The following is a 288,358-nucleotide window of genomic DNA, read 5'->3' on the forward strand; positions in this document are numbered from 1 at the left end:
CCGAGAACCTTGCTAACCTTCAGCTCTTACAAATTAAGGCACTAAGGGCAGCACTGGGTCTAAAACTCTCTGACCACATATCCACCACAAGAAGAGAGGTCCATTGGCTTCCTATTAAAGCAAGAATTGAATTTAAAACATTATACATTACCCTCCGTTGTCTACACCAGAATGGACCCTCCTACCTTATCCCCGCATCATAGCTAAAACGTTCCCTAAACTCATCTTCCTCCATGGAGCTATGCACGCATAGATTCTGCCGCAAGCGAGCAGGGGGTTCCAGTATTTGCGTCACTGCGTCCACCCTCTGGAATGCTCTCCCTGGCCACATAAGAAAAGAGACATCTCACCTTGCCTTCAGAAAACCTTTAAAAACGTGCCTGTTTAATATGTATGCATAAGCTAGCCATGCATAGTCTGTATTTTACCTCCTTCGCTGACTCTGTTCCGGTGCCGTGATACCTTAGGATTTGGATGCTACATACATGCAAAAATAAAAATCCCTGCAAAATGCATCCACTCTCACGTCTGCTCTGTTATGATAGTTAATGCCCACTCAGCGGTCACTCACTCCACTGGCATCACCAGTTTCGTAACCATACTTGATCTTGACACAATATTCATTACCAAAACGTGCTTACAGCCTCACCCCGCTACATATTCAACATCCTCCTGCCCATGGCTACAGTATCCAGCATATTAACTGCACTGGAAAAAGTGGGAGTGGGGTGACAGTCATTCATAACTTAAACTAGCCCTGAATGGTAATGCCAACCCCCATAAAACTCCTTTAAATCCCTCTCAGGCAAGTGCCCGCATTTCAAACAATGACTAAATCACATTCCAACTTATTTATAGGCCACCAAAAGGAAGTAGCAACTTCATGGATTATCTCTCCAAACCTCTCTCATTGGCAACAGTCTCCTACTCTAATAAAATCCTCCTCAGAGACTTCAACGTCCCGGTGTCCCGACTAGCAAAACATCTGACTGACTCTCTATTCTATCTGACGAACACCATTGACCTTAAACAGATCTTACTCTACCCCACACATGTGAAAGGCCAGAGGCTTGACCTCGTCTTCACCTCTTTCCCTCTCCTCTCATGATTAAACCCCTTTCTCATATCACACACAAAGCTGCCAGACAACAGTCATGCTAAGTGTCCTGTGATTGATCACCCTTCCTCAAAAATTTCCCCCGAGACATACTAGAGGCAACCTTCACAACATTTCCCACTGCCGGGGAGACCTCATCTCTCCTGGATACAGCCAACCCCTTCAGCAAAGAACTAGTGGATGCCCATTCACCCCTAACGTCTAGTTGCGCCAAAGTCAAACTGTCAGCATCCTGGTACATACCTGACGTTGACACCTACAAATGCTCAATAAGACCCTTTAAAAGAAGTGTCACAAGGGTCACAGCATAGAGGATCTCTGTATATCCCTGAGCACCCAACGCAGACACGTCATCTGAGGGGAAATCGGCTTACCAGACCTCCACCATTGAGGCAGTCTCTAACAGGAACAAAACAATATTCTAATTAGTACAGCACAGCGTCAAGCCCACATCTGGCCCAGTGGTACAGGTTTAAAAAAATAAATGGGACAAAATCAATACCTTCTTCAATAATAAAAATGAATAAGATCAGCAGTCTCCGTTATGCTCTCCCCTCCTGGACTGACTACAAACTACTCTCTCCTAAGGAGCTCTCAAAACACACTTGCCTCCCTTAAACCTACCTCTTACAATAACCAACTCAATGACCCAATGCTCAACCCACTCCTCAGTAGGTATCGGGAATGCCTCCCTGAATGCAGGTGCATTCAGAGATGCGTTGAAGACAGGTCTCACACGATTCATTTAAAAAAAAAAAAACACTTATTTGACCCAGAGGACCTTTCCAACTACAGACCCATCACAAGCCTCCACTCCTATTAATATGGATGCTTATCGAGCAATTCGTTTTGATCCAACTACTTGCTAAAATCCGTTAGCTTTTCCTCCTCACGTTATCCAGTCGGGCTTCTTCCAGAAATGCAGCACTGAGACTGTGATGCGAATCACCGATACAGGGGAATCATGCCTCCTAGTCCTCTAAGAACTCATTGCTGCCTTCAACACAGTGGACCACCGAACACTCCTCTCTCTCCTCCCTGACAGGATAGGTCTCTTTGGAACAGTCCTAAAATGGTTCATGTCCTACCTATATGGCCGACAGCAGTTTATACGGATAGGCTCATTCTGATCCAACTGACTCCCAGTCAATTATGGGGTCCCCAAAGCATCCATTCTCTCCCCAATCATCTTTATTCTATAATGGAACCAGTGAGAACTCTCCTAAATGATGCCAGCATAGCCATCCACCAGTCTGCAGATGCACCTTAGGGTCAGTAGCCCTCAGGTCATCGTTCACCTATAAGAATGTCTTGACTCCATCCCAATATGGACGGTAAATGCAAACCTCAAACTGAACCCCGCCAAGACTGAATCTGTCCTCATTGGTTCCCCCACCAGACGATAGCTTGTGCCTCAATGGCTGGATGACATGAACCTGGAGCAAAATATACATACGCACTGAAGTGTTATATTTCCATATACTACAATATCAATTAACAAGGTACATGTCATCACTGTAAGTACATATCATTTACTAAGCAAACATAACATCATTAAAAGAAACACACTAAACGATTAAAAAGTTGTTAGAATGTATACATATAAAACAGAATAAATCAAGAAAAAAAGAGCACATAAGAATATGATAAAAGAAGTCCAAAGGAAGTAAAATTGAGTTGCCACTTCTCAACCTACAACCTACAATCTATAGTCATTACAAATCCAATTGACAATCAGGTAATCCAACTAAATTTAAGCCTTTCAGCAAATTCACAACTTCTGCTGTCAGTAGTGTTTCATTACCTGAGATTAGCCTTTCCCAGAAACCACCACTCTTCATGTGCAAAGCGAGACAACCTGCTCAACCTCTTCTCTAGTGTCCCCATGCAGCTACTCATCAGATGCCACAAGGTCTGTGGGCTAAAATCCTTGCATAAGGGCCAGATGTTGTTGGCCAACTCCTCTTTCTGTCTAATGAAGAGTATTTCGCGAGTGGGTAGGAGATTGAAGCAAAATCTCAAAAATGCAGCCTATTAATGGCATCAGGAGATCTCTTCAAATATGCAGGTAGCCATGCTTGTGGTTTATCCAAGCATGTAAGTGACGTGGAGATGCTGTACGAGCGCATGTCTTCTATCGTTATTATCCAGTCGGCTCTCTTTATGCGCTCTTTCACTTTCACAGGGTTCTCAAGGAGGAGTGCCTCTGTGCATTTACAGGCTATAAGAATTTCCAGTTCCAAGGACTTCAAATTATTCAAAAATATATTTGAATTATCCTCCAAAGTAAGCAAAACATCCTCATACAGGGATAGCTCCGGGGGGATCAAGATTGAGCTATAAAGGGAGCTCCATTTCCATTCCAGCCATGCCTTCATGGACTGGAGGCATAGTTCATATATTAAACCAGCGATTGGTATACAATTTGGGAGATGTAATAAATTCTTCCACAAGCGACCTTCCAGTCTGTCCAAATCTATGTTGTGCCACTGCGGATTAGCCTCTAGGCCAAATAGGAGAACAGGAATTACTTTCCCAATATAAAATTTTATGACCGGTAGGAGGGAAAACTTACAAAATGTATTAGCCAAATTCTTCATTTGATCACCCAATTGAAGGATTTTACTCTCCATGAGAGATGTCAAATGAATGTTTGTAGGACAGGAACATACCACCGAGCCTAGATACTTTACTTCTGGGGTAATCCAAATTACTTGTTCTTCTAGACACCAGGAGAAGTGCTTAGTAAATTTGAATGGTCTCTTAAAGATAACAATTTTTGACTTGAGGGGGTTGATTCTCAAGTCATTAGATTTTGTGTAATTCCTGAAGGCATTCAAAAGTCTCTGCAGACTGATCTGGGTATAATCTAATAAGACTTTGCCATCGGCATGTGCAATCCAATGGTATTAGAGTATCATATGCAGTAAAAGCTTTGTAACATTTACTTCTTCAAATAATATATACACAACATATATAATCATTACACTTGGCATGAAAAATGCAAACATATAATCTGTGCTTAATTAAATTTAGTAAATAACGCAAGCTGTAAACACTAACACAAGCAGCACAAATGTAAAACATATTAAAAACATAAAAACAGCTTACCATTACCATTTGTATTAAAAACAAATATTAGCACAACATATGACATTACTTTCACTAAAACATTTTAGAGCAAAAACAAAATATTGCAAAACAAAAAGCAGGGGGAGTTAAGGTTACCATGATATTGGATTTTAATATAATATTTTTGAAATGCATGCACTTAGAGAAATATGGCCAAGGTGGCTGGATCCTTCCTCGCTTTGAAACTATGCAGAGTTGGTCCCGGTTACTGCATGGATGGCAGACAGTCCACAGTTCTGAATGCTGTGTGTTTTCTTAGTTTTAAATATCTCATAACACACTGCATCAGCATTATGTTTTTCTAAACCGTGCTACTGTCAGTCCTTGAATGTTTTGCACTCAAGAGACAATTTTTGTTGCCTTTTGGCTGAATTGCATTCTGGTATGTGTAGTCTCACAGTGAAGATGGGGGGAAGATGCCACAATGGTATGAATACTTTTCAAGTTAGCTTTATAAAGCAGAGTATTGTTGAGCACAAGAAATGGGGGTGAGGGGGAGAAATGATGAAAGGGCAAGTAACTCATGAGTATTTGCCCTCGATGTGACAAGAGAGTTTGCAATCTTGGACATGCAGTTGTTTTCCCCTGATTGTGGCTGCTTTCTAGGTCACCAGTAAAATATACGCCTGAGTGGACAGCTTTTTTTCAGAGGGCGGATGCAACCCCTTGGTTTTTCTGAGGTTGGTAAGCTTGCTCAAGTATTTGGATACTAGGATTTTAGCCAGGTTGTCATGTTCCCAGTGCAAATGCTTACCCACAAGACCACAAACACTTGCTTCATGTTGGGATTTTGTTTTCCATGGAAAAATTCACTACGGATTGCTGGGTTTAAAAGCTGGCACCTTTTTTACTTTGCCAGCATATTTATTGGAAGATTTCCTCTCTCAGGTTATTTTTCTGGTGTTCATTACTTTTTTAAAGTCCAATGCTATTTTGTCTTACACGCTTTCTACAAAAGAGGTCAATTGAACTACGTTTGTATATTTAACTTTGAAATATATGGTTGTTTACTGTGCGTATATTCATGGGTGCCAGCTTTTGATTTTTGCAGTGGGGCCAAAAGTACCTGGGCATATATCATTCTTGCTGTTGATTATTTTCTACCCTCTTCCATGCTGCTTAAATGCGGTTAGTTGGGTCATGTAATGTATCACAACAGTCACCAAAAGAGCGGCCATAAAGCAAGGGGCTTGTATCATGCTGCTTAATCAAAGTGTGTGAACCTCAGCAAATAATTTAACCGCACAGGTACATTAACTAAAAATATTGGGAATTCTCAAAGCCTGCAATCTTTTATACATAATAAACAAAATAGATATGTTTACAACTCCAATGACACTGAGGGTGAAAACTCATTGGTGACCCGAGTCTCCCATCCATGCAGTAGCAAGGACCAACCCTGCTTAGCTTCAAAGTGAGTAAAAGGCTGGTGCTCCAAGGCCGTGGTGCCAAATAAGTTAGGAAGAACACTTAGAGCAGCATGGCCTGAGGGGGATGACCCCTTCCTCACTTTGAAGCTAAGCACTCACCGTGCATATATTCATGGGTTCCAGCTTTTGATTTTTGCAATGGGTGAAGAAAGTACGTGGGCATATGTTATTCTTGCAGTTGGTCATTTTTTTCCCATTTTCGTGCTGCTTAACTGTGGTTAGTTGAGGTTGTGTGATGTATCACAACAGTCACAAAGAGGCCGGCCATAAAACAAGGGGCTTGGAGCACGGGACAGGACATTTCGGCATTGGCCAGTTAGGCGCAAGGCTGTATGGCCCGATCTTTTCGCTGCAGGTCCCGTTTGGGTGGGCCCGGTTAGACGCAGCCAGTTGGGCGCAGGGACCTCTCGGCGCGAGGACATTTTTGCGTGACAGGTTGCAATTGGCGTGGCATGAACATGCAGGCACTTTGCATTGTGTACCTTTCTGCGCAGGGATGTTTTGGCACGATAGGTCACAATTTGCATGAACCTGCGAGCACTTTGCATTTTGTAATATGGATTAAATGTGAACAACTTTTATTAACTGCAACATTATAAAACATGATGGGACATGTGTTACACTGTCATTGCAGAATTGAACACATATTAAACATGTAACACGTTTATTCACTGCAACATTATAAAACAGAATGGAACATGTATCACACCATCCCTGGGCAACATTATAAAACTGAAATAACAATGTAAAAACAAATTTATGCTGAAGACTGCCTACAGGAGCTCAAGACGTATGCTAAAATTACATTATTATTTGAATTACCACAAGTTTGATTCTTTGCCTTTTACAATTGGATAAATTAAATTGTAGGCTAAGTATGAAATGTATGCACCTTCAATCACTAAACCAGTGTGGCGTTGTGGTTGAATGATGGTCCTTGAACTCTGGCAAATCAGAAGACTTTTTTAATTTTGATTTAAAACATTATATTTTGGTAAACACTCTGTATTCTGGACTATGAAGTCTTAACAGGCATGCCTTTGATCCATGTGGCCTACTTCATGGAAACGTTCACCCAATCAATGCATGATTTTAAGAAGGTCTTTTGAGCTGCTCTACCAATGGCTTAATAATAGTTGTGCATCTTCCAATGAATGTGAGCCAGCGCAAACAAGACTTTCTTTGCAGCTCAAGGGAGTGTCTTGCCACACAGTCCCATTATTCCCTTAATATATTGTGCTAATTTTACACTTTGAAAATGTTGGGGGCAAGTAGACAGCGCTCCTCTCAAGTCCCTTTTTCTCACTTTCCCCAGCGGACAAAACATATTTTACCCTCCCACCCCCCTCCCTCCACTGATTCTACACTACGTACCTCCTCCTTCAATAATTTACAGATCCCCGTCAGCCATTCAACCCAAACAAATAGAGGTGCAGGAGAAATTATGAACATAGCCATGTTACATGTCTTGTATATATTGTTATGTGCCACACGTCCCTTGTTATTTGTAAGATGATCATTCAGATTTCCTTTTTACTTAGCATTTTGGGACTTGTAGTACAGGACACTTGATGGACAAAACAAAACTACAAGTCACAAAATGCAACAACAAAAAACAAGAACTGGATGGCCATCTTCCAAATTATATGGAGACATGCACACACACACACACCCACACACTAACACTCGCCTTCACGGAGCAAATGCACATTGCACGCCAATCCCTCACAAACAACTTCACACCATGTACACACACCCACATGCTCACATCAAACACACACACACACATTGCATGCCCAATCCTCTCAAATGACATACACACCCTCACACCACACATTCCCCCTTACACTGCACATATATCCAAAAAGGGGACTACACCGTCTCTGTGCAACATTATAAAACAGAAAAAAAGAAAAAAAAATCACATTTATGCTGAAATCAGAGAACCCTGGCCTGAAGGAGTTTGAGATGCAGCACTATGCTACAATGATGTTATTGTTTGGATTTTCACATGGTTCATACCTAGCCTTTTATCAGTGAACATATTAAGTTATAGGCTAAGTAGGAAATGTATGCCCCAGGAAGTACCAAGCCATTGTGATGTGGTGGTTAAATGCTAGACCAGGGTTCAAGACTGTATGTTTTTTTTATATAACTAATTTAATTTAAAGAAAAGCAAAGCAACTGGGAGGTGGTGAGGTTTGTTGCAATGCAGTTCTGTGATCTTACTTGGCAAGAAGGCGTTTAGACGTGGCTACAATGTCAGCCACGTCCAAACATCCCTCATGCCAAAATAACAGCGCCGTAATGGCTCTCGTACCAAAAAGTGCATGCCAAAATGGGCACTGTTCGGAGCACGCTGCTTAACCAAAGTGTGTGCTCTATGGGAAATAATTTAATCTCACTGTGCATTGCCTAAATATTGTAAGTTCTCAAAGCCTGCAATCCGAAGGCCATGGATAGTGGACTGGTAGCATTTTAAAATGGACAGTGGGCACAGCCAAAGGCCATGCCCACTGACCATGGCCGAAGGCCATGCTAATGGTCTGGAATCGTTCTAAAAATCTATGGAATAACAAAACCCTTGAAATTCAAGGAACAACTTTAGTTCCAGAGACATTAAGATTAACAATACATCATACCAAAACCTTTGAAATTCAAGAAAAAAAACTTTAGTTGCAGTGACTTTAAAGTGAGCAATAGATAGTAACAAAACCCTTGAAATTTAAGTAAAAAACATTAGTTGCAGGGACGTTAAGGTTAGAACTCAACACAACAAACTCCCTGAAATTCAGCTAAAGTCACCTTTACTTCGCGCCCCCTGTTGGGCAGACTATGACCACAATGATGACATCACAGATCACATCACTGATGACATCACTAATTACATTACAACATAACTGGCATTGAGAATGGCCTTTAGCCATGGTCAGTGTGCATAGCCAAATATATTTTAACACATGAATGGGTACTAGTCATGGCCTTCAGTTATGGACAGTGGTCACAACCTGCAACCATGTGCACTGAATATTTTAAAACACTAAAAGGCTACCAACCATAGATTTTGTGGATGCAGCTTCCAACCGTGTCCACTGTATATTACATACACTGATCAGGCACTAGCCATGTACTTTAGAACAATACTGGTTGCTGGCCACAATCTTTGGATGTGCCCAGTATATACTTATATTCTAACATATAAATTGGCCACTACCATGGCCTTTGACTTTGAGTAGTTCTAAATATTTTGGCCATGTCCACTGTATATTTTAAAATAAAAAATATGCTATAAGCGTCGGCCGTGCCCACTGTGTATTATACAGCACAAACTAGCCACTAGCTATGGCCTCACGCCGTGACCACTGTATATTATATACACTAACCAGCCACTAGCCATGGTCTTCAACACAATACTAGCCAGTGGCCACTGCCTTTGGCTGTGCCAACTGTATATTCTAACATATTAATGGGCGCTAGCTATAGCCTTTAGCCATGGCCACTGACCATAGCTTTCAATGGTCCCACTGTATATTTTAAGACAGTGATGGGCTACCTCTTCAACCTCATCCCTGATTAATGAGTTTCTGTCTGCTCATCTCTCTCCTGGCTTGACTCTTGCGTCTTTCTGTGTCTTGTCCCTGTTTCTGTGTGTGCACTGAGGCTTGCGGGCATGCGGCGCATTATAAAAATTAAAATAAACGAATACTAGGCATGGCTTTTAACCAGGCACATTGGTATTTTTGAACACTAACTGACCATTAGCTATGGCATTTGGTACTGGCCAGTGACCCCAGCCTTTGTCATGGCCAAATCCATGGCCTAAATTGTTATTAAGGTAATCAAAGTTTTCATGAGCTAACATATAAATGATGTTATGTCTAATCCCATTATTGAAGTAATCAGTTATATTCAATGTAATTAGTGTTGTCACCAGTGATGTCATCAGTGATGTCATCTGTGATGTCATCATTCTGGTCATCGGCTGCGCAACAGGGGGCACAAAGTTAAGGTGGCTTTAGCTGAATTCCAGGGGTTTTCTTGCATAAGAACACGCAGATGCAAAAGGCTACAGAAAAATAACGCAAAAAGAAAATAAACGTATGGTCCCTCAGTACTGCGATGCCGCTTCCATGACAGGCATTCCACTTTCAGTGTTGATTATGTCATTGTTATGAACACTGAACACAGACTCCTGTTGCAGACGCAGCATTGCACGACGGAAGGAAGGTACGTTTTTAACTTTTTAAATATTTTTCTCTAGCCTTTAGCACCCACAGGTTGTTACTCGTGGTTGCTAATGGTGATATGATCCTCGACAGTGGGCCAACCGTAGCAGTAATGACACTGCCGCCTGCCTCAAGGGACCCTCACTTCACTCCAGCCCTTATCCTGGGCAGTAGCCATTATCAGTAGGGTCAACCCACCAATGAGGGTCATATTGCCTCATTAAAGCTGATGTTGACAAAATAGGTAAATTTTCAAGTCCTTGGGAAAGGACATCAAAGAACCACAAATGGATAAGAAGGGACAATGGTCCTCATTACAAGTTGGGTGGTCCAGTAAGAATGTGGCAGTAATACCACAACCGCCGCATTACAGCACCGCCCAACTACGGTCCCGTCAGAACATGGGTTAAGTGCAGGGAGATACCACTCTCATGGGTTGAAAAAGTGCAGTAGTGCTGCGGCAAGTGCAAAGCCCGGGGGCAAGTGACAGAGACTGGTGAGGAAAGCTTAGGACCTGTGAGTCTCTGAAAGGTACACCAGGCAGCCAGTCAGCAAAACTAAGCAGAAGTAGAGGAGAAAGAGCGAGAGAGCAGAGAAGGTGGTTAGCAAGGAAGGGGGAGAGATAAGGAGTAGATGAAGAAGAGGTGAAGAGCAGAGTCTTGAGGGGTTTTTGGAATTTAGGAGATCTGGGTCAAGACGGAGAGAGGCAGGGAGACTGTTTCAGATGGAGGCACCTGCAGAGGATAAAGATCTTCCCTCAAGTCTCTCCTTGGATGAGCGGCTCACCCACGCAGAGCTGGAGGAAGATGAGTGGAGGGAAGGTGAGTATTTAGGAAGAGAGCGTTGCAGATAAGAGTGAGCCCCAGCCCTAGAAAGCCTCATGGACAATGCAAAGGGTCTTGAACTTAATCCCTTAATTCTTACAGCCAAGGGGAGCAAGTAAAGGTATTTCAGCGCTGGAGAGATACGGTCCCTGGGCTTGAGGCCAAGGATAAGTCTTGCAGTTCTGTTCTGGATGAGTTGAAGAGGACGGAGGGCAGAAGAGGACAGGTTGAGAAAGAGGCTGTTGCAGCAGTCCAGCCTAGAGAGGACCAGGGCTCTGGAGACGGTGAGCCTCTGGGGGAAGGTGAGAAAAGGTAGAATACCTTGGAGAAAGTGCAGTTGGTAGTGGGACTTCTTAGAGATGTCTGTGATGTGAGTTGAGAAGGAGAGAGTGGAATCGAAGATGTCCCCAGGTTTTTTGCCTCGTTGGTAGGAGGAGGCACAGGGCCAAGGGAGGCCAGCCACAGCGAAAGAGGGCAGCTGGGAGCAGGGGTCCCATTGAGGACAATCTCTGTCTTACTGGCATTGAGGTAGAGGTTGTTTGCAGCACACCACGACTGACTTGCAGCCAGAAAGTCAGGTATGAGTGAGAAAGAGGAAGAGGCTTAGGGTAGCTGAATGTCAACCGTGTAACACTGGAAGTTGGACGTGAAGGTGGCTATCATATGAGCCAGGGGGGGGCATGTAGCCATTGAAAAACCAGGGGATAGGCTAGATCCCTGGGGGACACAGCAAGCGGAGAGTGTGATAGGGGAGAGGAAGGACCCCAGTTCCACCTGTTCATGCGCTTGGCTCTATGACCTACAGGGTTTGTCTCCATCTCATCATGTGAGAGGCCCTTCATGGCTCTCATGGATAGTTGGGCTGTGGGAATTCAAAGGTAGAGGTACTTGTCCAAAAGGTAATCCTGATCTTCAGGCAGTATGAGTCTTCTCCAGGAAAGGAGACATGGACTCGGAAGGGGGCTCTGTGAATACCACACTGAAAATACTCCAGGTATCTGGTGGTTCTGGCCCGGAGGCCCTGGCAGGCCGTCTTTCCAGTCTCCCCCACATAAGTTTTGAAATGTTGGTCATAATGTCTGAGTTGCAACAATATGTATGAAAGAGTTCTGCATTTATTTTTGTGCAACAAATTCAATGATATTTGATTTGCAATTTTTTAGAGTAATATAATATCTTTCTTTAGTCTAAAACTTTGCATTTTAATGCATTTGTTGTTACTGTATTGTAAATTAATTAAAATGAACTATATAACATTTGAATATGTATGGGGATTATTCCCAGGGAGTGTGCAGCATTGCTCACACACATCTAGTGCATGACCTTGGCGATACTCATTCATTTTGGGGCTATAGCTGAAGGCCCACAAGTGCATGCAACAATAATTACAAGACATTCTTTTTTAAGACCATTACATTGTTTAGGGAACTAGGATTGTGGCCCACGTTTGCACTTTTTGTATTTTCCCTACATGAACAGTTGGGGTGTGGGTTACTTGTCACTAAGAAAATTCTCATCTTCAGTGAGTCTGGATCTTCTCCAGAAATTGGGGCATGGACTCTGAGGGGGGCTTTGTGACTCCCACCCTACAGTGTCTGTGGCTGGTTTGTGGCTCTGGCCCAAATGATCTACTATGCAATATTTATTGGGTCTCAGAGCCCCCTCCATATCCCTGTAGTGCAGACTTCTTTGTCATGGCTTCCATGCAAATTGGCTAGTTTTTCATTTGAAGGCCAGATTCGATTGAGGCGTCTATGGGTATTTTACCCAGAAACACCGGATCCGAAATGGAGCATGGCCTATGTTTACAATGATTCCAAGGAGGTTACTACATGCATGGAGGCAAAAGGCAAGATTGATGTTGAGCACTACATTTTTAGATGTACAGATGCTCCTTCAACATAATCTGTATGACGTAAGGCCTTGACGATTTCAGGAATTCTTGGTGAAGGCCAGGCGCTTGGGACATGCTACTAAGTTTATAAATAAGTAAAGGGTTCCAGGTACAGACAAGTGTGACAGGTTAGCATTGGTAGCTTGGCATACCTGGTGCATGGGACAGCATCTACATTCCATGGTGATTATTTGAGGCTACAGACTGCTGTGCCATCTGATTGGACAGTCATGTATGCACGTTTGTCGTTGAACAGCATGGGCAACGTGCGATTGGATAGTTTGTTGACGCATATAAAAGTCACATGGAGGCGCGTATGCACATTGGTATTTTTGAACACTAACCAACCACTAGCTATGGCCTTTGGTGTCGGCCAGTGACCCCAGCCTTTGTCATGGCCAAGCCCACGGCCTAAATTGTTATCAAGGTAATCAAGGTTTTCATGAGCTAACTTTTAAATGATGTTATGTCTAATTCAATTATTGATGTAATCAGTTATATACAATGCAATTACTGTTGTCACCAGTGATGGCATCAGTGATGTGATTTGTAATGTCATCATTGTTCTCATAAAACATGTAATTAGTGATGTCATCAGTGATGTGATCTGTGATGTCATCATTGTGCTCATAGTCTGTACAACAGGGGGCACAAAGTTAAGGTGGCTTTAGCTGAATTTCCAGGGTTTTGTTGCATTAAGTTCTCACCTTAAGGTCCCTGCAACTATTTTTCCTTTGAATATATATATACATAACATAACATATACAACATATACAACCTACATAAGATCGCCTACTTAACATATCCCCCAAAATGTACTCCCTCCACCATACAATCCCCCAACTTAACATATATTATATACTTAAATATGTGCATTAATATACATAAATACACATAAATACAAACAATGACATGCTACATGTAAACATTATTTCACAATGGGGGTGACTGGTGCAATCATTCACCACCTTCACAGTATCTATGGTGCTGTCCCCTTTGTTGGCATCTTGAGACCTGTCATCTGATGTATGTGGGGGGCCGGGCCCTGCTGTTCTCTCTCCTGGGTGGCCCACCAAGTGGCATCACCCCACTCACCACACATAGTCCATGCCTTTTTGTTATGTTCTCAAGTGGTCTCCTGCGTGAGTGGGGGCCCAGCCTCGTCACCACCATGACCCACAACCTTTTGTCACTTTTCATGGTGGCCCCCATAGGGGCTGCCTGACCATAAGTTCCAAGCACCATCAATATTATGGTAGGTTTGCAAATGCAAAAAGTCTACCTCTGCATCGTCCACAAGGCTTTCTGGGGACTGGGGCCTCAATACCTTCAACTCTCTCTTCCTAAATATCTTCCTTCTCAAGCTCTTTGCTCGTCTGCATCCAACTCTCTCAGGGTCAGTCATTTCTCCAAGCAACGAGTTGGTGGTAGATCTCTTTCTTTGGCTGGTGCTTCCCTCTGGAACAGCCTCCCTGCCTCCCTTAAACTTGAGGAGAACCATCTCCGGTTCCGGAAGCACCCCAAAACCTTTCTCTTTGCTTCTGATTTTTCTCCCCTCCCCTGCTGACCTCCTGGCTGTAACCGGAAATGCACTGGCTACCTGGACACCCTCTGATCTCGGGCCCAGGTCCCTCCACCGCCAGCGTCACACCTGCAGTGCCAAACCTGGCAACCCCCGCACTTGGGGACTGTTTCTGTATCCATACAGTCCCCCTACCAGCTCTTGACACCGGATGTCTGCACTTACCCATGCACTTGCCACCTGCTGGCTGTCACTTATTGTTATTATCTATTCCCATGTACTGCACTGTCCCTGCCCCCTTCCCACGCACTTGCGCGGCTGAATGACACCTGGCCTAGTAGGATCGCTGTCCGTCCTCTCTTTGTTCCCCTCCCTTGCCTCGTCGCGCCTTGAAACACTTGTGTATAGGCGCGTTATAAATGCCATATCATATCATATCATACCATGTGAGTAGAAAAGGCCACTTCACTCGACATGCCACACTCATCACAGCACCATCTGATAGTGATTCCTGAAAGTTCACCTCTAGTTCAGAGCCACATAACAATGCATTATGGGTATGAAACATTAAATGAAAATCTTCTGCTTTCGCCCCATATGGGATACATCAGGGATGCAAAAAGCCCACACTTGTTTCACATTTATTAAAGGGATAGTTCACGCAAAAATATTACTGGCTAAAAAAAATGAATGAGGCTCAAACTCGAAAATGTCACGCACTAGGATGCATCAATTTTGTGTAATGGCACTAATGAAGCAAAAGCCATCCAAGTGTAATAAACAAAAGCTGCCAGTACTTGGCTTTTGCTTCATTATTGCCAGAGAGCAGAGAATGCAGACAGGAAGGCTGCTTATTTTTCTTTTTCTTAACAAATCACTGCAAATATAAATACAACTGGGTTGTATATATGAATGCCATGGTTTTCTTTCTAAGTTTCCCAGGCTCCCCCAGGCCGGAGAAGCCCAGGAAACTTAAAAAGAAAACCACAGCAATTATAAATACAACAGTGTTGTATTTATGACAGCAGCAGCTTTCGCTTTGAGTCCCCTGGGCTCCCCCAGCACGGGGGAGCCCAGGAGACTCAAAGCTGAAGCCACTGCAATAAATGCTGTGGTTTTCTTTCTAAGTTTCCCGGGCTCTTCCGAGCCGGGGGGAGCCCGGGAAACTTAGAAAGAAAACCATGGCATTCATATATACAACCCAGTTGTATTTATAATTGCAGTGATTTGTTAAGAAAAAGAAAAATAACATACTGGGGGAGCCCAGCAGACTCAGAGCTTAAGACACTGCAATCATAAATACACATTTGTTGTATTTACAAATGCTGTGGTTTTCTAACCACGGCAATCCTAAATACAACAACATTGTATTTATAATTACAGCGCCTTTGTTTGTAGGCAAGTCCAGACAATTATGAATACTTTTCCAGCTGTTGCAGGAGTTTTCCTGTGCACGGGAAACTAGAAAAGAAAGTGGCAGCAATTATGAAAACTCCGCCAACAGCCGGCAAAGTATTCATAATTGCTCTGACTTTCATTTTACGTTTTCTGTGATTCCATGGGCTTGCGGAGCACCGAAAACATAAAATGAAATTGAAGGCAGCCTCCTATCCATGTTCAGCTCTGCTCTGGCTACAGTAAGAAAAATATCCCAGTAGGGGGCTTTTGCAGCTTGATTAGTGCCGGAAGAGCAGAGATTAACATGCAGAGGAGGCTGCTTCAAATCACCAAAATGGATGACACCATGTAAACGCTTTGAGCCTTGTTTGCTCAAAGGTTTACATAGGAACTTTCTTTAAAAAGATGTTTAATCTATGTTTTTGATTATTGCCCATTTTTTAAGCCAATAATATTTTTGAGCACACTATTCCTTTAAGGATCATCAGTGCAAGCGTTGTGAAATCATAAATGTTATTACTGTAAATTGGTACTGTTGTGGCCAAGATAAGGCCCCCTCGGCCAGCCTCAGTTAGCAGCAAATAAGGAGATCAGACAGACGGGTGGTAAATCAAGCTTCTTATATTTTATCGCAAATACGCAACTTACAGAGTGATCAGCAGGGAACACAGCATGTAAGTGTTCAGGCAGTCGGCACAAGGCACTCTCTAGGGCTGCCCCTAGGGTTCTGATTATATGGCATATCATAGGCAACTAGTAATATGTTCTAGCACTTTCACAATGGGGGTATTACTTGGCATGATATTGCAGACCTTTGGCAAGACCTGTCGACTTGTGACCTTGTGACACAGTCCTGCAGGGACATCATATTGTATTCTGTATAAGCAGCATTCGTAGCAGACCCTACGAAATGCCAAGAGGGGTTTGGCTCTGTCTGTGGTGCTTTGAGCAAACGGAGGCAGAGGGAGGTGACATGGAGGGTCTGAGGCGTACCTGTATGGGACAGCCTAAGGTAGCATACCATAGCATAGCATTGCATAACAATCCTGCCACATCACTGCTATATGCAATATTTTCTGCATGTTGTGAAATAAATTGGTACCTGTGCTAATCTGAACTACTGCATGTGGTAAATACTAAATGACTTTCAGTTCGAATTACACACAAAAAACAAATAAAGCAAACGATCCCCAGAAAGAAGGAGCCTTAATCGTTGCCAAGCATGGCCTATTATGCCACGGTGCAGCATATAACCTACAGTTTAAAAAAGGTCCACAGAACTCTAAGTCAACATGCTGCATTTTGGAGTGTTCAGTATCTATGTGCATGAGCAGTCAGGCATCTGGAGATGCAGAAGTTGTCGAGGTGGCATAGGAAGACATGAATTCTGCCAAAGCCAGCTTTTATGACATCACAGGCTTCCTTAATGCAGTGGGAGGTTGGACACATTTTTCAGAATCATAAGCAGCAGCACACAATGGGCGTACAGATACATTAATGGGTTGTATGCATAGGGCACAGCAGTGAATAATGCAGTCACCGCTGCATCATTCACTGCTGTGCACAGCTCTGGGGATTCACCCAAGACTACATGGTACTGCAAAAAAGCACACTGCCCCCATACACAGATGCAACCATCCCAACGCAGTCCTGTCTGGCATCTAGTATGTCTCCTACCTTTAAAATCGCTTTGCCCATGACACCTAACCCTTCCTACTTGCAAAGCCCATTTCCTAACTTGCACGTACCATCTACCCACACTGCCCAGGGATGAAGGACAAAGCAACAAGGACATCACACTCACTGCATGCATAATGTACCCACAATGCATATCATTGTACCAATATCCCTGGATTCCACGTCATTCCACGTACCTCATAGGTATGCGGCACCTGCAAAGTGAGCATGATGCACACATGTGGATCTCTGGCACCCCAGAGAAGGCACGTTTGCTCTATGGCCCACAGCTCACAAGAAGATCAGTGCAGTACAGCCTTCTAAACGTATGCACCCACGCCCTGCGCTGCATGCGCCACAATCTGGAGAAAGCTGTTGTGTGTGACTCTGACAGTGACCAGGGTAAGAATACAGGGCATCACCCACCCGGGCAGGATGAGGCTCTCTTTAGTCAAGTCACTCTGTATAATTACTTGCCTGGTATTTTTGTAGGGTACTGATATCATTTTATTTTGTTTCCACCACCCACTTTGTTAACGTTGTAAGATCAAATACTACATCATAGTTTACCAAGCATTTCTTTTCTGTGTTATTTTTTATCAACAAGGTCCTATCAGCCGCCTCCTATCCCCGAAACAAAACCACACACACACTGCCCTGAACCCCTCCATAGGCCAACACCCACAATTCCTTTCCCCATCATAATCCAGTACACAATCCTTTTCACAACCTTGCCAACATAAAACCCAGCCCATGCTGTATGCGAGATTTGGGCATGGCCGTTTATAAGGGCCTGAGGGATTGTGGGGGAGGGTGCAGCCACCCTAGCAGAATAACCCTTAGGGACACTGCTGACAGGAAAGGGGACAGATGAAGGAAGAGGGCCCACCTAAGGATAGCGTCTCTTTCCCCAATCCCTGGGTTTCCTGTGAAAGTGTTGGACATGTGTCCAAATGCCAGGCTGTGCCCTCCTCTGTGTCATGCATACAGGTTCTGACTACACCTGCTTGTTATGTGCTATTAACTAGATCACCTCCTGCTGTGAAGCACATGCTCCATCCTGCTGGCTGCCAGATTCCATATTGCCACCAAGGTCCAGCACGCTGCTGCCTTCTCCGCCTACAGGCGCAATACACAGGCAGGAACCCTCACATTTTAAGTGTGTGTCTTCTCTGGTTCCCGTATATGATCTGCTTGACCCTATCCTTCAGCTCATTACACCACTTCATTTCCTGGAAGTCCTGCGGGAGGACTCAAAATGGCTGTGCTCCTGTCATTTGCTTTTCCGGCCACGAGTGGCCAAGGAGCCTGGGCGCCTCCCTGGTCATCTGCTCACAAGGATAATGAGTTTCTGGTTTTATCTTCCATTGCTGTCGCTCTGTTCAGCTGCCATTGCTGCAGTTTGGCTGTTTATTCTGGAGATTCAGGTTCTGAAGAGGCCAGCACTGCATTTCCGGTATTCTGCACACGTGGTGGCGGGTAAGTACTACATGCTGTTTCTTTAACAAGTGAGGTATTTTCAGTTTGTTCAAATGCGCACACGTGCTTTTCTGTATTTGCTACAGTAATTTTTTAACAGGGCGGGCTCCTCAGATGACCGCATGCATTAAAGGAAGCTACCACACACATGGTAAGAGTAGTTACTGTGTGCAGTCATTTTGTTTATAAATCAGAATGATCCTAAAGAGAGAGGAGACACGTTTAAAGACGCTTCATGTGGCGGTGCAAGAGAGATTGCAATGTGAAGTGCTCAGGCAGGGCCCCTCTTTTAGTCACTGAATATCAAGCTATCTGGAAAGAAACACGTTGAATCAGGGTAAACAAGTGCTGCTTCTTGGCGCTGCTACCCTTGGAAGAGGCAAAGATCAATGCCCACCCTCGAGCTTGGTCCTTATATTGCTGCTATGTATCCATGAATACAGAAGGGCCAGGATGCTGACGGCACAGTGTATGCCCCCCTCTCTACCAACTACACAATATGCATGATACCCATACAAGATGATGAACTGGTGGACGGTTAGTGCCCATGTGGGGATGCTGGCCTATGCCTCTTAATCTTTGCTCCTGGTGTCCTCTCCTGCCAGCTCTGCTGCTGCCGGTTGCCTTTAGGCAGGAGCACCAGTCCATGAATGGGAAGGCTCATCACCGGCTACCTGGTGATGTGTGTAGTGTTGGAAGGTTGTGTGGGCTGTTTCCTTCCTTGAGCGGTCCATGGGCCGCGCCTTTGCCCCTTTGTATCATTTGGCCTCACCTCACAGCCCCTTTTGGCACCTTTTAGTAGGATGTCATTATTGGTTGTAGTTCTCGAGGGATGTATGTGATTTTGACACTCATATTCATGTGGTAAATACTGCATGCAGTTTTTTCTATTTTCCCGCGTGCAATATTTCGAACATTCAGCGTTTGCCAAATTCTGCATGCATATTCCGCATGCATATTCCGCTTCTGGTGCTTCCGCATGCATATTCCGCTTCTGGAGCTACCGCATGAGATGTAGCACCGATATTTTACCTGCAAATTCATCATGCCACTCCACTCTGAAATTGTAGCACGGCCTGCTCAGATTTCTGTTAATGGTCGAAAGGCACTGCCTCTTGCATTGTTGCTTTTCACTATGTAGTGTGATACATCTGACACTACTACGGCATAGGCTAGTAACCCAATCACAAAACCTCTAGACTTGTCTTTCAGCTTCACACCGCCCCGGGGATTCAATAGCCCATGGTGAGGTATGGTGTAGTATAGAACCGATTAATACGGCATTGTAGGGTATAACACGCAACGGGACCCCATGCTTTGATCCTTGGAGGTGGGCCCCCACCTGACCTTCACTTTGGAGGGGTGATTATGTGCGTTCAATATAATTATCATCACTTCACTATTGGTGGTACTTGGGCACTGCACTGCCCCGAGAGCACCCATTTCAGTGATAGGCCTTCTATTAAACCCTGTGCAAAAAGTTGCATAATTCCCAAGAAATCGCGATTCCATTCACTAAGAACACAAGTGCTTGAAGCTGTTACAGGAAATAAATGGCATTTTCCACTGTTATCTGCCGGCCTTGCATGCTTGGGATTAGGGCGCCGTCACTCACACACTTTGCCATATCCATTTGTTCGTGTGATTAGCGCAGCAAAGAACAACGTTTTGAATTCAAGCTCACACGGGGGACATTTGCTTCCGAATGCTCGGGTTTTGTTACCAATGTTCCTATTTCCTGGAAACTCTGGGACAACCTGCAAAATGTATCAATCTGTCGAGGCTTCTGGGAAGGCTTCTGCCGGATGGGAACAGAGCAAGCGGGACTGTGCCTGGATCCCGTTCCTTGGGTGGAGTTAAAGTCAATAAATTAACTGTCTTTCCTGGTATACATTTCCTTCCTAATATGAGAACCTCAAGAAAAGATCTCATGGCTTCATTTTGCCAAGACCTTTCGTCTTGCAGGATGTTGACTCCGCCAACCCTCCATCTTGGGGGGTACGGTATTGAACGAGGATATCTTCTTGAATTTCATGGGCTTCTTTCAATTGTACCCTTTCTTCTGATCTCCTTTTGATTAAAGAAAACATTATAAATGCATGTGCTGTCAAACTCAGGGTATATTTCATATCTAGACTTGAGGCTATTCTTAGTTGTATTGCTAACCTGCCAATGATGATAATAATAATAATAATGATAATAATAATAATAATAATAATAATAATAATAATAATAATAATAATAATAATGATGATGATGCAGCAGTATCATTGACTCCCAGAAGGTCAAGATAAAGCATTTAGGCCCCTATTCACTAAGGGACCGGGGCCAGAATTCCAGGGACAGTTTGATCTCAAAGCTCGTATGCCCACAGTTCACAGCACGCAAATCTCTGAGTCAAAATAGCTGTGGCTGGATGGGGGTGCAATAGACCCGCAGCCATCCCCTTCATGTATAGCTAAGCGTACGACACGTTCCTGACACCTAGGTGCGCACTAGATCGCTGTCCCCATGTGAGTGCGGGATAGGGTGGGATATGGTGGGTCACCTTCCCATGTGTAGGCAATTAGCTCATTTGCGGCAGTGGGTCTTTCAGGACCTGCCACTACGACTGCCCTGGGTCTAAATTGCCACTGTAAGCATTGAACATTCACAATAAAACCCCACCTGCATCCATGGGGGAGGTCGCTCTTTACTTGCATGTGCCCAGCTTGAATTACAGTTCTTGGAGCCAGGTCAATGCTGTGACCTGACCACCCCTATACTACATGTCCCTAAACACGGGTCGAAATAACTACACCCACATCAATACATCCAGTGCAAGACTTTTGTGACTTAGAGAAATCAAACTAAACCCAGTAAAAAAATCTGGATAACTGAAATGGCTCTTTGGAACCAAGATGGTGGCCGCTCAGTGATGACTCTGCGCGTTCTGCTACACGTTACCCCATGTCACCCCTTCAGCCCCTCGACAGCACTCTTCTAGATTCTCCAATACCAATGATGGATGTGCCCCCTGGAGGAATTTAGTGAATTCCCAACTGCCCTTCCTGACCAACATCCTACCCCAGAATGTTTATACAGTGACTGACCTGGTGGATCACAGCCAAGACCAGAATTGTGCCTGGCCCACCCACTGCTCCACAGAGTTCCAGTGGCTTGTGAGGATATTGCAGGTTGCCTTCCTCTGCCGAATTTAATTTGTGCAAGGTGGGACGCCTTTGTGGAGGTCTGGGCCAAATCTTCCGCCATGTCCTTGCCTCCCACTGGTAGTTCAGAGTTTTGTGGCTGAGATTTATATTGCATCATTCGGAAGTACTGCCAAGTGCACAATCCACAGGGTGTCGCCGTAGCCTCCTCATATGATAATCCAACATTGACTGAGAGATCACCTTCTCATATGAAGCACTCTTGTAGTACTGTTGATCACTGCTACCACATCAATCACCCCAGAAGGTGCAGTTTTAGGGGTAGACAGCCTGAACGAATGTAGCTTTAATTCTCTCACTGTAAAATCTACCCACTATTACTGCATATCAACGGTAGCTTTGAGTCTCAATACTTTTCTGGATGACACACAAGTATACTTTGTTTCTACTTTGGTCTGAAAATGTTACAATCAGAGACACCAAGCAGACCTGACATTATTCTTCCAGTAGCCCCATGCTCTCTGTTATGACATATACAGATTGACGCTATCAAGAACTGCTTTACTAGTTTGGCTTTGCTCCTTTCTGCCTTTACAATCCCTTTTCATTCCTGGACTGCCTGGTGTATTCTTTGCATCGTGCCTGCTGCCACTTTGCATTCCAAATAATTCCTCATACTTCCGAACAAGCATATCTTGTCTCCAGATGACTCCACCATTCACATTCTAGAGCTAACGTTGCTCCAATTCATAATTTGACAGCGGGTACTCGATACGTTTGCACTCAGGCATAGCCAGGTCCTTGCTATGATGCGCACACTGAGAGCAGTGTTCACAATTACAACTAAATGCTGCCCAACATGCTGGCATGTCAGGCAGCATTTAATTTTACTTATGAATGCTGCTTGCCATGTACGCATGGCATGTAGTGTTCACAGTTACAATTAAACTCTGCCCGACATGCAAACGCTTCCTGTCATGCCTCTATTCTCCCTATTCTCAAAAAACCTTCACTCGATTATTTTCTTCCTTCCAACTTTCACCCTATTTCTTCTCTTCCTTTTTTCTCTAAACTACTGGAGTGCATTGTTTACACTCAAGTCTTTTATTTCGTTAATCTCCACTCTCTCTTACCTGCATTTCAACCTGGCTTTAGATCTCGTCATTCCACTAAGGCAGCATTTCTCGCTTTATCTGAGTCTCTCCTTTCCTCTTGATATGCTACACTATCCTTTTTTAATGTTCTCCCAGATCTATCGGCCTCTTTCAACTCTGTCGACTACTCCATTATCCTTTCTTCCTTCTCTGTTGTGGACTGGTTCATTCTTATCTCGCTGACCGCAACTTCTCTGTCTCTTGGTGCCGGTCAGTCCTCTCCTATCTTTCCCCTTTCTCACGGTGTTCCCAAAGGGTCCATGCTCCGTCCTCTCCTCTTTTCTCTATATACTTCCCCTCTAAGCTCTGTTATTTCCTCGCATAGTTTCTCTTATCACCTCTATGCTGACGACTCTCAGATCTTTTTATCTTTCTCCTCTTTTTCTGATTATATCCATTCGTCCCTCTGGCTTGTCTTCTCACCATCCAATCATGGATGTCTACACACTTCTTAAATCGCAACCCCTCTAAAACTGCGGTTCTTTTATTCCCCACGTCTGCTATTCCTCCTCCTCCTCTCCCTCCTCTTTCTCTTTCCCCCAGCCTCTCTATGTTTCTACTTCTGCCCGTAATCTCAGTGTCTTCTTCGATTCCTCCTTGTCCTTATCTTCTCAGATTTCTTCAATCTCTCATTCATGCCACTTGAAACTTTTCAACATTAGTCAGGCTCGTCAGTTCCTCACCTTTCATGCATCTAAACTCATTATGTCTTCCTTAACTTATTCTTGTCTTTTTACTGTTCCTGCCTGCTTCTTGGTCTCCCAGCATATCATCTTGCTCCTCTTCAATCTATCTACTCTTCCTCTATTCATATTCTTTATATTCTCCCCCCTCAGGACTCTAACTCTGCTGGTCTTCACCAGCTTTGTACGGCTGTCTTTTGACGTTCGCCTCCTTTTCGATTTCCTATGTCTCGTTTTTAAATGCCTTCATGGTTTTGCTCCTTTTTTATCTCTGCTTCCTTGACTCTTTTTATTCTCCTCTGCATACTCTTCGATAGCAATCTCTTTTTCTCTTAGTAGTCACCTACCCTCCTTGTGCCCTCTCTCGCTTTTGTTCTTTTTCTCTCTTGACTCCTAAGCACTGGAATATTCTCCCTTGGTCTCTGTTCCCTTTCTTTCTCTTTAAATCCCAACTTAATTCCTTTCTTTCTCTTTAAATCCCAACTTAAAGATTGCCTTCTCTCTCCATGAGCATGTTTCATCTGGTCAGATGGCTTTGGCCAAACTCTTGATATTACCTACTCCAGAACATGCAAGTACAAGGTATGACCACCGTCCTGCATCTCCTTCAATTCTTGAAGAAAACACTGGCCTAGGCACTTAAAGAAAGCCTTCAAATGTGAAATCCTGACACTCACTTAGGAATCAGCTGCAGTCTCCCTACTGGGAATCCTCAAAATACACACCTTGGCTCTTCCCAATATTATAGCAAAACCACTGAAGCTAGAGAGTAACAATCCAAGTGTTTCATTCGATTTCTGGTTACCAGCCAAGCAGAGCGCGTGCTCTCATCCAAACTTCCTAGATGATTCAACATGGAGAAAATCCCACTTGAAAGTCATATTCAATGCCAAACATAATAATGTCCTCACTAAATAAAAGAGTCTATCAACAAACCCAATGATCTTTTCAGGATTGCGAAAAAGCTTGCCCCCTTCCAGATTGTGCTCAATCCTACTTAACGCATCTTAACAAACTAAACACCTTCTTCAGGACCAGTGTTTCTTGAATTTCCAAGTACAGCAAGTTACAGCCTCTTGTCTGAATCATTTAGCCAAGCACCATCCCTTCCCCCACACATCAATTGATAATCTCCTTTTTTGGCCATCGGAAGGGTTTTACCCAAGACATCTTGCCCTTAAACAAAAATCTCAAATCTGCTAAAGCAATTAACAGTATATCTGCCCTCCAGCTGTGCATGAAACTGGTCTTCACCTAAAAACGATCTTGATTCATTTTGATCTGACCTTAGATGGCTTTTCCACGCATCTTAGCTGTTGCTTTCTTCTTTGCCTACTTCAGAAGGGACTATGTGCCATGATTCAGGAAGAGGAAGCAGGATTGTCTAATGAATATAGTTAGTGTGGCAGGAGGTTCACCGCCAAGTTAAATTCCACAAAAAAGAAAATCAAAGACTTGATAAAATATGGCAGTAGACAAACTGGCCTACCATCGACAGCTTCAACTCTACAGAGTGGACACAATCAAAAGAAAAAAAAATATGTAGTTTTCAAAATTATCCAAGAGTTCAAAAACCCTGCAGCCTCCAACATGACACCAATACCATCTCAAGAACCCGGCAACTCTATTATGACACTCTTCAGCAACACAATTCTGCACATCCTAGACCACTTTGGCAGGAAAGGACCAACTCTACTATTTCTAAAAAGCAAAGAAAAAACATCTGTCCCCTCACTAACAGATTTTCATTCCTTCTCCACCCAGGACTCTCTTACCACGTGAATACTAGCAAAGCAGCATAGCAGTACCGCGCTAACATCTATAAAGCAGTAACCAAGCAGCTCCACCTACCACCCCCTTCCTAGCCCTCCATAACTCCTCAATCAAGCAAGGGCTTCACACCATCAAAACAGTCTTCATCAAACCTCTGCTAAAAAAACATGTGGCTAACCTCAAAGATCCTGCAAACTACCAATAAACATCCAACATACCTTTCACCACAAAACTCCTCACGAAATGTATCAGGTTTGTATAAGCAAGGCTTATATGGACCGAGTGACAATAAAAATGGTTTCCTGAAGCCTCTGTGCTGAAATGCCTTAAAAGGAAAGCCTAATTTCTTTATGTGTGGTGTTTCTGTCTTGCCAGAGAGCTGATGACAAGTGTGACAACGTTATGGAGCGCGGTGTCTTTAAGGTACTTTCTCTTTCCCTTTTCTCCCCTGTAAACACTGGTGTCTATAGTGGTTTGGGATGTGAATGTTCCTTTGGGTACCCACGTGGTAGTCATGGGGGGGGGGGGAAGGGAGGTAAGTGAAAAGCTGTTTGAAATTTCAAAATTGATAGCCAACAAATATTTCATGCTCTAATTATTAGCACTTCATCGGGACTACAATCATAACAGTCTTATTTTCATCCCTCTTACTTCAACCAGAGTCATGTCTCAATTGGCTGGCAGTGATTAGAGTGCTACACATGCTGAGTATCAAATTTGACTCTCAAATAAACATTACCTTTCTATGAAAAGCCATACTTTTGAGAAATGGATGTATATGCACATGATGGGACTGAAAAAACTGTAATTGACTAATTTCATTCACAGCTGTAGTACTTGTAAACTTCCTTCAACACTATAACTGGGCTTTGTTGCAGTTGTGCCCTCAAGTAAATCACTGGTGCATACAAATATTCTGATAAGGAGTGTGTGGTTGTTCCAGCTATATGTTTCTGCAACCAATCTATGTCAAAGTCAGTGCTACATAGATGGCCATGTTATTGTAAAAGTGGTCTAGGAAACCCCCAGTTCATGCAGAAACAAGAGGCCAGGAAATCCTGCACTCAACAACAGAAATAGTCAAAGTGAAAGGCAAAACCTGCTTTATTAACAATCCACATAAATCAGGGACAGCATACAGTAAAATCGTTGAGCTCTCAAAGGTCTTCATACAAAACAACGGGTTATAAATCAATCATACGTCACTGCTGACGTCATACTACGATCTTGATTACAAAAACCTATGGGGTAGAGGGATTGGTGAAGGGAATTAACTATATATAGAATATTTTGAGGATAGTCTTCTCATTGGTTATAACATATCTAGTAGCTCCACCTGAGACCACTTCTAAATTGATAATAGTGAATACATGTCATCTTTATAATAAGCTATTGATTGGCATAATACGCAATGGGCGGCCTAGCATTGGGGGGTTTCAATGGTTGGCATTTTACTGACCAACCTTGGACAACTGACAGGTCGTCAACACATGAGCCAAACGGGAGTAGGAGAGGAGACGCTCAGGAACTGCTTTTCTTTCAATTAAAAAAGATACTACCCCTTATTCCTAGGCCACGAGGCAGAACAACCCCTTTGCAGTTGACCTTGCAAGGCTCCTCGTTTCTGAGAATAGGTGGGGAGTCGAGGCAGGCACCTATCTGTGTCTGGGGCTAAATGAATAGACAGTGTTCTTGAATTATGGATCACGTGTGAGAGGACCATGTTCTGAATTATTTCACTCTGCATTTACAGAGATTTTAGCAAGTGTTATTACTTTTCTGGCTACTATGTTTTTATTTTATTTTATTGAGCATTTTGTAAGGTGGTTATACATCATGAAATAGTGTTTCAAAGTGCCCATATGCAAAGGGAAGGGATCAAGTGAACAGCAAGACAATGTAATATGATAGCAGTGATGAGCAAAATACAAAAAGTGGTCCTACTGGGCCTTGTGAACATTCGGAGCGTGCATGTGCAGAGAGAGAAGGGACAGGGGAGAGGGTAAGTGCTAGAGGTTCCACATGAGGGGAAAGTGCAAGAAAGCCAGTTGCAAGGCAACAGGTAAGTGCCAGGCAGTGACCACTTGGTGGAAGAGGGGTCACCAGCCAATACAATAAGTGCAGGCCTGTGAGACATCACAGGCCAGTGGTGCCCGAAGGCAAGTGCAGGGGCAAGAGCAGATGCTGCGGGTGATTGGACAGAAGGCCAGGACCCAGAAAGACAAATAAGGGCCCAGGCCACCAAACACAGTGACAGTGGGGTTTAGCACGGGAGGGAGAAAGGGAAGGAGGAGGAGAAGAGCAAAAGCTTGAGGTGCTTGCGGAACTTGAGAAGATCTGGCTCAAGATGGAGAGAAAGGGGGAGGCTGTTCCAGAAGAGGGAGCGAGCAGAACAAAGTGAACGGCCACCGGCTCTCTGCTTAGAAAAGCGCTTAACAAGCAGAGATTTGGAGCCAGAGGATCGTCTAGATCTAGAAGGAGAGTATTTGGTGAGAGCAAGATTCAGATAGCATGGTCCCCGGCCACAGACAGCCTTATGGATGATGCAGAGGGATTTCAATTTGATCCTTGCAGCAACCAGGAGCTAGTGGAGGGGCTTTAGGGCTGGAGAGATACGGTCCCTAGGCGTGAGGCTAAGGATAAGTCTCCCAGCCCTATTCTGGATTAGCTGGAGGAGGCAGAGAGAAGAAGAAGGTAGATTAAGGAAGAGGCTGTTACAATTGTCAATCCTCCGAGTACCAGAGCTCTGGAGACATTGAGCTTCTGGGGAAAAGTTAGCAAAGGGTGGACACCTCTGAGGGGATAGAATTGGAAATGGGCCTTCTTGGCAAGGTCCAAGATGTCAGGAATGAAAGATAGAGAGGAGACGAAGATAACTCAGAGGTTTCTGGTTTCAGAGGAAGGAGAGGTGGGAGAGCCCATAGAGGGTGGCCACAGTGAAGGAAGAAAGGAGGGAACTGGAGTCCCGATAGGAAGAATCTCAGTCTTGTTGCAATTGAGACAGAGATAATTGGAGGTGCACCAAGACTGGATGGAAGTCAGAAGAGATGCAGAGGGTAGTCTGAAGAAGAGGTGGGTGTCATCTGCATAACACTGGAAGTGCAGGGATAAAGTGGAGATAAGGTGAGCAAGGGGGGCGGAGTTGATGTTAATGAGCCAAGGCGAAAAGTTAGAGCACTGAGGAATGCCACAAGTGGAGATAGAGGTGGGTGAGGAGAAAGATCCCAGATTAACCTGGGAGGGACAGTGAGTGAGGAAGGAGGCCAGCCAATCCAGTGCCCACTCCGAGATACCAGGGTATCATGCAGTCGCTTTATGAGGATGGAGTGGTTGACTGTGTCAAAAGCAAAGGAGAGATCTAGTAGAATGAGAACAGCAGGTAGTTGGAGTCAAGAAATTCAAGACATTCTTCACAGGTGTCCAGGAGAGCAGTTTCTGTGCCTCAGGATGCTCAGAATCCAGATTGATGGTCATGCAGGCAACCAACAAACTCAGTATGCTGGGTCAGTTGAGGGAAGGCCAACTTCTCCAGAAGTTTCTCAAGGAACAGGGTGATAGAGATGGGCCGGTAGTTAGCCAGACATGAGGGTTGGCAGAAGGCTTTTAAGGAGGGGCGCATAAGTGAATGCTTGAGGGAAGAGGGGAAAGACCCAGTGGCAAGATAGTGAATTAGAGAAAGCAGCGAGTGCAGGAGTAAGGGAGCCGATGGTGTCCTTAATAGTTGTGGAAGAACAGCGGGAGACATGTTGGGGAGAGACCTTCATGGAGCAGACAACTCTAGTGACCTCATTCGGCATGATAGGAGAGAAGGAGGAAATGGTAGATGGGGAGGATGAGGGTCCGAGTGTGGCGGGGGGATGGTAGTGGGGAGGGACTAGAGACTTCGTTGATCCATCCGTATGAAGGTTTTAACTTATAATTACTCTGCACCTGGCCTTCAAAGGCTAGTTGTTCTTTAATTAATCTTAGATAAATATGTTTTGTGCCATTGGAATTGTTATCTACTGTTCTTTCTGAGTCATCTAAACCCTCCTAATTTCTCAGTAACCTTGGATGCTACTGTCTGTACCCTGCACAGATCTGTATTTCAGTCAATTCAGCAGTGAAGCCTTGAGGCCTTTCATTAATTTGAATGAATGCCGCTGCTTCCATTTTGAAAAAAGATGGCTGCCTGTTAACGTCACGTTTCTATGTTAGTGGGCAATATACGTATATTGTTTGTGTTGCATTTAAACTTATATATTGCTTATGTTATGTTGTTAGTGTCTTTATGGCTGCAAGCGACATTCTTTGTGTCTACATGCATATTTAACCTAGTGTCTGCCTTTCTTCGTGGTGAGTACATATTTTCTTTGTGTCTGTTGTATGTGCGTGTGCCAGTTAGTGAGTTTGTTTATTCTTGCCACATTTAATTGCATCAGGTCCATTTTCTCCTGTATCTGCCTGGGATAAGGCCGGTATCATCGGCTTAGTGAGTAGCGTTTCTCACCTATGTGACATTGTGGGTGGGGGAGAGGCTACAGCTATGAATGACATATTAATTAATCTGCCTCTCAACATTATCCACCAGGCGAGCTGTGCAACATACTTTAAGTAAGCTTTGCCTCATTTTGCTCCTTCTAGGTTTCATGAGCAGGCTGTGGAGGGGCTACGTGTCAGCTGATACCAACATCCAACAAGAGAGTTGCTGTCCCCAAATTATATAGCCATCTATTTCCCCCTGTAAAGCACCCAGATAACTATATGGGCCTCATTACGAGTAGGGCGGTAAGGGATACCGGGCACCGGTAAGGAGACCGGTGCCGGTACTCCCTTACCGCCCTACTACGAGTTCCCTTAGCGGGTCCCTCCTTTAACGCTTGGTCTGTCCAGGCATTATGGACGGGACCCATTAAGGGTCTTCAGAGCTAATAACGGTACCACAATTTGCGGTACCGTTATTAGCACCTTCCCCATTCCCATTGAGCCCTCTAGGGGCACAAATGGGAATGGGGAATGGCTTTTTCAATGGGGACTTACCGGTCCCAGAAAGGTCGGACTACACCGGTAAGTCCCCATTGAACGAGACCGGTGCTGGATACGTTATTGGTGGCAGTCATGGCGCAAATAGCGCCATGACTACCACCAATCTCGTAATGAGGACCTGTGTCTTTGTAAAAATGCATTAGTACCTATGTAAATGCTAATAGATCTATACAAATTCACAAAGGGGTGCAAGCTCCCCTTGGTTCTCTTCAGAAATCCCTAAAAGGAAAAAGGAGTTTGGAAAATATGTTAATTAAATCAAATATATTTCTCTATTTTGCAGAGTCCACAGCTGAGAGACAAACTGACCATGCATACATCATTCTAAACAAACACTAAACTATACATCTTTATATTTCTTTTAATAACATTTTTTTATCAACTTTCAAACAGGAAATTTCCATAAACTTCACCTCCCATCAAACTGCAGTGTCTCTGGTAGTTCCAATTCTATATCCTGTCCCTGGGTCCCATGAGCTACTTCCTGCCCCGGTCCTTTCCTCTTCTGACATCTGTTGAAACGCCAAAACCCACTCTAAACAGAAAAACCAACACACCACCGTCAGCTGCGACAAAACCGGTACTCTCCGACAAGATGTTTTCCCATGCCTAACGCTGGCAACTTTGTCTGCGACACTTCGCCACCTCTGTTCTCAGACTCTCAGCCAGTCTTGTGGTCATCCCCTGTCAGAGAAGACATGCATTAGTGTGGGTCATATGGCACAACATACCATAAACAAAATGACAGGCAATACGTCAGAACTTGACAAGCAATGTTTTGTCTTGCTGGGCGGAATAATGCTTGCATCCGTGTCTTTAATAGAATCAAGACTCCCTGCACTACAGCAGCGGTTATCTTCATTCTATGTCAAGACCGGAGGCATGTATTATGCTTGTTCAAAGCTATTCACTACCGCCACTGCCAAATAACTATTAGCTTAAAGTAAAAGGTTTTAAATGCGACGTTGCTGGACCAATCTTGTGCCTTCAAGATGTCTTGAAGACTCACTCCGGCTCCAAAAGCTTTGGAAGCCACGGCGCCCCTAACTGAATGCGCACCAATACGTGTCACCTCTTTGCCTCCCAGGGACATGAGTTCTCGCACCCATCAGGCTATAGTCGCTGCTGCCACTGCCTTAAACGGCTTCCTGCCCATGATGAGCTGTTGAGACACTCCTGCTGGTCTCACGTCGTCGGTCCTTGCCTCATATTCCTTGATTCAGTTGTCAACCACGCTAGTGAATTCCAGTTCAGGGCTACTATGAAGGCTTCTGCTTACTCTCTCTCCTGATGTTTGCTAAAACCTTGGCCAACATCATGAAGGGGGACAGGCATAGTGTAGTGCGCTCAACTACGCAGAAAAGCATCCTCTCCCTGCGCTTCCAGGTCCAGTCTCCAGCTGAAAAACTTTGGTAACTGTTTGTTCAACCTGGATGCGAAAAGGTTGGTGTCTTGGGGACCCCAGAGGGCTGTAATCTGAGTGAACACCTCTCTGTGTAGCATCTAGTTGCTGGAGTCATGCCAGTAGCTGGAGTTCCAGTCCACCACTACATACTTCACCCCCGGGAGATACTCTGCTTCCGATCGAGGCAGTAATGCCAGAGGTCCTTCGTTAGTTCCACCAGCATTCGCAACTGAGTAACCCCCAAGGTGGTTGATGTATTGGGCTGCTCAGATGTTGTCCATCCTGAGCATAATGCAACACTCTGCTTTGCCCATCATAAAAGCTTTTATCGCAAAAGAGCCTGTGAGCAGTTCTAAGCAATTGATGTGGAGGAAAAGTTCCTCCTGCAAACATCTGCCGCCTGTCCCCCGATCGCTGTACCTCGCTCTCTAGCCTGCTCTGCTGGCATTGGACTCTTTGATGAGATTTGGATCATCTCCAAAGATAGCATATCCGTTCCATGCTTCCATGTTATGAACCAACATTCTAGCTCTAATCTCCCTTATTGATCTAGGGGAACCAGTTGATGATACCCCAGACCTTCTTGCAGGTGATGAATCTTCAGTTTCTGGAGGGCTCCGTAATGCAGAGGGCTCTTTTTAATGGATGTTAGTGCTTTCTCGCGGGTCATATACATGCTCACAAATCTTCCCATTTCTTTAGCGAAGGCCTTGCCAAATAAAAGGCCTTGAGCGGCATCACCTGCCTCGTAGGTCACCAGATCCCCTAGTTTTGAATTTATTCTCAATAGTAGGCCTCTCCTTCTTTCGGGCGACAGGGCACAATTGTTATTCCTTAGAAGGCACACTGCTCTTTGCGCCCAGTTGGCCAGGGTTTCAGGGTCCACGGACTCTCCCGGGTCTTTGGCTATTTACGCCAGGTCCATGATCTTAGCCATGGGACCTGCTATGTCTAGGACCTTCTCCTGGAAACCCTTCCAGGGCTAGTCCATGCCTTTTCTAAGAACTCTGGAGGCCTTGGATATAAATGTAATCCTTTTCGGGTCTAGTAATGGTATCTCCACCACCTTTCTGGGTAATTCCGGCCTGGGTCATATATGTTCTGTCAAGTGACTCCAATCAAGCAATCCCACTAAGTCAGTGCCTCGTCTGGGACGCCCAAGGGAAGCCCTTATTTATATATTTTTATGACAAGTTATACTCTGGATGATGAACCCTTATATAATGCCCCTCTCTTTGAATCCCCCTGACCTCACTGAGCCAAGAAGTAGGTGTGTTTTGCAATTTAAAAGATTTATTGGAAAAATTAAACAATATAGATATATCACACTTTTATAATGAATTATTATTTGATAGCACCCTTATGAATATAATGTTGATCAACAATAGATAATCTGACACTAGCACACTTCTTTACAATCAATGAGGAGTTAGTATAGGAAGGATAAGGTAGCAGAAAATACTTTTATGGTTTCAAGGAAAACAATGAGGGAAAAGTGCAGCACAGAAATAAACTTGATATGATTTCAACAAAAGATAATATGATCACTTTTTCTTTGACAATTCCCTCCCCCCCTATGCAAGATAAGGAGATGGAAGGAGAGCACACAATTCTAAGGAATACAAAATGCAATACAAATTTCCAGTTCCCCCCAGCGAGCTAAGAGGAAAACAGGTATGATTTTAAAGCAGGAAAGATCCTTTTAAATGTGGTAGCAATGAAGTGATAAATATGCTGAAAATGCTTTTAATTCCCTCTAGAGGTTCAGGGTGAGTGAAAGATACTGTAAATCAGTTCAGGTCAGCCCTACCAATGATTCAGGGATGGTTATCAGGTTGAAAACGGGATTCAGTAACAGAAGCAAAAGACAGATATTTTTACACGTGGTTGAAATGAAGCAAACTGTCAATTCGCGGCACTTTTTTCTGAGTGCGTCGATCGTGATTACGGAGGAACTATAAGGAGTAGCAAGTCGGTTCAAGGCTTGTTGGAAAGCTTAGAATCGTAGCTTTAAAATGAACGGTTCAAGAGATACGGACGATTTTATGAAGGTAGTTTTTCAGAAATGAAATAATGATTCAAAATGGCAAAATGACACTTTTACAGGTTTAAAATCGGAGAAGGGACACACGATTCTATGATGCAGTTCTGATAGGTTAAAATAGTTTGAATTAGATTATTCTAAACTAAGAGATTGATTTTGCACAGTTCTGGCTGAGTACTTACACTATGAATTTGAAATAGGCCGTCAGGGTCTGGTCAGGTTGGGACTGGACTCCGGGCGGTTGGTTCTGAAGTCATAGCTATCTGGGTCAGCTCTGCTCTGCTGGTCTGGTCTGGATCTCTGGTTCTGCTCACAGCGATCTGGTCTGGTCTCTCTGGATACAGCACTGCTTTCTGGGTCTGCTACCCGTTCTGGCAAAAGTTCTTGGCAAAGAATCCAACAGCTCGCCCGGCTGTAGGATAGTTTGGTTGGATTGCTGGATTCTGAAGGCCTGCTGAAAAGAGTTCTCAGCTTGTGGGTTAGACCTTTGCTTTAGGTTCTGTAGTCTATCTTCTGGATCTCTGGATATAAAGTCTGGAATCTGGATGTAAAGTCGTCCGTCAAAATGCTCTGCAAGAAAGTGGAAAGTGAATCCCTTGCCTGTCCAAGCAGTCTCTTTTTATGTGTTTTGAAAGTGGGTGGGTTGGCTCATTCTGCATGCCCAACCCGCTCATGATTTGATAGGTCAAGGATTCTCTGTGACCTGATTTGAGAAGGGATAGTGTGTCAGAGTGAGTCAGAGTCTTACAGTCTATTTAAGAAACGCCCCTTTGCTTTTACTTAGAAAATTAATTTTCCATAACTAACAGGTTTCCCAGATACACACGTCGTTGAAATTACATACACATTTCACAGATTCATTTAAGATACACTCTCGCCTAACTCTGATCCCCCTCAGAGCCTGGGTTCACAATTGGCAACATTTTGTGCTTTTTAGTGACTTTCGCCATATTGGTTTTTCCTCAAAATTACACAGGCCTGCACCCCTTCCCTGAGCATATTACTGGAAATGACTATGTCTTTATCCTAAACACAGTGTCTGCAATATTAATAAATAGCGGGGTTCGGTCCCAGAACACCGTACAAAGTGGAATTTGGGCTCAAATCGTGAGGGCATTTTTCTTTTTCAGGATCCCCAAATTGCACATTTCTGTGAGCTTAATACAAGATTTTAGAAGCATTTAACTTAAACATATATTTGCTGCAATATGAATCAACAGTCCTGCCTGGCCCGCCCCTAGGAACTGGGGAATCAGGGATCACATGTCTCTCCTTTCAGGCAGAGCTCTGTTTACAGTCCACACCCAAAATCAGCATACTCCATTCAATTGAAAGGGTCTATTGTGTTGGGTCCAGCAGGCTGCAGGGAAGTCCCCTCCCTCTCAATCAACAGGGCCATGTGATAACATGTCTCCTGGTGTGGGTCTCTGGGGTGTTAAGAGTTCTCAGGAAAGGCATGTCTTTTGAACTTTTAATTACATAAGACCCCCTTCTGTTCACTCCACAGTTCTGCAAGACAGCTCTCATGTCAGGATTTATAGAGCGCCAGCGCCGGTCAGTGTCCAATGCCGGTACTGCACCTATTTTTGACAGCTTTCTTGAATTAATACATTTCAAAAAGAAAGGATTTTACTTGATAGTATATGATCCTTGCTTGACATGACATTGATGTGGATCTGTAGTAGAGTAAAGTAAAACACTCAACCATAGTTGGATTTTTGTTTGGTGGTTCCGGGCCCATGATCTTAGCAATTTTTGACATTAATAAAAACGGGTTTTGAACAGAACCATCTTTCTTTGCACTGGTGGGTGGCAGGTCAGGGGACCATTTTGGTGTGCCCAAAACTGCACGGTTCTCCTGGAATCTGGCGCAAATGTGGGCTTTTCCACCATCTTGTATTTCTTAAGCCCACAGCACCAAATGTTGCAGCATAATAGTCCAAACGTGGGTCAGGACACCCAACAAGCCCCCCGCCCGACTGCGCTATGATTTTGAGTCGAGGGGGAGTCGGGTGCAAAGGATGTTTTGATCCACGCGCTGGGTTGTGCGCATCATCGTCTTCCGATTCCGCAGATGACAAAGTTCAGCATCTTATCCTCTATCAGGGTGGATCGATCAGTTCTCCTCGCCGGTCCTGATGGGAGTTTTGGGTGGTACCCCGGGCCCCTCGGATCTTTGCTCCAGGTCCCCAGGTCGTCTTCCGTGGTCAGTCTCCAGGTTTTCTTTCTCCTAGGATGACAAAGCAAAGCGGCAATACCTATTCGTAGACATTTCTCCCCCACTATTGATATAGTGGGGCGGCATATACATTTTATAAATCAATAGACATTTACATTCTCAGTTAAAAACAAGATATAATTAGAAGAAATTTTCATTCAAGAATCATAATATTTTAGAGACTATATGTGGGATATTTTAGGGTTGGAACTGAATTACTCTGGAGCGCCCCCTCTGGTATTGCAGAGGACTCCTCCAGTTGCTGCAGAGTGTGCCTGGGATGGCAACACTTTAACTGATTTATATGGACCCACTTGTCTTCCCCTTCTGCCAAACTACCTTTGGGTATGCGGATCTTGTAGGCAACTGGGGAGATCTTGTCTATAATTTCAAAATGTCCCTTCCATGTAGGCAACATTTTTTGCTGTTTGGCCTGGTTTCTTTGGAAATTGTATAGATAGACCCGGTCTCCCACATTATATACTTTCCTGGAAGTTTTCAAATTGTAATAGGTCTTCTTGCTATCAGCTGATCTTTCTAGATTCCTCTGAGCATAGGTAAAAGCATGTTGAAGGTGTTTCCTTAAATTCTCCACATACTCATGAGTTGTGGAGGCATTTATCAATGTTTGCTCTTGGGTCCTGTAGAGCAAATGCTGGGGAAGCACCATCTTGCGTCCAGTCATCAGCTCAATTGGTGACATTTTAGTTGCAGATGAAGGGGTAGATCTGATGGCCATTAGGACCAGAGGTAATCGGGTATCCCAACTTGGCCCAGAATCTGCCACAAACCTTTTTAAGATGCTCACTATGGTTCTGTTGTATCTCTCCACTGCACCAGGGTTAGACCAACACGCGAAAAGATGTGGTTGATCATCAGGGCAGCTGCTGTCTCTGCCTTGCAGTTTGGGGCTGGGAGACACCCACTTGGTAAACAAGCATGTGACCATCAGCATGCACTTGTTTCCCCTAGAGGAGCGAATCACGGGGCCTATGAAGTCGATTTGCAAATCTGACCATGGCAGTGTCATCCCCCTCTTTTGGAGAGGCGCCCGGTGTGTGAGGGATGTTGGCTGAAATTGTGCACACACAAGACACCCCTTCAAGTATTGGTCGAGGTCTTGCCCCATGTGTGGCTAGTATGCAACCTCTCTTAAGATCTCAAGTGTTGTATGAAACCCCCTATGACCGGCGCTGGCCGCATCATGGGCGTGACTTAACATCAGGCTTCGGAATGAGGTAGGGACCACCCACTGATCATGGCCAGCTTGGGATTTCCTTACCAACAAACCGTCTTGGATTCAGAACATCTTTGGACATTTCATCAACACTCTAAGGTCCCCTTTCCCAATGTAATTGGTATCCATCAGGGGAAAGTTCTCAGGGTCCTCAATGTGTTGGTAAAACTTACCAATTATTGGATCCCCCTTTTAAGCTTCTGTGGTCTCCTTACTCCATTGTGCAGTTGAAAGATCATTGTGAGCATTTGTCCTGGACCTAGTGATAGCAGTGACCTGGGGTTCCCCCAATAGGGACTCAATCTCTATTAGATCCCCTTGGATGGACCCGGTTTTGGCCAGCTGATTAGCTAAGTCATTTCCAGTTTTGTCTGGTCCCTCTTCTTTGGAATGACCCTTGATCTTCTTCCAGTAGATGGTCATCCCATTCAAGGTGACCAGATCATCAATGTTTTTGAATTAACTTCCCATGTTTCAGGGGTTTGTTATTAGCACATAACATGCCTCTGGTTTTCCAATTAACCAGGTGCTCCACGAACCCGTTCCGTACATAATCTGAATCTGTGATTATGACCAGTTTGTGTACCCAGTGAAGGGTTCTTGGGACTCCTTCACCCATGCATTCCGTACGCCCGCCACCAGTTCCTTTTCCCCGTTGTTGTCAACATGGTAAGAGCATCCATCCACATAGACAGTGGGCATTACCTCACACTTGTCCTCTTCAAGGACTTTGTGTGGGGAATTAAGGTATGCCTCCATGTTGTCCTTGATTTTTAGACTTTCGTCCTCGAGACAGTTTTCTCTGGCACAATCATGCACGTCAGTCAGACCTTGCGCGAGAGAGTTCTTCTTGTTTTGGCCATATCTGACCTCCACAGGAAAGCCTTGCATTGACAGAATCCAGGAAGTAATTCGGGAATTACTCACATTTCCGGCTCGGATTCTGTCACTTTGGATATATTGCAGAGGCTGGTGTGGAGTCTCCACTATGATGTGTTCCCCCTGGATGAACGGGCGGTAATTCTTCAATGCCCACATCGTTGCCAGGAGTGCCTTCTCACAATCGTTGAATTTTTCCTCCACAGAGGATAAAGTTTTGCTCGCATAAGAGATTACTTTATTGACCTTGTCATGCTTTTGGTATAAAACTGCCGTCAAGCACGTATTAGAGAACCCTGTCTCCAGGAAAAACTCCTTGTTTCTGACAGGGTAAGCTAGGCAGGGCGCTTGTGAGAGGCTTCTTTTGAGCTGTCTAACTGCCTCGGCTTGTTCTGGACCCCCTTCCCACTTGACCCCCCCTTCAAGAGATGAATCAGGGGCCTGGCGATCTCTGCGTAGCCCTCAATGAACTTTCTGCTGTATTTAGTCAGTCCCCGGAGGCTCCTTAGATCCTGCAGAGTTGTGGGGACTTTCAGTTTCTGAAGTGCTTCCACTTTTTTTTTCTGGGGACAGAGACCCCGAGGAGTAATCTCATGCCCCAAGAAATTAACACGGGTTCTACACCACTGTGCTTTCTGAAAGGAAAGTTTTTCTCCGGCAGCCATCAACTGGGTCAGAACATAACGGATTTCTGCTATGTGTTCTTCCACAGTTGAACTTTTGATGAGGACATCATCTACATAAGCCAGGTTACCCCTCGCACCCAGGTCGGGCATGGCCTTGTGTAGGAAAATGTTGAATTCATTTCCGGAGTTGAGGTATCCGAAGGGAGTCCGGGTCCATGTGTACTGATGGCCCCCTAAGGTAAAAGCCAGCTTGTATTGGTCCTCCCTACTGACAGGCACAGTCCAGTATCCATTGGTCAGGTCTATTGCAGTGAATACCTGTGACCCCTGAATCTGGGCCAGCCCTTTGTCAATGTAGGGAAGAGGCCATCGGGAAGTATGGACCCGTTTGTTGAGCTCCCTAAGGTCGGCGCAGAGTCTCCACTGGCCGTTTGGCTTCAATGTTCCCAGCACTGGATTATTGAAGGTGCTGTGTACTGGACGGATTATTTCCCGGGACTCAAGGTTCTTAATTATTTCAGTAAGGGACTCCATTGATGCGAGAGGCAAGCGATATTGCTTCACAAACACTGGAGTCATGCCAGGGTCCGTTGGAATTGTTGTTGTGTGGATGTCGGTGCGACCGCAGTCATATGAGTCTACCGCAAAGAGATCTTGGAAATCCAAGAAAACTTGTTTCAACTTTTGCTTCTGTTCCAGAGTCACGCAGGCATCAGCTAGGTTGACGCTCTCTTCCACCATCTGCCTGAAGCCTGGAAAGACTTCTGGTTTTGCTATCTCAGCGGCCTCCTCCAGCTGGGTGGAGAAGTCCCTGGTCAGAGTGCTGATTTGGACTGGAGGCTTCAGGTGGGAAAGGCAGCCCTCATGGACCTGGAAAATCACCTCATCCCTTCTGTAGTCACAAGTCACATCTTCCTTACCATAAGGGCAGGAAGTGTACACCAGGAAGTTCCCCCCATGCCGGTTAATGATCCTGTCTGGTGTTGTATTGTCATCACTGTCACTGTCAAAACAGTCCTTGGGGATTGATCCTAACAGTTCATTTCCTAAATCAATGGAGAAATGTCGGTCATCAACTGCCATTCCAATAATGGTGCCCGCGGCTTGGATAATACTCTCTAAGTCGCTGTTATCCACCTCTATTGGAATGGTGTCATGTTCTATGTTGACTAATGGTGTTGGGTTTACCCCAACCCTTGCTGTTGGAGAGAAGCATTTAGATGAATATAAGCATCAGGGTTTTTCAATTTTTCTCATCTTTTAACGTTCACTTCCAGGGAGAATTGTCGGGTCCTTTCTGGAATGGTGACGTCCTCTTTAACCTGAATTTCAACTGCATAAGGTAGCAATTGAGCTGACCTAAATGCTTTTTCTGGATCATTAAAGCCCATGGGATTATCCGCTAACCGGGACCAAGCTTTGAAGTTTATTAGGTCCAAACTAATGGCAAAGCGATTGAGAATGTCACTGCCTAAGTAAAAGGCGGCAGTGACGTCTCGCACGACCCAACAATTATGGACTATGCTCTTGTTGCCAATGGAGATTTTGAGCATACACCTGCTTAGCAGGAGATGTTTCGAATTGAGTGTTTCCAGATCCATTTCCCGTTTGTCTATCAGTTGCAATGTGGGAATGGCTGGATCTTTTGGGAGTTGGCGGAACATGGCTTCGCTGATGAAGCTCTTACCGTTGTTCACACACACTCGGGCAAGAACAGAGTCCTTCCCTTCATTTAACTGAACAGGGATGAACAACTGCTCTCCAATTTGCTGAACATCAGCCAGGCTCTGAGCTGATTTGACATCTTTCCGGACTATCAGAGTGGGAATGTCTGATTGTGGATTAGTAAAGAACTTCAGAGTGTTTCCTTCCAGTGTGGAATACCACCTTAAACTGGAAGGAAGGTTGATTTTCAGAAATAGAGAGGACCCCCCATCACCAGTCTGTTGTCCTACTGCTATTACTGTTACGTCTGGAATTTTTGTTGTTCTGGAAGTGAAATTCTACTTGGTCAGATTTTTGTTCAACCATGTGGCACATGCCATTTAAACTAACATGGTTGACACTCTGCTTTAATTTTATTGGTCGGCTAGTCTGGGTCCAGAGGACCTTGTTTACGCAATCTATTAGGGGTGACAACCTTCTCAGGAGGTCATTCCCTAGTAAACAAGGGGTGCCCTCTGGAGTCACTACTATGACCGGGTGTTTCACCTTGTGTCGCCCAATTTTGATGTCCAAATATGCAGTCCCCTCGACGGGAATTTCCTTCCCGTCAAAGTTCTGGAGTTGTCCAGGAAGAGAGGTGAGAGGAATACGGTAATTCTCCCCCCTTCCTGCATTTATTTCATCAAAGGCCCTTTTGGACAGAAGGGTAGCTTGGAATCCAGTGTCCACCAGTGCCAAAATTGTGCCCTGTCCCTGTACTTGTACCGGGGCATAGTATCTTCCCTCCTTCTCCTCAAGGGGGCACAGATAATGCACATTTTTGGACAACTGGTGGGCTAATTTTCTGGTTTTGGACATTGGGAGAGAAGAGATTTGGGCAGAATTCTGTGAAGAGTCATGGGAATCTGGAAGAAAAAGTTGGCAACTTGAAAGAGGATATTTGAGTTCCCCTGGTTCCCGTCCTGGCCCCCCCCCCTTTTTGGAGGCAGTCACCAGAATGGGTTTGAACCCGGGGATTTTGATGCTGTTGGTTCTGGGATAGGATGATGGGCGGCGACAGCTCAATCCCCACATCTACCCAGTCTATTGATGCGGTTTTGGGATCCCCTGGTTCCGGTTCTGGGCCGCCCCCCCTTTTTGGAGGCAGTCACCAGGATGGGTTTGAAACAGGGGTTTTTGGTATTGTTGGTTCTGGGATAGGATGATGGGCGGCGACAGCTCGATCCCCACATCTACCCAGTCTATTGATTTGGTTTTAGATTTCCCTGGTTCCCCTGGTTCTGTTTCTGGGCCCCCCCCTTTTTGGAGGCAGTCACCAGGATGGGTTTGAACCAGGGGTTTTCGGTATTGTTGGTTCTGGGATTGATGGGCGGCGACTGCTCAATCCCCACATCTACCCAGTCTATTGATTCGGTTTTAGGTTCCCCTGGTTCCGGTTCTGGGCCCCCCCCCCTTTTTGGAGGCAGTCACCAGGATGGGTTTGAACCAGGGGTTTTCGGTCTTGTTGGTTCTGGGATAGAATGATGAGCAGCGACAGCTCAAACCCCACATCTACCTAGTCTGGGTTGGAATCCCTTGGACCCATTTTTCCTTGTGAGGAGTTCCCCCCATCTCTGAAGGAGAAGATCCTTTTCCCAGGATCCTCTGAGGATCCCTCTGCCTCAAATTGGAAGACCTGTACCTCCTCCACAAAATGGGTCTGTTTGGGTCCTTTGTTTCTCCTACCTGCTCTCTGCTCCTTGGGTGGCAGACTTTCAGGGGTAGGAGATTTTGTTTCCGGTTCCTGGGTTTCGAGGGGCTGTTTACAAGTGGGGAAGGAAGCTTCCTCCAAGGCTTTACACCCCCCTTCCCCTTGTGCCTCCTCCCTGGGAACCGGTGGGTTATCGGGGTGCTGCCCCCGTCATTGTTCTGGAGCACCAGGCTCAGAGTTCGGGGCATTCTGCGGTGGCATGCTCATCTGAGGGTTCTGTTGAGCCCTCAGTATGTGACCCAGATCCCGTGCCATATTTTGGACCTGGCGCTCTAACTGTGAAACACGCTCAGGCTGATACGGGGTTCTATTTTCTCCCCTGGGCTGATCCTGGGAGGGGTAGCTATCCCTTCTCTGGCAGTACCCCGGGTTGGGAAGATTTGGGTACCCCTCCACCCTTGGCCTCCCCTCTCCCGGATTAGGTTGTCTGGGCTCAGGGAAGTGTGGAAAGAAGGATGGATGATTTTGGGGCTGGAAGTTGGGTGGATACCTGGGGAACAAGTTCTGCCCAGGATTTGGTGAATTTCTGCCCTCCTGGGGGAAGTGCGGAGGGAAGTTCCCTGGGTTGGGCGCCTGGTTGGATCCCCCCCTTGGGCCGGAGGAGTCCACACATAACCCAGGATTGGACTCTTTCCCTTATAGCGGGGACTTGCATAGTCAGGGGAGCGAGGGACCCCATTTGTGGGACTACCTCTTCGACTCCCTGTCTGTGACTGGCCCGAGGGCCTTCTGGGCTTAGAATTATTTGGTGTCGGCAGGTTTTTAGGTCCCCCCATCTCCAAATCTAAAACGGGGGCAATCTTTACCTCTGCCACCTTGGCAGCAGCAGGGGTGCTGTTGGTTTTGGGGTTTTTGGGCTGATTCTTATTTTCCACTGGTTTCTGCACCTCAAAGATGCGGGTGGCTTGCTCAATGACGCAATCTAAAGATCTTTTCTTGTGAAAGTCTCTCACGAGCTGGGTCATTATGTATTTAGGTAAGGCATGGAAAAACGTATTAACAAATTCTTTATTGTCCGTGCGTACCCTTTTTGTAGTCTGCGCAAAAGCACGCTTTAACTCCTGCACAAATTCTTGTGGGGCCTGATCCTCCCCACATTGCAAATTGTAGGCTGCCTTGCGAGCCTCTTGGGGATTTCTGTGAACAGAAAAATGTTTCAAGATGGCCGCCCTGTAGGTGGACCATCTTGAATGATTTTGGTCTTCCAGCCCCGCAAAGAAACTGGAGTATTCTGGGGAGAATGTCCATTTTACATACTGAATGCAGCTACTGCTGTCTTTCAAATGGAAAGTCTCCATTATTTCCTCATAAAGCTCCAAGTGTTCCCAAACAGAATACTTGGCGTTCTTGTGATAAGGGGTGATGACACTCCTTATTGCCTTGATCTGCTTTAAGGGGTCCTTAAGCAAGGCCCTTTTTTCCTTATTGGCCTTTTTGGTTCGGGTAAACCTGGTCCATTCATCCTCTGACTCAGAAGCACTGCTCCCAGAGGTGCCCGTCTGATCTTCCAGGCTCTCTTGGATTCTGCAAGCCTGGGAATGGCTGGCAGAATGTGGGGGCCTGGTCTCCTGTGTCCTGGGCCGCTCAGAGGAGTCTTCAGATCCCTCCTTGCTGCCAGGATTTGATGGGTACCCCCCCACTGACCTAACTGGGCAGAGGTTTTTAGGATGCCCTTAGTGGGCCTACTTTCCTGGGGTTCCCCACTAAATTGCACTGTGCTTGGGTGCCCATACCCGGATGCCCGCCCATCCATTCCTGGGAGGTACTGGCCTATGAACCCCATCCTCTTGGCTGCATAGTAATCTGCCATCCCTGTGGCCCTGTGCTCATGTGCGCCAGGGGACATGGGGGTGGCAGAGTCCAAGGACTGGGAGAGATGAAGGCCTCTGGTACCAGGGCCTCTGATGTTATGCTCAGGTGTTTCCCTTTCCCAGCGAACTTCATCTCTGTCAGCCCCTGCTCCCTGTTGCAATGCAAGAGCCTGCGCTTTCAGTTCCTCAGTGAAGGCCTTACTAGACTCTATCAGTCTCTCCTGCATGGCTACCTGTTGCTGGAGCCTATCATTGTGCTGACAGAGAGCCTCATTTTCTCTCTGCGCTTCCTGGTTGGTCCTGGAATACTGGGCCAGTCTTTGCTGCAGGAGGGTTACCTCCTGAGTCCCATCCCTACTGGCCTGCTCCTTTCTTGCCAGAGCATCTTCCACCCTCCTGGTGTGCTCTAACAAGTTCTGATGCTCTTTTTGAAGGTCACCCAGCCCCTGGAGGGCCATGTGATTTCCTTCAATTTTTTCTTTTAATTGGCAGACTTCCTGGCCTAAGGTGTACCTTTCCTGACTAAGAGCCTGCATCTGTGCCGCCAGGTCGTCCCTCTGCCATTGAAAGGCACCAGCTTTCTGGCGTTCTTGATCAAACTCTGCCTGGGTATCCTGGTCTTTCAAAATCAATTTATTGCTTTCCTCTTTCTCTCTGTCTAGTCGGATTTGCAGGGTGGCTACCTGCTCTGTGCATGCCCTGTTAAAGTCTAGTTGTTGCTCCAGCTTTTTCTGGCTCTGCAGTAGGGAGTCTAAACCTTCTTGGTACTCCTTCTGCAAGGCCAGAAATCTGGTATCCTGGTCAGCCTTTTCCTGTTGCAGGATATCCATTTCCTCCTTTATTTTAATAATATACTGCCTACTATCATTTTCTGACTCCTGGCTCCTCTGCAGCCTCTGCTCAGAAGAGACCAGGTCAGATTGGGCCTTCTCTAATGCCATCAGTTGCCTATTTGCCAGATCTTGGCCTTCAGCACATTTATCCTGTCTGGCTCCCATATATAAATATAAATATGCCTCTACCCTGGCAATCTTGTTGTGCTCATCCTTGGTTTTAGGGGCCATATATAGTTCACTCAGGACCACATGTAATGGACCCTGATCTCTCCATATGTCTTACCCTGTTTCAGTGATCTGGGGTGTGATTGCCTGCAACCAGACCGCCCGGTCCCGATGAGCCCACTCACCTCTCACAAATAGCTTATGTACGAGGTGTTCTCTGGCTATTTTGATATCTACCAAGGTCATCATTCTTGAAATTGATTTCCTTCCTGACTTACAGAAGTTAGTATTTTATTTTGCAAAACAGACGGTTTCCTTAGAGCGCTCCTTTGAGGGGTGTTTTTACAGTGTAACACGGCATGGTGATCCAACAGAATTTATATATCCTGTCAGTTAGCACACTGTATTAATCTGCACAAGTGATAGTTCTAATCCAGAATCCCCGGCACGAGCCCCCAATCTGTCAAGTGACTCCAATCAAGCAATCCCACTAAATCAGTGCCTCGTCTGGGACGCCCAAGGGAAGCCCTTATTTATATATTTTTATGACAAGTTATCCTCTGGATGATAAACCCTTATATAATGCCCCTCTCTTTGAATCCCCCTGACCTCACTGAGCCAAGAAGTAGGTGTGTTTTGCAATTTAAAAGATTTATTGGAAAAATGAAACAATATAGATATATCACACTTTTATAATAAATTAATATTTGATAGCACCCTTATGAATATAATGTTGATCAACAATAGATAATCTGACACTAGCACACTTCTTTACAATCAATGAGGAGTTAGTATAGGAAGGATAAGGTAGCAGAAAATACTTTTATGGTTTCAAGGAAAACAATGAGGGAAAAATGCAGCACAGAAATAAACTTGATATGATTTCAACAAAAGATAATATGATCACTTTTTCTTTGACAATTCCCTCCCCCCCTATGCAAGATAAGGAGATGGAAGGAGAGCACACAATTCTCAGGAATACAAAATGCAATACAAATTTCCAGTTCCCCCGAGCGAGCTAAGAGGAAAACAGGTATGATTTTAAAGCAGGAAAGATCCTTTTAAATGTGGTAGCAATGAAGTGATAAATATGCTGAAAATGCTTTTAATTCCCTCTAGAGGTTCAGGGTGAGTGAAAGATACTGTAAATCAGTTCAGGTCAGCCCTACCAATGATTCAGGGATGGTTATCAGGTTGAAAACGGGATTCAGTAATAGAAGCAAAAGACAGATATTTTTACACGTGGTTGAAATGAAGCAAATTGTCAATTCGCTGCAGTTTTTTCTGAGTGTGTCGATCCCGATTACGGAGGAACTATAAGGAGTAGCAAGTCAAGGCTTGTTGGAAAGCTTCGTATCTTAGCTTTACAATGAAAGTTAAAACTCGCTTCTAGCGCAAACGGTTCAAGAGATACGGACGATTTTACCAAGGTAGTTTTTCAGAAATGAAATAATGATTCAAAATGGCAAAATGACACTTTTACAGGTTTAAAATCGGAGAAGGGACACACGATTCTATGATGCAGTTCTGATAGGTTAAAATAGTTTGAATTAGATCATCTTAAACTAAGAGATTGGTTTTGCACAGTTCTGGTTGAGTACTCACACTATGAATTTGAAATAGGCCATCAGGGTCTGGTCAGGTTGGGACTGGACTCCGGGCGGTTGGTTCTGAAGTCACAGCTATCTGGGTCAGCTCTGCTCTGCTGGTCTGGTCTGGATCTCTGGTTCTGCTCACAGCGATCTGGTCTGGTCTCTCTGGATACAGCACTGCTTTCTGGGTCTGCTACCCGTTCTGGCAAAAGTTCTTGGCAAAGAATCCAACAGCTCGCCCGGCTGTAGGATAGTTTGGTTGGATTGCTGGATTCTGAAGGCCTGCTGAGAAGAGTTCTCAGCTTGTGGGTTAGGCCTTTAGTTCTGTAGTCTATGTTCTGGATCTCTGGATGTAAAGTCTGGAATCTGGATGTGAAGTCGTCCGTCAAAATGCTCCGCAAGAACGTGGAAAGTGAATCCCATGCATGTCCAAGCAGTCTCTTTTTATGTTTTTTTAAAGTGGGTGGGTCGGCTCATTCTGCATGCCCAACCCTCTCATGCTTTGATAGGTCAATGATTCTCTGTGACCTGATTTGAGAAGGGATAGTGTGTCAGAGTGAGTCAGAGTCTTACAGTATATTGAAGAAACGCCCCTTTGCTTTTACTTAGAAAATGAATTTTCCATAACTAACACGTTTCCCAGATACACACGTCGTTGAAATTACATACACATTTCACAGATTAATTTAAGATACACTCTTACCCAACTCTGATCCCCCTCAGAGCCTGAGTTCACAAATGGCAACATTTTGTGCTTTTTAGTGACTTTCGCCATATTGGTTTTTCCTCAAAATTTACACAGGCCTGCACCCCTTCCCTGAGCATATTACTGGAAATTACTATGTCTCTATCCTAAACACAGTGTCTGCAATATTAATAAATAGCGGGGTTCAGTCCCAGAACACCGTACAAAGTGGAATTTGGGCCCAAATCGTGAGGGCATTTTTCATTTTCAGGATCCCCAAATTGCACATTTCTGTGAGCTTAATACAAGATTTTAGAAGCATTTAACTTAAACATATATTTGCTGCAATATGAATCCAAAGTCCTGTCTGGCCCGCCCCTAGGAACTGGGGAATCAGGGATCACATGTCTCTCCTTTCAGGCAGAGCTCTGTTTACAGTCCACACCCAAAATCAGCATACTCCATTCCATTGAAATGGTTATTGTGTTGGGTCCAGCGGGCTGCAGAGAAGTCACCTCCCTCTCAATCAACAGGGCCATGTGATATCCTGCCTCTTGGTGTGGGTCTCTGGGGTGTTAAGAGTTCTCAGGAAAGGCATGTCTTTTGAACATTTAATTACATAAGACCCCCTTCTGTTCACTGCACAGTTCTGCAAGACAGCTCTCGTGTCAGGATTTATAGAGCGCCAGCGCCGGCCAGTGTCCAATGCCGGTACTGCACCTATTTTTGACAGCTGTCTTGAATTAATACATTTCAAAAATAAAGGATTTTACTTGATAGTATATGATCCTTGCTTGACATGGCATTGATGTGGATCTGTAGTAGAGTAAAGTAAAACACTCAACCATAGTTGGATTTTTGTTTGGTGGTTCCGGGTCCATGATTTTAGCAATTTTTGACATTAATAAAAACGAGTTTTGAACAGAACCATCTTTCTTTGCACTGGTGGGTGGCTGGTCAGGGGACCATTTTGGTGTGCGCAAAACTGCACGGTTCTCCTGTATTCTGGCGCAAATGTGGGTTTTTCACCATCTTGGATTTCCTAAGCCCACAGCACCAAATGTTGCAGCATAATAAATAGTCCATAAGTGTGTCAGGACACCCAACAGTTGCCACCCTTGGTAACGGCAGGCAGTCGTTTAATCTCAGGTGCATAATTGACTCAGGGTCAAACATGTCCATTAATTCCTCTTTTGGCTCCTCCAAATGCTTCTCCCTGCATTTTCTCTTCCCGCTCCTTGTATTCTGGGAGGATCTAGAGTATGACGCTATGGACTCTGTTGAGGAGTCTTTATCCTGTATATTTTGCTCCCCTGGGGAAGGGGGTAGGAGGCTCGGCACGGTCAACTGCTTCATGAAGGTTCCTTTCAGCTTTTCAAATGCGTCGACAGCCTCAGAAGGCTTTCTTATTCCCTCCTTGTCGGGACCAGGGTGGGAGAGTTGAAGAGCTTTTTCTTTTTCGGGTCTGGTCTCTCCCCTTATCAGTGCCCTTAGTGGTAGGCAGTTCAGAGGATGTGCTAATATCAATATTGGGACCTTTATTCTTAAGGCCATCCCCAATTAAGTACTCCAGGGCTTCCAACCTATCCTGGAGTGGGGGAACCCCAGTCGGTCTCTTCCTCACAGAACATCTGGTCTTTGCTCCCCATATTCCATTCATCTGACTCCATCATAAGAGTCTATTCAACTAGTGCCTGGGTGCCTTGGTGCCTATACAGAGTATGCTGAATGGCATGTCCCATGGGAGGGAGGGTGCTGGTGCCCTATGGGGTTCAGTTATTCTTTAATGTCCACATGTCCCATGGGAGGGAGGGTGCTGGTGCCCTATGGGGTTCAGTTATTCTTTAATGTCCACAGCCTCTTCTCAGTGGGCTGTTATTGCTCTCTACTGGAGCTGGGGCTGAGCTTGCAGGACTTTGCTGTGCCTGCTGCAGTATTGCTCAGTACTATATTGCTGCCTTCTGTTATTGATGCTTGGAGGTGGAGCTTATCAGGCCTGGCTATCTTGTTCAGTTCTGACCAGTTGCTGCTCCCTTGGTCTGCTGAAATCATGTGCCATATGAACTTGCTTCCCGCAAGTAATTGGCAGCTCACTTTTGTTCTTTATCCCAGCTGTGCTGTCTCTTCAGGGTTGCTGGATTAGACAAGCCGTTATCAAAATGCTGTCTGTGTAATGGGTCAAGTTCGGCTCGCTGTACCGCACAGAGAGAAACTGCAGCCTTTGAAGAAAGCATCTTACAGCGTACTTAGGCGTGCGGTAGCGTCTGGGCTTGTGCACAGGGTGTGTTCATGTTCTGAGCACCCTAAGCTGGAAAAAAGCCTTGTTCAGACGCAGGTCGCTGGAAAAATTAGAGCACCTCACAGAGCACAGCCGAGTGCCGTACTGTGAGTCAGATACTCACAAGTCCAGTTGCGCTTCCTCGAGCATGTGGTCCGCTGATTTTAGTGAATAATATCCTTGCGATGATGTATTGCGGTGTGAATAAAAGCAAATAAATTCAATACTTTTCTCTAAAACAGTACTGCATTCCATACGTTGCCTAGAAAAAACATTACTCTTACATTGATAAACGCATGCTACGCAATCCAATAGGTAAATAACATATCGTTACATCTAATATGCACAAGTATGTTCTAATTAACTTCCAATAGCTGGAGCTAACAGATATGCGACTTATCACTTGGAAGAGCAGAAAAAGAAGAGGAAAGGACCTGGGCAGGACGTACCTCATGTGACCTAGGGACAGGATATAGACATGGGACTACCAGAGACACTGAGGTTCATGGGATGTGAAGTTTTTGGATATTTTCTGTTTTGAAGTTAAAGCATAATGCTTGCCTCTGGTCATGACATGGAATTGCTTATATTATGCAATGTTCTGCTTGATTGTGTAATGCAATGTTGATCTAGACCCCCTTAGGGTTTCAGGGATATACAAATGGCAGTTATGGGCCCTGGATGGGTAATTCTTGCTTTGGATAATAACCCTTTCCAACTTAAACTCCCATGGCTTTGCCTCGTGGCCATCCCACGATAATGACTTCTCCCGTGGTCTTTGAGGCTATGTTATGTATAGTTTAGTGTATGCTTTTGGGGATATACACATGGATTCAAGTGCTTTACAAATAACACATTGTGACAAAGTTCTGAAAGAGTCACAAGGTAAATCCATTATGTTTTCAATTGTTATTACAATAATATTTTTACAAAAACAGGCAATTGAGGCTGGCAGTCTATGTGGAGTCCCTGTACACCTTTCCCTCAACCTTTGAGAGGGCTCCCAATCCCCTATTCCAGTTGCCATACTCCAACAGGTCATATTGCAGAGCTGATTCACTATGGCTAGGGTACCCCTACTGTTTGGTCTCTGCCTATCCGAGGTGGGGGGGCATAAAGGTTGTGGTCCTGTCGCTTTGACTGCCTCAGGGCCTTCCACAGTGACCTAGTGGGGTAGACTGAGTGCACTGACACCCGTTTACCTTGGATGATGTGTCTCTCAAACAGTTCCTCAATCTCCTCACCCTACAACAATCTCCTCTTTTCGCCACCCTTCTCTCTATCTTTCTCTCTGGTCTTAACCGCTCTCTCACTTCTTCTGTCTTCACCATCCAACTGCCACCTTATCCATCCATATCCCTCCCTATCTCGTTCCTCCCAACACTATCCCTGCCTCTACTCTTGTCCAGCCTCCTCTCTCCCACATCCCTCTCCTTCACTTTCTCTCTCACACTCTTGTCTCTCTAACTCTCTCTCACTCAACCCTATTTTCAAAGAATCTCCTGCTCTCCCTCATAAATGACCTTCAATCACTCTCTTGTTCAAACCAAATTAGTATCACTCCCTCAGTCCCAACACCTTACCTTCACTCTGAAAGGAGCAGGATGTGTTTCCACTGAGCTACTGGAGGATCTGCCCTTTGATAAGCTCTCTGTGCATCTGATTGTGCTGGAAACATCCTCATAGTGCATTAGAATGGTGGAAGGAAAAGGGACTTCTCTTGGCAGCCTTCGGCCCTCAAGACAGCTAAGCAGAGCTGCTCAGTAATGAGATCGGTGAGCGGAGGGCAGCCCATGCCAAACTAAGATGGGGCCATAGAGAGCCCTGCACATTGAACCCGAGGGGATGAGTGAGTCCTAGCCTGTTTAAGAGCTCAAAAGAGTTGTGGGGCACTGAGATTTGTGCGTTCAATGGTTCGGAGCGCATGCCCATGCAGTGATGCCTGGAGAAGAAGTTGAATGGCTGGTGGCAGCATAATACGGTGAGCTCAGCCCACCGCAGATACGCCCGCCGCAGCCTGGGAATCAATTTTGCGCATACCTGAGACACCTAGTGGAACGAGATGAGGTTGTATATAATGGCTCCAGGAGACCCGGACCGAGTCTGGACCTGAACCGCATCCAGGCGATTGAGAAAACACTTACTGAATGTTGAGGCCTGGCATTGGTGGAGGGGCATCACATAAGTCATCATGCCGGTGCTGCTCCTGCAGCGGAGCCTTGAGAGCCAAATGCTCTTTCGGAAACAAACAGGGAAGCCGCATCAGGCAACTCAACTGCATCAGGCCACACAGGAAGATCAATGAGACAGTAAGGAAGCGTCCAAGAGCAATGGAGTCCCGAGACCTGTGGGCTCCTTCGTGGAGGGGAAGGAAACCCACATGGGGTGTCCCATCACCACTAGAGTGCTCCGGTGACCTGTGCGCACACACAGAAGCATTCAGATGCAGCGAGCAGTCAGAGGCATTGAGCGCTGGCCCCGGACAGGCCCTGTACATAACTCCAGTATGCTATGTGGTGCAGGAAGCGGGAGTAGGTCAGCCTATGCACTGAACAGTGCTGAAGCTGTGGAATGGCATCATCCAGCTCCAACGGGGAAACAAGGAACATCAGGAAATTGCAAGATTGGGCAGTGTGATCACAGACCAGTGTTGTGGATGAGCAGCACAAGTAGGACAGTCACCAACACACAAAGGGCCTCATTACGACCCTGGCGGAAATCGCGGTGCAAAATGCACCATGGAGCACGGCGGAAAGCTGCCGATAGCGCCATGGGGGTTGGCGGATTTTCCGCCCCATTCCGACCTTGGCGGGGCGGTAAATCCCCATCCCCCATTTTACCATTCCCATTTTTGCCCCATAGGGTATAATGGGAGTGGGGAAGGCGTTAATTACGCCACCGTAAAATACGGTGGCGTAATTAACAACAAGGTCCCGTAGCGCCATGGATTTCTCCGCCCGGAAAAAACAGGCGGTAAACGCTCCATGGCGCTACGGGAACTCGTAGTAGGGCGGACGGGTCCGCCGCGAATAACGCTGGCGTAAACCCACTCCGCCAGGGTCGTAATGAGGCCCAAAGTCAAGTAGGAGGAGACCCCAGGGGCCCACACCAACAAGGATCCTCTGACCGCAAGGGCTTCCAGTGGGTCACATAACTACCTGGGAGTCACAATTCTAAAGAAGCTTTTTAATGGGAGAGCACAACCCATCCTCACACGTTGGTCAGACTGTGTTGGGGTGGGGCCTGGTGGAGGAGATTGGTCAGGCACATGTTCATGGTGTATTAGATCCACCTGGGTCCCAGGCGCGGCCAGCCTTGCTTGCCCGACCGGGTTATCAGAACCTACTGCCAACACAAACTGAGGGGCTAGTACAGGGTCCCACAAGAGTAGGGCCGGAAGAGAATTGGATGGGCAGGGAGAAGTTAATGAGTCGCGGGAAGACGAGTGAGGCCCCAGGTGCACTGAAGGCTCTGTGAGGCGTGGTGGAAAATACAGAGAAGCAAAGCATCCCAAGCATTCAATAAGTGGAGACTCTCCATGCATCAGGCTACCCACCCTATTTGTGGTGACCTGGAACATCTTGTGTGCCTGACTTGTCTGCAACTGTCTTTCTGCTAAGCCGTCGGGTGAGTTTGTTGTGTCTGCACTGTCAGTCTCCTTCTCCGTCATTCGACCGATGAAGCGAGTGCCAGTTGCTGCTTTTGCTGCCACTTTCATTCCCCCTTCCACTTCTGCCATAGACTCCCAAACTGACTCTTCCCTTGCAAATATTCACCTCTCTATCAGCAACACCCTGGAAATCCTTGCTCCTGTCATGAGCATCCGCATAAAGCCTGCTTCGAAGCACAACACCTGGTATGACTCCGACCTAGCCTCTCTGAAACGGTATCTGTAAAAACTATCAACAAAACAAAATGGAAGAAAATACCGAAAGGAGCGTGAAAAAAAAAGAATAAAAATTGTGATATTCCAGGACTACGGAGGTTGCGGTGTGTCCCCCGCTTCCATAAAAAAGAAAGCGGGGACAAGCAATGTTAAAAAAAAAAGGAATGGACCCTGCAGCATCAGTTCGCTTCCATGTTTCTGAAGGGAACCAGCGTTGCAGGGTTATGCAGCGGCAGCATCACAATTGGCTGTGTGCTGCCAGAAGGTAAGTAAGGAGGTGTAAGTGGGGAGCGGGTAGTCCAAAATGTCTGTGGGAGACAAAACCGAAAGTTATTTTTGAAAAAAAACGTTTGTTTTGTTCTCCCTTGTCATTTCAGATTTGATTTATTCACAGTAACCCCTCTGAAACGTGCAGAGTTGCTGAGCAGAAGTGGCGGGCATCAGGCACATCCTCTGACAGACTGCCGTTCTGCCTGTTCCAAAGGCTATACAGACTCTCCATCTGCTTAAAGAAGAGGGCCCATATCCAAGCCTGCACCTCTGGGGCCACTAACAACAAGGGCAAACTTTTTCAAATCTGCAAGGAACTAGCCAATCCTACTGCAGTCTCCACTTCTCCCCAGCCATCCCGCACCCTTTATACTTCACTGGCCTCCCACTTCTTAACCAAAACTCAGGACATCGTGTCCTCACTCTCCATGCCCCTCCTTCATCCCTCCCCAGCTCTCATGCCTCCCTTGGCCCTCCCCCACCCTTCCCTCCTACTCTCCTCTTTCTAGCCCATAGCATCGTATAAGGTCTATACACAAGTCCTCTCTATGAAAGTCTTCTCCAAACAGGTACTCCCCTGCTCCTTGAGAATTACCAAGTACAACATTGACTCCTTTGCACCAGCCTTGGTCGATTTCTCCAATCACTCCTTTGCCACTGGCTCCTTCTCGCTACCCTTCAAGAACTCCCTTGTGCATCCTCTCATCAAAAAGCCCTTTGATGACCACTCCTGCCCAGCTAACTACACCCTATATCCATTACACCCTTCCTGGGCAAACTCCTGGAGAAGCTGGTCATCTCCAACTGATCCAACACACTGAATCTATTGGTGGTCTCCACGACCACCAATCTGGCTTCAGAGCAGACAGAGGCACAGAAACTGCTCTACTGAACACCCTTAAAGACTTGCTGGTATCCAGACAATATATCTAAAACATTACTGAGTGGTACATTTCAGAGTGGACCATAATACCGAAAAACACTTCAAACATTAATTAAATAAGAAAATGGTAGTGCGGTAAAGGAGTAAACTGGGTTAGGATGGGGTTGGTTTGGCGCTATAAGGGTAAAAATACAGGGGGCTTGTCCACAATTAAATTTACCACTCTGTAATTATGGTCGGTAAAATCACATATAACCGACTTACTCTCACATTTCGATTCCAACTGTCCATCTGTTTTTATCATTCTGGATCTTTCCTCTGCCTTCGACACAGTCAATCATGCCACCCTGACAAATCGCTCTGATTCCCTTGGCCTCACAGTCCTGGCTTTGGACTAGCTGACCTCTTTCTTCTCTGACCGACCTTCCTAGGTTCAACTGGGCCCATTTCTCTCGCCTATCGAACGCTCCACCTGCAGCGTCCCTCAAGGCTCTATCCTCTTGCCGTGGCTCTTCAACATCTACCTTGACCCTCTGGCCCACCTGATCTCCTCCTTATCTCCTCACTTCCAGTATTATGCAGATGCAGCTATCCTTCAAGCTTCCCCCAATGCCTCCTCTTCCTGCTCTCGCCTACCTGTCTGATTGCTATTCCGGCATTGGTGTGCTGCCAATAATCTCTGCCTTAATGCCAGTAAGACCCCAGATCCCTCCTTCCCTCCCACTTTCGGGCCACTCTCTATGGGTCCTCTCCCCTCACCCTCTTATGAGGCTAAAAAACATGGTATCATCTTTGACTCCTCTCTCTCCCTCTTTCCTCACATCGCGTCCCTTGCCAAAAAGGCCCACTATCAGCTTCACCTCCTCAGAGGCATTCTGCCTTTCCTCACCTTCACCCAGAAATTCCATGCCTCTAGAGCTCTGGTGCTCTCTAGCGGGGGGACTACTGCAACAGCCTCTTCCTCAATATTCCTTTATCCTCCCTTCACCCTCTTCAACTAATCCAGAATAGGACTGCAATACTCATCCTTGGCCTCAAGACAAAGGGCTGCAACTCTCCAAGCCTAAAATCTCTTCACTGTCTCCCGGTTGCTGCTCAGATCAAGTTCAAAACCCTCTGCATAATCCACAAGGCTTTCTGGGGCCTGGGACCCCCGCTACATCCAAATCTCTCTCTCCCTAAATACCTCCATGCTAGAGCCCTTCAGTCTTCTAGCTCCAAAATCAGACGCTTCTCTAAGCAGAGACTTGCAGGTAGATCTAACTCCTCAACAGGAGCCTCCCTCTGGAACGGGCTCTCAGGCTTGAGCGGGATCTCCTTAAGTTCCAGAGGCTCCTCAAGACCCTCCTATTCTCTTCTTCCTTCCCTCTCCCCCTCTCTGCTAACGCCCCTGTCTGCCACATTGACTGGCTGCTTGGTACCCTATGGGTTCTACAGGGCACCAGTCCTCCACCCAGCCCAGCCCCTCCTTGCACTTAGCATATGGACCCTCACCCCCTGTACCCCATGCAATCCCTGTGACCTGCCCTTCTCGCATCCCCATATCATTTGCCTAGCCACTGTGACCCTTCCCTGCTTCCACCCCCACTTCACTTGCACTCTCTCCTCTTTACCCTGCACTTCTCTTCCTATCCTAGCACTTTGCATTTTGCCCAGACCGGCACACACACCCTCCTCTCACTTCTTGTTATGGCACTTGCACGATCTGAATAAACAAATAAAAATATTCTTCCTCCAGCTCCTGCAACCTCGTCCAAACTAACTGCAGAATGTGTATAGCCCTCCCTTCCCTGCTTAGAGGTGTCCCTCATCTCTGATTGGTTACTAGAGTCAGTTGCTTCTCTGGGCCAATCTCTGTCTGAGTTGATCTCAACTTCTCCCATCTCTTCTGCTTTTTGTCCATGACTTCCTTTGGGAGTCCCCATAATGGTCTTTAGCTCGGCTCCCTGTCCCGTCTCCATTTTCTTCCAGCCAGATGCTGTAATTGAGATCATTTGTTCTCTGTCCCTCCTCATCCCTGGCTAGTTTGTGGTTTGAACCGGATTTGGGGATTGTACCTGGGTCCCCCTAGTGCTGGGCAGCTCCTTGTTTGTTCTAGCTCCTCCACTGTCCACCTGTAGCCAGGCTGTGGTTTGTGGGGTAGGTGCTGATTCTGACATTAGGCTCCTGAATGTAGAAAGATTGCCCATTTCCATTGGCGTAACCAGTCCGTTCGTCCTGTTCCAGATTGTCTTCTCTGGTGGGTCCAGGTATTTTGTGGTACTTGTACGTTTTCTACGCACATTCTGCTTCCCAGGGACCAATATCCAGTCCCGGGCTCTCAAGAGACTGGTGCATTCTGGTAGCTTTAGTGTCCCGTGAACCACCTGAAAGGGAAGAGAAAGAGGCCTGGATATGACAGGCTGATAGACATCATTACAGCGAAAGAGGCACCAATAAACATCCATGGCTCTAGGAATACAGCGCAGGGTCAGGCATCCCCTTTAACTCTCCCACATCACAGCTGGGAGAGGTCTTCCTCTGGTGTTGCTCAAAGTAGGTGAGAATTCTGGGGAACTCGTCCCCCATAGCTTTGCCAGGCTTTTATATGTTCCGTACCAATGGCAAACATCATGGTGCCAATAACAGGATCAGAATACTGTAAAAGATAACTGATGCTGTCAGTGGTGTCAGGTCATCTAATGAAGCAAAGGAGTGGTGGGATGGCCTAAAGGGTAGTCACATCTGAAGGCTTAAGAGGTCCCTGCCAAGATAACGATTCCTGACCCCAGGCCGCTGTGTAGGCCAGCCTGCAGCCATTTGTCTAGCTTTGCTCGCTGAACCCTCTTGCTGCCTGATACCCACAGCTGACTTCCGCCTCAAACTCTGTCACAGAAGCCTGCAAAACAACATGAAGCCGGCTTAACCCTGTCGAGCACGAAGAACATCAACAGTAAAAGCTACATTGTGGTTCTGTCCCCCTGGTCCTTCCCAGAAAGTCCCTAGAGGCATTTTAAGACCCTTTTCCACCTTTGTTCTGAAGCCAAGAAACCTTAACAAACTGTTTTGGTAATTAACAATACCGACTGCCCTCCTGAAAGTATCCACAGTGCTTCCATTTACCTTCTTTGAAACGGTCTCTCCTCTGCCTTCCTTTACAGGGTGGGTTGTATTTTGTAGTGCTGTTAGATTGTCAGTTGTGATAATAATAAAGTAGATCATATTATGCAAACTTGACTGGACACTCCTTTCATCATTGCGTGATAACTGTATTTTCGCTGTGTTGCAACTAACCAACGATCCACAACCTTTAGAGGAGATAAGACTGCCGTTCCATCCACGTAACCAAAATTGGACAAGGAGGTTTACAATTTTAATTGTACGCTTGTTTATTCCAATCTGTTTGGATCCATTTCTTGTGTATAAGAGGTGTGGGGCTGATTGATGCTTTAGAAACCGATATTCACCCCTGGGCCACTGGTACCCCGGAATTTAATTAATCACAATACTCAAATCAAAAACAAGCTACCAGCCAATTTGCCTGCCAGTGGTCTCTCTTTCCGCTGGGAAAATGCCAGTCGAATGTAAGGATGCATTTTAACAGCTCCTATTAAAAAAAGCAGAACTAGACTCTACAAACCATAACTGTAGATTTCTGGCTAAACTAAATGATAGGGCTTCAACTGGCTGCGCATACTCAAATGCCCTTTTTCTCCCTCTTTGCACATTTGCGCAAGTAAGGGGGCATTTCTGCGCATGCCACATCCAAAACAAATGCATCCCCCGGCTCCAGGTCTGAAAAGATGCAGAGGGAAGTGCTTAGCATGACAGGGCCATTCCTGATCCTGGCTGTCACACTTTTTTTTGAAGAAACAGCAGTGGTATGAACTAACACTGTCCTATATGCATTTCTCGTCCTCAAAAAAGGATAACAATGCTTTTTTACTAAGAAATGTGCTCTGAGAACACACGTGAGGGCTGGGTTTCTGTCATACATTAGTGTTGGGAGGGTGCTCCCGAGAGTATTGTATGAAAGGGGCCTGGGCAGTGTGTCATTTGCATTACTGTCGAACTTCACTGATAAGTCCGGTCACCTTTAAGAATGAGATGACCTGCGTCTTTCGCAAAGAAAGGCAAATTAAAATGGGCCTGATTCATGGAATTATTTGCATCTAAAATCGGGAAGTTGCGCGTCAAACTGCGCGCGAAACACTGCTCGTCATGGTACCGACTGCGCAGGGCTTTTCCGGGGCTTGCATGGAGTTTGCGAAGGCTCGGCATGGCTCTGTGAGTGACCAAGTTCCTTGCACCAAACTCCATGCAGGGGTTGGGCATGGCCTGCGTAGTGGCTGGAATAGGGGGCGGAACATGCAAAATGGGGAAGGACAAGCCAGAAAGTGGGAGTTAAGAGGGACAGACCGCAGGCAGTCCATAGCACGCCCACAAATGCACACGACGAAGTGTATTCATGGATGTGACAGCGCAACCTCTTGCCTGTAAAATGCACATGCAGTGCACTCCAAATCTGCGCCACCCAGAAGCATTGCGTATGGACTTGTGCGGAGGAATCCCAACTCTGGAGGTTAGTTTGCAAGTCGAATTTAGGGGTGCGTGCATGCAGACAGGGTTCTGATCGTACTTAGGGGTGCGCGTACGCAGCATAGCAGCATGCAGGGACTGTGTACGGGAGTTCACATGCAGTTTCACCGGAAAAATAAATGCTTTCTGTGCAACTGTACGCATGTCCTCGGGGTGGTGGTTACAGTTACGGGGGACCCCACGCAAGGTCCCTAAGATGCAGGCCCATTTGCGGGTGACCCCACTCACTTTTTGAAGGGTGCATGCATTCGCACCCGGGGAGCACGCAAAGGTAGTTATGCTGACTGTTTTCGCTTTGCGTGGGGGCGTGTTAGGGGCGTTCCGACTGCTACTTGCATATATGGTTACTTTCCGCAGACAATTCCATGAATACGCAGGGTGCGCATTTTTGATTCTGCACAGGCTCATGCAGTGTCGAACTCGGTGTGCGGCACTTGCAGGATTCATGCACTCTTTTCCATGAATTGGGTCCATATTCTCTGCACAGTTTTTTTATTTACACTTGTTTTTGAGAATCTGAGCTACAGTATTTGCAAAGGTGCTCAATTCTCAAATGTACATACGTAAAGAAAGTGCAATGGTGCAGAATGTGCTTTTCAAGTGTGGAGTGGCCAAGCAAATATCCCACATATGTGAACAACGCCCAGCCGAATGTTCATGAAAAAAAGGGTATTGACAAAAAGTTCACCGAGAAAAATAATTCTCTACACTTGTTCCAAATCAGAACTGAAGAAAGTGACCACAAGTTTATTGACAATACAGATTGAGTCTTATTCATAAGAAAAGTGCAATGCCAAGTTTATGCCGAAGAAAGACATGTGTCATATTGCCCTGTGTCAGTTAACTATATTTGTTTTATTTATAAGTGTAACATCTTTGTAAATTAAAATGTATACACGAATGTACATGAAATCGATATAGCGCACGTTAAGATAACATCTATGGGCCTGATTTATGGAATTTTGAGCACGGTGCAAAGTGACTTTGCAACGCCAACAAACACCCTGATTTACAGAACAGTGCAAAGAGCAAGTTTGTGGTGTAAAATCACTTTGCACTGAAAAGTACTCTTTGCACCGTGTATTAGGCCCATATAGCGCAGCGCAGAGTACTTTTTTCAGTTCACATTGACGTTGCACTGTCAACACACACCCTGATTTACAGAACAGTGCAAACTGTAGTTTTGCAGTGCAAAGTCACTTTGCATCAGTGTAAAGTCACAGTTCAAAAGTTCCATTAATCAGGCCCTATGTATCATAAGAAAATTAAAAGAATCCGCTATCAATTCATGCCTACTTCCATCATTATTACCCATATGGCAATGCAGAGCAACTAATGCTTATCCGGTGGATTCATTTAAATTCATCACGAAGTTACATCATTTTCCCTCTATCAGAGGAAGGATTACATTCCATAAGTCATGTGCTCTGGAGGATAAGATGATGGGTGTTCCGGCCCTCGAGTAGTTCCAGTGCTCATCCGCATCCAGCGGGAAGCCACCAGGCATACATTTAGGGTAGACCCTTATATATTTCGATTGTAGAGCCTTACATTGTGTCGGCAAATGTCAAGCCGTTTCTAAAAAATTCCGATTTAGGGCCAAGAACCATGGTTGTGGCAAGCAGATTGAATCATCTTAACATTATGAAAGGCCGCAGATCGATATCACTAAGGATGATCAGATAAGCGACAGGCATAAGACATTGGCCCTCATTACAACACCGGCGCTAAACCATGGCGCTATTAGCACCATGGTTGGTGCCGGTGTTGTAACGGGTCCACCATGGTTCAATGGGGAATTACCATCCCATTCCAAGGTTGGCGGGGCGGTAATTCCCCATTGAACCATGGCCCTTTCCCATTCCCATTTTCACCCCATAGGGGCAAATTGCGGTACCGTACTTAGCATCAAGGTCCCTTTACGGGTCCCTACTTTAACGGCTGGTGTAGACCAGCCGTTAAGGTCGGGTCCCGCAAAGGGACCTCGTAGTAAGGCGCTAAGTGTTTAACGGCGCCGCAGCCTTTTACGACGCCGTTAAACACTTAGCGCGAGGGTCGTAATGAGGCCCATTGACATTTCTGCCGTGTATAGTGCAACAAAGTGGCCTTGGAATTTATATAATCGGGATTATAACGCCAATCCGATAGATTGTCTATGTTGTTCAAAGTCTTATTCACGTATAATTCAGTGTCAAATCTAGTTGCCAGTGTATAATTGTAATCGGTTATTCATAATGCCGTGCCGAAGCCTCACTCAGTGCCTTCCCCAAAGCCATTAAAACCACTCTGTTCGCCTGATCAACACCTCAGTCTCTGGGGACTACTCTCCACGTCTCTTGATAAACCTGCAAATGTACCTGCAACTAGCTGACTGTATTAATTTGCTACCAATGTAAAATATGTAAAATGTAAAAAATGTATTTTGTACCTCCTTGCAACTAAGTTCCCTACAAGTAACAGCGCCACGATGCCCATGGGCTGTTTGTGCGCTATACAAATGTAATAAATAAATAAAGCCTTAATACCCAGAGGTTTCTAAGCACAGACCCTGGGATAAAACCTGGCTTGATTCGCAGACCGGCAGGGATCGAACCTGTGTTGCTCTGCGGCCCCTTGCTTCCAAGGCGAGTGCATTGCCCCTGAGCCATCCTCCTGAGACTTATCACAGCTCTAGTATGGTTTGATGGAAAGATGTACAGGCTTTTATGAACATTTCCAGGGTTTTACATTGTTTGGTGCCTTTCTGTATCAGCCTACCAAAATGACCCAGGAGAGACTTGTCTGGAGTTGTAATCATTTTAACATGTAATAAACTGCTTTTTATCTTGAATAATGCTGGTAGTTCTGTAGGTCCCTGTTCTAGTCTAATTGCTTTGTCAGGGAATCAACGATACAGCCCCAAAGCATTCTGCCAAAGTTTCCCTCCAGTGTCTTTAGCCAGAAAATGCTGTTTTTCAATGTAGGCTGCCAGTCCATATTAAATGCCTGGAGTTATACTTGTTTTGTATATTTTAACGTGGTCGTCAACCGAGGTATCGACTGCTGAGTTTCCCAATCATTTTATGAGCAACAATGTACTTAAGGCCTTGGGTGTGACATTAAATATACTAATAGTTGTGCAGCAATACGACAACATTGAGACTGCAAAACACAACCTGTAAACCTGCAAATACAATACACATCAAAGAAAAGACATCTGGGGTGGTATTACAAAACCTTTGCACAGGTGCAAGTGTGTTTAGCACTGGTGCATACATTACTGTAGTTGAACAAATATTCTTGTAAAGCATTTCTAGATTGGGACAATGTTTGCCCTTGTCCTAACCCTTTGCACTCGTACAGACTTGCATTGAAGCAATATGTGTTTGTGCAAATTGCGAAAAAAATAAATGTATGTCACTTCAGCACAGCAAGTCAGTGCTGTGCGTAAATAGCGATCTTAGCACATCAGTGTCGAGGAGCCATTCTTCGGCTATGGGGCATGTCCAAACCTCTTAAAGGTGGCTCTGAAGGCCATTGCCAGATGGTGGTAGCAGTGGAATCACTAGTATGGATGAACAGACCTCTTACAGGTAGATATGGATCTAGCTGTTGGAGTCCGATGTCAGTGCTGAGTCCATTGGAGTAGAAGTCCATGCATGTTTCTGTATTTCCAAATAAGTGCCAGCAGTATAAATGCAAATAGGAAGACTGGCATTGTCTTTGCCAGGCATCCTTATCTTGCACTCACACCTCTTATGTCAGCGGACCATTTGCATCCCTTGACTTTGGCATCCACTGATCCATCCTCCCACACTCACTAGTCGTGTTCTTTTCATTGCACAATGCCTCTCATCCATGTACATGTTACAGCTCTAGCAAGGGCACAGAGGCTCCGTTACCTGTATCAGTCGATGTTGTGCCCACTCCTAACGGATGCCATGATGGTAGTGGGTTAGCTACCGTGGCCTCATAATGTGCATCCTAAATGGTTGCTTGATGTCAGCCCATCAATGATGCTCTGTGCCACATTCTTCCTCAGCACACTCCTCTCCACAGTGGTCGTCCTCTTGCCACTGGGGTAGAAGAGTGCATTCTCATGTTCTTCCCTGAAAGCAATCAGGAGAACCATCTCTGCCTCCAAAAGGTTTTTCGTCTTTTTCGCCAAATCTGGGTCTTTCTTGCCTTTATTTGCTAAGTTGGGATTTTAAGAAGTTCCACCAAAGGGTGACCACACTCGCTGTTTGAGAGGTGCTTGTATTTGCACGGGGGGGGGGGGGTCTTGCAAAGGTAGCTGTGCTGACTGTTTTTGCTTTGCGCAGGGGCCTTCTGGCCGCAACAATCCACCTTTGTGGTGTGGTTTTGCACCGTATCGTGGTGTGTGAATCTTTGGCAATTGGGACCTACGTTCTCAGCACCTGGTAGAATTGGACAGGGAGGAAGTCACAGTTTGACCCTACACCGAATCAAACATGGGGCTAACTGAAGATTCTAATTACAGTTGTCACAAGTGTGGGTAATAAAGAGCCAGTAAAGAAACCAAATGCTAAAAACACGGGGTAACAATCCTTCCTACTGTCTGGGTAACAAGAACTGTATACATAAAAAGAAGAGGAAAGAGCGACTATTTCAAGATGTACTCTCCTGTAACATATTAAGAAGTCCTGAAAAAAATGGACCTACTTAATAAAATACATGAACTCATTTGCAAGTCTTTATTCTACATCCATTAAAATACATATATTCATATTCGACAAAAAATACAAAAAAGATTAACAAGAACAGTAGTGTAGGAAACATAATTTCATCTTGATAGATGTAATAACTTTTCACAAGAGAGATTAATCACATGTACATCTGTTCATCAAATCAAGACAATAAAGAAAATTGTATGTATTCACGCTTCGAACCTAATCACAAAACAGAAATCACTTGTATAAGTTATTGGATTTAATACAGTAGTGTTCTATTACAATTTCTGCATTATTCTTAGCCCTACATGTTTCTGTCCTGACTATGCCATGCAATGCTAGACATTTCTCAGGGGCTGCGATAAATGGGCATGGTGTGAAATTAAGCTCCTGACCATGTATTTGGAGTTGAAATCTCGTTGTACTCCTTATATCTTCACTAAACTCACAAGACAATCATGTTCTGCGATCCTTCACCGTTATTGTGGAAAAGTAGACCATAGCAACTCTCAGCAATCATTATTCGCTAGAACTCACCACTCTAAATGTGATTTAGTACATCAACCCTCGCCATCATGTTGGCTCACCTACAAAGATATTTCAGCCGTAATGGCTCCTTCTTCTGTGTTATGAGAAAAATTATCCTAGTTCTGATAGAGGACATATATAGTCCACCTCCACACATACATTAATATAGGGGCAATCGCCACATATACATAAATAAACTGTTTCCCCCCCCTGGCTACTTGTAAATTCATTGCTGGCTATTGCCCTCCCTCCCCTGTCGTTAGATCCCTACTGCTTAGTTCCTATGCGCGCTAACCTTATTCTTCCCCCTATGATTATGAAGCACTCCGTTGCTCCCCGGAGCTAGGTCTGTGCTAAATAAATACCATGTTAATACATATAAAAGAAACCCACACAGATGCTCTAACATATTAGATAGTAAGGGATAGCATTCACCTTTTCCTCACTGTAAGAACAAGGCGCCTCATTTCAGGTTTCATGATGATTCGGCAGTAAATCCGCCAAACTCAGTCACTGTTACTGCCACTTGGTACCGTGGATTTGCTACGGGATTACAAGTGCTGCTAGGGCGGTGTTAGTCCCAATTTTCAGAGTCCTTAGGACTCTTTTGGGATTTCGGCAGAATTACTACTGGCAGTAATTCCACCAGCTGTGATTCTACTGATTTTATTGATTTTTGGTGCTAAGTTAGAGGATTTACCTCCAGCTTTTAGCTGGATGTAATTCCTCCACCTTACCACCAAACCTGTGGTATGGTAATGCGGAGGTAAGGGAATTACCGCCACATTACCGCCATCTTTACTGGCACCGCAATACTCATAACCAAAAGAAACCATTAGATTTGTGAATACAATCTCCTATTGCTAACTTATTTAAAATCGAAATACCTTTTCCATGACCTTTGTACATCGTGCTTCGCTAAAGGCTAACTCGCCATCAGCTTCTGTGAATAGTACTCCCAGACAGTTATAGGAGGCCACTAACTCTAGCTGTTGCCACTTTAGAGGACCAGATGTTGGCTGGTCCCTTTTTTCCTTTGCCAAAATACATGATCTTGGAATTTCCAACATTTATATCCGGACTATTACCCCTAGAGTAATGGCCCAAGGCTTCCAGAGATCTTCTCAGACCATTGGGGTTTAGTCCAGGAGCACAGGTCCATCCAGATAACTATTTAACATTATTATTATGCTTGTTCAAAGCTTACTGGTCACCACTGAGGCCATTTATTCTATAGGTTTTAAATAGAGTGTTTTAAGAAACAGATTTGATAGACCAATCTGCTATTTTAATTATGTCCCCTATACTATGACGCATGCTAAAGGCTTTTAAAGCTATGGCTCCTCTGATGAAACAAGCACCAAACCTCCATCCATCGTTGCTGGCCTGTTCCATGACCCATTTCAACCACCTCTCAGACACTGGCCTAAAACGATGATGCAAGATGATAAGCAATCTTTCAGCATTGCTAAGCCTATGAGACAACTCTGCAGACTTGCAAACCTTGAGGCAATTACTTATGCAAAGATAAGGATCATCAGGTACGACACTGACCTTGTACACATTTATGTTTGGCCCGACTTCCATAAATGTAAGCCATCCAGGAAGAAACGCCTTTGAGAGAAGTCTAACGCTAGGACGTTAGACACGGTCTTCAGTGAAATCAGGCACAACATCACACTACATTTGCCTAAAGGGCCTGAAGATTCAGGGTTGAGCACTCCCCCATGTCACGAAAGAACACATTAATACCTAATTCACAGCCACCAAACGATCAAAAAATCATAAGCCATTAAACAGGCTATTAACCAAGGGGTGTTCGAAACCAAAATGCCGTTCACAGATATATGGCCGTCGGAAAATACCAAGAGATGAGCATAGACCACCCGAAAGTGTTTCTTCCATCAGACAATGAAGCCCGGAGTTTCAACACATTCATCACAGGCTGTGAAATGGTATTGGGGACCCTGGCACACACACATGTACGCAGGAAGTTTAGGCAGCCCTACAACTCCTTCATATGGAGGGAGTCCATAATTTTCTAATAAGACCTCTTGTCGACATCAGAAAGCCTGGAACATGAGAGTGAGCCCTAAATCCTCCCATACCACTAGGCTTAGGGAGTAGCCCTGTCCAGTGGATCTCTGAGCAGATGGGCAATGCAGATACGTGGAATTGGAAAATCAAGAGGGGAAATCAGAAGAGCATCCGAAGTGCACTGAGATGGTACTCAAAAGGTCACTGCACTATTGGCCTACATCTCTGGTACCAGTGGAAATACCCTTGAGTCTATTTTCCAGTCGCTGAGGTCCCTCAGGAATCTGAGTTCCAGTCTGCCACCGTGTTGGCAAGACCGGAAAGATATACCTCTGTAACTTGCATGTGCATCTCCAGGCAATCATGCCAGATGTTCTTCCTTTATGCTGCCAGAAGATTTGAATTGGCGCCGCCAAATGATTGATATACTGAACGGACAATATATTGCCCTTCCCGAGGAGAACAGAGACAAACACCCAATCTCATCCTAATGTCTTGATCCTAAAGGGGTATTCTGAAGGGTACCTGGTTACTGCCTTGCTCTGCCCAGGTTGGTACAATAATATAAAAAAAACGAATGAGCAAGGTCAGGTCAATCTCTGCTGAAGAGTAACCACTGCTACACCCTGAGTGGGTGACCCCTTGTGTGGGTGGTCACAGAATTCTCATGAACCTGTTCTTCTGCACAAAATGGTTTCATTTTGAAGTGCAGTGGTGTAGTAATACACTGGTATTTTTCAAAGGGACCTGCCAGCATTTCCAAACAAATGACACCATTTCTCTCCAGTAGACGCATTCTCGCATTTGCAACCCCAACCTGTCTTGCTGAGAACATACCCACCTTCTTACCAAACGAGTCGGGACAGGCAAAAACTTCCAGGATGAGTTTGTCTGCATCAAGGCCCATATCCAATGCTCTTGGAGAGGTTCATTACCTTGGCCAAAAGCCGGCCATTTCGAGATGTTAGAACCGGCATGACAGCCAGGACATGTCAATACCATTCTTTGGGTCCTTCCAATTCTTATAGATTAGTGTCAGAGAAGCATTTCTAATTCTGGAGTCCCTGGTACTTTACGACGAAGACCTAAGTGGAAATTTCAGCTTGAGCTTCATTCGCACTTCTTTGTTAAGAGATTCAAGTAAACGGACACACATGTAGTGCACACAGAGACAGAATCCATTGAGATGACCTTGTTGATGAATGTTGCTTGAATTAAATATATCCTTAATAGGCTCCATGTCTTCTGAAGTGACAAGTTACATAACCCTAGGCTATTCCAGCAACCTTTGGCACTTGTTAGATCCTCAATCCTCAATCTCAGTGGGATCACATTCACCTTCCTTTGAGGTTATCCCATTGGGAGAGGCAGAAACAGGCTTGTAGGTCACAGCAATTTAAACAAGAGGCAGTTAGCTACTATCAACAGTCACAAACATTAAACTAGTGGTGTGTCTTAATGTGCATAATCAATTTTATTCAATGAATTCATATACAAAAATAAACATAAATATCTAATATCACTCGTTAAAAAACACTTTATAAAATACAATGGGCCTCATTACACGGTAGGCGGTAACCATGGCGCTGTTAGCGCCATGGTTGCCGCCGGTATTTTACCGTGTCCGCCTTGGTGGATGGCGGAATTACCGCCCTACTCCATGGTGAGCGGGGGCAAAATTCCCCATTCACCAAGGCTCTTCCCCATTCCCATTTTTGCCCCCATAGGGCATAATGGGAATGGGGAAGGTGCTAATTATGGTACCGCAAATTGCGGTACCGTAATTAGCTCCAAGGTCCCTTTGCGGCACCCTACTTTAACGGCTGGTAAAACCAGCTGTTAAAGTCTGGTCCCGCAAAGGGAACTCGTAGTAAGGCGGTAGGGGTTTACCGGTACCGGTGCCCTTACCGGTACTGGTAAACCCCTACCGCCTACCGCGTAATGAGGTCCAATATATTTGTCTAAAAGATATATATCAATAGTGACAACATAATACAGGGGGACCTCTTTTAATAGGTCGTTGTCTATGTTTTTTCAATGCTTCCACTAACACTCAGAAATTGTTAACTGTCTTGGGTGTAGTTATATTTCTCCTATTAATTAGGATAGATTCTTTTATTGGTTTGATCACTTCACCAGATATTTGAACTCAACATGTTTCAGTTCTCATCAGATTTTTTTCGGAACCTTCTTCAGCAGTGGATATCACTTTACAATTGTTACCATGAAACAAAACATTACATTTAATAAATCTTCTTCAAATGAGTCTCATTCCCATTTTAATTGGCAGTACATAATTGTCTGTCTTTCTGTATTGCGGCTGTTGATAGAAAAGAGGAAGCGGGAGAGAGAATAAGCTATTAATGCTTCGTTATGTCCTTAAGATTACATTTTATCTTTGACTATACTAAGTGCTTTAGTTACCTGGTATATTCTGTGAAGGGAATTAAAAAATGATGAGGTCCTGATTCAAGCAGGTCTTCTTATCTTGGTCGGAGATAGATGATTAATATTCTAACTCGTCCTGTAAAAATAATTTAAATATATTGTAAACCCCTAGCATTCACAGACAGGAGCTCTTGTTCTTGACTTGCATTTCATTATTTAAAATTATATAATCAAGTGGAATTACACCTCCTTCAATGGGGATCAGGTGTTGATAGGATTTTGAGCTCTAGTGGTAAGTTTAGTCCTTCTAACTTCCAGTTTTCAGAGTTCTTGCTCTGTAGCGTACAACACGGGGATTTATCCTAGAGTGAAAGATGGCAGGTGAGAGTAACCTATTGTATATAGTAAACTTTACTAGTCAGTAGTAATTACTGGACGAAACATCTGTTGAAGCTTATCGTTATAGATCTTGTAGCCGCCTACCTTCATGTCTCTGCGTCGTAGGTATCCTTATGTATTTAGGAATCTGGCCGTCTTCTATATTAGAAGAAACTGTTGTGTGGTAAACTTTGTCCTTCTTTCGTCCTCTGAGGAGTCCACCTCCTATAAGAGAGGCATGAACTTTGTCATTAGATCGTATATTCTAATTGTGAGACTTCTTTAGAACTATGTGACTCAATGTGGTCATTAAGCCCCTCTTCTTAATCCGAGCGGTACAAGCACCATTACCTATTTATTAGGGGGTGTGGGGTCTTTTGGTCTCGACCGTTGTTGTCCTACTGTTGGTTACTCTGGCAAACAACGCGTAAGCTTGTTACGTGGTCAGGCAAAAGCCACCTTGAGTTTCTATATAAATACGGATATAGTCCTTCTTTTGTTATTACTTACTTTGTGCAGCGGTTGCTAGGCAATCTTACTTAGTATCGGGAACTCTGCTACTGACGTCCTTTCTTAATTTTGACTTGCCGTGATTTACAAGCTTACTGTGCAAATCAGCATTAGCCCATAGGTCTGTTGAGTCGGGGCGCCTTATATAGATAGATTGAATATTTTCTTCGCAATAATTTTAACATTAGTATACACCTAATTAGTTGGAGATTCCATTAGTACAGATCGAGGTTACTACTGGATCGACTGGGTAATCCATCATTGATAGATATCAATTTAAATAGGGAATCGTCTATTACTAGTCTCTAAGGATTTCCTATTTAACTTAACCCACTATGTAAACTCATTATGGAAGAAATCAACTCTGAAATTGTTCTAAATTCTATGCAATTCAATGGCTTCGTTCAGACCTTTTTTATTGCTTTTCTTTAAAAAAAAATAAGTCTTTGTTCTTTTTCCAATAGTTCTTTTTTCTTCTTATTACTGTCTTGTCCTTTCAAGGTTAGCAGAACTGTCCATTTAAAGTCCTCATTTGTGTGTTTTTTTTAAATATAGTGTTTCACTAATGGCGCTGTCAATACTTTATTTTTTTATACAGCTCCGATGTTCTGTTATACGAATTTTTACTTTCCTGTTAGTTTTTCCTATATATCTTAGGTTACAAGCGTGGCCAATCTCTAAGTTGAATTTTTCAAAAAATTGTACATTTATAGACCTCACCCTTTCGATACGAATTTAATGACAGTATAAAACTGTGCCTCCATTGAGTCCAATTTACCCTGGAGCTTGGACTGATTTCCCATTCCAAACCAAAGGTCAAAGACAGTATTCTGAGCCCAAAAAGATGGACCTTGCTAACCAGTTCATGAGTGGGTTGTGCTTTATCAACCACACTAAGCCCAAGATGACCAGGTAATGGGCTGCCCTGATCAGGTCAAAAGAGAGCATCTCCTGGCTTTTAAAACTGATCACAAGTGCCCTATTTAGATAGATAACCCACAAACAAATATCGGTTCTTTTCATGTCCAGACCATGCTGCCGAGCAGGATATTTTGGCCAGATCAGTACAGAAGGTGCAAGTGCGTCGACGAGTATGCTGCAGGGATCCTGAGCGAGATACAGGCGGGATGATAAGCAATGTCTACAGTACTGGACAGGATGTACTGGTACTCTCTGCCTAGTCTCCATGCAAGAGAGGAGGGTAAGTTCCCAAACTGAGGGTGAAAACCTGTTAAAAATCACCCCTGTAAGTGTTTGTAGGAACTATGGGGGGCACTGCTTGCTCATTGGGGGAAACAAAAGAAAAGGCATCAAAGAGTTGTGCATGCACTTTGGACCCGTGACCTAAGCGCCACTCTTTCCACAGTCATAGGACTTGCCCCTCATCTCAGCACCTTGGGGGTTGTGTCACGCCAGCACCAGTACCAGCATGTTAGAGAGCATGCACATATTTTTAGGCGGACCAAGAGAATAAAAGGCACGCGTGGCCTGTGTGCAACCCATCCCTGATGCACCTTGAAAAATCTCCACTCCATGCAAGAGAGCGGCTTGTGACAAGGGTGAAGACCCTTTTAGGACTTATCAAATATGACAATGTAGCTCTCTTAATACAAAGACAGAGTAAACAATGCACAACGAATGCAAAGGACAACACTCCACCCTGACAATAAGGCGTCCAGCAAAGGCCCGGGACCAGCCAGAGTGACCACAGAGCAGACATGGCAATGCAACCCTCGCTCCAAAGATAAAGCATCATTCGCATGATCGAAATCGCTATCCACTGAAAGAGCAGCAAATGAAGTGCTGGTTCCTTTGGAAGGGTGTGAGCTGATAGGACGGATATACAGTGACAGTACTGGCCTCTTACTCTCACGTGTGTGATACGTGTTATATTGCATAGAAAACAACAGAAAGCCTGTGAAATGTAGAGTATTTAAAATGGGATATAAAGTTTATTTGAAAAATGTTCACTTGCTGCTGAACGTGTTTTGTACGGAAAGTGAAGCATAACACCCACTGTCATAGAACTCTGGAGGATTGCTCAGGGGCAACGTGCTGGCCTTGGAAGCAAGAAGCCACGGAGCAGCACAGGCGCTTAGAAACCTCTGGGTATTAAGCGCGATATATATAACCTATCATATAATAGAACTACGTCCTTTAAAATGCGAATCACTCTCCAAAATATGCACTTAGAGCAAAAATGCCTCATATCTATCTAGATAGCACAGATCAATTTACATTTAGTTGACATTTATGCACTTAACTCCTGCTTTTAGAATGATTTCTAACTTCTCCATGTTATTTAGAACAAACGGAAGCAGTGTGTGTGCTTTGCTGTGGAGTTTACAGCCTGCTTGCTGTCTGGCTGCTAGCAAGGCGTTTTGAGGACACAGAGCCGATAGGGGAGTTTGGGATGGAACATTGTCTCCCCTGCTCGTGTTGAAAACATTCTTTATACACTGTTCTGGGGAGGGGTTGTCTCTTGGCCACATTTTTCGCCCACATCATGTTCACTTCCTAACCTGGCTATTGTCAAGATCATGTAATCTTCCTGCAGTCCAATATTAGAGGATAGTATCTGGATTCCGCAGCCTGCAATTGGCAAGTTCTTCCCTGTTAAGAAGCCCATTTTTATTGAAGGAGGACCATTTCCTAATGTCCAATTATTGCACTTATGAGAGGATGAACACATGTACTTCTGTAAAGGTAATGCCAATTCTTTCTTTCAGCTACTGCATATAGTTTGGTTTTGAATGGATGATTGATAAGCTTGTAAATAAATATTACGTGAGTTACACATTTCTACTAAACTGCTACACTAGGTGGTGGAGGGACTTGTAATAGTGACCATTACATGAGGGGCTTTTTTTCTTTTTAGAGATGTCTCTGTCTCTTTCACCCACCCTAGTAATTCTTCAGCCAAAACAAGTTGGGACTTTTATTTATCGATCAAGATCAGAATGAATTATTTACTTTAAAAAAGATGGATGCTATATTGTTTGGCATTTTTTGTTTCATGCGCTGTTGCAATTCCTCTGGCTGTCGATGTCTACAACTTCCAGCTGCAAACATCTGTATTCGTATTGCACACATGTCAAAAAATCCACTTACTGGTACGTGCAACCAATGTTGGTATTCCATCACGTTACCTTTAAACTATAAACACGGTTCAAAATATATTACTGTCTCTCTTCCATATATTTTCAAAAATATCTGAGTGATTTATTTTTATTTTTTATTATATTGTGAATTTAGTTATAGTACCCCCTTTAAGCAAATTTTAATTACAATAAAATACCACATTAAAATTAATCAAAATGGACCATTCCTATATTATGTCTAAGAATTCGGTCCATCATTGTTAACTGCTCTTCATTGTATACATTTCATATTCATCATCAATTCATCTTTAAAATATCTTCTTAAAAAGAACCATATCTGTAAAATGTGTTTTCTAATGAAATCACTATTTTATTTCATTCCTCATCTACCATGCGCTGCCTTGGATCTTCGTCCTAAAACCAGAATATAATGTCCCGTACATAAAGGTCTATCTAAAGCAAGTTAAGGGCAGCCTTTCATATATAATGTGCCACTGCCGTTATGACCACAGATTCCGCACTGAACACACGGCTCCTAAATTGATCCTTGGCTATGTGATCCTTTTCCGCTACTATGTGGGCGTATCCCCTCCTGTAGTGTAGCTCCAACATTGGACAGGCCGAGAGTATATGTCGACTAGTCTCTTTTTCTTTCTGACCCAAACGGCAGACTAGTCCTGCATATCACATGTTCGTCCATATCCTTGTATACTCGCTAGTTGGTAGCAAATTTAACCTCAAATATAGTATGAAGCGCTTCAGTTCAATAGCGCAGCATTTTTTAAATAGCTGTGTGGAGGTGTACATTGAAAGCTCTGGTGAGAGTATTTGATGTATCTTTTTGTTAAATTTAACTTATCGACATTATTTACCTTGTCCCAAAGTTTAATCTTGTTTTTAATTATCATTTCGTGATTCGGGTCATTTAATTGTACACTTTCCACCAGCTTATTTATTTATCTATTTATTATTCTACTTACCCTGTTCAGCACTTCCCCCACTCCCCTTCCCCTTGCACTTTTTCCTTTCCCCCTATCCCTGCACTTGTGCGATCTGAATGACACCTGGCCTAGTAGGATCGTTGTCTGTCTTCCCCTCTGTTCCCCCCTCCCTGCCTCGTCGCGCCTTGAAACACTTGTGTATAGGCGCGTTACAAATGCCATATCATATCATATCATACCCGTCGTAGTTAGAATCAACATAGCGTTGGATTGAAGCTCCACCAGAAAAATGTTCTTACCCCCCATTGAACACTTCTTGCCTATCAACCTTAATATATGGTTTGAATTATTGTTCGTTGGTAAAAGCTTAATATATATTAGTACTCTTTACAGGTCCCGTGTACTGGAAAGTGCTGTTAGTCCATATTCTAATCTGAGCACCACGACAGGTACACAAGCCAGGAGGTTGATAAATGTTCTCAAGATTTTTGCTACAATCTTGTCCAACCCAGCAACATATCTACACGGGCGTGCCCATGCACCGTACAGTATACCTGGCACAAAACTCGTGCAGTAAATATCTAATAGTCCTTCAACGTTGAAGCCTCTATGTTTTACAATAAAATGTTTTGCTAACAGCCACTTTCTACAGATTTCTTGTAGTGTTACATTACATAGTGGTTTAATGGTGGGACCAGTTTGACAGGAAAACCCAAGTTGCTGTATTCCTCAGTTGTCTCTAATTTATCGCCTAATTTCCGGACCAATACATTTTTTGGGGGCAATTTGCCACCCAGACACATTATTCTGGTTTTTGAGATGTTAATGACCATGTGGCTTTTTTTCGGAATAGGTGGCTAGCGCGTCTAGTGTTCGCTGTAAGCCTAGCAGGGTCTTGTCAAACAGGATTGTGTCATCCACATATGTGAGTCACACCAGTGGCTCCCCATTGATCTTCGGCGGGAAATTCCTTAATAGCTTAAAACTTTCATGCATGTCCGATGTGTACAGATTATACAACATGGGGGCTGATGCACATCCCTGTTTGAGCCCCCTCGTGGTATTACGATTATTGGTGTGTATTCCTGATTGACTGTGGTGTTCATGTTCAGTAGTTGGATATAGTATAGTAAGACAGGGTCTATCAACCATTTCATACATTTTTCCCACAGCAGGGGTCGATGGACCAGGCTAAACGCCTTACTGTAATCCACGTAGCAGCAGAATAGGTTATTTTTTAACCCCTTGGTAGCCTCGGCCATTAAATATTGTATAAAACATATATTGGTTGTTGTACTTAATGCTTTCCTGGACCCAGTCTGAAAAGGCCCAAATCTATGGGCCTCATTACACGGAAGACGGTAAGGGTTTACCGGTACCGGTAAGGGCTCCGGTACCGGTAAACCCTTACCACCTTATTACGAGGTCCCTTTGCGGGTCCTACCTTAACGCCTGGTTTTTACAGGCGTTAAGTACGGGACCCGCAAAGGGACCTTGGTGCTAATTACGGTACCGCAATTTGCGGTACCGTAATTAGCACCTTCACCATTAACATGGAGCCCTATGGGGCTGACTGGCAATGGTGAAGGGGCAATGGTGGATGGCGGAATTAGCGCCCCCACACACCTTGGAATATGGCGCTAATTCCGCCATCCACCAAGGCGGACCCGGTAAGGTACCGGCAACAGCCATGGCGCTAATAGCGCCATGGCTTACCGCCTTCCGTGTAATGAGGCCCTATGTGTTGCTTCAGCCCACTTTGTCAGCTTGCCTAATAAAATTGTCACAAACATTTTTTGACTAGCGTCCATCTTTGCTAACAGGCGATAGTTAGCTGGAACTAATCTATGCGCTTTTTTCAAAATCGGGATCAATATTGATTTTTTCCAACTATCTGGGATGACTCCCCCGTCCCGTATAGCCACAAATAATGTTAGCAGTATCTTGGACCACAGCTCTGTATGTTCTGTATGTTCTTTGTATACCGCATTGGTTATGCCATCTGGGCCTGGGGCACACGATGCCTTGAGTTTTGCAATTACATGCAGCAAGTCCTTCTGCTCTAATTCTATTAGATTGGCTGTCCCCTTTGGAGAAACAGGTTGGCCTATCAAATACTTATCAATGGTCTCAGTGTACAATTCTGCTATATGAGTTGAGTATGTGATTTCTGAGACAGGATTTAGTACCATCGCCCCTGGAGCTTTACAAAAGGTATTAAAGCACAACCAGAATGTTCAACTGTCATATGACTTTAGCTAACCTGCCAGGGGCTTCCAATTGGCATTTTGCTATGAATATCTATGCTGCCTCAGCTCATTCTTATCACGGGTGGCCACTTTAATTAAACTGTGCATGTTCTCACTTTCTTTTAGCGTGGTGTTACCTCAAACAGTAGCCCTGGCTTTGCGATATTCCTTTTTCTGTTGGTAAATCAGGGCATCAAATGACCCTGTATTCTTAATACCTAATTTAAGTGTGGAATTTTCTTTCTGCTGTGGGAGTCCATTAGTTATGTTCATGATCAGCATTTCAAGATCCCAATTGTTGGTAGGCAGCCAATTACCCAAGTTATCTTGGTTATCCCATAAGAGACTATTAACTGGCTTCTTTTTTCCCCCGTCCATTTGATACGGTTACCCCGTGCATTGACCTCAATGTTTTGTCCTCTCTGATTCTTTTGTCCTGCGTAGGCCAGGCCCACAGTCCAGGACAATATTGAGTGGTGTAAGGAACTCATGGTGGCAACAGTGAAGACAGACACAAGTGATCATAGTTCAAGGGTGCTTATTGAACTTTATAATGGGTGAGATAAATGCCTCATCTAAACCTAAATCTAAGACGGGAGCAAGTTATGACCATCAAATAATAATAAGGCAGTCCTAGTGGCGTCTTGTCAAATAAAAGGGGCAATGCTAAAAAAAAAAAAAAACTATTGCCAATCCTTACTACTACGTTTACAAAAAGAGTGTTGGATAATGTTCCCCAGAAAAGAAAGAAGTGTTCACAACAAAGATACATCCGGATGGTATGCCTGGATCTCCCTTCCCCACGCTTTAGACACAGGACAAGGCGGGACTTCTGAGCACAGCACACTCCTGGACTTGCTAGCACGAGGATACAGTTCTATTCAACAATACCAGAACCTTCGAAGTCTCTTTTCTACTAATGATCTTGCCTTAGAAGGCCTGCTGCACCAGAACAACAAACAAACAAAGGTTCCTTCAGTAATTTTGCACCTTGGGCGATTGCTCTTCGCCACTTGGATCTCCCTCTGCCGGGCTCGGATCCTTCTTGCAAATTGGGCCTTCTTCTGTCGGGTTCAATACGGCCTTTCAGATAACATCCCACTGCGGACAACCCTTGACCGGGTTCACTCTTGTCAGCACAATGTTCACAGGTGTATTACTCTTTATGCCAACTCGCAGGCATTCCTCCGCCGGGTTCACATTTGCCAATTTCACAATTCACTTTAGTTGTAACGCAATGCGGGATTCACTCTTCTTAGTTTTCCCCTTGGCATCCCTTTGTCGGGTTCACATAGCCATCTTTAACACAGTTCATGCTTTTACTCACACTTTTCTCAGAAAGCAGGGTTCCCATCCCCTAGCTTTCTTTCGGCAACGGGTCAGAGACTTTCGATTGTATAAGGGATTTGACGTGACCATTGTAGGACCACTCTGACACCTCACACCACCCTCTCCCAAGGCCTTCTGGTACTTGCAGTTTCAAAACAGGTCCCGGTCACAGAGTCTTTCGAAAGAGCACCCACGTGGTGCCAGACCCCCCGCACCTGGACCTTAACTGGGCTTTATTTAAAGTTCATAAACACACAAGTTCTTTTTTCATCAGTTAATTACGTTCATACCATGTTGCCAATTGCAACCTTGGACTCAACACAGTTCGGTTCGCTATCAGCTTTTTCTGACTCACTGTCTGTGCCGAACCCGTTGGGTTGTCTTGCATCTGGAGTCAAGGACGGGGTCACGGTAGCCAGCGTGCCTCCATGCCTGGGTTATCAATGCAGGATGCCCCTGTGCACAGTTGACATCTGCTACTCCACATGTCAGCTCTAAATCCCGGTCTTATGTTTCCTCTTTTGGAGGCTTTGTGGGTCTGGATTGAAAAGGGCAAGGGCATCTTCCTCCTTATTGTCCTTTCAGGTCTGGCCACTTTTGTCTTTGTTTGAACTGTCATCCTGGAATAGCTGCTTCCTCGTGTGGTTGTCCTTGTTCGTAGTGTGTTCTGCCTTTTATCCCTGTGGGTAAGGTAAAGGGCTGTCAGGTGTGCGCGGTTATTGTCAATTGCCTGACTCTGCCCGACCCGTGTTTGAGGCATGTCAGGTAAATGGCTCTGGTGTTAGTCCATTGTCTGTTATGGTGTAAGAAAGGACTTGTGTCGGAAAAGGGGCGGGGGTAGAACTTCTAAGTATCTTACAAGCTAGGATGGGGAAAAGGTGTTACAAGGAAGGGGATACCGTGCCTCAACCGTCGGTGTGCCACTTCCACTCCCTGAAGACCCCTCATCCAGGTGATCCTCCCCCACTGGTACACCTCCAATAGCGATGGCTTTGTCCTGGATGACAGATCCCCGGGGACCAGCGGGTGAGACAACTTCAGGTTTATCACAGTGGTTGACCCACCCACAACATGGTGCCATATCGGGATCGGTGACCACATAGTCTATATGTGATTGCACCTGCCCATTATTCCAAGTAGAACCTGGTTATTTTATAGTCGGGATGGCGTAAGGTAGGAACTCAAGTTTGTGCATGTTTATAACCTGTTTCCTAGCAAAAACAAGGAGGTGATGGCTGGAAGGTTTAGACTTAATCTTAACCACTGGCAATGCTCTGGGCAACCCTCCAGACCACCGTTCTTCGCCTGCCAAGCCATTACAGAAGGGAAAGACCATATGCAAATCAGGCTTGACCCCACCCCAAAAGGGGCAGTCCAGCCCGAACTGCTAGGCCACATCCCTTCTGCACGAGACCACAAGCATCCCCAAACATGTTTCGCCCTTGTTGGGGCTCATCAGTGAGGAGTAGCTTGGGTCTCTAGGCCCAGCAGGCACGGGACCCACGTCTGGGCATACCCGTCCCACTCGGGGTGACATAGCAAAAACAAGGAGGTGATGGCTGGAAGGTTTAGACTTAATCTTAACCACTGGCAATGCTCTGGGCAACCCTCCAGACCACCGTTCTTCGCCTGCCAAGCCATTACAGAAGGGAAAGACCATATGCAAATCAGGCTTGACCCCACCCCAAAAGGGGCAGTCCAGCCCGAACTGCTAGGCCACATCCCTTCTGCACGAGACCACAAGCATCCCCAAACATGTTTCGCCCTTGTTGGGGCTCATCAGTGAGGAGTAGCTTGGGTCTCTAGGCCCAGCAGGCACGGGACCCACGTCTGGGCATACCCGTCCCACTCGGGGTGACATAGCAAAAACAAGGAGGTGATGGCTGGAAGGTTTAGACTTAATCTTAACCACTGGCAATGCTGTGGGCAACCCTCCAGACCACCGTTCTTCGCCTGCCAAGCCATTACAGAAGGGAAAGACCATATGCAAATCAGGCTTGACCCCACCCCAAAAGGGGCAGTCCAGCCCGAACTGCTAGGCCACATCCCTTCTGCACGAGACCACAAGCATCCCCAAACATGTTTCGCCCTTGTTGGGGCTCATCAGTGAGGAGTAGCTTGGGTCTCTAGGCCCAGCAGGCACGGGACCCACGTCTGGGCATACCCGTCCCACTCGGGGTGACATAGCAAAAACAAGGAGGTGATGGCTGGAAGGTTTAGACTTAATCTTAACCACTGGCAATGCTCTGGGCAACCCTCCAGACCACCGTTCTTCGCCTGCCAAGCCATTACAGAAGGGAAAGACCATATGCAAATCAGGCTTGACCCCACCCCAAAAGGGGCAGTCCAGCCCGAACTGCTAGGCCACATCCCTTCTGCACGAGACCACAAGCATCCCCAAACATGTTTCGCCCTTGTTGGGGCTCATCAGTGAGGAGTAGCTTGGGTCTCTAGGCCCAGCAGGCACGGGACCCACGTCTGGGCATACCCGTCCCACTCGGGGTGACATAGCAAAAACAAGGAGGTGATGGCTGGAAGGTTTAGACTTAATCTTAACCACTGGCAATGCTCTGGGCAACCCTCCAGACCACCGTTCTTCGCCTGCCAAGCCATTACAGAAGGGAAAGACCATATGCAAATCAGGCTTGACCCCACCCCAAAAGGGGCAGTCCAGCCCGAACTGCTAGGCCACATCCCTTCTGCACGAGACCACAAGCATCCCCAAACATGTTTCGCCCTTGTTGGGGCTCATCAGTGAGGAGTAGCTTGGGTCTCTAGGCCCAGCAGGCACGGGACCCACGTCTGGGCATACCCGTCCCACTCGGGGTGACATAGCAAAAACAAGGAGGTGATGGCTGGAAGGTTTAGACTTAATCTTAACCACTGGCAATGCTCTGGGCAACCCTCCAGACCACCGTTCTTCGCCTGCCAAGCCATTACAGAAGGGAAAGACCATATGCAAATCAGGCTTGACCCCACCCCAAAAGGGGCAGTCCAGCCCGAACTGCTAGGCCACATCCCTTCTGCACGAGACCACAAGCATCCCCAAACATGTTTCGCCCTTATTGGGGCTCATCAGTGAGGAGTAGCTTGGGTCTCTAGGCCCAGCAGGCACAGGACCCACGTCTGGGCATACCCGTCCCACTCGGGGTGACATAGCAAAAACAAGGAGGTGATGGCTGGAAGGTTTAGACTTAATCTTAACCACTGGCAATGCTCTGGGCAACCCTCCAGACCACCGTTCTTCGCCTGCCAAGCCATTACAGAAGGGAAAGACCATATGCAAATCAGGCTTGACCCCACCCCAAAAGGGGCAGTCCAGCCCGAACTGCTAGGCCACATCCCTTCTGCACGAGACCACAAGCATCCCCAAACATGTTTCGCCCTTGTTGGGGCTCATCAGTGAGGAGTAGCTTGGGTCTCTAGGCCCAGCAGGCACGGGACCCACGTCTGGGCATACCCGTCCCACTCGGGGTGACATAGCAAAAACAAGGAGGTGATGGCTGGAAGGTTTAGACTTAATCTTAACCACTGGCAATGCTCTGGGCAACCCTCCAGACCACCGTTCTTCGCCTGCCAAGCCATTACAGAAGGGAAAGACCATATGCAAATCAGGCTTGACCCCACCCCAAAAGGGGCAGCCCAGCCCGAACTGCTAGGCCACATCCCTTCTGCACGAGACCACAAGCATCCCCAAACATGTTTCGCCCTTGTTGGGGCTCATCAGTGAGGAGTAGCTTGGGTCTCTAGGCCCAGCAGGCACGGGACCCACGTCTGGGCATACCCGTCCCACTCGGGGTGACATAGCAAAAACAAGGAGGTGATGGCTGGAAGGTTTAGACTTAATCTTAACCACTGGCAATGCTCTGGGCAACCCTCCAGACCACCGTTCTTCGCCTGCCAAGCCATTACAGAAGGGAAAGACCATATGCAAATCAGGCTTGACCCCACCCCAAAAGGGGCAGTCCAGCCCGAACTGCTAGGCCACATCCCTTCTGCACGAGACCAAAAGCATCCCCAAATATGTTTCGCCCTTGTTGGGGCTCATCAGTGAGGAGTAGCTTGGGTCTCTAGGCCCAGCAGGCACGGGACCCACGTCTGGGCATACCCGTCCCACTCGGGGTGACATAGCAAAAACAAGGAGGTGATGGCTGGAAGGTTTAGACTTAATCTTAACCACTGGCAATGCTCTGGGCAACCCTCCAGACCACCGTTCTTCGCCTGCCAAGCCATTACAGAAGGGAAAGACCATATGCAAATCAGGCTTGACCCCACCCCAAAAGGGGCAGTCCAGCCCGAACTGCTAGGCCACATCCCTTCTGCACGAGACCACAAGCATCCCCAAACATGTTTCGCCCTTGTTGGGGCTCATCAGTGAGGAGTAGCTTGGGTCTCTAGGCCCAGCAGGCACGGGACCCACGTCTGGGCATACCCGTCCCACTCGGGGTGACATAGCAAAAACAAGGAGGTGATGGCTGGAAGGTTTAGACTTAATCTTAACCACTGGCAATGCTCTGGGCAACCCTCCAGACCACCGTTCTTCGCCTGCCAAGCCATTACAGAAGGGAAAGACCATATGCAAATCAGGCTTGACCCCACCCCAAAAGGGGCAGTCCAGCCCGAACTGCTAGGCCACATCCCTTCTGCACGAGACCACAACCTGTTTCCACCTTCTGTCAGGTTGACAGTATTTGTCAACCTCCATATGCATGTCTTTAGCATTTTGTTCTCCTGCTAATATTATTAGCCCATTTGGGGATTTTTCGTCCCATTCCGTGATTATGGCACCCACCGGTTTTTGTATGATTTTTCTGTGCATGCCTTGAGGCGGGTCATATATGTTTATAATTGAGGTACTATCTTTGTTATCCGCAGAGGTGGAATAAACTGCAGTCAATACATATGTGGATGCTGCTACCATAAAAAAAGGTGACAATAAAAAAGATGACTTAGATCCAATAGCCAAACCCCCACTGGTTCCACCGCTAATCGAAGGGGTTGCTGAACTATGTAGTATTGTGTAGACATCTATACTAAAACTGTGCATGGCCCACGTTTCCTGCAGAATAAATGAATCTTGTTCTAATAGCATAGCTATCCCCAGTGGTTGTATTAAAAGAGCTGTATCCCTGTGTATTCTATGAGATCCACTTTTGTAGTGCTCGTAGTGTGGCATTCCGAGCTCTCATTGACAATTGTCCTATTTAAAGTTTTTGGTAGTAGTTGGTAGTATCGCTTTTTGCTGCACTTGCTTCTTGATTTACCGGCAAGTGGTAAGAGTTAGATCCAGCTGCTCCAGTATTAGCAGATTAGATTTAATTGATACCACCATTAGTGGAGATGTGAACTCAATAAGTGCCCAGTTTGTTACGCTGCCAATTGCTGAAAGCTCAATGCGAAGAACATCTGATGAGCATGTCACTCTTAATTGGGGCACTTGACTAAATAGTGATAATATGTATGATCGATTTAGGAATGGGCTATAATTTGTGGTTTGAAGTTCTTCCAAAATAATACATTTGCCCATCTCAGCCATCTCTTCCAGATTGATAAAAAGGTTCTTTATTACAGAGGCTCTTTGTTCTGTCTCTATATTTTTGACAGTCAATCTTGTCATATCACTTTCAAAATCTGGAAGTTGGTTTTGTTTTGTTTGGCTTGGCTTGCTGTCTGTTGTTTTGCATATTTAGCCATTTCTTCCTCCATTGCATGGGCTTTCACTTTTGCAGTTCCTAGAGTCACATGCTGAGACCTTTCCCCCGTCAGTTCTTGATATGATATGATATATGATATGGTATGGCATTTATAACGTGCCTATACACAAGTGTTTCAAGGCGCGACACAAGCGTTTCAAGGCGCCAAGCTTGCCGCATCGAGCCGTCAAATAAGGTGTTAGTCACCAATGTTTTAGATTGAACTTTGGGTACAAGTTTCCGTTTCTCATGAGTGATCGGATCCTCAGAGGAAGGTAGTCTTCTTTTAAAGTTAAAGTTTCCCAGTTTTGACTGGTGCTTCTTCAATGCAAGGGCCAAGTTTTTTTCCATTTGGACTTTTGATTTTTGTTTGCCCCTCTGAGATGGTTATAGTTGGGGGGACGTGTATTTCTTCATAGTCCCAGTTTGAAGTGGAATTTTCTAGGATATCCTCTTTGGAAGAGTCTTCTGTTTCGACCACCTACAGGTCCTTTTCTTGTCCTTTGGCGGCATTACTTTAATTATCTATTGTGCATTCTGCTACCTTTTTTTATTCATCTTTTTGTTAGCTCGTGGGGTGCCGGCCACCAATTTCTGTCTCCAACAGTCTGTGGAGGGTTTTGACCCATGTGGAATCATTAGACGGGGTAAATATGGGGATTAAGCTGTCGCTGCCCATCATTTTACCCCAGAACAAAAATAAATCATTGGAGTGGGTAAAGATGGGGATGCGCTGTCGCCGCCCATCATTTCATCCCAGAATCCAGGAGAGCTGCGCAGTTGTGCGCACACCAAAATGGTTACCTAACTTGCCACCCACCAGTGTAAAGAAAGGTCTTTGTTAACAAAATCCACTGTTACTGATGTCAAAAAGTTGCTGAAATTGTGACTCATTGGACCACTTTAAAGATTCAACCCTTTTGTGGGGTTCCACATAACCATCTTACTGTAAGGAGCCCCATCAAAACAATGTTAAGCAAGGATTTACTACCATGTAAGAACCATTCCTGTTTAGAATGCATTAATCCGAGAAAGATCCCAAAATTGCATGCAGTACCAACAAAATCCTCAAGGCGGCACTAGCGGTCTAAACTCTGACAGGAGAGCTGTCTTGCAAAACTGTCTAGTGCAAAGAAAGGGGTCTTATTTAATTAAAAGTTCAAAGGGGTTGCCTGTCCTGAGAACTCTTGACACTTCAGAACTCAACACAAGAAGCCAGGAAATCACAGGGTTCTGTTAATTAAATGCAAAGTGGCTCCCTGGCCTCCTGATCTCAGCTTCCCAGAGACCACACAATGGCCCCTTTCCTCTGAAAGGAATATGTTGATTTTGACTGTTTAATGTCAACAAAGGCCTGCCTGCCAGAGGACACATGTGACTGACCCACCCAAGTCTTGGAGGCGGACTCCAACACTCTGAGAACTGAATTGAAAGCAAAATATATATTTTACAGAAACACTGATAACTCTTTGTAATCAAATGACAGAAATGTATAACTTTGAGAGCCTTAATTTAAAAAATGTACCTTCAATTCAAGCCCAAACTCCAATTTGTGTGATGTTCTGGGGGCAAACTAGCAGTTAAGAGGATATTACTCAAAATGTGTGCATGTGAAAAATCTGACACTTCATCAACTAATGTCCATACTCCTTGCGCACATGTGTGTAAATTTGGGTTAATGTCCGGTATTGCAAACCAGTTAAAAAGTGCAAAATATTGCCATTTCTGAATGCAAGCTCTCAGGAAGAGCAGAGTTCGAACAGGGGATACCTACTGTGATATGTGAGGGGTGCATGTAATTTTAAACAAATGTGTACCTGTGCAAATATGTTTTTTTAATCAAATATAGATTATGTGCAATTTGACAGGGGAGTGTCCTCTCTGCAAGCCATAAAATGACATCGCTCTGACTCACAGTTCCTTCCCCAATCATGGGAGAGGGGAGAATTGGGCCAATGGCAAGTGGAGAGGGGTAGGGTCTAGTGATGCTGCACACACACCCATTTCAAAAACAGATAAAAGCAGACAGACAGGACAGATAGGGACCTTCAAATCCATTTGCAGCTGGAAGCTCTGCCGGAAAATCCATACTTTACCTCCATCAACCTTCAGAGACCCAGACCAGACCAGCAGAGTAGAGCTGACCTGTTAGCAGAACCAGAGAGAGCTGACCCAGATCACTGTGAAGTGCAGAGACCAGAGTCCAGTCTAAAACCTGACCAGATCCGTGGCGAGGCCCATTCTAATTCAAGAATATAGTGTGAGTACCTAGCAAGACTGTGCAGAACCAATCTCTTAGTTAAAATAATATAATTCAATCTATTTTAATCTAAGTAGAACTGCCTCCTAACTGTCACCTGTCATTTGTAAAGCTGTCACCTGTCATTTGTAAAGCTGTCACCTGTCATTTTCTAGTTGCAAGCTGCACTTGTCTTTTTGAACTTTAAAATTTCAAATCTGAAAAACGACCTTTATTTATTCGCTCTTATCTCCGTGACCGTTTGTCCTAGAGACTTGCAGTAACTTTCCTCAGAAAGCTTAGAATCGTGGCTTTCCTACAAACCTAGAACCGCATTCCTAGCCCCCATAGTTTTGCCGTAATCGTGAAAAACGCACTCGCGAATTTTGCCGCGATTTGCAAATTTCTCCACGTGTGAAAACAGAAGCTTCTTGCTTTCATTTGCCAAAAATTCGTTTAACCTACCAATTACTCCTAGATCCTTGCTAAAGTGAGCCTGGACTAATATTAACTTGATTTCACTCACCCTGAACCTCCTAGAGGGAATTAAAAGCATTTTAGCATATTTTTTTCTACATTGCCAGCACATTTAAAAGCATTTGGGCCTGTGTTTTCAACGTCTGTAGTCTAAGTTGCTGGGTGAACTGAATCACATTTGATTGCATTTCTGAGAACTGTGTGCCTTTCTTCCATTTCCTTGCATAGCATAAAAGGGGGGGGGGTGAATTGTCCAAGAAAGTGATTACATTGTCTTTTGCTGAAATCCTATCAAGTTATTTTCTGTACTGCATTTCATTCCACATTGCATCCATTTGAAACCATAAAAGTATTGTTGCTATCTTATCCATTTCATGTCAACTCCTTAGTGATTATCAAGAAGTGTGCTAGTGCCAGATTCTCCGTTGTTAATCTTTATCATATCAGATTAAGTGTGCTATTCAATTATTAATTTATTCTAAAGTGTGATATATATACCTATTGTTGAAACTATCAATTAAACCTTTTAACTTGCAAAACAGAACTACTTCTTGGTTCAGTGGGGTCAGGAGGATTCCAAGAGAGGGGTGTTATATAGGGGTAGTCATCCAGAACGCATGAACTGGACATAAAGATATATCAATAAGGGTTTTCATTCAGTATTCTAGACTAGGCGTTGACTTGGCTGTAGTGCTGAATTGAATCCTCTTACAAGTCACAATCTACTACAGATATCTTTAGGAATGCCCACTTCTTCTTGAGTACAGATTTTGCAAATGTATAACTTAAAAATTTCTTAAAGAGCGTCAATTGTTCAAAAAAAGAGTATGTTTCATTTTCAAAATATTCTCACATGGCTTTTTGTTGTAGTGATTACTGAAAACACTAGGACAGTGGGTGCTTGAAAAGTAAATCTCCATTGCCTCCTATTATTTTAAATCGAGGGTCGGTCATAGTAAGAGTAAATAAGATGGTAGTCTGAGATAGTATGTTTGAGTCGTCAACTGGCAATAACGCCTCTGAGGATAGAAAAAGGTAATTGATATGATGGGAGGAGTCATGAGCACATGAACGTTATCTATATGGTGTGGTCTGAGGATTCCACCACCTCCAAACTTCCATGAGGTTGCGGAAGATGATAAGTGGGACAAGTTAACTTCTGCCTTGCTGGAGAATACAAGGGTGAGCAGAGGCTAAAGCTCCTACCAAGTCCTCAAGCGTCTGCAAACCAAGAGCCAACACAATCATAAAGATAACGCAGGCACAGTTAGCTGATGTGAAGAAAGGGGGGATGGTGGGGTGGGTTGCGCGCTTCGAGATGAGAGTAAAGATGTATTCCATCACTCATTTGGTTTGTCTTGTGCATAGATATGTTTATTCACACATCTAGATTTCACCTATTCAAGTAACTCTTTTCAAACAAAAGATTATTATGGTTTGTTCATAATTCATTTTTTTCTTTTTATCTTCTGTTGAGTGAGGATATCCAACAGTCATGTTCTAACATTCATGACGCTCCAGACTGGCAGTCGCTCAGATTTACTTGGGTCTACGAGGCTATGGGGACCCCTGCTACTATTGCCACAGTCCACGGCAGTGTTGGCGGTGTTGGGGCCGCCTACCAGCTGTTGCTTTGATGGCCGAGTCGGCATGCAGGAGCCCCCCTTTGGTGAGTCTGCACCCACAAAATATGGTGGATGGTGGGCGGCCGTGGCATGCTTGAAGCCTGGCAAATGTTTAAGCAGTTGGGTCGCTGAATGTAGCTGGGCGAGTTAGCAGACTTTAGTGTCTAAGCTCTTGCAGGGTGCGGGTTTGGAGGCTTGTCTATGGAACGAGTAAGTAAAGTTACTACAGCATCTGGCAGCCTCTGGTTGTTGGGAGGTGGTGGTTAGGGCTGCTGTTAGCAAGGAAGTGGACCTCATTATAACTATGCCGTTCTGGAAACACGGGTGCCCGTAAACCTACCGGCACCAGTGTTTCCGGACCGCCATAGTACGACTCTGCAGGCAGGTGCTGTCCCACCCATCAGGGTCAGACCTGGTGGGTGGAACGGCACCCGCCCGCAGAGTTTCACGGAAGCACCAATACTGTTATGAATGGTGCCGGTGCTTCCGTGGTCCCCATTCCCATTGAGACCTATGGGACTCAAATAGGAATGGGGATTAACAATTCCTGGTGCCTGACTTCCCAGAACGCTGGAGCTGTAATGCCCCAGTGTTTCTGGCAAGCCAGGCACCAGAATAATTCAGAAGTCCGGTGGGATCCTGCCGGTTTTACCCGCATCATTACCGCCAGACCTATAATGAGACCCAATGTTTCCTTGAGACTAGTGGCAGTGCGGCTCTCTCCTTCTAAGGGTGGACTGCAATCTGTTTGCTTATCATTGAACTACCGGTATTAATGAACTGTGGTAGAAGCAGGTCGTGGACAGTGCTACGCCTGACATTATGGCCGCCACGCTAGTGTCCACAAGCAAAAAGGACAGATTGAGCCTTGCCATGGCTACTCTCTTACCCTCTTTACCTCCCCCTGATAATTGAGATTAGAATGCGGAAAACTGTTGTAAACAGAAAAAAACTGAAGTCTAAAATCAGGGGCACTTTTTACCACTCTCAATGAATTTTGGGGCCATTGTGCTATTCCAAGAAAGCGAGTTGGGAACACTGCCACAAACAGTAGACTATCTTATTCTGGGAAACATTCATCCAGAAGTTGGGTCAACAGTAACTGTGACAGCGACAAACAGAATAGATTTGCCTCTCTTGAGTGCGTCCTTAAATACGCCACCTTTATTTTCTGATGTGGATGCTTGTTTGTATGATATGCAGGCTTCAAGAAGGAGTTCTGAGAATAGGGACGAAGACGCTACTAAGAGCAATATGGCCGTGCCCTCTGACCCAACGCACTTGGATTTTTACTCTGCCCTTTGAATTCTGGTTAAAGTCTGTAACAACATCCTAACATCCATGAAGTATTAAAAGGTCAATCCAGCTCCCTAAGTGGGATTACCATGCGCCTGGAGAAAATGGAAAATCTATGGCTAACCAGGCCTGCAGTGAATCAGATGGGGGATGGAGGCCAGACTGCGGCTCACCCCCGCCATGTTGTAATGGCTGGTGGTATGGTAAAGCCCACGATTAAGAAAACTGTACAACAGCATTTGCAAATAGACACAACTAGGAAAAAATTAAAGAAGGTGGAGAGGCAACAGACAATAGGGGCCATAAAGTGCAAAAAGAAGAATAAGAAACAGAACGTTGGAAAATCCTGAAGGACATTTGTGCGAAATGTTGCTCAGCATTAATTCGAGCAGCCTAAAGCATCGGCGAATCTAAGAGAGAATCAAGGGGTGTGTATACTTGATATTGGCAGTGACTGTCCACAGAATGATTATTGCATCTCTATATTAACAGCAGGGGAGCTTTCATACACTAAGCCTGACAAGGATCAAGGTCTGGTCTCGTCCTAAAGAGGATAACATTGTTAGTGCGGGTGGATGAACTAAGGGCTGCTATGAATACAATATTGGCTCATGGAATTGGCTGCAGCCTAAAGACATGTTTCAGATGGTGGGTGATAAGACTGACGGTCAGTTGATAACCACAATGAAGAATGTGGATTGCGAGACAGACCCACCTATTGAAGCCCCAAAAATAACAGGGGTGGGTTGACAGCCCCCTCCTCATGCAAAGCAGGATGTTTGTCTTCAATCATGGGTGGATGGTGGAAGAGTAACTACAAAAGTCTGCTCCTCTTCGAAATTATGTTTGGAATTCTTCTTTGGGTCTGGGGAGATCCTAAATAGGTCAAAGGTGTTGGCCCTCTTAGATGAGATGCCAAGTCTAAGAATGATTATGTCGGGGGACATTGAATCTGTAGACTATTTCAATCCTACACATAATGATGCAACGCCTTATCACTACCATCTTGAATAGTCTATGATGTATTATTAAAAGAGTCAAGTGGTCCGCACCAGCTAGGGTATGATGTTACGCCTTATAGTGAGGAAAGATCCACACAGATAAAAGATAATAGGAAGGAGATCTGGTCTCAACCAAATTCTAATCAGGGGGGGTGTCAGAATGTATAAGAGACTAATACTGTAAATATGAGTGCATGGAGGTGACTGGCTAGGAACCTAAAAGAGTGAATTGCTCAGTTGAAAGATCTAAAGACGTGTCTTTAGCGATACAGAACACCTGAGTTGCATATCACGGTACGTGCATGGACAAAGGGAACTGATGATCAACGCCAACCTCTGCATTTTTATGAGTACTCTTTCCATTATACTGCTTCAGGAAGTCTGGCTAACTGTTTGCCCCATTTCTGATGGTTTTAACATTTGGCTTCAGCCTGCCCTTAAATGCACTTGAGGCCGCCTCCCTGGGAGGCTTATTATCGCAGTTCATAATGATGGTGCGTACTCTTTTGTTGAGCAATTCAATACTGCGAGAGGCTTGTTAGCCGTCATCTTGAAGGATAATATTGATGGTAGGATTGTTCACCTTTTGGGGCTTAATATCTATTGGCTGAATTCTCATTGGGAGCTCTATGAATTTTAAAAAAATTTATTGTCAGTATTAGAAGAGTGGTACGCTGCCTTTCCGAGGCCAAATAATTGTGGCGGGTGATTTGAACTCTACCTGTATTGTCTTGGCGAAAGGGACCAGGGTCATAAGAGATGGTGGTGCAGCGCAAGCTAATGAGAAGCAATTACCTCAGAGCCGAATGTGGAGAAATGTAATGGGAGAATGGGGACTTCACATGTTGAACGATCAATTAGAGGAGGACCCTGATAGCCACCCAACATGGCACAGAGGTTGTTCATACTCCATAATTGATGATATGCTAGTCTCTAAAGACCTCCTTGATATGTGCTCAAACTCTGGCATTAGGGAAACAAATATAAGGGCTATATGAGCACTCTCAGGCACTTGGCCGCTGAGTTGCACCCGGCTGTTCTGGTCCCCGGCGCCTACAGCCTGCCAAATACATGGGTGTCATGCAGCGGGAGGAGGAAGAAAAACACAGCTCGATTACAGTGGTGGCCCGATGCCCGATCATCTTGTGGGCAGTGGATGCCACCACTGTTACGCCTCGGCAGGCAGGGAGGAGGATTATTGCCCTTCGGAAGGGCATGCGTCACATTGCAAATCCATTCTACGCCCACTGGCAACTGCCCTGGAAAATAGTGGCCTCGGCTCACTCCGCGGCGCCCTGCGGCAAGTTGAACTACGATTCCCAGCCATCCGCCTCCCGCTCTCAGCAGATGGGCGATGATGCGTGAACCTCGGTTTCGTCTGGTTCCGCCTTTCCCCTTCCCGATTTAAACCGCACAACCGGGAAAGACACTACTTCTGATCAAAGTTGCATCCCGGTGTTTAGAAGTTCCGTCTTCGATCCCACTATTCTTACCTGTGTACCAGACCTGTTTTCTCCTTCACAGACTGCCTCTGCCTGCTGCTTTTGGAAAACTACTTAACTGTGTACCAGACCTGTTTTCTCCTTCACGGACTGCCTCTGCCTGCCGCTTTTGGAAAACTACTCACCTGTGTACCAGACCTGTTTTCTCCTTCACGGACTGCCTCTGCCTGCCGCTTTTGGAAAACTACTCACCTGTGTACCAGACCTGTTTTCTCCTTCACGGACTGCCTTTGCCTGCCACCGAAACCGTCACCTACAATTCTCCAATCCCATTGTGTCTCTTATGGTTGTTGTTCCCATCATCTCCACAATCAGACTTCCGTTGGACATCCTCCAGTAGTGCACAGGGACGCCTTGCAGATAGTGCACCCACTCGACTCTAGCGCGGCCCTCGTTCCGCCCGGGTTTAGTTCCCTAACTAACCTACCCATTTATTATTTTGCACTTCCGTTTTGAACTCCTTTGGGATAACTCAGACTCAACAGCACAGCCGTGGTAAGGGTTCTCTAATTTATGATTCCATACCTCGTAGCTAAGCGACCACTATCATTAGTATAGGTTACATTCTCCTTTCTTACTTATAGGTGGTTCTGGTTGCCTTAAACAAGGGGAGGGCATAGCTCAGGTACTACTAGAAAGAAGTATCAAGGGAAAGGATTCTTCTTACAGTTCCAATTGCTCACCTCTTGTTTTTTCCTTTACAGCTGGGTTCTTGGCGGCGTGTCCTCCCCGCCCTTTTGAGCGATCAGTCCATCTGCCTGGTCCTACCCAGCAGAGGGTCATATCGTTAAAAAGGTCTTGTGCCCTCACAGAGAGGAGGCTAGGTTGGAGGCCCCGACCTAGCTCTTCAATCAATAGTGCAGTCCTGTGTCTTCCGGCCACCGATTGGTTTACTTCCCGTCCGGTGAGTAACAACCACTCCCCGTCATGAGAGGGACAGGAAAGAATGACTGTAGCGCATGGCACAACGGCAGCAGCCGGCATCTCTGACAACCGTGGCATACCGGCATGCCTTATGCGACCAGACTGGAGGCTCCAGTAAGGCCCTGCCCCATGCTCTAATAACAGGCAAGTGGAGCTTCTGCACACAGAGGGCAGGTGGAGACACCCCAGGGCGTGTAGGGGTGGTGAGCCCACAGCGAGAAAGACGTGAGCAGTGCAGAGCTATTCCCTGCACCGTTGAGACACTGTAAACGCCCACCCCCTGCACTGTATGGGCAGGGCTTATATGGTGCATCGTGCATCAGAGAGATGTTGGGCCTTGTAAAACATGAGTGGGGTCGAGGTGAGGTGGTGGCAAGGAGGAGCCCATGCATTGGGCTTGGAGTGCATTTGGCTCGTCCCTGGTAAGGTCTGTCTACACCCTTGACTTCAGCAGCTGGCCTCCCATAAAGACAGCAGCAATAACTCTGAAATACATGAATGGGACATTTCATCTAGATCACAATCACAGGGGGATCTGGGGTTGCACGTCTGCCCATAGGCTAGCTAAGTCAGGGTCTTCTCCTGCACTGTCGAAAGGCGGCAATGCACATAGAGGCAGAGCAGACTGGAGGATTTCACCAGGCAGGCGATGAGACTGACAACGGGCCGAGTTTCACTGTGGGGCTGCCCGCTGCTGACATGCCTGACAGCAAATAATGGTCAGCGTGCAGTCAGGATTTGCTGCTGCCAGTCGTAAACTAGATGACATAACCTCTAATATCACTACTTTAAACACCAAGATGGAGCGTGAAAGCGCCAGGGTCATGGAGGCAGAACGTTGAATTGGAAAGGCTTAGGATGACATTATGGGATTGAAAACTCCAGTAATCACAATATCCAAGGACCTTAAATGCGCACTGTAATGCTGTGATGACTTGGAGTCACGTTCCAGGTTCAATAATGTCTGCATAGTCAGATTAGTTTACCACGGACCCAATGGAAGAAGCGATTGAAACACAACTCAAGAAGCTCCTAGACTACCCAACCTTTTTGGCCTCTTTCATCGAGATAGCCCACAGGTCACCAGTTGCCAGAGCCAAACCTGGGCCCCCAACTAAGCCAGTGATTGTGCGACTGTTGATCTACCGTGACCCCAATCTCACCCTTCATGTGTCTAGAGAGAAAGGCGCCTCCGCTAGGAATCTGAAAGTAAAGACATTTCTTCTGATTTTACCACGACTCTCGATATGGAGCATAAGTCATATCTTGGAGTATGGAAGCACCTGAGTGACAGGGCTGTCCAATACGCAATGCTCTTGCTGGCGCGCTTGAGATTCCAACATGAGGGGAACATGCATATTTTCACGCTGCCAGAAGAGGTGACCGCTTACATTGAGCTGAACATTTCCCCTCCCCACAGAGCCACTGGAGGCGTGGACAAGCAATCCTCTGAGTCACTCATAGAACAATGTTTGCTGGCGGAAGGATACAAGCTGTGCCGAGGCAGCGTCTGGGAATCCTTGAACTTTACATACCATGCCTGCAGTTGCTACTGACCGCTGTATTCAGAGGCAAAAGCAGTGTCTCCCATGCAGTATTGTTGGGTTTGTGATTGGAACTATGGGTGGGTAGACATCGCCCTGTTTGGGAGGGGGATGAGGGTGGGAAGGGAGGTTGTTATTGCAAGGGTAAAAGGTTTTAAAAAGTTTTCTTGGCAGACATGGATCAGCTTAATCAAGAGCAGGATCACTGAACTGTGGATAGGTGTGTGCATTAGAGAGACCGGCGATATACAGGCGACTGACAATATGTTGAGTTGCAACATTGGTGGGCTGGGCAATAACACTAAAACTAGGAAGATATTTTTTATTATATTTTTTTATTATATTTTTAGTGGAGTATGTCAATAGGCACAAAATGAATGACCTCTTCCTCCTGGAGACTCACACCACAGCGGCTGTTGATAAAAGCGTGGCCACAAACTTGGGGAAGCAAACGGTTTCTCACATTCTTCTTGCCCCAATCCAACGGGGGTTCTGACCCATATCAATAAAACCCTCAAATTCATGCAGAAACACAAACGTATTGACCCTGAAGGAAGATACGTGATAGTGGACTGCATTCTGGCATGTGTTGAAATGCTTCTGGTTAATACTTTTGACCCAAATATGGACACCTCTGACTTCTATGACAATGTGTCATCCATTATAGAAATGTACCAGGCTGTACCCATTATCTGAGGGTGCAATGTGGACATGATCTCAGACCAATGGTCAGACAGAACAGGAGTAGACCCTAGACCTACGTCCAAAGCTGTGTGCAGACTGAAATGCCAGATAGGCGCAAACTGCAAGATGTATGGGGGGTACTACACCCACATGAGCAAGAGTTCACATTATATTCATTGGTACATGACATGGCATCCCGCATTGACATCTTCCCTGACCTCATGACAACTCACGGGCAAAGTAATGGCTGTGGTCATTTATCCACGAATGCTCTCGGATCACATTCCCATAATACTGCGGAAAATGGCGGGCAGCTAGGCCCCTAACTCAACATGATGGAGATTCAAATCAGAGGCACTATGCGGTCAAGTGGCACAGCGGTCAAGTGGCTCGCTTTGACATCTGTGCAGAGCTTGCTAATGCAGGTTTGAATCCCGGCGGGGCCAAACTCAGCCTTTCATCCTTTCGAGGTGGGTAATAATAAGCAGCGCTCAGATACCTGAGGGTTCGTAGCGCTATATAAATGCCAAATTATTATTATTATTATTATTATTATGTGTTACTGTATGTCAGGAACCCTCACACAAAACGTGACCCAATATATTCCCCTTGATCGACCATACAGTGAGGCTACGGTGAAATTACACCCTGAAGTGGGCAACTGATAAGATAAAATATTTGGGAGTTCTAATATCTAGAGACGAAGGTTCGCTCCACTCCGACAACTGCACTGCTCATGAAGAGTATGTATCTGAAAAACTGAACAGATGGACAAACATACCACTTTCACTGACCGGCAGGCAGGCCCTGGTAAAAATCATTCTCCTGCCCAAACTGCTATGCCTTTTCACAAACTTATTCCTCTGGCCGGGCAAAGATAACTTCGCCAAACTTCAGGGATCCCTTTCTCAATTCCTGTGGCACAGAGGAGCAGTCAGAAAAAAGTGGAATGAATTTCAATTACCTTTACGACAAGGGAGGGTCCTCAGCACCGCACTTTGAGATCTATCGGATGGCTGCCCGAGCGCAGTTTGCGTCCTATGGGTATGTCAGCGACGACACCCCACCACACTATTGACTGGTATGTTTGGCGGCTGATAAAACTGATATAAAAATGTTGATACTTGACTCTAAACACAAAGATGACTGTCCATATGACCCAGTACACACCACAATCTATGCATGGTGAGCTATATTTGCAAAGGTGCGGGTGGCACATTCCTATTATAAGTGGCTGCCGCCATGGAAATTCCCAAGCCTCTCCCCTACCTGGGATTGCTCTCTCCGTGCACACTGGGAAAAGCTGGGATACTGGGCATTAGGTGACTTGTTCCTGGAGCTGAGGTTCCTCTCAATGCAAACCTGGAAACAGGGACACAAGGGCACGATAACAGAGATATTGCAATTCTGCGGGTTAAGAGCCGCTGCCTCTAAGTGGTGGGAAGGTTATCCAATAGAAACCCCTGAAAACAAACCCCTTGTGTATATCTCTAATTCATATGGTAGTCGTAGGCTATTGGATTCACTGTCCAGATGGTTGTGAGTGCAGCAGGAGTACCGACATTTAACTTGAGGCAACAGTGGGCAGAGGACATGGGGATGGACCTTTCCGACGAGCAATGAGGTAAGATGTGCTCCCTAACTAAATCTGCGTCGCTGCATACTAGATTCAATTTGATCCAGTACAAACTACTGAACAGATTGTGCTATGCACGTAACAAACTTAAAGAAATGTACCCCCGCACAGACAGCAGATGCCCAAGCTGCAAAAGCAAAAATCACTTGTACATGTTGTAGAGCTGTGGTAAACTGCAAGATTTCTGAGGCATGTGTTAGATACTTTGTCTGCAGTGGTGCACCACCCATTATCACGCTCTCCCATGAGTGTACTACTTGGGGCATGGAAGGACGTGCCAGAGAGGCAGCTCAGATCCTTTTTAAACATGTGATGCTTAATGGCTTAACTTTGTATATTGAAGAAGTGGAAAGACACTAGCCCCCAGCTAGGAAAAGACTGGCTAAAAGAACTGGCATGGGCTGAGGATTGTGAAGAGTTATTCATAGATACAGTGCCAAGCGCGTCCAAGCCTATGGACATATGGTGGGAATCAAGTGTATACCTAGCCCAAATACAGTCACCATGAATGCACTCATGATTGTGATGATGGAAATGCATTAATATGCTTTAGAATGCCAGCTTTTTGTATCTATACCTCAGCCTGATGGAATTACATGATGTAATGGCCAAATTCTGATCTATGGTGATCACCACTGTATGATCTATGTAATTGTTTTTAGCATAATGGTATTCCTTTGTCTGCCAAGCATAAATAACGTTTTTTTTTTTTTTTTATCAAAAACAAAGGTCGATGAGTGCAAAAGGCAAGTCTGGAGGGTCCTGTTGGTTCAAACTGGGTTAAACGCACTCAGATCACAGATCACAGCGTTTCGAAGGTAAAATCGCAGGAATCCTGGTTGTCTTGGCTCTAAGGACCTTAAGTCTCAGATGTAGTTTAGCACAGTGAGGTCCTGGGCAGCAGTGTGGCCAGCAGCAATTCACCTCAAATGGTCCCTAGGGATAGTTAGGGTACAGAGCTTGCCACTGCATTGCATCACCTGCCTTCACCTCACAACTGGCGGACTCCCAACAAGGTCCAACGAAATATTCTTGAAGATTTGAATTCCAGATATGATTAAAAGAAAGAGTTGGAGACCCCTTATTTTAAAAGCAAACATCTACAGGGGATTGAAAAAAAGCAACCCTGCCTTAAGGGTCTAATCCCTTTGACCTTTGACATCACGCAGAAAGTGCTTTGTGCTACAGGAAGTGGAGGGAGGCAGGAAGGAAAGATAGAGGCTGAAAGCTGATGGAGCTTTCCTCCAGCTATAAGTAGCTCCTGCTGTCTATTCTAACCCACCCCCTCACTTCTCAATAGAATCAAAGGTCACTTTGGTATGCAGAAACCAGGTGTGGGGATACTCCTTTTGTGAATCGGTGTTCCATTGTATTCCTGTTCCTGTTCAGTGAGTGTCTCTGTGGGATGTGTGTTACCAGCTCTCACACAAAAAAAAGAGAGGCAACAACCAGTTCTACAGTCGTATTGGCAGCAGCAAAGGCAGCCTGGCTAAGGGGAAAACATAACTCATCTACAGCTGAACTGGGTTCACAAGGCTGACACGTGCGTGATATCAAATTGATGTGGCTTGGATAAATATGCAGCCCTGGTACTGCAGAGAGTTGGCTGTCCCTGCAGCTGTCAAGGTGGCACCTGCGACCCCTGAACCTGCTCTGTGCCACTAGAGAGCAGGCGCAGCAGATCAAGATGCTGATCCAGCAGGTCACAGGTGTACAATATGCTTTGGGCAGGAAGCTTATAAGAGGGAGAACTGATCAGGAGATTTCCCTACCTAAAATGGAATTATCAGCATAATTTTATTAGTTAATTAAAATAAAAACAGCCAGGGCTTTTATACCCTTGCCAGAGGGAAAATCCTCATAATAAGAGACTGGACCATTTGCACAGCCTCGGTCAAAGGCCTAGCAACTTCCCAGCACTATCATTCGCACTATCCCACACTGTGTTAAAATCCCCTAGACATAGTCCCCAATGTCTCGGGAAGATAGCTCAGGGGCAACGTGCTTGCCATGGAAGCAAGACGACGCTGAGTAACACAGGTTCGATCCCTGGGTTTGTGCATAGAAACCTCTGGGTATTAAGCATGTTATAAAAAAACAATTATGATTATAACCAATTATAATAGGTAACTTCACCTTAAGTGTTTGGACAGCAGGCACCCTATATTGTCAATCCATGTTTGAAGTATAAAGATAACAATATGTACTTTAACTCCGGCAATACGACCAAAAGGGTCATTATAAATCCCTTGGTGCCACATAGCAGGCTCTATACCGCGCTGGAAAGTGTTGGTAAGGTTTTGCGGGAGAAGTGTGAGATGGGAGGGTAAACGTGTTTCCACCTCATACTTTCGACTCTGCCTGTAAAACCTCTGTTTAACGCCAGCATGAGATTTTCATGCTGGTGTGAGATGGGAGGGTAAACGTGTTTCCACCTCATACTTTCGACTCTGCCTGTAAAACCTCTGTTTAACGCCAGCATGAGATTTTCATGCTGGTGTAAAACTAGCAAATTCTTATGAAATTCGCCTGCAATTAGCACCTGCTAAAAGCAGCCATATTCCATAGAAATCCATTAATGAATGCCATCTGCAAAGGGTCATTTGCAGGCAGCATTTACTTTTTGAAGCATGAAGAATAAAGGCTGTCATACTCTTGGCCTTTACACTACGCCTTGTAAATGTTGAAAATTGCATGCAGCAGACCTTACAGCACGTAGGCGCTAACATCACTGATCCATGCATGCAATATGTATTTTGAAAAAAGGACCTTAAACGTATAGATTAGATGCTGGATCCAACTCTGTATCAATAAATGAAAACTTCAGAGATATATGGATAAATACAGCAACTCCACAAGCAAATATAGAGCATGATGCACAATATTTGTTATTTTCTCAATTAAGACCAATCTTGTTCTGCATAGATGTTTTACTGAAAGTCGAATCCAACCCCTATTGCTTTCGATGGCTCTTGTGCAAGAAACAATTAAATTTGGGTACTGAACTGTCCCCTTAAACCTTCAAATAAGTCAACAGACAGCAATAAAGTCATTGGAATGACTGTAGAGGGAACAGACATTCCAGATGACTGTCATCCTAAACCACCATACACAAACACCCTAAGATCCCTCAATCGCAGGTCTGGAATTAAGAACACCCCTGCCATAGCACTCTTAACCTATGAGAAGAATTACACATTGACCATATGTGTATATCAGGAATATGGTTAACTGATTTCACTACCATCCTGCACTGATTATTTTCTCCCAACTATGGTATAGCTACAAACAACAAGACAAATAAGAAAGGGGTTGTAATAGCCCTTGTCTTCATAAATCCCAGGTGACCATAATCAGTCCCGCCTAAATCCCCACACTAGAAGCACTAATAGTTAAATGGGCCTTTGATGAGACAACCTCTATCATTTGCCTTTTCATCTATTGGCCCCAGGGAAGAAATACAACTTCATTCATGACTGCCCAGACCTTCTAGCTTCTGTCCTGGATACGTCCAACAAAAAATTAATCCTATGGATTGTCAACCTTGACTCCGAAAATGACAATGAAGCCCAACATATCAATGCTACCACAAAGAATCTAAATGACATTCATCGGGTAAAATCTGACACAATGGAGACATGCACGCCCTCAGTATTGTCCTTTCTGTCACTATCCACCTTATTGGACCCAGAAACACCCCGTGGTCAGACTAATGTAGAGAGGCAGATGCACACGTCATCTCTAGTGCCCGCCCCCTCACCTCCATCACACTGAAATAGCAGTAAGAGAACACTGTGTGTGACACCAGGTATTGTTCCAATACTGCATCGAAAATATGACAGACATAATGCACTCAGACAACCGTATCAAATGTACCCTCGCACTGATGTCAAGGAAGGATGTCTGCATGCACCACTGGACATAGAAGAGCTATAATAGACAGTGGACCAGAGCACAGTGACATCATGAAGAGTAGATACAAGGATGCACTGAAAACATATCTAAATATTTGACGAATAAAGATTTAACTGAAGTAATAAGAGAAACATGGATGCAGAAACAAAGAAATCATATTAATTGAGAAGATAAGTGAGAAGAGGATCAATAAATCTACATGTGCAGAAATGCAAAGTAGAAAAGACACATAGAAGCTTGCTGCAGAAAGAAATATAACACGATTAAAGTGGCCATGGAGAAAAAGATGGACTTTGGACTTGTGTCACGAATGACCAGTCTATCTCAGAAACAGACCACGGCTGCATAAGGCGCTGGAAAATAGCTTTGTGCAAGGAACAAAGAATGTCCATCGACTGGAATCAAGGATGCCAAATCAAGAAACAGTTGCAACGCACAAGGGGAGTCAAAGAGGATAAACCACATACTCATGACATATTCGTCTTAGATTAAGCAAAGAAGAAAACTTATGTGAGAAGGATCAACCAAGTCTCCAGAGGTTAAGATGAGTAATAGCACTCAGTATAATTTAATTAAATTGCATAAAATAAAAGTTCAAAATTGACAAAATCGTGGTCTCCTCACACATGATTCAAGACTTGAAAACAAGGCCTATTCATTACGCTCTAACTGAACATAGTGATGCACCTGCACTCCCTTAAAAGTCCCAGAGAAGAGAACAGTCAGCAAGGTCAACTACAAAGAGGAAGCCTTGGGTCAGGGCTTAACTGATGAGAGATGGTAGGCTAATTGACCAAGTGGGTAGTAGTCTGATGTTGTTCCTGGCATCCGGGTTTCGTTTTTCTCACATGCTGCTAACGAGACGAAAGTCCAAGGTTGGGAGAGAATGCCAGCCAATCATGAGGGCCTATGTAGCACTGTATTATACAATGTTGCAGAAGCCAATCCGCTGCTGTTATTCTGCTATTAATCTGTATTAAACATATTTAGAGGTAGTTTGAAGCATGCCTACCAAATAAGGGGCAGCCAATTATGTGACTAACACCTAAATGATGTATAGGTATATATGTTCCCTTAACCATACCTTCCACTGGATAGGTTTTACTATTTGCCACGTAGGATGACGTCATAGCTGACATACCTCGAAGTATAGACCCTTTGTATAATTGAAGTATCACAGAAATTGTCTGAGCTGCAATCTGTTAGTTCACCAGGTTTACCTACTTCATTTGAGCTGATAATATAGTACTACTTTGCCATATTCTTTGAGCCTGTCCAGCTATTTGAGTCTGAGATCATTTTTTGGTAATTCCATCTGGCGTTTGGAACGCTCGAGGTGCTACTGCACACTATCAATTACTAGTCTGCAGTTGGTCTCATATAAAAAAGGTGGGGAAAACTCAGCTAAAACGCAAACATCAGACCTATGAAGACTAAACATTCAGAGTGTCCATGAAATCTTCAATGCCACCATCCACTAAATAGAGATGATTGATTAGGAAGGCCTTTTATGAGAAGAGCTTGATCTAGACATAGCTAGATAACTTGATACCCTAGCACAATGATCAAGAAAAGGGTTTAGCCCCACTAATGCAACTCTAGTTTTATGAAGAACTCAATACACAAAAAGAATAATGCTTAGCTACAGCTTGCCAAGGATGACATCTAGCCAAATAACTGTATTTGTCTGCTGATTCTTCAATTTTCTCCCCTCACACTAAATGCCATCAGTTTTTGCTCGCCAGATGGTGTTTTAGTGTGCCCTTTGAACCAAAACCTAAAACTAACGTGCAATCGACATAGCAGCATATACCACAACATACTGTTTAATAGATTTAAATTAGGAAAACATATTTTTTTATTGTTAATGTGCTACAGTCAATACAATATGACTCTTAACATAAAATCACACAATCATATGAATCTCAATCGAACTATCATAAACAAAAATGTTGTCTCGACCTAACCAGTCCTGTGGACATTCACATCTCATCCATTAAGTGATGTTAACTGAAGCCTAAATTATTCAACAAATTCATTACCTCTAAAGTTAAAACAGTCTCGTGTCCTATAAAATTCGATCAAATTGGGTGATAAATACCGAACATGAAGAGCGAGGTTTGCGGGGGTGTCCCCTGCTCCGTTCGTTAATTTTTGCATACGTTATTAACACATGGAACTGATAAACCCCTTCCTCCCAACTCACGATTTCAGAACCAGGGTCTGTGCCATGGTCTCATACCTCGAAGCAGGGAGTGTCCTCTGCCTTGGTATCCCAGCCACACACTTTGCCCACCTCTGTGTCGTTAAACATGCTCTTGCACTCCTCATAATGCAAACTACTACATGTGAACATTTCTCCCTCCTAACGAATTACACTGGTTATCCTTTCCAGCCAGGACACTGTTTAAAACTGCCCCGCATCACCTATAAGGCTACTGCTTCCCCTGCAGTTCAGAGCTGCCGGAAGCAATGGCCCCTACCGGCAACTCGGAGTCTGGTGATCCGGAAATGGTGCTGGTACGTTTCTACCGACACTCTTAATTCCGGACAGCCAGGCTCATAATGTGGCCAACAAGATGCCAATGCCTAGTAAATGGAGGAAGTATCAGGGCATGTTATGCCAATAGCTGGAACAAGCACAACGTGCAAGGGAGTCAATTATCTGCTGACCATGGTATGCTATTAGTTCCGAGCCAGCGTCATTTCTACACTGCGATGGTGGGTGCACTCCAGCCATTGATCCATGGACCCATACAGTAATGCTGCAGCTATGATGGCTCCCCGAGGACTGGAAAGCTTTCTCGCAGGCAGCTGAATTCACTGCACAGGGATGACCTCTTACACACTTTAGCTTTGCAAAGTGCACCCCTTATTCTCCTTCAGACACGCGCTGCACTTGAAAGGAAACACCCACAGAATCCACGATGAACCCAATTAAAATGACAAGGCTCCTTCCTAAGGGCAACCGTGAGGCCTTAATTCCAATCTCCAGGCCTTGTATATCTGGTACATGCGCGAGAATAAAAACAGCTGTGAAGAAAGCGAACAGATGCAACTCTAGCCTTTCAGTGTGACTGCTCGGGATAGTTAGTTTTGGCCTCCAGAACTGCCTTTGTTCTGCTGGGAATTGAGGACTGTGTCTGCAAATGGGCTGTGCTGTTTTTTCATGTGTATAATATGCGACGTGGGGCTCTCTGGGAGGCGCATCTTTGCCAGCACAGGAACTGTTGACATAATGACTCCACCACCACTTAATATTAACATGAAACCGTGCATGACCTATTGCTCTGTCAACCTAGACATTATCAGCGTGTAACTGACATTGCTTGCTTCTCAACCACAGCAAGCAATGCTGAAAATCACTAGCGCCATCACTTTTATAAGCAAAATACGAAATACATGCAACGATGTCCACAAATTTACCATCACACCGGTGTCACTGGCCCGGTAACACCAGCTTCGCTGAACTGCCATAGTCACCCTATACAGGTCTGCATTGGAAATATTTAGCAGCCTTTCACAGGCCTTTAAAATCTCACTTCAGCCCGTGATAATGCCACCGTCTTCTCGTCTAGCAACTATGCGCTACTCTCACGGGCAATGTGTGGGGACAGTTCTCGCTTTTCTGGCAAGTTCAGCGGCACAGCTGGAGAAGGCTATTCCTTGATCCCTCACAACTTTATATTACAGGCCGGGCTGTCTGTGTCTGAACAGGGATGTGTTCCATCCCTCTGCAGAAGATGTCAAGGGGTTTGGCATACTTGTTGGGGCTAGATTGGGCTTCCAAGTGGTGGGAGGATTTTCAGAAAGCCTTCTGGGGGATATTGGTGGGGGTCATAGTAGCTCATTATTTGGGTCTGTCTTGAGAAGGAAACTGAAAATGCATGGTCTTAGGATCCTCCGTATATGTCCTCTGGGGCCAGCATACACTACTTTAGGATGGTGCGGTGTCCCTTTGAGCACCCCCAGTCATTTCCCAAGGTGAGGCACAATGCCTCATCAAACCTGTGTTTGAATAGTACGCTGCATCGGCTGAGGAATGACACACAGCAAGTAAGATGGTGGCTTAATCCTGTGACTCCACTGCAACTAGTTATATTCCCCCAAAATATGGTTTTAAAACCCTCAAACTGAGGCATATAAAAATCAGTCAAGAGTAGGGGAAATTGTTGCAAGAATACTTGGATTCCGAATGGAAATGTGGAGATCTGCATGGCTGCCAGGCCTATAGCAGACTGTGGTGTGTGAATAACTAAGAGTGCATGGTCAAGCTGTGATCACTCCTGGCAGACATGAGGTGGATTGCTCCTTGGTTCATTTGTGGATCGAAACTGGAACTTGATGCTCCACCCGCTGCTTGAATGATCAGACAGACCAAAGACTTACTCTAGACTTACTCTAGACTTACTCTAGACTTACTCTAGACTTTGGGCCTCATTACGACCCAGGCGGTAAGTTACCGCCTGGGCCGTGACTTTACCACCATGGCGTAAACTACATTTACGCCATGGTGGTTGGCGGACTTACCGCCCCATTCCGACCTTGGCGGGGCGGTAAGTCCCCAATCCCCATTTACCCTTCCCCATTCCCATTTTTGCCCCATAGGGCATAATGGGAGTGGGGAAGGCGTTAATTACGCCACCGTAAATTACGGTGGCGTAATTAACTCCATGGTCCCTTAGCGCCATGGATTTTAACACCCGCCAAAAGCGGGTGTTAAAACCTCCATGGCGCTAAGGGACCTCGTAATTGGCGGTAAGGGGTCGGCGCAGCTAACGCTGGCGTAAACCCCTTACCGCCAGGGTCGTAATGAGGCCCTTACTCTAGACTTACTCTAGACTTACTCTAGAGAGAGCAGTACTGAATAAGGTGCTTTCTAACAAGGGATTGGTAGAACCCTGCATGGTACCTGGTCCCGCATCCAGAGAATGCACTCTTGTGTCACATGTCCATGGCAGATTCTCTAGGCTTGGCTGACGCATAATATATTGAATTCTTCTCACGCGCATCTCGGCACATACTATAGCAGTTCATGTGCAAAACGCGCACAACATTTATAGAGTTTGCCATGAACATTTACAGACCCCAAAAAGGATTGTTAGTCAGCAGTGAAAACCACCAGAGGAAACAACACTGAAAGACATATGTGGAGAATGTTAGTAAATAAACACACGTTTGGTGCTAAACACAGATATGTTATGGCCAGCCGGTAAATCTTCTATCAGAAGGACATCAAGCTTTTTTTTCCCATCAATACCTACATGCTCTTAATCCTAGGAACTGGTATTGCCCTATTTGATCTAATGCCACCTTGACCTACTCCGAATTGACCGCATTTATTTGGTCGAATTCGGTAGGTCAATTGGTACATTTTAGTAAAAAAAATAGATGTGGGATGGGGTAAGGTAATAGGTTAAGGCGGGGTTCTCCCCCCGCATTTTGGGAGGTGGCGGGGAGTCTTCCCCCGCGTTAGGTAAACAAATATACAACCAAAAAAAATAGGTCAATTCAGGAGTAGGTCATATTTTTTCGGTCTAACAACCCATATCCTAGAAGCTTTGTACAATAAACAAAGGTTAACATTCCAGATAAACTGTGTACATATTAAGACACTGAAATGTCACTGTCCCTACTCAAACATACATAACAGTAATAGGGTGAAAAGGTGTTAGGAGATCAGTTGAAAGAAGCGAATTTTCAGGGACATAACAGCACCTATGGGTATTACTTGGGAGCAAGCACAGAGTAAATCTGCTGGCATTCTTAGCTTTGCTAGTTTTTCCCATAGCTTACCATCAATTGGCTGTTTATACTTTGCCTGATGAATAAGGGAGTTAAAAATTATTGTATTATAGTTACAGGATAACTATAAATAAAGGATACGCCTTTCTAAATCCTGTCTGGAACTGGCTTAGTACATGATTGTCAGATATTCAGTTCTCAATATTCTGTAAAATGCATTTTGAGAATATTTTGCTGGGGCCATCCAATTACGGAAAGATTCTATAATTTGCAGGATCCTCTTTATTTCCGCCCTTAAATATAGGGATAAAATGAGAGGACCTTCATGAATCAGGGATGATACAAAACTTCCTTATGATATGATATGATAGTTTATTTATATAGCGCCTATACACGAGGTGTTTCAAAGCGCTTCAAGGCAAAGGAGGGAACAAGGGAAAATATGATGACATTCTTACAGTCCATGAACAGTAATGATGTGAAATTAACTATCGTACTCAGCCTGACGACATTTCAGATAGTGCAAGAGCTAAGACATAGATAAGGAAGGGAGGGGGGAGAGTGGGAAGGAAATAGAAACAGACAGACGACTACCGTACTAGGCCTGACAACATTTCTGGTAGAGCTGGACAAAAACAAGAGGTGAGGGAGAGGGGTGCAGAAAGGTAGGAGAGGAACAAAACAATCGACTTTCATACTAGGCCTGACAACATTTCAGATAGTGCTGGAGGGGGGGGTGGGAAGGAAAAACACAGTAAGCGGGGGGAGGAGACAGACGAGGTTGCTATCATACTAGGTCCAGGGACAATTCGGATAGAGTAAGTGCATAGAAGAAAGTAAGGAGAGGAGAAAGGAAAAGGGAGAAGGGAAAGGAGGAGAGAACAGAGAGTTAGCGGTCAAAAGAGTGGAGAAGCAAGAGGTGAGAGTGAATACAATTGCAGAAGTCGGTAGTAACACATAACGTTGCAAGCCAGGATACAAGATGAAGATGGGAACAGCATGATTCAGGGCCACCATGAGTACAAGATGCAAAGGAAGTCCAGCATGAGAGTTGAGAAAGGGTGACGCACCGTGAATGAATGAAATCCAAAAAAGTCAAATCCAGCATTGGCCACAAGACAGTGATGGTGAAACCAGAATTTATCAGGAAAGACTCCTGCAGAAGAAGGCTTTTGTGGGGGGGGGGATCAGGGTTGAAGAATCAAGCAAAATAGGCAACACATGTGTGCGAGAATCGTGGGGGCACAAGGGAACATCACGGGGGGATCAGAGGGGGTGGCCTGTGGGGACAGAGGGAGTAACACATGTTGGTGCATGCTTACCTGCTGTCTGAGCAGGGGGTCGGGCCCTGGGTCCTCCTTGTCCGAACAGGTCCGAACAGGTCCAAACAGGAATTGCCCTTTTCTTCGTCTGCCCTTCACTTCAGACGCCTGGGCGAGAGACGCCCTTGGTCTAAGAGTTAAGAGCAGGAAGGAAGAGGTAGGGCTAAGAAGGTGGGTGGTGCATAGGCCAGGTGACGTAGATCCACTTGCACCTGCTCCCATCTGCAAAGGAAAGAGGCTGGCAGGCTCCTTAAGTAGGGAAAAAGAGCGGCAGGCAGGAAGGCACTAGGTGGGTGGGGCTTGCTAAGTGGTGAAAAAGAGTGGCAGGCAGGAAGGCACCAGGCGGGCGGGGCCGGCTAAGTGGTGAAAAAGAGCGGCAGGCAGGAAGGCACCAGGTGGGTGGGGCTTGCTAAGTGGTGAAAAAGAGCGGCAGGAAGGCACCAGGTGGGCGGGGCTTGCTAAGTAGTGAAAAAGAGCGGCAGGCATGAAGGCACCAAGTGGGCAGGGCTTGCTAAGTGGTGAAAAAGAGCAACAGGCAGGAAGGCACCAGGTGAGCGGGGCTTGCAAAGTGGTGAAAAAGAGCGGCAGGCAGGAAGGCACCAGGTGGGTGGGGCTTTGGCCAGGTGACCTAGATCCACTTGCACCTGCTCCCCATCTGCAAAGGAAAAGAGGCTGGAGGGCTCCTTAAGTAGGGAAAAAGAGCGGCAGGCACAAGGTGGGCGGGGCTTGTTAAGTGGTTAAGTGGTGAAAAAGAGCGGCAGGCAGGAAGAAACCAGGTGGGCGGGGCTTGCTAAGTGGTGAAAAAGAGTGGCAGGCAGGAAGGTACCGGGTGGGCGGGGCTTGCTAGGTGGTGAAAAAGAGCGGCATGCAGGAAGGCACCAGGTGGCCAGGGTTTATGCCAGGTGACCTAGATCCACTTGCACCTGCTCCCCATCTGCAAAGGAAAAGAGGCTGGAGAGCTTTTTAAGTAGGGAAAAAGAGCAGCAGGCAGGAAGGTACCAGATGGGCGGGGCTTGCTAAGTGGTGAAAAAGAACGACAGGCAGAAAGGTACCAGGTGGGCGGGGCTTGCTAAGTGGTGAAAAAGAGCAGCAGGCAGGAAATCACCAGGTGGGCGGGGCTTGCTAAGTGGTGAAAAAGAGCGGCAGGCAGGAAGGCACCAGGTGGGTGGGGCTTGCTAAGTAGTGAAAAAGAACGACAGGCAGAAAGGTACCAGGTGGGCGGGGCTTGCTAAGTGGTGAAAAAGAGCAGCAGGCAGGAAATCACCAGGTGGGCGGGGCTTGCTAAGTGGTGAAAAAGAGCGGCAGGCAGGAAGGCATCAGGTGGGTGGGGCTTGCTAAGTGGTGAAAAAGAGTGGCAGGCAGGAAGGCACCAGGAGGGTGGGGGTTTGGCCAGGTGACCTAGATCCACTTGCACCTGCTCCCCATCTGCAAAGGAAAAGAGGCTGGATCGCTCCTTAAGTAGGGAAAAAGAGCGGCACGCACCAGGTGGGCGGAGCTTGCTAAGTGGTGAAAAAGAGCAGCAGGCAGGAAGGCACCAGGTGGGTGGGGCTTTGGCCAGGTGACCTAGATCCACGTGCACCTGCTCCCCATTTGTAAAGGAAAAGAGGCTGGAGGGCTCCTTAAGTAGGGAAAAAGAGCGGCAGGCACCAGGTGGGCGGGGCTTGCTAAGTGGTTAAGTGGTGAAAAAGAGCGGCAGGCAGGAAGAAACCAGGTGGGCGGGGCTTGCTAAGTGGTGAAAAAGAGTGGCAGGCAGGAAGGCACCGGGTGGGCGGGGCTTGCTAAGTGGTGAAGAAGAGCGGCAGGCAGGAAGGCACCAGGTGGCCAGGGTTTAGGCCAGGTGACCTAGATCCACTTGCACCTGCTCCCCATCTGCAAAGGAAAAGAGGCTGGAGAGCTTTTTAAGTAGGGAAAAAGAGCAGCAGGCAGGAAGGTACCAGATGGGCGGGGCTTGCTAAGTGGTGAAAAAGAACGACAGGCAGAAAGGCACCAGGTGGGCGGGGCTTGCTAAGTGGTGAAAAAGAGCAGCAGGCAGGAAAGCACCAGGTGGGCGGGGCTTGCTAAGTGGTGAAAAAGAGCGGCAGGCAGGAAGGCACCAGGTGGGTGGGGCTTGCTAAGTGGTGAAAAAGAGCGGCAGGCAGGAAGGCACCAGGTGGGCGGGGCTTGCTAAGTAGTGAAGAAGAGCGGCAGGCAGGAAGGCACCAGGTGGGTGAGGCTTGCTAAGTGGTGAAAAAGAGTGACAGGCAGGAAGGCACCAGGAGGGTGGTGCATAGGCCAGGTGACCTAGATCCACTTGCACCTGCTCCCCATCTGCAAAGGAAAAGAGGCTGGAGGGCTCCTTAAGTAGGGAAAAAGAGCGGCAGGCACCAGGTGGGCGGGGCTTGATAAGTGGTGAAAAAGAGCGGTAGGCAGGAAGGCACCAAGCGGGTGGGGCTTGCTAAGTGGTGAAAAAGAGCAGCAGGCAGGAAGGCACCAGGTGGGCAGGGTTTAGGCCAGGTGACCTAGATCCACTTGCACCTGTTCCCCATCTGCAAAGGAAAATAGGCTGGGGGGCTTTTAAGTAGGGAAAAAGAGCGGCAGGCAGGAAGGTACCAGATGTGTGGGGCTTGCTAAGTGGTGAAAAAGAACGACAGGCAGAAAGGCACCAGGTGGGCGGGGCTTGCTAAGTGGTGAAAAAGAGTGGCAGGCAGGAAGGCACCAGGTGGGCGGGGCTTGCTTAGTGGTTAAAAAGAGCAGCAGGCAGGAAGGCACCAGGTGGGTGGGGCTTGCTAAGTGGTGAAAAAGAGCGGCAGGCAGGAAGGCACCAAGTGGGCAGGGCTTAGGCCAGGTGACCTAGATCCACTTGCACCTGCTCCCCATCTCATAGAACAGTGTTAGAAGGATATCTGCCCGGAGTTAGGGGTTGGCCAACATCAACACGTTAGAGACCCCAATTTTTTTCATTTTTAATGATGAGAGTTAGCTGCTCGGCCTAAAAACTCAAGCTGTTTGTAGCACAGGCATGCAGGTTAGATGTTATAGAAGCATCAAACTTGTCCCGCAGATATACTTCCCAAAGTTAAGTGGCAATCGGGTTTGCCATCGGGTTCCCTTGCTCTTTACCTCTGCAGTAAAAAACATGGCATATTTTCTTAGTGTCAACCTTTGTTATAGTTTCATATAGGGGCTCTTGATGTGGCATTACTAGAGGACAGCTTATACCACTTCAACCAGTTGCAGTATCTATTTTTCACTCTCCTACCTCGAGCGTGTACACTATCAGTAGCAGTGGCATTCAGATGGTCTTTCCTGATATCCTGCCTCATTACTTGCTTTCTTTGCATTATAATTTTGTCATAAGGATGAGGGTGTTTACATCCCAATTGTATCCCCAAATGATATGGTCTAGACAAGAAGTAAGCCATGATTGATCTGAGAGAGCTGATTATTTCGTTCGGGGCTGGTAAAGTTTTCATATACCTTATCCAGCTGGTCAATATAAATAGTAATGGCGTCTATGTTTTTATCTGACCAGCCAATTCTATTTGAGCTATTATTTAATTTGAATTCTCCCAAACCATCACTGTCAATCTTACGACCATTTTCCAAGGCGATCCTGATTTTCACAATCACATGGTTGCTGAAACTATTGAATGCCAATGACATCGACATAATTCTGCTAGAATATAAATATAAATAGTCCAGAGTAGATTTTTTGGTACGCATTCTCGATGTTTTTTCTGCTGTACAATCCCTCAGAAAAGTCCCATTTATCATCTTAAATTCCAAATCAAAGAAATATTCAACCCATGAGCATGCCGTTCTTAAAGCATGCTCTTGCTTTTTCAATGGAGAGAAAAGAGGGATAGCACCTTTCTCCGTAACTCGGCAGTCAATGCAAGGAGAGTTAAGATGTTCCCCAATACGCACATTAAACTACTGATGTTGTTTAATATAGGAGCAAATTGTTTCATAAATTATCAATTGTGTGTTATTTTTTCTTTACCCCTGGGAGGCTCAAAGATGTTTAACACAATTATACTGTAGTTGTCTCTTAAGACAACCTCAGTCATCAATAGATTTGAGTTTCTGGTCAAAGGTGCGATCCCTCTTTCCTCCCATATATTGGAGCATAAGGTCAACAAACCCCCACATGGATGACCACTTGTGCCTGTCCTGGCCAGCAAGTAAGTATAGCCATGAAACAGTACATCCCCCATCACACAGGATTTCTGAATATAATGTCAGAGGTAAAAAGATTGGAGAATGATCCCTCTTTAGCAAACAAATGGGTGTGGTCTCTCGTGTTCCAGGAGGAGATGTTAACGTATTTCTTAGGAAGACAGGAGCCACTCCCAATGAGATCCTGTTAAAGCTTCTTATGCTGATGATTCTCCGCTACGTTTACTGCTTGATTCGTGAGTGAGTTCTCGGATTTGGATCTAGTGACCACAGATATCCAATCTTGTTCATTCCTTGTGGCTATAATCAATCTGGATTCAGACACATGCTCAATATTACATCCCCATTTCAATAGGGAAAATGAGTTGCTTGTGATGAGGTTGACAGATTCAGAATCCGAACTGTGAACTTCAGTTACTGAAGAACTGAAACCCTCCAGTTGTTCCACATAGTGTAGTTCTGAACTTTGTAGAACACGAAGCAGTGGTAGATGTTTAAACAAATCAAGTAAAGATCTGCTATTTATCGGCACACAACCATCTTCCAAATTCCCATTCCTCCATTGTATTTGTGAGGAATTTGACCATCGGTGTGGTGTGGCTTTTTTGAAACTTTTGATTAAATGGAACGATAGTAGACCAACCTCGGGAAAATGTGTGGGGATAACCGACACACATTTTCCTATGCTCACACCACGACAAACGCTTGGATCCATGTACTTTGGATGGACACAGCCTACAGGCACAGTCCGTCCCATCATTTAGTTGGAATGTCACAACCAGGAGTGCACTGTGTCATCTCCAGGAAGTCAGAGGGCCAATTTTCCCCCTGCCATGGCCAGCCTGATAACTGACAAATGATTCATGGATCTGCACTAATCTTTTGTTAGGCCCTGCAGCTGGTCGCCGTGATTAGCATTCCCATGGGGCCTGGCTGCAGAGGTTAACAAAGGAGGCAGGAAACTCAACAACCTTTCATATGTAACTGTGTCAACGTGAAGCCAACTCCCGCCCTCAGTATCAATGACAGTGAGCTGTCATGTCTGTCTGGGCCTGCATGTTTATAGTAGGCCACCCAAGTAGGGCTACCCCATTCATAAGGTAAGGGAATGTGGTTTGAAGGAGCCAGGGAGTCTGGTCTTGCCTCAGCTTCAAGGGAGACCTGCCGCTTTAATAATGCCCGAATACCCCTGAGTCTAGTGCGCAATATAAATAATAAAACAAACACACAAACAAACGAACCACAGAGAGATCCATTAACCAGAGAGATTCTTTGTTCAAACACAGACAGGAAGATGGGTGGGACTTAGTGTCACAAGTTTGCACCCCTTTACCTTTCCTGTTACAAAGCACTCTGGTTATTACCTCATGTATACATGAGATTGCTTGTAGGGACCCTCGGATTGGTTAATTAAACTGGGCTTAGCCTACTTCAATTACTGTAGCCCAATTGGCTTGGAAAGAGGGCCGAGCCCCTATTTGGCAGAGATCTGAAGGCTTCACTTTGGACCCTTGCTGAAGGTACAATATGCCCTACATCTGCCAGCAAAAGAAGGCCAGGATTTCCAAAGAGGGAAGCAAGATGCCTACCCTAATTATCTCCCAGGGAACAGAGGGAGATCCAGAACTCAGAAGACCCTCTAGCCACTCCAGAACTGGTAGCAAGCCAGCACACAGCATGGTCTGCTAGGCTCTGCTGCAGGCTTCCTGGATAGGGAGTGCCAAAAGGCCAAGGACAAGGAAGCTGCATGCAACACACTCCTTCACCTTTAAGGACAACACAAGCCCATTGAAGAAGCTGGGAGAAGTGCCTCGACGAGCATCTACCGACGTATGCCTTGAAGGACATATTGAAGGACATATTCGAGCCAATCAAGTTCCTCAAGTTCCTCAAGTTCCTCAAGTTCCTCAAGCTGCAACTGACTGCAATGCTGATCATTGTCAAGCTGCAGTCACTTAAAGACACCCGTGACGTCTCGACCAGTGCTTCAGAACTGCCAATAAGCATTGAGACAGCCATTCCTGACCCCGACCCACAGTGTAGGCCAGCCTGCAGCCGTTCATCCAGCTTCGCTCGCCGGACCACCTTGATGCCTGATACCCGCAGCTGATTGCCATCTTGAACTCTGTCCCAGATGCCGGCAAAGCACCCTGAAGCCAATTCAACCTTGTTGAGCAACAAGGACACCTACCTCACAAGGTACATTATGCTTTTGTTCCCATGGTCCTTCCCTGAAGGCCCTTTGAGACATTTTAGGACCCATTGATCCCTTGTTGTTGAATCCAAGTAACCTTTAACTGGTATGATTAGTAACCATACTGACTACCCTCCTGTCAGTATCCAGAGTGCATCCCCTTTCCTCCTTCTTTGAAACTGCCTGCCCTCTGAATTCCTTTACAGGGTGGATTGAATTTCATTGTGTTGCTAGAACTGTCTATTTTGATATAAATAAAGTCGATATTTTGGAAGCAACCTTGACTGGACAGTCCCTTATCATTGGGCAATAATTATATTTTCGCTGTGTTGCAACTAACCAATGATCCACAACCTTTCGGAGATAAGCCTGCCGTTCTGTCCACGTTACCAAAAATTGGACAGGGAGGTTTATAATTTGCTTGTTATTCCAATCTGTTTATATCCCTTCTGCTGTGTTAGAGGTGTGGGACTGATTGATGGTTTAGAAACTGATATTCACCCTTGATCACGGGTAACCCGGAAGTTGATACATCACAGCATTCAAGCCATTTTTTATGTTTTTTAAAATAACAATCCATAATTGTTCCTTATAGGCAAATTTTCTCGCTATCCTCTAATTGATTCATTCATTTTTTCAATCCAAAACCATGTGAGGTGTTCTACTTTATGGCCAAACTCAAGAAAATGTAATGTTAGAGAGGCATTTAGTGTTCTGGTTTGAACTTTTGACCAGTGTTCTTTAATCCTAAAATGAATAGCTTGAGAAGTTTTCCCAATATAAAACTTTTGTGCATGGACAACAGATCGGATATTTAACATTGTTACTTTTACATAAGCGAGGATGCCAAATTTCGAAGGACTGAATTTTCTTGGAAAACTGACAGGCCACACAAGAAGTGTATGGATAATGTCCTAGCATGGGATTCTTTGAAATATCCAATCTGCTTGGTTGAACAACCAATTTCCTTCAAGCTTTTACCAATTTTTGTTTGCAAAGCTCTTGCCCTTCCGAAAAGCAAATAACAGTTTTCCATGCCAGTTTTTCAGAACAGATCCGTGGATGGCTTCACTATGTTGACAAAAAGCAATAGCACATACCAACTGATCGGATTTCTTTTGATTATATTCTATCGATAAGAGAGATTCCCGATTGGCATATCTAACTATTTTCCCACAGCGTTGCACCATTTATTTAGAATAATCTTGATAAAGTAACCTAAGTTGAAGACTCGCCCCTACCCCTACACTCCTTTTCAACATATTTCCCTCCCACCCCACTTAACTTCTGCTTTTTGTTCCTATCCGGGAGCAGACGCGCCAGTTACACTTCTGTCCGAGGCGCGCTGCTTCCGATCTGCGACACCACCACCATGTCGTCCCTTCTCCCTTTCCATGGCGGCCATTTTATGTGTTTAATATTTTGTTACTGTTTTCAATGGCCACCATGGAAAGGGAGAACGGACTTCGTTTTCCCTTCCACTGCGCCCATTTTCTTTTTCTTTTTTCAGTTGCGAAACACCAGAGCCTCTCACAGCTGAAGAAAGAAGTTTTTAGTACCCCGGTCCAAAGGGGCGGGATACTAATAGCCATAAACCCCTCACTGGTGGGCACTACTGCGTCTGGTACCTGACATGGTAATGCGCCCCCGCTCGGGGCTTATTCCTTAAATAGGCTCCTGGGATGTTGGCTGGTAAAATGGAGTGGAGTATTCAATTGAGTCGACTTTCGGAATAATTCATTTTCTAAGCAGCCTTCGTGATGGAAAATTCTCAGATCCAAAAATTATATGGACAAAGAGGAATGCTCACATGTGAAGTGCAAATTGGCATCTAAGTTCTTAATCCACTCCACAAATTCTATATGTTTTTCAGCAGTATCACTCAAAAGGATTAGTATATCATTGATATACCTGCGATAGAGTAGTATCAATTGATGGAATGGATTGATGTTTTTCAAGATGTCATTTTCCTCAAATAATGCCATATATATAATGGCCAGGTATGCCGCAAAACTATAGCCCATTCCTGTGTCCTTGCACTGAAGAAAATAATGGAAGGCTGCACAAGCTGTCAAGATCTCAGTGGATACGTTATGAGGAGTGGGACTTCTATTCAACATGTGCTCAAGGCTGGTAATGACTCTATCTTGAGGAATATTCATGCAGAGAGCCCCTAAACCCATCGTCAATAATAGCTGTTTCGCTGGACCAAAGGACACCCCCTTTACCAGATTAATGACATCTCTAGTGTCCTGAAGGAAAATGGGATGGTAGACGCTGATGGCTTTATGAAAAAAAAGTTCCCATGTTTGGATAGTGGCTCTAACGTCGAGCCACAATACGACACGATGGGATGCAGGGGATTAGTCACATTCTTGTGAATTTCTTGAAGGATATAAAATAGTGGAATCATTCCATTGGAGGAATTAATGAACTCATATTCATTTTTTAACAGAATTCCTTCCTGCAATCATTTCCAAAATGTTGGATTTGATCTCAGCAGAGGGATAGTGCCTTAATTGCAGAGACTATGTCATGTCACCATCACTGACCTGCCCCAGAATACTAAGCATAGCCAAGACCAAATACCCTACTGACCCCCACCCCCCCAAGAACGTCTTGTCAGTCACAGAAAAGGAGTCATGGACTTGGTTAGTTAGAATCTGGAGTCAGGGGAGAGCAGGACCAGACATCCCAAAAGACCATGTAATCCTGCATGAATAAAGGAGATCATGGCAAGAATTACGCTTGTAGGGCTATCTAAGCCATACCCAAGAAGACACCCAGCGCGTAGTGTCTCAGTTACTACACGTGCTTACAGTATGAGTTAATCTGATTCTCTTCATGGTTCCATTCTGAAGCCTGAGCCGTCATTTGTGTCCTCACACCTGGAACAGCACCTGGAGAGAAAGTAGACAACAAATTCATGTTAATATGCTTACCACTGCGGCTTTGCCATTTCACAATCGTGCTTGTCTCTGTGGGGAAAAGTGAATGCACTTATAATGGTCTCAACATTGGGGATCACAGATGTGCTCAGCATGTTACCTTTGAAAACTACAAAGAAGAGGTGGAAGGACTTTGACATTCTATGCAGAGCTTTCTGTTGGATGATAAGCCACCCAGGATGAAACTGTGGAAGTTGCAGTTACCATTGGAGAAAGGCGGTCTGGGTGTGCCGAGTCTTTTTGCATATCACCTAGTGTTCTGATCGCCAGAGATCCAGATGAATGGGCTAGGTATGAGGCGGGTTTGCGGCACCCTTTTTGACTCTGATGCCGATTATAACAACCAAATACACAAACAGAGCTGACTCAACCTCTGAATTCCTGAGGACGTCGTGGAGTAGTTTCAAGAGACTGTTGGGGGATAATTTGTATACATGTCTTGACTCTTCTATTTGGTATAACCTGATATTAAGGAGAAAAATAAGTTGCTTTTCTGGCCTGACTGGTTTCATGAGGGTATTCATGTTATTGGAGACCTGAGGAGAGGTGGCACATGGTTACCTGTGGATCAAGTGCGAGCACTGGGAAATCTTCTGATTGTAGTTCTCGTGACTATTTGAGACAAGAGGATGTGGAGGGGAATATTACAAGCTGATTGTGTCAAGGGCAAGGAGCAATGAGGGCTTGCTGGAAGAACGGAGGGAGGAATTGAGGTGTGACTTGCAAGAGGAGTGTTGGTGGAGGATTTGTGGGAATGTCTGTCTTTCATCTGTGAATTTGGGAGAGAGATCATGTCAAATTAAGATACTGAACAGAGTTTACTGGACGCCTGAGAGATTGCACAAACGTGGCATGTCTGATTATGATCATTGTTGGGGTTGCGTCCATATGGTAGGCACCCTTGAACATATGCTCTGGGAGTGTGTCAAAGTGAGGAACTTCTCAGGGGGGGTCTGCATCATTTTTAACAAGATTTTGGGAAGCTCTATGTACTTTCGATTTTGCCACCCTAATCCTAGGCGATGTTGAGTTGCTGGAAAACCTTTGTTCTGCCTGAAAGAAATGGCTGTTCAGGGGTTCGCTTGTTGCGAAAACACTTATTTTGAGAGTTTGGAAATCTAAGGTGTCTCCGAAAGAGGAGGATTGGTTGGAGGAAATGTATAAACCTGCTGCTATGGAGAGAATAATAGTTCCACCGATTTAAGAAAATAACCTTATTCGAGAAGATTTGGGGTAGATTAATGGGATTATGCTAACACTGTATTTGATTCTGTCGGTGGGGGCTAACTTGTTAAGTTGTAAATTTTATAAATGGCACACAAAAAAACAAAAACACATTTGAGCTTGCAGACTCTACTTTCTTTTGTCTACGCTCGGCTTGCCTGGCTCCTGCATCTGTGGTTTGTGCCGCTATGCACCCACAAGACTCTTCCAGACCTTCAAGAACCTCTCAGATCAATAGCCTTATAATTCCCATATACAAATTGACCACGGCCGGGGAGTGTCAGTTTCCCCGTACGGGCGGCCCAAGTATGGAACGCTCTACCCCATCCATTATGTATCAAGCAATCCTACCAGAAATTTAGAGCCGGCTACACCAGCCAGTTGAATTCCTCTATTAACTAGACAGTACTGCACAGTTCCTCACACCACCAGTACATATTCTATCCACCGGTACATATTCCTTCCTTATCCTCATCCTTGTTTATCTGTGTACATTATTACTTGTATTTGATTCTCCCTATCATCATTACTACCTGTACATTATATTCCACTGTCATTGTATATGTATTCTCCCTGTAGATGTCTATTATTTTTTGTAGTATCGCCTGTATTTTTTCCTCTGTAACCATGTAACCTAAGCTTTGCATATTGAATATTGCCGCGCCCTTATACCCTCGGGTCTGGTGCACATTATAAATGAATAAAATAAACAAACAAACAAACAAGTACTGTGATTATCGAGCCCCAAGTGCCTAAAAGCCACAATATTTACGTGAAGACTGCGCACTGAATGAAGCACTAGGCTGTTCAGCACCTGCTCAAGGTGCGCTCATGGGGTGCAGCCACACAAGGGCGCCCCGCCACTGCAAATAACGAGCGCCTTGCCTCCAGCTCGGTGTCATGTAAACTTAAGGATTGTAGGCCAGGCGCCCTTTATATGCTGTGCGAGATGGAAGACAGTTTGTGGGACGGACTCTCTGATGTGCACATCAAAATCCCCATGGGCATTCTGAACATCTGGCTGAAAAACACAAGATCTGCAGAGAGGACTGCGATCGATATGCACAGAGAAAACTCTCACAGGGCACTGGCAAACCTTGGGCCGGCCCAGAGGCTGCTCGTGCATCGCTTCTAACGGCTGCATAACAAACTAATGTCACACGTCACGCTTCTGTCATGCTGCGTGCAGTAAAGTGAAGGACGTAACAAAACGTGCCTGCACGCTCGCGGTGCCTTTCCTCGAACCTCAACACACCGTCCTTGGTGAGTCATACCTGCATAGGGACACACAGAGAGACTTCTTAATCAAGCTGGAAAGCGGTGAAGGAATTGAAGATTTTAAAGACAAAGCTGACACATACAGTAAACCAGTGGTTGAAGTGAGCGGGAGCGGTCGGAGCGGTGCTCCTCTACTTTTTTAAATTACCTTTTACAGCTCCCAAACTTTTATTTTAAAAAAAAAACGGTTCCGGAATGGTTTCCTTTTAAAATAACAGTGTAGGAAGAAGTTGAAACTTACACTTTCAGTGCACTGCACTGAATATTCCCTTAAACAGCAGGTTCAAGTGTTTGGGGGGCGTGTATTGTGTGTGGGAGGGGATTTGGTGATAGGGTTTGTGGGGAGCAGGGGCAGGCCAGCAGGGAACATAGCTCCACTACTTCTTTTCATACACTTCTACCAAGCCAACTGAACATTGTGTGAACTTTTTCTAACCAAGCACGAGTTAGCAGGTCTCTTCAGTCATAGCCTGTGAAGTGAGAACCCCACTTTGAGCTGCTGGAGGTTGTGCTCCCCTGTGGTCCAGGGAAGAGGGGAACCCTGTGAACAGAATTAGGAAAAGTGGGACAATGTGGGGAAGTGAAAGCGAGCAGTAATAACTCAGTTTGGTGCGCAAGTTCCCTATTTCCCACACAGATATTTCGGGCCCTTAAACACCATGTCGCCTTTCTGTATATGTTCTACTGTATTGTTATTTGCACAGGATAGGATGCAACAATTGTGATTTTTTTGCACATTACAGGCCAGGTGTTCATGAAGTGGGCAAAGGCCTGATACAAATTGCGTATTTTGCAAAGAGTGACACAGCTTGCGTGGTTTGCACAGTATTTTCGCTTATTTGCACAGGAGTGTGTCTTCTCCCAGTTACCTGTTTTAATACTGTACTATGACACTTTTTGCACTGCTGCATGAATCAGGGTGGAACAGTGCAAAGTGTATTTGTAGTGGTTTTGCACTGTGAACGTACGCGTTGTGCTGCTCTATTAATCAGGGTGTTTGTTGGGAGTGCAAAAAATACACTTTGCACTGCTCCATGAATCAGGGTGTTTGTTGGCAGTGCAATAAATACACATTGCACTGCTCCATGGACCAGGGTGACTGTTGGCAGTGCAAAAAAAGACACTTTGAACTGCTCCATGAATCAGGGTGCTTGTTGGCAGTGCAATAAATACACTTTGCACTGCTCCATGAACCAGGGTGACTGTTGGCAGTACAAAAAAGACACTTTGCACTGCTCCATGAATCAGGGTGTTTGTTGGCAGTGCAATAAATACACTTTGCACTGCTCCATGAATCAGGGTGTTTGTTGGTAGTGCAATAAATACACTTTGCACTGCTCCATGAATCAGGGTGTTTGTTGGCAGTGCAAAGTCACTTTGCAGCATGCAAAATAATCCATGAATCAGGCCCTATATGTGTTTACCTTTGTGACATGTGACAAATTTGTGAGTTAGTTAAATGGGTAAGAAAATGCTGAAACGTTTTTTTAAAATACTTAATCAAAAGATTAAGGTACTCAAATATTGAGAGGTGATGAATACGCCCACAGACACACATTGGCTTCTCCCATTACTTTGAAAGACCTCTTGTAATAAGTGAACATTGGTGTCAATCAGAAAAAATTGTGCAGATACGTAAATTGCATGTGAATGATTATGTTAGGCCAGTTATGTGTAACCACCAGTTTTACACCACATTCCATTGAAAGACATTGGGGTCATTATGAGATTGGAGGCAGCCATGGCGCTATTAGCGCCATGGCTGCCTCCAAACCCGGGTCCGGGTCCGGTCTGGTTGAATGGGGACTTACCGGGACATTCCGACCTGTGCGGACCCAGTAAATCCCCATTCAACCAACCATTCCCCATTCCCATTTGAGCCCCCATAAGGCTCAATAGGAATGGGGAAGGCGCTAATTATGGGCCCGCAAATAGTGGGCCTGTTATTAGCGCCCTGGTCCCTTAGCGGGACCCGCAAAGGACGTGTGGTCAGACCACACGTCCTTTGCGGGTCCCGCTAAGGGAACTCGGAATTGGGCGGTAAGGGTATATCGGCACCGGGTTCCTTACCGGTGACCATTAACCCTTACAGCCCAACTCGGAATGAGGCCCATTATGTTAGTATTCAACTAGTCCCACCGACAGTAATATGTATTATATTTCTGACTCAGCTCAATGAGTCACGTGAAGGCAAATAACAAGAGTTATTGGTCGCCCTGTGGCCAACACTCTCTCATAAATGTACTACTTTAATAGGTCTAAATGACAAGCCTTTGCACAATTCTGGTGTCTGGTGGCTATAGCACACTGCCTTCATGCAGCAATAGGGTTGATTAATTCGGGAGGGCCCAGTCAGGGGGCGGCCAATGGAAATCGCACATACGCAGAGCTGGGTACTCTGGGTTTCATTAATTAGCAATATCATCATCTTTACAAACAAAACCTCCTGCATATAATTCTCTGGGGCGTCGAGTGGTTGCATGCATACATTATCGGACATTGAAGGAGAACATTCTGGCTCACAACATCGCACGGTCCAGTGGGCGTCCAGTCTTATCGAGTGGGCCGGTGCGGAGAGCCGCTCTCCTCAGGAGCCAAGCGTTTGTATCTAGCGCTGTACAAGTACAGCACTCAGGGAGATGCTGCTCTCAGTGGTAGAAGTGAGCGGGGCCGCTGCTCCTCAACTTTTAAAATTTTGACTGTTCCCAAACTATTATTTTCAAAACAAACCGTTCCAAAATGGTTGCGTTTTAAAATAAAAGTGTAGGAAGAAGTTGAAACTTGCACTGAACATTTCCTTAAACAGCAGGTGTGTTTGTTTGGGGGTTTGTATTGTGCATGGGTGGGGGCGTGGTGATGGGGTTTGTGGGGATCGCGGGCTGGCCAGCAGGGAACATGGTTCCACTACTTCTTTTCGTACACTTCAACCACTGCTGCCCCCGCAGTACATTGAGAGTCTTGGAGGATGCAAATCCAAGTGAACCGAGAACTGGCCATAAGGGAACACAACCTGTGGATGACACAATGGGCCTCATTACAACTCAGGCGTTAAGGGTTAATGCCACCGTTAACCCTTAACGCCTGATTCTGATTTTAACGCCTGCTTTTAGCAGGCGTTAAAATCCATGGCGCTAACCTGCCATGGTGCTAATTACGCCGCCGTAATTTACGGCGGCGTAATTAGCGCCTTCCCCACTCCCATTATGCCCTATGGGGCAAAAATGGGAATGGGGAAGGGAAAATGGGAAATGGGGATTTACCGCCCCACTCACCTTGGAATGGGGCGGTAAATCCGCCATCCACCATGGTGTAAACAGAGTTTACACCATGGTGGTAAAGTTGGTGCACTTAGCACCAAGGTTGTAATGAGGCCCAATATGTCATTATCTAATTCCTAAGTGTAAGGGATTCCACTCCTACCTCCTCCCACCCCTCGCCACACACAGAGAGTCCACTAGGCGTGTGTGAATCCCGGCTGAGCATCGCTGTCTGTCCTTTTGTCATATAACACATTGGCCAACTTTCCAATCAAGACCTTTCCAAAGATTTTAGCAGAGGAATGTTACACATGAATTGGTGTTGGGGAGGAGGGCTGTTGATCTGCTCCAGTCCCGTTTTAATAGATGGGGGTGAAGAACAGCTTAATGCAATCTTTAATCATCTCCAATTGAAGATGCTTCAAAGACAGATAGATAATGTGTGCCAGTGTTTATTTTTGTTTTTCTTTTAATGTGCGTCTTCATGATGCAAACCAGATGCTGTCCCACACTTTGACGAACATGCTTTTGCCATCTGATGCTATGCATTGCCAACACATGCGATGAAGCTGGAAGCCAAGCGGATACCAGAAGGTGGGAGTAATTGGTCTTCCAGGACACAAGAAACATGCAGCTGATCTGTAGCCATGGGTGGTGGGATTGTGGAAGTTGAGCCAGTGCCGCTATGCAACTGCAGCACATGCTGTTGCGCGGCACCACAAATCTGTCCTTACCCTGAGCATGCACAGAAGAATAGCTAGATTGCAAGGGTTAGGATGCACTGTCAACGGCAGAGTTGCCAACCATGTGCACTGCACATTTCAGGCAAATTTACTCACCAGAAATCTGCACTGCATGTGTGCCAACACAGGCATGCATGGTGCCGGAGCCTGTGATCTGGTTGTGGTGCATGGATTGCAGACCTTCGGTAATAACACAGCTCTTTCCGCAAACCCCAGTGGCAGGAACAGCAGGTCAATCCATTTGCACCTCCAAGACAGATTTGCTCACTAATATCTACTGTAGGACCTCACCACACATTCTCCTAATCTGACCATCCAGCTCACAGCAAAAAAGTACAAAGTGTGTTATTAATAAACACTTGAAATGCAACTAAAAAGGAACAGCACATTACCCATCTACCACCTATTATATTAAGTCGGATCAGCAAATCCATGTCAATTTCTGATAGTCAGTGTCCACAACCCCAGCATCCCCAAACCAACATTAGAAATGGAATCGTGTAAATATAGTAGCTGCCTGTAACTGTTTGAATTAAGCTTAAATGCCACATAAATTCCCATTTTGTGACACAATATTTTGACGACCTTCTTCCTTCAATAAACTGAGCTGGGGAAACCTCCACTTCATTTAGAAAATCACAGCGGGTGCTGGTGGCACGCGGCAGCAAAGCTTCAAACCCCGTCACCTTCCCCAACACCTTCCTTTGGGGCACCAAAGCTGCCCAGTGGATTCTATCAGCTTGACAGCCTGATGCCAAAATCCGGCAGTGCACGGCTTCCCAGCGGTGCTGCCACCTTCTCTCAATTTGGAGGCCTAAGCAACCTGCACACCATGACCACAGGATCTCAGAAACCTGCAAGGGATAGCGAAGATGATCCACGGAGAAAGCAAGCATTTATCCTTCATGAAGTTGAGATCCAACAGCCAGAAACGAAGAGAAACAACAACAACCTGCGTGCCAAAAATGCATAATTTTAAGCAAGGAAGATTCCCCCCCCATCCGTAAAGACCGGCACAGAGTACACTGTGAAGCCCGCGTTATTTTCAGGACAGCCTGCATCACCTAAAAGCAGTCACAACCAAAACACCACTGGTTGGCCGAGAAAGTCACCATCTCTGGAGGCCAGCACACCACCACAAGCCACAGCACCACTAGGCTGCATATACAAAGGGGGAATCAAACACGAACCAGCCCTTTCCCTGCTATGCACCATGTCTCTGGAGCAAGATACCAACGCAGATAAGCCTGCCCCTCCATCCTACACTTCAGAAAGTACCCGAAGACAGGACACCCACCCTACTCTTCAAAGTACAAATCATGTATAGCTCTTGTTTAATACCTCTGTGTACAAATCATGTATAGCTCTTGTTTAATACCTCTGTGTACAAATCATGTATAGCTCTTGTTTAATACCTCTGTACAGGGAATTGCTCCCTGTGGAATGCAAATTCCTTTATGAGGTTTTACCTAACCTTTAAGATTGAAATCTGCAAAGGTCAATTGTGTTTTTTTTATGCTGGACTGGTTCTCTGTTTGCCCTTATAAGTGTTACTGGGGTCCGGCCCTCCTTAGACCAGCCCTCCTCCGCACCCCTTCTGACCAGCACTTTCCCTCGGGCAACCTTCCCTGACTAGACTTCCAAGGCCGTTCCACTGATGTCCTCGTACCCTACGCTTCAAAGAACATTTCGCCAATTTGCTGACTGCTCCACTCAACCATATTCCTCCCCCTGTGGAGTTCCTCCCTCGCCTGCTCCCTTTACCCATCCCATGTCTTTGTCTTTTGCTACTCCTACACCCTACTTGTAACCCCCTGAGCACACCCCCTTTATAAAGCGCTTTGTTGCTTCCCAGCTAGGTTTGTTCTTTATAGAACCCATCCAAAGATTCATACATAAAAAGTGTCTGGAGAGGTAGCTTTCTCTGACTGAATACATTTGACAAACCCAATGGCAGCTTGGCTGACTTATGGACGAATGTCATAGTATCCATTACAGTATATGGCAAAGTTCACTAGAAGCAGGCATGCAATACTATGTTATGTTATCTTGCATGTGTATACTGCCTCCTGAAATAGTTTACGGCGTTGAAGCGCATTGCTTCTCAGAGAGGCAAAGGAAGGGCATGATAGAACATGCAGTAGGGGTATGGAGGAGCAAAGAGGGGCAGATAGTTGGGAAGAGGGCAGAGGATAGATAAAATGCTCAAGAAGGCATGAGAGGGAAAAGGTGGAGAACCTATGTGCACAATTGGGCTGAATTTATTGTGGGACTCAACTGGAGTCTATGGGGCGCAGCGCCGAATGGAGCGATAGCTGGAGAGAGGTGTCCACTGTGCTAGGGTGTATAGCTGGAATATACTCACCTCGTTGAACTTCAATGCTATGGCAATGTAAGTCACCGGTCTGTAGCTGAGTGGGTGAAGGCATACGCAGGTGTACACTCTTGGCGAACATGACTAGGCATGCGAAGCAGGTGGGCGTGGAAAGCGGAGCACACCAGAACACTGGCAATCTCCCACAAAACCCCTACATTCACAGCATGACACATATGCACTCAGCTGACCCTAGTAAACGCCTTGATGGGGCCATACTGCCCAGACATAAATAGGACAGAAGCACCGATTGCAGCACAGCGGACGGTGAAAGGATGGTCATGGAAAGCACAGAGTCACCTAAATGTATGCGATGGTTAATGATAGCCAACTGTCTAAGCTATTGGGGGTTTCCACATGCCTAACAATTAGAGTTATGTGCATTGGTGCCAATGTCAAAGCTAGTGTAGTGACCTCATCTGGACCCTTAATCTCTTGCAGAAAGAGGAGTCTTCATTCTATCAATGCACCCAGATAAAGGTGGAATGATTCGATATGTTACGTTACTTATGTTATGTTGATTTATACCAGGCATCGCTAGCACCCAAGGGAAGTCTCCAGTCTCCAGCCGCTCTCTGCATAGTCTTTGTACATACACAAGGACAAATGGGGAGCAGCATTTTGTGAAAATGTTGATGCCCCCTCCCAGTAATCAGCTTCCGGGCAAGATCATGGAGATGAAATATCTCAACAAAGAATACACAAGCCAAATACAGAGCAGAAATACATTCCCCAAAGGAGTGCAATATGGCATTTTAGAGAAGATGGCCACTGCAATCTTAATGACCATATACCTCACTCCCACAATGAGATCCGTAGTAGTTGTATGCTATGGCACTCTAGCGACCTGTAATGCACAAACAGGACAAGTGGTAACATATCTGCACACATCCTCAGAGTCAACCTCTAAAACGTCCATCACCCCAACTCAAAAGTAGCATTAACTCCCTACAGGGGTAGTTGCAACATATGCTCACAAAATATTTATGTAACTAACTACTAGAAAACAACTAGACATGTTCATAAAGGAGTTGAGCGCCAACCTGCTGCCGCCATGATGAATTGGGGAACAGGGTTTAAACCTGGTACGTCCCTCATCAGCTGGATAAATGCCCATCAACTGCATGACTCCTAAATCATCTGCGTTCCAGGTCTCGCTCTATTTCTCCATTGTTAATTTGGATAATTTGTTTAGCGTTTTGATTTATGCCCTGCTTGTTATTGGATGTGTTTTCATACACAGTACACTAATTTTGTTCTAGGCACAGGACATGTGAATTTGTTCAATGTGTCTTTTATTATTTATTATTTTAATGTATCCAAGCAGATAGAACTCGCTCTTCGACAGGAGCCTCCCTTTGGAGCGGCCTCCCTGCTCCTCTCCGACTTCAGCTGGATCTCCTTAAGCTCTGGTAACTTCTCAAGACCTTCCTTTTCTCCTCCTCCTTCCCTCACCCCCCACATCCTTGCTAGTTCTTCCTGATGCTAGACTGGTTGCCTGTGTTCCCTTATGAGTCTTACTGGGGTGTCAGGCCCTCCTTCGACCAGTCCTCCCCCACACCCCTTCCGACCAGCACTTGTCCTCGAGCACCATTCCCTGACTAGCCTTCCGAGGCCGTTCCACCCCTGTCCTCGCACTTGTGCCTACCGCCTGGTTTTTGCCCCTGGCACTTGTCCTCCCAGGAACCCTTTAGCACATGCCCAGCGTGAGGCCGCTCCTTCCAGCACTTCTCCCATTCTACCCTCTGCCTATCTCATCCCCTCACCCCATCCCCCTGACCCTCCCTCTCCCCCTGCACGTTTGACTGCGTGTGCATGATCCAAAAGTCACAAGGCCTAGTCGGACTGTGATTGTATTCTCCTCTGTCCACCTTCCCCCTCTTTTGTCTTGTGGCTCCTGGAAACACTTTCTGCTGTATAGGCGCCACACAAATGTATATTTTATGTCAGAATTACCTAGTTGACAAATTCATCGCAATTGTATCTTTAGGCAGTAATATGCAACTTTGTTGCCCCTATATTTTCATCGGCTTTCTGGAGATAGGAAATATAGACACATTACAACAAATCATTAATTGTGGCACAATGAAATCAAGGGCCACTTTATGTGCTATGGTGAAACATGTCTACACTGTCTACAGCTTTTAGGCACAAGGATTTTGCCAAGTGACCAAGGACACCGAGATGGAATGTCTTTTGATGATCGTAACAATGGTAGAAAAAAACATGCCATAACTGCAACTTGCGAAAAGCAAAATACAAAGTCCGAAATGGATGCTTATTCTACTCTACATGGTTTTTGGAAGTTTGTGTATGAATTGTGAAATTTGAGGTGATTAAGAACAGGCTGAATCAGTGACTCACCCCCTGAAGTGTGCCTGAAATAAACCTTTAATGAATCTAGCAATTATTGAATAGAATTCAAGAAAGACAAATTATTTGTTATTCCTATTCTTTCTTATTTAGGGTCACTTCTCAAAGAGTTACACTTGTGGAACCCTCTGAACAAGAAACCCAGCCACTCCAGAAACAAAGACCCACATAGTGCTGCTCACAGCCCAAGAGCTTCAATTTAAAATAAATAAATAAATAAATACATCAAATTCCTTTTTAAAAATATTGTGGTAGCAAGGGAGACCACAGGGGTAGCAATGGAGTCCTGAGATGGCGCAGGTTCGACCCCTGGTGACCCCCAAATGTCGTTCCTGACTATGGGTCACCTTTTTATCTGCTGCATTTAAAAGTTTCCACCCTTTTTTAAAACGTTTTTTTAATTTCCATGTTAGTTTCCTTTAAAACTTTTGCAAAGTAACAAATCACTCGTTGCTAGAATCCAATGCATCCTTTCCAATTAAAATTAATTCAATATCCACAGTCACCCGTCCACTTCCCGTAAAGTGAGGGATTCCCTTATGAATTTTAGCACAACCAGATACAGACGATCTTCAGGTGAAAAAGGTTTTTCATCTGGCCCAAGTTTTTACGAAATCTGCAGGCGGCGCTAGTTGATTTAGCTCTGGCTCTAGGCGACAGAACATCGTAGGTTTTGAGTAAGTTCATTCGAATCCTCATGAAGTCGGCCCTAAAGAGAGGATCCAAAAATGGATTACAATGGCTCTTAGGTTCAATTGCTGGGTCGTGGAATAGTTTGTAGTTGTTCATTTCGTCAGTTGGTGTTATCCGGTCTAAAGTCCATAGCTTCTTCTTGACCGTCCCTGGGGAGCGACAGAGATCTTCGGAATTGTACCATAATGTTGCCACGATTGTGTGACATTGCTAAAACTGCGCCAGAGCGTGGTATAAAACTCCCGACCACCATTACTGCGCCCAAGCACAGCGGGGGTTGTGGGGTATCTCCCGCACTCCATGGGCAGAGTAACGAGAGTCCAGGGTTGTGGGGGTGTCCCACGCTTACCATTTTGGTAAGTGGGGGACAAGAATGTTTTTTTTTAAAAAGCACCCTGAGGCGTCAGCTCTGACCCATGTAAGTGGCAGGAACTGATGCTGCAGTGATAGCGGGGAGTAGACAGCGCACACAGAAGTGTGCTGCCATAAAGGTAAGTGGGGTCAGGGTCGGGTAGGGGAATGTGAGCCAGGGGATGCCTGCAAAGTGATCTAACCAATCACTGGACTGCGCCGTAATTGGCGTCAACATTTTCGTTGGCGCAGTTACGGGCGGCGCAGTGATTACATAGATTCAGAACACCAATACGCCCAGCTCGATCAGTTTAGCTTCAAATTCAGCTACCAACGATGTAAAGGCTTTCCGGTTATCTTTCAGTAGCACTGCTTTTATGATGGTCAGGATTGGGGACACATTCGAGTCCATGCACTGGCCAAAGAAGTTCAGGTTTTTCCATTCAGTCGCTGATTTTAAGGAGCATAATCCCAATTAACATCTAATGACTTGTACAGGAAATTTTGTCAAGTGATCCCTTCGAAGAGAGCCCCAGAAACGAAAGCAAGGCTTCCCCTCCAAAGGTTAGAACCGGGATCACCTTGGCTGTATGCATCTCCAGAATAGAGAGGACAGAATAGCGACGTTATCTACATTTTATTATCCTCGCCTGATTTGTTAGAGCTGTGGCTTTCATCTTTAGGATGTGCCAGGTGTGTGTGTGTCTACCGTGCTGCCTGAGATGTGGATCCCTAGATATTTAAAAGATTTCACTGTTTCAATATCTCCTGTCCCCAAGGACCATCAGAACCGAAGCTTCTTTGCAGGGTTGGCCTTCTTTATTATTCTTTATTGGCCTATCTTCATTTTTGTGATGTTAATTTTAAGGTTGTTTTCTGCTGTGTTATCACCTGGCGCCTTTAGTTGTCTCTGTGGACCTATTGCAGTTTGGTCTAGGATGACTAAGTCATCTGCATATAATAGGCAAGGCATCTTTACCCCGCCTATTGTTGCCATAAAGCATCCAACCTTTTCCATTGATTTGTCCAGACCGGAGATATAAAGGTTGAAAAGGGATGGGTCCAGGGTACAGCCTTGTTTTACGTCTCCATGTTACGACTGCCTCACTTAGCCACCCTTTGGTTTTGATGGTGGTGTTGGAATGAAGGGACCTTAGTGGGCCCGAGGTCTTCCGGGAACCCCCAAGCATCAGGTTTGGACCATAGGCTTTCTGTTGATACTGTCAAGTGCTTTTTCAAAGTCTACAAAGGCTGAAGGTTTGGCCATTTAGAGTTGATATTATGCATATCGGTGGAGTAGTTCCCAAGTCTTTGACGAAGCCGGACTGGAAGATGTCAAAATGCCCGGTGTTGCTCGTCCACTTATTTAGTCTCTTTAGGAGGAGGGCTGCATAGATTTTGCAAATCCAATAGCGCAATAGGCCGGTAATTGCTCGGGTCCAGTCTGTTGCCACTTTTGAAGATTAGGACTACATTGGCCGACGTCCACGAACCAGAGATGTTTTGCATCTCCAGCACGTTCTTCAGTATCATTTCCAGCATTATGTCCTATTCCACCGGGTTTCCTTTCAGTACAATGTTTGAAAGGCCATCAGTCCCCAGTGCTTGTGAAGGGTTGGTATGCCTGAATAAGTGGATCAGATCTTTGTGATGGAAATTCAGACTCCAGTTGCTATAAGCAAACTGTTGATCATTTACGCCTTTAGCTGGGGCAGCTTAAAGCTCTTTAAAGAAATCCATCCAGCCGGCCTCTGCCACTCCGTTTATTTGCGGGAAGTTGGGATCTTGATTTGTCTGGTTAAGGAGGCCCCACATTTCAGCTATGTTCTTCTATCTGATGGTTTTGAACATCTTTTCCGAGTCTTGCTGTATAAGAGAGCTTTTATGACCCTTGAGCCAGTTGTTATAGATGTTTTTGATCCTTCTCACCCTCAGTTTCCAGCTTCAAGGGCCAGCTGTCTTAGCCCATCGAATAGAGCTCCTCATCTCTTTCTTTTTGGTTATGCACGTGCAAATGACCCCTCCCCCCCATGGGTTTCCCTTTTGGTCCGTTTTTTACAAGCAAAGGGGCCAGTGTTGCTACGTAATTAACAGCCCAGAATGCTCAGAATAGACGGCTCTCCATGTGTATCATAGTATGTCCAGCCTTGCCAATCCTCCCTCTTCCCCTGCCAGGCTCCTTACCATTTGTTCTTGGTTCCCCATTCACCTTCCTTCTGCATCTCTGCAACCTCAGCTCAGAAACGCATGCATGCAGTGATATGCAAATATGCTGTGATATGATCTGAGGTTATAGTTGTTATGTTATGTTAAAGGTTCTTATACCTTTGCACTGTTGCCAACTGCGTGGTCTCTTGGCGCTCTGGCAGATCTGGAATTCAAGTAGGGTGGGGGGGAGGAGTACGATTGAGTGGGAAAAGGAGCAAGAGAGCTGTGATGTGCTATTGGCAGCTTCAGTTTGGATACACTGTTTGCTGATCGCAGTTGTGATTTTCGGTTGGTGGCTGCAATGTGCAGCAGTGTGTGCTGCACGAGGTGCACCCACTACTGGCAGTGACAGCACTTAAAATATTTTGAACGTGAAACTACTGCATATGGGTCATCCCAGAAACAATATTCAGTTTTTGATTAACTCCCGTCCTCTATGGCTCCAGCTTGTGTAAAAGCACTGTGTAAAGATTGGGTTCTGCCAAAGATGACCCTGGCATCTTCCTGATGTACTAGTTGCTTCTTTATTAAAGTTCTTGCACATCATTTCAAGTAGATCAAGTCAGGTACACTTAAGCTTAGGGCAACAAGCACCAGCATCCTCTCTAGGGGTCTACATCCCACCAGCTGACACACTCAGAACTTCCACTCATACATCAACAATCTCCCAGACTGCAGTCTATGTCCCTCGCCCAACATTCCATGCATACTACAAAGGTAACAGGGCAAGCCAGGTCTCTACACACTGTTCATTAAAAGCTATTCTTCACTCACACCATTCCAGTCCCCCCCCCCCGACCCATTAACATCAGACTGAGTGCTGAGGTTTGGGACCACCACGCATACTTGAGGGTGTGGCACAGCAGAGCATCTGCCTTGTGTACCCTTGATAAATTGGGAACGAGGGTTTAAGTCTGGTGTGTGCATCATCAACTGGACAGAAATCTGAGATATTAATTTATTGTTTATCTTATGTACCTCAATACTTGTTTATTGTTATTGTAATTCCCAACCGTTTTTACAGTACTGTATGTAATGACATGAATGTGTTAATAATTTCTTGTTTTTATGAGGTATATGCTCTCATAGCTGAGGTTGCATTTAGATGGAAGCCAATACTGCACAGAGCAACCATCTCTGCATTTTCCATGAAACCCCCCCTCGCCCCTCAACCCTTACATCTTAGCTTGTTCAAAAGAGCTCTGGCTGGCGTGTCAATGGTCCACACAGAGCTTAAAACCCAGGAAGACATGGCAAGAGCACCTTTGCTGCTGGATCATGTTTTAACATAATGTTTGCCAAGACCCAATTCACTCTAATAAGATCCTTCTCTAAATTGGGAGAAAAGATCCTCTTTGCCTTTGTCAATGCTGTCCCGATGTTGGGATGTCTGAACTCTGCCTTCAAATGGAAGGGACTTCAGAAGGCAAAGGCTATAGTGAACCGATTCTTGTTGCCGTTGGCGGGGTTTAAAACGGTATGAGTGTCCAGTCAGGTCCCATTCCGTCAATAGTAGGCATTGGAAGGGTTACAACCACTATGGGAGGAGAGTGTTGTGTGGTACTTCCTTCCATTACCGCCACAGTCCTTTCCATTACAGGTGTGGCATTTATTTTCTGGTAGCATTGGAAAGTTTGATACTGTACTGTTGTATTATCTGCATTTAGGGCAGTCGTTGTCATTAGCACACGGTATGTTCTTTTCTTTAGCACCAATACCTCTGTCAGTGCTGGGCGTCGTCCTGGCTGAAGTGCTGCCACTTAACGACGCCATTAAGTAAGGAAATGATCTGGGGTGCGACCAACCTACCTATGATGAGACTGTGCAGTGGCAAAAGAGCAGAGGTCACAACCTTATTTCGAGGATGTGGTGATAGATCAGGCTGATGAGGCTGGTGGATTTTCTGGATGCAGCACAAAAAAAGAAGCCGCATGGAGACCACCCCACGCCCTCTGCACTCTTGTATATAGACCATTTACTCTGCACCCTTCACCCCAAAGTGGCATTTGTGCATATTACACGACAATGTGTCCCTGCTAGATGGAAAAGGAACATGTGCCAATAGGCTTGCAATTTATCACTGAGGAACAGGTCCAGCCTGAAAACCCCATGGCCATGACCCCAGCATTCCAGGTCCTGCACCCAGGGGTGTTGCTAGGTCTGGAAAAGACCCGGGGCTACGCTGATGTCAGAACTGTCGGGACTGGGGGCTAGCCAGCCTTTTGGCTGTAGCTCCTGAGATTCTATCTGGGGCTACAACCAAAAGACCAGGGGCTATAGCCCCCTTAGCCACCCCCCCTAGCAACGCCTCTGCCTGCACCCAATAACCTCAGCACCCTCGAACAGCACAGCCAGCTATAGCAGGACGGCCACCGCCTCTGCTCCCTTGCCAAGCATTGCAATAACCCCAGCTCATTCATTGACTCGCTGCCCACCTTCCTTGACTGTTGCAACCCACGTGACACCACTAATATCGACTCCATTCAGCTTGGATGCCTTTAATTACTGTATATATTTTTTATTTATTCCGATCCACACGGGTCTGGAGCAGAATGCGGTGGGAGTTAGGAGGACAAGTGCATTCACAACTGGATGGACAGATGGGTGGGATGAGCCGTAGAAGGAGCTACAGAATAGACTGCAAATGGAGCTCGAGAGGGATCTTGAGAGGGAGAAAGAGCAGGAGAAAGGAGATTTGAGGAGAGTCACAGGAGCCTGGGGAGGGCAGGAGATCGCCAGCTGGAGAAGAGTCCTAGAAGGCTGGGGTAGCAATAAACCAGGATTCTGAAGTGAAGATCCATTCATCTGGGGGAAAGAACACCTCTGGAGGTTGGGAGCTAAGATCCTGAGAGGGCTGGGAAAAGAGGATTGGTTGGAGAGTGGCGCAGAGGGCTGGCACAGAAAGATCTAGAATGCTTGACCCAAAGGACCTGAAGGAATACAACTTACAGGGCTGGGAGGAGAAAGACAAGAGGAAAGGGAAGAGAGAGATGTAGGAAGCGGAGAAGAAAGATGGACACGTTCGGAGAAAGAGATGATTGAAGAGTCGCTAAACGAGTAAGAGGAGGGGAAAGGAAGGAAAGAAAGGAAGGAAGAAAAGGAAAGGAAGGAAGGAAGGAAGGAAGGAAGGAAGGAAGGAAGGAAGGAAGGAAGGAAGGAAGGAAAGAAGGAAGGAAGGAAGGAAGGAAGGAAGGAAGGAAGGAAGGAAGGAAGGAAGGAAGGAAGGAAGAGAAGGAAGAGGGAAAGGAAGGAAAGAAAGGAAGGAAGAAAAGGAAAGGAAGGAAGGAAGGAAGGAAGGAAGGAAGGAAGGAAGGAAGGAAGGAAGGAAGGAAGGAAGGAAGGAAGGAAGGAAGGAAGGAAGGAAGGAAGGAAGGAAGAAAGAGAAGGAAGAGGGAAAGGAAGGAAAGAAAGGAAGGAAGAAAAGGAAAGGAAGGAAGAGTCGCTAAACGAGTAAGAGGAGGGGAAAGGAAGGAAAGAAAGGAAGAAAGAAAAAGAAAGAAAGGAAGGAAAGGAAGGCAGCGATAAAGAGGGGAAGCGTGGTGGAATATAGAGGACTTCGAGGAGGAAGTAGTAGAAGCAGGTGAAGAGAAGGGCCGCAATGTCAAATTGGAGAAGGAGGAGGTGATTGAGAGAAGTGTGGAGAAAGGAGTGGAATATATCTAAGTAGAGAGTCGGAAGAATAGTTGGAAGGAACCGATGGTGGTAGCTCCAAGTTACCAAGTGGTACACGGTAGTAGTGGAGAAACTGGTTTGCGATGAGACATCCAGGGGTGAGGAGAAGGTAGAACAAAGAGATAGAGAGAGAGAGAGAGAGAGAGAGAGAGAGAGAGAGAGAGAGAGAGAGAGTTAGAGTGAGAAAGAGAACAAGGGGGCGAGAGAGAAACGTCCAAGCCAGGAACAAAAGAGAAAACTTCCATTACTATTGTTCATTAAGCTGCATCGTATTGAAGTATAATAACAAATCATGTTCTGCGTGGTTTTGCAGAATGGCTTGGGAAGCATGACACTATGGATGCTATTGGCAAGCAGGATGCTGGTGCAGGCCAACACAATGATGTGCTCTATTAACTGGAATAAACTGCTATGCATACGTGACCATTACTGCATCAACCGTCTCACAAATGCGACTTGTTTACTGGAAGACAGAAATGACCCTGTGAAAAGGTGTCAATCACACCTTTGTAAGCCACAAAGGGAAAGAAGGCCACACCTTTGCAGGAGGCTAACACGACACTCTGCACACTATAAGCCGGGTGCCACACGTCTCCATTACCAAACAATACACACACTGAGCCATCACGCTTTGCTTGTTGTCTACCGGCAGAGTGAGCTGAGAACTCTTTATGCAGATGGATTTGCCCAGCCTAATGGTTTAAATTAATCTAAACCCAACCCAAAATGTTATGAAATGTTGTGAATCAAACACATCATATTGTACTAAGTAGGTTGTAAGGGAGTAACCTTGATCCCACGGCAACACAACCCAAAATTTACATGATGGCTAGGGTGTATTGTTGCTGCTCTCCAGATTGTACCAACCCTGGTAGTAATTACAGTAAATCAGTAAAAACTGTACCTAGCCGTGAGGGTAAATGGCCTGGTAAAGAGTCAATCGCACACCAGATGAGCATCCGTGTGAGGAATTCTGCCATATACATGGTGGGTATGCACTTGCCTAGGCTATTTTGAAATGTGTAATTAAATGAAATGATGGTAAACCAACCTCAGGAAGATGTGTGGGGCTAACCCACACATATTTTCCTATGCTCACATCACAACAAACGAATAGACCCATGTACTCGGGTGGACACAGCCTACAGGCACAGTCTGCCCTGTTTTTAGTTTGAATGTGGCATCCAGGAGTTTACCATGTCCTCTCCAGGAAGGGTGAGGACCATGCTTCCTTCTGCCATGGCCAGCCTAATTAACTAACAAAGTCTCCATGGATCTGCCCTGTTCTTTTGTTTGGCTATGCTGCTGGTGGCAGTGATTAGCATACCAATTAGAAGGTACTTCAAACAGGCCCACTAGGGGCCTGGCTGCAGAGGTTAACAAAGGAAACAGGAAACCCCAACAACCTTTTGTATGTTGTAAATAGTCCATTGGTTCTTTGGGAAGGTGCACACTCGAGAGTCCGCAGCCACACTTTAGCTCACTGAACCTTTCACAGAAGGGAAAAAACCATTTGCATATCAGTCTTTGTCCCACCCTTTCATATGTAACTGTGTCAACCTGCAGCCAGCTCCCACCCTCAGTATCAATGACAGTGAGTTGTCATGTCTGGAACTGTGTGTTTACAGTAGGCCACCCCGCTAGGGCTACCCCATTCATAAGGTGTGAGAACATGGTTTGCAGGAGCCAGAGAGTCTGGTCTCACCACAGCTTCAAGGGTCACTTGCCGCTTTAATCAGGAACCACAGGGAGACCCATTAACAATAGAAATTCTTTTATCAACAACAGACAGGAAGATGAGTGTGGCTTAGTATCACAAGTTTTCACCCCTTTACCTTTCCTGTCGCAAAGCACTCTGGGTATGACCTCACGCATACAGGAGATTGTTGGTAGGGACCCCATGAATGATTCATTAAGGTAGGCTTAGCCTGCACCAATCACTGTGACCCACTTGGCTTTAATTGAGGGATGATCCCCTCTTTTGGCAGATAATTTGGAGGCTTCACCAGAAGCAGAAAGAAGAACTCATCATTGGACCCTTGCTGAAGGTACAGTCTTCGTTCGCCAGTGAAGAAAGGCCAGGATTTTCAAAGAGGGAAGCAAGATCCCTCCCCTAAATATCTCCCAGGGAACAGAGAGAGAGATCCAGAAATTAGAGGACCCCTCTAGCCACTCAAGATCCGGTACCCAGTCAGCGCACAGTTTGCCCTGCTAGGCTCTGCAGAATATAACCCAATGATATCACTGAAGTAACCATGAAGAGGTGGCATGGCTGAACACACACACGCACACACATAGATGCATTAGACATGAAGCACAAACATTCCTGCATGAAGCTACGCAGACACTTTAGATCAAAATGCTGATAGACATAAAGAACATGTTTATGCCTCACTTAGCAAGTTGCACAAAAATACACATGAACTGTTTACTGACACCTGAACACAACTAACATGACCAGCCATGAAAGTAAAGATGGAAGCAACAGCCAGATTGAAACGATTGGAAACTCTAATGCTGTTCACACTTTGTTGCAGTAGCTACTCACAACCCACTAGCATGACATGATTTCACTTGCAACATCTTGTAGGTGGTCCCAGGCAGAGCTACCCAATATGGACGGACCAATTAGATCATCCATCCCATATAGAACCTATACCTGTCCATACTGTTCATCCAATCCCGTCACATGTGAAGGTCTAGAAATGTATCTTCTGTTTGTGATGTCACTGTGTAAAAAAAGGTCTGACAATTCTGTAGTGTGCGAGAGAGCTTTGGAAATCACAGAGTTTTCCACTCCCTGATCCCTGTTATTTCAATAAACTGAGAAATTTGACACATTTCTGGACTCTTCCGTTTCTAGGGGATTTTCTGTGGCCCAGTTCGTCTGCCTTGACTTCACAACACACTCCTGAGCCTTGAGCCGTCCACCTTAAAGGATGAGACAAGCTCATTGAAGAAGCTAGGAGAAGTGCCTTGACGAGCATCTACCGACGTCTACCTTAATAGACATCAAGCCAGTCGAGTTCCCTGTGCTGAAACCGACTGCAACATTGACCGTTGTCATGCCACAGTCACTTAAAGACATCTGAGACACCTCGACCAGTGCTTCAGAACTGCCGACCAGCACTGAGACAACAATTCCTGACCCAAAGCTGCCATGTAGGCCAGTCTGCAGCCATTCATCCATATTCGCTCAACCGCACCTTCTTGCCGCCTGCTACCCAGATGTCCCAGAAACCTGCAATGTGCCCTGAAGCCGACTCGACTTTGTCGAGCACCAAGAACACCTACAGAACAAGGCACATTGTGCTTGTGTCCGCCTGGTCCTTTCCAGAAGGCCCTTAGAGACATTTTAAGACCCATTGCTCCATTGGTGCTAAAGCCAAGTAACCTTAAACTGTTGTGGTTATTAACAATACTGACTAACCTCCTTTCAGTATCCAGAGTGCCTCCTTTTTCTTTCTTTAAAACTGTCTGTCCTTTGCATTCCTTTAAAGGGTGGGTTGTATTTTGTAGTGTTGCTAGGACTGTCTGTTTTGATACAAATAAAGTAGATATTTTTGATACAACCTTGACTGGACAGTTCCTTTTATCACTGGGCAATAATAGTATTTTTACTGTGTTATAAAGAACCAAGGATCCATGACCTTTTAGAGATAAGCCTGCTGTTCCGATCACGTTACCAAAATTGGAAAAGGAGGTTTATAATTTGCTTGATATTGCAATCTGTTCAGATCCCTTCTGGTGTACTAAAGGTGTGGGGCTGATTGATGGTTTAGAAAACGATATTCACCCCTGCACCACTGGTGCCCCGGAAGTTGACTTGTCACAGTCTAGAACACCAACATGAATTGGGAGACATGGCTGTGACTGCATATATTAAAATAAAAGCACAACGCCAATTAAAAAATGCATTGTCAGAGCTTGTATTTGGACCCAGATGGCACGATTTGCTCCCTTCGCTCCCGTTCCCACCACTTGGGGGCATGATTTGGGGTTTATTCCCTACTGGACTTTCCTTTCAAACCTTATGCTACAGCGCTGTGATAAATTGGGAGTGCTAAATCCTTATTTTCCAAGCTACTTCCCTTCTGGATCCATTCCAGGTTTTTGGCAGCCAGTATGCTGCTTTAATCAAATGACTATGCTTCCCAGAATGCCTGGCCCACAGCTTCATCTCCACCCTTGCAGGACAAGGCTGGGTCGAGGATAGGCAACACCTGTGGCTGCAGGTGCAGCAAGCAGCACACCTGCAGCATGTGGTCGTTAGGCAGGTTTAAAAGCCTCAGTTTGCTTCAGTCCAGCCCTGGTCATTGATGCAGTGTTCCTGTTTGTGACTGGTCCCTTGTTCCTGGTTCTTAGCCTTGTGCCTATTTCCAAGTTTCTATTCCTTGTTCCTTATCCTTGGATTTCGAATGTATGTGCTTAATTGATTCCTGCTTCCCAGATTCCCTTTCTGTCTTCCTCTGTTAGCAGGCAGCTTTTCTCAGTGCGTTCTCTTTTGGTGCAGCCCAGTTTGCCTGTGTTCTATATTTCTTTGACTTTGTTCTTTGCTGTTGTAAACCTTGATACTTTAGTCTTTCCTCTTTATAGATTAGCTTCCTGCCTTTTTCCTTGGATGGGTGGGGGAAGTTTGCCCTTGTAATTTCGTTTCCCTGCTCCTGTTCCTTTACTTTCTCTTGGAATCCATTCCATGTTTTCCCTTGCACCTTTGCATATATTTCCCATTGATTATTAGGTGTAGTGTGCGGTTGTAGCTAGCTCCTGTGTGAATGCTGATGTTTTCCTCACTATTCTGTAATCACTATTCCGACTTGCCCCTTGTCTTGAGTCTTATGTATTTAGTTATCCTTCCATTGCTGTTACAGCCTTTCGTGGTCCCTGTTTGATCAACAGGGTTTGTGGGCTTGCTGACATTCAAGTGGTATTTCTCGTCCTCATGAGTACTGTTTTTAAGTTTCCTTATTTAATACCATCAAGAGTGTTAGATCACAGAGCCTGTCGTTGCTTGCCCTCTATGTGGTTTTAGCGCTGTCACTACCTGTAATAGCAATTGTGGGTAAGGAGCTTGCCGACTTTCCTTGCAGTCATAAGGAGCATCTAACTGCTTACCCCACATCCCTTTCATATATTTGTATTGTTGTCACACTCTGTTTGCACTCCTGGGTTTTAGTATACATGAGTCTTGGTTCCTGTGGGCATGTTGTTTGACTCAAAGCTATTCACATTGTGATTGTGTGCACATTTCCCTTGCCATATTCACTGCGTTTGACCTTACCTGACACCAGTTCTCACAACTGCTCTTCATTCATAGGAGTGTGTCCAAACTATTTTGCAATCCAACGCCATTGTGTGAAGCTTGTACAAGCAGAGGTAAGCATTAACACTCCCCATGTACTTTACCAAGCTGTTGGCTCAACCAAAACATTGCCAATGGGTAGCATAATTTCCATCTAGGAAACGTTGAGAGATTGCACTGGTGCCATTAGTTTCTCCCCAGGCCTATCAGCGGTGGAAAATAAAATATGACCCAAAGGCCCTGCTCTGAGACAACAGGTCTTGCGTCGAATAAAAGGGTGCAATGTGTGTCGGACGATGCTTAAAATATCGATGACAAGTACAGTGTTATTTCTGAACTCAAAAGCGTGTTTACCTTTATGAGAACTTAAGGTAAAAATGACGGGAGTGAACATTATATATTGTAACCTTAATGAATGCTTATTAGGCACTCTCTAGCGGCACATTCCAGACTCTAGCCTCCTGTTCAGACTGGAACTTGATTTCAGTTCTTTATGTAACATTGATCAATGTTTATGGTGTATACACTCTTAGACATATACATCTTTTATGTTTACTCAAATTCTGAGCTGTTAGGGGAAGTAACAACGTCCCAGAAGTGAGTGTTTCTTCACGGAATGAGACGTCACATATTCTCTTGTACAATTGTATTGATCAGCTCAGCTCTGACATAAGGAGTTAAAGTAAAGGAGTGCAACCCATGCATTATTAGAATTGAAAAGGAACGTACCAACCCAAGCAAGCCGCTTCCAGGCAGGAAAGGTCTGATCTGGAGAAGCTTCGTAGGTAAGCTCTGGGCACTTGCTAGATGATGCATCTCTGTATCCAATACTAAAACTTGGAATATAAACAGCAGTGAAGAGAGGGTCCCTAGAATGGCCCTCGTGTCCCCTATGTGCATGTCAGCCCGAAGGATGAGAAATGAGAGATGCCAGTCGCTATTTGGCTAACCCCCAGGTGGACCAATGTATTCCATAACCGTTCAAACCCTATCAATAATAATCCAATCAATCTAATGTCTTTGTGGATACAGGTGCTTCATGACTGGACCAGATTGACTAATGATAAATGTCCAGCCGCGCTGACGTCATTAGTGACAACACGACATAGCAGCGTTAGTCACGAAGTAAACTTGCATGCCTGCATGAAGTTCCGCAGATCCACACATGCATATCTGAAGAGCATAAACTCACAGTTCTGTAGATACACTGTCAAAATCCTTTTCTTTTGATGAGCCAGCAAAGTTCACCTGGAGTAAGATTGCAACTGCTTTATTGTAACTAACCATATGGAGCTACAAGGACGTATAAGGAACCTTGAAGAGCTCAAGTACTATTAACCGCTAAAGAAAATAATAGAATATATAGAGAGACCATAGAATGACTGTAGTAAAATTACATGAAGCCACAGGTCTCAGAACATGGAAGAAGGTATTCAGACTCTACAGCGTGATGCACAGAGCCAGTGCCCGCAGCCAAGGACAAGGGCGGGTGGAACATTCCTGGCTCCTGGGGCAGGGATCCACGTACAAAATAACAGAATAAAATCCTCAGTACTTGCAGAACAAAAAGCTCAGTTTTGTGGTCCTCACCCATGTGACTCAGCCCAGCCGAACAATGGCCATTTACCCACGTTTGGAAGAGGAGCTGTTACCAGCGAAGCAGACAAGATTGATACATGTATTGTCCACCAAACATTGCAACCTGCAGACACTCTCCCAGGCTAGGTGGCTATATCAGTGGCAACAATGGGGACACATAGTCTTTCTCATTACCTTGGAAAGGTACACAGAGCGCTGTGAACAGAACAGGGTCCCAGGCCTGGGGAGACCTGCACCAGCCAATCAAGAAGCTCAAATCCTGGGGTGGTGTGCGAGGATGCAAGGGCCAATGGTCACCCTGCGACCCTGCAATAATGTTATAGATCATTTTTGGGAAAGCCTCAGGCAAACCCACCTGATGTGGCAAGACCAATCAAACACCTCATATAGCGAATCTCTATAAGTGTTATTACCTGAGCTAGATTTTTTGGGAGGGTTGGAGATTGTGACATCACTACAGGATAAAAGCTTGTGACATGGGCTTAGAAGCTTTGATTGCCAGAGATTCTGAAATTTCCTGTATGCTCCCTGTCTGTTTGGAAAATAAAAGACAGTTCTAACTTGCCCATGGCTGAGTCCCCCGTCATTGCCGGGGAAGGGTTTGAAGGGCCCAAGTTTCTACCACCTACAGGGTCCAAATGGACCCAGTCCTGGCGTCTCTGGAACCAGGCTCATGCCAAAGTGTACTTACGTGCATCCAGGCCGGGCGTGGCCAAAGGAGAAAATTGGGGAAGACGTGCAAGAACCTATGGGAGTGGCAAGGTGGAGCCACAAGGCGGGGCCAAAGGGAGGGGCCGGGGCCAGTCTATTTAAGGCCAACGCGCCCGAGACCATCTTGGCGCTTCGTGTTAGTCTGCTTTCTGCAGCGTAATGCTTACCGCTGCCTGCAGAGTCCTTACCTGTTTTCCAGCTCATCACCTCAAAGCGCATTTTACCCGGCTCAAGCTACACCATCACTCAAAGCGCATCTTACTTGGTTCCCGCTACACCATCGCTGAAAGCGTATCTTACCTGGGTCCAGCTACCCCATCGCTGAAAGCGCATTACCTGGCTCCAGCTACACCATCGCTGAAAGCGCACCTTACTTGGGTATGGCTGCACCATCGCTGAAAGCGCATTACCTGGCTCCAGCTACACCATCGCCTGCAGCGCATCGCATCTTACCTGGTTGCATAGTCATCGGAGTTGGAGCGCATCCTTACCTGTCCCTGACATCCAGCTATGCGGGAGCTTCTTCCATCCCTCCTCTTCTCGGAGTCTTCCATCCTGAAAGCGCGGACATGCATTTGGGCTCTTTTCTTCACAGAATACGACTTTGTTATCACTTACAGACCTGCAGTGCGTAACAGAAAAGCAGACGCTCTGTCACGCATGGGAGAGGACAAAGCCACGTTTACACCATCTGAGCCAGTACCCATCATTCCCGAAGAACGGATTCAAAACCAGATTGCAGTAACCGCCTGCTGGGAAGACTTGAAGGTCGATCTCCAATCTCACATGGACCAAAAAGCCCAACGAGAATGGTTAGCTAAAGGGGACCATTACTCCATTAAGGCCAATTTACCTTATTTTCAGGGAAGACTGTATATTCAAGACAAGGAAATACAAAACAAAATTGTAGCAAACTACCTCGGGTCATTAGTGGAGGGGCATCCTGGAATTGCCAAGACTCGGGCCAAAATTCGGAAAAACTGTTGGTGGCCAACCTGGAGAAAGGACTTGGCCCAGTTTATGGCAACCGGCGGTGTTTGCGCACAGCAAAAATCTCAAAAGTTAAGACCCACAGGGTTATTGCGTCCATTGGCTGTACTTCCAGCACAATGGCACACGTTGTCCATGGACTTCATTACCGATCTGCCACCCTGCAACGGCTTCAACACAATTCTAGTCATAGTAGACTTATTCTCCAAAATGGCTGCAACCTTGGCAGTGGCCAAACTAAAATGTGGAATATAAACAGCAGTGAAGAGAGGGTCCCTAGAATGGCCCTTGTGTCCCCTATGTGCATGTCAGCCCGAAGGATGAGAAATGGAAGATGCCAGTCGCTATTTGGCTAACCCCCAGGTGGACCAATGTATTCCATAACCGTTCAAACCCTATCAATAATAATCCAATCAATCTAATGTCTTTGTGGATACAGGTGCTTCATGACTGGACCAGATTGACTAATGATAAATGTCCAGCCGCGCTGACGTCATTAGTGACAACACGACATAGCAGCGTTAGTCACGAAGTAAACTTGCATGCCTGCATGAAGTTCCGAATACAGTGGTATTCTTGGAACAAATAATTAAACTACATGGCTTTCTTCCGGTATTGGTTTCGGATTGTGGAACTCAATTATTTGTTTCAGCTTTCTGGAGGAGATGTTGTAAGATAGCGCAAATCGATCTTCGCCTATCCACAAGTCACCATCCCCAAACCGATGGTCAGACTGAAAGGACCAATCAGATGTTAGAACAATACCTGAGATATATGTTGCAGCAGACAGAAGGGTCTTGGAAAAGCATTCTCTGATTGACTGAATTTGCTTACAATAACTCCATTCACACCAGTACTGGACAAACCTCATTCTATACCATGAATGGTTGGCACCCTCAGACATCCTCCTTTGATCCACTTGATGAGCTAGAAATGCCACCGATAACCTCCTTACATAAGACCATTACTCAAACTCTTAAGGAAGCAACCAATAACCTGATCAAGGCCAAGGAATAATAAAAGAAGTTTGCGGACAGGCATAGAAGGGAAGCCCCGCATTACCAAATTGGTGATAAAGTATGGTTGGCGTGCAAAAATATTTCATTGAAGGGACCGCAGGTCTTCCGTCCAAGATACCTCGGACCTTACACCAGCAAGGCCATCATTAATCCTGCTGCCATAATCCTGCTTACCTGTATTCCAGTTCATCACCTCGAAGCGCATCTTACCCGGCTCCAGCTACACCATCACTGATAGCGCATCTTACCTGATTCCCGCTACACCATCGCTGAAATTGCATCTTCACTGGGTCCGGCTACACCATCGCTGAAAGCGCATTACCTGGCTCCAGCTACACCATTGCTGAAAGCGCATCTTACCTGGGACTGGCTGCACCATCGATGAAAGCGCATCACCTGGCTCCAGCTGCACCATCTCCTGCAGCGCATCTCATCTTACCTGGTTCCATAGTCATTGGAGTTGGAGCGCATCCTTACCTGTTCCGGACATCCAGCTACACAGGAGCTTCTTCCATCCATCCTCTTCATGGAGTCTTCCATCCTGCAACCGCAGACAGGCCTTTGGACAGCTGCTTCCCGCTTCACATCACCAGGCCATCACCTGCAAGAGAAAAGAAAACACAACGTTAGAAACTGCATAAATAACTTACGCTTGGCCACGCAACACCTGAGTCTTGTGTTCTACCCTGAAAGCCAACTTACCACCTACTTGGGAACTGCACCATTCTCTTGGGCTTCATTGGGGCTCGCTCTAAACACTGCGACTCTGTGCAGTCATATTCACACCTATAGGGGAGAGAAAAGACATTGAAAGAATTACAAACTATAATCACGGCAAAAAGACATTGGGCCTCATTCCGAGTCATGCCAGTAAGTATCTGTATTTTCCGGCATGGCGTAAAGTACGACACCGTGCTGGTTAAAGTCCGAAAATTACGGCCCATTCCGAGCTCACGGACACGCGCTTTCCGCCATGCCGGAAAAGGACCGCGCGGCCTGCCGCAAACCCCCCCGAAAAACCCCTACCGGCATGCAACCGACACGAAAAGTACTACACCGCCCTGTAAGCCTTAGCGACAGTGCATAACGGTGACCGTAAATTATGATGACCGTAATTTACAGAAACCGTAAATTACGGTCTCCGCCGAAAAACGGATCCGGAAATTACGACATCGCACAGGAACGGGAAGGAGAGCGGCGGGCATCTTTAAAAACACAATTCATTGCCATCCGCAGCTGCCAGCAGCCCTGTGAGGAAAGTAAAGTCGTGAACTGGACCAGGCACCGCAGGACATGCCGAAAGCACCAAAAAGGGCGGCGGATCGCGTCCGCAAGGTGAAATTCTCCACTGATGAACTGCAGGTCATGGTAGACTACCTTGCAGAGCATGCTGATGTAGTTTTCAGCGGCGACATGCGCAGGGAATCAACCCTCCGCAAGAAGACCATCTGGGTGGAACTGGCACAGAGGGTGAGCGCTGTTGGAAGCACCCCCCGCATCCCAAGGGACTGCCGCAAGCGGTGGGACGACCTGCGGGTGCGGGGCCTCCTCTCCACCAACCGCAGCCAGGCCCTGCAGACGGGAGGTGGGCCAAGTACACAGGTCCAACTAGAGCCGTGGGAGGAGACCTGCGCGCAGCTCATTGGCACGGAATCCATAGAGGGCTTGGGGACCATGGAGTGCGCGGAACGACTTCTGCAGAAGGAGGTGAGTGTTGACAGTGCACACTGGCAATGTCCATTGCATCATGTAAACTGACCCAGGGGCCATCAAAGGTACCCTTTCGTGTTGCCCTCCCCCCATCCAACGCATCCCCCATCCAACAAATGCTGAGGCAAGTGCCGCCTAATGCTGGCCCAAGTGCGAGTACATAACGCACATCAACCATACTGGACTGACTTGCACAGCCCATCATGCACACCGTCCAGCGTGGTAGGCATAGTACCTGCCGAAATGTACATGAACAGGGCACAACGAATCACTCCCAAACATGTGTATATGTCATCACCATGCACATGTACCACTGCCATAGCTACCCCCCAAACTGAACAACCCGTGAATGACTGAAATGTCCATGCAACCATGTATGCAAATAGGACATAGCACATACACTAATGTTGTCCCTCTCTCCTACCCCCACAGGCACAGACCATGACAGCTCAGAGCCCCTATGAAGCCTACCAAGTACCTCAGCGGGTACTGGCAGGGCCAGGCCGAAGCCAGCAGCCAAGAAAACCACCCCTCAGCCTACGGAAAGGCCACTTGCAGCTGGCAGACCAGCAAGCCACACAACATCCGTGGCAGCAGCCGAGCAGACCCCTACCTCAGCACAATCGAGCATTTCAGGGGAGGCTGCCGCTACCGCACCAGATGAGTGGGAGCCCAGCCCGCCACCCATCCAGGGGCCCATGTCGGAGGACGACCAGGAGAGCATGCAAATGCTGGAACCATGCCTCGTGACACTGGCGTCATGCAGTGACTCCGGGGATGCACCATCACCAGTGCACAGCCTTGAACTTGACCCGCTGGGGTGTGACGTTGTTCCCCCCAGTCCACCCATACAACCCCCTGCACAGCATGCTGGTGCAAGTAGATCATCCGATGGCCCCCCTTCACCTGACCAGTTCAGAGTTCAGCAATTGAGCGATCTCATAGGGAACTATATTGAGGATAATCGCCAGACCAGGGCTGGACTGCATGAGGAACTCGATCAAATGCGCCAGTCCCTCAACGACTGCACCACCAGATTGTGCGACTCCCTGACGGACAATACAACCCGGCTATGCCATGTCCTCAACCGCATTGCTAATGCCCTTGAGGCAGGGAGTCAAAATACAGAGCCACAGCAGGAGGGCACGTCCGAGACAAGTGAGGCCACGCAAGGCAGCCCGGAGAGACGCCTCCGGCGTTCCTTGCGCAAACGGGATTTGCCTCCCCCAGACAAGGGCTCCAAGGGACATTAGCCATTCCTGCCACATGTGGTCCCAAGATCCTACATGGGACGACTGCTCGGGAGTTGGGGGGAGGGGGAAGGGGTGTGGCCTTGTGTCCTGGAGTTGGGGGGAGGGGGGTGATGTGTTCTGGGGTTGGGGGGAGGGGGGTGATGTTGTGTTCTGGGGTTGGGGGGAGGGGGGAGGTTGCATGGGCATTTGCTGAAGTAAGCACTGTTTTTTCATTTCTTGTTATCTCAATACACAATTGGTGTTGCAAAGTTGAACCGTTGTGGACATTCTTCATTGCACTTTTTGTCCATCTGCACATATGGCATGGGCCCATTCGACACCAGATATCAGTGGAGGAGTCAGCCACCAGTCCTGGTTCGTGGGCACATATGTGCATCACGCAAACCTGGTGACTGCTGCATCTACACGCATGCACGGGTATGGCCATGGTCTGGTTGCCCCATGGGTCTGTTCAGGGGGTTCATGACAGGGGTCATGTGGCTTGCTGTTAGGGTACATCCACCAACAGCTGCATGTGTCGCAAAATGAGGTGGGTGTGCGGACTGTCATGGTGGTGAACAGCACTTGGCTGTCATGGCAGGCTTTCGATGATGGCCATATGTACATGTACATAGATATATTCGGCACGATCAGGGACACAAATATGTGTCCGATACAATGTAATGCTGTGGGGTGTCGTGTCTACATGATGGTCCATGAACGGTGGTGTGGACATCTTGGGGTACATGTTCCTTTGTCGCATGCTGCTGTTCTGATGTCGGATCATTCTGGTGCTGTGTACTGTGTACATTCTCATTTGGCTGTGGATCATGTCCATCATCCAGCTCTGATCCATTCTATGGTGATTCCCAACACTCCTATGGGGGTGCCATGCCGGTGACTTGATATCGTACCCCTGCTGTCCTCCGTGAATTCCACTTCCAGGGGTGGGTCTCCAATGTGGTGCCAGGCTGGGGGATGCCGCAATGTGAATGTGCAGTGTGCCCTCGGATATGCACTTGCGGTTGTGGTGTCCGCCAATGAGTGGTGCTGGTGTAGTGTGCCTATCCCTTGTCAGTTGGTGTAGATGTAGTGTGATGTGGGTGCCTTAATCTGGCAAAGTGAAAATATGTTCATATGTGCCGTTGCCCTGGTTCTTTGGCAGGTTTGTTGTCAGGGTGAACAACGTACAATGGCTCCATCTTTTCTACGCAGTTTGTTCATGCAGGCACCCACCCTGTGGCACCAGTGCACTTGCATGACACAGTCAGACGACTCAACAGCCAGCCAGACAGGTCATCCTGCATGTTGGGCCATGTGGCGCGGTAGCGTGCTGACCTCTTTCCTTTTCAATCGACCCTCCCAGGTCCAACTTGGGGCCCTCCTCTCTGACATCTTTTCCTCCACCTGTGGTGTTCCCCTGGGATCTAATCTCCCTCCCTGGCTGTTCAACCAGTATTTGGCACTCCTTGGCCACCGCATCGCCACCCTCTGCCCAAACTTTCAGCGCTATGCGGACGATACCCGGCAAATTTTCAGCCTACCCTCGGCGTCCTCCTCTCCTTCCCTCATCTCTGACTGTCTGTCTGATATCCAGGAATGGTGTGCAGCCAATGAACACTGCCTTAATGCTAGTAAGACTGAGATTCTCCTCATCGGCACACCCACTCCCTCCTTCCCTTAAGTTCAAAACACTATGCATTGTCCACAAGGCCTTCTGGGGCCTGGGGCATGAATACCTTCTACTCTCTCTTCCTGAATGTCTTCCTTCCCAAGACCTTTGCTCATCCGTCGCCGACTCACTCAGGGTCAGCCGCTTCTCAGAGCAACGAGCTGGGGGTAGATCTCTCTCCGTGGCAGGGGCCTCCCTCTGGAACAGCCTTCCTGCATCCCTGATATTTGAGGAGAACCATCTCTGGTTCTGGAAGCACCTCATGACCTTCCTCTTTGCTTCTGCTTTCTCTCTCCCTCTCCCCTGCTGAATTCTTCACTGAAACTGCACAGGATCTGGATCTGGGCCACTCTCACCGACCTCGGTCCTGGGCCCAGCCACTCTCCACTTGCACTGCCTCCCTGGCAACCCCTGCACTGCGGGACTGTCTCTCTATCCCTACAGCTCCCCCTTCCCAGCACTTGTCTGCACTTACCTTGCACTTGCCACCAGCTGGCCCTATTAATTTATTTTTGGATATTCGACTTACTTTGTACTGCACTTCCCCCGTCCCCTTGCACTTGCACTTTTTCCATTCTCACTACCCCTGCACTTGCGCGGTCTGTGTGACACCTGGCCTGGTGGGATCGTTGTCAGTCTTCCCCTTGTTCCTCCCTCCCTGCCTCGTCGCGCCTTGAGACACTTGTGTATGGGCGCGTTCCAAATGCCATATCATATCATATCATGTCATTTCAGCAGGCCCTTTGAGTCATGTGTAGTTGTTTGGTGTCGGGCCCACCCATGTGTGCGGTTCTTGGTAGTGTTGCATTCCATCTGCACGTAGGGGGAGTGGTATTGTTTGCAGTTGATGTCCGCAACGTGCATGCCAAGCTGGTCCACATACGACCGGTGGGTGCTGTCAGGGGCAACATTGTCATTTGCCATGCCTCCATTTGCTTTTGGTCCAGCTTTACTGTTGTGTGTCTCATGGGTGGTCCATGTTTGGGATCGGTGGACCCTTGTGTGTTTGGGGATGTGTTTGGGGGGGTGTAAGGGCACTTGGATATGTGGCCGCATAATGGACGGTTGTGACATGCCACTGTGTGCTGGTGGGTGCCTTTGGCATGGGTGTGGGGCACAGGCAACACCATCACTTGTGCCGGGTTGGCACTGTACATTTGTATGGTGCTCGCTTGTCTTGTGTCTGTGCCGCAATATGGTGGTGACGGTGTCACAGTCTAGGTGGTCAGGGGTGTCTGTCTGGTAGGCCTTCTCCTAGAGCGTCAAGTCATGCTACGTGTGCATGGGGGCTGCAGGGGTGGTAACGGAGGATGCACTGGTGCTGCATGCAGGGCCTGTCTCCCCCCTCCTTCTACCCCTGTGTCTCCTCAGTGGGGGGGCCTGGTGTTGTTGCAGGGTTTTGTGTGGTTGTGGACTTGATTGTTCGATTGGTGTCATCTTGGTGTGGGAGGGTGGTGGTGTGTGGGTGTGTTCCTTTTCTACTATGCCAGACTCCTGGCCTCCGTCTGTGTGCACTGCTCAGGGTTCTTTACTCCTTCTCTGAGATGCCTGTATGTACTCCATGCCGGTAAGGTACTTTACAGCCTTGAGGAGGACGTAATTTACGTGTGGTCCTTACTTGGAATCAGCTCCGGTTTACGCCATGGCATTAATTTCGCCATGGTGGTGCGCGCGCGCGACCCAAGACCATAAATTACGGCATTGTAGTTTACGGTGCCGTAATTTACGGTCTGAGGGGTCGGAATGGCATGGAGCGGAAAACCATGCCGGTAAATCAATACCGGCATGGTTTGTACCTTACCTCCAGACTCGGAATGACCCCCATTGCAATAATTGCAAACTATAATTGTGGCAAAAAATGACATTGCATTAGAACACGGACAATAATCATTGTTAAAAGACTCTTACCTTCCAAGTGATCGGTTGCAGCCAGACTGGGCCACCACATCCAAAAACCAGTGAAGCAACTAGGTCCATCCAAGGCGCCCTTCTAATGAGAAGCAGGACAGAGAGCTCATCCTTACAAGAAATCAGATGAGCGTACATGGACAAATGCTTGTTCATCTCGTTTTGGAACGAAGGGTTTGGGGGGAATGGCGATACCACCACACCATTCTCATTGCCTTTCGTATTCCCTCAGAGGCAGTACCAGCAACCGGAGCAGTCAACATTGCAGCAGCTGGGGGAGAGCACCGATCAAGGGCGGCCAAGTCCAGGGAGGGTCCCAACCATGTCCCAATGTCCCTGCAGAGACTGGGTGAGCGTAACATCGGAATAGAGCCATCACTTCCGTCGCAATGCCTGGAGGGCCTTGAGGTGACCCACGGAAAACACGAGTAACACAGAAGGTTCACCCTGTGAAGAGGCCATCAGGAGCCGCCTTGGAAAAAATCCTGCCCGCTGCTGTAGGATGGCCCAACAGACCAGAAGGGAGAAAGTGGCAGATTTGGGGAGAGCCGGTGGCCGAGCGGCAGCAGCGGAACACGGAGTGTAAGTATGGACTCAGCCATACAGCAAATACGGGAAGTGGTGAACAGATGTTGGGTGTGGGGTGGTGTTGAGTATTGTCTGTGGTTAGGGAACAGTCAATCTTTAGGTGATCAGTGGCGGCAGTTGGCCTAAACAGTTGTTTCAAGGGTATGGATGACAGAAGTTGTGTAAATATAGGATTTCCTGTGAGTTGGGTGTTGTAGCCCAGGTCATGGATGACGGTATCCCTGTGTATAAGGTTTAGCAAGTGAAGCTAGCTTGAATCGCGGGAGGTGATCCTCTGGTTAAGTTTTGCGTAGGCGTTTTATCTACAAGGCACCACTATAGGCACAGATTGAGCATGTCAAATATTGGGATCCCATGTTAGGAGGCAGGAAGACGGCCGTGGATATATGTTGTTTGTATTTGTCAGGGTTTTGGTGTTACTGGGAAATGTTTTGGTCAATTCTCTGAGAGTGTAGGTATAGGTGATTCTGTTTCTTTATCCTTACGCATTATAGAGTTGACTTCACCAGTGAGGTTTGTGTATAGGACATGGAGAGCATGAGGAGGTGCATAACTTTTTGACAATCTAGGATTTGTGGAGGTGTGGTGTTTTGTGGTGGTGTGTGGAAGGCGCATGCACAAGATTAGTGGGTGTGCCTGAGAAGGCAGAGAGTTGCTGAAAGGCGGTGCACGGAGCACTCCCAGGATAATAGTTGAGAGCCAGAGAGGCTTGTGATTTTGTGAATTGAACTGTTATTTGAATAATTGAGGTTAAAATAAAGTGCATCTATTTGATCACAGCAGAAGTTTTGAAAGCTCCAACTTGGGGTCAATTAAGTATTAAAGTAATGTATTGTGAAAGCAATGTGAGGACACACCCCTACAGCACATGTGCAGGTCCCTTTCACGATATAAGGACATAACTTGTGTGGACACGAAGCACAGACAGTAAACTGCCTAAACTATGTCCAAAAGTTGAGAGACTTGGTTACCTCCCAGATATCCAACACACCTTGGAAACAACTACTAGGATGTATTTGCGAAGACTAGCTCTAGTTCACTGTTCGCGTTTTCTCTTTCTAAGTGTTATGTTATGTGATCGTAATTGCTGGAGAAATGCCCTGCACTTATGTATATGTATTGACAAACCTATGGGCATGTGTGAATAATTTGAATTGAGTCCTTTGTTTGCTTTTCTGTTCTCTTGTTTTTCAATATGTCTGCCAATTATTAGGCAGGTGTTGTTCAAAAAAACTATTAAATATCATGGGAAATCGAACCCATGTCTTTTTTGTCATCAGCTAAATAAACAAGCTAATAGTCACTATTGCCATTCTTTCTTATTCATACTTCCGTTAAACATAAGTATACAGTTTCTTTGATACTTGGCATGTTGAATGACAGAATCTTTGTGGTAAATGTAAATGAAGAGTAATATTCATTTGAATTTATCTGGCAGGACGGCCATCTTGAAACATTTTTCGGTGCACAGAAATCCTCAAGAGGCTCGCAAGGCAGCCTACAATTTGCAATGTGGGGAGGATCAGGCCCCACAAGAGTTTGTGCAAGAATTAAAGCGTGCTTTTGCGCAGACCACCAGAAGGGTGCGCACGGATAGCAGAGAATTTATCAATACTTTTTTCCATGCCTTACCCAAATACATAATGACCCAGCTCGCCGAAAAACACCAAAACCAACAGCACCCCTGCTGCTGCCAAGGTGGCAGAGGTAAAGGTTGCCCCCGTTTTAGATTTGGAGATGGGGGGGCCTAAAAACCTGCCTGCAGCAAATAATTCACAGCCCAGAAGGCCCTCGGGCCAGTCACAGACAGGGAGTCGAGGAGGTAGTCCCACAAATGGGGTCCCCCGCTCCCCTGACTATGTAAGCCCCCGCTACAAGGGAAACCGACCAATCCTGGGTTATGTGTGGACTCCTCCAGCCCAAGGGGGGGATCCAGCCAAGCACCTAACCCAGGGAACTTCCCTCTGAACTTCCCACAGGAGGGCAGAAATTCTCCAAATCCTGGGCAGAACGTTTTCCCCAGGTATCCACCCAATTTCCAGCTTCAAAATCATCCATCCTTCTTTCCCCAATTCCCTGAGCCCAGACAACCTAATACGGGAGAGGGGAGGCCAAGGGTGGAGGGGTACCAAAATCTTCCCAATCCGGGGTATTACCAGAGAAGGGATAGCTACCCTTCCCGGGATCAGCCCAGGGGAGAAAATAGAGCCCCCGTATCAGCCTGAGCGGGTTTCACAACTTGAGCGCCAGGTCCAAAATATGGCACGAGATCTGGGTCACATACTGAGGGCTCAACAGAACCCTCAGATGAGCATGCCACCGCAGAATGCCCCAAACTCTGGACCTGGTGCTCCAGAACAATGACGGGGGCAGCACCCTGATAACCCACCGGTTCCCAGGGAGGAGGCACAAGGGGAAGGGGGGTATAAAGCCTTGGAGGAAGCTTCCTTCCCAACTTGAAACAGCCCCTGGAAAACCAGGAACCGGAAACAAAATCTACTGGTCCTGAAAGCCTGCCTCCCAAGGAGCAGAGGGGGGGTAGGAGAAACAAAGGACCCAAACAGACCCACTTTGTGGAGGAGGTACAGGTCTTCCAATTTGAGGGAGAGGGATCCTCAGAAGATCCTGGGAAAAGGATCTTCTCCTTCAGAGATGGGGGAACTCCTCCCAAGAGAAAATGGGTCCCAAGGGATTCCAATCCAGACTGGGGAGATGTGGAGACTGAGCTACTGCCGCCCATCATCTCATCCCAGAACCGACAATACCGAAACCCCCTGGTTCAAACTCATCCTGGTGACTGCCTCCCAAAAGGCAGGGGTGGCCCAGAACCGGAACCAGGGGAACCTAAAACCGAATCAATAGACTGGGTAAATGTGGGGATTGAGCTGGCGCCGCCCATCATTCTATCCCAGAACCAACAATACCAAAATCCCATGGGTCAAACCCATCCTGATGACTGCCTCCAAAAAGGGGGGCGGCCCAGAACCCAAAACCATTTCCAGTTGCCAACTTTTTCTTTCAGATTCCTCAGGCTCTCCACAGAATTCTGCCCAAATCTCTTCTCTCGCCATGTCCAAAACCAGAAAGTTAGCCCACCAGTTGTCCAAAAATGTGCATTATCTGTGCCCCCTTGAGGAGAAGGAGGGAAGATATTATGCCCCGGTACAAGTACAGGGGCAGGGTACAATATTGGCACTGGTGGACACTGGATCCCAAGCTACCCTTCTGTCCAAAAGGGCCTTTGATGAACTAAATGCAGGAAGGGGGGAGAATTACCAAATTCCTCTCACCTCTCTTCCTGGACAACTGCAGAACTTTGACAGGAAGGAAATTCCCGTTGAGGGGACTGCAGACTTGGATATTAAAATTGGGCGACACAAGGTGAAACACCCGGTCATAGTAGTAACTCCAGAGGGCACCCCTTGTTTACTAGGGAATGACCTCCTGAGAAGGTTGTCACCCCTAATAGATTGCGTAAACAAGGTCCTCTGGACCCAGACTAGCCGACCAATAAAATTAAAACAGAGTGTCAACCATGTTAGTTTAAACGGCACATGCCAAATGGTTGAACAAAAATCTGACCAAGTAGAATTTCACTTCCAGAATAGCCAAATTCCAGACGTGACAGTAATAGCAGAAGGACAACAGACTGGTGGTGGGGGGTCCTCTCTATTTCTGAAAATCAACCTTCCTTCCAGTTTAAGGTGGTATTCCACACTGGAAGGAAACACCCTGAAATTCTTTACTAATCCACAATCAGAAACTCCCACTCCGATAGTCCAGAAAGATGTGAAATCAGCTCAGAGCCTGGCTGATATTCAGCAAATTGGAGAGCATTTGTTCATCCCTGTTCAGTTAAATGATGGGAAGGACTCTGTTCTCGCTCGAGTGTGTGTGAACAACGGTAAGAGCTTCATCAGCGAAGCCATGTTCCGCCAACTTCCAAAAGATCCAGCCATTCCCACATTCAAACTGATAGACAAATGGGAAATGGACCTGGAAGCACCTAATTCCAAACATATCCTGCCAAGCAGGTGTATGCTCAAAATCTCCATTGGCAACAAGAGCATAGTCCATAATTGTTGGGTCGTGCGAGACGTCACTGCCGCCTTTTCCTTAGGCAGTGACATTCTCAATCGCTTTGCCATTAGTTTGGACCTAATAAACTTCAAAGCTTGGTCCCGATTAGCGGATAATCCCATGGGCTTTGATGATCCAGAAAAAGCATTTAGGTCAGCTCAATTGCTACCTTATGCAGTTGAAATTCAGATTAAAAAGGAAGTCACCATCCCAGAAAGGACCCGACAATTCTCCCTGGGAGTGAAAGTTAAAAGAGGACAAAAATTGAAAAACCCTGATGGTTATATCCATCTAAATGCTTCTCTCCAACAGCAAGGATTAGGGGTAAACCCAACACCATTAGTCAACATAGAACATGACACCATTCCAATAGAGGTGGATAACAGCGACTTAAAGAGTATTACTCTAGCCGCAGGCACCATTATTGGAATGGCGATTGATGACCGACATTTCTCCATTGATTTAGGAAATGAACTGTTAGGAACAATCCCCAAGGACTGTCTTGACAGTGACAGTGAGGACAATACAACACCAGACAGGATTTTCACCCGGCATGGGGGGAACTTCCTGGTGTACACTTCTTGCCCTTATGGTAAGGAAGATGTGACTTGTGACTTCAGGAGGGATGAGGTGATTTTCCAGGTCCATGAGGGCTGCCTTTCCCACCTGAAGCCTCCAGTCCAAATCAGCACTCTGACCAGGGACTTCTCCACCCAGCTGGAGGAGGCCGCTGAGATAGCCAAACCAGAAGTCTTTCCAGGCTTCAGGCAGATGGTGGAAGAGAGAGTCAACCTAGCTGATGCCTGTGTGACTCTGGAACAGAAGCAAAAGTTGAAACAAGTTTTCTTGGATTTCCAAGATCTCTTTGCGGTAGACTCATATGACTGTGGTCGCACCGACATCCACACCACAACAATTCCCACGGACCCTGGAATGACTCCAGTGTTTGTGAAGCAATATCGCTTGCCTCACGCATCCATGGAGTCCCTTACTGAAATAATTAAGAACCTTGAGTCCTGGGGAATAATCTGTCCAGTCCACAGCACTTTCAATAATCCGGTGCTGGGAATATTGAAGCCAAACGGCCAGTGGAGACTCTGCGCCGACATTAGGGAGCTCAACAAACGGGTCCATACTTCCCGATGGCCTCTGCCCTACATTGACCAAGGGCTGGCCCAGATTCAGGGGTCACAGGTATTCACAGCAATAGACCTGACCAATGGATACTGGACCGTGCCTGTCAGTAGGGAGGACCAATACAAACTGGCTTTTACCTTTGGGGGCCAGCAGTACACATGGACCCGGACTCCCTTCGGATACCTCAACTCCGGCAATTAATTCAACATTTTCCTACATAAGGCCATGCCCGACCTGGGTGCGAGGGGTAACCTGGCTTATGTAGATGATGTCCTCATCAAAAGTTCATTTGTGGATGAACACATAGCGGAGATCCGTTATGTTCTGACACAGTTGAGGGCCGCCGGAGCAAAACTTTCCTTTCAGAAAGCACAGTGGTGTAGAACCTGTGTTAATTTCTTGGGGCATGAGATTACTCCTCAGGGTCTCTGTCCCCAAGAAAAGAAAGTGGAAGCACTCCAGAAACTGAAAGACCCCACAACTCTGCGGGAACTAAGGAGCCTCCTTGGACTGACTAATTACAGCAGAAAGTTCATTGAAGGCTACGCAGAGATCACTAGACCCCTGATTCATCTCTTGAAGGGGGGGGTCAAGTGGGAATGGGGTCCAGAACAATCCGAGGCGGTAAGACAACTCAAAAGAAGCCTCTCACAAGCGCCTTGCCTAGCTTACCCTGTCAGAAACAAGGAGTTCTTCCTGGAGACGGGGTTCTCTAATACATACTTGACGGCAGTATTATACCAAAAGCATGACAAGGTCAATAAAGTAATCTCCTATGCGAGCAAAACTTTATCCTCTGTGGAGGAAAAATTCAACGATTGTGAGAAGGCACTCCTGGCAACGGTGTGGGCATTGAAGAATTACCGCCCGTTTATCCAGCGGGAACACATCATAGTGGAGACTCCACACCAGCCTCTGCAATATCTCCAAAGTGACAGAATCCGGGCTGGAAATGTGAGTAATTCCCGAATTACTTACTGGATTCTGTCAATGCAAGGCTTTCCTGTGGAGGTCAGATATGGCCAAAACAAGAAGAGTCCCCTCGCGCAAGGTCTGGCTGACTTGCATGATTGTGCCAGAGAAAACTGTCTCGAGGACGAAAGTCTAAAAATCAAGGGCAACATGGAGGCATACCTTAATTCCCCACACAAAGTCTTTGAAGAAGACAAGTGTGAGGGAATGCCCACTGTCTATGTGGATGGATGCTCTTACCATGTTGACAACGACGGGGAGAAAGAACTGGTGGCTGGCGTAGGGAATGCATGGGTGAAGGAGTTCCCAGAACCCTCCACTGGATACAAAATTGGTCCCCGAAGTAGTCAGGTGGCAGAATTGATGGCTGTGCATCAGGCCATCCTCACTGCTGTCCAACATCAACTCCACGAACTGGTCATAATCACAGATTAAGATTATGGGTTCGTGGAGCAACTGGTTAATAGGAAAACCAGAGGCATGTTATGTGCTAATAACAAACCCTTGAAACATGGGAAGTTAATCCAAAACATTGATGATCTGGTCACATCGAATGGGATGACCATCTACTGGAAAAAGATCAAGGGTCATTCCAAAGTAGAGGGACCAGACAAAACTGGAAATGACTTAGCTGATCAGCTGGCCAAAACCGGGGCCATCCAAGGGGATCTAATAGAAATAGAGTCCCTGTTGGGGGAAATCCAGGTCACTGCTATCACTAGGTCCCAGACAAATGCTCACAATGATCTTTCAACTGCACAATGGAGTAAGGAGACCCCTGATGCTGATTTAATTACAGCTAAGAAGGGGGATCCAATTATTGGTAAATTTTACCAACACCTTGAGGACCCTGAGAACTTTCCCCTGACGGATACCGATTACATTGGGAAAGAGGACCTAAGAGTGTTGATGAAATGTCCAAAAATGTTCTGAATCCAAGACGGTTTGCTGGTAAGGAAATCCAAAGCTGGCCACGATCAGTGGGTGGTTCCTACCTCATTCCGAAGCCTGATGTTAAGTCACGCCCATGATGCGGCCAACGCTGGTCATAGGGGGTTTCACATAACACTGGAAATCTTAAGAGAGGTTGCATACTGGCCACACATGGGGCAGGATCTCGACCAATACTTGAAGGGGTGTCTTGTGTGTGCACAATTTCAGCCATCATCCCTCACACACCGTGCGCCTCTCCAAAAGAGGGGGATGACACTGCCATGGTCAGATTTGCAAATCGACTTTGTAGGCCCTGTGATTCGCTCGTCTAGAGGAAACAAGTACATGTTGACCGTTACATGCTTGTTTACGAAGTGGGTGGAATGTCTCCCGGCACCAAACTGCAAGGCAGAAATAGCAGCTGCCCTGATGATTAACCACATCTTTTCCCGTTTTGGTCTACCTCAAAGGATTGAGTCAGACAGAGGTAGCCACTTCACCAGTGAAGTAATGACAAAGATGTGGGAGATACTGGGGGTCAAAAGAAAGCTACATATTGCTTACCGGCCAGCTTCTTCTGGGGCAGTAGAGAGATACAACCGAGCCATTGTGAGCATCTTAAAAAAGTTTGTGGCAGATTCTGGGCCAAGTTGGGATATCCGACTACCTCTGGTCCTAATGGCCATCAGATCTACCCCTTCATCTGCAACCAAAATGTCACCATTTGAGTTGATGACTGGACGCAAGATGGTGCTTCCCCAGCATTTGCTCTACAGAACCCAAGAGCAAACATTGATAAATGCCTCCACAACTCATGAGTATGTGGAGAATTTAAGGAAACACCTTCAGCATGCTTTTGCCTATGTTCAGCGGAATCTAGAAAGATCAGCCGAGAGCATGAAGACCCACTATGATTTAGAAACTACCCGAAAGGAATATAAGGTGGGTGATCGGGTCTATCTATACAATTTCCAAAGGAACCAGACCAAACAGCGAAAATTCTTGCCTACATGGAAGGGACCATTTGAAATTATAGACAAGATCTCCCCTGTTGCCTATAAGATCTGCATCCCCAAAGGCAGTCTGGCGGAAGGGGAAGACAAGTGGGTCCATATTAACCAGCTAAAGTGTTGCCATCCCAGGCACACTTTGCAGCAACTGGAGGAGTCCTCTGCAATACCAGAGGGGACCGCTCCAGATTAATTCAGTTCCAACCCTAAAATATCCCACATATAGTCTCTAAAATATTATACTCTTGTAAGCCACTGTCTTTGAATGATAACTTGTATCTCAAAAGTAAAATGTTAGGTATGTTAAAGTATAAAATGTAAATGTCTGCCACACCATTAGTAGTGATGGAAAAATGTCTACGAATAGGTATTGCCGCTTTTCCTTTGTCGTCCTAGGAGAAAGAAAACCTGGAGACTGGCTAAGGAGGACGATCCGAAGACCGGGAGCAGAGACTCAAGGGGCCCGGGGTACCGCCCAATCCTCCCATCAGGACCAGCAAGGAGAACTGATTGATCGACTGAAGGGAGGAAAAGGTGCTGAACTGTGCCACCTATGGAATTGGAAGAAGAGGAGGCGAACATCCCAGATCTTGCGAGTTCCATCAGTGAAAGGACAAAATGGCCATCGCAAGAGGGGGGGCTTGTGGGATGTTTTTACCCATGCATCCAAGCCCTACAATAAAACTGTGCAGTACTGGCATGGAAAACATCATGATGGCCAGAACTCCCCAGAGAGTGCACAGGGAAAACATGAAGAATAGGCTGCCACCCATTTTTGCCTATGTTGTGAGCACATGAGGGCACTGCCTAAAACCACCAGTGGGCTACACACACAGTAGCCTGAAACCTTTGGGAATGGCAATGCTGATTGCCAAAAAAAAGCAACTCAGAACTGTGGGGAATTCATTTTCTTAATCCCAAAAATGGTTGCATTACCAGTACTCACCACTATCAGAAAGCCGGCGTTTTAAAACCACCAGACTTTTGTGTAAAACTGAACAAATGAAACAAAACCAGACCAAGGAAAGACTTGCTAAGATACAATGTAAAACTACATTCTGAAATGACTTGAGGGAAGTAATTATTTAATGTATATGTAAAAATTGTCAGTTTGATTTGAATGTAGAAAACTGGGAAAAAAAGTGACATTTAGCTGAAACCTGGCTTAATGAAACTGGATTCTGCCTGACAACTACCCCCCACAGGAGTTGAAACCTGTTCAGCCACTCCCCTTGCCAAAAGTAGTTGTCACCTCTCTGATTAGATTAGGGGTGGAGCAGCTGGGGTCTACAGGGAGTTGAACAAAGGCCTGTCCTGGACTCAGGCAAATGTTATATTGGGGGGCCGTAAAGTGGCTTCCTCTTAGGGGAAACTGGGAGGGGCAGTGCCTCTGCTAGCAGCTGAGCTTGGGGGAAGTGGATAAACCATTTATTCCACCCTGTGATGTGGGAAGCCACACCCCTTTTTGACCAGGGCATAATTTTAAAAAGATAGATAACTCATAGTGCGGACTTGTCAGAATTATATAAGTAATATCATTATTTTTGTGATTTTTCTGTGAACATTTTGAGAGGCGTTAGGACCCCGTGGTGTATTCTGGGGGGTTGCTAGCGGAAAATAGGGTCTCACTCCAAATGTCTGCATGTTAAAAATCTGACACTTCATCAATTAATGTCCATACTCCTTGCGCACATGTGTGTAATTTTGGGTAAATGTCCGATATTGCAAAACCAGTTAAAAAGCACAAAATGTTGTCATTTTTTAATGCAAGCCCCCAGGAAGATCAGAGGCGGACAAGCATGGACCATAAGGAATATATAATGTGCACATGTAATTTCAACAAATTGTATATCTGGGAAGGATGTATTTGAATCAAATATAGATTTGTGGGCAAACTGACCAGGGGAGGATCCTCGGACCCATAAACAGACTTCATCATGCTGACAATCCATTTCCTTCCCCCAATCATGGGAGAGGGGAGAATTGGGCCAATGACAAGTAGAGAGGGGCAGGCTTAGCTAGGCCCAGGCACACACCCATTTTCAAAACACATAAAAAGAGACTGCTGGGACAGGTAGAGAGATTCAATTCCGTTTGCTGCGGAGCATGCTGACCGACGACTTCACATCCAGAGATCCAGACTTCAAATCCATCAATCTCCAAAGACCAGAACTTTACTTCAGAACTTAAAGCAAGGGCCTAAACCCACAAACTGAGAACTCTTCTCAGCAGGCCTCAGCAACCTTAAAATCATTTGCGAACTATTCCACAGCCGGGCGAGCTGTTTGAATTCTTTTGCCAAGAACAATTGCCAGAGACCAGACCAGAGATCCAGAGTGACCCAGACCGCTGTGAGCAGAACCAGAGAGCTGACCCAGATCACTGTGAAGTGCCGAGACCAGAACCGGAGTCCAGTCCAAAACCTGACCAGATCCGTGGCGAGGCCTATTTCAAATTTATATTGTGAGTACCTAGCAGAACTGTGCAGAACCAATCTCTTAGTTAAAATAATCTAATCCAAACTATTTTAACCTAAGTAGAACTGCCTCCTAGAAATCATGTCATCTGTCATTTTTAAAGCTGCACAACTGTCACCTGTCAATTCTGCAGCTGCAAGCTGTCACCTGTCATTTTGAGTTTTACTTTAAATCCGAAAAACGACCTTTACAAAATCGTTCATATCTCTGGAACCGTTTGTCCTAGGAACTTGGTTGTGCAGATTAATACAGTGTGCTAACGATTCACGCACTTGCGAATTTTGCCGCGATTTGCGATTTGGCCTGATTTCTTTACCTATAAAAAGATAGCAGCTTTTTGCTTTCCTCTGCTAAAAATGTGTTTTCCTCTTAATAACCATCCCTGAATCATTGCTAAAGTGAGCCTGAGCTCATCCCAAGTATCTCTCACTCACCCTGAACCTCCTAAAGGGAATTAAAAGCATTTCAGCATATTTCTCACTTCATTGCCACAACATTCAAAGCACTTGGGCCTGTGTTTTAAAACTCATACCGGTTTTCTCTAAGCTTGCTGGGGGGAACTGAATTTCGTATTGTATTTGATTGCATTCCTGAGAACTGTGTGCTCCTCTTTCCATCTACTTCCATTTCTTACATTGCATAGGGGAGGAGGGTGAATTGCCCGAGAAAAAGTGATTATCTTATCTTTTGCTAAAATCATATCAAGTATTTCTGTACTGCATTTTATTCCTCATTGCTTTTGCCTTGAAATCATAAAAGTATTTTTGCTACTTTATCCATCCTACACCAACTCCTCATTGATTATAAAGAAGTGTGCTAGTGTCAGATTACCCATTGTTGATTAACATTATATTTATAAGGGCGATATCGATTATTAATTTATTATAAAAGCGTGGTATCTATATTTTGTTTTATTTCTCAAATAAACCTTTTAAACTTGCAAAACAGAACTACTTCTTGGCTCAGTGGGGTCAGGGGGATTCTAAGAGAGGGGTGTTATATAGGGGTAGTCATCCAGAACTCATGAACTGGACATAAAGATATATCAATAAGGGTTTCCATTCAGTATCCTAGACTAGGCATTGACTTAGCTGTAGTGTTGAATTGAATCCTCTTACAACATTTCCAGGTGGGCTTTGCCATTGTTTAGAATGGGTTTCTGCAGATGGGGTTTGATAAGGAGTAGTTGTCGGAATTGGGCTCAAGAAAAGAACTTTGTTTGGAGAATCAGCAATATTTGTTATAGTAGTTTGTTCCCCCCTCTGCTTAGCTTGTGGCTGACGGTCATTCCTTGGTACCCCAGGTCTATTTGGCTTTCGTAATACCACAATCTCATGGAGGACTATGTGCCCCTGACTGTGGCTTCTTCTTCTGGAAAAGTACTACTGGATTTTATTTTTCATCGTTGTAGCTGTTACAGTTAACGCTAATCCAGACAGAAGATTCATTCTCGAACAATGGCCGGTGACTTCTTTTAGGGAGTCACTTAGTGCACCCCTGTCATCCAGCAATTGATTTATTCTGACCAAACTGTTCGGCTCCAGTTGAATTACGCAATCTCTGTGGATTTAGGCTTGCACCAGACGGGTGCTTTCAGGTGCTATGTCAGAGGTAGATGACATTCCCGGTGATCACCTGGTGCACTCACCAACCAACACCGGGGCCAAAGATTGTCCAACATATCTCTTCGTCTCAGAGAATATACCATTAATAAACCACTTCTGGTTTAGATGAGCAAGCTGGGAACAGGCGAGGGGCAGGACTAGGGTGAAACGATTCTATGTTATTAGCCCTATTTTATCCTAGTTTCTGCTTTGTGGGCCCTCTTTGGAATTGGCTTTGAAGAAAAAGTAAGGTGACTATACCTTACTTAAGACTGGTGCTCACAGTTGACCCTTGTCAGGGTTACACAGAAAAATCAAATTGTTTTTCAAAGTGTTTATGCTTTTTCAAAGATGCACAAAGTCGATGAAAAATTTCACAAAAGAAATGTTTAATTCACATTTCTAGTTTCTGTATCTCATATTTAGCTGATATGTAGTGAGGCAACCCGAAAAGTAGTAGGTCGATTTGTTAGTAAGCACATATGCCAATGCATTTCGGTCTGTGACCATCTTCAGGGCCGTACTTAAATTATAAATCAACTAAACAGTTATAAACAGTAAGACAATCCATCATGTTACAATGAAAATTGTGAAACACATACCCCAAGTTGATCCGAGTAATTGTAGTAAACAAGGGAGGAAAAAAGTGAAAATAATGTCAGAAACGCTATACAACTGTAGAAGTCCAATATATATTACCCCTTGTTGCTAAACAGTCTGTACCTGCTGTATTGTAGTTGCCCTCTCATCTACGTGCTCGTAAACGTTCTCTCCAACGCTCCTTTTTAACAATAGTTAAAGAATGTGTAAGTCCTTCTATCTATGGATCAAGTGACTCTTATGTGCGTGCGTGTAAAGAAATCTCTTACCTGCTTATGCGCTGCTCGCGTTCAGGACCGAACGCATTTGCTGTGGAAGCGAGAGCGAAATGTGCGCGAGTGTGGATGCTATCTTAGATTCCCATGGAAAAGTGGGCGGGGCGACGGGCAGCAGCGCAAACGCTGCTGCACGTACGCCTCAGGACCCACCTCTCTGCGGTGACACGGAAGGGCGGGGCTGTTGCCATGGGGACCCCTGTTGTTGAGGAAGCTGTGTGGCTATTAATGCGTGTTTTAAACCATGAAAATGGACGGTATATGGTGTTGGGGTGTGCGGATGTGTGTGGTACTGGATGCCTCTAATACTGCATAATAGAGTCCCCGTTATTTTCACAATTATTGTCATATAGTTGACCAGGATCTAAAAATATAAACAGAATCCTAATAGTCTAAACTCAATTGGGCAATCTAATCCAAAGGAAGGATTAGTCAAAAATCTCAGAAACATAAATGAACAGCATAATCAAGAAATGATTGCAGTTGTACATCATGATGACCAAATTATGTACGTAAAAATGTTCATCACATTTGTATATCACGACAACAACAGTATCCAGGTAAAGTACACAACACTCTGATAAAGAAAAAAATACATGCGCTTCTCTCTGTCTTAGAGGAAGCTCATGTAGTTGATCTCGTCATTCATTCCTTTTGGTTTCAGAGAACTCAGTCTATCAATCCAGAACGTCTCACATTGATCTAATCTTTTTTGTAGATGTTCGTGCTTCTATCTTCTTTGGACTCTTTCTAAAATTATGAATTTAATTTGGGCCAAGTTATGTTGTTTATTCTGCCAATGTCTTGCCACTGCTGAGCTTCCAGTTTTATTCCTGATACAGGATCTGTGTTTGGTCCACCTTGTTTTGCTGTGTGTTGTGTTTGGCCAACATAATACAATCCACATGGGCATTTGATCCCATAGATGATCCCTGGTGTATAACATGTGGCATAGCATCCAAGTCTGATTTTCTCTCCGTTGTAAGCATGATTTATTGTTTCTACTTTCATAATGTAACTACAATTGCTGCAGTTCAAGCATGGGAACATTCCTATGCGGTCTATACTTTTCTTCTTCTGTGGGGGTCTGGTGTGAATTAATCTGTCTTTAAGGTTAGAACTTCTTTGATAAGCAAACGTTGGAATTACTTTTAACAGGTGTTCAACCCTTTTGTCACATGTTACAGTGTTCCAATTTTTCTTTATTATTGCCTTTATTCGATTGCTCTTACATGAGTACTTCAATACAAAAACAAGTGGTGGTGTGGTGTCTTGTTTAGTTGCTCTTGGCTTGAGTAGTTCTTCTCTGTTTTGTGTGGCTGTACATAATTCTGCCGATGTAATTTCTTCCTCTGAGTAACCTCGTGCCAGGAACCTTTTGCCCATTTCTTTTACTGCTGCTTCATATTCTCTCTGGTTGCTGACAATTATCTTCACTCTGAGCATTTGACTATAAGGTACATTTCTAATCAGGCTCGGTTGATGGAAGCTCAGTCTTTGTAACAGACTATTTCTGTCTGTACTTTTACAATAGATCGATGTCTGGTATCCTATTTCTGTGATATCTATCTCCACATCTATAAAATGGATGGATTTACATGAATATTCATATGTGAACTGTATCCGAGGAATTATGCTGTTGATATAGCCAAAAAAATAAAGGAAACTTGCTTCTGTGCTTTTCCAAATGCAAAAAATATCATGAATGTATCGAATCCAAATGATAAGGTCTTGGTTCCATAGATCATTCAAAAGGACATGTTCTGTTTCAAATTTGTGCATAAACGAATTTGCGTATGAAGGGGCCATGGTGGCCCCCATAGCTATACCTGCAACTTGTAAGTAGTATGAGTCCTTGAACTAGAAATAAGAGTTGTTGCTGATGAATTCTAAAAGTGCCATGATACATTTTTTTGTGCAGCTATTTCACCCTCCTTCAAAAGTATCCACTCTACTGCTTCTCTGCCTAGATTATGAGGGATGGATGTATATAGGCTTTTAATGTCTACTGTGAAGCAGATGTTATTGATGTTGAATGGGGTGGCTTTAAGATGTTGCAGAAAATGTGTGCAGTCTTTGATATAAGTGTTGGTTTTTTGAACCAATGGCTGTAAAAATGCTGTTGATTCCTGCTACTATAGGTCTTCCCGGTGGTTTTTGCATGTCCTTATGTATCTTTGGGAGAGTATAGAAGTGAGGTATCTTCGGATGTGTGTTGGTTAAAAATATCTTTGCATTATGGTTAATCAATTTAAGTTCCTCTGCCCTTTCTAGAAGTTTTTCCAGGTTGCATAGAATTTCTTTTGTGGGATCTGAGTTAAGTGCTGCATAGGTGTTAATATCGCTAAGCTGTCTCAAGCACTCTTCTTCATAATCGTTTGTATTTAGTAGTACCAAGCCACCTCCTTTATCTGCAGACCTTATTGTTATGGTGTCATCTCCATATAGATTTTTGATGAGTTTGAGCTCATGTGGTTTCATATTCTGAATCCTGTGATGTTTGAATTTCACTTTTTCCAGGTCTCTTGCCACCTGTTTTTGAAAGATGTCCACAGAGGGGAAGTTATCAGAGGAATAAAATTACTCTTGCCTCTGAATTCTTTAAGATCTGAATCCTCTATGTCTCTTGGATTGTCTTCTTCCAGTTCGCTAAAGAACACTTTCAATTTCATTTTATGAACCAGTTTGTATAGTTTGATTTTTGAATCAAATAAGGTGCTGTCATAACTTGGAACAAAACTGAGTCCTTTCTGCAAGGTTTTAATTTCACTTGAGGTCAGAATTCTGGAAGACAAATTGATCACTATGTTTTCTTCTGTTGCAGCCTTGTATTTGGTCTTCCTTTTTGTTTTTCTTTTCCCCCTTCGTGTTCTCTTCTTCCTTCTCCTAAAAAAGGCACTCTATCTCTGTTCGGTGTTTCTGTTGTATCTTCTGTTCTAGATGTTCCCGGAGTGGCTTCCTCTCTTTGGTTGGATGTTTCTTTTTCTGTGTCGGTGCCAGAGCTGGATGTTTCGCTAGTGTAGTTGAAATTGGAACACTGTAACATGTGACAAAAGGGTTGAACACCTGTTCAAATAATTCCAACGTTTGCTTATCAAAGAAGTTCTAACCTTAAAGACAGAGGGCCTCATTACGACCCTGGCGGTAAGGGGTTAGCGCCATCGTTAGCTGCGCCGACCCCTTACCGCCAATCACGAGTTCCCTTTCCGCCATGGCGGTTTTTACACCTGCTTTTAGCGGGTGTAAAAAACCATGGCGGTAAGGGAACTTGGTGTTAATTACGCCACCGTAATTTACGGTGGCGTAATTAACGCCTTCCCCACTCCCATTATGCCCTATGGGGCAAAAATGGGAATGGGGAAGGGTAAATGGGGATTGGGGATTTACCGCCCCGCCAAGGTCGGAATGGGGCGGTAAATCCCCTTACCGCCATGGCGTTAACGTAGTTAGCACCATGGCGGTAAAGTCACGGCCCTGGCGGTAACTTTCCGCCAGGGTCGTAATGAGGCCCAGATTAATTCACACTGACCCCCACAGAAGAAGACAAGTATCGACCGCATAGGAACGTTCCCATGCTTGAACTGCAGCAATTGTAGTTATATTATGAAAGAAGAAACAATAAATCATCCTTACACCAGAGAGAAAATCAGACTTGGATGCTATGCCACATGTGATACGCCAGGGATCATCTATGGGATCAAATGCCCATGCGGATTGTATTATGTTGGCCAAACACAACGCACGGCAAAAACAAGGTGGAACGAACACAGATCCTGTATCAGGATAAAAACTGAAAGCTCAGTGGTGGCAAGACATTGGCAGAATAAACAACATAACTTGGCCCAAATTAAATTCATATTTTTAGAAAGAGTCCAAAGAAGAGAGAAACACAAAGATCTACAAAAAAGATTAGATCAACCTGAGACGTTCTGGATTGATAAACTGAGTTCTCTGAAACCAAAGGGAAAGAATGAGGAGATCAACTACATGTGCTTCCTCTAAGACAGAGAGAAGCGCATGTATTTTTTTCTTTACCAGAATTTTGTGAACTTTACCTGGATACTGTTGTTGTCATGATATACAAATGTGATTAACATTTTTACGTACGTAATTTGGTCATCATGATATACAAATGCGATCATTTCTTGATTATGTTGTTCATTTATGTTTTTGAGATTTGTGACAAATCCTTCCTTTGGATTAGATTGCTCAATTGATTTTAGACTGCTAGGATTCTGTTTATATTTTTAGATCCTGGTCAACTATATGACAATAATTGTGAAAATAATGGGGACTGTATTATGCAATATTAGAGGCACCCAGTACCACACACATTCGCACACCCCAACACCATATACCGTCCATTTTCATGGTTTAAAACAAGCATTAACAGGCACACAGCTTCCTCAACAACACGGGTCCCCATGGCAACAGCCCTGCCCTTCCGTGTCACCACGGAGAGGTGGGTCCCGAGGCGTACGTGCGGCAGCGTTTGCGCTGCTGCCCATTGCCCCGCCCACGTTTCCATGGGAATCTAAGATAGCATCCACACTCGCGCACATTTCGCTCTCGCTTCCACAGCAAATGTGTTCAGTCCTGAACGCGCGCAGCGCATAAGCAGGTAAGAGACTTCTTTAGATGCACGCACATAAGAGTCACTCGATCCATAGATAGAAGGACTTACACATTCTTTATTGTTAAACAGGAGCGTTGGAGAGAACGTTTACGAGCACGTAGATGAGAGGGCAACTACAATACAGCAGGTACAGACTCTTTAGCAACAAGGGGTAATATATATTGGACTTCTACAGTTGTATAGCGTTTCTGACATTATTTTCACTTTTTTCCTCCCTTGTTTACTACAATTACTCGGATCAACTTGGGGTATGTGTTTCACAATTTTCATTGTAACATGATGGATTGTCTTACTGTTTATAACTGTTTAGTTGATTTATAATTTAAGTACGGCCCTGAAGATGGTCACAGACCGAAATGCATTGGCATATGTGCTTACTAACAAATCGACCTACTCATTTTCGGGTTGCCTCACTACATGTGAGCTAAATATGAGATACGGAAACTAGAAATGTGAATTAAACATTTCTTTTGTGAAATTTTTCACTGACTTTGTGCATCTTTGAAAAAGCATAAACACTTTGAAAAACAATTTGATTTATCTGTTTAACCCTGACACGGGTCAACTGTGAGCACCAGTCTTAAGTAAAGTGTAGTCACCTTACTTTTTCTTCAAAGCTGGTTTCTGAGGTCCGGATGCCACAGGACGTTTTACAGACTGGTAGCTCCAGGTTAAAACATTTTTGAACAAACAAATTGCAGTAGATATAACTGATTTCAGCATAAAACTCTGTGGTGCCCACCTATACTTTGTAATACCCACTTTGGAATTGGATAGCCTTACAGCATATAGTCAAAGCCCCCACAGTGGATTCAACAATGACTCACTGTTTTCCCGCAAGTCTCAAGTGAGGCTAGTCGTCCCCTGCTGCCAACTGAAGAGCAGAGCAGCACTCGAGATCTCTGCTGGGCCACCCTACGGCAGACAAGCCAAACACTCCCGCAGCACTCTGCTTCACTCCGCTCTGATGTGAGTCTTTTAAGATTTTAGTGCTGTGGCAGCCCTTTAACAACTCAACAGTGACCACCTCCGGTGGGTGGAGAGAGGCTGACAGGGAAATGATTACAGCTGTGTTGTGAAATGTCGGCTTGCAAGGGCCTGCTCTGCAGATAAGAATCAAAAGGAGAGGCGTGCTCCGAAAAAAGAACACTAGCCCTCCCCCCCTCTCTCCCATTGCAATTTACAACATGGCAAACCCCTACCTCTGTATTTAGGCCATGCCCTTCACCAGAGCCCCTCGATTTCTCACCCCACTTAAAGCACAACCATTTCCTTTTTTTTTTTTTTGAAAGGTTCTCCTTTTATATGATATGAAATGATATGACATTTATAATGTTTGAAAATGATCTAGCAGTCCTCCATTTTCCCTGTGCAGCACATGTCCAATATCTCCCAATTATTTGTAATGGTCACTTCATTTAAAAAAAAAAAAAAGTTCTCATCTTTTTTTTAACCTTTTTTGGTTTTCGAACTGTTGTGCTTTTACTTTGTTCGGTTAAACTGGAAGGCACTTTGCGATCTTGTTATGCAACTGTTTTATACGCTTCTATGTGATTTCATCGAGGAAAAATCATCCAATTTATTTTCTTTTATTCCTTTTGACCGCAAATATATGCGGGGGAGACCCCCGCACTCCTCGCCACTTCCCTCCACCTTAATTATTACCCTTACCCACTCCCCGAAATATATTTGCAGCCACATTTGTTGAAAAACATGTGACGCATTCGATGTCGACGAATTCTCCTGGGACAAAAGCTACCTATCCTGTTGTATACACCGTGATGTCATCACGCCTGATATACCGTTTGTGTCTGCCATGAGCTATTGAAACACAGTTACCAAGGAGCAAGCCATCAGTCTGTTGGCCAGAGGCATCTATTGTGCAATGATGTGAAAGTCCTGTTAACGAGCATATGGCTGAAACATTAGCTTGCACTGAGAGCTGCTCCAATCTCTGGTTTCCATTTGCTTGGCATCATTGGTAAACAGAGACTTTATTGAAAATGACCTGCATATTTACTTTGCTTGTAATATTTTTGGGCGTGCCAATTTATCATGTTCAGAAATTAAAGATCTTGGATCTTGGATGCAGTTTTCTTTGTATACCTTAGGGGCCCAATCATATCAAACCGTGCTCATTTCCAAGATGAAGCCATAAAACATGCATCCTCCAGTGCAGTCACACAATCACAATCAATTATTGCAGAGAACATCTATAAATTGCTTGACTATTCATTTCCTGTTGTTGTGTTCAATTTTCTGGCCCTGCAGCATGTCCAAAAACTGCAATTCAAGACTCTCATTGAAAAACAAATCGGCATTAGTTGGACACAGGTTAAAAATATAGACAGCAACCACCAGCTAGTAGCATTTCCTACTCACCGAGCCAACAGAATGGGGGTGCACTTGCCACTTCCTGTGGGGGGGAGTAGCTACTTATGCCTGGGGTTGTTAAAGTAGGATTGACCAGAAAAGGGCACAACATTGTCACAGTGTTCATGCTATCACAGTGGCATCTGCATGCCTTCTGGGGATCTATTGGTCCAACATCTGCAGTGCAGGATTGCATAAATTCACCTGTAAGGCGGTTTTGACAATTGCCGGACAATTTTGCAGCGCATGATAGCACAAAAACAACATATGCATAGAAAAAAAGTTCAATTGCACCAAGTGACCGTTGGAGCTTGCCATGGGCGGCACAAAAGACAGTGGAAAAGGCTTGGCATTGAGAAAATGTTTCTGATCTGGCTCATATTGAAAAGAGATTGGGAGAGAGATGCCATTTCAGCATTTACAAGAAGTATAACCCTGTTGCCTGCATTTCTGGGCTATTCTGGTTGTTAGGGGCCTGGGACCTCAAACAATGGCCCAAATAACCACCCAGACGGTAGGCTATGAGACCGCAAGTCAAGTGTGCACTCTGAATTCAAAGTTCCCAGAGTACCAACATCTTTCCCAGATCCAGAATGAGGGAGATCCTGCACTGGAAGATGACCACCTTGTAAACAAAATGAGGCCAACGAAGCTGCGTTCTTCTACCAGTGGAGAGGAGAGTGTGGACCTGCAGCAGAGACAGTCCCACAGAGACAGTGGGCCACACATTGTGGTGTGATCATGGCTATTGCAGGAGTGCTCGGTGGGAGGAAAGGGCATACAGAGTGGCATGGTACTGGGTAACCTCCACAGGAAGCAAGGTGGGCATGTGGCTCAGAGTGAGAGTGAGCCCAGAGTGGTAGGACCTGGAGGAAGAGCAGCTCAGAGGGTGCAAAAGGTGTGCCAAGCCCCTGGGGTTTCTCACCATAGCGAAGCTATGATGGAGTCTATTGCCAATGGTGCACACAAATGACTGGCTGTGGGTGTGTCACTCAGATGCTAATAGATTAGTTTGAGTTGAGAGATTAAGCATTTTCCAAAGTTTCGGAGTATGGTAGTTAAATGTCCCTGTATCACTGGGCTCAGACAATGACTATCTGTCATTATGCTGATACAGAGGCTGTGGATACACACATGTGACATTAATACCAAACAGTTTTCCAGAATGTAGGCTTTTGTGGATTCATATTTGTAATCCTGTTGTGTATGCAGCCCAAACACCCACAATCTGCCACAATGAGATTGTGATGCCGGACTGCAGGGGTAATTTAAACTAAACATGACAACTGCATGCAGGGGCCAACCAGCGTTAGCACTCACGCGCTGTTGGGTCCCTTGCATGCACTTGGAAACATTTGCAAAGCGTAGTGTAAAACCAGGCAAAATTGATGTTGCGATTCAAAGTAAATGCTGCTTGCAAATTGTGCTGTGCAGGCACTATTTATTAATGGGTTCCTATGGAATCTGCCTGCTCATGAGCAGGTGCTAATCTGCTCATCCAGGAGCGAGGATGAAAGCGCTGTGGAGATGCAGACTCTCCTTTGTGGCCCTCCTACACCTTAGAAGTCGATACACACTAGCTGGAACTCAATATAAAAGTGTACAATCCGTATGCCTTGCTTTTACACTTTCATTTTGCACTCCACTCCTTGCAAACTGATCCCCTGTGAGCGGATCTCCTGAAGCCTAACAACCTCCATCAGTTCCAGCTGCTGAGCAAGAATGCATATCTGGTTCAGCCTCAGAAATGACAGCATTATTTTCTTCAGGCCGGATCAGACTGGATGTCCTTCCAATATACACCGTCCTTTCATCGTGGGATGAAACAACGATGGGTTTTTTCTCCGTTGATATTTCAACGCGAAAACTCATTGTTGTTTTTAGGGGGGGTTAAAAAATATATATATGGATGGGGTGTGGGTGTTCGGGGATAGTTAAATAATGAAAGGGGATGGAGGGTTGGGGGGAACCCCCCCAAAAAAAGACAAAAAAAAAGTATGAGTTTTCGCATTGAAATATCAACCGAGACAAACCCATCGTTGTTTCATCTTGCGATGAAATGGACTCTGCCTTGATCCGGGACACAGCGTTTTGGCCCTAAATAATAAATACATGTTGTCATTTTATTAGAAATGCAAATGGCGTGTAGGGCATGGCTACCTTTAGCACTTATGTGCAGAGACGTTTTTATGGGAGGGCAAAAGGTGCACTTGCCCAGGGCCCCCACCTTGGAGGGGGCCCCCACAAGGCTGCCCAATCTAAAGTAAGATTCCATTATTCACCAGACTTAAATAGCACACACCAGGAAATGTTATGGCATGTTGCTGAGGCGTTAAACCTATTGCCTGTCTGTTTTGACAAGTACATTTTGCCTTGATCAATTAATCATGTAATGCTTTCTGTGTTCACTTTGGAATACATAGTTTGTGTTTTCCATATGCCACAACTTCTGTAGCATTCTTTCTTTCCTGGCGGAATTATGTTGTTCATGTGCAAAAGCCAAAGTTGAAATCCATATTGATAAATTTAGTGCCACAATGGTTCAGAAGTTAGCTCAGTATGTTAAGCACTCATTTCAGAGATATGTGTTCATATGAGAGAATACAAGAGCAAATTCCAGCAAGGCTGGCTGAACCTTTCCTATGTCTGAAGTGTATAAACCTACCTGCATATGTACTTGGTTTTGCAGCATAAGAGGTGCTATTATCTGCAATGTTCCTGCACCAGATAGGGGTTGCTATAAAAATTAACATGTAAGTCGTATGGTGAAGGTCTAGAAATTGGTTTGTTCAGATTGGGCGTTCTAAAATGTAGGCAATCCACTCCAAAGATGAGCATAAACTATTAGTCCAAGAGGTGAATAAGTATCCAAATTCAAGACTGTGGAACCAAATTGTTCATGCTTGTATCCTGGATTTGCCAGCAGACGATACAGTGATGTGATCCTGGTCAAATCATATAATATCTCTTGCATTACTGTGCTGTCTTCTGTGAGGTTTACCGTCTTGCATGCTGGTGGCATCATTTAGCTCATGAATTGATCTTTCTTCTTATGTAGGCCATTTGAGTGGAAGATGTGGTAGACAGGATAGAGGGGACCAGGTGTTGTAGGCGTTAGGCAAGCATATTTTAAGGTCACCTCGTTTGACACAAAAAACGTTTTGCTTTTTGTATACAAGTCGAAGGTTTTTCTCCACGTTTATGAATGGCAATTTCACAAGCCATTGTTTTGGAAGAATTTAAAGCTTAAAGGTACAAAATACATACCTAGATTAAATGTTAAATCACATTGATTGGTATGATGGTACTTATATACTTCCCCTGATGATGGAGAGAATGAAGCTAGAATCATTCCCATGGTCAGGTTTGGAAATGTGATTTGTGTACTTTGCAAGTCTGTTTTATAAAATGCGATTGTTTTAGTACATGGTAAGAGTTGGAAAAGAAAGTGTTCAAATGCAGAAATTGCAGAGTTGGCACAAATCCCAGCCTCACCCCCTTAAGCAATGTGTGATCGTGGGCATTTCATTTAATCATGTATTGTCTAACCTCTCAGAATTGCCAGTCCCTAAACCTTTCAAAATTATCAGCCCTTCAGAGTGATTTCCTTCTCAGGGTATGATCTTCAGAAAAGCCTCACTCATGGTTTCACTGGCTATAGGGTTGCTTCCACTATACGAGTGAGCATTGATATACTGCACACCACAGGCACTTGTTCTCTGATCTCTAATGGCAACACTGTTTGAAAACCATGTCCCACTTCTAATCTCAGACTATCTGGAGAGAGGCACCTTCCTGGTAGCTTCTAATCTGCCTCCACTATCTATGCTATGGTGTGTGTAGCTTTCTCCTTCCTTACACTTGGTCTACTCTATCCATGCTTGAGCACTTTTGCATTCTCTGAGGCAGCTAATGTGTGTTCTCTGCCTATTGTGGGTTACATGTACCTTTTACATACAGTCGTGCATTAATACTACAGGCTGCATATCTTCCCGGATGCTATTGATAAAAAGTATCCTGTTTCTATACTAGAAGAGAAGTAACCACTTTGTAGATTGCTAATGTAGGCCTTCAAATGCTACTTGTTTATCATTCTGATTAGAACAAGAATGAAGAGGGTAAGGGGGCTTAAAGGGAGTAAACATGCTTATTTTGAATGCTGCGAGGCAGCATATCAACCTATAGGTTTTGAGCACGGTAGCGGGAGGGTGCCACCAGATATTCTTGATCACTTAATTCCTTTAGTTTGATGGAGGAGGGCCCCAAAGATGTTCATGCACAGGGCCCCAAAAATGCTTAAAATTGCCCTGCTTTTGTGCATTTGGGTCCCCTGCGTGCATTTTTTAATATTTGCAAAAAGGAAACAGTGAGACCAGGTGAAATCGCCTTTACTCTTTACTTTTGCTCTGCCCTGCAAAAATGTAAATGGTACCTGTAAATTACAAGGGAGGTGGATTTCATAGGAATCCATTCATTTTACACCCGCTTGAAAACCTCATCCAGAAGTATAATGAATAGTACTTTCAAGACCGATGAAGAAGGCGCAGCATAGATCTAAATTGGGGCCAAGTTGGAAATGCAGGTGTAACGGCATTACACCTTGCTTTTATGACTTAATTGCTGAATGCATACATAGGATCATGGTATTCATCTCCCTCGTACTATCAAGACTCAGCAACAGCCCAACAGTCTTTACCGTTTTAACTTGCAATCTGGCTATATAGTAGAAAGAGTCCAAAACAATCAGATTACTCCTAAAATAAAACAGATTTGAACACATCACCTCAGTACTCCAGACGCTTCACTGGCTCCCTATCAAAAAGAGGGTCCCTATACTTCATTCAATCCCCTACCACAGCAGGGGCCATGCATTTATAACAATAAAATGTTGACACTACATGCCATCGAGAACATTGCGATTCATCAACAATGCATTAGTAAGGGTACTAAAGTTCAACCGGGAAAGGCGTGGCAGATCCCGCTTCTGCCTCCTAGCAACCATGCTCTGGGACTTTCTACCCAAACACTTCCATACATAAGAAGACCACGTGACCTTCAGAAACCAGCTAAAACCTGGATTTCAACTACCTATATCACCAGGCCAGTACTAGAACCCATTCAACTATACACCTGGTCGCCTCAAATTAGCCCCTTGGAGGCACCCTTTAAACTATAGAAAATACCAGGAACCCATATGCATCCTGCCGACAACCCTATTGTAAAACTGATTTAGTTAGATCAGATTACACACAACTGAAACATAATTGAATGATTACAAACACCAACATAAAACACACCACCTTATTCACTTCAATAGCTGGTGCATACTCCCCCACTACGGGATAGCACCCTATATGATTTTCTCTTTCCCTTGCACACCATTTTTCAATGCACCTCCTTGTCTGGAGTAACTTTCTCCCCTCAAAAATATCCTACACCATTCCACCATGCGCGCGCACACACACACACACACAGACACACACACACAGACACACACACACAGACACACACACACACAGACACACACACACACACACACACACACACACACTACCCCCTGACGTCAGCAGGTAACATTACCCAAAGTACTTTTAGCCTCTCAGATCATGGGCTCTTCCTTCTGGATAACCTATCCCCAACTGTGTCCGCTAAACTCATAGAAGCATACAGTCAGACAGGAACTGGATACTTCCGACCTCTGCCCATCAAGACCACAGGTCATCGACGAGGCAATCCTCATCATGGGCAAAGGTGACCCACGTCTTTTGGTGCTGCTCGAAAGCGTTAATTGGCACAGTGTCTTTCGATGGTTGACTCCTACCCCACCAAAAGACACCAGCTCGTCCAGAATGGCACCTGCAGATGCCAAAAATGCACACTACATCTCCACCATTCAAACCTTCACGTCAAGACCCAGCTCTTCAAGGAACACTTCACCGACACATGTAGACCATAACCTGACAGGACAATCCCTCCCGCTATCTACCACTCCCTTTATTGTACAGTTGCTTTCTAGATCGCCTACATATATTCATACATAACACAGGTTTCAGACCTGCCCTTTCAGTTATCCCACTAACAGAAACTATTTTTTTTCAAAGCAATGCTTATCAAATCCAACAAAAATGGCAGAAGTATGGTATACAAGACTACTCCAGTTACATACTTACTTCGCATTCCATGCTATCACAGATCCAAATAATTCATAATAGGAAGGTAGGGTTGTCTCAAATAAGCTGACACTGCAACATCACAGCTGAGTGGAGTCAGCCTTTGTAAAACCTTTCTGAAAGCCATTTCTTGAGTTCAGTGCATGCCCATAACATGGCCCTTACTTCTTTTGGTTAGTCGTCTGCAACCTGTGGCTCTCCAGATATCTTGTATTAAGACTCTCATGAGCCCTTGTCATTGAATGTGTTGACTTGGGCTCATGGGAGTTGATGTCCAAAACATTTGGAGAGCCAAAGATTGCCGACCCCTGCTTTAGGTAGTATTAGAAACACCACGGTGGACTAGTAGACATTGTCAGGTCTTACATCTGAGTGTGCCCCTTGTATGGTTGGATTTCTAGATGCATGATGCAAGAATTTGTTAAGTGTTTTTGGTAAAGGCTATTGGTTGCCAGTAGATGAACATTATGGTTGTGCTAACATGGTTAGCCAACACCAAGCTCTATTGGAAAGCCTTGCACTAATTAAAGCCTATGCGTGCATTTGTGTGTACGAATTATATATATTAAAGAAGAATCCAATGATCACAGTGTCCTGGGATTTTCGGGTTTTAAAAAGAAGGAAGCAAAAACACAGTCTGAAGTACTCAATGCTAGGGTCAAATTTCAAAATGTGATTAACTTAAATTGGAAATTACATTCTGATCTGACGTTTGATTCGAAGGTCCAAGGTCTCAGACATTCAAGGTGATATTAGATTGTGTTCTATATAGGTGGTCCCGGAATATAGTACTTGGCTCTTAAAAATGGTAGCTGCGTGATATTTTTTAATTCGCATGCAAGTAAAATATAGAGAACCTGTTGAACATGCGACCCTCCAGGGTTAGATGGTGTCTGGTGAGAGTTTCATACAAATATGCTCTCCCACAAAATACTCACAGCATGTGGGATCTGTAATGAGAACCAGTAATAAACAGTGCCTACTCATCAAGTGAGTTCCAATAAGACAGGTATCAAATGGTAAAGCATGTACTGAGGGGTTGCAGTAACTTTGACAATCCATTAAATTGCAACTCATGGTTTTCCCCTGAACATTTGCTATCCCAAGGTAAATACACAATAATTCGCACAACCACTGTATTATTTGTTTGTAGGCAATGAGTTTGGAGGTTTGTGAGAATTGTAAATTGTGCTCCTACTAATTGCTAGGGCAGAAGTTGTTGATGAGAAGATGGTAGCAAAAGAATCCAGTCCTTAGTGTCCATTATAAGTATCATGAATGTTCTGCTGTTTCTAAGATGTTAGTCAGCAAGGTTCAACCACCATACAGAGGATGCCTGTTCTATTGAGTTGTGACATACTGAGTCATGTCTGGCCATATGCATGCCTTATAAGTAGTGAGTCTCTGGTCGAGTATCTGTGTGAATGTCTTATGGATGAAGTCATTGTTCTATCCAAACCTACTACTGAGGCATCATTGCGATTTTTGCCTGAAATAACTCCTCAATTATACCCATATTTTAAAGGTATATGGACTCAATCTTTACAGATGGGTTCAATCACTTTACAAACATTTCTTCATACTAGGTTTTAATATTATCTGAGCTGTTAACCCAGAAGTCATGTGTGGCAGATATTTGTCGGATTGTTGGGTATTCAGCAACTTGAAAAGTTGGAAAATTGTGAGTTCAGGAAGGACTGAATTTAGAATTGATGTTGTCAAGAAAAGTGTAGACAGTGGACCCAAATAAGACAGCATCATTGGTCGAGTAGCCAATTTTGTTTTAATTTAATTAATTAAGAATGATTCTTGTTTTGCTTCTGAGATCTCTCAGTTGACTAAATTTTCAAGTTGAGGAGACATTTACGACGTTGATGTAGGCTTTTACAAGCAGGCCTGTTTCAAGACATCCCAATACATCCTTATCCTTTTGAAGGGTAGACGGGAGTGTCGAGAGACATATGAATGCGTCATCAATAGCATCAGCCCCTCCCCCACCGCTGTACCCTATGAATGAGAGAAGCTCATTATTCATGGCGTCTGTCCACTCCACGCCACCATAATGCAGGTATGAAATGCGGTACTAAGACAACCCTACCAGCCGTTTCCCAGAACGATCGAAGAGGACGGGAGTCTGCAAGCTTTAGCAGACATAAACATGATGTAACCAAAGATGTTGAAACAAAGTGACATCACTGCTGAAACTGACATGCGTAGACACATTAGACATGAAGTAGACATGCATTTACCATGAAGTTACATCGACACTACGTCAAACCGCACTTGAACACAATGAATGTTTTTTGCATTCAAGAGACACTAGACAACATGTACTCAATATATATGCTGAAATGCAAGACGCGTGAGAATACAAATAATGCTTGCTTAACACAGAAATGCGACAGTAACAAATAGCCATTTTTTATAAATTGGATGACACAGCCAAAATTGAGTGAATAGAAAGAATCGAAGAAGCCTCAAAGCCGCAGAAAGACTAGACTCGCTGAATCATCTAAGAACACAGATCCGAGCAACCAGAAGGTAGCTTCACAACTCCTGCCAAGGTCACAGTAGTGAAAGGAGGCTAGGACGAGCACTGAGATGAACAGAAGCTAACGATTCCCAAGAGCAAGGCACATTTCTCTTAAGATTAAGTAAAGAAACAAAAACCCTTGAAGATCAAGCGCTCATTAATTAATTAAGGCTTCATATAGGAAGAAAAATAGCTACAACAAGTCTGTAGTGGAAGGGAAGGGTAAATGCACCTGCATTAATATTGGCTAAAGTCCTAGCAAAGACCAGCAGGATAATTCAAAACATGGTCTCCTCACACATGACTTATTGAACAGGGGCTATTTATTAACTCAAGATACAGATAGACTGATGTCTTCACTCTCCTCAAATTCTCAGAACAAGGATACAAGACAAAGCCAAGTTCAAAGCTAAACGTCCTGGCACATAGCCTAGGAAATCAGAGATGGTGTGTTATAATTGGGAAAAGCAGCACCTTCATGTTTCTCCCCCTACCAATTTTGTTGCTCATCTGCTGATGACCGGCCAAGAAATCAAGGTTGCCAACCAATCCCCGGCCTCAATTAACGCTGTCCTATAATTGTTAGCCAATCCAGTAGTATAAAAATGACATGTACTTAATGCTATTATTTTAGAGGTGGTCTTAGGTGGAGCCATTAGACAGAGCATGACCAATGAACAGACTAACCTGTATGGATTGCATACATAAATGATTCCCCTAACCCAATCCCATCTTCCCCTAGGTTTTTGTGTGATGTGATGTCAGTTGTGACATAAATTATGCTTTACGCTGTTGTCAAACTCAAGACAGATGAGAGCATGGAGATGTTTTATGTTCATTGCTGTCCCTGTTTTATATTGATTGCTAATAAAACAGGCTGTTCTCATTTACCATGAATCCTCAGTTTTTGTGTGCAGGATTGGTTGGCCAGTGGCCTCAGAATTATTGAGTCTTCCTGCCAAGAGCCTGAGGACTGCAGAGGTGACCTGTGGAGACCAGAAAATCACACATGAACTGAGACGGTTGTCAGGAGCCCACTTGGAGAAATTCCAGCCCTATCCCTGGGGACACCCTGCATGGCGGATGTCAGTTGGCTGGCTGACATATTCCGGAGCACAAATTGGTGGGAGGTGAGAGTTGGTGTGCTGCAGCATACTGAGACTTACTGTGCTCTCTCCCCACCTGTTACCTCACCCTGTCATGTGCAATGTGTTGCAGTGCATTGCAGTGAAAATGTCCCAGAAACCATGCATTCTAGGTTTGAGGACTGGTCCTTCTATGACCACATTGATGTTTTGCCATTTTCAGGCAACCGTCTCATGTGTGAAGGTGCTAAAATGGGGAAAATAGGTGGGGTGTCCAAATGTTATATAGCCAGTAATGTCTGGAGGGTCCTAAAAGGTAACTATGGAAAACGTGCTGCAGATTGGTGAAACAGTGTGAAATTGTATGAGGAAACACGCTTCGCCAAGCCATAAACCCACAAACATATTTTGACTTCTGCTGAAATCCGGGGAAATGTTATTTATTGTATTTTATTGATCATTTGTAATTATCCTTATACAACAGAATTGTGTTTCAAAGTGCCAAGGAGTGGGGTCTCCACATGTCATGTGGCCAGTAATGTCCGGAGGGTGTTAACAGGTAACGATGCACAATGTGGTGCAGATTGGTGAAACAGTGTGGAATTGCATAAGGAACAACGCTTCACCAAGCCACAAACCCACAAACAAATGTTGACATTTGCTGAAATCCGGGGTGGGGTATCCAAATGTCAAGTAGGCAGTATTGTCAAGGGATTTTATCAGGTAACTATGCAAAATTATTTGCAGATTGGTGAAACAGTGTGGAATTGTATAAGGAACAAAGCTTCACGAAGCCACAAACCCACCCATTTTCACTTTTATAAATATAGATTGCAGAAGAGTGATAAAGGATTTGTTAATGAGAGAAAACCTATAGACAGCGTTATAAAAGGTGGTGCTCTAAACCTCAAAGATGGGGTATGAAACTACAAGTGGAAATAATAAGCTGTGACATGGGCACAGAAGACGGTGCCATGCCTGTTGGGGCAGTTTGAATAGATAAGAGGATACCTTGTAAGGCAGGAAGACAGTAGTAGGGGTTTGTTGAGGTGTTGTGTTATATTTAGGGTCCACCCACATGTGTAGAGATTGCTGGCGCCAGCGGTAGGTTGTAGGGAGGTTTTGGGGAATTGACAGGAGAAATTCTGTTCACCAAAAGTGTGGGGTAAAAGCGGGAGGGTGAGAAGTGGTTCTCGTTGTAATAATGAGGCTTTGTGGATAGTTGCTTTACATCTTAGAGCAGGTGGTGTTTTGGTTTGGACCTAGAAGTTGAAGTCCTGAGCATGGGCAATGTTTGTGGTGCACGCCCAAACCATTATTGTTGAAGCTGAGAGGCTTGGGAAGATGTTTAGGAAGTGTTGGAAATTGAAGAAAACATTGTTGATAAAAGATGGTGAAGGAGGAGTGAGGGGATAGTGGGTTTGAACTTTTTTTGATGTCGAGTAAGTATTGGCAGTCAAGAGCGTGACATGACATCATGGGAGGTGATACGCCCCTTAAACACCTATGTAATTCCCTGCCAAGATACAAGGACAAGTTCCAAAGGTATCACACGGGCCAGCAGACAAAATGTTTTACCCTGGCTCAAAGAGGGAACTCTTTTGAAATCAATGCTGCAACACATGACCACATATTTACATGCTGTGTATAAGGAAAACCAATTGCTGTGGAAAATGTTTGGGATGAGGTAGAAGATCCACGGCCAAAGGAGTGGATGCTTAATCAGCATGAAGAGGAAGGCACAGTGCCCTTGGCTCCTCCTTCTCCTCCACAGAGCATCGAACCACCAGACAAAGGACAGGGATTTTATCCATTCAAAGAATTAAAAGCAAATGCAGTGCACACTACCCCACATATGCGCCTCCCGCTTACAGTAATGAAGATTCTATAAATGAAGCCAAGTTAAATCATCAAAAGGCAATGCCCATACTCGATGAGTATAGTGAACGCTGCGAACTACAAGCAGAGCTAACAGAGATTGAAGCAGGGATACATAGACAGAAAACCAGGCAGATGATAAGGAAGAGACAGTAGTCATTCCAAATGAGCAGGTGGGAGGACAGATATTACAAAAATTGGACAGAAGGAATATAGACAATCCCAAAGACAAAGAAGGGGAAGTTAAAAAGTGAGAGGGAAAAGAGGAAGCAGAGGCACGACAGAGATGGAAGTTAGAGGAGGAAGAAAGAGAATGGGGCAACATAATGGAGGAAGTGGAAGAAAGGGAGAGAAAGTACAGGATTAACAAAGAAAGAGATGAGAAGGGGGTTAGAAGAAAGAGAAAAGGAGGAGTGAGAAGATGGGGAGAGAACGAGAAAGCAGAAGTTTGGGTGAGAGAAACAAAGGGAAGTGGAGAAAAAGCAAGCAAGGAAAATAGGAGAAAGAGAAAGAAAGATAGAGCTGAGCCAATAGAGTCAGTGAAAGGAAGTTCAAAGGCTTGATAAGGAGCACATACTCTGAGGAAAGGAGAAAAGTAAGGCACCGGAAAGAGAAAGGAGTTTAGAGAGGCGCTTAAGTGAAATGGAGGAGATAATGACAAATAATTCTCTTCCAGATGAAGATGAGGGAGATAAGAAGGCGGGTTGGTAACCTGTATAGGAGCAAAAGGGACAGTGGTGTTATCCACAAGGTGAAAAGGAGTATAGTTGGATCTCCACAAAGAGAGCCAAATTATTGGAGAAACCACTGAAGGTAAAATATGGGGGAGACCCTTCAAGATGACTAGATTTTGAGGACAGATAGGACAAAGAAAGTAATAACAATTGCGTGACGATGTGTTCAGATGAGGAGAGACAGGAAAGTGAAAATGAGGAAGAGGAGGGAGACGTGCAAGGCAAATCCACGAGTGTGGACCAAGAGGGATAGTGGTCTGATTTAGAAGAACGAGAAGGGGAAAAAATTGAACCTGTACCATACCCCAAGCATTCAAAAGGATGATTGCAGAGTTTCAAAAAAATAACCCCTTATGCAAGTAGGTTGACTACATTACCAGGATAAAGGAAAGTAGGCATGACAGTTGCCTTCACAGAGACAAAGGACTCAACTGGGACTGGATAAAAGGCAGAATTAACACAATTTCCATTGTTAGAAATGGGGGGAGGATGACCGCAATAAATACCATGGCCACAAATGGACAAGGATATTTTGAGGTGTAAGTTATCAATTTTAACATCGGGGGTAGCAACATGGATTTATGAGCTTGGTAGGATAACACTGGGAATGACTCCAGAAGTGGGCAACATAAAACGCTTGCTCGCTGCCATCATTGGGGAGAGAGCTGATGACATTTAGAAGCGAGCAGGGTATCCTGGGGTGACTGTACACAACACAGGTTATGACAGAGCACCATTTAATAACTGCAGGGCAGATGTAGGGAGGGCACTCAGAATGCAATATCCTGACATGACAGACATGAGAGCAGTCATGATGTGCAAGATGTGTAATGACAAAGACCATGTTGCTTATATTCAGGATATTCAAGAGCAATGGCGTCTTGAGACTCGAGAGTCATGGGACGAAACTATAGCTATGTTCGATCATATATTGTGTATGGGGTTACCTGAACCAGTGTAGAGGAAATTGAAAAAAATGAGTGGGTATGGAAGCAAATCAATGTCAGAGATTCAATTGACTATCGTTCACCATTGTCGATTACTGCAAAAGAAAGCCAGAAAGAACCTCGAGGAGGGAAAACTAGAAGAAGCTAAATTAGTTCTGAAAAAGCTGTCAAAGGTTTCAGTGGAAGGAGCAGTGTTCAGAAGTGGAGAGGAAGTGGTTGCACAAGACCCACAGCAGGTACAGCCAATGGCTGGAGGGAATTTTGTAGGAAGAGAAAAGTATAACTATTGGCCAAGAGGAAGATGGGGTGCACAGAGGCAAAGAGTTTTTGGATTTCAAGCTACACAAGGAGGAGGGTTTAATGGGGCACTGCCCATATTTGGAGAACCACCAAATGCTGGACATGTGGAAAAATGGGACATATCGCTCGAGTGTACAGATGCAGGGGAGGGATTCAACAGAATTGATCCATGAGGGTGGATGGCAAATCCACCACCATACAGTGCCGAGCCACCCAGATATTATGCCCAAGATCACACACAGTATCAGATAGATGGACCACAAATACAGCCTCCACAACAAGTACCGATGCAAACACAACAGTCACCAACACTGACACAGCAAGTACCCCTGCAGTCACAGAAAGCACAGATGCAACTGCAAATACCAGTAGAACAGAATACCATGGCCACTTGAAATGCAAGTGCAGGAGTACATGCACGTATACCCAGAATAGGGAGTGTGACCGTAGTGGGAGGGAATCCTTTCAATGGGAAAGGGATGAGCATGTGTCCACAATAGGACAACCCACAGACTGATTTCATGTGTTAAATCCTATCTGTTATACCCAACTCGCAGAGGAACCGCATCTCGGCGTGACCATAGGTGACAAAACATTTCCCTTTCTTACAGTTACGTGGGAGACCAGGTCATGTGTTAGGGAGGGGAGCTACCCAATGTCAGGCATTGTCATGAATGCACAAGGCTTTTCTGGGGCTACAAATTTGGTTCCATTCACTGATGATTTCCCTATTACTACAGGAGAACATGACCTTTCCATGCAACTAATATGCTCACGCCAGACTCCCTTTAACATATTGGGGAGGGATACAATGAGTAAGCTTTACATGACCATCTTGTTTATGATCAGGGGCTAGTGTGCTCCATTCCAGAGATTCACTATATGAAAGCACGAGAATTTGTATCAGCGTTTTGTGGCCAGAGAGCGCAGAAGGGAGTTCCCATTGATCCTGAGGTATTCCAATATGCAGTGAACCTCCTACTAGCATGGCTTCCTGGGATAAGGGGCAACATTTTACTGCTACCTGCAGAGTTCTTATTCAGGCCAGAAGTTCCCATGGGTGAGGAGGAAGATCATGTGTTCCCACTAGAATTAGAAGCAGTCATAGTGAGAGATGAAGGGGAAATTATTCAAGGAAAAGCGCATCAAGCAGTGATCGCCTTGGATGAAGCACACATACTAACTGATCTCACAGATGAGGAACTATTCAGAGATGAGAATTCAGATGATGCAGTAGTATTCTTCATAAGCCTCACATATTGGGTGAAGATTGGGAAAATTAAAGCACCAAAGAGGGTGGCATTGATAAAAAAGACACTGCGATCTTTTGGAGACCATTTGGTAAAAGTACCACATACACTGTGGGCCAGCAGGCCTTATGACATTGGCCTGCTTAAAGGAGTAAGTGCAGTGTAAATCACGTCAATAGAAGCAGATGCAGGTATTTATGAGACAATTTCTGCACTAGAGCAGCAGGGAATATTAGTGCCATCAGAGTCGCCATGTAACACAGAGGTGTAGCCAGTAAAAAAACAGAAGGGGGAATGTGGAGATTTATTCAGGATTTACGCTCCCTAAACAACATTATTGAAGCAGAATTTCCATTGGTTCCGAACCCAGCTATAAAATTGTGCAACATCCCATTCAAAGCCAAATGCTTTCCAGTGATCAATTTAAAAAAGGTGTTCTTTTCCATCCCCCTTTCATGAAGAATCACAAGACCTGACCTCGTTTTCTGATAGAAATAAAAAGTGGAAACACATTCATTTACCACAGGGGTACTGTGAATCCTTTTCAATATTCATTAGGGTCCTCCAGATTGACGTGGAGGACCCTAATGAATATTGAAAAGGACTCACAGTGATAGTGAAAGGACATACACCTTGATAGTACAGTGGTTTTGTGTGTGGCCGACATTCTGGCGTGCCGCAAGACAGAGGAGCTGTGCAGAAAAGACTCTATGAAGTTGATGACGGTTTTGGCAGACAAGGGATGCAGGTAGATAAAGAGAAAATACAATATTGCCAGGAGGAGGTCTTGTACATTGGGCAGCTGATATCTCAGGAGGGCAGAAAAGAGATCCCTAAAAGAGAATAAGCAATCATGAAAACATCCCCACCAAAGACAGTGAGGGAAATGAAACAATTTCTGGGCCTTTGCAACTACTGCAGTGCATGTTTTCTTTTACTACAGTACATATATTAGACCCCTATTAAAAGGACTCAATGAAGCTCAAAGGGATGATAGTAGCGTTTCCTGGACAATGCAATAAAAAAAGCAATATGTACAGCACCCGTTTTAGGAATGTATCTGTTTTCACACTCAAATGGGGTGGTAATGATAGCAGTTCTTACGCAGAAGACTACAGTGGGACACAAACCATTACCATATTGTAGTGGGCTTCTGGACCCAGTGATGAGAGGCCATTACCCCTGTGCACAATTGTTGACTGCAGCAGCCTTTGCAATCGAAAAATCACCCGGTATCACGATGGACTGTGAAGTAACACTGTACATGGAGCCTTGTTCTCCATTCTTGAGAATCCCAAAAGCACATTGACCACACAGAGAGTATCTGGGTACAAAGTGATCATTTCAAATCCGGCAATCAAGATAATCAGATGTAGAGTAGTGAACCCAGCACTGCTCATAGCAGAGCCAGTGGATGAAGGAGATCACATGCATGAATGCACAACGTACACTGAACATTATGACGATATACGCCATATCAGAGAATATGCCCTCCGAGGGGTGGAAGTACTCTTCATTGACAGTTCATCATCAATGGACCAAAATTCAGGGGAAAGGCACACCGGGACTTCATTGGCAAAATTAAAATTGTATGGCAACTTTGAAGTAGTGACGAGGGCAAGATTGCCTTTACACTTTTCACCACAAGAAGAATTAGTAGCACCTATTGTAGCCTTTGAAATGCATGAGGATGAGAACCTGCCTATGTGATATCAACAGTGCATGTTGGACTGCAGGACTGTCATGTTGGAAAAGACAGAGCTTCTTATGGACAGATGGTACGCCAGTACAACGTGCTGCATTATTGGACAGGCTCATAGACGCACTACAGCTAAAGTAGCGTGCTAGAGGGCATAGCCCATGCTAGAGGGCAAGACCTAATTTCCAGTGGCAACAAAGCTGCAGACACAGAGGCCAAAAAAGAAGTATATTTTCCTGAAATATCTGAATTTACACACCACCTAATAAGCACACGTGAGCGTGCAGCATGATAATGAAAGAAGGCTTTAACTCCCTGACCAAAATGCAGATAATAGAACTACAAGGATGTGTGCAACCAAAAGAGCAGGAGCTGTGGAAACGCAGGGGGTGTACACTGTTCCCACCAATGCAATGTGGCAACAGGAATGCACAGGCAAACTGGTCATGCCCCTCACATTACTCAAGGTAGCGTTAGATCAGCTTCACTATCCTGCGCATACAACACAACACAAGACAGTCTTGCAGCTCTAATTTCAGAGGACTGGTTCACATCCAACCTCACTGAGCATGTTGCTGCATCCATTGGGAACTATGTGGTCTGCCAGAAATGTATAGCTGGTCACACACTGTGTGCAGTGAGAGGAACAATACCATGTCCTATTGGAACTTTCCAACATGTGCATATTGATTATGTGGATATTCTCCAAAGTTGTAACGGCTACAGATACATGTTGGTAGTTGTTTGCCATTTCTCCCAATAGATCGAAGCAGTTCCATGCACTGATCCTGATGCCACATATGCTGCAAAATTCCTTGTTCGAGAGATTTTCCAAGATGGGGAGCGTGCGAAGTCCTTCGGTCTGATAATGGACTGCATTTTGTCAATGTACTGTTTGAACACATCACAATTCTACTGCGTATTAAGCATACATTTTCTTCCACCTATCACCGGCAGGCAAACAAGATTTGTGAGTGCCTCAACAGCCTTCTCAAATAGAGAATAGCCAAATAAAAAATGCCTACCCTTAGCCCTGTTTGCATTACGCAATCAGCCCGGTTCAGACCATCACCTGACTCATCATTAGATGGTGAGAGACGCTGTATGCACATATCTCTTGCTCCTCCCACTATAGCGCAAACTAATGCCCACAAACCAGCAGTTGTTTTTGGATCTGAAATGCATGAGTACCTGGCTGCTACGAAGGCAAGTGTCTCTTTTATATCTCAACAGCTTTGAAGAATTATGAAGATGACCAACAGCTCGAATTACAGACCCTGCTCCAACCCTTCGCCCTATACCCTGGTGATCCAGTTTATATTAAAAATATATTTAGGACCTGGCACAAACCAAGGTTTGAGGGCTCTCGGTAGTGGAAGAAGTAACTCCCCCTGTTGTTAAAGTCCTCAGTGACTTCAAACCCTGCAAAGGCTCGACCCCCCTGCTGTCCGTCCCAGACAGTCTTAGATGGTGAAGCAGAACAAGAAGTGACAGAAGAAGAAGTGACAAGAGTCCAATCCCATTCGATCACAAGAAACAGACAGCAGCCTGCGGATGAAAGCCAATAATACACTGTTTTCTTACACAAGCAATCAACCAGCTTGAGTGATTTTTTTTTCCCTAAGAACATTTACCTGTATAATAAAAACACAGCAAGCACTTTTGAAAACAAATGAAAAAACACTACTACCCGATGTTTCCTTTAAGAGTATTACTGTTGTAAGAGGATTCAATTCAGCACTACAGCCAAGTCAACGCCTAGTCTAGAATACTGAATGAAAACCCTTATTGATATATCTTTATGTCCAGTTCATGCGTTCTGGATGACTACCCCTATATAACACCCCTCTCTTGGAATCCTCCTGACCCCACTGAGCCAAGAAGTAGTTCTGTTTTGCAAGTTAAAAGGTTTAATTGATAATTTAAACAATAGATATATATATCACACTGTAGAATAAATTAATAATTGAATATCACACTTAATCTGATCAGTAATCAATAATGGATAGTCTGGCACTAGCACACTTCTTTATAATCAATGATGAGTGGTTATAGGATGAATAAGATAGCAACAATACTTTTATGGTTTCAAATGGATGCAAGGTGGAATGAAACTGCAGTACAGAAAATACTCAATATGCGTTCAACAAAACAATGTAATCACTTTTCTCTGGCAATCCCCTCCCCCCTTTATGCAATGCAAGGAAATGGAAGGAAAGCACACAGTTCTCAGAAATGCAATCAACTGTAATTCAGTTCACCCCAGCAAGCTTACACTACAGAAGTTGGAAACACAGGCCCAAAATGCTTTTATATGTGCTGGCAATGAAGTGAAAAATACGCTAAAATGCTTTTAATTCCCTCTAGAGGTTTAGGGTGAGTGGTATATGCTTTGAATAAGTTCAGGATCACTTTAGCAATGCTCTATAATGGTTGTCAGGTTGCAAACGAATTTTTGCAACGGAAGGCAAGCAGCAGCAGATTTTTACACATGGAGAAATTGGCAAATCGCGGTAAAATTCGCGAGTGCGTCTTTCGCGATTACGGCAAAACTATAGGGGGTAGGTTCGTAGGAAAGCCACGATTCTAAGCTTTCTGAGGAAAGTTACTGCAAGTCTCTAGCACAAACGGTTACGGAGATATGAGCGATTAAATAAAGGTAGTTTTTCGGATTTGGAATGTTAAAATTCAAAAAGACAAGTGCAGCTTGCAACTAGAAAATGACAAGTGACAGTTAGGAGGCAGTTCTACTTAGATTAAAATAGCTTGAATTATATTATTTTAACTAAGAGATTGGTTCTGCACAGTCTTGCTAGGTACTCACACTATATTCTTGAATTAAATGGGCCTCGCCACGGATCTGGTCAGGTTTTAGACTGGACTCTGGTCTCTGCACTTCACAGTGATCTGGGTCAGCTCTGCTCTCTCTCTGGTTCTGGAAATTTGATAGATTTGAAGTCTCTATGTCTGCTCTCTGAAGGTTGAGGGAGGTAAAGTATGGATTTTCCCGGCAGAGCTTCCAGCTGCAAATGGATTTGAAGGTCACCTCTCGGTCCTGCCTGTCTGCTTTTATGTGTTTTGAAAATGGGTGTGTGTGCAGCATCACTAGACCCTACCCCTCTCCACTTGTCATTGGCCCAATTCTCCCCTCTCCCATGATTGGGGGAATGAAATGAAGTGTCATCATGATGAGGTCTGTTTATGATACAGAGAACCCACCCCTGTCAACTTTACACACAATCTATATTTGCTCAAAAAACATATTTGCACAGGTACACATTTGTTTAATATTACACGCACCCCTCACATATCACAGGAGGTATACCCTTGTCCAAATCTGCTCTTCCTGGAAGCTTGCATTCAGAAATGGCAATATTTGCACTTTTTAACTGGTTTGCAATACCGGACATTAACCCAAATTTACACACATGTGCGCAAGGAGTATGGACATTAGTTGATGAAGTGTCAGATTTTTCACATGCACACATTTTGAGTAATATCCTCTTTTCCGCTAAAACCCCCCTGAACATACCACCGGGTCCTAACACGTCTTAAAATGTGGGCAGAAAAATCACAAGAATTATGGTGTCATTTAAATAATTTTCACAAGTCCGTACTATGAGTTATTCATCTTTTTAGAGTTATGTTCTGGCCCCAAAGGGGTGTGGTTTCCCCCCAGCACAAGGTTGAATTTCTGGTTTTTCCAGTTCTGCCAAGCCAGCTTGCTCTCACAGGCAGTGCTCCTCCCCTGTCCTTCCAGGAGGAAGCTCCATTTACGACTCCCGCCAATAAAACATTTGCCTGAGTCAGGACAGGGCTTTGTTCAGAGCTCCTGTATTCTGTGGGGGCTCCCCTTAATTCAATTATCAGAGAGATCGCATATCCTTAGTGTGGCCAGCAAAAGGCAGATAGGTCTGGGAACACAGCTGTGACTCAAGTTTCATCTCCTGTCGGGGGTAGCTGGTGGGCAGAATTCAGTTCCTTAAGCCAGGTTTCAGATAAAATGTCACTTTTTGTTACCCAGTTTAAGTCAAGACAATGTTTACATATGCAGCTAGAATGCTGATTCTAAGTTTAAAACTATGACATTTAAACAATTGCAACCTATGTGACACTCAAAGTAGGTCACTCATTTCTTTTAAACATTTAGATTTTTAGTGTCTTTCAGTCCAAATTTACTTAAACTGCTGAAATCCACAGCTCAGCCAGTCTTGTTATAAACCTTCAAGTCACTTCAGAATATAACTTTACATTGGATCCACCTCTCAGTAAGTCTTTCTTTGGCTTGCCTTGGGTTCATTTATTCAGTTTTACACAAAAAAAGTAAAATCTTGTGTTGTTTTAAAACGCCGGCTTTTTGATAGTGGTGAGTACTGGTACTGCACCCCTTTTTGGGATTTAAGAAAATGAATTCCCAACAGTTATGGGTTTGCTTTTGGCAATCAGCATTGCCATTCCCAATGGTTTCAGACTACTGTGTGGGTAGTCCAATGGTGGTTTTAGGCAGTGTCCTTCTGTGCCCATAACATCGGCAAAAATGAGTGGCAGCCTATTCTTCATGCATTTCCCTGTGCATTTTCTGGGAAGCTCTGGCCATCATGAAGTTTTCCATGTCAGTACTGCACAGTTTTGAGGTAGGGCTTGGATGCGTGGATAAAAACATCCCACAAGCCCCCCTCTTGCGATGGCCATTCTATTTCACTAATGGGACTCGCAAGACCTGGGATGTTTCCTTATCTTCTTCCTATAAATGGCACAGTTCAGCATCTTTTTCTCCATCCAGTCGGATCGATCGGTTCTCCTCGCCGGTCCTGATGGGAAGATTGGGCGGTACCCCGGGCCCGTTGCGTCTCTGCTCCCGGTCTCCGGATCGTCCTCCTTGTCCCGTCTCCAGGTTTTCTTTCTCCTAGGACGACAAAGGAAGAGCGGCAATACCTATTCATGGACATTTCTTCCACCACTGTTGAGATAGTGGGGCAGCATATGCATTTCATCATAACGAAACATTACATTCTTATTTTGAAAAAAAACAGTATAACTAAGAGACAGTTTCATGCAAATCACAATATTTTAGAGACTAGATGTGGTATATTTTATGGTTGGAACTGAATTAGTCTGAGACAGTACCCGCTAGGATTCCAGAGGATTCCTCCAGTTGTTGCAGAGTGTGCCTGGGATGGCAACATTTCAACTGGTTTATGTGGACCCACTTGTCTTCCCCCGCTGCCAAAGGACCTTTGGGGATGTGGATTTTGTAGGCCACAGGGGAGATCTTGTCGATGATCTCAAAGGGTCCCTTCCATGTAGGCAAAAATTTGCGCTGCTTGGCCTGGTTCCTTTGGGAGTTGTATAGATAGACCCGGTCTCCCACCTGATATTCCTTCCTGGAAGTTTTCAGGTCATAATGGGTCTTCATGCTATCAGCCGATCTTTCTAGATTACGCTGAGCGTAAGCAAAAGCATGTTGAAGGTGTTTCCTTAAATTCTCCACATACTCATGAGTTGTGGAGGCATTTATCAGTGTCTGCTCTTGGGTCCTGTCGAGCAAATGCTGAGGAAGCACCATCTTGCGCCCAGTCATCAACTCAAATGGTGACATTTTGGTTGCAGATGAAGGGGTAGATCTGATGGCCATTAGGACCAGGGGTAATCGGATATCCCAACTTGGCCCAGAATCTGCCACAAACTTTTTTAAGATGCTCACAATGGTTCGGTTATATCTCTCTACTGCCCCAGAAGAAGCTGGCCTGTAAGCAATATGCAACTTCCTTTTGACCCCCAGTATCTCCCACATCTTTGTCATCACTTCACTGGTGAAGTGGCTACCCCTGTCTGACTCAATCCTTTGAGGTAGACCGAAACGGGAAAAGATGTGGTTAATCATCAAGGCAGCTGCGGTTTCTGCCTTGCAATTTGGGGCTGGGAGACATTCCACCCACTTGGTAAACAAGCATGTCACAGTCAACATGTACTTATTCCCCCTAGCAGAGCGAATCACGGGGCCTACAAAGTCGATTTGTAAATCTGACCATGGCAGTGTCATCCCCCTCTTTTGGAGAGGCGCACGGTGCGTGAGGGATGATGGCTGAAATTGTGCACACACAAGACACCCCTTCAAGTATTGGTCGAGGTCCTGCCCCATGTGTGGCCAGTATGCAACCTCTCTTAAGATTTCCAATGTTGTGTGAAACCCCCTACGACCGGCGGTGGCCACATCATGGGCGTGACTTAACATCAGGCTTCGGAATGAGGTAGGAACCACCCACTGATCGTGGCCAGCTTTGGATTTCCTTACCAACAAACCGTCTTGGATTCGGAACATTTTTGGACATTTCATCAACACTCTTAGGTCCTCTTTCCCAGTGTAATCGGTATCCGTCAGGGGAAAGTTCTCAGGGTCCTCAAGGTGTTGGTAAAATTGACCAATTATTGGATCCCCTTTCTGAGCTGTAATTAAATCAGCATCAGGGGTCTCCTTACTCCATTGTGCAATTGAAAGGTCGTTGTGAGCATGTGTCTGGGACCTAGTGATAGCAGTGACCTGGATTTCCCCCAACAGGGACTCAATCTCAATTAGATCCCCTTGGACGGCCCCGGTTTTGGCCAGCTGATCAGCTAAGTCGTTTCCAGTTTTGTCTGGTCCCTCTACTTTGGAATGACCCTTGATCTTTTTCCAATAGATGGTCATCTCGTTCGAGGTGACCAGATCATCAATGTTTTGGATCAACTTCCCATGTTTCAAGGGTTTGTTGTTAGCACATAACATGTCTCTGGTTTTCCAATTAACCAGGTGCTCCACGAACCCGTTCCGTACATAATCCGAATCTGTGATTATGACCAGTTCGTGGAGTTGATGCTGGACAGCAGTGAGGATGGCTTGATGCACAGCCATCAATTCTGCCACCTGACTACTTCGGGGACCAATTTTGTATCCAGCGGAGGGTTCTGGGGACTCATTCACCCATGCATTCCCTACGCCGGCCACCAGTTCTTTCTCCCCGTTGTTGTCAACATGGTAAGAGCATCCATCCACATAGACAGTGGGCATTCCCTCACACTTGTCCTCTTCAAAGACTTTGTGGGGGGAATTAAGGTATGCCTCCGTGTTGTCCTTTATTTTTAGACTTTCGTCCTCGAGACAGTTTTCTCTGGCACAATCATGCAAGTCAGCCAGACCTTGCGCGAGGGGACTCTTCTTGTTTTGGCCATATCTGACCTCCACAGGAAAGCCTTGCATTGACAGAATCCAGGAAGTAATTCGGGAATTACTCACATTTCCGGCCCGGATTCTGTCACTTTGGAGATACTGCAGAGGCTGGTGTGGAGTCTCCACTATGATGTGTTCCCCCTGGATAAACAGGCGGTAATTCTTCAATGCCCACACCGTTGCCAGGAGTGCCTTCTCACAATCGTTGAATTTTTCCTCCACAGAGGATAAAGTTTTGCTCGCATAGGAGATTACTTTATTGACCTTGTCATGCTTTTGGTATAATACTGCCGTCAAGCACGTATTAGAGAACCCCGTCTCCGGGAAGAACTCCTTGTTTCTGACAGGGTAAGCTAGGCAAGGCGCTTGTGAGAGGCTTCTTTTGAGTTGTTTTACTGCCTCGGTTTGTTCTGGACCCCATTCCCACTTGACCCCCCCCCTTCAGGAGATGAATCAGGGGTCTGGTGATCTCTGCGTAGCCCTCAATGAACTTTCTGCTGTAATTAGTCAGTCCAAGGAGGCTCCTTAGTTCTCGCAGAGTTGTGGGGTCTTTCAGTTTCTGAAGTGCTTCCACTTTCTTTTCCTGGGGACAGAGACCCTGAGGAGTAATCTCATGCCCCAAGAAATTAACACGGGTTCAACACCACTGTGCTTTCTGAAAGGAAAGTTTTGCTCCGGCGGCCCTCAACTGCGTCAGAACATAACGGATCTCCGCTATGTGTTCCTCCACAGATGAACTTTTGATGAGGACATCATCTACATAAGCCAGGTTACCCCTCGCACCCAGGTCGGGCATGGCCTTATGTAGGAAAATGTTGAACTCATTACCGGAGTTAAGGTATCCGAAGGGAGTCCGGGTCCATGTGTACTGCTGGCCCCCAAAGGTAAAAGCCAGCTTGTATTGGTCCTCCCTACTGACAGGCACAGTGCAGTATCCATTGGTCAGGTCTATTGCAGTGAATACCTGTGAACCCTGGATCTGGGCCAGCCCTTGGTCAATGTAGGGCAGAGGCCATCGGGAAGTATGGACCCATTTGTTGAGCTCCCTGAGGTCGGCGCAGAGTCTCCACTGGCCGTTTGGCTTTAATATTCCCAGCACCGGATTATTGAAGGTGCTGTGGACTGGACGGATTATTCCCCGGGACTCAAGGTTCTTAATTATTTCAGTAAGGGACTCCATTGATGCGAGAGGCAAGCGATATTGCTTCACAAACACAGGAGTCATGCCAGGGTCCGTGGGGATTGTTGTTGTGTGGATGTCGGTGCAACCGCAGTCATATGAGTCTACCGCAAAGAGATCTTGGAAATCCAAGAAAACTTGTTTCAACTTTTGCTTTTGTTCCAGAGTCACACAGGCATCAGCTAGGTTGACTCTCTCTTCCACCATCTGCCTGAAGCCTGGAAAGACTTCTGGTTTGGCTATCTCAGCGGCCTCCTCCAGCTGGGTGGAGAAGTCCCTGGTCAGAGTGCTGATTTGGACCGGAGGCTTCAGGTGGGAAAGGCAGCCCTCATGGACCTGGAAAATCACCTCATCCCTCCTGAAGTCACAAGTCACATCTTCCTTACCATAAGGGCAAGAAGTGTACACCAGGAAGTTCCCCCCATGCCGGGTAAACATTCTGTCTGGTGTTGTATTGTCGTCACTGTCACTGTCAAAGCAGTCCTTTGGGATTGGCCCTAACAGTTCATTACCTAAGTCTATGGAAAAATGTCGGTCATCAACCGCCATTCCAATAATGGTGCCTGCGGCTAGAGTAATACTCTTTAAGTCGCTGTTATCCACCTCTATTGGAATGGTGTCATGTTCTATGTTGACTAATGGTGTTGGGTTTACCCCCAACCCTTGCTGTTGGAGAGAAGCGTTTAGATGTATGCAAGCATCGGGGTTTTGCAAATATTGTCCTCTTTTAACTTTCACTTCCAGGGAGAATTGTCGGGTCCTTTCTGGGATGGTGACTTCCTCTTTGATCTGAATTTCAACTGCATAAGGTAGCAATTGAGCTGACCTAAATGCTTTTTCTGGATCATCAAAGCCCATGGGATTATCCGCTAATCGGGACCAAGCTTTGAAGTTTATTAGGTCCAAACTAATGGCAAAGCGATTGAGAATGTCACTGCCGAAGTAAAAGGCGGCAGGGACGTCTCGCACGACCCAACAATTGTGGACTATGCTCTTGTTGCCAATGGAGATTTTGAGCATACACCTGCTTGGCAGGAGATGTTTGGAATTAGGTGCTTCCAGGTCCATTTCCCATTTGTCTATCAGTTTGAATGTGGGAATGGCTGGATCTTTTGGGAGTTGGCGGAACATGGCTTCGCTGATGAAGCTCTTACCGTTGTTCACACACACTCGAGCGAGAACAGAGTCCTTCCCATCATTTAATTGGACAGGGATGAACAACTGCTCTCCAATTTGCTTAATATCAGCCAGGCTCTGAGCTGATTTCACATCTTTCTGGACTATTGGAATGGGAGTTTCTGATTGTGGATTAGTATAGAATCTCAGAGTGTTTCCTTCCAGCGTGGAGTACCACTTTAGACTGGAAGGAAGGTTGATTTTCAGAAATAGAGAGGACCCTCCATCACCAGTCTGTTGTCCTACTGCTATTACTGTCACGTCTGGAATTTGGCTATTCTGGAAGTGAAATTCTACTTGGTCAGATTTTTGTTCAACCATGTGGCATGTGCCGTTTAAACTAACATGGTTGACACTCTGTTTTAATTTTATTGGTCGGCTAGTCTGGGTCCAGAGGACCTTGTTTACGCAATCTATTAAGGGTGACAACCTCCTCAGGAGGTCATTCCCCAGTAAACAAGGGGTGCCCTCTGGAGTCACTACTATGACCGGGTGTTTCACCTTGTGTCGCCCGATCTTAATGTCCAAGTCTGCAGTCCCCTCAACGGGAATTTCCTTCCCGTCAAAGTTCTGCAGTTGTCCAGGAAGAGCGGTGAGAGGAATTTGGTAATTCTCTCCCCTTCCTGCATTCAGTTCGTCAAAGGCCCTTCTGGACAGAAGGGTAGCTTGAGATCCAGTGTCCACCAGTGCCAAAATTGTACCCTGCCCCTGTACTTGTACCGGGGCATAGTATCTTCCCTCCTTCTCCTCAAGGGGGCACAGATAATGCACATTTTTGGACAACTGGTGGGCTAACTTTTTAGTTTTGGACATCTCAAGAGAAGAAATTTGGGCAGACTTCTGTGGAGAGTCTTGGGAATCTGAAAGAAAAATTTGGCAACTGGAGATCAGAGCCATTGTGGGTTCCCCTGGCTCCGGTTCCGGGCCGCCCCCCCCTTTTTGGAGGCAGTCACCAGGATGGGTTTGAACCAGGGGATTTTCTTGCTGTTGGTTCTGGGATGAGATGGTGGGCGGCGGTAGCTCAGTCTCCACATCTCCCCAGTCTGGATTTGCATCCCTAGGGACCCATTTTTCTTTGGGAGGAGTTCCCCCCTCTCTGAAGGAGAAGATCCTTTACCCAGGATCCTCTGAGGATCAATCTCCCTCAAATTGGAAGATCTGTACCTCCTCCTCAAACTGAGTCTGTTTGGGTCTTTTGTTTCTCCTACCACCCCTCTGCTCCTTAGGAGGCAGACTTTCAGGAGCAGGAGATTTTGTTTCCGGTTCCTGGGTTTCCAGGGGCTGTTTACAAGTGAGGAAGGAAGCTTCCTCCAAGGCTTTACACCCCCCTTCCCTTTGTGCCTCCTCCCTGGGAACCGGTGAGTTATCGGGGTGCTGCCCCCGTCATTGTTCTGGGGCACCAGGTCCAGAGTTGGGTGCGTGCTGCGCCAGCATGCCGATCTGAGGGTTCTGCTGAGCCCTCAGTATGTGACCCAGATCCCGCGCCATGTTTTGAACCTGGCGCTCTAACTGGGAAACCCGCTCAGGCTGATACGGGGCCCTGTTTTCTCCCCTGGGCTGATCCCGGGAAGGGTAGCTATCCCTTCTTTGGTAGTACCCCTGGTTGGGAAGATTTTGGTACCCCTCCACCCTTGGCCTCCCCTCTCCCGGATTAGGTTGTCTGGGCTCAGGGAATTTGGGAAAGAAGGATGGATGATTTTGGGGCTGGAAGTTGGGTGGATACCTGGGGAAGAAGTTCTGCCCAGGGTTTGTAGAATTTCTGCCCTCCGGTGGGAAGTTAGGAGGGAAGTTCCCTGGGTTAGGTGCTTGGCTGGATCCCCCCCTTGGGCTGGAGGAGTCCACACATAACCCAGGATGGGTCTGTTTCCCTTGTAACGGGGGCTGACATAATCAGGAGAGCGAGGGACCCCATTTGTGGGGCTGCCTCCCTGGCTCCCTGTCTGTGACTGGCCCGAGGACATTCTGGGCCTAGCATTATTAGGTGCAGGTAGGTTTTTAGGCCCCCCCATCTCCAAATCCAAAACGGGGGTGACCTTTACCTCTGCCACCTTGGCAGCAGCAGGGGTGCTGTTGGTTTTGGGATTTTCCTGGGTATTGCTTTTATTCTCTATGGGCTTCTGCACCTCATAGATCCGGGTCGCCTGTTCAATGACCCAGTCTAAATATCTTTTCTCGTGAAAATCCCTCACGAGCTGGGTCATTATGTATTTGGGCAAGGCATGGAAAAACGTATTAATAAATTCTCTGCTGTCTGTGCGCACCCTTCTGGTGGTCTGCGCAAAGGCACGTTTCAGTTCTTGCACAAACTCTTGTGGGGCCTGATCCTCCCCACATTGTAAATTGTAGGCTGCCTTGCGAGCCTCTTGAGGATTTCTATGAGTAGAAAAATGTTTCAAGATGGCCGCCTTATAGGTGGACCATCTTAAATGATTTTGGTCCTCCAGCCCCGCAAAGAAACTGGAGTATTCCGGGGAGAATGTCCACTTTACATATTGGATACAGCTTTGGCTGTCCTTCAAATGAAAAGTCTCCATCATTTGCTCATAGAGCTCCAAGTGTTCCCAAACAGAGTACTTGGCGTTCTTATGATAAGGCGTGATGACGCTCCTGATTGCCTTAATCTGCTTTAAGGGGTCCTTAAGCAAGGCCCTTTTTGTCTTATTGGCCTTTTTGGTTCGGGTAACCCTGGTCCATTCATCTTCTGACTCAGAGGCACTGCTCCCAGAGGTTCCCGTCTGTTCTTCCAGGTTTTCCCGGATTCTACAAACCTGGGAATGGCTGGCAGAATGTGGGGACCTGGTCTCCTGTGTCCTGTACCGCTCAGAGGAGTCTCCAGATCCCTCCTTGCTGCCAGGATTTGATGGGTACCCCCCCCACTGACCTAACTGGGCAGAGGTTTTCAGGATGCCCTTAATGGGCCTACTCACCTGGGGTTCCCCATCAAATTGCACTGTGCTTGGGTGCCCATACCCGGATGCCCGCCCCTCCATTCCTGGGTGGTACTGGCCTATGAGCCCCATGCTTCTGGCTGGATAGTAATCTGCCATCCCTGTGTCCCTGTGCTCATGTGCGCCAGGGGACATGGGGGTGGCAGAGTCCAGGGACTGAGAGAGATAAAGGCCTCTGGTACTAGGGCTCCTGAGGTTATGCTCAGGAGTTTCCCTTTCCCAGCAAACTTGGTCTCTATCCGCCCCTGCTCCCTGTTGCAATGCAAGAGCCTGCGCCTTCAGTTCCTCAGTTAAGGCCTTACTAGACTCTATCAGCCTCTCCTGCATCGCTACCTGTTGTTGGAGCCTATCATTGTGCTGGCAGAGAGCCTCATTCTCTCTCTGTGTTTCCTGATTGGTCCTGGAGCACTGGGCCAGTCTTTGCTGCAGGAGGGTTACCTCCTGAGCTGTGTCCCTATTGGCCTGCTCCTGTCTTGCCAGAGCATCCTCCACCCTCCTGGTGTGCTCTAGCAAGTCCTGGTGTTCTTTTTGGAGGTCACCCAGTCCCTGGTGGGCCAGGTGATTTTCTTCCAATTTCCTTTTTAAGTGGCAGACTTGCTGGCCTAAGGTATCCCTTTCCTGACTAAGAGCCTGCATCTGTGCCGCCAGATCGTCCCTTTGCCTTTGGAAGGTGCCAGCTTTCTGGCGCTCCTGGTCAAGTTCTGCCTGGGTATCCAGGTCTTTCAAAATCAGTTTATTGCTCTCTGCCTTCTCCCTATCTAGGTGGCTTTGCAGGGTGACTACCTGCTCAGCACATGCCCTATTGAAGTCTAACTGTTGCTCCAGCTTTTTCTGGCTCTGCAGTAGGGAGTCCAAACCTTCTTGGTACTCCTTCTGCAAGGCCAGAAATCTGGTATCCTGGTCAGCCTTTTCCTGTTGCAGGATGTCCATATCCCTCTTTATTTTAATGATGTGCTGTCTACTCTCATTTTCTGACTCCTGGCTCCCCTGCAGCCTCTGCTCAGAAGAGACCAGGTCAGATTGGACCTTCTCTAACACCATCTGTCGCTTATTCGCCAGATCTTGGCTTTCAGTACATTTATCCTGCATGTCTCCCATATATAGGTACAGGTATGCCGCTATCCTAACCATCTTGTCTTGTTCATCCTTAGCTTTAGGAGCCATGTATAGTTCACTCAGGGCCACATGTAGGGGACCCTGATCTCCCCATATATCTGACCCTGTTTCAGTGACCTGTTGCGTGATGGCCTGCAACCAGACCATGTGGTCCTGGTGAGTCCACTCACCTCTCACAAATAACTTATGTAAGAAGTGCTCTCTGGCTATTTTCATGTCTACTAAGGTCGTCATTCTAGAGATTGGTCTCTGTCCTGACTTACAGAAATTAGTATTTTATTTTTGCAAAACAGACCTTTTTCTTAGAGCGTTCCTTTGAGGAGTGCTTTACAGCGTAACACAGCGTGTGATCCGACCGGATATGTGTATCTGGTCAGCTGGCACGCTGTATTAATCTGCACAAGTGATAGATCTAATCCAAACGTCCGGCACGAGCCCCCAATTTGTAAGAGGATTCAATTCAGCACTACAGCCAAGTCAACGCCGAGTCTAGAATACTGAATGAAAACCCTTATTGATATATCTTTATGTCGAGTTCATGCGTTCTGGATGACTACCCCTATATAACACCCCGCTCTTGGAATCCTCCTGACCCCACTGAGCCAAGAAGTAGTTCTGTTTTGCAAGTTAAAAGGTTTAATTGATAATTTAAACAATAGATATATATATCACACTGTAGAATAAATTAATAATTGAATATCACACTTAATCTGATCAGTAATCAATAATGGATAGTCTGGCACTAGCACACTTCTTTATAATCAATGATGAGTGGTTATAGGATGAATAAGATAGCAACAATACTTTTATGGTTTCAAATGGATGCAAGGTGGAATGAAACTGCAGTACAGAAAATACTCAATATGCGTTCAACAAAACAATGTAATCACTTTTCTCTGGCAATCCCCTCCCCCCTTTATGCAATGCAAGGAAATGGAAGGAAAGCACACAGTTCTCAGAAATGCAATCAACTGTAATTCAGTTCACCCCAGCAAGCTTACACTACAGAAGTTGGAAACACAGGCCCAAAATGCTTTTATATGTGCTGGCAATGAAGTGAAAAATACGCTAAAATGCTTTTAATTCCCTCTAGAGGTTTAGGGTGAGTGGTATATGCTTTGAATAAGTTCAGGATCACTTTAGCAATGCTCTATAATGGTTGTCAGGTTGCAAACGAATTTTTGCAACGGAAGGCAAGCAGCAGCAGATTTTTACACGTGGAGAAATTGGCAAATCGCGGTAAAATTTGCGAGTGCGTCTTTCGCAATTACGGCAAAACTATAGGGGGTAGGAATGCGTAGGAAAGCCACGATTCTAAGCTTTCTGAGGAAAGTTACTGCAAGTCTCTAGCACAAACGGTTACGGAGATATGAGCGATTAAATAAAGGTAGTTTTTCGGATTTGGAATGTTAAAATTCAAAAAGACAAGTGCAGCTTGCAACTAGAAAATGACAAGTGACAGTTAGGAGGCAGTTCTACTTAGATTAAAATAGCTTGAATTATATTATTTTAACTAAGAGATTGGTTCTGCACAGTCTTGCTAGGTACTCACACTATATTCTTGAATTAAATGGGCCTCGCCACGGATCTGGTCAGGTTTTAGACTGGACTCTGGTCTCTGCACTTCACAGTGATCTGGGTCAGCTCTGCTCTCTCTCTGGTTCTGGAAATTTGATAGATTTGAAGTCTCTATGTCTGCTCTCTGAAGGTTGAGGGAGGTAAAGTATGGATTTTCCCGGCAGAGCTTCCAGCTGCAAATGGATTTGAAGGTCCCCTCTCTGTCCTGCCTGTCTGCTTTTATGTGTTTTGAAAATGGGTGTGTGTGCAGCATCACTAGACCCTACCCCTCTCCACTTGTCATTGGCCCAATTCTCCCCTCTCCCATGATTGGGGGAATGAAATGAAGTGTCATCATGATGAGGTCTGTTTATGATACAGAGAACCCACCCCTGTCAACTTTACACACAATCTATATTTGCTCAAAAAACATATTTGCACAGGTACACATTTGTTTAAAATTACACGCACCCCTCACATATCACAGGAGGTATACCCTTGTCCAAATCTGCTCTTCCTGGGAGCTTGCATTCAGAAATGGCAATATTTGCACTTTTTAACTGGTTTGCAATACCGGACATTAACCCAAATTTACACACATGTGCGCAAGGAGTATGGACATTAGTTGATGAAGTGTCAGATTTTTCACATGCACACATTTTGAGTAATATCCTCTTTTCCGCTAAAACCCCCCTGAACATACCACCGGGTCCTAACACGTCTTAAAATGTGGGCAGAAAAATCACAAGAATTATGGTGTCATTTAAATAATTTTCACAAGTCCGTACTATGAGTTATTCATCTTTTTAGAGTTATGTTCTGGCCCCAAAGGGGTGTGGTTTCCCCCCAGCACAAGGTTGAATTTCTGGTTTTTCCAGTTCTGCCAAGCCAGCTTGCTCTCACAGGCAGTGCTCCTCCCCTGTCCTTCCAGGAGGAAGCTCCATTTACGACTCCCGCCAATAAAACATTTGCCTGAGTCAGGACAGGGCTTTGTTCAGAGCTCCTGTATTCTGTGGGGGCTCCCCTTAATTCAATTATCAGAGAGATCGCATATCCTTAGTGTGGCCAGCAAAAGGCAGATAGGCCTGGGAACACAGCTGTGACTCAAGTTTCATCTCCTGTCGGGGGTAGCTGGTGGGCAGAATTCAGTTCCTTAAGCCAGGTTTCAGATAAAATGTCACTTTTTGTTACCCAGTTTAAGTCAAGACAATGTTTACATATGCAGCTAGAATGCTGATTCTAAGTTTAAAACTATGATATTTAAACAATTGCAACCTATGTGACACTCAAAGTAGGTCACTCATTTCTTTTAAACATTTAGATTTTTAGTGTCTTTCAGTCCAAATTTACTTAAACTGCTGAAATCCACAGCTCAGCCAGTCTTGTTATAAACCTTCAAGTCACTTCAGAATATAACTTTACATTGGATCCACCTCTCAGTAAGTCTTTCTTTGGCTTGCCTTGGGTTCATTTATTCAGTTTTGCACAAAAAAAGTAAAATCTGGTGTTGTTTTAAAACGCCGGCTTTTTGATAGTGGTGAGTACTGGTACTGCACCCTTTTTGGGATTTAAGAAAATGAATTCCCAACAGTTATGGGTTTGCTTTTGGCAATCAGCATTGCCATTCCCAATGGTTTCAGACTACTGTGTGGGTAGTCCAATGGTGGTTTTAGGCAGTGTCCTTCTGTGCCCATAACATCGGCAAAAATGAATGGCAGCCTATTCTTCATGCATTTCCCTGTGCATTTTCTGGGAAGCTCTGGCCATCATGAAGTTTTCCATGTCAGTACTGCACAGTTTTGAGGTAGGGCTTGGATGCGTGGATAAAAACATCTCACACTGTGTAAAATTCTTTCTTTTGTAATAGATAGCTATGGTGCCATCAGGACCGGTTAAGTACCGCTTATTGCACTATTAGTAGATTTGAAAACTAGGTTAATCTTCAAAAGGATCCTCCAGGCTGATATGGTGCAATTTTTCTTATGAGTACCTACAATCAGAAACTGATGTGAAAGTATCAAAAAAAAATATGTATAACAAAATGAATCTTTTTAACTTTGTGAGGTACAAGCTATTGGCACAAAGACTGCATAGCGGACGTGACCCCCTTACAGCATGTGGACACACTGGCAGTAATGATTGTAGCTGCCTTGTTCACCCTCTATTGTCTCTGTTTCTCATCTTTCAGGAATTATGAGAATTGGTTGTCTATCAGTCAGTGTATTCTAACATGACCCCTATTCTCATGTTGGATGAAACAATAGCCCAACCTCTATTGCTGCTAAAAAGATGAAAAGAATGAAACAAGGTGCTGGAACTTACTTCCAGCACATAAATGCCTACATGGCTGACTCTGCCCAAATTACTAATAATATGTGGTATCAGCACATGACCCAGGTGGGCTGAGGGACATCATAATGAGAGTTGATATGTGTGTTCTCTCATTCCCTATGCCATGGGTGCTTCCAGGGATTTTATAGCTCTGTCTGACCCGAGGACAATTCCAAGGCCAGATTGCTTCATTCGTGTGGGTAAAAAAAGCAAAATCCCAATAAGAAGATAATTATATACAATGGATAAAAACTATGATAAAACATGACACAGTAAACCAGTTAATACGATATGAACATCCTGGAACAAACAGAGCAGGAATTACACTAGAGGAAAATAAAATGCTGCAGCGCATTGTCAAGCCAGGGAAGGAAATAACCAGATGTTGAGAACGATGCCAATTGCAAATAAAGGGAACAATACTTGCACTTGAGGGATAGACCGATGGGATAATAATGTGCAAAGTATTGGAATCACTGGAATAATGGGAATAGGTTGTGGTAAATGTGAATAAAGTAAGCAGCGACCAGTGGCCTAACATTACAAAATTACTCACATGGGTCGATGAGGAGGAGGGACCCGTACAAATAATACCCTTAAAGAATCCTACCTTGTGCTTCCAAAACAATGGCACAATAAACATTGGGAAGAACAAAGAGTGTAAACAGATCTTTGATGCACTAGGGATGAAATCAGGAACCTCAGTATTGATGGAGCACTACTGGGCCTGTGGATCCAGAGTATGCATGTGTAAGTGATTTCAATCCGGCACTCAAACTAAGTCAATGCCTAGTATTGGATGCCCAATGAAAACCCTTATTTATATATTTTTATGTCAAAAGTTTTTTTAATTCTGGATGATGTACCCTTATATAACGCCCCTCTCTTTGAATTCCCCCGGTCTTACTGAACCAAGAAATAGATTTGTTTTGCAAATGAAAAGATTTATTTGAAGAATTGAACAATATATAGATTACACTTTTATGAATATGGATAATATCTGAATATCACACTTATGAATATGAACAATGATCGGCAATGGGTAATATTACAATATCAGCAATCTCTTTAATCAATTAGCAGTAGGAATAGGAAGAATAATCCAGCAGAGAATACTTTGTATGGGTTCAAGAAATGGCAATGATAGGAAGAAATGCAACACAGAAATAAAACTTGATATGACTTCAATCAAAAGACAATATGATCACTCTTTTTTACCCTGTTACGACTCACTCCCCCCAACATGCAATATGAAGATATGGAATGAGGGCACACAGGTATCAGGAATAACAATCAACAATGCAGTTCAATCCCAATTCCCCCAGCAAGCTTAGAGAGAACAGGTATGATTTTAAACAAGTCAATTGCTTTTAAATGTGGTTTGAATTGAATGGGAAAAATGCTAAAAATGATTTTAATTTGCTAAAGGAGATTCCGAACTAGTGAGAGTGGCTTGGGATAGGTTCAGGTCAACACTAGCAATGATTTATGAATGTTTAATAGATTGAAAACGAAATTCAGAAGTTGAAAACAAGAAATAACTATTTTTACATGTGGTGAAATGAAACCCAAATTGCAAATTCGCAGCAATTTTTTCTGCGTGCGGGAAACGCGATTGCGGAAATATTATCAGGAATTGGAATGTCTAGGACGTATGGTTCAAAAGTTACAGAGGTTTTTGTGAAGGTAGATTTTTCCTAAACAGAGTCAAGATTTCAAAATGAAAGATTGCGCTTTAAAGATTCAGAACCAATATGGATTTATACTAAGGGGCTATGAAAGTGCAAGATACCCAACGGGACAACCACCAGACCAGGGCGCCTTCCGCTCTGATTGTTGTGCACCAGGACACTTGACTTTCTTCAGAAAATATCAGCGCACAGATGATTATCGCTACAATTATCACAGACTATATAATGAGAAGGATTCAGGATAGACAGAAGATTCTATAATGCAGTTCTGGATAGGTTGAGATGAATTGACTAGGATTACTTTAAACTAAGAGATGACTATGGACAGTTCTATACTAAATATTCACCTCTATGGCATTGGAATGGAATGGGCCCGTCAAAGATCTGGTCAAAGGTTTGGACTTCACTTGCCACCAGACAGGATTCAGGGCACCTGGACTCTGCTCTCAGCAAGGCACTCTGGTCTGCGCGGCCTCTGGACTGGGTCTGACGGGTTGGTTCTGGGTACAGCTCTGCTCTATGGGTCTGGATCTTGGTTCTAGCACGAGGTTCTTAGCTAGAACAGCAAAACAGCTCAGCCAGGCTGTTGGATTTTGTGGTGCCCCTTGGAAGTTTAGGGGTTAGAATCAGGTTTCAAAAGATTCGGAAGGCCTGCTGAAAAGGGTTCAGCTTTTTGGATTGGGCCTTTCTGCTTCAAAGTTCTAGAGTCTGGATTCTGGGTCTGGTTCTAGAGTTCTAGAGTCTGGATCTGGAGCCTGGATCTTCCTGCAGGTTGCTTCGCCAAGGAATCAGTTGATGAGTGGAAAGTGTGTGTCTTTCTGGGACCTCAACAGTCCCTATTTATCCATTTCTAAAGTGGGTCGGGAGGCTGATTATCTATGCCCAACCCTCTAAGGATCTGATAGGTCAGAGAATTTCCCCTCTCCTGATTTGAGACAGGAGCAGTGTGTCATATGTGTCAGAGTGACACTGTGTTTATGGTCCAACGGAAATCCCTCCCCTTTGCTTTTACTTAGGAAATCTATTTTCCCCAAAAACATATTTCCAAGATGCACAACTTGTTAATATTACATATACATATCACAGATTAACTAAGGCACGTCTCTGTTCAAGTCCCATGTTCCTATGTGTTTAGGTTCACAAATGACAGTTTTTTCGCACTTTTGGTGGGTTTCTCAATGTTAGTTCTGCACCACTTTTTACACATGCGTACACATCCCATCTGTAATGTTTCATGTTCCTAACATAAACACAATGGCTACAGAATGAATAATTTCCGGGGTTCAGTCTCAGAACATCGCACAGATTCCAAGTTATCTTTAAACTGTGGGTGAATTTTTCATTTTAACAATGCATAAGTTTCATATTTTTGTCAGTTCAGTAACATTTGTTATAAGCATTTATCTAAAACATAAAAACATACATTTACTTCCACTTCAATCCACATTTCCAGTCTGGCCCACCTCCAAAGCTGGGCTGAGTCAGAGGGTCACATGGCTTGTCTTCCTGCCAGGGTAGTTGTTGTCAGTGATACCGAATTAGCATTCCTATTCAGTTCAAGGAACCCATTGTTCCTTGCTCAGGGCTGCAGAGGAAATCTCCTCTGCTTCTGATTAACATGCCAATGCGTAATCCTTTCCTTTTGGTGGGAATGAACAAGGTGGGAGATTCTCAGGGAAAAAAAGCCTCTTGGGAGTTTTAGCTAAATCAGGTTACCTTTTGTTCAATTGTAACATAGTTCCTTGTGAAAAAATTACATTTATAAATTTAAAACAAGCACACATATCTTTAATTCCAGTCTTTTTCTACATGAAATCAATGTGTGGCACTCTATGTGCCTTTGATGGAAATCCCTTCTTTGACATGTTTAGCTTTGAAAACACAAGTTTCTCCTGTCAGATTTAGAGATCACCAGTGCCTTTCAGAGGCGAGTAACGGTACTGCACCCATTTTTGACAGATTTCTTTCCATCAAGTATCTTTAAAAATGTATTTGTTCTGATTACATATGATTCTTGCTGACATTGTATTGATGTGGATTCTTGCAGTAGGATGATGTGGAACACCCAACAAGGATGTTGGATCTTTTAGGTGGTTTGTGAGCCATGATTTTTGCAACTTTGATAACCAAGACAAACGGATATCCAAACACCTCTGTGTTTCTTTTGGCAATCAGCATTGCTTTTTCAAGTGGTTTCAGGCTACTTTGCGGGTAGCCCAATGGTGGATTTTGGCACTGGTCTCCTGTGTTCACTGAGATAGGCAAAAGTGGATGGCGGCCTATTTTTCAGATTTTTACTGCGTAGTTTTGGGTGATTTTAGCGAGCAGCATGCTTTCTAGTGGCCATTTCTGAGGTTTCTGCTGCCAGCAATGCACAGTAATGTTGCAGGGCCTGGACCAGTGGGTTGAAACATCCCACACATGAAACTGCTCCCAAACTGGGGAGGGCTTTGTTCTATAGTGCTGATAAACATACCTGCATTGGTAGTGCTCATAAGCATTGTACGCATTGCAGAGTTCCCTAAAATAAAAGATCCCTCAACCTCAAACAAACCAAAAGAGGCAGTAACTTCATCTCCACCACAATGGAAGAGGCACTTGATGAAATACAATAGGATAATAGGTTTTTCAGCAGGGAACAGATGTTCTTTTCCTCAGACATCCCTATGGTGCAAACATATACAAATACTAAGTGGTTTCAGATAATCAGTTGGGAACTTCTACAAATGATTAACTCATCAGTGAAAGGCTTCAATGCTATAAAAGAAGCGTTGAGAGCAATACGTCTTATGACTGTTAAAAACAGGTATGTCCTTGACCTAATAACAGCCATGGAGGCTGGCATTTGTGCAAAAATTGGCACATCTTGCTGTACCTGCACACCTGTTCACGATGAGGAAAATGGGACCCTCACAGAAGCCATAACCTTACTGACAGACCTCCACACAAAGATGGTAGAGCAGGTAGAAGAAATAGGGGATGACGATTGGTTCACATTCTTGTCCTCCTGGTTGTCTCCAGGTTGGCTAATGCATTAAATGTATTAATAGCCATATCAGTCCTAGTACTATTAGGATTTGATACCCTGAGAATAGCCATAAGCCAATGCAAGAAGATGTCTAAAAATGTAGTAGGTATGAAGATAGTGATAAACATGGACACAAGGATGCACAAATGCACACAAACCAATGATCTACATCATGTGAATTTCAAAGAAAGTCCTATCATCCGAGATGCCCATAGTTACATGGGACATTGGGTAGTCTGCAAACTAGATCAGGAGTGCTGCTATATAACCTGGAGTGTGAATGAACATTTACAAAATTCAGGTGGTCTGAGGGTTGGGGGGGACCAGGATGGACCCCCAATGTTCATTACTGGGGAGAGGAACCTCCAAGAGTTTTGGTTGAGGACTCGACCTGAGAAGGGAATATCCACAGACAGATGATTGCGTAATCCATTGCGTCGGTCCCTCCCCGGCCTCCATACTGTAGGATTGAGGGAAGCGCATCATTTGTGGCATCTGTCCCCTCTCTGCTACCATAGCACAGGTATGAAAAACAGTACTCACTAAGACAACCCTACTGGCCTTACCCCAGAATTATCGAAGAAGAGATGAGTCTGCAAGCTTAAGCAGACATGAACATGCTGTAACCAAAGATGACGAAAGCAAGTGAGTTCACTGCCGAAACCGACACACATAGACGCATTAGACACGAAGTACACACGCATTCATCATGAAGTTACACAGACAGTAGGTCAAACTGCATTTAGACACGAAGAATGTTCTTGCATTCAATAGAAATAGAAAACATATACTCAATATATATTCTGAAACACAAGACACGTGAGAATACAAATAATGCTTGTTTAACGCAGAAATGCAACAGTAACGAGTAGCCATGTTGGATAAAATGGATGACACAGCCACATTCAAGTGAATGTGAAGCATCAAAGAAGCCTTGAAGCTTCAGAAAAAATAGACTCACTTAACCAGCTAAGAACACAGATCTGAGCAGACCAGAAGGTAGCTGTGAAACTCCTTCCAAGGTCACTGTAGAAAAGGGAGGCTTAGACCAGCACTGAGAAGAACAGAAGATAACGATGCCCAAGAGCAAGGCACATTTCTCTTAAGATTAAATAAAGAAACAAGAAGCCCTTGAAGACCAGGTGCTCATTAATTAAGGCATAATAAAGGAAGAAAAATAGCTTGAACAAGTCTCTAGTCGAAGGGAAGGGTAAATACACCGGCATTAGAATGGGCTAAAATCCTAGTAAAGAAAAATTGCATTGTGTACTATTTAAGCTGCTGTTAAAAGAGCTTTTAACTTAGCCATGAAAGGATCTTGACCGTGGTGAGTAAACTGCATGGCTGCTGTATTGAACAGGAGCATCCCATCTAACAGAGATGCTGCTCTCAAAGAACCATGGTGGTCATCTTGATGCATCGCTCAGCCTGAAATGCATCGAGTTTGCTTCATCCACTTGTATCAGGAATCGGCATTGTGTATTCTGCAGATCTAATACTGTTTGGGTCTGCCGGGTACACTGCCAAATCATTGACGTTGCATCAGGGAAGTCAAGTCAACAAAATGCCTGGAGTAGCGGAAGTGATATCACTCGCCTGATGATGACATCACAGGAAGCAGCACAATAAGGTTTTTGGCCCTGATGACATCACAGAAAGTTAAAACTCAGATGAAAAAATAAAATTAATGTGGCCAACCACCTATGAAAGTAGATAAAGGACTTTAATTACCGACCATATTTAAACTAGAGGGCTGCCTTGATATGCAATTGGTGGGATTATGATATGACAGGGGTACATGCATTGTAAACAGCATAAGTCTACAGCACTGCCTTCAGATGCCACTGCCGCTATCCATGGCGTGTTATTGCCATCTAATGTCAATTGTAGAGGCAGACATCACACGTGTACTCTCTTAATCTGGCTGCTGCTGTCCAATGGCGATTATAGCCTCACATAACAGGTGGCATCTTAATATGTATTGTCTATCCAGGAAATACTGTAGTATGCCAAGTGCAGTATAAAATGACCCATGGCTGTGAAGTCAGATGTTGAAGCAATGCCAAATAAAGCCTCCTATGTCTGTGATACACATACGTAAGTCACAGCAACCACCCCCCGAATGCTGCATCACATGCTAAATGCATCCACATGATCCCATCTAGTGCTTCATATACTTGTCATAGTCAGCATATGTAAGGTACAGCCTTATATGTCAATGTGCAGCCACCATATCCCAGGCACAGCCTCAAATGTTCCAGTAACAACATGAAATGACAGTCAGTGGCTCATATGATACAGTCTTCATATGTAAGATACAGCTGAACATGTTCTGGTTCTGCCATTATGACTTACTTTCCCTTGGCATCACTTGCACCTTTAAGGGCCTCTCAAACTCCATTTATGCACCGCCATGCAAATCACAAAGAAAAGGAGAGAGGCTTTGCACCACTTAACGATTGAAGAAAACAGTGCTATTCAATTTCAAAGTATATAAACTGCTGCACATTTTAAGTACTCGGGAAGTTGCACGTTAGATGCAAATATTCTATTACTGACCGGCAATCCTTTTGCAGTGTGTGAGGTAATGTGGTCAGACATTCTGGAGTGGACATTGTGTATCACACACTCACTTAGAAATATACTGACATAGGGCCTCAGCAAGGCTTGGGCGGAGCAGTAGATATATAGCAGTAACGCTATTATCCCGAGTTTGGGCAGAAAGTGGAAGGTTACCTCTGGCTTTTTGCTGGGGGTAAAAACCTTGGTTTTCTGCTCATTTCGATGCTATTACTGCCGGCGCTATTACCGCTCAGTTACAGCTTCGGTCGCTGATGGAATGGGTGTTGTGTTGGCATATGTATGGGTGTGCTTATAATATAATGCAGCTCGCTGTAGTGCAAAGAGGGTAAAGAGGTAGAGATAGCAGAATGCAAAAAATACCAATACAATAGCTCTGGCAACAGTGCCCCTGTGTTGCATGTAGATATGCCCTCGGCGTTGTCCATGAGCTTGGAATTGATGTTTACCAAAATTCACAATTCTTGAAACTATAATCATTAATCGTGACCAGCTCTGTAATAAAAGAATTGTACTAGCATGGCAGCAACGAGTCTCTCAAAAATGAACTCAGGCTATAATAGGCACTTCAATCTTTTTAAGTATCGGATAGCTGTTTGCAACGTAAATAAGGAATGTGTAAAAAAAAGTATTTTAGTGGCAACATTTGATCCTCATCCCCGTAAATTAAAAAAGTGCTCACAGGTTGTTTTGTGCAAGTACAAAAATGATTGTAAAAATTCAGTTCATGCAGATTAGCTGGTTGCTGAATGTAAAAAAGACTGGGCCTCATTACAAGTTTGCTGGTATAGTAACAATGGTACCGGTAAGCTTGCCGGTACCATTGTTACCGTACCGGCAAACTACAAGTTCTGCACGGGGGTGCCTTACCGACTGCCAGGTCTGACCTGGTGGGCAGACTGGCACCCGCAAGCCGACCATGTCGGCTGCACCGGCCCCATTCAGAATGGTGCCGGTGCATCTGGCCTCCCCATTCCCATTGAGCCCTATGGGGCTCGAATGGGCATGGGGAGCATTTTTTAGCAGCATTCGGGAATGGGCAATTACCGGGTCCAGCGGGGCAGTAATGACCCAGTAATTGCCTATTCCCGGGCACCGGTAAAAAAACGACTCCGGCGGCAGCCGGGCTACCACCTAGTCATAATGAGGCCCAGTGTGCCTAAACTAATTTTCTGCATGCTCCTGTCTGGCCCTAGTCCTGGAACATGTCTGAATCTGTCGTTCTTCTTCTTCTTGTTCTGCACTGTCTACATCTAGGGCAAGGTGGGGTCACACCTCTGCAGGGCTTGACATCTCCTAGGTAATTCCAGGCCTTCTTCCTACGAATTTCATAGCTTTCTCTTTGGCTTGCTCTAAAATAAAGGGTCCATTAAAGGGTGGCTTATGCCAGTTTATGTTAGCGTTTCATTATAGGAACCGATCCCCAGGATAGATGGGTGGTGCTTTGAGCAGCTCTTGTAGTTCTACTAATGCGCCATTTTCATCATTATTCTTCAACCTCCCCTGCTGAGCCTGTAGCTGTTGAAAAATAGAAGAAGCACTAGCCATCATCGAAGCAAGATATTCATGCATTTCATTACCCAAAACTGTAGCAACATTCTGGGCATCCCTCAGCACTCTAGTGGGAGCAGCAAGTGGGATATGCATGTATCATCCTGTCACAACCTCATGGGGAGTTAAATGGTGATCGGAAGCAGGCTGATTGCACAATGCAACCAGGGCTATGGGTAGGCAGTGAAGACACCATTTTTCAGAGTCATTTTCACTTTTGCTATTTTTTATTTGAGCAGGCCGTTGAAGCATTCACAGATCCCGTTCACCTGCAGTTATTCATGCAGGGAATCTTGTGCTTAATCCCCAGTACGATTGTGATATGCTTGAACACTTCATTTACACAGTGTGGTCCATTGTCAGACCGGAGGACCTCACACACCCCCCACCAAGGGAATACCTCTTTAATGAGGAATTTTGCTACACAGATGGCATCGGATTGAGTACATGGACTAGCTTCTATCCAGCATGAAAATGGGCATATAACCACTAGCATATACCTGTAGCTATGACAATATTGCATCATGTTCACGTAATCTATGTGTAAACATTGGAAGGGCCCATTAGGGCAGGGTATTGCTCCTTTTACTTTATTTAATTTCTACCATGCACTAGGATACCCGTAGGCTTATGGCCGCACATGAAACAAAAAGACAGACATCAAACCGAGCTATCATAAGGAGCCTAAGTGTCTAGTATTTCTTACTACCAAAGGTTTTGTACTATTAAGGAGACTAATGGAATAGTAGTTTGTTTTTGAAAGAATCCTTGGATTCTGTTTCTCTTAGATCTTGTGGTATACCATTCAAGGCTTGTGGCGCTGCCATACTAAAGGCTCCCTTAAGTGTCTTGCTAGTTTTGCATCTCTGTATTTTCAATAAATGGTCATTGCTGGATCTTAAGGTCCTTTGACTTTGTTTCTCTACCACTCCTTCCAAGAGGTAGGTTGGCATAGGCCTGTACGACATTTATGCACTATAAGAATCAGTCAAAAATGCATTCTACCCTTAACTGGTAACCAGTGCAGGCTTATCTTATCGTCAGATACATGATCTCTCCATTTCAGGCCTTTAACTGTCCTTACTGTGCTATTTTGAATAACTTGTAATCGATTGATTTCAGTTTGAGTGGCCCAATAAGTACGCTGCAACAATAGTCTATCTTAGTGCCTATTATGGATCTGGCCATTGTTTCCGCGTTTTTCTGTGATACTAGGGGCCGCAGAGGTGTCAATAGCTTCAGATCATATCTAGAGGAGGATATAAGGTTATTAAATTGGGGTTTCATGGATAAAGTTTGATCCAGCATTATGCCCAATGTTTTAACCTTTTGTAGAGTGTCAATTTGACAATCTGCCATTTTAAAACTGTTAAAAGCAATTCCTAGTTTGGCTAGCTTACTACTTGTTCCCACCACCATTAATTCTGTCTTATCATTGTTTAGTGCTAAACCATTATGATGGCAGATACTCACAGATTATCAACGCGACCTGGACAGCTCGCACTGTGAATTACAAAAGGAATCGCGAGCAGATCCTATTAGCTGTTGCACGCGAGTTGACTTTGCAACCACAGAAGAGTTTATTTGAAGCACTGATACAGCAGAATCAGCGCCAGCTGATTACAGCACTACTAAGCAGCCATGAAGATATTAACACCATCTGTAGACATTCAGTTCCCTCTGCTACTAACCCTGAGGCTTGTCTGATGCATCCGCTATTCGACTCTTGAGTCAACTGGACGGCCGGACCACTGAAACTAAGTCTCTTCACCCCTGATTGCGCCTTTTACCCTTGTCTAAGGCACAAGAACCATATTCCCATATGAGACTATATTATAGTTTGAATTGAGAAGCCCTACACACTAAGCTATACAGTTGGCAACGTGGGACTACTACTAAGCCCTTCTACGACTAAATAAGGAAGTTGTTCACCTCCAAAAGAACCTACTAAGGTTGTACTTGTTTGAACTTCTGCTCCAGTGGACTTGCTGAAATAGGAATCTGATTTACATGCAACCTCCTGAAGAATGTTCAGTATTTAATTCCTTAGCCCAGAAACATGTCGAGACTTTAACCCACTGGATTTCAACAGAGATTCAAATTAACAATATATGTCAACTAAATGACGAATGTATGCATGGATAAAATGTTCTGCAATATCCACTTGGTTCTGAAACAAAATTCATTCATTGGTTGTGATGTATTCCTATAGATTTTCTTTTACTTTGTTACTAGCACGCAGATGCAATTGAGTGTACAGTGATTTAATACGTTTTTTTTACCAATTGTGTACAATTAATACACATTTTATTTTATGAAGGATTGTTGCTAATCGCCACCTTAGAAAGTATAACCTGACATCCCTAACTCTATCTCATTCATAATAATTGTCTAAACCATTATTCACCATCCATATCTGGATTGTGTCAAAGAACTTATTTATTGCTACTTCATCAATATTGTGTACTCCTGTCATTGGAATGACACATTGGCCCTCATTCCGAGTTTGGAGGTAAGTACCGTCCCTTACTGGCATGGCGCAAATAGCGTGTCTGAGCTGGCAGCAGCCCGCTAAAAGTGGACTATTCAAGTTCGCGGGCATGAGTTTTGCGCCATGCTGGTAAGGGACCTAGCGCCATGCCGCAAAAGTGCCCAAAAAAACCCCCTACCGGTATGAATCGCACCGTAGACAATACTACCGCCATAGTCCAACACGGCATTAGCGGTGACTGTAAATAGCGGAAACTGTAATTAGCAGTCACCGCTATTTACGGTCACTGTTAAATTGCGGAACCGGAAATAGCGTCATCGCACAGAAACGGGAAGGAGCACGGCGGCCATCTTTAAAAACACAATCCATTGCCACACTCACCACACAGGAGCCCTGGCACACTGGTGATTGACCGGAAAGTTCCTACAAGCATCCAGGAATGTCCAAAGCTACAAATGCTCGTGGACACCCTACACGAGCATGCTGGGACTGTGTTTAGCAGCAACATGAGGAGGGAGGCTGTGCTGCGAAAGAAAGAAATCTGGGCACTAGTATGCCAGAAGGTGAGCGCAGTGGGCAACACCCCCCGCACCGTCAAGGATTGCCGCAAAAGGTGGGATGACCTGCGGCTGAGGGTGCGGAACATCCTTTCTGTAACCGTGCCCAGGCCTTGGAGACCGGAGGTGGACCAGGATCTCCAATCAAGCTCACACCTTGGGAGGAGACATGTGCGGGCATGATAGGGGCCGAACCCATAGAATGGGTTAGAGAAATGGAGTGTGGCGCCACGTCATCCGCTGATGGAGGTGAGTGTCCAAAGTAAAAACTGAAAAACCAATTGTGATGAAAGTCACTGCTAACGTCTGGCCAAAGAGTGAAGCCATGGTCGGCCACACACACACCCCCTGTAAATAATGCTGAAGCAAGTGATACCCAAGCCAGTGCCTGGTGCAAGGCCGTAACATACATGACACATACCACTCAAAGCTGCAAATCCAATGAGGCACACAGGGTCCTTGATGTAAACAGTGTGCATGTTAGACAGCACAGTACCTGGCCAACATGAGTGACACAGACATATGCCTGCATTTACCAACCATGTATGGAATGATGTGCCGTTCCCTACACAAATGCTGATTACCCACAGTTGTCTGGATGTGCAATCGTACCAATGTATGTACGCTGCCTATCCAAACATCACTCATGCCGTCCCTCTCTTTCACCCCCACAGGCAGTGAGCATGACAGTGAGGAACAGGACAGCAACCGTCCCTCCACTTCCAGGGACCAAGGCAGGGGCCTGCGTGTCCCAGTGAGGAAGCCACCACTGGTACAAATACCACCAGCACCAACAAGGACTGTGGCGGGCGCACCAACCCCACCCCCACCCCTCCCTGCACTGCCTGCAGACACCTGCACAACGCCACGGTCAGAGGAGTCCAGTGTGGCTGGGGAGGTGGCAGCCACGGCCCCCCTCGCAGTAGAGGACAGCCCCAATGACATCTGGGGCACTATTGAGGACGAACCTGTGGAAGTAGTCCACACCCCTGCAGATTTGTCTACCCCCCAGGTATCCTTCAGTGACTCTGGTGATGACAACACACCAGAGTAGTCTGTGCGGAACAGACTCAGGGACATGGCAGTCCCGTTTACAGTCCCGTGGAGGATGCGCCCGCAGGACATGGCAGCCAGATCCCCAGCAGGGCCACTGGTCCAGCCGCAGCAGCACAGCGGGCTGACCAGCTCTCTGCCCTTATATTAGAATTTGTGCAGGACAATCGGCAGGCCAGGGAGGAGTGGCATGCAGATTTGAGGGCACTGGGCCAGACCATAATGGAAAACACTAACCGCCTCTGCAAGGTGCTTGGCCGCATAGCGGATGCTTTGGAGGCTGCTCCTACCCGCCAACAGCCTCAGCATGAGGACACACCGTCCACGAGCAACTCCACTCAGACCAGCCCGCTCCGTTGGTCGCTCCAGGCGCACCGCCAACGGGACATGCCTCCCCCTGGCTCCGTGAGTGCACAGTAACTGTACTGGCAGCTTCATCTGGGCTACCTGGACCATATGGGACTAGTATGGGGTTGTTGTGGTGGGAGGGGGAGGGGGGAGAGGGTGTGTGGGGAGTTTTGGGGGAATGGAGAGGGGGTGAGGGAGTGTGGGTGAGTTTTGGGGGAGGGGGAGGAGGTGAGGGTGGTGGAGGGTTTGTTAATCACGTTCATATTTTCACTTTCAGTACACCGGTTGTGTTACAAAAAAATAACCAGAGTGGACTTTCATCATTGCCTATGTGTCATTTATTCTAGCACAGTGCATAGTGTACATATATCCCCACACCCAGTGCCCTATGTTCTAACATTATGTCACCCTCTGCTGACTTGTGTGTCAGAAATATTGTGCAATCACTGACTGCCGCACAGCACGTCCCTCCTGTGCATCGGCACCGTGATGAGGTCCTGCCATCTCTTCCTCCTCCCCTTCAACATCATCAGGTGGTAGCAGTTCCATGTCAGGGGGCAGGGGCATGTTCCGGTGGATGCACATATTGTGTAGCATTACACATGCCATGGTGATCTTGGCCACCTTCTCATGGTTGTAGAGGAGTGCCCCACCCGACCGACTGAGGCAGCAAAATCGTGCCTTCAACAGGCCAAAGGTCTGCTCAATTACCAAACGTGTACGGGTATGGGAACGATTGTAGTCCTCCTCGTGCCTGTTCTGTGGGTTTCGGACAGGGTTAGAAGCCACGGCTTCAAGGGATAGCCACCATCACCTGCATGAGAGGGGAATGAAGGTAAATGTTCGCACATTAATGTTGGACAACTGTACTAGTCTCACATGGCTGCAGCTAATTTGTGCCCACATAGACATGTACCTGGATGCATTGACGCCATTTCTGGTCCCGCTATGTGTCTTGTGCAATGGACTTATGGTGTGGGTTGCATCTTCAGGATGGTTCATGGTGTGCATTGACATCTTGTTGCACGTGCATCGTATATGCATACAGCCGTGTCGGAGTAAATTCACTGATGAGTGGTGCATGTGTTGTGGGATGTGGGCTGGTTACCTGTTAGTCATGTAGTGATAGGTGTCGGCCTTACTTCATCACTATGGTATTTGGTTGTCATGTACGGTTTCAGTTGCTTTGGGGCACAGCGTTTGGTGATGTGCACATCGTGCACTGACTTCAACATTCCCACCCAGGTGGAGTATGCACCCCCCCATTCCCACTCAGGTGGAGTATGCACCCCACCATTCCCACCCAGGTGGAGTATGCACCCCACCCCATTCCTACCGAGGTGGAGTATGCTCCCCCCATTCCCACCCGGGTGGAGTATGCAGCCACCCACCTCACAACCCGATGCACTGCCATGGACCAGTCAGGCAACTCACCAAGCAGCCAGGCACGTCGTCCAGCATGTCGCTCCATGTAGCATAGTAGCGTTGAGTTCCGCAGGACCAAAGAGTCATGAGTTGATCTGGGATATCTGGCACAGCAATGTGTGATGATCTTGCTGGCGTTGCATACCATCTGCAAATTGATGAAGTGTTTTGCTTGCGGTTGCGATACACCACTTCCATGCCATGCAGGACCACCAACTCCACGTGGGTGCAGTCGAGGGCACCTACACAATTTGGCATGCCTGCCAGTGCATGGAAGGCAACTTTTGAATCGAATATCTCCTGGGGAGTCTGTGGTAGGGATATGTGGTCCCTTGTGTGCTTGAGGAGGGCATCCAGCCCTTGGTTCAGTATCCAGGAAAATAAGGGTTTGTAATATGCCAGGCATGTGCCCCACTGTGTGCTGGTAGGTGCCTGTGGCAAGGAAGTGGAGCACAGACACTGCTTCAGTAGAGGGGGGATGGCAGTGCGTATTTCTATGAGGCTGATAATGTCATCATGTATCAGGTCCACTATGGTGGTGATGGTGTCACGGTCAAGCCGGTACAGGGTGTGGATCTGCTCAGGGGTTAGGTTGAATGGACTGGCTCTGATGCGAGGGATTGGGGGCTGCCGGGGTGGTAAGGGTGGCTGCACTGGTGGGGCATGCTGGGCCTGTCTCACCCTCCTTCTCCTGCTGCGTCTCCTCTGTGGTGGCGGCTGTTGTTGTTGTTGAGGCATTGCAAGAAGGGCCTCCAGCTCCAGTAATGCTACTACTATTGGTATCATCTTGGTAAGGGAGGGGGTGTGGTGTGTGGGTGTGCTCCTTTTGTACTTGCCCTGACTCCATAACCTGCACCTGTGCTGATTTTGTGCACCTGTGGCACTTGGAAACACTGCTCAGGGTTCTTCATGCCTGGTCAGCGATGCCGGTATTTACACCATGCCGGTATGCACTTTTTCGGCCTTCAGGAGGCCGTTATTTGCATGTCTGCCTCACTTGTGATCATCTCCGGTTTACGGCATGCCGCTAATGCCGGCATGGTGTGTCGCGTGCGTGCGCCCAGACCGCTATTAACGGCATTGTACTTTACGATGCCGTTAATAGCGGTCTGGTTGGTTGGAATAGTCCGTAGCGGTAAGCGATGCCGGTAATCCTTTAACGTCATCGTTTTTCCCTTACCTCCAAACTCGGAATGAGGGCCATTGTGTGTCATCAGCATAGTTGGAAAATATGACACCCATATGTTGCAGCATATCAAAGAAAGGCACCATAAATATGTTATATAAACATGGGGATAAACATGCCCCTTGTGGTACTCCATAGCTTAATGTTACTGGTTCCGACTCTGCCTCCTCGCTAGCTATCCTACCCTGCCTGTTACATAGAAAATATATGTTCCACTGTGTAGCTTGTTTCAGAGAAGTGTGTTGTGTCCCTCAATCTGGTGGCCATGATGGAGTGGTCCACCAGGTCAAACGCCGATGAAAGATCAAAGATCATAAGTAACAAGGCTTATCCTAAATCCATTCCTTCCAATAATTAGGATTTCAAATTGAGCAGGGCTGTTTCTGTGCCATGGTATTTTCTAAACCCAGATTGATGTTTATTTAATACATTGTGATTGTTGAGAAATATAGAGTTCTGGTTATAAGCACCCCTGTTTAGAATTTTTAGAAGAAATGGTGTGTTTGTAATTGGTCTATAGTTCCTCTCACTACTCGCAACGTGTGTCCTGCTGTGAATCTTTTGCATACAATGCAATTATTCATAAAGGCGGCAACATGCTCTGCTAAGTTGGGACAGAACCAGTCTCCCGCTATCTATACTGCAAGACCCTCTTTACTTGTATGTGTAGGGTAGTGGAGCTGCGCTAAGGCTATCTGGAGTAATGCAAGGGGCATGACCGGTCTTCTGGTGCTCTCTTGGGAGATGCTGAACACCCCTTCCTTATCCACAATTCCTTCTCTTCTACTTGTGCTCATCCCTGTAACTCCATGATCTGAGTGATGGACTATGAATTAAACCCTTCTTGCATTACCATGTTACGCACTCATGTATGTCTATTGGGAGGAGTATCAAATTCATTTATTTCACAAAAGTACTCTGCCTTTTTTGCATCTGTGGCTGCGGCTTCATAGCCACCGGAAACCATGTCCTCTCCCCTCATGTAGGCTTGGGTTTCAAACCGCGATGGTTGATGTGAGTCTGCCCAATAGAGGCGAGCGCTGCACTGGTGTGCTGTTAGTGCGTCTGAAGCCCTGCCTTTTCCATCTTGATAGTCTATCATGCACCGTTGACGGCACATATGCGAAGTCGGAGTACACTGTGATATCCTCATCCTCATGTGTTTCTAGTGCTATTATGAGTGCTACCAATTCAGCTTCTTTTGCTGAGAAATGTGAGGGTAACCTCACGGTTGCCACTACTTCAAATGTCCTGTTCTGTCTCAATGTCACCACTACCATCTAGTATGTCGTTCCCCTGATGTCCAATCAATCATTGAGGAACCCCTGTCAATAAAGAGTACTTCCCCTCCCCCAAGGTCATTTTCTCAGACCCTTGGGTTGTCGTTATAATATTCTGTGTATTTGGTGCAGTCAATTACATAGTCTCCCTCCTCTATTGGCTCTGCTATGAATGTCACTGGGTTCACAACTCTAGATTTCACTTCTTTTATTGCTGGTTTTGAGATGATTACCTCGTATCCAGATGATCTCTGTGTGGTCAGTGTGCTTTTGGGCTTCTCAAGAATGGTAAAGACGTCATGCTCCACGTAGAGTGTTGCACTATAGACAATTGTGACACTTGCTGATCTCTCAATTGCAAAAGCAGCAGCAGCCAATGCTTGCTCACAAATATAATGGCCTCTAATCACTGGGTCTAGGAGCCCACTGTCACAGGCTAACAGTTTGTGCTCCAAAGTCATTTTCCGTGTGCCTACTGTTGTCATCAGTACTACATTTGAGTGTGAGAACAAGTAGAATTCTGCACTGTGATCAGGGATTGCCAAAATGGGTGCTGTGCATATTGGCCTTTTCAATTCATCAAATGCTTCTGTCATTTCACCTGTCCAGATTACTTTGCTGTCACCCATTTGGGCTTCCTTAAGTCCATTTAAGAGGGGTCTAGTGTATGTGCTGTAGTTAAACACCCAGCCCTACAATTATTGCAAAGACCCAAATATTGCTGCATCTCCATCAGTCTTTGGCTGCAGTGTTTTCATAATCGCCTCTGCTCTTTCAGGGGTTACCTTCCTGCCTTACTGTGATATTAACTGGCCATTGGATAGAACCTTTTCCTGGTAGTATAGTAATTTTGCCTTGTACACCTTGTGTCTCTTCTCTGCCAAAACTGTCAACAACTGTCTTGGGTCTTTTCAACACTGATCCTCGGTCCTGCTACATACCAGAATGTCCTCCACATATTGGATCACTGTGTTGTCTAAATTTACATTCCCCAGATCCATTTGAATGGCCCTATTGAATATGGAAGTGGATTCACAGTATCCCTGTGGCAGCATTGTATGTTTTATTTCTATATAGAAAGAAACACAAGTCTTGTGATTCTTCATGTAGTGGGTTTGAGAAGAACACATTCTTCAAGTCAATCACGGTGAAATGTGCAGTTTCTGGTGGAATACTACATAATATGGTCACTGGATTAAGAACTAAGGGAAACTCTGCCTCAACAATATTGTGTAGAGGGCACAAATCCTAAATAAAATGCCACACCCCACCCTCGTTGCCTTCTTCACTGGGTACTCAGCTGTGCTGCATTGAGATTCTGATGGTACTAGAATTCCCTAATGTACTAGCGTGGAAATTGTTTCAAAGATGCATTCATCTGCCTCCCTAGACAGAGGGTATTGCTTTGCCCTCGGTGAAATCGCTCCTGGCTTTAGTTTGATTTTAACTGCTGCTACACCTTTCAACAGGCCAAGGACATACAGGTTGTTGGTACATAATATGCTTGGTACCTGTTCTAGGTCATCCTAAAATAATGACGGTGTCTTTTTCATTAGGACCATCATCTGTGGGACTTCCCTGTAACTAATTCACATCCAGTAAGTAATGCTCATGAAAAACATATCTGTATAGTCATCCCAAAACAGTCTTTCAAGGCAGCCAGTCTGTGTCCTTCACCTACTTTGATTACTGATCTCCAAGCTTTTCCTGCATCATCAGTCCAGTGAATCACAATTCTCTTGTCCCTTATTATAACTGTTACAATTCTAATGGGAATACATGTCCTTCCTCCTCATACATGGCAATTTATGGCCTAAACAAAATAGTAATTTGCACTGTATCCGTGAGAGACATGCAAGCATTATGTTCCCTCCATACTAGAATACCTCGGGATCTAGGGGCACCCCCCACTGTACAGTTTGGTCACAGAATGCTTGGATGCATTCTTGTGCATTCATATAGTGAATCCCTTGGTTAGAACACACTGTCCCCTTTGCATTATATTAACTGGCATCTGGCGGGAATATAACAGTGGTATGGTAAGGTTATGCCCCCCAACCAAAAATGGCAATTCATCAGTGAACGGAACCAAATCTGTGTCCTCGGAAAAATCTTGAGCATTCATGGCAATGCCTGACATGGGGTATCTCCACTCCCTAACACAGTAACAGGTGGCACGCATATCTAGGAGAAAGTCTTGTCACCTATGGTCACCCCCACTCGTTGTTCCTTGTTCGGGTCGGGTGTAACTGATAGGATTGAACACATCATGTCAGTCTGTGGGCTGTCCTATTGTGGGTATATTTGTTTCTGTGTTTATTTATTTATTTATTCATTTATTGTTTGCTTGTTAGGCACTTATACAGCAAGTAAAATACATCCTGCAAAACTTCGGCCTGCCATTTGCTGTTGGTTATTTTGGATAACCACTCCCTCTCCACTTGTCAACATTGCCCCTTCCATTGAATACTTGTAATTTACTCATAACTAACTTTGCTTCTTCTTGTTTCCTTTCCTCACACATCTTTCTTGCATTCTCTTGCATTAACCAACAATAATGTACTATAGACAACTGAATTTCTGATCACGGCTTTACCTCCATCTCCACTAATTTTTTCAATTGGTCCTGTACTTGGTCTGGTAGTCCCTGACTTAGTATGTGGTAAAATAAACTCACAGGCTTGTCACATGGTCTGCAGGTGTTGAAAGGCGCTCTGTTGTGCGCTGTGTTTTGTGTGGTCACTCCAGGGTACCCTGCTCACTTCCAAACATTGTCAGTTCTCTCCCCAAGAATGGCAGAGAGCAAGCTCTTTATGTTGCCCACTTCTAATGCTTTCCCTGCTGTCAACCTTTCTAACTCATAAATCCATTTTCCCACCCCCACAGTCAACAATGGCAGTTTCCATCTCAAATTATCCTTGTTAAATTTGTTGCCATGGGATATATTGTGCACATTCTACACCCATTTCTAACAGCGGAAATTGTATCAACCCCACAATTCTCTCAGGTTTCCTTATGTCTTTCATTATTGTAAATGCTCCAGTCATACTAGCTCTCTTCAGCCCCAGAAACACTATCAACCTTTGACCGTATGGGATAACCTCATCTGCGCTATGTGATTGCCCCTTTGGGCACTTGGTGCACCCTTCAGGTTCAAGCTTCCCTCTTTCTATTCCCCCTCTTCATTCCATTGTGTCTCCCGCTCGAGGCTCTCACCTTCGGAGGAGCAGCACGAACCCCTCCTCTCTTCTTCATCACCACTTTCCCCTTGTTCATCATCTGACCCCATTGTCCCTAAACTGTGATCATTCTCTTCGTCCCCCTCGTCCTTGAAGCTCAGTCATTTTAGCATATTCTTTCCCTGTCGTCCTCTTATTGTCCTAACCAGTGTGTCACTTCCCTCTCTCGATGGGATCCTGCTGTGCTTCTGCATGCCTTAAGGGTGACAGCACTAACCCTCCTGCTCCAATACAGTGTCCCTATCCTCCTTCGTATTCCCGCTTCTGCGTCTTCGTCTGAAAGCCTGTGAACCCTCATTATGTCTTCCACTTCCTTAAGGTGTTTCTACCTACTTTCCTCTCTTTCCCACTCCTGCTTTTTGTTCTTTTCCTCCTTTTCTCTGTGCCTTCATTCTTTGAAAACTTTCAAAATCTCCCTTTTCCTCTTCTCAATTGGACCTGTCTCTCTATTTCCTCTTCAGCCTTTCTCACTGTCCTCTTCTCTATTTCGTTCTGTTTCTCCTCCTCTCCTTTTCTTCTCCTTCTTTCTCATTCTCTACATGATATGATATGATATGATATGATATGGCATTTGTAACATGCCTATACACAAGTGTTTCAAGGCGCGACGAGGCAAGGGAGGGGGAACAGAGGGAACACAGACAACGATCTTACTAGGCCAGGTGTCATTCAGATCACACAAGTGCATAGGAAGGGGGAAGGTGAGAGTGCGAGGGGAATCGGGAGGAGACAGTGCAGTAAAAGGATAATAGAATAAATAACAATAAGTAAAGTACGGCCAGCAGCTGGAAAGTGCAAGGGTAAAGGGTAAGTGCAGGCATCAAGTGTCAAGTGCTGGTAAAGGGACGGTCCCCAAGTGCGGGGTTGCAAGGAAGGTAGTGCAGGTGTGAAACTGGCACAGGAGGGGACCTGGGCCCGAGATCAGAGGGTGGCCAGGTAGCCAGTGCAAGGTCAGTTTCAGCCGGAAAATCAGCAGGGGAGAGGAGGAGAGAAAGCAGAAACAAAGAGAAAGGTTTTGAGGTGCTTCCGGAACCGTAGATGGTTCTCCTCAAGTTTCAGGGGGGCAGGAAGGCTGTTCTAGAGAGAGGCCCAAGCTGAAGAAAGAGATCTACCACCAACTTGTTGCTTGGAGAAGCGAATGACCATGAGGGAGTTGGAGGCGGAAGAGCGAAGAGCTCGAGAAGGAAGATATTTAGGAAGAGAGTTGAAGGTATTGAGGCCCCAGGCCCCAGAAGGCTTTGTGGACAATGCAGAGGGTTTGGAACTTAATCATTGCAGCCACTGGGAGCCAGTGCAGAGATTTCAGTCCTGGAGAGACACGATCCCTGGGCTTGATGCCAAGGACAAGTCTCGCAGTCCTGTTCTGGATGAGTTGCAGAGGGTGGAGGGTGGAAGCAGGCAAATTTAGAAAAAGGCTGTTGCAATAGTCCAGCCTAGAGAGAACCAAAGCTCTGGAGACAGTGAGTTTCTGGAGGAAGGAGAGGAAATAAAGAATACCCCTGAGGAGGTTCAGCTGGTAGTGTGACTTCTTAGAGACGTTGGAGATGTGAGGAGTGAAGAAGAGTGTGGAGCCGAAGATGACTCACAGGTATTTTGCCTCACAGGTAGGAGGAGGAAGAAGGCCAAGAGAGGCTGGCCAAAGAGTGACAGGAAAGGAGGGTGCGGATGTGTCGATGAGGAGAATCTTGGTCTTACTGGCATTAAAGCAGAGTTCATTGGTGACACACGACTCCTGGATGGCGGAAAGACAGTCAGATATGAGAGAGGGAGAAGAGGTGGCTGAGGGTAGTCTGAAAATGAGCTGAGTGTCATCCGCATAGCACTGGAAGTTGGGTAGAGCACACCGATACGGTAGGCAAGAAGTGCCAGGTATTAGTTGAACAGCCAGGAAGAGAGTTTGGATCCCTGGGGGACATCAAAGGGACACCAAAGGTAGAGATAGAGATAGAGGAGAGGAAGGGCCCAAGTTAAACCTGGGAGGGTCAATCAGAGAGAAAAGAAGTCAGCCATGCCAGGGCCTGACCGGTGATCCCCAGGTTATCATGGCGACGTTGAGCAGGATGGCATGGTTGACCATGTCAAAGGCAGAGGAGAGATCAAGTAAGATGAGGACACAAGGGGTGTTTAAATCAGTGTTGGAGAGCAGGCCTTCACATATATTCATGAGAGCAGTTTTCGTGCTCCTGGCAGCTCTGAAGCCAGACTGATGATCATGGAGACAACCAACAGATTCAGTGTGAAGATTGAGCTGGGAGATGGCCAGCTTTTCCAAGAGTTTGCTCAGGAAAGGCGTAATGGAGATTGGGCGATAGTTAGCCGGACAGGATGGGTCGGCAGAGGGTTTCTTAAGAAGGGGTGCACAAAGGAGTGCTTCAGAGGGGAAGGGAAGACTCCAGTGGTGAAAGAATGGTTGCAGAAGTCGGCCAGGGCAGGAGCCAGGGAGTCAATGTGGTCCTTGATAGTTTTGGAGGAACAGGGGTGCACCTGTTTTGACGAGACTTTGATAGATCGGACTTGTCTAGAAACCTCACCTGGTGAGAACAGGGGAAAGGCTGAGAAGGGGGGAGGAGAGGAGGCCGTTGAAGGGCCAGAGCAAGAGCAGGTAGTAGAAGAAGGAAGGGGAGAGGAGGAGAGAGAGGACAGGATGTCCTGGGTTTTAGAGATGAAATGAGAAGCCAGAGCTGTGCAGAGAGCCTGGGAAGGGACAGGACAGGTAGAGACTGTGGCAGGATTGGCCATTTCCTTGCAGATTTTAAAGAGTTCAACCGAGTTGTTGGATGCCGCAGAGACGCAGGCTAGGATGTGGGCTCTCTTCTTAGTGTGGATAGATATCCGGTATTGCCTTTGGATCAGGCGTCAGGCCTGTTTGTCAGAGAATGAAAATGAAGCATGCCATTTCCTCTCAGCCACCCTTCACACTTGCGCAATGAAGAGGTCTGAGTAATACCAGGAGTTGCACTTGGCTTTGGGCTTCAGACGGATCCTCATGGCAGGGGCAAGAACATAGAAAGTGTCAGATATAGCAGACTGGAGCATGGAAAGGGCCGTGTCAGGGTGTGAGTCACCCAAAGGGGGCAGGGGGTGAGAAAGTGGCGGCGAAAGCCTCAACAGACACATGCTTCATGGGTCGAATGACCGAGAAGGTGAGTGGCAGTGATGGAGTCGGCTTGGCCTGAGTGGTAGAGAGGGTGAATTGGGAGGAAAGGAGAAAGTGATCACTCCATGAGAGAGGAAGAGAGGAGTAGTGAGTGGGATAGAGAGGGGAGGGTCTGGGGTGATCAGAACATCCAGAGTATGCCCTGCAGAGTGAGTCGGGCCAGAGGGGAGAATAGAGAGTGAGAGAGAGTCACAGAGGTCGCAAAAGAGTCCTGAGGAAGGACAGGAAGCATCCAGGTGGAGGAGTTGAGTGGTCGAGACCAGGAGGGAAGAGGAGAGGTCCGCCGACTCAGAGAGGAAGGTGGATATCTGACCAGGTGGCCGATAGATAGTAGCCACAATAAGGGAGTGGCTAGTAGAGAGAGAGAGCCTGCAGAAGAGGCATTCAAAGGTGGAGTAGGCCTGCGTAAGAATGACAGAGGCAGGAATCCACCTGGGGAAGATCAGGGATACACCCCCTCGGAGCGGTTGTACCTGGGAGCGAAGAGGATCTTTTACCCATCAGGGAGGAGAGTGTCAAAGCTTGTGACAGAGCTGGCCAGAACCATGTCTCGGTGATACCGAAGACATCAAGGTCGAGTTTCTCAAGAAGGCGCCAGATGTCAGAGGAGTGATTGACAGCTGAGCGAGAGTTAAGAGTGACAATATGGAGAAGGTTGCCATATACTTATTCTCTCCTCATATGTTACTGTCCCCTTCGCTCTTCTCTTTCTCTTCTCTTTGTTTCCCCAGTACTGCTACCCATTCTTTTTCCGCCTCTTCTAGCCTGTTTCATTCATCCTCTTCCACCTTTTCCCTTCGTATCTTAGCTCGCCCTCTGGGTCTTCGAGCTTTGTTATAGGCCTTCCGTATAGTTTAAACAATATTTGTTCTCCCACCCACTCATATGGTGGTACTCATATGGTGGTACTGCCATCTCTTCACCCTTCTTATGTCTTTGGACTGCTTCCTACCCCCCATCAACTTCACCTGCAGCTCGCTGCTCTCTTTACACTCGTTAGTCAAGGTCCATACTTTCTGATTCATTAGCTTAGCTCCGCTAAGTGTGTCTTCACTACTATATGCAGGAGGTACATACACAGGGCTAGTGTAACTTTCCGCTGCTTTTAATTTCTTCAAGGGGTAAAATCCCTTTGCCCCCACATCATGATGGCTGAGCATGCACTCTCTCTTGGGTGAGTACACCTCCTTATCCTCAAACATCTTTCATAGTTCCAATATCGCTAATCTGTTACTCTATTTCTTTCCTTTGTATGCAGCATGCAAATATGTGGTCATATGTAGCAGCACACATTTTGAAAGACTGGGCCATGGCCTCTCCATTTTGCCCTCAGTTTTGCAAGTCCATTCTGCACTATACTTGCATATCTTCTACTTATATCGCAGAAGGAACTTACACAAATGTCTGATGGGAGTGACCCCCATGATGGCACATCACCTTCTGACTGTCAATACCTACTTGACCTCAAAGCTGGATTTGTGTACATTTCAAACAATGCCAATCTTATCTTTACAGTTCTTATCAACAATAAATCATCTCTTCCAAAGTGTAACAATGTCTGATCTTTTCCATCAGCCTCTCCGGCTTCACCAACATCAATGGAGGCACATACCACAAGCTGCCCACACTCTAACCACTGCCCTTAAAGATGAATCCAAAACTCCTAGTGCTCTTCCACAGCGCAACCCAATGGTACTACAATTTTTTTGTTTTCAAAATCCTCAATTTCTTGAGCTAGACGACCTTTCCCTCTTCAATCATCACCTTACACTGCTACAAACCAAAGTCTTTTTCCACTTTCCTTCACCAACATCTCTGTGCCCTACTGCAGGCTGACAACCTTCTGCTATTGCGCAATGTTCTATTCACAACCTCCTGTTGACAGCATGCAAAACATACGAGTGCGCTCTTAAACCACCACAATAATAAACAACACCCCAATAAATACCCGTCGGCTGCGTTCCTCCTTCATTCATACAGGGGAATCATCACTTTACATGCCATTTCAGGACCACCTTCCTGCTTTACTCACAGGGGAATAATCTCTTAAAATGCCCAGTCAGGGGTGTGGCCCTTCTTCTATAGTGTAGCATAGGATAACCTTTTCTTCTTTGTTGTTTTATGCTTTTTATTTCTTCTGTAATATTAATCAAGGTGCCACCTTCCGTAACCTGAACTAACGCCTAGAAACAGGGATACCCTCATAATGCCAGGAAACAGGAATACTCTCATAAATAACAATAAATACAATACATAACACTTCCCACACATTTCTGCAAAACAATTCCCTCCCGCCTGTATTTGTCAGATTGTTGGACTCATACTTACACTCTGTTGATCCGCTGAAGACTCTGGACACTGTCACTCCCACAATCTGGCAATCTACCCTCTGGTCTGCTGGGCGTCCCATTGCGGGTGAGCAGGAATTTCACCAAGGGGGCTTCTGGCGACCCTCTCAATTCACGCGTGATTAACAATCTGGGCCTCGTGGGTTGCGGTACACCTCTTCGGGGGCGCGGCTGGAAAAATCAGTTTGTCGCCAGGGGTATTGGCAAACTGTCCTCTGCTACCACTTGAAGTGGAGGGGTGGGAAAGCCCCCATCATTTAAGCAAGAGTTCTGGTTCAGGGGAAATCCCCACACCCAAGAAATGGAAAAGTCCAGCAATATGTCAAAAACACTGCTTTATTAACTAGGTCTCACAAAACAGGGATCGTACTGGACATCGCATGATTTCCAATGCACTCTCAACTGGTTACAGGCTACACATTACCTGGTGGCCCCACCTGCGACCACCTCCTAAATGTTGCAAATACAGGCACATCATATCTGGTTGATGCAACAAAATGTGAACTGGTGTGGAAGGCGAGTAGGGATTGGTCAGTGTGGGCTTCACAGCCTGGATACTTTGAAAAGTTACCAGCCCATGATCAGCGATTCAAGGTAGCGAGAACAGCCCCGGAGGTGCTGTCTGTAAGGTTACCATCTCCGATCCTCTAGGCCGTGACACAGAACATTTAGCTTTCAACTTAATATTACTTTGTATCACCTATCCTGTGATGGATGGGAATGGCATGTTGGGACAAACTCCCAGGTATACCAGAGGGCCACAAGGAGTTTGCAGACTCTTGAAAGGCCCAAAACCTTCCCCCAAAAGGAGCATAGACCCAGTCAGACTGCAAGTTCGAACTACGGTTTATTACAGCAAAACCAACAGGGATCAGCACAAGGATAGAAGAAATCTGTGGACCACTCAACATCTCCTGGCTCACAGTCCAGTTTTGTCCTACAATTATGTCAGAGTGACATCAGAACCTAGGCCCCTCTCCCAAAAACCTATAGAACTCAAGGATTAGGTACTGAGTAATAGTCCACCTATAGTGGACACTATACATGTCAATCTGCTGGCTCTCGCATGTCAGGTGGCTGGCCTGGTCCATCCCAAATTGCTATCTCTATCAACCGGCCTCATTACAAGGCTGGTGGTTGCCGTGCCTGTGATACAGGCATGGCTGCATCCGGTATTTCTTTTTTCCGGCGGACGAGAATGAGAAATTACCGGGTCATCACAGCCTTGCTGGACGCGGTAATTGCCCATTCCTGGGCGCCGGAAACTATTCTCCCCCATTCCCATTGAGCCCAATAGGGCTCAATGGGAATGGGAATGCTGGATGCACCGGCACCGTTATCAACGTGGCCGGTGCATCCAACATGCTTTGCTCGCAGGTGTCGCAGGTCAGACCTGCCGGCCGCAATGGCACCCGTGAGCAGAACTCGTAGTTTGCCGGTCTGGGAACTACGGTACCAGCTTGCTTACCGGTACTGTAGTTACCGGACAGGCAACCTTATAATGAGGCCCAATGTTGCAGTATGAGGGTCTTACCATTGGTTCTTGCCCATTGCTACCCACCCCTAGGATACTGAACTGTGGTTGGCTAGAGCTGACGTCCCCAGGCCTGGGATCTGCAAAGGTTATCAGCTCTTGGTGTACCTCCTCAAGGTCATAAGAATTACTATGTGTCTGCATTGTAACTTGTGTGTACCACCTTAGTCTATGAGAGTACTCGTTCATCTTGCGCAACACTTGTGTCACATTGTAACATCTTTGTTGTGAGCTTCTGTCTAGCGGCGTGAGATTGGCTCCCTTTCCCAGCACTGGTTTCTGTCCATTGCCTGAGTCAGCCGGGCATGTGTTCGGAGAACATGATTTGGAGCTCTGCAGCTCTGAATTATGAAGAATTGTATGCATTTATTGGAGCTTGTGTTACTGTCATCGAGGGAATCGAATGTCACTCGTATCTGGTGGCCTTGGCAGTGGGTCCTGTCTCACATGTTTGCTCTTGTCCAGCCTGAATTCAGCTCAGCTCAGCTCTTGCTGAGAGGCTTGTGGGCTGCTGTAATTTTCCTAAACCATTATGTGGCTCCTATAGCATCCATGGTATTCTATATTCTCCATATGTTAATCACACTTGGCTCTGTCATGTCCCATAGTTACCCCTGCTGATCCATAAGGTTATTTGCATATAAGCATCTGCAAGCTTTACTCAGGATCTCTTGAATCTTGCATTTTCTGCGTTGCGCGTTTAGCTAATGACAAAATAATAAAAGCAATGACAGTATGCATATGTATTTGTCCTCCATCTACAGAACTGTATTCGAGGGTGTGTTCGTCCCGATGTGCAGATGGCATGTGTGCTTTATGTCTGATGCTGCTAAATTGTGGTGTCTCTAATTTCGTCAGTAATGTGGCATCTTGGTGCTTTAATCAATACTGTCAATTGAGGTCTCTTTAGTTGCAACCTGGGGCTCCTCATCCTCTCTGGAGTAGACTTGTACCACACCTGGTCTATAGGGCTGGCTGAGGGGGTACCTTTCAACATACCTTTCTATAATTGGAGCATTAGGAATTGGTCCAAAATAGTATGGCCGTTCCTGGTCCTGGCCTTCTTCCGTGTCATGTATCTGATATGAGGTGGCAAATTTCCCCATCCTTCTTCAGTCCCCCCACTGGTCAACTTGTTGACCACATCCTTATATGACGGTCCTTTTGCTCTGGGCTGCCATATCTTTGTTATTTCTCTGAGGTGTCCATAATAGTGTGTGTGGTCGTTGAATGGCCAGTGCATATAAAAGCATATTCCCTTGCAGTTGCACCAAACCCACTTCCCTTCAAAGAACTTTGGGTCACATGGATTGTCCAGCTTTATGGTCACTGCTGGAAATATTTCACACTGCGCAATCTTCGATCTCAGCTTCTCTTGTTCTGCAACAATCTTATCCTTTGTTCCTCCTATGTTCGCATCCATGAGGATCTGCATTCCGATAGCCTCTTCTGCTGTCTTCTTGCGCCTTGCCATGCAGATCCTGATCCCACACACTGATGCTTCTCCCAGCACTACTGCTCCTGCTACCACCTTCAGTCCGTCTGACAGCCATGATGGAATCCATGACCATATATACGCTAGCCAGCCCTTGTCCTTCCCTGTTCCTCGTGCTTCATCGTCCATTTTTAAATACATCTGGGCAAAATGTGCTACTGCAACTGAGAGAGTTCCGTTATCTTCATTGTTAGCTGGTATAAATGTGCAAAAGGAACTCCCTATCTTTGTGCAAACTACTCCTTCCATTGCCGTGAGGAGATCCAGAACATATCTATTCTGGAGCATCACCAACCTTATTGCTCTGAGCTGTTATTTTATGGTGTTGAACCCCTTCACTGCAGAGTTAATCATTACCATCAACTCCCAACAAGTGATCTGTAACCATTTAGCATTTGTGTACATCTGTATTCCTGGTATTATTGATGCAAAGATCATTTGTGTTCTGCTAAACAGTCTGTGTTCTGCTGGGATCTCGTCCAGTGCTGTCTCTGATGCCTCTGAGGGGTGTCCCCCAAGGATCTAACCTCTACCCCTGGTACTTCAACATCTACATGGCTGCCGTGGTACGTGTGATTACTACGTTCACCTCTAACTTCCAGTGCTACATGGATGACATGCAACTATCTTTCAGGATACCCTCAGGCACCTCCTCCTCCTCCCTTATCTCTGACTGTCTGTCTGCTATTCAGTCATGGCGTGCTGCAAATGACCTTTGTCTCAACGTCAGTAAGACTGAGATAGTTTGCATTGGGACCCCTGATCCCACCATCCCACTTTCTCTCTTGCTGGCTTCCCTTGGCCCTGCGCCCGCACCCACCTACGTGGCTAAATACCTTGGGGTCATCTTCGACTCCACTATCTCTTTCACCTCTCACATTTTGGACACCTCTAAAAAAGTCTATCAGCTACACCTCCTCAGAGGCACTCTACCTTTTCTCACTTTCCCCTAGTGGCTCACTGTCTCCAGAGCCCGGGTTCTCTCTAGGCTGGACTACTGCAACAGCCTCTTCCTCAACCTCCCTGCTTCTGCCCTGCGCCCTCTACAACTCATCCATAACAGAACTTCAAGACTTATCCTTGGCCTCAAGCCCATGGACTGCATCTCTCTGTAGCTGAAATCTCTTCACTGACTCCCCGTGGCTGCAAGGATCGAGTTCAAGACCCTCTCCCTTGTCCACAAGGCTTTCTGGGGTCTGGGACCTACCTATTTGCAATGTTCCCTACCTAAATACTGTTCCTCTCGAGCCCTCTGCTCATCTACCTCCAACCTTCTGCGGGTGAGCCGGTTCTCCAAGCAGAGATTTGGAGGGAGATCCTTATTCTCAGCAGCGGCCTCCCTCTGGAATAGCCTCCCTGACAACCTCTGTCTTTTCTTACATCTTTCTGACTGGCCACCTGATGCACCTCAGTGTCTCACAGGTCCCTGGCACCCTCACCAGTCCTCTCCCACACTTGCATCAGTCCCCTGCACTCACCTCACCCTCTCTGCACTTGAGAAATGACCCATGGGAGTGGCTCTCTCTGCGCTTACCCCAGTCTCCACCGACGGGGTGCCCCTGGATCTCCCCTTCCCTGTAACCTTCTGTGCACTTGCATGATCCGAATGCACCATGCCTGAAGATCGTCTGTCTGTTCTCCCCTGTCTTCACCCCTTAATTGCACTTGGTAAAACTGCAGAATCGTAGTCAGCCCTATATGCTGTGTCTCAAATGTTAATTGTATTATTTGCACTTACTCTGCCTGTGCAGACTACTATCGTCTCCGAATTTCAAGGGCTCTGAACGACTGTTGTTTTTTCCCCATGTTCCCCTCCCTCCTTGAGCACTTTGAATTACTTGCCTTGTGTATAGGCGCTTGATAAATAAACATTACCATTACCATCTGAGAAGTAATTCCCCCCACTTTCACTCTGCCCAATCCGTCCTGCTTTTCTGACTTCTCTAGCTGGGCTGTTGGTGGCACCTTGATCGATCTCTTCCTTCTCTTGTTGTTGTTCTTCTTTGGGAAGTCATTGAGCTTCACATCATTCTTGGGTACAACCAACAAAGGCATGTTTATGTGTACCAACAAGCATACTCCTATCCACGCAGGTGGCAGCTTCTCATACGCCTTTGATCCACACACTCAGTAGTGATCCATCAGCACTGTCATTCCTGCTCTTATTGCTGCAAGTTGTTCAATTGTTTTGTATCCTATGTTCTCGCCAGCTTCAACCTCACCATTGTTCTGATAGCACAGGGCTGGCGTCTTCATGGGAATTATTGGCATCAGTCCAGCTTCATTTTCTACCCATGTCAGCAACTTTGCGCTCGCATCCCATTCCTTTAGGCACTTGTCATTTTCTTCCTGCACCCTTGTTCACTGATGACTGGGCTAGTGTCAGTGCCTTGCTTCCCACCACTCCCTCTTGCCATCCATCTTTAGTGTACACTCGTCCATACACTAATGTCTGTGGCCTTTCCCAGCATCCATGCTCTCCTCCTATTTCCTTCACTCTTGTCCAAGGACATGGCAATTCCTTCAATCTGATAGACTTTGTTTCTCCATTCTCAGGTCCTTCAGTTATGTACTTCAACCCTTTGTCTAGCTGCCAGTAATTGTTCATCATGTCTAATGTCTTTATGTAATTATCCTCATATGGGAAGGTCTCTTTGGACATCCATCTCAATGCTGCTGTCTTCCGATGGCATCTTCCTTGTGTTTGCACCTTTGCAAGATACATCCGGCACTGTGCTCTTACTGCTGGTATTTCTGTTGCAATTAAAGTTGTAGAGGCACTCATGGTGTATGGGATTAAAGAGCAGACGTAACAGCCCTCCATGTGGTTTCCTTTGCCTACTTTTGTCATGTGTTTGTACCACATGTTGTTAGATACTCTAGTGGTGTCAGTGAGATACATGTCAACTCCCTTCATGTCTGTGCCAACACTACGCTTACCTCTCCTGACCTTATCAGCAGTGTCTTCTCTTGGTTGTTCCTCCTGCTAGGGTTGGGGGAATTTAGTATAGGGTACAGCGGTATTAATAACAACAACATACAATTGCAAAATTACAAATCCCATCGAGCCACTGGGAATTAATAAACACGACATGATGATAATGTTATCTAGTCTGTACCATCAAGCCCCGCGAACCAAATAATCACTAATTACAAAGGCAAAGACCTTTATTAATGATGTACACTTCATGTCATAATACGTCCATAGAGCATGGTTACACAGGAATTCTTTGATTGAGCATTTGCACATTGTTCGACCTGCTTGAGGCTTTGTTGTTATCTTCTAAATCTTGATGTATATCTCATGTGCTGGTTTTTGTTCTGTATTGCAGTCTCTTATTCTGCTCTGATGGCATAGCACCAAATAAAGTATATGACTGGCTTATTGCTGGATCAGTGGGCTGCCAGAGGGGCTTGCAAATTCAATGCAATGTCGGGGAGCAACAGAGAAAGGCTGATTGACTCTCTAGGCGATCATCACAATAAACCCCAATCTTAGAAGGAGGAGCTGCTGTTAGGAATGGGTGTGCATGCACAAGGGAGAGCAGCGAGGAAAGTGCTAGAGCTTTCGCATGTCTTCCAGAAGGAGGTACTAGAGTTCAAGCATGTCAGAGACATGCGATGGTCTGTTTTGTGCAGAGGCGTTGCTAGGTGGGGGGGGGGTAAGGGGGCTATAGCCCAGGGTCTTTTGGTTGTTGCCCCGGATAGAAGATAGACACTTAGCCCCGGATCCTTTCCAGACCTAGCAACACCCCTGGTTTTGTGTAAAGGTAAGGACCTTGAAATATGCATGAGGCATGTAAAGATTGCCATGGGAGGGACCTGGCCCAATACCCGGGGGAGAATGTGCATGTGTTGGTTAGAGGCCATGAGCATGCGGAGAGCGGTAATGTGGAATGTGAGAAGTAATCCCAAAGAGCCAGGTGAGGGGTTGCCTAAAGACTGTTCACTGTGCAGGAGGAGCAAAAGGAGGAGGAAGGGGTGCTGAGAACCCACAGTGTAAGATACAGGGCAAGAACGCTACCTTGTAGGGTGAGCATGGGTGGCCAAGCGTGTGCCGGCAGTTCATGCGTACACAGCCTCTCCCACACCACCCACTCAGTACTCAGTGAGGCCCCCAGAGATTCGCAGGTAAGTGTAGTGCTTCCTCACCAGCATTCAGAAAACATAGAAGCTGAAGATATCGGCATGGGAGCAGATGTGGAATGGTGCTTGCTGCATATAGATGCTAGGACCGGTAAGGAATCGATGCAGGCTGCGGGGAAACTGCCAGTGGCAACGCTGTCTTCCTAGACTAGTTTCTGCCGAGTAGAATGGCTCTAGATATCCTTGGGTGCTGCCGATGACCGATGACCGGCCGAGAGATTGAGCAGGTTGGAGCAGGAAGAATGCAAACAGAATGGATATTGAGAATAGGGCAGACAGAGGCGGTAGAGCGTGGGGTGCGGGGTAGCTTAGAGTGTCCTCCATAACTTACCCCCACTTGCTTTACCTTAAAGGCATAGGGCACTGTAGGTCCCACTAGCCCTCTGTGAACATGGGTGGAGATGCATTTGTTTGAGGGGGAGTGACTGACAGCTGGTCCTTCGCACCGTGTGTCTCTTTCATTCAGGTGCAATGCAGATTCTTTTTGCCAGGTCGTCCCCATTTGTGATTTCAAGCCTTGAAACACTTGTGTATAGGCGTGTTATAAATGCCATATCATATCATATCATAGCAAAGACCGGGGGCCATGGTAGGACATGGAAGTCACTTCTTGAAGGTAAGTAGGTTTATTCCAGCCATGCCTCACAGTTGCAGGTAGGTAGGTGGGATAGTAGGAAGACACTAGCCGATTCAGATGGACTAGGCATCCTGCTCCCAAGGTGCTCAGCTGTTACGTTGCTGTCATACATGGAAAAATAGGACAGAACAATGGCATGACCGATCCACAGAATACCTCTCTCTGCCTCATTACTTGCCATAATGTGCACATGGCAGACTGGGTTATATTGAATACATATCGATTTTGTTATAAATAAATAGGCACATCAATAATAAACTGTCAAAGGGGTGTCCAGGCGGGAGGGTGTGGTACAATTTTGTGGTATTTCTGGGAGAGTCGTTGCAAGTTTTTTGTATGTCGGGTGGATGTGACACTGAGTTGCTTGATTGGGGCGGGGGGTCTGGTGGATTCTGTGCAAGTATTGCTAGGCATGCCATTGCTGCATCCTCAAGAATGTATTGTTCTTATACTTAAAGTGGTAGGTGTCATACTTTAGGCACCTTAAAAGGATAATGCAGAATTGTGTTCCTCGGATTAAGAGGCAGGAATGCTTTGTAGTCCAACCCATAGACTTTAACTTTTTATCAACCACACTCTACAAAACGGACCAAATGTTTGAACAGAATGTGGATCATCGCCCCCAAAGAGTGTATGCAGATGTTAGCAATGACCTAGGATCATTGCTAACATCTGCATCCTCCGCAGTAAAAGGCTCTCGTAGGTAGTGAAGCAACAAGGCACCTGAGATCTTCCTCCTTTAAACCATTGGGTGGGGCAAGGATCACTGCTAGCACATAGAGCCAATAGGGAAGAGGCTGCAAGGAAGGATCAAGATTACTGAAGTCCTCTTGTCCAGTGCACAGGAGATTGGTGGTATGGGCAAATTTGTCGTGGTGACAATGTCAGGGGGAGCGGTATACTGGGCGTTCAATAGTCAATTTGGGTCGGCCGGGTGTAGAGGGGAGGAGGGGGCACAGGGTTGTTGGCTAAATGTGTTGATGGGAAAGAGACAGGCCAAGGAGTGCTAGCAGTAATATCTAAGGGTTCTGGGAAGCTGTAGTAGAAGTCATGAAAGGGTTGTGTAGAAGTCATGGGCACCTGGTACAGGGAACCATGGAAGGGTTTCTGTGTTTTTCCCGGCCTTTTGACCTGTGCAGGTTTATCGTCTCTTAACAATGGCAGAATGTTGCTTCAGAGGCACACATGCTACTTCCGACTGCACAATAAATTGGCAATCATGTCTATGCAGGGGTGTAGCCGACTAGGGCTGCCATGCAAGCGCCAGGCTCTTTTGTGAGAAACCAGAAGACCTTGTTCTCCATTCATATGACTCTGATCCACTTGCCTTTGCCGAACATCTGCTCCATCGCCAAGAGCTTAGGCCACTGTTCAGTCGCCTTCTCCTAGTCCATGGTGTTGTCAAGTGTCAATGCCTCCTCCAAGCCAAGTTACAGCTTGTATGAGTGTTTGCCACTAATAAAAGCAGATATAAAACATGTTAATGTCATGAACACACACAATGGGAAAGGACCCCCATTGAAAATTATTAAACCCGTTCTGAATACAAATGAATCAGGCAGATGGAAGACTTTAACGCTGTGAACCGATTGTGTGCTTTTATCTTGTAGCTGACTTTTAATTATCATTTTATTTAAAATTCCTGGGTGTGCGGTTTAATTTATTTTACTATGGCACTGGGGGGGGTGAATTCATAGTATTTTTACTACTCTGATAGACTACACTTGGTAGTCTTTCTTTGCTGGCCGCGCAGCCCACGGTCATGTGGTTCCTGTTTCTCTCCACTTATGTGCTTCTCTGTCCATCGGGGCAGCGGACGGGTGCAGTATGCATGCCTGAAGGGCGCTGAAGGTGCCCTTAAGGCAAACCCGTCTGTGCCTGTCCGGGACCCGGCTGGGTGGCTTGGCCGGACTTTACCCTTTGTTGGTACTAATAAAGCTTTGTCACTAAGGAAACTAAAGGAACTTATTGATTTAGCCCCTTTGGTTACCGACTGGCTGGCGGGCTTGACAGGTAAACCTCCTATTACTGTGGTGAAATCTGGCCCTACTTTATTTCATGTGAAGTGTTTATTATGTAATGCGAGGTCTTTGGTTGCTCATGCGGCAGATTGCTATGACCTTCTTTCTGATTATCAACCTGACTGCCTATTTGTCAGTGAAACCTGGCTCTCTGGGTCTTCGGGTCCAGCAGTAGTTGCAATGCTTCCCTCCCGCTGGCTATAGCATCGTGAGATCTGACCGAGCATCCAGCCGTCCTGGTGGTGGTGTTGCCCTCATTGGTAAATCTCCCTTTCCGCTACTGTAATCCCCTTGCCCATCTTACTTAGGTTTGAGGCACTTTTTGTACGTCTGATTTTATCAGCTTCCAAGATTGTCCATGTCTTAATAGTCTATCGTCCCCCTCGCTTGATTCTACATGTGTTGATATTTTTACTTATTTAATGGCGTTGTTACAACTACAATATTCTAACTTTGTTGTCGTTGGTGATTTTAATTATAAGTGTAATGATTCGTCTGACAAAATGGCTGCCAAACTGGTTGCTGCAATGGCAGACCTTTCTCTGTGGCAGTTTGTTACTGAACCTACCCATAATTTGGGTAATCAGTTAGATTTAGTATTTGCTGAGCACGACCTGCTTATGGTATCTTCCCCTTTTCGTATTACGTGGTCTGATCATTTTGTTATACCCTTTGTATTTGACTGCTCTGTTCCCTTTTGGCCTCTGTCAATCTGAGGGTTAAGAGGCGGAACTGGCGGGTGGTTGACTCGTCCGCTCTTGCCGCTCATATTACTACTGGCTGCAACACTGCATCCTTTATTGATCTTGGCACGCTGTCTGAAATTTTATCCACCACTGCTGATTTGCTTGCACCTTTGACTGAGACTCTGGTCCGTAGATTGCCTTCTGAGCCTTGGTTCAATGAGGACCTTAAGTCCCTTCACCTCAAATGCAGGCAAGCAGAACACAAATGGCGTTCCTCCTATCCGGCGCAGTATCGGACCTCCTTCTGTGCTGCTACCTTACTCTATCTTGCGGCTATTAAGGTGGCTAAGTGAAACTACTATACCTCTCAAATAGAAAATTCTATTTCTCAGCCTAAAGAGCTTTTTTTGGTAGTTCGCTCTCTTACAACCAGGGACTCCTCTGACAACACTATGTCCCCTTCCCAAGAGCATTGTAACTCTTTGGCTAAGTTTTTCATTCATTAAATTGAGAACATTCGTGAGCACATTCTGTTGGATCATGATTGTTTTGTGATCCAGTCTGGTTTCTCCCCTTCCTTTGCCCTTGAGACTATGTCATCCTCTGGCACCTGCTGGGACTCTTTCCCGTTATTTGCAGCTGAAGATCTGACCTTAGCCGTTGCAGGTATGAAGTTTAATCAGGTATTATCCATGTTGCTCTGAAGTGTGCCACAGTGATTCCCCTTCAGAAGCAGCCGACTTTGGACCCTCTCCTTCCCGCTAATTTGTGTCCTATTTCTCTTTTACCATTTTTCATGAAGTTGCTTGAATCTCTGGTCTCTCCTTTATTGGTGTAGTTCTGAGAGTCCATGGCGTTGCTCGATGCTTTCCAGTCCGGCTTTAGACCGGGTCAGGGTACTGAGACTGTTTTGGTCTCAGTGCTAGATGATCGGATGCGGGTTGCTGATCAGGGTAGTGTGGCCGCATTTACTCTTTTGGATCTGTCTGCCGCATTTGATACCATCGATTACGCCATGCTGACCGGTCCTTTGTCAGCTGCTGGTATATCGGGCCTGTTCTTGCATGGTTTCGCTCTTTTTTATCTGGCCGTTCTCAGCAGCTGCTTCAACCTTTTCTCTCAGTTGTGGATTTGCTATGTGGGGTTCCTCAAGGTTCAGCCTTGTCTCCCACATTGTTCAACATCTATATTCAGCCTCTGATTGCTCTGATCAACTCCCATGGTTTCAGATGCTACTCATACGCTGATGATACGCAGATCTTGGTTCAGCTTGATCTACTGTACCCTGCCAATGCCACTCAGCTGCGAGACTGCTTATCTGCCATGGCATGCTGGATTAGTGAAAATTGGCTGAAACTTAATGGAGATAAGGATGAGTTAATGGTGGTGGGTGCTGACAATGTTCCTTCTCTTTGAACGCCATGCTTCTGGCCGTCTTCACTGGGTACTTTTCCTGTAGCAGTCCCGACAGTTAAACATCTGGGTGTCAATTTGTCGGCCTCCCTTTCTATGGTCTCTCAGATTGGGTCGGTCTGTCAGGCTGCCCATTTTCAATTGAGGATTCTCAGAAAGGTTGTGCCTTTCATTCCATTCCATTTGCATGCTCCAGTGGTTTCTTCTTTGCTGCTCAGCAGAATTGACTATTGCAACTCTTCGTATCTTGCACAACCAGATCACTTATTACATTGTTTACAGATTCTTCAAAATGCTGCTGCCCGCCTTGCCACTGGTACTCCGTATCGGGAGTATGTCTCGCCTGTTCTCAGGTCTCGCCATTAGCTTCCAGTTGCTAAATGTGTGTTTTACAAATCCCTCTGCCTAGTGCATTGGGCCTTCTATGCTGTTGGTCCGGAGTATCTGCAGTTGAAATTTCGACCCTATGACCTTGCCCGTGCACTGCGCTCTGCGGACCGCTCCCTGCTGGCTGTCCCCAGATCGGGCCGCACACGAAAGGTCAGAGCTGCTTTTCTGTGGAATACCCGTCCTGCTGCCCTTCGTGCCTACTCTAGCCATATTCACTTTAGGAAGGCCTTGAAAACTCTACTCTTCTAGTTTTCTTGCTCCTTCGATACCCTTGTTTTCAGTCATAGTGCCAGGTTGCCTTTTGGTGTTGGTTGCGCTGTACTTCGGTACGAAAAAATGTAACATAACAATACATAACAAACATAACATGGTTTGGATTTCTGGAAGGTGTGTAACTCAAAGAAAATAGGCCTTGTGCTAGCTAGTTGAACACTGCTTTTGTAATGAGTAGTATTCTATATTTTGGATAATTATATCCACAAAGGAACACATTCAAACACATACATATTATAACACATAAAATATATAATTAAATATAATATATATCAAAATAGATACAAGTTTAAAATAAAAAACGTAAACCACCTATTTCATAAATCGACCTAGTTCATGATGTTGAAAGACAGCACATTGAAATAACGTTCTAAAAGATCCCTTATTACTTGGAAAAAAAATCTGTAAACTCTGATCAAGTAATACTGTAAACACTGGTCAAGTACTACAGGTCAATCAAGGAGAAATGTCAATCCTGACATGATTATTTGACCGAAAGAGACTCAACCCCTTATTTCTTAAGCTTTTCCCGTAATTTCCAGGCTCCTCTTATATACAAAGAAACCGCCCAAGCCTTTAATGGAGCTGCTACATTCAACAGGAAAAACAATACTGGACGATATTGTACGAAATTGTTTTCTTTAAACAATGGAACCAATTGCTCTTTCCTCAATTAAATGTATCCAGGGCAAAAGAAGAAAAAGTGATCCATACCTTCTAGATTTGCTTGGCACATAGGGCAGCTTGCACAAGGTAACAACCTGATTTTCAGCCAAAAGTTTCTCCCAACAAGCACTAAAATTGGGCTCTTGTTATTGGAGTTTTAATTAAAAAGTTGGTTTTAGCCAAATAATGCTCAGACTGCAGTTCTTATTCTTTTTTTTTAGGCTATATACCAGGAAAATGGTCAAATTAATATTAGGCTGCTTTTTATGGATTCTTAGATTGAGCCTTGTACCCTGGATATATCTGTATGCAGTGATTTTGCTTTTTAATTGTTTGACACGTTATATTGTTACTAGCAGGTGTACCTGTGCTTCTCATGTTAATTCCCCATTCCGTCCTAGTTTGAAGCTCACTCAATTAACGAATATAGATGATGATGTTGCATGGTTGTTTGCGTTACCGGAATAATAACGCAATTGATTCCAGCTAATTTGAGTTGGAGCGTTGAGATTTTTGGTGTCCCGATCTACAACCATGGCACCAGCGACTTTAATAAAAGTGCTGTATGTGTAGGGCTATAGCGTGTAAGCTTGAAGTGCCGTACCCGTACGTGCACGGCTGATGCATTTAAGCTTCATATTGTTGAGATAGCATACGTTCATCAACTTCCATTTGGAATTAGGTTCCTGTAATTATCATGAGAGATTTGCCACGATTTGACGGACAATGTCATTGCGGACACTATTGAAGAGACATGCACCGTTTCCTGTCACCCGCATTGCTACAAAAGCACTGTTTTGTGTCACCTGCATGACTTCAGAAGTGAGTGCTGCTAATGTCAGCTAGAATGCTGATAGTGTGGAAAGTTTAGGAACAAGGAATTGTTGAAGTTTACCTAGAACGACGGCAGGACTGTGGCGCGAAGTGCCATATGGCAGGGTAAGCATTGCAGACAGCTTAAAAAAAATGTATATTTTATACTTTTTACCTTGTAAAACACCATAACATGACACCCAATGACATGGTTTATGGACATAAAACTGAAAAAAATAATCTCGAAAAAATTATCTCTAAAAAAAAGTCCGAAAAAAATAAGTCGCATTTTTTTTTAATGACATTTTTTAATCTAAATGGGGAGGTTCTCCCCCAACCCCCCTTTTTTAAATTTTTTTTTTAATCCCGGACCCCAAAATAAATATATCATTAAAAAAAGAGATTTTTTTTCGAGATTTTGACCGACCATCCAATGACATGACTTAGCATTACATAAAATGACATGACATGGCCTAGCATGACACAGCATACTGTCACCTAAAATGACCAGCTATAATATTACATATCATACCATCGCATGACACCACATAGCATAGCATCACATAACACGGCATACCATATGCTATCAAACTCAGTTTCTAGGGGCAACAGAGTACACGTTTTTATGCAAGAATATTTGTCTTTCACTTGTTGAAATCTCAAAGGCGCGCAGTGCATTGTAGGCAGCGTTTTCCTTTCTCTTAGTTCCACTGACGTAAGCGTGAACTGGCTGCTGTGCCGGGTGGTTATCCCCTCTCAGGAGGTGCAGTGGCTGTAGCTTTACAGCAATTTCCTCTTCCCCTAAGAGAGTTATCTTCCTGTGGGGCATGTGCTCCTGTTCCTGCTTACAGCGAAATGGAAAAATACATTTATGTGAAGAGAACGAGGACGACCATTTCTGTGATGCAGCAATAACTCTGTGCGTGGGAGGTTACCACGAGGTTGCCATTTCCCACCACAAATGAGGCACATGTGTGGTCTGTTGGCAATGAGCTATTTAAATCACTCCATACCTCTATCACGCCACGCTACGCAGCACGCCTGACCACCCCCGCCTCCACTTCATTAAAGAGTGCCCCTGCAGAAAATGGAGCTCCTATTAAAGTGGCTTCCCTTCAGTAAAACAAATGTATTTCTCTGGGTACAACGACACGGAAACTAAACTAAATGCGCGTAGAGAAAAGTACTAAAAGCCAGGCTTTATTTACTGGTCTAGGTATGCTGCTGCCTCTGTTACCAAACATGGGCTTCCGGGGTGTCATGCTATGACAGGACAGAAAGTTTATCGTTGATTTACCTGGACGTTATTTACCTGCCTGTGTCTCTTGTTTTACATCTGCTTAAAATACAGTGGGCCTCATTACGACCCTGGCGGAAATCGAAAAACGATGGCGGAAATGCAATACCACCATCGAATAGCGCTCGGTGCGATCATGACCCGTCACCGCAAAGTACGATGCCATTAGCGACACCGTAGTGAACGCCAACGCTAACTGCACCAAGCACGCGCGCGCGCGCCATGCCAAACCGTAATTACCACCATGGCGCAACGGTACGCGAATTCCGACCCTAGCGGACATGCACCTAACGCCATCAAGCACGGCGGAAAGTACCATTCCGCCATGGTGAGAAGTACGCCATCGCGAATCAACCGTAAACGGCCCTACTGAGTGCTCGTACACCGCTCCCTGGCCACATTGTACAACCCCCCGTAGGTGCAATCAAGTCACACAATGCAACCAGTGAAATGTACAAGTCATCCATGCCTGCCAACGAACAAATGAATCTCAAGAGTGCCCAATGGGAGCTGCTGGGCACAGATGGCACGAATACAGAAGCTATACAAATGGACATGACCTCAGTCTCCCACCAAGAAACGCATGCAAACACAGGCACCTGTGACCAGCAATATTCCGATAATCACATCATTCCACCAATCCAACTGGCTGACCGGCATCTGTTACACAAAAGGTAATCCCCCGCCCCTGAGCATGACATCATCAAAACAGTCATAATGGCAGCCCTTATCCCTGACCTCACTGGGCTCCGTAGGCAAACGCGCCCAGCACAGTACCACGCAACTATACTCCGAAGCTGGAACCCAATGCAGATCTCCTCACAATACATCGCTCCCCAAATAGGAATATGCCACATCACTCGCAAAGAAGAACGCTACACGGTTCATATCAGAATAGAAATTTAATGCACAACAAATTCACCAAGCCCATACAGCCATTAGGCCATGAACTCCAAAATATATTTCATTATCGTGGGCTGCATCCGCAATAAATGACCAGCTACTTCTTGTGTGACGCCCTGTTCCTTCATGGTACACAGGGGCTACATTCCCGTACGAAAAGGCAACATGGAAGCGCCTAGAACCGCAGGGCCGTCCCAATAGGGAGGCACTAGTCCAGCTGAAAGGCCGAAATGTTGCTCCTAGCCACTAGTACTGCGTAAGGGCATGTGGCCCATTGGCGATCGTCCCATAAGATCGTAATGCTGCTCCACTGATTAACACGAAGCAGCAGGTGTCGGGAGTAAAATCCATCTGCAGGAGTGGCATACAGATGGCAGTGGCAAAAGGGGAGGAGATACCTGTCAACCAAATGAAATGAAAAAGAATAGTATGGCCATCAGAACTACATTTGAATTACTCACTTCAATGATCACACCAAATCCACAGCCATATGCATGCTAGCCCACTCCAAAGGATCATCACCACCCAAAAACCACTTGCGAATCATAACTATCTATATCGAGGTGAAAACACTATCACAAACGAGTGTACCTGTGCATGCGTCTGTTAAAACAGAATCCATCAGATGGGATTGGTAACGTGCATAGACACAAGTGTCTGAAGGTGCATCGAGACAGGGAGGGCTCAACAAGGCCAGATAGACGATGGCCCCACTATGGCAGCCCTGCATCACATAGCGCAGGGGAGGCGGATAGATTCCAAGAAGCCCTGTACATGGCAAACTCTGTATCAAATCATCTGTCCATGCATCCATAAATCATACCCTCATCCCGTAATGAAAACGCCTGTTTCCATACTCACATAACATGTGAAATTTCCATTGAGTCTGTGCGTTATGCAGCCTGCAAAATCCACCGTGCCCCAGCCCGTTATTCCAGTGTTGTGAAGTAACATGTATTTGGGAACGTCCGGCCTCATCGCCCACGTCGCTATTGCGCATCCCATACTATTCATATCAATCATTGCATCCTCGCCATGGCCCCTGTCCCAAGGACATTGAACAATAGAACGTTATATTTGCAGTCAGACCTGTGGGCATCTCCTCGCCGCTAGCTGAAAACCGAAAGCGCCGCCCTTCGAATTCCTCATTTGCAACATCACGTCGAAAAGGCATCTGTGGCCGCTTGAAACCACAAATTAATCCATCTAGTGCGGCTGTGTGGGAAAATGGCAACTGCCTTCACTCACAAATGGAACGCCCCGCCCGTCGGTGAAGCTCGGTACAGTGTTGCATGAGGGTCCACCGTTACTCGAGTACTACGTTCCACTGACCCTTCACAAGTCTGTTCGCGACTGCAAAGATAGTATGTGAAACAATGGGACCATAGCCGAATGAACATATCTACCAATGTTACACTGCCATCGGGTACAAATACATGATTGCAATAGCAAGATGCCATTCGTCGAATTGCAGCGTTGTGTGCGGGACGTGCTCGCCCAAAGGGGAGTGCAGCTTGCACAGGTGGAATGAATCACCACAGGTGGAGGCCATACAGCCTGAAAACACATAAATTGCACACCCAGTCTCCTCCCACAACCACACCCACTCCGAAATGCTACCGGCAGGACTAGCCATGTTGGCCCTGGGGGACCTGATAGCACTGCAAGTACTCCAACTTCAAGAAGAAGACGAACACCAACTACTACCGGCCGCACGGCGGAGACGCAGGAGGAGGAGGAGGGCAAGGCAGGGCCAGCAAGGGCCGCCAGCACAGCCACTACCACCACGCAGGCAGCCCGCAATCCCACGCCTCCGAGCACATCCGGTCAACCTCACTGATGAGCAGATCCACACCCTCTACCGTTTGGACCGGGACACCATAACCGCCATTGTGGACATGACACAGGCTGACCTTGTCAGCATGATAGATAGCCCAACCGCCATCCCACCCCTACTGAAGGTGGTGTCTGTACTACACTTCCTGGCCACAGGCACCTACCAGCACACAGTCGGACAGTTGCATGGCATATCACAGCCACTGTTCTCACGGACACTATTGCAAGTGCTCGATGCCCTCCTGAAGCACGCAGACGACTACATCTCTCTACCACGCTCGGAGCAGGAAATTACGAACACAAAAGTGGGATTCCATGCACTTGCCGGCATACCGGGTTGCATTGGTGCCATCGACTGCACCCATGTGGAATTGGTCATCCCACATGCCATGGAGGCCCAGTACCGCAACCGAAAACAATTTCATTCCCTGAATGTACAAATGGTGTGTGACTCCAACAGGATCATTACACATTGTTGTGCCAGATTCCCTGGATCAACCCATGATTCTATGGTCTTGAGGAACTCTACTATACCACGCTACATGGAGCGACACGCAGGGAACAGATCCTGGCTACTCGGTGAGTCTCATTTCATGCATGATGATGTGGGGTATGTGATGCGGCAATGACCTGGCAGGAAGGGGGGGTGCGTACGTAGCAATGGCATTCCTCAATATTCCTTTCCTGTCCACATACAGGTGATGCCGGGTATCCACTGAAGAGATGGCTCCTCACACCAGTCCGGAACCCACGGGACCAGCATGAGGAGGACTACAACCATGCCCACTCACGTACCCGTGTAGTCATAGAACAGGCATTCGGCCTACTGAAGACTCGTTTCCGCTGCCTCAGCAGGTCTGTCGGGGCACTCCTGTACCGCCATGTGAAGGTTGCAAAGATGGTCATGGCATGTGTCATGCTCCACAACATGTGCGTACGTAGAAATGTGCCCATGCCCCCTGACGCAGAACTGCAAGCACCTGATGATGGTCATGATGAGGGTGGGGATGTGGCAGCACCTCAAGGAGTCTGCGAGGCACAGGAGGGCCGTGACATTCGTCAGCATCTCATAGATGCATGCTTCTAGCACTCACGCCTGGTGGCTGATACATGGACACGGGACTCGTGGCACTGTGTGTGTCTGGGACATGCATAATATGGACTGTACGCCTATAATGGCCTCGTACACAAAGATCAATGTCCACACATCTCATTGCATGATCGTGCATTGTTTATGGCATATGTGATATCATGTTAAACACCCTATCGACCCGCCACCCAAGTGAGCCCAACACACCCCCTCCACCCTCCTACCTCCCCCCCGAACACCAGTGTCCGAAGATGCTCATTGTCAGTGGGCTGTCGCTATTGCAAGCCCCCTCTGCGGGTATCAGGGGCACCCCTGCCTGTGGAGCGCAGGTTCCTCCCAGATCTACGTTGGGGGCTGCCCTGGACGGAATTTGCAACGGATGATGTCTCTGCCTGCTCACGTCCATGCATGTCCCTAAGGGTTTGTGAGAGCTCAGTGAGCACACGGCGCACTGCGGCAAGTTCGGCACATACGTCTTTGGACGTCGCATGCAGTTCCCCCCTCAGGCTCTCGGTGCTTCTCTCCATTTGTACTCTCAGGCTCTCGGTGCTGCTCTCCATTTGTACTCTCAGGCTCTCGGTGCTACTCTCCATTTGTGCCCTTAGTGTCTCTGTACTTCTCTCCATTTCTGCCCTGAGTGTCTCAGTTGATGTTTCTATGTCTGCCTTAGTGCCCCCACATTCATCGGCATGGTCCTTGAGGAGCGTGGCCAGTTGCTGCTGTTGCACGATTAACTGGTCGAGGGACTGTTGCCTCTGCTGGGCCATGGCCATTTGCGGTGGTGTCACAGAGGGGCTGATCACCTCATGTTGCCTTGCCACAGGGCTTGTGGGGGATGGCCAGTCGTCGTCTTGTGGGTGCCCCTGCGTGGTATCCTCATGGTGTACGGGATGGAACAGACAGGGGGATTGAGACAGGTCATGGATGGATCTAACTTCGACATCCCCGTTTTCTGTGTCGGAGCATGCTGCCATTAATGCAGTATCACCTATGGTGCTGCTGCCACCAGAAGCAGTGCCTACTGTGGCATCCATTGGGGGGACCTGTGGTGGTGGTGTTGTGGGCATGCTGGCTGCTGGGGTGCCTGTTGGAGTTCCCTCCTGTGTGCTGTCACTTGATTTGTGCTGCTGCCGTGTCTTGATCCGTGCAGCTGAGGTGGAGGGTCTTTGGCCGTTGGTCTTGGCCCTCTTTGCAGGTGTGCTGGTAGGGGTGTCCTGGAGCTCGTCGTTTGGATCGGACCCTGTGGTGGAGTAAAGGAGGGCGAGCGTTATTAATGGGTCTGTGGGAATTGGAATGGCAATGTATCACAGGCATTGGGGTGGTACCTGAGGGTGATTTGGGTCAGGGCCTTGGAGGTGGTTTCATTTGTGTGTGGAGTTAGGGTGCAGTTGTTTGGCAGCCTGCAGTTAGGGTGTGCCTGCTGCACGTGTAGAGGGTGTTTTTAGGATTTTTAATTATTTATGTATTTGATGTGAGTTTTAAAGTGTGCTATCAGGCCTATGTATGTGGACGTTCTCCTGGACATGTGTTCCTGTTGCACTATGTGGGCACGTGGTACTTCACATGATTGGACATTGTGGTTTTGGCATTGTTTTATTTGGGACACCTACCTGATTCTTCGGATGTCTGCACTCCTTTCTCCATCCCTCCGACTCCCTCTATGCTCTCCATTCCAATGGTGGAGGCACAGATTTCTTCCCAGGGGGTCAACTTGATGGGTGATTCCGATCCTCCCCCGGTAGCTGTGGCAATGTTGCGGTTGGCAGAAAGTATGCTACGGACGCGTATCCGCAGGTCGTCCCATCGCTTTCTGCATTGCTGTGGGTTGCGGGGTGCGGTCCCCACCGCACTTACACGCTGTGCCACCAGGGCCCATATGGCCTTCTTGTTCGCAAGTGCCGTCCTGGTCATTTGCGTGGAGAAGACGACGGCAGCATTCTCCTGGAGGGTCTCCGTGAGCACCGTGAGTTCCTCACGGGAGAAGTGGACCTGCCGCTTGCGGTCGCACGCTTTCTTCGCTACTTTTCCCATTTTTCTTGGTTTCACTAGGGTGGATGACGGGTTGGGATGTGTCTCAGGGTAGTATTTTTTATGGTTGTGTGGATTTTGTGGTTTTATAGGTGTAGGGCGTGATGTTTCCCGTTCCGGGACCATGCTTTTACTTCCGTTTCCGTATATTTACGGTCACCGTACTTTCCGGTTGGCGCTCACTGCGGTGTCCGCTAAGATGGGTGGCGGTATTGCACCTAGGGCGCCGTACGGCGGCGGTGTTGGCCGTTTTGGGGTCATTTCCGCCATCGCGGACTTTGCACTTCCGCCATGGCGTGGTGCTCGTGCCCGATGGGTCGGAATGAGCCGCACTTTGCTCCATCGTGCAATGGCGGAAACGCTATTTACGCTATGGCGGTCCGGTCGGTTGATTTCCGCAAGGGTCGTAATGAGGGCCACTGGGCCTCATTACGACCCTGGCGGAAATCGAAAAACGATGGCGGAAATGCAATACCGCCATCGAATAGCGCTCGGTGCGATCATGACCCGTCACCGCAAAGTACGATGCCATTAGCGACACCGTAGTGAACGCCAACGCTAACTGCACCAAGCACGCGCGCACGCGCCATGCCAAACCGTAATTACCACCATGGCGCAACGGTACGCGAATTCCGACCCTAGCGGACATGCACCTAACGCCATCAAGCACGGCGGAAAGTACCATTCCGCCATGGTGAGAAGTACGCCATCGCGAATCAACCGTAAACGGCCCTACTGAGTGCTCGTACACCGCTCCCTGGCCACATTGTACAACCCCCCTTAGGTGCAATCAAGTCACACAATGCAACCAGTGAAATGTACAAGTCATCCATGCCTGCCAACGAACAAATGAATCTCAAGAGTGCCCAATGGGAGCTGCAGGGCACAGATGGCACGAATACAGAAGCTATACAAATGGACATGACCTCAGTCTCCCACCAAGAAACGCACGCAAACACAGGCACCTGTGACCAGCAATATTCCGATAATCACATCATTCCACCAATCCAACTGGCTGACCGGCATCTGTTACACAAAAGGTAATCCCCCGCCCCTGAGCATGACATCATCAAAACAGTCATAATGGCAGCCCTTATCCCTGACCTCACTGGGCTCCGTAGGCAAACGCGCCCAGCACAGTACCACGCAACTATACTCCGAAGCTGGAACCCAATGCAGATCTCCTCACAATACATCGCTCCCCAAATAGGAATATGCCACATCACTCGCAAAGAAGAACGCTACACGGTTCATATCAGAATAGAAATTTAATGCACAACAAATTCACCAAGCCCATACAGCCATTAGGCCATGAACTCCAAAATATATTTCATTATCGTGGGCTGCATCCGCAATAAATGACCAGCTACTTCTTGTGTGACGCCCTGTTCCTTCATGGTACACAGGGGCTACATTCCCGTACGAAAAGGCAACATGGAAGCGCCTAGAACCGCAGGGCCGTCCCAATAGGGAGGCACTAGTCCAGCTGAAAGGCCGAAATGTTGCTCCTAGCCACTAGTACTGCGCAAGGGCATGTGGCCCATTGGCGATCGTCCCATAAGATCGTAATGCTGCTCCACTGATTAACACGAAGCAGCAGGTGTCGGGAGTAAAATCCATCTGCAGGAGTGGCATACAGATGGCAGTGGCAAAAGGGGAGGAGATACCTGTCAACCAAATGAAATGAAAAAGAATAGTATGGCCATCAGAACTACATTTGAATTACTCACTTCAATGATCACACCAAATCCACAGCCATATGCATGCTAGCCCACTCCAAAGGATCATCACCACCCAAAAACCACTTGCGAATCATAACTATCTATATCGAGGTGAAAACACTATCACAAACAAGTGTACCTGTGCATGCGTCTGTTAAAACAGAATCCATCAGATGGGATTGGTACCATGCATAGACACAAGTGTCTGAAGGCGCGTCGAGACAGGGAGGGCTCAACAAGGCCAGATAGACGATGGCCCCACTATGGCAGCCCTGCATCACATAGCGCAGGGGAGGCGGATAGATTCCAAGAAGCCCTGTACATGGCAAACTCTGTATCAAATCATCTGTCCATGCATCCATACATCATACCCTCATCCCGTAATGAAAACGCCTGTTTCCATACTCACATAACATGTGAAATTTCCATTGAGTCTGTGCGTTATGCAGCCTGCAAAATCCACCGTGCCCCAGCCCGTTATTCCAGTGTTGTGAAGTAACATGTATTTGGGAACGTCCGGCCTCATCGCCCACGTCGCTATTGCGCATCCCATACTATTCATATCAATCATTGCATCCTCGCCATGGCCCCTGTCCCAAGGACATTGAACAATAGAACGTTATATTTGCAGTCAGACCTGTGGGCATCTCCTCGCCGCTAGCTGAAAACCGAAAGCGCCGCCCTTCGAATTCCTCATTTGCAACATCACGTCGAAAAGGCATCTGTGGCCGCTTGAAACCACAAATTAATCCATCTAGTGCGGCTGTGTGGGAAAATGGCAACTGCCTTCACTCACAAATGGAACGCCCCGCCCGTCGGTGAAGCTCGGTACAGTGTTGCATGAGGGTCCACCGTTACTCGAGTACTACGTTCCACTGACCCTTCACAAGTCTGTTCGCGACTGCAAAGATAGTATGTGAAACAATGGGACCATAGCCGAATGAACATATCTACCAATGTTACACTGCCATCGGGTACAAATACATGATTGCAATAGCAAGATGCCATTCGTCGAATTGCAGCGTTGTGTGCGGGACGTGCTCGCCCAAAGGGGAGTGCAGCTTGCACAGGTGGAATGAATCACCACAGGTGGAGGCCATACAGCCTGAAAACACATAAATTGCACACCCAGTCTCCTCCCACAACCACACCCACTCCGAAATGCTACCGGCAGGACTAGCCATGTTGGCCCTGGGGGACCTGATAGCACTGCAAGTACTCCAACTTCAAGAAGAAGACGAACACCAACTACTACCGGCCGCACGGTGGAGACGCAGGAGGAGGAGGAGGGCAAGGCAGGGCCAGCAAGGGCCGCCAGCACAGCCACTACCACCACGCAGGCAGCCCGCAATCCCACGCCTCCGAGCACATCCGGTCAACCTCACTGATGAGCAGATCCACACCCTCTACCGTTTGGACCGGGACACCATAACCGCCATTGTGGACATGACACAGGCTGACCTTGTCAGCATGATAGATAGCCCAACCGCCATCCCACCCCTACTGAAGGTGGTGTCTGTACTACACTTCCTGGCCACAGGCACCTACCAGCACACAGTCGGACAGTTGCATGGCATATCACAGCCACTGTTCTCACGGACACTATTGCAAGTGCTCGATGCCCTCCTGAAGCACGCAGACGACTACATCTCTCTACCACGCTCGGAGCAGGAAATTAGGAACACAAAAGTGGGATTCCATGCACTTGCCGGCATACCAGGTTGCATTGGTGCCATCGACTGCACCCATGTGGAATTGGTCGTCCCACATGCCATGGAGGCCCAGTACCGCAACCGAAAACAATTTCATTCCCTGAATGTACAAATGGTGTGTGACTCCAACAGGATCATTACACATTGTTGTGCCAGATTCCCTGGATCAACCCATGATTCTATGGTCTTGAGGAACTCTACTATACCACGCTACATGGAGCGACACGCAGGGAACAGATCCTGGCTACTCGGTGAGTCTCATTTCATGCATGATGATGTGGGGTATGTGATGCGGCAATGACCTGGCAGGAAGGGGGGGGGGTGCGTACGTAGCAATGGCATTCCTCAATATTCCTTTCCTGTCCACATACAGGTGATGCCGGGTATCCACTGAAGAGATGGCTCCTCACACCAGTCCGGAACCCACGGGACCAGCATGAGGAGGACTACAACCATGCCCACTCACGTACCCGTGTAGTCATAGAACAGGCATTCGGCCTACTGAAGACTCGTTTCCGCTGCCTCAGCAGGTCTGGCGGGGCACTCCTGTACCGCCATGTGAAGGTTGCAAAGATGGTCATGGCATGTGTCATGCTCCACAACATGTGCGTACGTAGAAATGTGCCCATGCCCCCTGACGCAGAACTGCAAGCACCTGATGATGGTCATGATGAGGGTGGGGATGTGGCAGCACCTCAAGGAGTCTGCGAGGCACAGGAGGGCCGTGACATTCGTCAGCATCTCATAGATGCATGCTTCTAGCACTCACGCCTGGTGGCTGATACATGGACACGGGACTCGTGGCACTGTGTGTGTCTGGGACATGCACAATATGGACTGTACGCCTATAATGGCCTCGTACACAAAGATCAATGTCCACACATCTCATTGCATGATCGTGCATTGTTTATGGCATATGTGATATCATGTTAAACACCCTATCGACCCGCCACCCAAGTGAGCCCAACACACCCCCTCCACCCTCCTACCTCCCCCCCGAACACCAGTGTCCGAAGATGCTCATTGTCAGTGGGCTGTCGCTATTGCAAGCCCCCTCTGCGGGTATCAGGGGCACCCCTGCCTGTGGAGCGCAGGTTCCTCCCAGATCTATGTTGGGGGCTGCCCTGGACGGAACTTGCAACGGATGATGTCTCTGCCTGCTCACGTCCATGCATGTCCCTAAGGGTTTGTGAGAGCTCAGTGAGCACACGGCGCACTGCGGCAAGTTCGGCACATACGTCTTTGGACGTCGCATGCAGTTCCCCCCTCAGGCTCTCGGTGCTTCTCTCCATTTGTACTCTCAGGCTCTCGGTGCTACTCTCCATTTGTACTCTCAGGCTCTCGGTGCTACTCTCCATTTGTGCCCTTAGTGTCTCTGTACTTCTCTCCATTTCTGCCCTCAGTGTCTCAGTTGATGTTTCTATGTCTGCCTTAGTGCCCCCACATTCATCGGCATGGTCCTTGAGGAGCCTGGCCAGTTGCTGCTGTTGCACGATTAACTGGTCGAGGGACTGTTGCCTCTGCTGGGCCATGGCCATTTGCGGTGGTGTCACAGAGGGGCTGATCACCTCATGTTGCCTTGCCACAGGGCTTGTGGGGGATGGCCAGTCGTCGTCTTGTGGGTGCCCCTGCGTGGTATCCTCATGGTGTACGGGATGGAAAAGACAGGGGGATTGAGACAGGTCATGGATGGATCTAACTTCGACATCCCCGTTTTCTGTGTCGGAGCATGCTGCCATTAATGCAGTATCACCTATGGTGCTGCTGCCACCAGAAGCAGTGCCTACTGTGGCATCCATTGGGGGGACCTGTGGTGGTGGTGTTGTGGGCATGCTGGCTGCTGGGGTGCCTGTTGGAGTTCCCTCCTGTGTGCTGTCACTTGATTTGTGCTGCTGCCGTGTCTTGATCCGTGCAGCTGAGGTGGAGGGTCTTTGGCCGTTGGTCTTGGCCCTCTTTGCAGGTGTGCTGGTAGGGGTGTCCTGGAGCTCGTCGTTTGGATCGGACCCTGTGGTGGAGTAAAGGAGGGCGAGCGTTATTAATGGGTCTGTGGGAATTGGAATGGCAATGTATCACATGCATTGGGGTGGTACCTGAGGGTGATTTGGGTCAGGGCCTTGGAGGTGGTTTCATTTGTGTGTGGAGTGAGGGTGCAGTTGTTTGGCAGCCTGCAGTTAGGGTGTGCCTGCTGCACGTGTAGAGGGTGTTTTTAGGATTTTTAATTATTTATGTATTTGATGTGAGTTTTAAAGTGTGCTATCAGGCCTATGTATGTGGACGTTCTCCTGGACATGTGTTCCTGTTGCACTATGTGGGCACGTGGTACTTCACATGATTGGACATTGTGGTTTTGGCATTGTTTTATTTGGGACACCTACCTGATTCTTCGGATGTCTGCACTCCTTTCTCCATCCCTCCGACTCCCTCTATGCTCTCCATTCCGATGGTGGAGGCACAGATTTCTTCCCAGGGGGTCAACTTGATGGGTGATTCCGATCCTCCCCCGGTAGCTGTGGCAATGTTGCGGTTGGCAGAAAGTATGCTACGGACGCGTATCCGCAGGTCGTCCCATCGCTTTCTGCATTGCTGTGGGTTGCGGGGTGCGGTCCCCACCGCACTTACACGCTGTGCCACCAGGGCCCATATGGCCTTCTTGTTCGCAAGTGCCGTCCTGGTCATTTGCGTGGAGAAGACGACGGCAGCATTCTCCTGGAGGGTCTCCGTGAGCACCGTGAGTTCCTCACGGGAGAAGTGGACCTGCCGCTTGCGGTCGCACGCTTTCTTCGCTACTTTTCCCATTTTTCTTGGTTTCACTAGGGTGGATGACGGGTTGGGATGTGTCTCAGGGTAGTATTTTTTATGGTTGTGTGGATTTTGTGGTTTTATAGGTGTACGGCGTGATGTTTCCCGTTCCGGGACCATGCTTTTACTTCCGTTTCTGTATATTTACGGTCACCGTACTTTCCGGTTGGCGCTCACTGCGGTGTCCGCTAAGATGGGTGGCGGTATTGCACCTAAGGCGCCGTACGGCGGCGGTGTTAGCCGTTTTGGGGTCATTTCCGCCATCGCGGACTTTGCACTTCCGCCATGGCGTGGTGCTCGTGCCCGATGGGTCGGAATGAGCCGCACTTTGCTCCATCGTGCAATGGCGGAAACGCTATTTACGCTATGGCGGTCCGGTCGGTTGATTTCCGCAAGGGTCGGAATGAGGGCCAGTAAGTTGGTTCCTGCATAATAGTCAACATTGGTAGGAGGTGCTGCACGTCCTGTCCACCACGAGGGACGAGTCTAGGATTTGTGGGGCCCTGTGCGGCAAAAGACCAGCCAGGCGCCATACTTTGCACATGTAGACAACATGGCAAGGGACAATACGTAAAATGACATCTCAAAGAGTGCCACACTCTTTTATACTGCATTACATCACAGGGGCTTTCAGTACGACAATTTAATAGCAAGGGAAGCATAACTCTGTGAAATGCCTATGATTGTTCACTAAAAGTATTACAAATGGAGCAACATATAGGGCCTCATTACGAGATTCCTGCTGAAAACGGAGCCATTACCGGCATGGAAGTATTAGCGCGTCCGTGCACCCTTGACGCGGCCAATAGCGGCTGTTTATGAGTGTGCGAGCATGCGCGAACCCCCATGCCGGTAATGGCTACACCACCATGCCGCTAAAGGCCCTCCAACCCCCCGCTAGCGCCATCATGGTACCCGCTGATACCGCCTCTGCCAAGGAGCAACCCCTTAACAATGACCCATTAATAACAACATGCTAATAGCAGGCTCGTAATACTGGACCCAGAAGTAACGTCATCGCGTCGGAACGAGAAATGATCCGGCGGCCATCTTTAAAAACACAATCCATTGCAATCCTCCTGAACCACCACTGCTACAGAGGAGAGACCACGGCCATTGTATACATCATGTCCAAGGCTACCCGTAAAACCACCCCCCGCCTGCGCAAGAAGCGCTTCTCAGATGAGGAATTAAATATGCTGGCAGATACCCTTGCTGCCCATGCCGATGAGGTATTCACAAATAACCTCAAAGGGAGGTGCAGCTGAGGAAGAAGGAAATCTGGGAGGAGGTAGCACGCAAGGTGTCAGCGGTAGGCACCACCCCCCGCACAGTCAAAGACTGCAAAAAAAGATGGGACGATCTCCGTCTCAGGGTCCGGAACATCCTGGCCAGCAATTGTAGGGAGGCCATGGCCACAGGCGGGGGTGCTCTCTCACCGGTGAAACTCATGCGCTCGGAGGAAACCTGCAGCACAACCATCCAGATGGAGTCGATAGAGGGCTTCAGGGAAATGGAGACCGGGTGCCGCGACATCTGGAGATGGAGGTGAGTGACTCTGCAACCCCATTAGGCCAAACCATGACATAGCACAACTGATGTGTAAGTGAGCCAAGGCAATGCATGGCCCATCGTACACACATTTACAGATCCATGTCCAGATGGAGGCCAAAACCCTGCCACACTGAAATGCATGCTGTGTGCCAATCCCATTACCAACAGACACCCAACAAACAGGGACCGTTTGCATGTAACACATCACACAAAGCCCAATACAATGGCATGCCACCTGGTATGCATCAGTGCCAAATGGAGATGCCACGGCTAATGCCAATATGCCCCCCCCTTGAAACTACCCTGTGTGATACACCTATAAGATTGCAATGCATGAGAAATGAAATACTGTACAGTACCAAGTCATGCTTCTTGCATGTAACACCATAACTGATGCCCTTCATCTCTTCTTCCCCCACAGGCACTGATGGAGAAGGTGGGTGTCAGGACCCTGTCACAAGGCCATCTACATCCAGGGCCAGACCGCCGGGCACTGCCCAATCCACCTCCGGGGCAGCACCGCAGCCCACAGTCCAACCCAGGGCAAGTACAGAGGCCATGCAGGCACATGAGGACACCACAGCAGCAGACAAGACTGCTACCACAGAGCTGCCAACAACATCTGAATGGGAGGCTGATGGCACCCAGTCCGCTGCCACAAGCTCAGTGGGTGAGACAGCAGCCACAGCCCCACTCAGTAACGTGGATGTAGGAGCGGAGGACTACGTGGACCTAAATGGAACAATCCATGTGGAATGTCCACACCCCAAGCCCCCCTGTTAACCCCTCAACACGCCACTCAGGGCACACTCTCCAGCCCCATGCTGGATTCTGCAGTTCTACTGCACAGTTCCGACCTCACTACCACCCCAGAGGCCAGCCCTGCAATGGCACACCAAGCCGCAGCACCCTCAACCTCTGCTGCACCCACTGACATGGAGGCACGGCTGTCAAGGGTGGAGGCAAGGCAGGACTCCATGATTGACCTTGTGCGCCAATGTGTGGCTGACGGCCAGGAGACACGGCGAGTGATCCGTCAGGCCAATGCTGGGACCATTGCCGCCATTAATGCCAGTGCAGTCATGATCCGTGACAGTTTGGGGGCCATCACGCAGGTGCTGACCAGCATGCTACAACACATGCAGCGCCAACAACCTGCACCAGCGGTGCCAATCCCAACTTCATCCACCCCATCCTCCACACCTGCATCCTCTGCCCCCTCCAGCCTTTTGTGGATGACAAGGCGGAGTGCAAGGCAGACTGAAATGCTGCCCCCGGACACAAAAAAAGCCAGCAAATAGTGTGGGATGACAATGGGTGAGGGGGGAGGTGGTGTTGGTGGTGTATAGAGGATTAAGGGGTGTTTATTTGGGGGTATGGGGTGTTTATTGGGGGTATGGGGTGTTTATTGTGGGTATGGGGTGTTTATTGGGGTGTTTGGTGTTTTGATGGGAGGGGGGAGGGCATGTGAGTGGTGGAGGGAGGAAGCACTTTTTTGTAATGTTCATTAATACACCCGCTGTGTGCAAAATGATTTAATGCCTGGACATTGGTCATTTCGTGTGTGTTCATTCTATTCATGACAGTGCACATTGCCCAACTCCCCACACACCCTGCGTCCATGTCCACACGGTCCCAGTGCTCAGTGTAGCACTGACACATAACCATCAACGTCCCTGTGGTTCAGAAGTATTCGTCAATCAGTGATTGGCGTACAGCACTGCCATCTTGTGCATCACGTACTGGCAGGGGTGCTGCTTCTCCTCCATCATCATCCTCATCATCCTCACCCGGTGCATGCATGTCAATGTCAGGTGGCAGTGGTACATTTCTCCGGATTCACATGTTGTGCAGCATGACACAGGCCATGGTGATCTTTGCCACCTTCTCAGGGCCGTAAAGGAGTGCTCCACCAGACCTGCTTAGGCAGCGGAACCGTGCCTTCAACAGGCCAAAGGTATGCTCAATCACGACAAGGGTACGGGTATGAACCCGATTGTACTCCTCTTTGTGCCTGTTACGCGGGTTTCGTGCAGGGGTAAGTAGCCACGGCTTCAAGGGATAGCCTCCATCACCTGCATGGGAGCACAAAGAGGTATCTGTGAGTCAATCTGAGCTGACACCTTTAGGATTAGTGGCCATTGCCGTAGCTATTTGGTGTTGACATGCACATGTCCCTGTACGTATTCACACAGATTAATTTGATGCATTGTGTACTGCAATATGATCTGCTAGTGTGGATTGCGTTGTACAGATAATGCAGGGTGTTCACTTGCATGCTGATGCGGGTGTACTGTGGATGCAGAATGATGTCTTGCCACCCATAATTGCAGTGTATGCTACTCTGTACCTAATCACACTAGCGACATTGGCACAGTTGTAATCATGTTTAGTCATGCATCGCTTGACATACCCATGGTGCCCTGCTTGTGCGTCTTGAATGTTGTCATTGATGTACGGCATTGGTTTTATGTATGCCGTTGATGTGTCATGTTCGGGTTGGGATGTTCAGGTCAGAAGTGTTTAGCTCTGAGTACATTGTCCACTCACCACCCATTCCCACACAGGTGGAGTATGCATCCCTTCACCTCACAACCCTCACAGCAGCACTGCCATGGGCCAGTCAGGCAACTCACCAAGCAGCCAGGCATGTCGTCCAGCATGTCGCTCCATGTAGCGTGGGAGCGTGGAGTTACACAGCACCATGGCATCATGTGTAGATCCGGGATATCAGGCGCAACAATGTGTGATGATCTTTCTGGAGTCACATACCATCTGCACACTGATGGAGTGGTATTGCTTGCGATTGCGGTACACCACCTCATTGGCATGAGGGGCCACCATTTCTACATCATGGGTGCAGTCGAGGGCACCGACGCAATTGGGCATGCCTGCCAGTGCATGGAAGCCTACTTTGGTGTCGGCGAGCTCCTGGCCAGTCCATGGTAGGGAAATGTGGATGCTTGCATGCTTCAGGAGGGCATCAAGCACTTGGGTCAGCATGAGAGACAAGAGTGGTTGTGATATGCCATGCAGCTGGCCCACTGTGTGCTGGTAGGTGCCTGTGGCCAGGAAGTGGAGCACAGACACCACCTTTAGTAGAGGGGGGATGGTAGTGAGTATTTCTATCAGGCCGACGATGTGGTTGTGTATCATGTCCACTATGGTGATGATGGTATCCCGGTCCAACTGGTACAGGGTGTGGATCTGCTCTGGGGTTAGATTGAATGGACTGGGTCTGATGCGAGGGATTGGTGGCTGCCTACGTGGTGCCACTGGCTGCACTGGTGGAACTTGCTGGGCCTGTCTCACCCTCCTTCTCAACCTGCGTCTCCTCTGTGCTGCCTGTTGTTGTAGCTGTAGTTGTTGTTGTGGTTGCTGTAGTTGTAGCAGTACAGGCATGTCCTCCAGCCCCATGATTGCAAGAGCTAGTGGGATCATTTTGGTGTAGGAAGGGGTGTGGTGTGTGGGTGTACTCCTTTTGTACTGGGACAGGCTCCATTGACTCCACCTGTGGTGATTGTGTGCACCTATGGCAGTTGCCTGCACTGTAGGTTGCTATTTGCGGGTGGTCCGCGATGCCTGTATTGGCGCCGTCTTGCAGGCCCTAATTACCGCCATCGGGATGCCGGTAAGTGCATGCCCGCGTAACTTGTGATGTCCTCCTGTTAGCGGCTTCCCGGTATTGGTGCCGTGAAGGGGGCGCGTGTACGCGCGCATGGCGGTAAGAAGGGGCACAGTATGGGCGGTGGCGGTATTGGTGGGTTGTCGGCTCGTAATGGCCCAGACCCATTAACGATGCTGGTAATGCCATTCCGCCTTCCTTTTTTCATTACCTCTATACTCGTAATGAGGCCCATAGTCTGTTAAACTACGGTTGAGGATTTTTCCAAAAGTGTGTTTTATAACCTGAATCACTTCTAGGAGTAACAATTTTGGCAGATACGGTATTACTGCAAGAGAAACTGTTTTGCCCAAGATCACACAGACTGTAGGGTGCACTGAAAGGAATAACTAGACACAAACAATGATAAACAAGCAAAATAAACTGGGCATAGGGCCTGACATGCTAAGACATGCCAGACTGTTAATTATTATCGTCAGTATTGTTGCCAAAAAATCATGTCTTGCAAAATCTGGTTGCCCTCACACCATTCTTAACAGCACCCTGGGACCAACCACGTGAGCAGTGGGGTACAGGGGTGGACTAAAAGGGGTGGATTTGTTACAGTCTTTAGGTATGGGACGCCTTAGTATATTTTGTAACCTGACAGAGGTGACAGATGGCGATTGAGGGGAAGAAGGATCAGACTCCACCACCTCAAGATATGAGAAAGCTTTGAGGAAACTCAGTCACTTTACAGGAACAATAGCCATTTCTTCCCCCACAAGGAACTCAAGGGTGGATAATAAAGTTGCAGCGCCCAGAGGCTTAATAGCGACACACAAACGTGCAGGCACCGCAAAAGAGTATCTGCATGACAAGGTTGTACTGCACACCTCAGATCACAGCACTCAACAAAAACAGTGCCAAGCAAACAAAACCTTCAAGAGGCCATAAGCTTAACCAGATGACTGAAATGGGGAAACCGCGCCTCAAGTAACGCATGGAAATAACTGAAGTGAAGGGAAGGAGATGTTAAGGTGGTCCAACCTAAAGGAATGGCAGAGGAACCAGGCATTGGTGCAATAATGATAAGTAAAAGGGGCAGGCACCCAGATGTGCCCAAAGAGAACACTGAGTATGCCAAGAAATGGGGGGTCTATGTGAGAAAACCCCAAAACTTGCCCTGCATACAATAGTGTGTCTAGTGTCCACCTGATGGTCCATCTGGTCTACATGATAAATTAGGCATCCCCATGTTTAGCCCAGATTTGATTTCCCATGCTAACTCCTTAGGCATAGATGGAATCTGGCTGCTGGGACTAAAATGAGTGCAGAATGCCCCCACCCATGTATTACTAACGGGGTAGATTGCACTTCAGCTGATGACCATCGCCTGATCATTTTCTTCACCAAATATGGTCGGGAAGTATCCAACGGGGTGTCTAGTGCCTGGTGGCTTTGCCAAGACAGACTCCTTAACAATGCGGCCACTGGTAAAGATTCTAGATCTAGCAGAGACCAAGGGATCAAGTGAACCTTTAAGTCCAGTTGAAGTAAGTAGTTGGGCACACAGGGCCAAATTCTTTCAGGGGATGCTCATGCTTACAATATACAGGAATGCAAATGGATTCTTCTGAAAATTAGTCCCAAACAAAGCGGTATGGCAGAGACCAAAGGGACGGCACACTCCTGCTCATTACTGTTCGGAGATGATTTCGTGATAGATTTAGGGAAGTTTGTGAACACTTTTACATCCCTAGAAAAAGCCCAGCTTTAGCTAAGGAAGATATTTTCTCCCTGGGTTTTTCAGAGGACCGGATCAGCAGGCGCCGATCGATCTCCTGAGGTACTCACACAGAAGAACTATCCGATTCCAGGCAGCAGATCCTCTGTATCAAAAACTGTGACAGTCATTCTTTCCCCAGAGAACTGAGTTCAACAGAGGAAGGGACTTCAAAGGGGGCAGAGAAAGAGCAGACTCCTCTCAAGGTGAGTCCTCCCAGAGCCCAGGTTGGAGTTGTCCCGGTAGGGCGGTGACTGCAATTTTTTCATTGAAACATTGTGCCATGTTTCTCCTGACCCTTGTGTCTTGCAGATGGTAGAAGGGTTTCTCTTGAAATTCACGGACAAGCCACTCCAGCTATAGCCCAGGAGGATGGTATTTATTTCCAGGCAACATTGGTGTTTGATGAACGTGACCAAAAGTCAGAAACAAGTTATAGAGAGAACAAAGGTATACCCCAAGGGCTCCTCAGCAATATTTTCAAAGTCAAGAAGAAGGAAAAGGGCTTCAGACCAGTGATCAATCTGCAGGAGTTCAATCAGTTAATTTTGTATTGTCACTTCAAGATGGAAACAATTTCAATCCTTAAGGACATTCTGAGACTAGGGGATTGGTTTGCGAGGTTGGATTTCAAGGATATTTACCTTACAGCGCTCATTTTCAGGCCCCACAGATGGTTCTTGCAGTTCCTTTGTGAAGGTAGGTGTTAGCAATTCTGCGTCCATTCCTTTGGTTTATCTTCATCTCCCTGGTGTTTCACCAAGTTTCTCAGTATTGTGGTGGAGTTTCTTAGGTCCAGGGGATTCGGATGCTCATCTGTCTCGATGACACCCTCATTATAGAAGACTCATATCAGTTGGTACGGACTCATTCCCAGATGGCGCTAGATCTTCTGAAGGCTTTTGGATTTGTGACAACCCTGGAGAAGTTAGAATTGTCCCCTTCACAAGAGATGCACTTTCTGGGGGTTCTCATATATTACAAGTACTCTGCACTGAAACTACCTCACAAGGGGCTGGTGTGTATTGGGAAGGCTCTCCTGTGGGTACTCAGGTGCTTTGGAGTGTTCATCAAACTTCTCTCCAGGGTAATTGGCCTCCCCTCCGCCTCTATTTAGGCCTTATTTCCTGGGCCATTACATTATCAAGTGTTCCAGAGACAGAACATTCTGGCTCTGCAATGCAGAGTAGGTTATGCAGGCTGGGTACCACTTTCTTCTGACACAGAAGCAGAGCTGCTTTGGTGGGTAAAACAACTCAATGTCTGGAATATTCGGGCTATCTTAGATACTTCCCCCGCTCTTCAATTAGAATCAGTTGCAAGTCGGCAAGGTTGGGGTGCCAGATGTGGTATGACCTACCCTGTAGAGCTATGTGCTCAGCAGAAGCTTGCGGGCACATTCATTGTTTAGAGATGCTTGCAGGTTATTTTGTGGTCCAATTTTTCACAGGCAAGTGCTTGCCTTGTGCGGTCTGTCTCCTTATGGACAACACCACAGCAGCCCGCTACATCAGCAGATTGGGTTGCATGAAGCCATGCTCCCTCTTAGACTCTGCAAAGGCACTTTGGGATATCTGCATTCTGTTTCACATCAAGTGTGGACCGAGTATCTCCCGGGATCTCTCAATCTGGCAGCAGATTGGTAATCAAGGCACTGGAGAAGTGCCAGTGACAGGAGATTTCAAGAATACCTTTTCTGGACAATACTAGCAAGGTGGGGCCCACTTTACATAGACCTGTTTGCCACGTTCCTGAACATACAGGCTCCAACCGTCTTCAATTAGAGACTGAACCCGTTTGCAGCGACAACCTATGTGCTCTTCCAACTGTGGGGGGAAGTATGACATTATTTGTTTCACCCATGTTCCATGATTGCATGGAGACTGCTGCATGCTCTACTCCAGGGCTCAACATTGGTGCTGATAACTCCTCTTTGGAGAATCCAGGCATGTTTTCCCTTGGCCTTGCAGATGGCCATGTCCACTCCATTTCTACTTCCAGTGCATCCCACTGCTGTTAACTGACCATCTGCAGTGCCCTCATCTGATGGTGCCGGAGGGCTCACTACAGCTTGTGGCATGGATGGTCTTGATGCCAGGTGGTTCACGATGGACTTTTGATGAAGGCTTCTGAGCTGCTCTGATGCTCCTGTCCACCCAGGACATGGGCGGCATACGATTCAGCTTGGAAAGCAGGCGTACACTGGTGCATGCAGTGGAATTTGGATCCCGTTGATGCTGGACTGTCTCAGGTGGTACATGTTTTGGGTTCAATATATCATATACAATGGCACTATTTGTGCAGATGGGCACTATCCGATGGGCATGCTTTGGTGGAGGGCAGTCTGGTGGGAAAAGACTCTTTGGTATGCAGATTGTTGAAGTGTATCCGCATGTCATTGCCTCTCTCTACTTCCAAATATATCTGTCTTTGAGACATTGATGTGGCATTGTCCATGTTCAGGAACTAGCCTGATAACTTGACCTATCCTTACAGGCCATGTCAGCCAAGTTACTAATTACCTTTAGGAAAGTGGGGGATGTCAGAGGATTGGATTTATTAGGTACATGTTTCTGCATGGAAAGGGTTATATTCCACATTCGTCACAGGTCTAAATGTGTTTCTTTAGATACCATCCTTTCCCTCGTATCTGGATTGTCCTAACCTATGAGTGTCACTGTGCCTAAAAGCACATGAAGCTAGGACACTGGATCTGCCCAGGTCCATGGATCAACTATTTATTTCCTTTGCTCTACCACATCCCCTTCTCTGGCCAGACAGCTTAGTTGGACTATTACCCAAGCTGGGGTGAATATCAACCTGTTTGGTGCTCATTCAGCAAGAGGGGCTATGGACTCGAACACCACAGTAAATTTTAAGGCGCAATGGTGGGACTTTCTATCGCTTCTACTGCAAATCGACTGTGCGAAGTTGATTGGGAGAGCTGCCGGCACTGGTGGTCCAGGGACCTGGAAAACCTCTTGAATGATCCCTGGACGATTGTCATGATGGCTTGCTGGTGCTTGCCTGGTCGATGAACACCTGCCACTGCTGTGGATTTTGGAGAGGGCCAGGGCTGAAGCAGGGCATCACGGTATTGGTGATACATGTTGGACACAGGTGGTGATAGGGTGTCAGGGAGCAGATGTGTGAATGGCCAGCTGTGGTGTGGCTGTAGCACTACACCTGCAACAGCATGTGCAGTGCCTCCTGTGCCATCTGCATTGCTGGTGTAGTCATCACTGGGCACAGATGTAGGGACAGTGGGTGTCTCCACACCAAGCACGGCTGACTCTGTGCTGGTCTCATGTGGCCTTGGTGCCTCCCTCCTGCTATTCTTCCCACTACTACTCACATGGATGGCCTGTGCAGGTCTGGATGTCGATACACTACCAGCGGTGAAGGTCTCCTGAACAGTGGAGGGCCTTGCCTCTTCAGTCTGAGTCCACTGTGAACCTGGTGGGTGGATAATGACATGCAATCAGTCATCATGCATACTAGCAAGTGGGCTAGTGAGACACTCATGCAACATGATGTATGATCTTCCTACACACATTTTGTATAATGGGCATGGTCGGTTTCAGGCCAAAGAGTACAGCTAATGCTGGGTGGGAGTAATGTCGGCTGTGGGTGTACATGGCACATGCATGTGCATGTTGCCTGTTGGCCTGCTAATATTGATTATTGTTGTGGTGGCGCAGCGGGTTAACTTTGCAACATAGATTGTCACAGCACACATGGTTGCTTATAATGGTTACATAGCTTCACATGCACATTTCCCCTACATTGCATGTGCATTACAACAGTATCCCACCATCCCTGGCACATACATGTAGTCACTCGGAGTGGAGACTGAAAGAAGCACCACCATCCCCTTGGCTTCTTACTCCAACTTCCTTGCTGCCAATCCCCTCTATCCCTTCCATATGAAGCATGGAACTTGACTTCTCCTCCCATGGAGTCAGGGCAAGGGGCCACCTCCTGTGGCTGTGGTCTTCCACCTGCGTCTGGCAATGAGGCTACAGACCCTGGCCTTAAGGACATTCCACCTCTAACGGCAGTCTTCACTGTCCCGTGGAACAATGCCCACAGCCACAATCTTGTCCCTTATGGTGGCCCAGATAGCAGCCTTCCTCTAACCAGAAGTCCTAGCGCTGTCTGCTCCCATAAAGCTCTTCAGAGTGGCAGACAACCTCATCCACCAGGAATTCAGCCTCAGTGAATTTCTGTTTCTACACCCTCATCTCTGGCACCTTTGCTTTCTACTTTTCCTAGGACATGTTTCTGACAAGCCTTGTCTAAGGATGGCAACAGGAAACCGGCGATTCATATTGGATTGTAGTTTTAAAGATAGCCACCGCCAGGCTTCCTGTTTTGGCGATGATGCTATTTCGGCCAGCTGCAATTCCGTCAGTGGAAGTAGCGCTGAATATGCCGGCGGTAACAGTAATTTCACCTAATCTCAGTGGAATTACTGCCAAAAACCCATGTACTGTAAGAATTCTGCTGGATGGAATTACCATTACTGCCAAAGGTGTGTTGCGCGTCCCCAGCGACTTGTGATACAGTAGTAATTCTGCCGGACACCACATAATGAGGCCCACAGTCTATCAGGCTACAATACCTCTCATTATGAAAGGTGTACTTGGCCAGGCTGTCTGACACCACCCTGCCATTAACGGCCCTGTAGCCAAATTCAATTAAGAGGTCCAATATCTGTAGGCCTTTGCTGCAGTAGTTCTCAGAGATGACTAGCAGAGGGCAATTCTTTGCAATCTCTTCTGCTCTATCAAATCCTTCCACAGGTCCTGCCCCTAGTCATGCATGAAAATCCACGGAAATCACCTTGTTATACTCCACCTGGCAATACTTTTGGTCCTTTTGCTCCATTGTGCTCAATAATTCAAATGCCTTCCTTAAATTTCCAAGATCACAGACTCAAGTCTAGCCATTCTTCGTGTAATGAACGTTTGCAATTATTAGTTGATCGCCACTGACGATGGAAATACAATTCCCCCGTTTACACTCTGATACCACAATGTCACTAACCAACCTGAGTTTAGATTTAAATGATATAAAAATACCAAGAGCCTCCATCCGATGGCCTCTGGTATTGTTCCTTGTTGCAGGAACCCAACTTGAAGCGAAACCATGTAAATCAATTGTTTTAATAGCCCATGTTTCCTGTAAATATAGGATGTATTGTATTGTATTTTATTAATATAGCGCACCAAGCCTTTAGGCATCTGGGCGCATTTCTTACATTGGTGGAACAAAAGTAATTACATGATCATACAAACAATATATTACAAGGAAAAACAGTAATACAGTAGGTAATTTACAATAGGATTACCGTTTATCACAGCAGAGTGTATACTAGGTAAGAGGTACAATTGACAGGTAAGCGGGAGAAAATCCAGAGGTATCATTCATTATAGAAAGATTAAGCGGTCTGGGAGATCAGTCAGTTTGTGCCAGGTAACTACCTGACTTCTGAATATATTGAATGAAGGTTCGGCTCTAAGAGTTGCTGGTAGAGAGTTCCACATTTTGGCTGCAAGGACTGGGAAACTACTTGCCACCTGCCTTTTAGAGCTTAAACCTCGGAATGGTCAGGCAGTTGGAATATGCAGATCTGGTAGGTCGCTCCAGAGATTTCCAGAGGAATCTGTCACAGAGATACTTAGGTGCTAAGTTATGTAAGCATTTGAAAGTAAGCAAGAGGGTTTTGAGATTAATTCTTTGTGGGATAGACCACTGATGAACTCTGTTGTCTCACTGCCCGCAATCTTCGTGGCCAACCCAGGAGTATTCGCCATTAGAGTGCTTGTTCTATTTTGGATCCAAGCTGTGGGGGCGTAAAACTTGGTTGGCCCATCATCACCTCTGGGCCTCTTCATACCCAGACTCATTTCCTCTGTGTTATTAGTCGTCACACCAAGGAGAGATACAGAAGTATTTGAGCTTGCATTGTCGATTGTCAAATACTGTTGTCTATTATCATTGCAAATCGAGTGCTCTTCAGTACGTCTGTCTGTTTCTTCTAGATCTGATAATGCCAGGTATTGATTGTCAAGCTGGTCTTGGCTTCTAGCCTCCATGTTGCCATAGCCATTAGAATTCCTCTAACTCCCAGCTACTTTCCTCCATTCCGCCATGTGGGCTGGCACTCGCTATTCTCTAGTGGTCTATAGAAAAATCCTAGTTGCAAAACCTCAGGGCTGGTGTTCTGGCCAATATGGCCTGCCCTATTATGTATCATAGGTTCTATTTGGACATTCTTAAATATTAGAACCACATAGATCCCCTCCAACACCTCCTTTCACATTCCCACCCACTCCACCGTCTAGCCCTCAAAAGATCTCCTGCTAACTAAAACATTTGACATTGATCCAATGACATGCCTAGTGTCATAGTCCTGTCCACTTGGTTAGCAATCAGAGGTGATGCATTCCCTAATACTACAGCCAGCAGTGCAGCTTCTGGCGGTAAATTGAATCTAGGAAGCTGTAGCACAGTAGGCCATGTTGGGCTTCCATACTCCCTATCGACTCCCTCAGTATTACCCCACTTATTTTGTTGCACTCTATCAGAAGCATTCTGTTCCTGAGATCCATCTCCTGCTCTTCACACGTTCGTTCTGGCTTCCTGGACCTACAGATCCAACTTCATTGGTTATCGTCACTGGTTTTTGAATGGCTGCCCTCCCAGGTTTCTGCACTCCATTAGGTTTTAAAAAGCTCATATCGGTGGTAGGCTTCGAGATCGAGTTTTCTCTAGCTAACTGAGTTTTCTTAACATAGGATACAAGCTTATATAATATGGGTGACAGGACCCCTAAGACCCTGGTGTTAGTGCCTAGATGCTCAATCAGTAATTGGGATGCAGGGAATGGCTATGCCTCTTCCTCTCCCGACCCCCCTTCTCTCCACCCCAAGCAGGTGTGTGATCCTGTGCACCAGGCTTTGCCGGCTGGGTGCTAATCCAATTTGTTAGCTGATCCACCATCTCCGGTCGATTTTGGAATTAGCAATGTCCAGGTAAGTTCACAGCCTCCATACTTGATAGTTGATTGGTGCATAGCCCCCAGCTTTGATATAATATGATATGGCATTTATAACGCGCTTATACACAAGTGTTTCAAGGTGCGATGAGGCAAGGGAGGGGAAACAGAGGGAAGACAGAGACAGCAATCCTACCAGGCCAGGTGAAATTCAGATCAGGCAAGTGCAGGGGAGGGGGAAGGGGAAAAGTGCAGGGTTAAAGGGGAGGGGGCAGTGCAGTACAGAGGATAAGAGTAAAATAAATAAAGACAATACATTTCTAAACATCTACGATGTCCTGAGGATATAAGGTCACAGATGCTGTCCTTACCAGCAACATTGGATATAGGGCAGGGCTGCAGGTCATGTGGGAGTCTCTGTGAGAATTCTGTGGTGACAAGTGCCTGGGATGTCTAGCCTTGTTCCCTAACTTCTTCCCTGTCTTTTATGAAGTTAGATCATTGTTTGGGACGATATTACTTACTATCAGTTGAAGTGACTGAAGACCACAGGTCCCATGATACATTTCGTAGAGCGTGAAAGTCCAGGTATCTTTAGAAAATGTGTGTTTTCAGCGTATCCAGTTAATTGACCAACCAAACAAAACAACACAATTAAAGAAGAGTATCAGTGATGTTGAGTTTCATATTGAGAATGAACATTTAGAAAACATATCCATGTGTTTATTAAAGGGCTGAAACAAAAAAGAATAGGAAAACACTGGCATGCTTAGCTGCTAGCCTTCCCTTGGATGGGCATACTGAAGTTGAGTCCACTAATGCCATGGCCATGATGCGTGTCTGAATACCTATGTGTCTAAGAACGGTGGACCTGTATGCCTCTGTGAATAGGGCAATGTTACGCGGGTGTAATGTGTGTTATATAACACTCAAGTAACAATGGGTAGTAGCAATCAGGACCGCTCCTTCCCTCCTCCTGTTCCGGTAATGGTTGAAAGCCTGGCTATTTCAGTCACACCTAACTCCAAGGCTACTCACCAGGCATGGGGTGACTATCTGCAACTCAACACAGTGCTACCATGTGCACTCACAGTACTTTGTTACTGTCTGCCCCTCAACGCACTTGCTCCATCCACTGCTCGTGAGATCAGTTTGCACTAAATAATAATAATAATATTAATAATAATAATAATAATAATAATAATAATAATAATAATAATAATAATAATAATAATAATAATACATATTTATATATGTAGTGGTCCTATCCCTGGACCTGATGGTTTTTTAATGACATTTTTGGGGATTATTCATCTTATTGAGAGCATTGTTTGGGACAACATTACTTGACCTAACACTATTAGTCCATTCGATGGTGAAATTAAAGCCCATTATGCTGTAGTAAATCTGTACACCGGAGCAGACTTGCACAAGAATGACTATATGAGAGAAACAATGCTATAATGGAGCACTGAGTGAACTAAATAAATAAAATACAAATAAAGTAAATACATGAAAATACCTACTGTATATGTAACGAAGGGATTATATTAGTAAGAAAGCATTGGTGGGGAGGCTTGAACCTGGAGCAACTGGGAGTTTCAAGGAGATATTTCTAACCTCCAGTCCCCCAACACTCTGGCAAAGATTCACGCATGAATGCCTATGTGCCCGAGTCTCCCTCATGTTAAAGTCATCATTGGCACCAGCCCACCCGAGACAATGTAGAGTTTGGTCGTGGGTACATTTCACATACCCGTGGTTTAAGGTTTAATATAAATAACGCAAAGGCAGAGGGATTGTTAAATAGCTGAAGAAAAAGAAAGGCGAGCAAAGGTAAAGAGGCTCAAAATGAGCACTTGCGGGCGCTCACATCCCGCGGGCGAGTATTCAAACCATTAAAATACCAAGGATCTGGCTATGATGCATGCCAGAATGCTTATGTGCCAGGGAACTGTGTGCCCATGTGGGCATGGACTGCTGCTCATGCATGTGTACACGCTTCGACCCATGTTGAATGACAAGGAGACACCTTTAGGTGAAACAATAGACAACATCTTGCATAGATTTCAGGGAAAGTTTGGGGCCAAATTGCCATGTGATGGTCTTTTTGGCCAAAAAAAGGAGCGATATTCCCAACGGTCGCATTCACGAACATACCACTGTCATTGGTTCTTGCTTCCCGCTGTTTTCATAACTATCAGAGGGTCTAAATAGCGAGAGTGTCTCCTTGTCTGTTCCTTGGCGCATCACATACGTTCTTTGAGCCTTGTCGTAAGATACCCTCTGGAAGGCGGAGCTCCTCAAGGTCCAAGGGTTAGGGATGCCAATTAAGAGGACCACACTGTTTGGGGGTCCTGCATCACAGAGACCTACATTTTCAAAGAGAATGAGCAGGACACATTTATTTCAAGGCAATATTTTTCTTGGATCTAAAGGTTGTGATTAGAGACTGAATTTGGGTGTCTCAGGATGGCACTGACAAATATCAGGTGATGGAAAGGCTAGTCAGATCAGGTGATGGAAAGGTTAGTCAATGGTAAAGTAATCACCTGAAAGGCCTGGCCTGAACAACAATGTGAACGTGTTCTGAAAGGTCTGGCAGGGGCACAGAAGACTAATGACTCAGATAAAGCAATAATAAAGCTGAAGACCATATGGAATCGTGTCTAGTAAGAGACTGAAAGGCCATAAAGATGAAGACACTCAATTGACCTGGTAGCCTTTATCTGCTACCAACTCTGTGCTTCTAAAATCACGCCTTGTTTCTTAACTTCATGTAAAATCTATACTAAGAATTTGAGATTTTAAATAGTGCTCACTATCAAAATATTTTACTATTTCACAGGACTCTAAACACCAGGGGCCAGATTACAGAAACAGTGCACCGGTGCCAAGTGCAAAGTTTCCATGGAATTAGCACTAGGGCAAAGTTTGTCCTATTTTAAATACACTGGGACCCATTCAAAAATTATTGCCCCTCGACAAGTGCAGTGTGGCATATTAAAAGCACCAGGGCAAAAATGGCCCCAGTGCTAAAAGATACATTGTTGATGCATTTTTGCATCAGGGCAGTTTTCCCTAGTGCTAAATCCATTCCGTATTAGCACTATGGCAAACTTTGCCCTGGTGCAAACATTTAGTAAATATGCACCTTTTTTGCAATAATGCAATGTTTGCCCTGGGGCCAGATTACAGAAACTTTGCACCTGTGCAAGTGCTAAGTTTTCATGGTATTAGCACTATGGCAAAGTTTGCCCTATTTTTAAAAAACACTGGGACACATTAAAAAACCATTGCACCTCGACAAGTGCAGTTTGGCATATTAAAAGCACCAAAGCTAAAATGTCTGTAGTGCTAAAAAGATACATTTCCGATACATTTTTGTATCGGGAAAGTTTGCCTAGTTCTAATACCATTCTGTATTAGAAGTAGGGCAAACTTTGGTAAAAATGTTGTGAAAATGCATCTTTTTTGCACTAGGGCAATCTTTGCCCTGGTGCTTTTGATATGCCAAACTGCACTTGCGCAATGTTTTTTTAATGTGTCCCAGTGTTTTTCAAAATATGGCAAACTTTGCCCTAGTGCTAAAACCATGAAAACTTTGCACTTGCACAGATGCAAAGTTTCTGTAATCTGGCCCCTGTGGCGAGGCCCTATTACAGAAGCAGTGCACCAGTGCAAGTGCAAGGTTGCATAGTATTAGCACTAGGGCAAACCTTGCCCTGTTGCAATAATGCAGTGGAATGTATCTTTTTTGCCAGAGGGCAATTTTTGCCCTGGTGCTTATACCATGACAAACTGCACTTATCATGGTGCAATAGTTTTATAATATGTCCCAGTGTTTTAAAAACATAGGGCTTGCCCTAGTGCAAATACCGCACAATTATGCACTTGCACCGGCGCAATATTCCTGTAATCTGGCCCCAGGCGCGACTAATATCCAACACAATGGTTTTCATTGTGTTGGCCTTGAAGGATGTGAGCCCACCGAGCTTGACGACTGTGGCTATCAAGATATGCACAGTCCGTTAACCACCTTAGCTACTTTACACCCCATGCATATATACATACATAAGCACATCAACAGTTTCAGTTTCACAACTAATCATTCAAAAGCAATTGACTCTCTTTAATGTCTTCGAAAGCCACGTTTTAGTTGTCAATTTGCAAAAGTGCGCCCAAGTCAGACATACAGTTGTGGTTGGACTGCGGACACCAGGGCAAGCGGGCAAGCAGCCTGTGGTCGCCTGTAAAGTGGTGCTGCCAGGGAGATTATGGTGAGCTCGCTCAGCTCAGCAGATCACAGCTGGATTAAATGAGCGCGTGCAGCCCGCGGGAATTATTAAGCAACTACTTAGAGGCCAGTTCACACGCACCCCCTCACTCCCCTCCAGTGAGGATTAGGTGGTGAATTTTCTAAAACCTGTTGATTGATGAGTATTCTGGTGCAAAGAAATGTGCACTTCTCACATATCCTTTCTCAGGTCCGCTCAAAACCCCGACTTCCGGTGTGTGCATTTCACAGAGTGGGGACGGGAGACAGCCATGTTTCTGTACTCTGCTGCAACGCAGGTCCAGCTGAATTTACTAATTAATCAGGACCAACCTCGTGCCTGCACGATCCTGTGTCCCCTTTCTTCCACCTCTCGCTTTGCAGAATTACTGTCTCGAGTGCCTTTGGTGGCACGTGGTGCGCTTTAAGACTACAACGTCACAAAATATGAATGTGTGGAGTTTATTTTTATGCTAATGTATGCACTGTATGTGAAGAGTGAAACTAATACTTCTGGTTTGAGCTAGACGCGCTGGAGCCATTCGTGGAAGGATGCAAACCTTTTTTTTTCCATGGCATAATCAGATTCAAACGTGCGTGCTGTCTGTAACAGATATTCGCGTCACGATGATGCACACACTGCATGCCAGAAGGGTGAGGATAACAGGACTATCCCACACACCAGGTTAGAGTCACCCTTACACTTGTCCAGGGTACTAACCAGGGGCGCAACAAAACCTTCATTTCATGGGTGGGGGGCCAATTCTTCAAATGCTGGGAGAGGCGGTAAATTCAGAGACGATGGGGAGTCGGACTTGTATTTGTGTGGGGGGCATCTAACTTCTTTACACATTCTAATGAGACTATTCTAGAGCAGCCTCAATGTTACAAGCAGTTAACTCTCGACTTTAAGTTTGAAAATCCTCTGTCCTGGACGTTCGCACTTACACTGAACGCGGCTCCAGGCCATGTAGCACTCAAGAATCCTAGGACTTCATCTGTGGCTCACCCATGAGCACGGACTCCCCAGCACTTACCCCCTCTGCCCTCTCCCTTGCAGCACTTGCACTTTCTGAATACTCACAGGGCACAGTAGGTTTCGTCCGTTTTCCTTTTTCCTCCCACTGCTCTTGTGTTTTTACTCCCGTGTTCCCTCCTTGTTGCCCTGTGGGTGCTTTGAAACAGTATTGTACTTGCTGTTTAAGTGCCTAACAAGCCAACAATAAATAGATCAATATAAAGAAAGCACCCACTTAAGGACAGCTGTGAGTATGCGCAGTCTCCTGTCCCCTCTTGGGCCTTCTAATCACTCCCCTGGCGTGCAAGTACTAACCCCACATCATGACTTCAATTGCCTAAAAATGTATACACATGAATGCAGGTGCGAACAGTGAAATGCGTTATTTTAGTAATTGCAAGGCCTTTGTTAACAGCAAAGCCCAGGCGCCATTTAATATCTGTAGTGTCTACGTACAGGCCGACACTCTAGCAGAGCGGGCAAGAAGGACGACCATTACGCTGGGTGCAGATCACAAAACGAACTTTGTTACTAACCTATTGTTCCTCACGTAAACTGGGTTCACATCACCTGCCGCACTTCACTTGCGACGTGCGCCCCATGAAGCATGTCTTGCGTTCTTACAACATCTGTTTCCTGTTTTGTCTGGCAACGGGCCTGTAGATCAGGTAGGTCGAGTCAACATAGCCCCAAACGTCAGTGGGTAGTGGGGGGTGCTGAAGCCTGGTCAGCTCAATGGTGTTGCGCCACAGCTACTAACAGGCGTGTTTTGTTTCAGATGGGACACACAATGCACAGGGTGCGCCTGCCATTTCATTGGAGGAGCGTTGCGAGGTGGCAGGGGGAGAATCCGCTAACAGGGTGAAATTCTCTAGGGCCAGCAACAAGGGTTATGCATCTGGGTTTCTGGGTCCAGAGGCACAGAAACAGTTGCAAGAGTGGAGAACATGGCACTTCAATAGTGGGATGTGTGCCTGGCTCGTCCGAGGGCATGGATTGCAAGCCATTACCATGGGCCAATCCTTCGAGCCCACTGATTGGCAAAGACTCACCTGCAGCATGCTACTAAAGGCACAGCATGGAGTCGGAGCGCCTTGTCACAGTCTGAGAATGTTAGAAGCGCAGCACCTGATCAGAATATGTTCAGTATGTTTCAGCTCATCACTGTCAGACCTGTATATTAGAAGCTCAGTACATGATGTGATATTTTATTTATAGCGTGCCCAAACACAAGTGTTTCAAGGCGCGATGAGGCAAGGGAGGGGTCCAAGGGAGGACAAGACAACAATCTTATTAAGGCTTAAGCCTGTACCCAGGCTTACAATGGTAGGGACACAGTACATACTCAGAGAATGGTATGGGGCTCAGTACAATATTAGAATAATTGAGGCTCAACATGTGCTCAGAATGGTAGGCACTTAGCACACGCTCAGACTGGTTAGGGAAGAGGTATGGGCTTAACCCTTACTGTGAATGGGAGGGGTCTGTAAGTACATAATAGGAATGCAGGGCCTCACCATATGCACTGAAGGCAAGGACTCGGCACAGGTCCAGACTATTATAGGTTCATCACATGCAAACAATGGTGGGGCTCACAACTAGCTCAGAAATGGAGGTTACCAAATATACCCAGAATGGTTGAGTGTGTGACATGCTCGCAATGGTAAGCAGAACACATGCCTATAATAGTAGGGACACATCACATGATCTTTGTGATTTATATTATTCTGGGGATGGTGGAGGCTTAGCAGATACAATGGTAGTGGCTCAGCATATTTTAAGCTTAATAGAGACTGTGCATACGGAGAATGTTAGAATTCTCAGCACATTAGGGACCTTGCACATGCTCACAATGGTAATGGCTCAGCATATTCTCAGCTTGGTAGGGATCCTGCACATGCTCACAATGGTAATGGCTCAGCATATTCTCAGCTTGGTAGGGACCTTGCGCATGCTCACAATGGTAATGGCTCAGCATATTCTCAGCTTGGTAGGGATCCTGCACATGCTCAGAATGGTAATTGCTCAGCATATTCTCAGCTTGGTAGGGATCCTGCACGTGCTCAGAATGGCAATGGCTTTGCATATTCTCAGCTTCACAGGAATTCTGCACCTGCTCACACTTGTAATGACTCAGCATATTCTCAGCTTGGTAGGGACCCTGCACATGCTCAGAATGGTGGTGGCTCAGCATATTCTCAGCTTGATAGGGATCCAGCACATGCTCAGAATGGTAATGGCTCAACACATTATCGGCATAACAGAGGCTCTACACATGCAGAGAATGCTAGCAGCTCAGCATATTCTCAGCTTGGTAGGAATCCTGCACATGCTCAGAATGGTGGTGGCTCAGCATATTCTCAGCTTGGTAGGGGTCCTGCACATGCTCAGAATGGTAATGGCTCTGCATATTCTCAGCATAACAGAGGCTCTACACATGCGGAGAATGCTAGCAGCTCAGCATATTCTCAGCGTGGTAGGGATCCTGCACATGCTCAGAATGGTAATGGCTCAGCATTTTCTCAGCATAACAGAGACTCTGTACATATTGAGAAATGTAGCATTCTCAGCACGTTTGGGACCCTGCACATTCTCAGAATGGTAAATCTGCACATGCGGAGAATGCTAGCGGTTCAGATTTTTCTCAGCTTGATAGGAATCCTGCACCTGCTCACAATGGTAGTGGCTCAGCATATTCTCAGCTTGGTAGGGACCCTGCACATTCTTAGAATGCTAGCATTTCAGCATTTTCTGAGCCTGGTAGAGACCCTGCAAATAATAATTAGCATTTATATAGTTCACAATGGTAAAGGCTCAGTATATTCTCAGCTTATGAGGGATCCTGCACATGCTGAGAATGGTAATGGCTCAGCATATTCTCAGCATAACAGAGATTATGTACATATTGAGAATGTTAGAATTCTCAGCACGTTAGGGACCCTGCACATGCTCAGAATGGTAGTGGCTCAGCATATTCTCAGTTTAAGAGGAATCCTGCACCTGCTCACACTTGAAATGACTCAGCATATTCTCAACGTGGTAGGGATCCTGCACATGCTCAAAATGGTAATGGCTTTGCATATTTTCAGCTTGGTAGGGATCCTGCATATTCTCAGAATGGTAATGGCTTTGCATATTCTCAGTTTGGCAGGGATCCTGCACATGCTCAAAATGGGGGTGGCTCAGCATATTCTCAGCTTGGCAGGGATCCTGCACATTCTCAGAATGGTAATGGCTTTGCATATTCTCAGTTTGGTATGGATCCTGCACATGCTCAGAATGGTAATGGCTCTGCATATTCTCGGCCTAACAGAAGCTCTACACATGCAGAGAATGCTAGCATCTCAGAATATTCTCAGCTTGGTAGGGATCCTGCACATGCTCAGAACGGTAATGGCTCAGAATATTCTCAGCATAACAGAGACCGTACATATTGAGAATTTTAGCATTCTCAGCACGTTTGGGAACCTGCACATTCTCAGAATGGACACTCTGCAAATGGAGAGAATGCTAGTGGCTCATCATGTTCTCAGCTTGACAGGAATCCTGCACCTGCTCACACTTATAACGACTCAGGATATTCTCAGCTTGGTAGGGGTCCTGCACATGCTCAGAATGGTAATGGCTCAGCATATTTTCAGCATAACAGAGACTCTGTACATATCGAGAATGTTAGCCTTCTCAGCATGTTAGGGATGCTGCACATTCACAGAATGGAGAATCTCCACATGCGGAGAATAGTAGTGGCTCAGCATTTTCTCAGCTTGACAGGGATCTTGCACCCACTTAGAATGGTAGTGGCTCAGCATATTCTCAGTTTGGTAGGATCCTCTACATTCCTAGAATGTTAGTGCCTCAGCATATTCTCAGCTTGTTAGGGACCCTGCACATTCTTGGAATGGTAGCGGCTCAGCATATTCTCAGCTTGGTAGGGACCCTGTACATTCTTAGAATTGTAGCGGCTCAGCATAGTCTCAGCTTGGTAGGGATCCTGCACATGCTCAGAATGGTAGTGGCTCAGCATATTATCATTTTGGTAAGGATCCTGCACATGCTCAGAATGGTAGTGGCTCAGCATATTCTCATTATGGTAGGGATCCTGCACATGCTCAGAATGGTAGTGGCTCAGCATATACTCAGCATGATAGGGACCCTGTACATTCTTTGAATGCTTATGGCTCAGCATATTCTCAGCTTGGTAGGGAACCTGCACATACTCAGAATGGTATTGGCTCAGAATATTCTCATTTTGGTAGGGATCCTGCACATGCTCAGAAAGGTAGCAGCTCAGCATAGTCTTAGCTTGGTAGGGATCCTGCACATGCTCAGAATGGTAGTGGCTCAGCATATTCTCATTTTGGTAGGGATCAGGCACATGCTCAGAATGGTAGTGGCTCAGCATATTCTCATTTTGATAGGGACCCTGCACATGCTCAGAATGGTAGCGGCTCAGCATGTTCTCATTTTGGTAGGGATCCTGCACATGCTCAGAATGCTAATGGCTCTGCATATTCTCAGCTTGAGAGGGACACTTAAGATGTTTAGAGCGTTAGGTGCTCAATATTCACCATATTCTCAGACTGGTAAGGGCTTTGCCTCCCCAGAAGAGAACACTGAGAACATCTTAGTTCGGTAGGGGCACACATAAGGCCCAGTCGCATTCTCACCACAGAATGCTTTCAGAACAGGGTTGGTATGGTACAGGCTCAGTTCATTCGGTCAATGGGAGGAGCTCAGCATTTATTTATTTATTTGTAATGCGCCGGTAACTCCCGGGTTTCGGTGCGCAGAGACATGGACACGAAGACAAACAGAAATGTGACGAGACAGTTCCTAATGAAATCAAGGATTAGTGGGTCAGGGTACATTGTAGCAAGTACGAAACTCAACTAAGCCAAGTACCACATGAATGGAAAGAGAACATCAAGAAGCTCACATTTACTAAAGACATGACAGGTCAACGTTGGACGTTTGCAAAGTGATCCACTCAGCATCAGTTGTGACCACTTCAAAAGTGTACCTGTGCCCGTTTATTACTTTTAAAGAAACACCACATACCGCTAATAGCATTATTATAAATATATTCCAAATGGTAAAGATGTCGGGATTGCAGGGAATATTGCCCTATGAAATCTTTTTATGTACACCAAGCGGTAAATAGCCCACGTCTACCCTACTCATAAGAGGGTGGTGTTTTAAAAACAAGGAAGTGAGAGCTAAAATGTGATTGAGACTCTCCCAAGAGGGCCGTAGCCACTGAATAAGATGTGGACACATTTAAGAATATATGAAAAGAAAAAAGACAACTGCTGTCGGCAATCTGAACCACACTCAGGGTCAGGAGATACCAAGAAAAGAAACATTGTAGTACTTCTGGTCGGGTAACACAGAAGTTATACATTGTTCAAAAAAGCATACAGCAGAGGCAGGACAACACAGGGTCAAGCCCTGTATGACACGTTTCACGCTAACGTAGCGCTTCTTCACATGCAAGGCGCATTACAGAACGGGCTAAAAAAAACAAAAGCGGTCCTTTCTCAATGTTTACAGTCAATTTGAATGTCCTGAGAACAACATGCAAAGCTGGCAGACATCTTTAAATGGAGTGGCTAATGCATAAAACATGGTGAATATCAATATATATGCTGTGCACAATGTACATAGAAGCAACAAAAAATAATTTGTTACACAATAAAAAGACACTTTAGCCTAAATGTTAAATGCAATACAGTTCTGCTACCAGGACAAAAGAAGGAAGGGCAGGGATCTAATAAGGGGGGGAGGGTTGTTTTGTATAACCCAATCGGACCTGAGGTGTGGAAATCGACTAAAAAGGTTGGGCTCCTAGAGTGCAAGTACTTAAAGGACCTGCTCATAGTGTCTTAATGGGAACTACTGTCTGGAACAACAGCTGCAGCCACTTACAGTTGATTAATGCTAAATGATGCAAAAAGTACCACAATTAGATGGTCTGCAGCAGCAGTGCATTAAAAAAAATGCACAGTTCCAGACGATGCAGTCAGGTAGTTGCATAAAGATGAAGTGAAATTGCTTGTAGCAGTTAATTCTTGATCCATTCAAAAAAAATGAACTAAAGTGCTAGTGCATTATATTGATGGATCATAGGCAGTGAGCATATGGCCCTTTAGGAACGTGGATATGTAATGAATGGGATCACACCAGAATAATTCTGAGTCCAAAAATCAGAACCAACTCAGGAAGATGGAAATGTATTGTTTTATTAGCAATTATCTAAAACAGGGAGGGTACAATGAACATCAACGGACGTATACTCAGTCTTTCAATGATCTCTACACAAAATATGTTTTTTATATAAAAAATATGTCAGAATGACATCATACTACGTGGCAATAATGAAAAAAAGGGCCAGGATTGGTTATGGGTGACATCTAAATATACTTTTCTATAGGACCTAGGATTGTTATTGGTTGTCCATTATCAGGTGGACAACTTATGCCTACCCCTAAAAAACATGTAATTTCATAAACATTAGATTCACAGTTTCTCATTGGTCTTCAAACTATAAGGTCCTTTGTTACATGGACTAAAACAATAGGTTGGCACGCATGTGCCACGTCTGGAACATTTGGTTCATTTAGCAGTTCGTTTAGCAGCACGTAAGCCAAGACCCAGGTGCAGGGAGATAGAAAATGAAGCTACCTCACCACCCAATTAGCCCAACATCTCTCATCGCCCATGCTTTCTGGATGAAATTGTCTTTGTACTTGGCCTTCCAGGATGTCCTTGTCTTTGAGAATGCACCGGAGTGAGAGCACTCACTATCGTGTCTGAGACTTCAAGTTCATGCTCTATTTCCTTCCTTGGCTCACATGATGGGAGACACGATTTGGTCTATTTTGCAGCTTTTAAATGCTCTAAATGAATTTAAGTTTGGCATCCTTTATGTTCTATCTTGCACCCTCATGTGAGAAGGTTCATCCTCTGCATGCTCGTTCTTCTTCAAGCTGACCTTGCTTTATGAATCTTGACTCCAGGCCAGGCAGCCTTGCCCTACAGCTTCACAAGCCTATTATTCCTGCTGCAGCAGAGTTTTCTATTTTAGCTTCATGGCTCCTGGCCTACTAAATTCATGATACCAATGTCCAGTTTCTATACAATGGCGGCTTCACCTGCATTCTATTCACTACTCATAGCCAGCTTTTATGATGACATGATCTACCTTGCATTTCAGCAACTGTACATTTATTGCACAGTTGTTTTTCTGCAGCACTTCGTGCACGTGTAATCTTCACACACACTTGTTTATGATGTCATAAATTCATTGGTTAGCTTCTTTTCACACTCATCAGGTTTTTCCTACTGCAGGTTATCATCATGTCGAGGATACATTCGGTAGGGTTGCCTCAATGGGTATCCTCTTTCAAACACTTGCTGTGGTATTGGTATTATGGGTGGTGTTAGGCACGGCATGACTTTGTGTCTCTAAGGGAAAATGTATAAGGTGAGTCTGATTACCCCTCTTTCCATTGCCCAGCAGTTCGAGTGAGGAAGAAATTACAGACTAAACAAATACAGTTTGATGTTATGTCTACAATACATCATGGAACCCAACACAGAAAAACTGATCAAAAACTAAATTTATTACATATTGTATATGACTAAAATGCACCAGGTGCCACAAACACAAAGACATTTCATTATTACAAAAACTTTGTTAAAAATCCTTTTTTTTAAAAAGGATAATACATTATATATGATACACACATAGTGAAGGGGTGTAGGCAAAACAAGATATGCGCATTCGTAACCACTTTGTTTGCATCAAAATCCCAAAAAGGATTTGTATGGGTAGCTCAGATAAATGTCTCTATTACATGGGAGGTGGGGGGTAGGGATCCCCTGCAGATGCACTCAGTTGCTCCTCTACATTCCCCCCTCTGGTCGATTCCTAAACCATCTCCTCAATACTCACCGTGCCCTTGTATTTCCTTTTGATGAAATGTCTTTTCAGTGTCCATATTTTCGTCACCTTCTGTCAGGGTGCCCTCTGTTTTGATGTGTTCGTCCACACTCCAGGTCATGCAGTTACCTGGTCCATTTGGGGTACATTAGACCTATCGTCCCACGTATTTCTTATGATCATTTGGATACCAGAACTTTGTTGCCGCATGTGCTGTAATGCTAGCCTTTATGTTATTCCTGATGGTGTCATCAGTCAGCTCCTTTGCTTCTGTTTCATCCTTGACATCAACCATGATCTTCATTCCTACTGCTTTCTTGGCAGGTTTCTTACATTGTGCAATTATTTTCCTTACCAAACAGAATTCAAATACGATTATCACTAATATTGCTCCAAGGAACTTGAACAAGTTTGCCATCCAATAAGGAATCCATGAGAGCAGGAAGGCAAAGCAACTGTCATTTTCAATGGCTGATGTCCATGTTTATGTGCAAATCTGCCAGCATCGATATGGCCTCTGTCAACATCCTGTTCTCTCCGTCATGAGTTGGTGTGAATGTGCAACACGATGACCCGATCTTGGCACAAACAACTCCTTCCATCACTGTGATCAGGACATACCGGTTCTGGATGGTCATCAGCCTTATGGCCCTCAATTCTTCTTTTATCACGTTTAACCTCTTTATGATATGATATGATATGGCATTTATAACACGCCTATACACAAGTGGTGGCATTGAATGATTGTTTGGAAGAGCAGCCATCTGGTGATTTATAACCGCCTGGTGTTTCTAGCAGTATGAACCCCAGGCATGAACATGGATGTGACTAACACTTCAGTTTTACTAAAAAATGTGTGCTCATCAGGAATATCGTCAAAAGCTTGTTTCGATTTTGCTGAAAAGTAATTAGATCTCTTTCTTCGGTGGAGTTCTATTGATCTTCTTCCTCTCAGGTGATCATCTACTTTTGGGAATTCTTCAATCTTCAGGTCACTTTGTGGTATCACCAATGCTGGAACATGGATGTAAACAAGAGAGCACACTCCACCCAAATTCCTCGATAACTACATATATGCTCTAGATCTGCAGGCCCAATAGCGATCCATTAGGACAGCCGTCCCTTTCCTCATTCCTGGAACATCCATGGTGTTTTTACACCCCTTATTATGGCTTACATAATTATTTCCCTTGCTTTGAAAGCACTTAGTCTAATTTATTAATTGGACTAAGGATACTGGCTCAGCTTCATCCTCCACTCGTGTCAGCAACTTAGAGTATTTAGACCATGACTTCAAACACTCATCATTCACCTTCTGCACTCCTTGCACAGCTCCTTTTCTTAGTAGAGGAGCTGCACAGGACATCATTCCATCTTCCCATCCTTTACTGGTGTGTACTCATCCACAGATCAACAGCTGTGACCGTTCCCATCATCCAGGCATTCCAGTTTTCTCTGTCATGTCAGAACAGTTCATACTCTTCATTTCTTCAATGATCACCTCGTCCTGGCCTGCATCAGGGTACACAAGCATCCTGTCTGTCCATCCAGGTTCCTGCTCCATTTGTGTTGTTTTGATATAATCATCGTGGTGTGGAAAGAATTGTCTTGATCTCCATCGCAATGTCGCACAGTTCCCTTGGAACTGTCCTCTGGTAGTGCATGCTGCTAGATGACTGAGACAATTCACAACGTGCGCCGGCATTTCTTTTGAAATGAACACTTTTACAGTATTCATGGCATAGGGGATGAGAGAGCAGATGTAGCAATTCTCATCAGATGCTCTTCCCCCACATTTATCATGTGCTGATACCACATAGTATTTCCCTGGTTAGCTGCATTATCAAGGTAAGTATTTATCCCCTGATTATCTTCTTCTGCATCTCTCTTGCGCCGTTTAACATACTCGTAGAGATTCACAAAATTATCATAATTTGTACCTGCACTGGGAAGAATCATAGATACATTTTTTTCAATTTCATCAGTTTAAAAATAGATTTTCAGAAATGTGAGATACAGAAATATAAAGAGAATACACATGCATATGTATATTATGCATACAAGTCTGCAGAACCATTTGTTGTGCCATCCAAATGCATGCTGAGCTAATGCTCTCTCTATAACCACATTGTCCTCTTCTGGCATCATTTTTACTGAAACTATTCAATTTCTCATCTGTATTTGTACAATTTGCCCAATAATCACGATTTAGAGTCTCCTTATCAGTGGACCATTCTTGAAATCATGTAATAAGGCGTGAATATCAACGTCTCTCCTAACAAGGGCAGGGTCGGATTGAAGTAAGAACACAAAAATAGCAACGACAAGCCTGTTTGTATTAGTG

This window comes from Ambystoma mexicanum, chromosome 4p (genome assembly GCF_040938575.1).
Source record: "Ambystoma mexicanum isolate Mex_15411 chromosome 4p, UKY_AmexF1_1, whole genome shotgun sequence".
In the NCBI taxonomy this organism is placed as follows: domain Eukaryota; kingdom Metazoa; phylum Chordata; class Amphibia; order Caudata; family Ambystomatidae; genus Ambystoma; species Ambystoma mexicanum.